Source organism: Periplaneta americana, chromosome 14, assembly GCF_040183065.1.
Source record: "Periplaneta americana isolate PAMFEO1 chromosome 14, P.americana_PAMFEO1_priV1, whole genome shotgun sequence".
NCBI lineage: Eukaryota > Metazoa > Arthropoda > Insecta > Blattodea > Blattidae > Periplaneta > Periplaneta americana.
In genome coordinates, this window is record NC_091130.1 from 106,390,270 (window position 1) to 106,678,627 (window position 288,358).

The 288,358-nt window shown below is 36.3% G+C and overlaps 3 protein-coding genes across 10 annotated transcripts; all 3 read right to left on the reverse strand.

Moving 5' to 3' along the window:
• Positions 1-2,126: 2,126 nt before the first annotated feature.
• On the reverse strand, positions 2,127-37,645 carry LOC138713612 (E3 ubiquitin-protein ligase RNF169-like). Of its 2 annotated transcripts, XM_069845836.1 has the most exons (8): positions 37,267-37,645; positions 36,839-36,990; positions 15,603-15,704; positions 12,122-12,347; positions 11,554-11,676; positions 6,662-6,764; positions 4,751-4,857; positions 2,127-3,553 (listed from the first exon to the last, which is right to left on the reverse strand). In XM_069845836.1, the coding sequence occupies exons 1-8, from the start codon at positions 37,586-37,588 to the stop codon at positions 2,622-2,624; spliced, it is 2,067 nt and encodes a 688-aa protein (XP_069701937.1). In that variant the 5' UTR covers positions 37,589-37,645; the 3' UTR covers positions 2,127-2,621. The 2 variants fall into 2 exon arrangements, with proteins under 2 accessions (XP_069701937.1, XP_069701938.1); XM_069845837.1 differs by lacking the exons at positions 36,839-36,990; positions 37,267-37,645 and adding an exon at positions 19,726-19,839.
• A 14,504-nt stretch (positions 37,646-52,149) lies between these two features.
• On the reverse strand, positions 52,150-198,686 carry ctrip (E3 ubiquitin-protein ligase ctrip). 3 transcript variants are annotated; one of them, XM_069845838.1, is made up of 34 exons: positions 198,325-198,686; positions 197,474-197,602; positions 165,062-165,649; positions 149,483-150,138; positions 145,879-146,046; positions 143,589-143,781; positions 142,228-142,463; positions 138,859-139,050; positions 138,051-138,238; positions 132,673-132,861; positions 129,162-129,446; positions 125,598-125,768; positions 122,769-122,981; positions 119,292-119,523; positions 115,803-115,947; positions 113,690-113,870; positions 110,963-111,110; positions 106,237-106,503; positions 102,464-102,617; positions 97,858-97,982; positions 94,664-94,848; positions 93,091-93,285; positions 90,455-90,646; positions 86,199-86,393; positions 79,727-79,918; positions 73,736-73,941; positions 73,146-73,273; positions 66,173-66,357; positions 64,300-64,409; positions 62,948-63,200; positions 60,508-60,777; positions 57,611-57,940; positions 55,423-55,753; positions 52,150-52,673 (listed from the first exon to the last, which is right to left on the reverse strand). In XM_069845838.1, the coding sequence occupies exons 2-34, from the start codon at positions 197,557-197,559 to the stop codon at positions 52,477-52,479; spliced, it is 7,386 nt and encodes a 2,461-aa protein (XP_069701939.1). In that variant the 5' UTR covers positions 197,560-197,602; positions 198,325-198,686; the 3' UTR covers positions 52,150-52,476. The 3 variants fall into 3 exon arrangements, with proteins under 3 accessions (XP_069701939.1, XP_069701942.1, XP_069701943.1); XM_069845841.1 differs by having other exon boundaries at positions 198,423-198,559; XM_069845842.1 differs by lacking the exon at positions 165,062-165,649 and having other exon boundaries at positions 198,325-198,463.
• Positions 198,687-209,769: 11,083 nt separating this feature from the next.
• On the reverse strand, positions 209,770-241,065 carry LOC138713614 (uncharacterized). 5 transcript variants are annotated; one of them, XR_011335946.1, is made up of 8 exons: positions 240,927-241,065; positions 231,536-232,662; positions 224,861-224,949; positions 220,174-220,321; positions 220,006-220,085; positions 215,073-215,176; positions 214,762-214,884; positions 211,557-212,149 (listed from the first exon to the last, which is right to left on the reverse strand). XR_011335946.1 is itself a non-coding variant. In XM_069845843.1 (7 exons), exons 1-7 carry the CDS (start codon positions 240,941-240,943, stop codon positions 211,061-211,063), a joined length of 2,865 nt encoding a protein of 954 aa, XP_069701944.1. In that variant the 5' UTR covers positions 240,944-241,065; the 3' UTR covers positions 209,770-211,060. The 5 variants fall into 5 exon arrangements, 4 of the variants coding, with proteins under 4 accessions (XP_069701944.1, XP_069701947.1, XP_069701946.1 ...); XM_069845843.1 differs by having other exon boundaries at positions 209,770-212,149; positions 220,006-220,321; XM_069845846.1 differs by lacking the exon at positions 240,927-241,065 and adding an exon at positions 240,287-240,501 and having other exon boundaries at positions 209,770-212,149; positions 220,006-220,321.
• Positions 241,066-288,358: the final 47,293 nt, after the last annotated feature.

Here is a 288,358-nt window from a genome sequence, read left to right on the forward strand (position 1 = left end):
AAATTATCAATGTCTTTTGTCGCATTCTAGAAGTAGATGGCTCTTTCTGCACTGCAGTAGATGAATTATGAAACTTTGGAAATCACTGAAGTCTTTTCTTCTATCTTGGGGAAAGATCCTTATATTCTAGTAAGTTCTGTAACAAAAACTTCTTGGGTTTAAGTACTGCAAGGTTTCTAAGAAATACAAAAATGGATGGGGAAAATATAGATGTCAAATGAAGCAAATTTAAGAATTTCTATACTATTGTTGTACAGTAACCTGAAAAAAGACATATGTTTGAAAACCTATTGGCAGTTTTCTTGGGTGTTACTAAAGGAAAAAGATGAGTGAGCGAAAACTATTTCAATGCAGTAGCCAACTGAAGAAAGGTATGCACTTTGATAAAACACCGTCACTTGAGAAGTTCACATGGCTAAAGAAAAAGTAGACACTAAACCAAAAGACATGCTGTAGTCTACCAAGCCAACGCATTTGAAATGGATGGAGCCTTTTGTTTGGTGTTAATATAAGAATGAACGTTCTGAGTTGGTTAAATACATTTTTTACATTCTTAGTCATAATGCAAATGTGAAGCATATCTTCTCACTTATGAATATTCAATGGACGATGACTGAACTTCTCTTATCTCATTCACAGTAAATGAAATAGTTTAGTGTCACTATAATTTCAACATGGAGTGTGAAGCTTTAAGTTTGTAATGAAAAATCGCAGCTTGTTAAAATTAGTAAAATCTTCCGAAAAATATTATATGCAGCACTGCTCTAATAGAAGATAATAATATCTGTATTGTGATATTATATTTTCAATTGTTGAATAAAAAGTTTAATGCTTAGAATGGTTATTTACATTTTCTGTAATATTAATAATTTTATTTAGGCTAGGTAAGCAAAAATGGTGATTCATACAGTCTAACTTTTCTGCAATCCTATATTCAATAGATATTGTTATAAAGCTCAAGGAAATTAATAGTTACTTAAACCAGGGCAGGGTAGAGATTAAGATGTAACAGACATTGGGAAGTGTATGTAAATCACGTTCCAGTGAGTGGGGACAACTACATAGTAGATACCTACTGCCATTTGTAGCATGCTGCACTTATGTTACCCTTTATATTTTGTCAGTCCTTCATGTCTACTCCAGAACTGAAGATTCAGAATTGCCCTAGTTTCTAATTAAGTAAATCTGGCAGCCCTAACTTTGGGCCACTAAACAATTATGTGACTCAGTGCTAAAATCCCTTTGCATAATTGACTGCAATGAAAGATACAATTTTGGTATCATGTATATATCATTCTGCTTCAAAGCCAACATGATGTCTACATGTACATCACATTCGAAAGTCGCATAAAACTTTTGAAGAGACAGTGTGATTGTAATTAATTCTAAGCACAACTTTTGGGGTTATAAAATGCACCACATTATAATGTGTTGAAATATATTGACAGGATTAATATAAATGTTAGCTATAATTTCTTCCAGACTATGGTAACCGTTACTTTACCATGAGGTATTTATTTTATTACTAATGGAGGAAAAACATGCTTTTGATATGGTTTGTTGCTGTTCTCAGTTTTACTTTTGATTTCGAAAAGCAAACCTGCTTTCTGTCAAGCACACTAGTGTCAAAATTAGAAAGGGAGTATTCATTTAGCCTGCTGTCCCTTTATTTCTCAAGAAAAAAATTACGTGCTCTTTCTCACAAAATACCCATAGGTTATTTATGAACACTTTAATGTCCCTATTCCTTTGTCTTTAATATGTAGTATGAGTAACAATGTGATTAAAATTGGTATTTTACTACGTATTCCTCCTATACCACCTACAAATGGGAAGAAGGAATATTCGAAAGCAGTATGAAGGCAATTTAGACAAGATTATCATTACTACTAATGAAAACGAAGATCTGTTATTGCAGGACAGACTGGGAATAATATTAATATAAACAGAACGAGTTATAATTTACTCCTAAAATACCAACATACATAACCTTCAAAGTACTCAATGGTGAAAGTATTAATACTAACAGGAAAGTCGGAATTGATTTTAGACTGAAGAAAAGACGGAAGTACGTATTACAGTCTAAAAGTAGTTTTATCTTAAAATATGACAAAATTCAAGCAAACTGTTTAAAAAATCATACTTTAATACTACTGTTATATCAGCAATACTCCATAGGTATCTTGCATGTATTTTCTTCCATTCATACCTCAAAGGCAGGAATTTGAAGCAATTAACAGATAAGAAGCCACCACAAGATGGAATTCTTAACACTTACAAATAACTAGGAAAGCCACATATCACAGACTCTGGAAGATTATAATCAATATTAATTTGTTATCCATTTGAAAAAACTCTTCCTTATAATATTTAGATTTATCTAAAAAAAAAATCTCTCCTGCTTAACACACAGTAATATTTCGTTCTATAAAATTCTATTCTTAATCATGACAAATTTCAATTTGAGGTTATTATAATCAGTTACATATTACTTTCAGCATGGACAGTTGATGGGGCACTTTGGGGAATGTAATGAAAGAAAGAAAATAATAACCAAATAAAAACTGTCCTTACACTCACAAGTGGAAGTTGGGATTTGTGGCCACACAACTTGTACAATTTTACCGTTTTCTTGTTGAACGTGGAATTCCCGTGAAAGATTCTTCCAGTGTGCTCTGGCGGCCTCTTCCTTTCTTGGCGGCAGTCTTCTGTTTTTTTGTCCGACATTTATTAGCATTTCGTAATTCGTAAGCTCGCAGGGAACCTTTACTTCTGTCGACTATCCTGTCGGCAGCATCCCATTCACTCTGCAACCTCAGTGCCAGCTCCAAATCTGACTGCTCCTGTCTTATTAACATTTCAATTCGAGTCTGCTCTTCTGAAGTTAACACAGACTCGTTTTCATCTACAATTGTTGTAATCTCGTCTAAATTCCTGTCATACCTCTCTAAAACACGTCCTTCTTCCAAAGGTCGAATACTTGGTGAAATATCAGTTTTAATCTCATTATTATTGTTATTAATTTTCTTTACATTATTTCTATAGTGATTAAAAGATACTTTTTCATTTTGATTAATACTAAGCTGATTCATTTTAAAATTGACTCCAGCAGATGATGTCTCCTGTCCCTTCATCTGACAACTTATACCAACTGGGGTTTGGCTGCCAGATTCTGGCTCCACACCGATAACTCTTGCCACACTTGGATCATCATAATTTACTTCATCATCTGATTCATCTTTGCCTCCAGTCTTTCCAGCTACTGCAAAACTACAACTATCTTCCTTCTCTGAACCGCCAAACCTCCTATCATGTCCTCCGATATTTCCTTCAGCCTGATTATGTACAATTGCTATTACTTTTTTCCCTCCACAGTCTTCCTCATTATACGAACTTAATCCCACTGAAGAGAAATTTTGTCTTCGCACATCCGTAGTAATATCTCTGCGAGTTTTCTTTCGTGGTGATTCTACATCCTCAATACTTTGTTCTTTCTCACTACTGCCACAGCTTAACTTGGAAGAATCTATCTTCTGCCAGGAGGATGATTTCCCTGAAGACATCAAAAGAATTAGATTAGTTCTGTGGATTATCCAGTCAAATAAAAGTAAAGATGATCTACAGAAATCAATATATCAGTTACAAAGAATAAATGAGATGCATAATTTTAAAATTTCAGCACATAAAACAAAGACAATGGCTTTTAATAGAAAATACAGTGTCAGAACTAAAATTACTTTAAATGATACACCTATAGAACAGGTCACTAGTTTCAAATATTTAGGATGTGAAGTCACTTACAAACACACAAGTGAAGGTAGAAACAAACTTCCAATGTTCCAACAGATATGTGGTACAATAAATAGAACACTGAAGGGTAAAACAAGAAAAAACACAGAAATTAAGTTTTATAATGTAACAGCAGTACCAGTTCTGTTATATGGATCAGAGACCTGGATTCTCACAAGCAATGACAGAAAGAAATTGCAAGCGTCTGAAATGAAGTTCCTAAGATCAGTCAAGGGTTGCACTAGGCTAGATAGAATTAAGAATGACGACATAAGTGAACTAAATGTGGTATCGCTGGAAGAAAAGATTTGTAGCTTTAGAGTTGTGAATTGAACATCTAGAGAGAATGGATAGCAACCAAATTCCAAGACGAATATTAACATATAGACCAAAAGGAAAAAGAGACCAAGGAAACGTTGGAAAGAGTCACTGTGAAACCAGAATAGGCTTTAAGCCTAATCCCTGAAATGAAGAAGAAGATATTATCCAGTTCCAAGATCAGAGGTCTGATAAAAGCATCTATGTTCCTGAAAGAGATAAAGGGATAAAGAGATGTTGCAATAATATACTGTACTGTATATCCTCAGAACGTCAAAAGTAAACCACTTAGGTTTTTCAGTTACACAGAGTTTGTATTGAAAGAAAGATATTTGCATACCGCATGACGTGGTAGGAATGAAATGAAAATCCATTGCTGATAAAAACTCAATTCACAATGTTACAGACAGTGTTTTCTCTGTTTAAAATAACATTTTGTTCATTTTTTTCTAATTTCTGAAATGATACACAAACACAAGTTTGAAACAGTGTTTACAAAACTAATAATAAAGTAACCACAATGCATATTACGTTCGTGGGAAAAGTGCACACTCTTACGTAAAAATAATACACTGCTTTCCTCAATTCTATTTATAATACTTCTGATTATAAACGGCCATAATGTTGTAACTGTGGTGCTCACCTCTAAATGCTGATATCGGAGGACTTATTCCTGATGTCCTCAACACTCCCTTCAAACTTTTAATCCTATCCAGCTGAACTTCCATTAGCTGCTGCCTAAATGATGTGCTGAAAAATGACATATTATGATGTGAACTGCCAACAAAGAAAATTTAAGGTAATATGGGATTATGGACTATTCTGAAGATTATTTTTCTAACCTAGATCAGAATTACACACGTACGTTTTCCAACACTTATTACAGTAGAATGAAACAGGACTACCGTATTTACTAACGTGTTTTCTCCCCTCGAGTAATTTCTCCCCAAGACTTTTTAGGACATGTTTTACAGAATTTTATTTTCTTCACGTAATTTCTCCCCCTTACCTTAAACAAAATTGGACACTCTTTTTCCTTTCAAAAGCGACTTTCATAAAGATTCCAAGTATTGAAAAAAATAAGCATGATTACTATGGCCCAGATGTTTATGACATGTCATATTTTCTTCCTTAATGTTTTTTTCGTAGCAAATTTAAGTTAAACATGATTTCATCTATCTGATTAGAATTATGTATTTTTTATTGGTCATATGTCATATTTTCGCTTTTTAAAGTTTTTTGTCATTGTTCATATTATGGTTATATTTTCAATCATTTTTCATATTTTCCCCCATGGTTTGTCATTCTTACTCCATTTTCATTTATTTTCTTAAGCCATCTCGAAGATGAGTTTTGAACCCCCTGAATTGTTGTTTGTAATTTCTCAGCATTTTTTTTTTTAATACTTAAACAAAATATATATTTCTGTGAATTAGGAGAAAGAGAGAGAGATGCGTAAAAAGGGACAGATGCAAAGAAAGTGAATGGAGAAATTAGGATGGCTACTGTCAGTTTTCGTGCCAAGGTCAACTGTTTCTGTAAATAACTTTAGAAGGTAGAAGTGTCTTCATGGGGGTGCCAAGGGGAAGGGGTGACTGAAAGGAACAAGCATCCCTCAGTTATTGAAAATATTTCGCTGTATAGTGTTGTGCTCCATCACTATCTCAATACTCTCAGCTTATCATGCCTAAAACTAACAGTTCGATAATCATGCCTAAAACTAACAGTTCGATAAGTAAAAAACTGCAAGCATTTGTACGGGAGTTTGGAGGTAAGCAGCTAAGATTTCCTTCAAATAATTTTACATTTTTTAAGAATATGTCTTATAAATTTGAGTACACTATTGTAGATTTGAAGATGGCTTAACTATGAAGTTATAAATTTCTCTTGTGAAAAATTTACTAAATTGACATAACTTGTTCTCCCAAAATATAGTCATCAAATGTTATTTCATGTGTTATAAATGACATTTCAGTTATGTTTTTTTTTTTTTTTTTTTTTTCGTCAGATCACCATGAAAGCATATAAATGAAGTTTTACTGTATATACTGTATGATAGTTCCAGTCCTTATGTACTTCATCTTCACCCCATACCTGATCGAACATCTTTGGTAATGTACATATTAAATTCTTTTTCTCCTAATTATATTCAGTAGTTGCCCCTCCTTAATAAGGAGCTGTTTTATTCTTTGATGATCTCAACCCTTGTTGTACATCAATTTCGCAGATAGGTTCGTAATTTAGTTTTCTGAGGTGTTATTTTTTTGACACCCTAACTTTCTGAATTTCGTGAATTGTCATATAAAAAATCGGGTATGATAAATGGGTGTACAGTAATCAAGGATGAAAAATCTAATTAAATTATATGATTCTTTGCTACAACTGATAAGAGGTAAATGAAATTTTAACCCACCATGACACCCAAAAGGGTTGAGACTGAGAACAAGAGAATTTCCTATTTCTCGTCAACTGTCTTTGAAGGTCAAGTGAAAGAAGACATGGACAGGATATTACATGAAATGTATGTCAGAGTCTAGACTTCTTAAAACTATACCTGAAGTAAGTAGTTGTCTCGTTGGATTCATTAAGTGTTTCATACGCTGCACTTAAATTCATTGGAACTGCCTTCACTACCATCGGCACAAGAACTCTGCCATCTGAAAAATCAAACAATTCGGAAAAACACTTATGATACACATTTACCACAGTGCAGTAACAATAGGGAACTGCTACAATATTATAATCATTTTCAGGAAAACAGCTTCATGGAACTTACACAGCAACTGTTCTACGGAGCAGTAAGCACAGAAATCTCTGGGATAGTGCCAGCATCTGCATCTTTCGAATATGGCATCATAACAATGGGATAGCACCTATCAGTAGTGTGCTAATGAGTGCTCTATTAAAATGTAACTTCCTTGCATTAAAATCTCCAATCTATATCACAGACACACTCATTGCTAAAACTCCAGTTGTGAACGAAATTCCTCCATGGAAATGGGTGATTCCAGAACATAGCATACAAATTTCAGGAAATCATTCCAAAAATGATCCTCCATACATTCTTAAGTTAGATGCCATAGAACTACTCTGCAGCACATACGAGGCCTGTCTAAAAAGTATCCGACCTTTAATTTTCCCGTGCAAAGTAGTGATTCTAAGGTGGCGCCACTGTGCATGGTGGAAGGAGGAACCGTAATGCGCATGCTTGAATTTTTTCACCGCATTCGCTTGTGCCAGTCATTGGCTGGTGGTCGCCAAGTAAGGTGCTGTTCTAAGTGTTTGTCGGATTTAGTTTTCTCGCAAGATGACTGAACGAATTGAGCAAAGATACTGCATCAAATTTTGTCAAAAGCTTGGTGATTCTCAAAGTCAAACAATTCGTAAGATTCAGCAGGTATTTGGGGAAGATGCGATGGGTGTAACACAAATTAAGGAGTGGTTCAACCGATTCAAAGATGGCCGCACATCAGTGGAGCGTGAGCAGCGTTGTGGCAGGCCCCAAACTGCTCGGAGTGCAGCTGTTGTTGAGAGGGTGCGAAATTTGGTGATGGCAGATCGTCGTTTGACCGTGTTGGAGATTGCCGAAGAGGTTGGAGTGAGTAAAGATTCTGCACATGCAATTGTGCGTGATGATTTGAACATGAATCGAGTGGCTGCGAAATTCGTGCCCAAGTTGTTGTCCCCGGAACAAAAAGACCTCCGTCGTGACGTTGCACAGGACCTTCTGGACACCGCCAACACTGATCCTGGGTTTCTGGAGATGAATCATGGGTGTACGGGTACGACCCAGAAACAAAAAGACAGTCGTCGCAATGGAAGCATCTTGAGTCTCCAAGGCCGAAGAAAGCGTGGCAGGTGCGAAGCAAAATCAAGGTGATGCTGACTGTTTTCTTTGATGTCCGTGGAATTGTGCATCACGAATACGCACCGGAAGGACAAACGGTGACAAAGGAGTACTATCACGATGTTCTCCGGCGACTCCGTGATGCAGTTCGGCGCAAAAGACCAGACATGTGGACGGCGAATAACTGGCACTTGCATCACGACAACGCCCCCGCACATTCATCCCAATTGATCCACACTTTCTTGGCCAAACATGGAATTACAACCGTTCGCCAACCTCCCTACTCTCCAGACCTGGCTCCTTGCGACTTCTGGTTGTTTCCAAAATTGAAGACACCACTGAAAGGATCCCGTTTTGAGAGTAGAGAAGAGATAATGCGGAACGCGACGACGGAGCTGAACACCATTCCAAAAGAAGACTTCCAGAGGTGTTTCCGGCAGTGGAAGGATCGGTGGGCTAAATGTGTGCAAGCACAAGGGGCCTACTTTGAAGGGGATTAGGGTCCCAACCCCGTCAGGTATTTGAAATATTTTTTCTGGCTAAAGGTCGGATACTTTTTAGACAGGCCTCGTATAAGGATCACCTTCAAATTTATACAGATGGATCTCTAAATCCTAATAATGGGACATCAGGAGCAGGGTATTATATTCCAAAATATCAAGAAAGTTATTTCATACCATGTTCATCCTCCTCCAGTCTTGACATTAAATTGCTAGCTATTGATGCTGCTCTTCAGTGTGTTACTCAAATTTCTGAAAAATCTATTTGCATACTTACCAACTCCAAGGGGGCTATATTTAATACAATTAAATATGTACCAAACCTATATGCACAGAGAATTATTCCAATTCAGAAACAACTAAGTAAACTAAAAAAACTCCAAAAGGAAATAACATTTCAATGGATACCTAGTCATTGTGGTATACCTGGAAATGAGAAAGTCGATAATATTGCAAAACAGGCAACATATTTGCAACCAAGATCTCTTCAAGTGATATCTCTATCCAGTGTCTTTGCTTCAGTGAAGTCTCATTTTACAAACCTATGGATCAACAATTGACTCTCTTCTGACAAAGGAAAAATTTTACAGTCTGTACAAAAGAAACCAAATGACCTGGAAATGTACAAAAACTTGCCCAGACATGTTCAAACATTTTTACCCAGAGCCAGAACAAGTCACATTGTCACTCAATTGTACCTACACCGATTTCAGATTTCTGATAATCCTACTTGGTTGTGGTGTAATAATCATGATGAAGATCTGGAACACATTCTTCTATACTGTCCATCCATAAACCACAAAAGAAGTAAATTAAAATCATCAGTATCAGTTGCAGAAGACACAGCCCTATAGTATATATTGACTACACCCCAACTCTGGCTACTAGCAACAGGCATCTATAATGAACACCGATCAAAATACCCCTCATTTCTCATGAAAAACAACAACTGAATAGACTACAGTGGACTATAGTGGACTTTATGTTGTCAGCAAACAGCTGGATACATTACGAAGATTGATTGATTGATTGATTGAAAATCTCCAAAATTATATTTTGCATCTTATGTAACTAATTTCGTAATTAATGATTAACTGATAACATTTCAATTTTCATATGACAAAAAATACAGAAAACAGCATCAGATATCAATACATGAATTATATGAAGCGAGCACAATTTAACAACAACAATAATAATAATAATAATAATAATAATAATAATAATAATAATAATAATAATAATAATAAATTTAGCTTCCCTTATGAATAGAGAGAATAGAGAGCTGATTACAGCCAAGACTCACAGTACATAAAATAGGTGGTTGCATCGCACAAAGTAAGAACTACAAAATTAGAAAAAGGAGTAATAAAATATAAATTTATATTCCAACAACACAGATTATTTTATCTTTCTATTGATTGCACACTGCAACCAGGTGCTTTCAAAACCCTATAAGATCAAACACTGCCTCCTACTAGAAAGAATGGTTTTTATGATAGAGATTTTCCAATGCCGAATGACGTAAACAAGCATACTTGAAGCAAACTAAATGTCAACAGCAAATGATACATTACCTTCCATGCCTTGCAATTTTTTTTTTCCCCTGCAAACGAAGATTATCCTGACAAAACATGTTTGCACATATCCCTAACAGTACTACTCACTTTGTTTGAAGGGGTTCAAGTTGGTTCACTGTGTCTTCAGTAACGACATAGCATAATGGACCACACAGAATTTTTGTCTGAAGGAGTTTTTCGATCGAATGTAAAATGGTATAATTGATAATTAATTTCTCTCACACAAACACGTTCAAAGGCATAAAGCATCACCATGCATCACTTCATTTATCACATGTTCTTGTGAAGGAAAACAAATTAATTAATTAATTAAGAGATTTTAAGTAAATCGTTATTTTGTGTTATTTTTTCAAACAAGATTGATTATTGTTTAGTCAAATTAATTATATTTCACGTGCACAATTTCAGAATGTACTGACTTATAGAAATGGATATGAACAATATCTGTTTAATAATTCAGAACGCAGACCACTTTCTCTGTATCCTGGATGCTTCGAAATTTCTTTTTCTTATTAAAGTTGCATTCTATAATGAGATGACTGTAGCATTCGTAACACCATAATTATATAGAAACACAGCAAGCACATCAGGTGTTCTAATAATACATACATCAATACTGTCATATTGCACCTCCTCACTAGTTTCACTGCACTAAGGTACAAGGTTCAGTTTATAATCTTTTCATTGTAAGAATAATCCTACAGTAAACAATGGCACGTGACTGAAGTGAGGCTTGACTGGCCACAATTTGGCACCAGAGATTCTCATAAGTGATCCTGCCCACCCCTGTATATTCTATTTCATGTTAAACATTTCCCGTTTCTCGTCAGAGTAGACCTAACATCACTACTACACATTCGTTTGCTTAGGAAACTGTTACTTTATAATTTATTAGTTGGAACTTATTATATGCATTCAACACTATTTGTTTCTCTGCGGTTTTGAGAGAGTTTCTACTCTTATGTTCAGTAATCACACACACTGAGTATGCAGAAGCCATACTAACACGTGCTTACGAGAACAAGCTCAAGTGGCGCCAGCATATTACAAGAACAGACTACCTTGGCATTACTCTTAGTATTCATCCGTTTACAACATAAATAAAATATAAAAGTAGTGTTTTACATATGAGTGAAGCTGTATGTTTCGTTGTATTTAATAACTAGAATTCAATTTTTGTTTTCAAATAATACAAGGTTAAGATTTCCAAATACAGAACTATATTTTACTGCGTTGTGTGTTTCGATTGGGAGTCAATCACGAGTATGACAGCCACGTGTTTGTGTTTAGATTAGAATTTTTCTTACAGCGAAAAAGGTATAGCATTGATTACCACACTTAGTTTATGAGAAAACAGAAAAAATCGTAAAAAATTAATTTTATAAATGACACCATTCAGAAATCCAAAACGAAACCAGAAAAGACACGAACTTTAAAAAAGAAAGGCTTTATCAACCCCACTGAACTCTATCAAATTTCAACTGCATTTGGCAAAATCTGTTGCAACAGTCAAACTTACCAGGTAATTTCTTTGGTGGTGTGCGAGGAACACTCTTAATAGGCTTGAAGTGATGCATTTCCTGATTGATGCTATCATGGCTTCCTGTGCTCATGTCACTTGTACTGCGAACCTTTTCTGGCTCTGTAATAATAATAATAATAATAATAATAATAATAATAATAATAATAATAATAATAATACCGGTAAAATAATAATAATAATCACCATCACCAATAACAACATAGGCTTACATATTACCAAAATATAGTAGAGACCCGATTATCCAGGTTATACAGGTCAAGGGCAATCTGGATAATATGGAGGGGTGAAAGTGCTATGTGGTTTTTGATTTTGTAATCTTAAAGGGACAAAGGTTGGACCCAGTAATATAGAAAGATGTTACTCACATGTACATAATAAACGAATTTTTATTCATAATACAGTACAGTATGTAATGAACTTTAAAGAACTTTGTTATTGTTCAATACTGTATATACGTACTCTACTGTAATTAAAAAAAAAAAGATCCAGATAACACGGAAGACCAGACAATCAGGACTCTACTGCATGTGTATAAATACAGTACCTGATACTGTTTTATGTTTGTTATTCCCAAATTTAAGTTTGAAGCTATTATCTGAGGTAGACACAAATTTTCCACTTGACATCACTGACTGTGAAACTACGTAAGAATCCATGGGTCCTCTCATGTGTGTCAAGACACTGCAGTGAGCTCTGTTCTTATTCTCCTTGTTGTCCATTTCCACTCTCAGTGGATCTTTCTTAGCAACTGATGAACTACTGCAAGCACCCTGTACAAAAACATTACAAAGTAAATATTTTCAGAGATTCATTATTTTCTATAAAAAATTACATTCCTCATTACCTAACCTCTCTGAGTACATTAATCTTCTTTACAAAAGCTGACCATTAAGTTCTAAAGGGTAGGCAGCTCATCCCCATAGGGAACACGCACATCAGATATGCTTGCATTCATGGTTCAATGACCCAGACATAGACATATTCTGCATTATACTAGACGAGAACAGGCATGTGTTTAGTTAGCTTAGTTGATTTCCAGCTTGGAGCCTGATAAGTTGAAAAAACTCTCTTTTAAAGTGTAAGTGAAAGTGCGTGTTCATTAAATTTTGTGGTAGTTCATTCATATGAAACCCCAGAAGTTTTTATACACGAACTTGGAGACAATACAAGAAGAGAAATTTCAAACATTACAGCAATAGAACTTATGCGTACAAATAACATTTTCAACAAAAGATATCGAGAATTTGTGAATGAAGCTGATTCTGAAGATCCCTGCAGACTTCCATGCAATGCTCTCTCTCTTCAGCACTCAGTAGTTGTGGAATGAACTTTGCCACAATCCTTCTCATGTTGAATTCATCAGACAAAATCGTCTGGCACAATGTCGCAGATGTCATGAATGGTCTGCCTGCGATCTTGTACGATCACAGCCGAACAGCAGCGACATTTTCGGGTGTAATGCCAGTTGATGGCCGTCCAGAATGATCATCATTATCAACCGATGTTCGGCCATTTTTAAAACACTTGAACCACTCGTAGGTTTGGGTCTGGCCTAGATCTTCGTCTCTAAATGCTTGCTTTAACATTTGATGTGTTTCTGAAGAAGATTTCCCGAGTTTGAAACAAAACTTTATGCAGATGTGCTGCTCCCTCAAATCTGTCGTGAAATCACAATGTAAGCAACACGTAACAATGGAAAAACACTTACAAATACTAAATGCGTCCACTCAGAACAAAGCCACTTGACACACTGACTCATATGAGATGTATGAAGTGTCACCTAGCGGCATTTTGTTGACTAGCACTCGGTCGGATGCCACTTATGAATTTCAGGAACGTTCGGGTAGCACCTCGTATGAACATTGTTAATACAGACTTTTCCTCTTCTTATAGTTTTGCTTCTAAGGACTTCCTGTTCAATGGAAATTTCCACCCTTCAGTACAAAAATATTTTTAAAAGAACCTGAAGTTCTGCTTTTCTGCCTCCTGTGCGTGCCTCAATAGTGCATAATGAACACATGAACCCCTTTTATCCTAAATAATGCATAATCACTAGGTCCTGGGAAAAGTATTGCTATCAGCTTAGTATGCAACATAGCATACCTACTTTGAGAGGGACTGGGTAAATAATGATAGACAGCGTGACACTGGCAATAGTACAGTTTGGTTCATGAGAAATGAAGTAATACATGAAAGTCTCATTATTTGTGAGTCTTTTTGACTAGTTTTCAGTGATTAGCTATAAGCTTACAAAGTGCAATTCTAATTTATTCTCATTAAGAGACCTAAATATTTCATTGTACTTGACATACTGGTAATAATATTATTTACGTGTTTATGCTTTGCAATGATCTACCAATATCGTTTTCAAATTTCTGAACGAAAATCCCTTTCTGTTATCTGACAGCAATGTTTTATACATAGAAAATGTATGCTCCACATCTGCAGATACAACTGGAGCATATTTAAAATACTTCATATCACTACAGCTTATATTAACACTACTAGAAGAACATTTATTTGACAGAACATCAGCAATTTTACTAAGGGTCTGCTATCCATCATTTGTGTCCAACATTATTTTCATCTTTGCAGATACATGTTTCCCATCATTTTCAACGCGATTCAAGTTACTAACAATATTTGTTACCAAGTGTATTGAGTCACGAGTTCTGCGCCAGATTTTTCTAAAGCTTCAATAGCAGATGGCAAAAACCCAAAATTTGACATAATATATTTAGATCATGTTTAATGTCTGTATTATTAAAGAGTTCTTGAGAAATCTTGATTGCTGCAGCATCACTTGAAGGAAATGACTGAATTACGTTCTTTACAGATTCGAAATTGTCACTATAATAAATGCATGCATTTAACCATGATCCCCAACAGGTAATGACAGAACATGGAGGAATAGGTACTTGAGAACACTATTGTTTGAACTGAAACACATTTGCTTTTGCAATAAGTCTGTCTACATCCAGAAATTGTGCTCTCACTTCTTCTGCCAGTCTATGACATGCATGTGCAAGACATGTAACGTGTATCATATTCAGATAACGTGTTTCAAGAAACTTAGCAGATTATTTTCTTCATATAGCTTGCAGCATCTATAACATGTAGTAACACTTTTCGAATTGCACACATGATGGCCATAGCAACACCATAGCACTATCAAAAAGTTCACATATGGTGGAATAATTAACCCTGTGTAACACTTCACTCATTAAGAGATAGGGTCTACAGCAACATTCCACACTAAGAGCAACTACAACCACATTTGCAATGTGACGTCCAACAGAGTCCATGCTTTGATCTATAGAAACCCAGATCTTCTCATTTTGTAATTTACACTTCACTTCATGCAGTCATTTCTCATATGCATGTTGCACATACTTCTTCCACAGTGTTGTTTCATTAGGAATTTGTCTTCCAATGTACTTTTCTAAAAGCCACGGAGTTCCGCGTTTTCTAATTTGTTCAATGGAATACTTGAAGCAATAAACGCATCACACATATCTTCGTAAAATGTTCGTTCAAGTAGTTGTGAAGGAGATTACTGCTGTACCTTGCTTAAATTCTGTTGTCTGTTACATGCGCGTTTATGCTTATTGCTATTTACCGTATATGCTTCTTAATGTCACATGCCATGTCGGCTGCCAATTTCACGTGACACAATTCACAAAACTGTTCATTATCATGGATGGAAAACACATTTTCTCCATTTTGACGAACATATTTCCTTAGTGCTTCTATCTTGCGTACTTTTGGTCTCGGCATTCTGAAGACATGTGTCGACTGCTTTTGACTGCATTGTACTAAGCTACACCGGCACTACTCCTATCTACAGAGTGATGCCTGCACAAGTCCTCTGTTCATAAACATTAGCTATACAACATCGCGCATTCCCCTGTAAGCAATACTTTCTCCGGGGTCTGATAATCACAAATAATTTCGTACTACTATTCTTTCTTTTTATCCTTCAAACTACATCACTCCAGTTTGAATTGTATAAATTCAAAACTAACCTGTGATGATTGTTCTTGCCATTCCTTTGCCACTTGTTCATCGGCTGCTGCCTGTTTCAGTTGCTGTTGTCGTATAGCAAGGTACTGTCTTTCCTCTTCTTCCTTTAATGTAGAAAAAGAAAACATCTCAAAAAATCATAACAAAGAATTTTAGACAGTTACTTGCGACATATAAACAAAACTTAAAATCAATACCACAGTTTTATTTATGGCTGCGGGATTGGAACCATTACAGAAAAAATAAAACATCGAATTAATGGTGTAGAAATGGATTATGTACAAGGCTGATACTATTAAGATTGGATAGGTCGAAATGTGGAGATCAGAAACTAAATGCATGTTGTAACCAAGAGCTTGAGATGGTTCTCTCAATATGGGAGAATGACATATGAGAGATGGCCAAGAAGGGTTGTGTATTGGTCACTGCCAGAATGCCAGAAAAAAGGAAGACCACGACTTATATGGAAAGGTTTCATAATAAGAAAATGCAGGGCCGTTTATTGGAAGAGGAACAGTGACAATAGATAGAATTGACGTTTGGGCATATCAATTAATCTCTAACAAGAGGAGAAAGCTGTAAAAGTGAAGTAAAGATATGAGTTCTAGGCTATACAGGGTGATTCACGAGGATTTACCGTCAGTTATAGAGCTTATTTCCAAAGACATTCTGAGAAAAAAATGTCATATAAACATGTGTCCTAATCTCAATGTTTTCAAAGTTACATTAATTTGAAGTTGTTAGTAAAATACCTTTTTTCTTTAGTTTTAAAGGTAAAACAATATTACAAATAGAGAAAGAACTATTCAGGAGTATCATTTCTTTAATTGGCTAGTGTTCTGAAGCTAGAAATGTGTTGTCAGTTGCTTTGTACAGATTTTGCTTTTCAATTTTTAACTAATAATGACATTTTCTTATGCACAAAAATTGTCACAAATCAAACAACTTTAGGAACTTGATTCTTTACAGTTTAATTATGCATCCTAATGTACAATCTTCAAGAATCTGCAAGAGTGGCGTGATTTGTAACAATTATTGTGATAAATGCGTAAGAAAAATGTAATGTCGTAGTTAAAAATCGAAAAAAAATTCTGTACGAAGCAACTATGGAATTCACAACACATTTCTAGCTTCAGAATACTAGCTATTTAAAGAAATGATACTCCTGAATAGTTCATTCTTTATCTGTAATATTCTTTTACCCTTAAAACTCGATTTCTTTTTATTTTAGTAGGTTATTTTATGACGCTTTATCAACAGCTTAGGTTATTTAGCATCTGAATGAGATGAAGGTGATAATGCCAGTGAAATGAGTCTGGGGTCCAGCACCGAAAGTTACCCAGCATTTGCTCATATTGGATTGGGGGAAAACCCTGGAAAAAAACTCAATCAGGTAACTTGCCCCAACCAGGAATTGAACCCGGACCACCTGGTTTTGCAGCCAGACACGCTAACCTCTACTCCACAGGTGTGGACACAAACTCAAGAAGAATGATATTTTACAAACAATTTCAAATTAGTGTAACTCTAAAAATATTGAGATTAGGACAAATGTTTATATGACATTTTTTGCTCAGAATGCCTTCGGAAATAAGCTCCATGGGGAATGGTAAATCCTCGTGAATGTTCATATTTGTGTTATTTCAATTTTGATTAGTGTCATTATCATTTCAGCTTGTATGACCTTGTGTTAGATATTTTAAAGCAGAAACCACTTCTCTCAGGAAAAATTTTGGCCTTCCTATTCTATTGTATTCTTCAAATCTCCTAATATTTCCCAGTGAAATATATTTTCTTCGGGCACACAGTGCTCCAAATAATCTCTTTGGAATCAACATTACTATAGCAGAAGCACTGAAGGAAATCTTTTTAAATGGAGGAGAAACCGCAAGTTTCCACAGTTAAGTAATGTATTGCTCATGGCTCCCTAATGTTTGTAGCCACGCCTCTTAGGTCTGCCCGGACCATCACGGTAGCTACAGCATGCGGCACAGTAGCATATTACATGTGCTGAAAACATTATCCTACGCCATTGCAGGGATCTTTACTGCTTATAATACTGGACTCTCTAATCGTGATTACCACTATCGCCATTATCTCTCATGGCGATTTCCGAAAATGTATGTACACACTAGATCACTCTTCGTTCAGTCTGGACAACTGCTGAATTACCATAGAGCAGCATTTCTCAAAGTATGTTGCCAACATTCCGTGAGCCCTGTATGATTTTAAATTTTAGTGGATACTACGAGTATAAAAATATATAAAAGTTACGAAAATATGAATCAATAATAACATGAAACCACCACCTATGATGATGATGATGATGATGATGATGATGATGATAATGATAATACGCGTAATAATAAAATTATTATTATTATTATCATTATTATTATTAAACATATAAAACGGAAAATAATACTTATTACTTTCATCACTGGATTCTCTGCATATGTATCACTAAAACACAATATCGAAACAGACAAAATGCAGAAGTAGAAATGAGACTACAATTTTTCGTCACAAAACTAGATTGCAGGCTTAAAAAGCAAACACATTCGTTCCACTGAACAGAATTATTGAAATACTAGCTTCACAATCTCGAGTAGAGACTGTAGTCTACCACTGGTGTTAGTGTTTAGTTACAGAAATTGATGAGAAGGACATAATTTGTTTTGTGAGGGGAACGCCTATACATTTGCTTGTCGATGGCTGATCTTGCTCCATAGCTGATGAAAGCAATTCTGAAAAGGCCAATGTGTTGAACGTGGAGCAGTAGGCTACTAACTGCAGATGCAGTTTACAGGATCGCCCACTCTTCTGCATCTCACCCCGCAAAGAAACAGCTCAGGAAGCGAGACACTGGCAGTAGTTGTTTTTTAAATAACTTAACAGTTCTTCAGTGAATGAAGTCCCTTTGTTCCTGACATTTCTATTGACACAGAAAAATAACACCCTTTCCTTTTAATTACTGCAGTTACATACACTACAGAAGCAGGAGCTAGAACATATGGGCAAAGAGTGACTGCTTTGGTTCGTTCTAATATTACAAAGTGTCTCAAATAAACGGACTTTTTTTAATTTGCTAAAAAAAATGTTTGCCGACAATTTTTAATCCTACATCTTGATTACACAACTTTTAACACTGTATCACTTCGGAATATGTATGGTAAGACTTTCCTGTGTTAAATTTCAACATACCTCGTTTACATGTTTCCACCTATTTATGGGTCATTTTCAGAACTGATTGTTGTTGGTCTTGGCGCCACTTATTCTGTTTCCTGTGAGGGTGTGTTCCTGTGATATAGTGTAGAGTCACAAGAGTGTGTGTGTTTTGAAGTTGAGTAGAACAATATAAAATATACAGACACACAAAAAACACACCTCAACGAAATTCTCAACACACAACTCAACTTCAAAACACACACTCTTTGACTCTACACTATACCACAGGAACACACCCTCACAGGAAACAGAACAAGTGGCGCCACGACCAACAACGACCAGTTCTGAAGATGACCCATAAATAGGTCGAAACATGTAAACGAGGTACGTTGAAATTTAACAAAGGAAAGTCTTACCATACATATTCCAAAATTTTTAATCGTCATTTGTTTAACAATACTATTTTTATATGCCATTAGCAGAAACAAGACAATGTTTGACAGCCATCTGTTTAATAATGCTACGCCAGAAACATGGATTGATGGAAGCAATAGCTGTTAAAACTTTTTATAAAAAGGTGATAGTGTGGCCGCTGCCCGAAGGGAATATTGGCGTTATTTTAATATCAGGAAAAAATGGTCCTGTTCCATCGGAACTTTTAATCAAATTAAGGGTGCAAAATCATGAAGCTATGCGAAGTGCCAACATGGTAAGCACATTCTTCATATGGTAACTTGCTAGATTCCCTACATGAAGACCATATTGGTTCCAGCAAGACAGGGTTACGTCACATTCAGCGAAAATTTCTACGAAAACAGTGTGCCAAATTTTCCACAACCACGTCACCTCCAGGAATGGTGACACTGATTGGCCCCACAGGTCCCCTGACTTAACTGCGTGTGATTATTTCCTATTGGAGCATCTGAAAAGCAAAGTATATGGAAGTTGGCCACACACCATTGAAGAGCTCAAGAATAACATCCATGTTGAAACTGAATCCACCCCTATTGTGATGTTGGAATGTGTCATGATTGATCTCCACCATAGGCTCTCTGAGTGTGAACATCATCAAGGTCGTCACCTGCCAGACATAATTTTCAAAACTTGAATGTGACAGGTTGTTACACAAATAGCAATATGTAATGTTACAATTCTTGTATTTCTGTTTTCTGTCTCATTATGCAACATGTTTATTTTGTTGTATTTAGAAAAGTCTGTTTATTTGAGACGCCTCATACTTCATTAACAGTTTTAAAATCAGAAAATACATGATATTTAACTTGTCTATATAATTCAAATTTCTGAAAAAATGTAATTTTTTCGTTTATCACAGAGGAGGCCCCAAAGACAAAATATTACAACCGTAAAACATCATAGGCAAAAACTAGTATTATTCCCAAAATCAGGACATTCGATTTGACCTTTATGACATAAAATATTCAGTGCTACAAACAAACTTACTGATACACAGCTGCAAACATATGGCACTTCAAAATACAGTATATAGTCAACCTAAAGGCACCCATGAGATGAGAAATGCTAGAGCGGGGATGGGCAAATGCGAGACATTCGCCAAAGCATATTGATACCACCTGCAGTACAAGAGGTTGTATTACACTAATGTCGTACTGAATGAATATAACGAAGCACATTGGCTTATTGAGTCATTATTGCACATATCTGTAGCTAGAGTGTAAAATGACGTTCTCTGCCCTTAGTATAACGCAGTGGTTCCCAAACTGTGCAATGCGGCACCCTGTGGCTGACTTACAGGGGCACTGAAAAAACATTCCAATATTTTCATTGAAATGATACTTAACAATACTTAGCCTACATGGTTTTAGAGTCAGACCATTGATGTGTTGATACGGTTATAGGAAGGACATCTACTGGACACTGTACAAACCACTGCTTTGCCTTTCAATATTATAGATTGGTGATGTCTAGGGGGCAGATGTTGATGACCTAGAAATCTACTTAAAATGATAATTAAAATGTCCTTAAACTAATGGAAAAATGACATGAAATTAAAAGAAAATGACATTTAAATATTATCCACCATACTCGCACCACAACTTCTTAAAAATTAGTCACCTTGTTTCAATGACTGCTCTGTAAATCTCGGAGAGAGGAGGCAAATTCTCGAAATTTGGCTAATATAAACGAACAGAACATGCAACAAAATGAAGGTTTTAAGAAAAAACTATATATTTTAATGAGGGTTTACACTGTGTTTCAATCAGGGGTAGTTCATGTCAGTGCCTTCATTCTCCGTTTCCTCCTACTTCTCCGCTTCACTTTTGTTACCAGATCTTCCAGATGAGGGAGTGTGAATGAAAAAACAAATTGTGGGCGCAGCATGCATTCTTGCAATCTTTGTGTTAAAAATACTGTCTACTATAGTAGACATATCTTCTGAACCATGTTGAGGACACAACGTCCTGTCCAGGACATGGTGAAAGTTTCCTTTCTTTCAAACATAAATTCTAAAGACACCCTTGTACCGACAAAAGAACAGTAGAGGTCGAAGTCCTCACTTAAACTAAGCTGCTGTCAAGCATTTTATATTACTTCCATTGTGTGAATGAAGGAATGGAATGAGGGATGGACTTCAGAGTTTGTTCCAAACTACAAAACTCAAACTTCACTGTTATTCACTTATTCAGTAGGTAATTACTACTGACCTATTTGGTTAGAAAATGATTTAACAGACCTATCAGTAAAGAAGAAAGTAAAATGCATTCTAAATGATCTAAAAGTTCTTCAAAGTATTAAAAATTACCAAAAAGTGCCGAAAAAATATTAAAATGATCTATTAGTTCAAAAACGTCAAAAAATGCAATATAAGAAATTACTTTTTTACGTTGATATTAATATAGAAAGAATTTCTCATACATTAATAGGCATCGTCCTAATGTGAAAATAAGAAGACTTTTCATCAACATCAGTCACCTAGTGATGTCAGAATTTTAATAGAATCTATTGAACTCTGGACTGTTTTCGTTACTGCAGTGAAGAAGACAGTTCCTTCTCTCCTGCCATGCAGATTTAATGTGAGTGTTGCTCAGTACATCAATGTGAATCTAGTATTTAGTGACTGGATTGTTACAGTTATTTAACGAATTGTTTCAGCAGTTGTTTTTGTATATAAAAATAGCCGTCTCCACAGCCTTGATTTATTGAAGGTATAACCAAATGAATGGTGGTATGATCAAGTAAACTTATTTTAACTTTTCTTATATTCCTAAAAATGGACAAGTTTTATTGAACATCAATAAGCATTGTAGGAGTGAAAGTAAAGAAAACACACCACAAACTAATGGTGTGAAAAAGCATAAAATGTGAAAAAGCATAAAATTTAATATTGTAAATATGACAATGGTTATTTGGATTTTGACTTTACATCGACAGAAGATGTCAAAATGAAGAGAGACAGCTGTATATACGCTGTGTATGAAGGTTTTGGCAACAGAGCGCATACTTCCAAGTAAACTACAATACCATTTAGAAACCAATTATTGAAACATGATTGGTAAACCTCGCAACTATTTTACTAGAAAGTTAAAAGAATTAAGACAACAGGAAGGTAGGTCTACTTTTTCTTAGCAAGTGTCCATATCAAGCAATGCCTTGCTAGCATCATACAAGGTTGCATACAGAGTAGCATAGTGTAAAAAGTCCCATACATCGTCGTGGAACAACTAGTTCTACTGGCTGCTATAGATATGACGAACATTATGATTGGTGGGTATGTGAGGAAACTGCCTTCCAAAGGTGCCTGCAGAATTCAGTACAATGATCGAGTAATTTCAGAAATAAATGAAAAGGAATGTGGGTTGCAGCTGGATGAGACCATGAGCAGTAATAAAGATGTACACTTGATTTGTTATGTGTAGTTCGTAGATGGTAATTTACTAAGGAGCAGATTTTTATGTGCTAAAAAGTTTAAATAATGTGACAGCTGGGAGTCGATCGTGCATCCCACAGAGGGCGGAGAGACGGGCGGCGCGGCGAGGAAGGTTGCGCGCGCATCTGGTGCATGGGCATTTGAGGTGTGGTACGAAGCAAAGGGGATGCAAAGCTGCAGGTGCTGCGCTGGCGAGGTGAAGGGGGGGGGGGGGGACGAAACCTCCCGAACAGAATCGTCCAGGAAAAGAAGCAGCGAGAACAGAAGTCTGTAGAAGTAGAAATTTTGAGTATCGTACTTTCTGGAAAGTGTGGTTTAACTAATAAAAAGTGAGCAGCCTTCGGAGAGAGCCAGTTGTTGTTGGTATTGGACAGCGAGTTCAGCAGCGCCCAGGAGTCTAGGGTTCGACACGCGAGTGAACTTGAGCAGCGTCCAGGCGGAAGCAACGCAGTTGGAAGTCTTGAGTTCGAGTGCAGTGGACTGTCTCCGGAAGTCTCGAGTTCGAGTGCAGTGGACTGTCTCTGGAAGTCTTGGGTTCGATATACTGTGAACTTGAGTGATTGAGCTGGAAGAACTAGCCAAGGCAAACGAACTGTGAACTGAGAGTTTTGTGTTGTAAATAGTGCTTTGTGAACATTAGTTGAGATTAGGAGTACATTGTTGTTCTCAATAATCCAAGTGAACTGTCATTGTCGTCTGTGGAGTGCAATAACGAATACTGTGTTGATGTGTGGAGTGAAATACTCATTGTTGACGTGAGTGTTTAAATTCAGAAATATAGAAAGCCATTATTGTTGTAGATGAAAGTTTCATTATTGCTTGAATTAAAAGTCACAATATATTTATTTTTATGTGCTAAAAATACAAAAATGTTGTTTAAATATGGCACAAATAGCTTACTTAGTTTGAAAAAAAAATGATACTAGATACTCACCAATCACACATAAGTATCTGTTGCTAATAGTTGTCCAATAATTGCAGAGAACAACAAAGATCATCTCCAAATTCTTCATCACAAATGCATGCCAATTATCTCTGAATAACGACTTATACTGTGAAAACAATTTGCCAAGCAACAATATATCAGTATTCACTTATCTTTATTGTGCCAGGGGATGCTCTCAACGGGGAGTTTTATCTCCACTTCCATGGTACCTGGTAGTTAATGTGACTGCTTGTCAGGCTCAATGAAAGTGGAGTGTATGCCCAATGTTATGCAGATGATATAGGCAAATTTCATTACACAATGTTGGGACTTCTTCAAAGCTCCCTTAAGACTGTAGACAGTTGGTGTCATGAGGTGGAACTGTCAGTCAATCCTGACAAGTGTGAACTTTGTTGTTTTACAAGAAAGAGAAAGGTGGATGGTTTGTTCGAGCTTCTGTTCTTTGGGAAGAAGTTGCATTGCTCCATGTCGGTCAAGTACTTAGAAGTTATTCTGGATTCTCAGTTGTCTTGGAGAAAGCATATTAAGTACAAGATGAATAAAGCCTGCAATTCTTCGTGGATTGTAGATCCTTTGTTAAGAGTTGGGGACTTGGGCCCAAAATAGTCTATTGACTCTAAATCTCTATCATTAAGCCTTCTATTGCCCTTGCATCTTTAGTATGGTGGTCTGGTGTGTTGACACAGGCCGCCAAAAATAAGCTAAATAAAATCCAATGCTTGGCGTGTTTGGGAATAACAGGGATGATGTGCATTACTCCATTTAGCTCCCTTCAGATGCTATTGGGTCTATCTCTTCTGGACTTAAAGTGGCTGTGCATTGGCTGGTCCTTTAAACATTCGTTGAAAGAGTATTTGGCAACCATAACTTCTTGCAATGGAGAGAGGTCATTCTCTGTCTACAAAAACTTATTGACTGACAAGCACAGGAACCTCACAGAAACTAATTCAGAAATGTTGTTAGTTGTTAACTGTACAAAAAAGTGAAGTAAAATAAGACATTTGGAACAAAAATGAAAGTGCATATTTTAATCTATTTTTCACTTGACTGTGCATGTTTCATAGTTTGATAATGCATAAATGCATGCATATTTTGGGATTTTATAGTGCATGAAATTCTCGTCTCTAGTCATTATACACAATTGTTTTTCCACCCAGGGAAAAGTGGATTCGTGGCCCAAGAGCTTCTAACCACGTCAAAAGCTTGTCTGGTATACGGATGGCTCCAAGACTGATGAGACCGGGGCTGGCATTCATGGGCACAAGACAGGGCTATCTTATTCTCTTGATTGTGTCACTACAGTGTTCCAGACCGAAATATTTGCTATTCTGGCCTTGCATACCATTGATTAGAAATGCTTTGATTCAAGGGCCAAATTTGTATCTGCTCTGATAGTCAGGCAGCTTTAAAGGCATTAAGAGCAATGAAAACAATGTCCAAATTGGTATGGTAATGTCAGAGGACACTGGATCTTCTCTGTTCCCAATGCCCTGTAACGCTGTGTTTGGGTACCAGAACATGCAGGGAGGTAACAAAATTGCCGATAGGTTGATGAGGGAGGGTACGGCAAATACTTCTATGGGACAAGAACCTGTCCTTGATATCACTCCACAGAGGGCCAGATGGAAAATCACGTAACGGATGATTCACCAGCATAGCACACTATGGAGAAATCTTATTAACACTAGGCAAGCTCAAACATCGATACAGGGTCCTAGCAGAAAGATCCGTAAGATACTCTTATCCTTTAACCCAGTGGGTCCCAACCTTTTTTGACTGAAGACACACTTCACTGAACGCCCATGATACCGCAGCACACTTATTTGTTTTTATTAATAACAATATAATTACAACAACCAGTGATTTTCTTGTGGAGGAAAAGGTGGTGGAACTCTGTGTAGAATATTTTATAGTGGACAGGGAGATGATTACTGTTCACTGCCGGGAATTTTGTCGTTTTTATTCTCCTATTCATCCAATTAAGACTTTCAAGGTCTAAGCAGAATTCAAAGAAAAATTAAATTAGAACATAGTTATTCACACATATTTCGCTTGCATGATGAAAAATGCAAGGAAAAGGTGCTGGCAGCATATTCCGTCAGAAAAAAAGCACTGATAACTTCTATGTAATGTCGACACATCCACTGTTGTCGATAGGTCAATGTTAACATGCAATCAAAAAAAAAGGCAGCCACTTGAGTAGAATTAGAAAAAAACAAACTATGTGTCAAAAACACCAATCTATCTATGCTGGATGTCCGATAAGAGATTTTATTGTCGTTTTCGAAAACTTCACCTATTTAAATTAATGTGAAGTCTGCACTTGGTGGGTTGCACAGAATTTCCCTATACGTGATTAACTGATTATGGTTCACAGGACATGTAAATCTTCAAGATGCAGCAATCTTTTCCCTTGTTTAGATTTCACTATTTTCATGCTAGAAAATGCAGATTCACTCAAGTATGATGTTGAGAACAGCAGTTCTAAATGTCTTTTTAGTTTATTCAGCACCATCGACTGATTTGACAAAACATTTCCGCATATAAGACACTCGGGAATTTGTTTATATTCATCTTCACGCCATGTAAAACTATATTGCAATTATTCATCACTATATTTACGAAATGCAGTACATTTATGTGAACCCTAAAGGGAATTTCCGCGCACATTTGAATAAGCACTGCTGCTATCTAATTCTAGCCCAGAGCTTGATTCAGATTGTCTTTTTCGAATTAAAAATTTGTCCATGATAAAATCTAAATAAAGCATTTTTCATAAATTAATCGCACTATAATCTTCTCAATAACTCTAACTAACCAATATGTTCTGACGATTCTAAACTCTATTTATTACTAAGTGGGAAGAGCATACGAATTACTAAGTATTGTTGCAAGTGTTCACGTTTCATTGGTAAAGTCTGTATCAAAATAAAATGTACCATATCACAGACTTCGTTGTAAATAAAAAAAAATGCGTTGTAAAGAGACTTTCTGGAAGACATAAAATTTATTTTTCAATTCCAAAATTTCACGACACACTCCATGGAGCTGCGCAACACACCAATGTCGCGACACAAAGGTTGGGAACCCCTGCAGTTTAACCATGCACAGCTTAAATATGTATTGGGCCTATTAACAGGACATAGCACTCTAAGGAAACACCTGCATGTGATGGGACTGACTACAAACCCCCCCCCCCACATGCTGGAAGAGAAGTGGAATTTTCTTACTAAGTAATATGCGATTCTGAGTCTTTGTCCTCAATCAGATATGTTCTCTTGGGCTTGAATAGATTGGGACCAGAGGATATAAGGAAAGCAGACCCGAAAGCAATCCTGGCCTTCAAAGAGGCTTCAGGACTTGGGTAAACTTTCTAGTTATCTGAGGCACAATGGGCCCACTTAAGTGGCCTATGTGCATGAGAACAAAAGCGCCCAACCCAGTTCACAAAAGCTATCAAAAATATAGCTTGACCCTATTTTATGAACGAAATTGTACAGGTTGCACCACAAACCTGAATATGAAACATAATGATGCTAAATCAACGTGATAGTAAATCAAACATTTCTTGTTATATTTCTACTTGCATTCTACAATAAATAACGAGTACATAGTGCTCAATTACAACAAATTGAAGATGCCCAAAGTAGCGAAAACATTAGTTGTTCTAACCAAATTTGAGTATAGAACTTTCTTGTAAAATAATTATAGAAGTATATGAATAAAAGATAAGTTGCATATCTGGCATTCAGGTAGAGCTCCCTGTGCAGCCAAGTGTTGTGTGCTGTTAGTAGGCCCACTACATCTTTAAGCTGTGAATGGAAAAACCGGGTTGGTATGGTTACAGTTCCTGGGTAGTTCAGTCGGTAGAGTGTTGGCACACTCAGCCAAAGGTATCAGGTTCGATACCCGACCCCAGAACAATTTTTCCCTTGAAATTATTCAAATCAGCTTCACAGGGATCTACACCTGAAAGCCAAATTTGCATAATACACATCACTGTTCATTAACAGAAAACCACAATTCAAGTCACACAGAGTTTGTGTGCACTCAAGTTGGATCTTTGACTGCCTGTCAGCCCATTTGAGATACGTAGATATAAAGGGAAAAATTGAGCCGGTGTTGATTATAGTTCTTGGGTACCTCAGTCAGTAGAGCATTGGCACGCCAAGCCAAAGGTCTCAGATGCGATATCCAGCCCCAGAACAATTTTTTCCCTTGAAATTATTCAAAAGATAAGTTAATGACAGAATATAATACAGTCAACTCCGGGTATAGTGAACCTCTGTGGACTCGCATATTTCATTCACTATATCCGAGGTTCACTAAGTCCGAAGTGTCTCTCCCTTAACATTAAATGACAGGATTGAATGAAATTATGAACAAGAAAATAAAATACTATACAGTAATTAACATTTTCATTTTTGTGGAATGGATTACACTGTATACTGTTATTCACAGTTGATTTACTTAAACTATGCTGTATACCCACGTCACTTATAATATTCGCCTTATCTTCCAAAGAAAAGTCCACACCTGTGGAGTAATGGTTAGTGCATCTGGCCGCGAAACCAGGTGGTCCGAGTTCGATTCCCAGTCGGGGCAAGTTATCTGGTTGAGGTTTTTCCAGGGGTTTTTTCTTAACCCAATATGAGCAAATGCTGGATAACTTTCAGTACTGGACCTGGACTCATTTCACCGGCATTATCACGTCCATCTCATTCAGATGCTAAATAACCTAAGATGTTGATAAAGTATCGTAAAATAACCTACTAAAACTAAAAATCCAAAGAAAACTCTTTATGCTTCGACATTTTTATTTAGCATATTCACTGTTCGAACACTAGAAACAGACTGATCAGGTAGAAAAGACAAATGCTGTTACGGTGTGACTGTATACACAGCCTTGAAATTTGTCAAGATACAACTCTTGTTTGTAACTTCAATTTTTAAGGTTCACTATAACCAAAGTGAGGGTTCATTATAAACACAAATATTAATGTACATTTTAATGTATGCGGGTTGGGACTGACGATTTAGGTTCACTACAGCCAAATGTTCACCATAACCGAGTTCACTATATCCAGAGTTGACTGTACATAGTTTTATAAATCTTCATGTAACTTATAGCAACCAAATATGTCAATTAAAACAACCAGTCCATTTGCCTTATTCTGTTTCTCATACTCCCCATCTTTTTGTTGTATTGCACATCATAGGACGCAACAATGATAAATGTATCTTAAACATTACTACGATTATAAAAATAGATTTCACTATTAAAGAATTCAAATTCTTCTACATGTAACATTTGTTAATAAAACTTCATATTTTCAAGATTTCTTTTAATTTCTTTAAATTTGTACACAACAATGAACAGAAACATGGTCTGCTTAACATCGATGTGAAGTGAGCATGATAAAACAATACGAGTGTTCATTTTTAGAATGCAGTCGTGAAGTGTAGGCCTATAGTGACAAACAGTACTGGTACAGTGTATAGTGAGGATCATGTAAGAGCAGTTCTTAAAAGGCTAATTTGGCAGTCCCCTCAGTGTTGCCAACTAATACCAGGTATCACCAAAGAGGGTAAAATCACAATGCCAGGTACAATAATAATAATAATAATAATAATAATAATAATAATAATAATATTATTATTATTATTATTAACAATAATGATGTCTTGCTTATTTGCTTATTTATTACATCTCATCTTTATGTTGAGAGGTGTTTTCTAAATGGTTTAATAATTTGTGAAAAAGTAGACCTATATTTTCCTCCTGGACCTCTCACACATTATGTTGGAAATTAGCAGATTAATATGATCTAATATTAAAATGTATTTTGTCTGACAACATGAATTTCATTGCTTTGACTAAACAGTTTACGATTCACGAGATTTAACCTAAAAATCTATTTTGTTTGATGACGTAAAATGATTAGGCTAGTACAAACTCTGAAAAACGAATGTCACTTCGAAATGTATGCTTAAGAATAGTTACTTACTCCTAATAATTTTGCTATTCTAATTATAATTGCTGTCTCCATCTGCATTTTATATCTATCACCCAAGTGCATGTACCATACCATATGTTATATTTATTTACACTCATGTGACTATAATCTTCAATTGTAACCACAACATACAAAATAACTATTAAGTATTAATATAATACTGATATTAATTAATTATTAGCACAGTCTACTATATACAGTCGCGAAGCTCAATATGTAGTAAAAATGCAAACATGGGTAGTTGCCCACCACTAGGATCGCTACTATCGCCTCATCATCGCAGATCTCTCGCCTAGCAGATGACAAACACTTTCGTTGTTGTGTTCTTTTGGAAAAATTAACACCTTCCTTCCATTATTGAAATATTAAATGCATGAAGTTAATTTATTATTTTAATGACGTATATTAAATTCCACCATAAACTCGAAGATACCTGCAAGAAATAAGTTAATATAATTTTTGTTTGTGCAAAACGAACTGAAATTTACTATAATAGCTTCACTCATTCAAGATTATAGCGATAATTAACTATGAAACCAATAAATATTAATTTGCATTTCCCTTTACAACAATAATAATGGAAATATGAATTAATGGAGTAACTTACGTGTACCGGTACTTGTAGTGTAAGCTTACGTAGTTAACAAAGTGGGATGAGGTTAAGCAATAATAATCACACCAGAATTGGAAATAAAACGTGATCAATGAATTTTATTGTAACGGACTTTTTCTACGTCTCTAGTAAAGCAACAAATAAAAATAACAACAAAATTAACAGCTATAATTAAAAACATGTCCTTTGAAAAAAAAAAAAGTAGGCCTAGGCAATAATAATCCCACCAGAATTGAAAATAAAACGTGATCAATAAATTTCATTAAAACAAACTTAATTTTTCTACGTCTTTAGTAAAATAACACATAAAAATAATAACAAAATTAATAGCTACAATTAAAAATATATCCTCTGAAAAAAAAAGTAGACCTAACCTTTATTTCTCTGGAAATTTAGCAGCCTAAGTGACAGAACTTTAACCAGTATCTAATGTCCTTTCGGTTAGACTGAAACATTTCATTGTGAAATTTAAGGATATAATGTATTCTAACAGTCACAAAGAACTTCAAAATTAAGAGTTTTGTTTCTGCACAGCATTCTTGTGGAAACCTAGGAACCTTTCTGAATCTTTCGGAAATCGGAAAAAGGATAACTCTGGCCTCTTTCTCTTACTGTTGCTACAATTTATAGCACTACAAACGTCTCCTCCTTGTCCCATATTATTATTCAAATTATTATATTTTAGCTATTAACATTTTCATTACAACCAATAACGAACATTTCACAAGCATCAATGTGAAATACGCAACGAGCTAGCACTCGATAGAAATACGACACAGTCCAAAGTCGACCATGGACAGTCTATTGTTTCTAGTTGCTAACCACTTGGAGCGCTTTATCACGAGATTTGCAAAAAAACACCCCAAGCTTCGCGACTGTATATAGTAGACTGTGTTATTAGTATATTCGAATTTCACTAGCTTCTAGTGTTCGGCTCAGAAACCTAGAACAATTTGAATTTTCAGAATTTGTACTGCCGACAACAGCTGTTCCTGCTGCCAACATAAGTTAGAAAATCACTATCAGTTGTAGTATTTCTCAGTATCGAAATTCGAAACGAAGTTGGCAAAAGAAAATTCAACCTTCAAACTAGAAAATCACCATAATCCTAGATCATATATGCAACAGATAACTCATCGCTATGTTAAAATCGACAGCACTTTGAAGAGAACAACTGCCAGGATCACCACCCGTCCACCATAAATGAACACGAGATGCCAGTACAGTCGCTAATGCAATTCAAATGGAAATTATGACGTGACTCCTTATGTAACAACTAGTTGTTAATGTCAAAGCCTATAAGGCCGACCTATCTGTTACGTATATGATCTAGGCCTTAATCCACTAGCATAATATATTATGTAGTAGTAGTAGTAGTGGTAGTAGTGGTAGTAGTAGTGGTAGTAGTAGTAGTAGTAGTAGTAGTAGTAGTAGTAGTAGTAGTAGTAGTAGCAGTAGTAGTAGTAGTAGTAGTATTAATAATAATAATAATAATAATAATAATCCATGGCACTACAGCCCATGAAGGGCCAAGACCTACCAACTGACTGCTGGCCTCATGGCCACATGCTGAAGCAGAGGTGGACGATCATCCAACCAGAAGGGAGGTATCATGTGGTTAGCACGATGAGCCTCCCAGCCGTTAGCATATGTAGTAATGGGGGAAAAATGGTTAGGTTTCAGCCTTAGGGTGTTAAGTAAGCTGATCCAGACAATAGTATACGATAAATATAGTTTCAGTTTATTCTGTGATTTCCAAAAAATGTTTGCAGTGCATAGTGAGTAATGGTTAATTTTTTAATTAAACTTCTACCTAGGGACAAAACAAAACCAGTATGTGGCGCTAATTAATGAGGATGATGCTGACAATGATGGGTCTAATAATGTTTCAAGTAACAAAATAGCAAGGGTAGAGCAAAAGTAAACTTTCCTCTTCCTGTAGTAAGAATATTTCCCAAAACCTGCATACTGATATTTCATGATCTCTTGATTTAAGTTCAAATTGTCGAAATGGGCCAGCTTAGCCGAAAGTAAACTAATTCCCAGTAAAATACAAATACAAATGTATTTGCATACTTAGCTTCTAGTCAAGTCATATGTAACTTATTTATTTATTTAATAATTTACACTTGAGCTACATTAGGCATTGCAGCCCAAAAGAGCAGAAGCTCGTGCTTGGGCGCAGTTCAGATCAGTTATACAAAATATTTATATCACAAAATTAAGAGGGTTCACTGAGCACAATAATATTAATAAATGGTAAAATACATACAGCATGTAATAATAGGGTCTATATACAAATAGAAAATACAAAATTACATGAATATTAGGGTATCAATTTTTAACTCAGTTTAAACAATTAAATAATTGATCTGATTTGTTTCTTAAGTCTATGTGTGTTAAGTGTACTTAGCTCAGGCTAAGCTCTAATTAATGCATTATATATTTTGAGTCCAAAATTTCTGCTGTGTTTTAATCCAGCAGTTGTGTGGCATTTGGGAGTATTTAGAAAGAAACTGTAGTTTTGTCTCATATGGTATTCATGAGGATCAAATTTAAATTTGTGTTTTTTATGGAAGCAAATCAGCAATGTTTGTTTATAAATTTGTTCTAGATTTGATACGCCAAATTCCTGAAAAATGAATTTTGTTGGGTAATCAAAAGATTTATATAGACAAATTTTGATAATTCTTTTTTGGAGCAAATTTAAAGGATGGAGAGTCGATTTTGCCATTCCTCCCCAACCTAATATACCATACTGAATTATTGATTGAAACAGAGCTAAGTACACAGTACGCAGAACATAAACAGGTAAATAAGAGCGTAGAATGGAAAATTTGTGGATTGTTTTACGCAATCTGTTACACATGAAGGAGATATGCTTGTCCCATTTTAAATGTTGGTCAATAATAACGCCTAAATATTTAACTTGTGAGGATATACTCAAAGCGTTACATGAACAAGTAGGTAGGTTACAATCATGTATTGTTATACTTCTATTACCCATTATTTATTTTTAGTTGCTCAAGGCCATGTGATGTTAATGAAAATGGTATTAATTTTGTTTTAGAAACATTCAAAGAAAGTAAGTGAGCATCCAGCCATTCTTTAATAATGTTAATACCATTGTTAGAATTTTGATAACTGTAAACAAAAGAAAAATTGAATGCCAATACCAATTTCGCACCAATAAAAGGGGGGAAAGTTGGGCTAAACTAGTGCTCAGTTAGTTCCTCGTACTCCACTTATACATCTACAAGTGTTTATAGCTCTCTCCTCAGTTATACTAACATAACTTTGGTGACATTACGAAAGTTTCAAGCTAACTTAGTGTATATCTTTGCATGTATGAATCTGTGACAGGTTAGGTTAATTTAGGCTTTTGTCATGCCTGTATATACAAATCTGTGCAGGATTTTCAAGCACTGAGCAAAGGCTGGTGATTTTTTTGTTTTGTGATGTTTTCAGTACTGGTCTGTAACAGTGGCGTGTGGTGATAAATAATCCTGGTGGTGCACAAATATTTATTATGATTATCATATTATTATTATTACACCCTATTATTATTATCATTATTATTATTATCATTATCATTATTTGTACTAACTACTCCATAACTATTAACATATGTTATATAGGTATAGATTTACATAATTTTGTTAGTCAAGAAATTGCAGTTAATTAGTTTCCTATGTAGGTCCATTAATAGCAAAGTAAAATGTTGAACTTCTATTGTAACACACCGTAAATAATATTGTTTTAGCTATATTGCATTTTATAACAAAGTTCATCATCAGCCTTAACTGCTAAAAAGTCAACGGCATTCTTTATTTCTTTGAAATCTCATCATGGCATACACGCAAAATGGCTTGAAGGACTTCGTTCTGTATAGTGTTTGATGTGTCCTTAAACACTTTTGCTGTTTCCAAATGTTCCTTAAGAGTGCGTCTAATTCAGAACTTTTAAATTGATGAGGTCAAGAAAAATACTAGCGTTTAAAGATGAGTCTCCGTCATCGTGACCTCTTAAAGCCAACTCAAAAGCTCCACAAAACCGCACGCACATATCTGTTCTTGGTAACTTTATCATTGTGAAGTTCAACAATCCAATATTAAATCCAATTGTGTCTGTATGTTTGTTTGAACCAATACTGCTACTTTAACATTATTGTTGATGTGTGCAGCTGAAGAATCGTGTTTTTTAATTCTTTCATTCATGTGATTCAAATCAATCATACCTGCAGAACGATAATCAAAATTATTTAGTTACTACGCACAGTCCTAAATTCAAACAGAAAAATAAATAAAATTCATAAAACGTACTTGTTTTTGTCAATAAATTATCGCCGTCGAACAATTGGCAAGCAAAACAAAATACAGCGTCTTTTATATTGTAGCCGCATATTGCTTTTTCGTAAGTCCGAATGTTCAATTTTCTTTTCTCTTCTCTATTACTATGCTTCGCCACTTGAAATTTTAATTCACGTGTAGGTGTACCCATCTTCTTTATTTTGATCTTTTCGTGTAAAGGTCTTACAGAAAATTACATATTTAAAAGATTTTGCACACTATTCATTGTAACATTTGTGATGTAACGATCTAACGACTACTGCAGACAGCTTGAGAACACATCTGAAAGTGCTCCTAACCCCTCTTATGCACATTGTATTGCCTCCCTACCATGCTCCAAAGCCTGCCAGTGAAACAGCACTACTGCGCATGCTCCAATGGAACAGTGTGCCGCAAGTGTCGAGCGGTAAACATAATTCCCAGGCGTCAACAAGACCAGTATACCATGCAGTGTTATTTTTACACAGTATTATAATAAAGAATTATGTTGTTCACATAGTCTACTGCAGCTCATTGATATAACTTTAAAAACGTGTTATTTGATGAGGTGGTGCACTGCTCCTGTGCTCCTTAAGAGAAATCGCCACTGGTCTGTAATAAGGTAGTGTAATAGTGGATTTTCACTTCTGAAACTAAGCAGTATGCAAATCTAGCTTTCAGATAAATCTCCCTGTGAACTAGACTTGAATAATTTCAAGGAAAAAATTGTTCCGGGGCCGGTATCGATTGATATATACGTTAGGATATAGGTACATTAACGAAAAACCACAATTTCAAGTTACACAGAGTTTGTGTGCACTCAATGTGAGTTTCTGGCATAGTTAGCCCACTCGAGGTCTGTGGATATAAACGAAAAATATGAGACAATGTCAGGTAAAGTTCCTAGGTAGCTCAGTCGGTAGAGCGTTGGTGCGCTCAGCCAAAGATACCAGGATCGAAACTCAGCCCCGAAACAATTTTTTCCCTTGAAATTAACTAAACAGTAGTTTCACTGAAAGTTGCCAGAGGAGAGGTGTGGGCAGGCAGGATCAATCACTCTGTCAAGGTGGAAGGAGGAGGTGGCTGTGAGTGGCAGTATACACATCTCATTTCCGTACGTTTCCTTACTGATCACAGAGAAAAGGCGAATTTTTGTAAGGTCAAAATCAGTGACAGGTTAGGTTAGTTTAGGCTTTTGGTATGCCTTGCATATACTCACAATTGTCTAAGAACGTCACTACCCACTCCAAATCTCTTTCTCTCCCACGCTATTGCGTATTGTCTTGAAAGGGGGAAGGGTCCTTGCTATCCGCCTTCCTTTGGTAACACTATTGTAAAGATTTACTCAAGATAAAATACTCATTAACATTGATTACATTGAATGGAAATGTATGAGTACCATGGCATTTGAACATGGAAACTCAAATGCTCATTTTTCATTATTAAGATACAAAGGATGATTGCAAGCTAAAAATGTATGTTGTGATACTCTCCGCCTTCCAGGCGCCCCAACCTCAGAAGTGGGTCACAACTAAGCCGCGGCCAGGAGAGAAGACCAGAAATGTCGAAAAGACAACCTGGTGGCATTGGATAAAAAAAAAAAATGTTGTGATACTGATAACCTAAAGAGTCAACATCCGACCGACATGACAGAGACAAACAGACATAGACCTATATATTAAAATATCTTATAAGATGTGCTCTTTATTGTGTTAGACAAAATATTGGTTTGAGAAGCCATAAGGTGTGTCTAAATAGTGAAATTGACTAAATGTCATTTGTCATGAAGAGCATAGTAACGAAGAAATCTTAGGGAATTAATTAAACTCCTCTGTCTTGAAAAGAAAACACTTACATCTTATCTTGAAGCTTGTCCCAAAATGCAAAATATTAAAAGACAATAAAAGATGATAAAGGTTTAGGGCAATTTCAGGACGTCTGATCCACTCCGCAAGTCTATTAGACACTTTAGAGAAACTATACTCTCTGCATTGGCTTTATTGAGAAAAGACAAACTGAAAATCGGTTCACAAAATGTAATATGCGAAATAAAAATGTAGAATACAACAGGCCTAACATTTCTTCTCTCGCCCCGCTACATTCCAGCACTAATATTTACTCAATATTTATACATACTACATTACCATCATCAAATCATAATAGGGGAGAGCCCCGATATTTTTTACTTACATTTGATATAAAGACTTTAAACTACAATTACTTTGTGCAATCGAACATATCATACATAATTACTTTTACCTGAATTTTGCGTATAAGCTCCTCACTGGCCAGACGCTCCGCTTCTTGCTTTTTCCTTGCTTCGTCTTCTATCTTTTGAATATGTAATTCATATTCTCTACGTATTTCGCCAGGATTACTGATGGAGTACGTTGATGTTTCACCAACAACACCTATAAATGTATTTACAAATTAATAAACTTCATCTCCATAAAAAAAAACCTTATAAATTTGATGATTTTCACTTCCAAAATCACTTGAACTTCTCATGCGTCAGTCTGACCATATTATAATTTAAAATATCAGTAAATACTACACTCTGAAAAAATAATTTACTTTTACGTTACAGAAGCCCAAACCTTCTTCTTACTGTGAGGTTATGTTTGACATGACAAAACCATATTTTATGTTCAAAATACAACAATAAACTTGTTATATACTATACGTACATTCCTCAACTCCGTCTTCTTCGCCGTTTAATTTTGCTCGGACTTGTTCAGGAAAACGTTTCTGTATGTATGACCATAATTCACTATTTACCAAGTTGTCATCTTTTTTGGCTGTCCTTAACCAACCACCTATACGTTTCCTGCACATAGGGCAAGTTAAACTCGTTTCTTCCATCGTTCTTTCGAAACACAGTAAACACAAAGCATGTCGGCATGGCATTAACACTGGTTCTATGAAAATTCCTCTACACACTGGACACATTACGTCCGATATCGTAATATTCTTCAACATATTTATTTCTTCGTTTAAACGCGTCGCCATTGTAAGCGCTAAACGCGCGAAACACGTTCCATCGAAAACCTGAAACTCGCGAACTCCTTATGAAAACGGAATTGTACAAAATGAAACAAGTTCATAAACATAAGGTTGGTTTCTGCAGCCAGTTTGTGATAGTTTGACAACTGCTTAAAAACTGTTCCAACTTCTGTTATTGCACATCATCAGCGATGATGATTGGCTTGAAATTAATTTCAAACCACTCCTGCCAGAGCCGGAGCCTTGGGTCGGCAACACAGTAAATTAGGCCTAACACTCATTTACATTGAAAATCGACATTACACTGCACAATTGAAAATTACGAATTAAAATGCGTGAAAACTACGCGGCCACAACACGCCGTCTGACCTATGCCGCCATTCATCGATGAATGATGATCCTGTGTCTCGAAAAATCGAAAAATCGAAGGAGAATTGGGAGGAAAATTTAAAAGGTACGCAAAACGCGTCCTTGCAAGGGGTTGGGGGCTGTACAAAACTAAATATGTGAGCTCCAAGCCTGTTGGCCACTAGTCTCACTCCGGGTTACGCTGCTCCCCTGAAGGAGCTCTAGAAAATTTTGAAGGGGAAGCCGAAATTGGACGTAACCTCTTAGGTACCACATACGCGAGGGGGGCTGAGATTGATGAAAATCGACATTAACACAAACACGTGCTTTTATATAAGACGGTAACAACTTGTGTCAGGTTTACTATGCTGCCATCTAGTTGGTACATAAGAAGTCACGTCATAACTCCCATTTGAATTGCATTAGCGACTGTGCTGCCATCTCGTATTCGTTTCCGGCGGACGGGTGGCGATCCTGGCGGTTGTTCTCCTCAAAGTAATACCGATTTTAACATAGGGATGAGTAATCTGTTGTATATGTGTCTCCTCAACCAACGAGTTAGAAAGAAATTTCTCACCCGACGTCCCTCGGATAAGTAGAGAACTCTGGGTAACCTACCAATCATTACAAAGTCATTACAGCGCGGTTCTAACGTTCACCACCAACGACGTCTGGCACTGGTCTATCCACGGACTCTGGTCTTGTTATTTGGTCCGCAAGACGTAGTATGACCGCAGTTTCGCATCCTATTATACAGTATGTCCCACTCGCTACCGAACCTGGAATTTATTTTAATAATTCCAGTACTAATGAAAATATTGCAATGAAATTTGAAGATGACTTACCTCATTCTGCGAGAAATGTGGTGACATCATAACAGATGTTGGAAGTGCCCGCCATTTGCATTCAGACAAGATTGAATTTGCAGGACCATATTATCACAGTCTACTATATACAGTCGCGAAGCTCAGTATGTAGTAAAAATGCAAACATGGGTAGTTGCCCACCACTAGGATCGCTACTATCGCCTCATCATCACAGATCTCTTCCAGAAGATGACAAAAATATGTTACACTTTCGTTGTCGTGTTCTTTTGGAAAAATTAACACCTTCCTTCCATTATTGAAATATTAAATGGATAAAGTTCATTTATTATTTTAATGAAATATATTAAATTCCACCATAAACTCGAAGATACCTGCAAGAAATAGGTTAATATTATTTTTGTTTGTGCAAAACGAACTGAAATTTATTATAATCGCTTCACTCATTCAAGAATATAGCGATAATGAACTATGAAGCCAATAAATATTAATTTGCATTTCCCTTTACAACAATAATATAATAACAGTAATAATGGAAATATGAATTAATGGGAGTAACTTCCGTGTACCGGTACTTGTAGTGTAGGCTTACGTAGTTAACAAAGGGGGATGAAGTTAAGCAATAATAATCACACCAGAACTGGAAATAAAATGTGATCAATAAAATTTATTGTAACAGACTTACTTTTTCTACGTCTCTAGTAAAGTAACAAATAACAATAACAAAATTAACAGCTATAATTAAAAACATATCCTTTGAAAAAAAGAAAAGTAGACCTAAGTTGTCTGAAATGTACAATTATTTAAGGAATCAGCTGATACAGATAGAATTAGTGCAAAGCTTTTGTTTCTCAGCTGCAGGTAATAACAGAACAGGTTTATTTGAAACATCAAATAAAGTCGGAACTGCATTCCAGATTAATTTATTTTTGTTTTCATTCATAAATTTTGTGTTTTCGAAATGAAGAGAGCAAAACTTTATATTATTATAAAGACGTGCTTCATTCTTTGTCATTAGATCTTCCCTCCTGCTGTTTATTAACCACTTTTTGCATCTATAAGTAAAATAAGAAATAGATGTTAGGATTTTTCTTCACAAGCATCAATGCGAAATACGCAATGACCTAGCACTCGATGGAAATACGACTCAGTCCACTCTAAATCCAAAGTCGACCGTGGACAGTCTATTGTTTCTAGTTGCTAACCGCTTGGAGCGCTTTATCGCGAGATTTGCAAAAAATCACCTCAAGCTTCGCGACTGTATATAGTAGACTGTGATATTATCGGATGTCTTCGCTACGATGTTTATTGTCTGGATCTCTGTGATGAGTCTATGGTTCATGGTTTGTTCCTATAAACTGTCCCTTTCAGATGCCCCCCCCCCCAAAAATCAGGTAGTCAGGTCGGGCGAGCGCGGTGGCCAAACCCTTTCGAAATGACGCGGTCGCCGAGAAAGGACTGAATTTCGTCCATGCTGGCGATTGATGTGTGGCATGTTGCACCGTTTTGTTGGAAATATCCCATTGTGAATTATTCCTGGTCGTCCAGTTGATTTACAAACGTATTGAATATTTCAAGGTATTCATTTGTTGCAATGGTTGTATTGAAGAAGATGGGACCAATTTATTCGCCGCCGAGATATTGCACACCAAACACCAATCTTTTCTGAATGAAAGGGCTCTTAGTATATCATATGGGGCTTTTCACTTGCCCAAATACGAGAATTTTGATTCTTTATGTATCCCGACAGGTGAAACCATGCCTCGTCCGTGAACCAAGTGTAGTCCAGAATGTTTGAAACATTTGGCAGTAACATACTCGTTTCACTTTGTCAGTTTCTTTTAATTCGTGCACCACAGTGAAACGGTAAGCGTGAAGCTTTGCTTCTTTTGCAGCACACTGACAAGTGCTTTTGGAGATTCCTGTTTCTTGCGAAAGTCGGCGGAGTGATTTAGAGGGAGACACCTTCACATTCTCGATCGTTTCTTGTGTCATTTGTTCTCTACCTTCTGCATGTCTGTCCAGTAAAGTTCCAATGTGTTTCAAATGGTGGACTTACTTTGTGGATGTCGGTTGTCTCCAAATCTCTCTACGAACCGCTCTTGACATGCCTGTATTGAGTCTGTCTTCCAATACACTCGAATAATAAACACACGCTCTTCTAGATTATACCGATTCAATTCAACTGCATTACTTGTCTTTCGACGAACTGAACTGTATTGAGTCTGTTTTCCAATACACTCGAATTACGAATAAACGCAATCAACAATCAATGATTACACACGCAACGCAACAATCACAAATAGGCCAGTAGGCAAGCGCATTGTTGCTACTCCAAGTTGCACCACACAAAATACATTATTATTATTATTATTCATTCATAAATTTCTGCCCAAGGACAGGTATTTCACTGCAAACCCCACATTCTCTCTTTTCTATTTTCTGCCTTTCTCTTTGTCTCTGCATGTGATCCATAGATCTTAAGGTATATCATCTGATGTCTTCTACTGTACGGTATTATTATTATTATTATTATTATTATTATTATTATTATTATTATTATTATACAGTAGTATAATAATACTACTGATGCAATAACAATAGTAATGATTTATGTAAAAATGCTGACATATTTATTTTATTATACTTGTTGGTAATTACTGCATTACAGAGAGAGAGAGGCAGCAAAAAGTCACCATACTATGCAGGGGTCATCGGGGAACAGATTGCCCACAATCCATTGCTCGACTCACCGGTAAGCTGTAGCAACGCAGATGGGCGTTCAATTTCATTATGACAGGATTAAAATTCCCGAGTGGTGGGGATGGAGTGTGCGAACAGCGGGAAGCATACAGTGTATTTAGTTGATGAGCGGAGAGTTTGTTGAGCGCACGTTATTACATAGTGTTGCATTACTACACTTGTTATTGAACATGATTTGTTTTCATTATCAGTACGGTGACATGAAGTATTGCATAATGGATATTTCTAGTTGAGACAATTCTCCGAAAGAAGAAATCGTATAACAGTACCGTTTGCAAGTTTCGAAGTCAGTTCCGTGATGCTGCAATGCATTCCAGACATTAGAAAATCCAAGTTATTCAGAAAATGGCGTGATACAGGGTCTGTTTTAAACAAAATGAGAGAACCACAGAAGAAGGTATTAACATAGAAGAAGCTTGCAGATATTCAAGCAAACACTGAAATCAACCAGAGGAAATCTTCACGCTGATTGGTGCAGGAGTGTGGTATTTCACAAAGATCGGCATCACGGGGACTGAAAATGCTACACTTTCATTCTTACAGCATCAGAGGTTCATCAGTTAACACAACGGGATCCAGCTGTCTGAGTAAATTTCTGTTGGTGGATGCTGCAATCTGTCCATGATGGTATTGTCGATCCTTCTCTTTTAATTATGACAGTCAAAAGTTATTCCCGTTGAAGTGGGTTTGTGAATTCTCAGAATTCAAGGTATTGGGACACTGCCAATCCTCATGTAGTGCATGAAACTCCTCTTCACTATCATTAACTTGGTGTTTGGTATGACATTACTGCATGCAGAATCATTGGCCTTATTTTCTTTTATGATATCGTTAACTTGGAATGATATGTGCAAAACATACTGCAGCCATTTCTTGAAATGTGGACGAGGGAAGAAAAGCAATATGCCTATTTCCAATAGGATAACGCCACTGCTCATACAGCTCAGTATTCAATGCATGCATTAGAACAGATGTTCACTGAGCGAATTAGTCATGGACTTTGGCCCCCTTGTTCCCCGATTTGTCTGTTATTTTTATTTGTGGGGAACTTTAAAACAGAAAGTGTAAAAGAACAATCCACATACTCTTGAAGCCCTGGAGAATGAAATCAGACGATATCTGAAATTTCAGAGGCTGAGATAGGAGTGTTTCGGAATTTAACACAATGCAACTTTTAGAATGTTGGACATCATTTTCAACAGCTGCTTTGATGCAAGGTAAGATCTACATCAGTTTTCAACTTCAGTCATTCAGTACTCTTAACTAATAATTTAGGCCTACTGTAATGAAACTGAACCCTACACCCATGCTGCTACAGCTTACCAGCGAGTCCAGAAATGGATTGCTGGCAATCTGTTCCCCGATGTTCCCTGCATAGTGTGGTAGCTTTTCGCTGCTTCTCTCTGTATTATATAGTTTCTTTTGCAATATCAACTCATGTTTTTCCTTGCTGGAATACCATTTTACGTAAATCGTTACTATTATTATTGCATCAACTACTGAATAATAATATTTTAATACATCATAGTCTTCTGTTAATTCTTATATAATTGCAATGCAGTTTGGGGGTACACTAGCAAATAAGATTGAATACCATTGAGGTAGAACAAGAAAGTTAAGGAGTATTATGGACAGCAAAAAATTGATGATACGGGAATGGATATTGAAGAGTCGTTAATTCATTATAAAAGCAAATCTAATAAAAACTTAATACAAATTAATTTAATTTCCTAGAAAATATATATCTCAAGAAAATACAATAAATGAATGAATAAATAAACTAATAAATAAGTAAAGAAAAAAAGGAAGGAATGAGTGAGTGAAGTTATGAATGAATGAATGGAGTAAATGAACAAACGAATGAATGAATAAGAAAATAAATAAAGGTAAAAATAAATATTACCTTATTCTTTCCAGTAATATCCTTAACATTTGTTCTGTTTTCAAAGTGTTGAATAATATTTACTTTGTCAGAAATACTCAGACTTGAAAGTGTTTGTGACATGATGCCTTACTGGTATGCAGGGGCTTGGATTCTCGTCACAAAAGAACCACATTGTACTGTTTTCTGCTTTCTTTAGATTCAAATGCATTCTACTAAATCAATGGAGTAGTGTATTTATTTGGGATTCATGACATTGGAACTAATATGGCATGTATGAACGTGTATGATGAAATGACTACCCCCCCCCCCCAAAAAAAAAAAAGGGCAAGAATGATGCAAACTTCAATGCTGCTGTTGCTCCACCGGAAAATCTATCGTGCTATCAGAGAGGAGTGTATTGTGTCAGTAAAAATTTTTAATAGCCTCCCTATAGATATAAAAAACCAAACTCAAAACATAAGATAATTTAGGGACAAATTAAAGAAGTACCTAATTTCTCATGTGTTCTATTCTGTAGGTGAATTTCTGACATTCAACAATACTGCATGAATATTTCTGTCTTGTATTAAGTATTGATACTAACTCCTTGTGTTGTAATAGTATATTGTAAAACTCTTCTGTATATATTTCAACTAGACTGTGACTGTAATTAAGACTTTGTATTAACTTTTTTTTTTTTTTTTTTTTTTTTTTACACGTTCTATATTCTAGCTTGAAGTGAATGAAGTGAACCTTGGAATGTAAATAAATACAATATATATAGCACAAGAACTGACACTTTGGTACTTTTTAGCAATGGATGTTCTGGCAAGAATAAAGTCATGGTACGGTTCATCTATGCTCTGGTTCATTTTTTCAAGGTATTTAAAACTATAAAATATATATTTTTCTTATTAGAAAACATGGTTTCTCCCTAACGATCAAGATTTCAGTCTGATTGTGCTAGGAAGAAAAAACATTCTGCAGAAGTACAAGCTGATTGGGACAAACTGATAAAATCTGCTAGAGTCAACTTTTCACCATTTAATTTATTGAAAACTAATGAAGATATTTTTTATATGGTCTCCTCTCTCACTCTCTCTGATTTTCTCAAGCAGCGTAAATCACCTATGAAAATCAGAGGTGTGAGAATGATCAAAATATCCGAAGAGATATCTGATGTTCTAGTGTGTTATATATACAGTGGGGTTTGGGAGTAGGGTATATTGTGCGCAATTCCAAAACCAACCCAAGACAATGAATCCACTACTCAATTACAATGGACCAGTAGCATTGAAGCAGTCATAAGTTGAAGGACTTATGAAAATTGGTTTCTTTTCTCACAAAACTCTACAGCAAAGAGTATTTGATGAGTAGACATTGGAAGTTAAGGCACTAAAAATGGTATTTTAAGCACCTAAAAAGGCTCTAAAGACAACAAAAAATAGAGCAATGAAAGGCACTGAAATTATATTGAATCACTCATAATTCATAAAGTAGACATCATAAGACCATAAGTAACTTAACAAGGAGCACTGTAAAAGTAGTTTCTCTGTAATATAGATTTGTTTCACTTGTACTTATTTATCCACAACTTCACGTTCATAATTTGAGTTATTGTACAATAAAACAACAAGCAACTTTTCAAAATTAAAGCAGAAACTTTTGTCACGTTTATTGAACAAAATCAGTTTATATACTGTAAAAGATCTCTCAACGTATACTGATGTGACTGGAGCACACTTAAACAGTGCCATCCTGGCTACATAATAATTGTTCCATTAGTAGTGAAAGCAGGAAATTCCGCTACCCACTGACGATATAAAGAAGCTTTGTATGTTTCCAATTTTAGCATTTTCCACCATACAACAGTACCCTAACAAAGACAATCCTAGACTGACTGCATGCTTCGTGTTCTCAACACAGTGCTGGAGTCGGAAGGACAAAGTCGATTCCAGAGTAAACAAAACAACAATGCTGCATTGCAACAATGTGTCTCATATCTATGGCTACTGTAAGAACTGCAATTTCCTTAGTTTCGAAAGCAGAAGTAAATGCAGTATTGTTGAGAGAGTAGTCATATTATAAAGAAAAAGGCAAAAACGTACATATAAAAGCAAAAAAAAAAAAAGGAGCAAAAAAGTATATATTACAGCAAAAAGGTGTTAACGGCAAAAAAAAGAACAAGATCAAACTTCATCAGAATGCTTCATTTCTCATGGTTTGTGCAAATTTACTGAAAGCCTTTAAATATGAACATTCAAATAAAATAGGCATTTTCCTAAACATCCGATGTCTATTGATGAGTCTCAAAGTTGGAGAGCATGCCCAAAATTAAGTGTTACAGGTTATCGATGAGGATGATAATAGCAGTGGTGGTGAAGAGCCACAATAAATCATTAATATCTTTGTAATTTACATAAAAAGAATAAATCATGATGAACTAAGAAATATTTCTTTCCTTACAATCAGGTTGTTTTTGTAAAAGTGTCAATTGAAAATGTAATGTGTACATTATGCAGGGATTCTTTTTTTCTCTACATGTAACTGTCAAAAATTGGAGTGCTTACATTACACGATGGGAGTCTATTACGCCAGTAAATACAGTACTAACATCATATCACCCATGTTACAGGGCAAAAAAATATGATTATAATAGCTCCAGTGGCATAACTTTTTATATCTGGGCCCCGTTTCCTTATTGTCATTTTTTTCATATTTTCATAATTTTACTTTTTACATCTAATTTGAATAAAACAATTTTATTTAGCATAGCAAAATACTCCATTTTTAAACAAAGTTAAGTGCACAGAACTGAAAAAATTTAAATGATATAACTACTATTTTACTAAGGCTATAATTGAAGGGTTCAGAGCCATAGTGGACCAAATGTCATTTATTAAAAACAGAGAAAGCAAAGGTTAAAGTTACGTGAATACCATAATTTAATGAAGATTGATATATAATATAGTTTTAAACTGCACACTTTATATTATTTGCTATATGTTTAATTGAATTATGGTAAGCACTTAATTTTAACCCTTGTTTTCTCCATTTTTAATGTATGGCGCTTGGCCCACTATGGCTCTGACCCCTTCAATTACACAATAATAGGTTTACGCAAGATAAATTTAATGTGAAGCTTAGTTCAACAAGCGCTTTTTCCTTCTGGCTTTTTGAGAAGCAAATGACTCAAACAAATCATGTAGATCAAGTCTTTGGGCCTTTTCATATTCAATATTTAATACACTGAGAGCACTAAGTCTTTCTTTAATCATGGTACTGGAACACTGGGATTCGTTTCACCACAGGTAGTTTGTGTTTAACTACTTGGTCAAAATACTGAATCTATTTTAGTCAATTTCGAAATATATTTTTCAACTTCTTTCCTTATGCGTTTTTCTGCACCACTTAAATGTTCATAATTACTTTTAAAAGTTTCACTGTCACAAAACACGAGGAAAATGGTGAATTAAACCTAGAAACAAGTAGACGTGTTACTATACAAAACTTCTTTATTTCAATGTGTGTTTACTGTTTATATGCTCCGACTATGGCTGGCAACCTGATGACATGAAAATACACCATGAGAAACAGTGTCTCCATCCATAAAAATCATTGTCACATATTCAACGTTGACATCACTGCAATATGGTTGTGGCGAGTCTACAGAGGCAATCAACGGGGTGTATGGTGCAAAGTACTGCCAGATGGATCGTTGTACGCGCATCCTCAGGTCCAGTGATGGTGGTCGTTACCACAGATTTCCATATGCCAGAGAGTAAAAAGAGTGGCTCTGCGTTATGGAAAATAATAATATGGGCCTTGAACTGTAATTCGAACTCATTTCCAAATATGCGTCAGTAACCACTGAACGTTTTCGGGGCCCCCCCTGGCCTCAGCCCCCCCCCCCCCCCGGTGCAAATGCACAATGTTCTCCTGTCCACTGCCTCATGACAACTGAAATGGCATTGTCTAAGAAACAGTATGGCTATAATTCTTACCATCTTCAAGTATGACTATGTGCTAATTGATTCAAAATCCCCCGTTCCCATGTGCCACTCTATAATAATTTAACTTCAAACATCACTTCTTCATAACTAGTTTATACCACTCAGAATTCTAAATTATACAAATTTAAGAAAATTTTATATTACATTTACCGAAATCCTGAAATGAGTTAGGATTATACATTATAATTCGCAATGTATGGCCATGAAATAATATATCATGAATTTTGAAATAATGAAAACGAGCAAAACTGTAAAAGTTTGGAGGCCACAAAACTATGTTATATGATATCTAAGCAAACACCGTCCAATAGTTTTATACACCCACACAGAGACGGAGAAAAATGATATATTGTGCCATGAAGCAATTAATCTTCTTCTTCTTCTTCTTCTTCTTCTTCTTCTTCTTCTTCTTCCCTTTTGCAGTTTTGGGCAACTTGGCTATTCTGGAATGACATAAATTGGTCAATCTGTGGTAGGGTCTTCCTAAATCCACCTTTCCTCATGGTTGGTAATGTAGTGCTTTTAAAGGTCCATCTGGCATTCTTAAAACATGTTGGTTCCATTTCAATTGATCCTTTTGAATATCATGTCATTTCTTCAATTCTCCATTGACTGTGCAGATCTTTGCTTTTCAATCTATCTCTTAATATTACAGGGACAGCAGGAATCTCATTTGTGAGCCGTTTATCCTTTTAGCAATTCATGTGATGTCAAAAATTTTGAAAATATGTTTTCCCGACACAAACATACTTAAATCATGAAGTAAAATTATGATTATGTATGTTATCAACTATAAGATTTTTCATATCCTATGATTAAGAAGTGATACCTCATATCTGTAAATTTGCAAGAGAATCAAAAAACTATTTTAAAAATTAATTTCTCTCAATATATACAAACTTTTTACGCACATTTCTGCTTTCAAAGATCTTCTACTTGAGGACAAAATATTAGTTAACTGTCCAATTTTGTGAATATAATAATAATGTAGTTATTCTACATAATTATTGGAGAAAAAAATGGAAGTATAAGGGTACAGTACATCAATTATTCATAAATTTCAAAAAGGCATATGACTCGGTTAAGACAGAAGTTTTATGTAACATTCTTATTGAATTTGGTATTCCTAAGAAACTAGTTCGATTAATTAAAATGTGTCTCAGTGAAACTTACAGCAGAATCCATATAAGCCAGCTTCTGTCTGATGCTTTTCCAATTCACTATGGGCTAAAGCAAGGAGATGCACTATCACCTTTACTTTTTAACTTTGCTCTAGAATATGCCATTAGGAAAGTTCAGGATAACAGTGGGTTTGGAATTGAACGGGTTACATCAGCTTCTTGTCTATGCGGATGACGTGAATATGTTAGGAGAAAATCCACAAACTATTAGGGAAAACACCGAAATTTTATTTGAAGCAAGTATATCCCGAAAAGACAAGTATATGATTATGTCTGTGACCAAAATATTGTAAGAAATGGAAATATAAACATTGCAGATCTATCCTTCGAAGAGGTAGAAAAATTCAAATATTTTGGAGCAACAGTAACAAATATAAATGACACTCTGCAGGAAATTAAATGCAGAATAAATATAGGAAATGCCTGTTATTTGGTTGAGAAGCTATTGTCATTTAGTCTGCTGTCAAAAAGTCTTAAAGTTAAAATTTATAAAACAATTATATTACTGGTTGTTCTGTATGGTTGTGAAACTTGGACTCTCACTTTGAGAGGGGAACAGAGATTAAGGGTGTTTGAGAATAAGGTTCTTAGGAAAATATTTGGGGCTAAGAGGGATGAAGTTACAGGAGAATGGAGAAAGTTACACAACGCAGAACTGCATGCATTGTATTCTTCACCTGACATAATAGAAATATTAAATCCAGACGTTTGAGATGGGCAGGACATGTAGCATGGGTGAATCCAGAAATGCATATAGTGTTAGTTGGAGGCCAGAGAGAAAAAGACCTTCGGGGAGGCTGAGACGTAGATGGGAGGATAATATTAAAATGGATTTGAGGGAGGTGGGATATGATAGGTATTGGATTAATCTTGCACAGGATAGGGACTGATGGCGAGCTTATGTGAGGGCAGCAATGAACCTCCAGGTTCAATAAAAGCCATTTGTAAGTAAGTTATTCTATATAATAATGTAGTTGAACTAAATCATCATTTTTGTAGATATGAGGTATCACTTCTTAGCCATCGAGAAGTAAACTGCTACCTTGAAAATAAACATATGTATATGCAGGCAGAAAGTAACACAACTTACATTTTCGCAGTTGCACACACACCTCTTTTATTATCTCAGACTGTGATAGTTACGTATGTCCATCATCATCATTATCATATTAAATACGAATTTTACTGTTAACGTATTTTCTTCTTAAATGTCTTTTTATGATTTCAGTGTAGCTGGATGGATTTTTATTGCACTAAGCCGATAATACAAAATGAATAATTTTTATAACACAAAAGTGCCAGGGATCATAACGTAATTTCGTTCCTATCAATAATTTTAAAATATACTTGGAGTGGAAGATGAGAATATGAATTATAATTTGAAATTTTGGAGTTCATTAATTACGAAAATGACATATATTTAAACGCCTATTGAAAAAGGGATCGCATTAAATAAAGTTCAATGTTGATGCAATTGTTGTTTTCTGCTTTCCTTCTCTTCCTCCTGTAGAGTAAAAATAATATGCAGAAAAGGATAATAATGTTAAAACAATATAAGTAAATGGTTATAACTGTGGTAGGGAAAGATTATATCTATATGAAGTATTGGAAGTAAAGGCATAAATTTGCGCAGTAACCATTTATACACAAATATTCCAACAATTAGCATTGTACAAATATGAGATAGTAGATAGAAGTAGCAAAATTTATTTATTTTCGCAAGTCTTAAAAATGATTAAACAGTAACTGAAGACAAAATAAAGTTAAAAATGATTAAATATCTTTCAAGGATGCTGAAATAAATATTCAATTCTGTAACATATCATTTGAGGCTAAATGACTTTGTCATAAATGGTTGTTGCAAATGCAAAATTACACCTTCTAGGATAAGGAACATGTTATGCAATCAGTGCAGATCAAAAATTATAAACCGACTTTTACTGTGCTCCAAAACATTCATCCCCACAGAAAAGTAAAATTAATGTACTACATACTTCATATAGAGGAATGAATTGGAAAACAGTTTTATACAACAAAAATTAGTTTACCAAATAATAAAACTTTTAAACAGTTCACTTTGACATACAACTCAAGACTAACTGTAATACCACATTCATCATCTCTGTACACAATCTTCATGAAGCACAAAATAAAATATTAAACTTTTCTGAGAGGAAAACATAATTCTTTCTTCCACATGGTGAATAATCAAGTCTGTCTGAAAAACTAATTTCGTGCGACCATATGTACTGGGATTTATCACAATGCGCAACATTTATGGATGTATTTTAATGAACTACAATATGTAGATAAGTGTATATGTAGTAATAAGCATATTCAATATTTAAAACAAAACAAAGACGAAAATAAAGATTTTGGAAATGGTAAATTATACAAAAAGTAATTTCAAGTGTTATCTGTGCCCAAAGAATAAAAGTCGTTAAGTGTAAGATTAACCGCTGGTGGCTTGAGTATGCTGCTGTATGAAAATACAGAGAAGCAACAATGAAACCACCCTTCGCCTATTAGTGTGAGCAGTTACATGCCGGCAATGTTTGTATCTTTACTAACAATCACACATCTCTTACCAGTTCTTCGCCATGAGACTTGTAACAAATTATTTTCTATTGTTTGCAGATCTAATAAAAGCCAAAATACAAGATACTGTAACTGCGTTCTTTACGTTTTAGTTAAGATGGTCTTTCCTCTCATATTTCCAACAATACACTACAAATTCCACAATACTTCAATAGATGCCCTCCCAAGAAATTCTATCATATCATATAATGTCGATAACATTTCAAACGAACTTGGCTGGGCTTTTATATATATATATGTATATACAAAAGGGTGGGAGGGGGAAATCATATTGTGAATGCAAATCAGAAGTATAAACCCAACTTGCTTGAAAGACTAGTTTAAAAAATTAACATATATATATATATTTCTTCCTCCAGCTGATAGCACTTCTTGCTTCGAAAAATTCACCAATTCTCCACATTCAGCTAAATTTTCTTTAGCAATAAGTATTTTAAAAGTCATTCTCATTTTGGAGGAAATAATAAAGAAATGCAGTTTCTTCTCCCTCCCTCTGAAAGGTTATCTTACCGTCTCCAAGACATATGTTCACAAACACACACATACACACGCACATTTTGCACATCCAAACTGGTACACACAGAGCATGATCTTTTTTTTTTCGGTCAATATATTAAGCGTCATACTTCTCACATGATCACTTCACTTTCGCAGAATCACTCACTCTTTGTTACAAAAAATTGGGAGTCTTTCGCATCCACATCACTATTATATTCTTCTCCATAACATATCCAAGTAGTATTTCCAAATTTTGAACTTTGGAATATTACACTGTTTACACTGAAAAGAAGCTTGACAATCCAAGTTTTCTCATGTGTTAACAGAACTAGTAGCTTCAAATAACATAGTCAACAATATTTCAAAGATTCCTGTCCTTCCTCTTCAATATATTTAATATCGGAGTTTACATGGATGCTTAGGGACCAGGATTTTTAAGTTTCGGTTGCAAGTGGATATAATTCATCTGACTTTAGAGGGGAATACAAGTATCAATGCCCTTATATATAGGTGGGATATTATGTGTGTGCTTATTTCCATTTGAAAGAAATAAGTTGCCTTTCCTTTTTTCATTCTGCACAAAGCAGAATTATTCATAAAATTAGGAGGTATATAACCTCCAACACGAGTGGGGGGGGGGGGGATTGAGGTATTATCATCTTGGCTGACTGGAAATTGTAACAGTTATTTCAAATTAAATATTTTCAAGTTGTCTATGAGAGCATTAATATACTAGGATGTCGAACTTACACGAGTTTGAGCTAGGAATGGAGTAGGGCAGCAGAGTGGGGACTGAGTTAAGCAACTAGGATAGATGGAAGGAATGTTGACCTTCCCTAGCAGCAAGGCCAAGTTTGGCTCGCATCACCTCCAGCGATGAGTAATCTGGCAGCTTGAGGTAGTTGACACACGTCATCACAGAGGGTAGGAAGTCATCAGGATTCATATTTGGTTCCAGTGTTTTTCGGACAACAGTTAAAGGAGGCGAAAGACTTTTGAAACCTAAGAAAACAATAAAAAAAATGCAATTAAAATATGCACAATGATAAGGTACATCATTAGCTTAATTAATAGAACAACAACTTCCCATTCTGGACACCTGAGGAGTTACAATGGCATTCGTGGTGGACAATGACAATGTTGGAGATTTTTTTCAGAGTACTACAATTTACTCCTCTCATTCAACTACTTCTCCATAAACTACAATCATTCTTATCATCAATGTAGTAGCAACAGAAAAAGTAATGCATTGTTCTTTTTCTTTTTTGTTTTTACTTGGTTATTTAACGACACTGTATCAACTACGAGGTTATTTAGCGTCGATGGAATTGGTGATAGTGAGATGAGACCGAGGATTCGCCATAGATTACCTGACATTTGCCTTATGGTTGGGGAAAACCTCGGAAAAAACCCAACCAGGTAATCAGTCAAATCGAGAATTGAACCAGCACCTGAACGCAACTTCGGATCGGCAGGCAAGTGCCTTAGCCGACCGAGCTATGCCAGTGGCTTTGTTCTTTCTTACAAGCTCTATTTTATAGATTAGATATTACTACATTGAGGTATGAATCATGCAAGAAAGATGATAACGCAATAACCAACAGAAACAATTTTCATTCATTGATTATGTAGTTATTTATGTCTGCAACTGTAGTCATCATTGAGGACTCCTCTACAAAGTGCGGCAGAAAGAATTAGACAATTTGAAATTTGCGCCATAGGCATTTCCGTATAGATAGTGCACCAATTTATGTATCGTTGTGTACAACAGTTCATAGCCTGCAGTAACCATGCAGTGTTGGAGCAATGAGCATCGTGCATTTGCAGTGGAATTTTTTTTTAAAACGACTCTACCATTCTGACGCAACATGAGTTCAGCCACCATTTCAACATAGAGAAAAATGGACAAGTCCCAACACAGCAAACAATTCTCAATTGGATGGAAAACTTCAGAATGACTGCATTGGCCCAAAGCAAGAAAGGCCCTTATGTCCACGAACAGTGAGAACATATGAAAATTGGAGAGGGTACGAGAAGCATTATTGCGTAGTGCCAAGCATTCTGCTTGTCAGCATTCCACATGTCTGACAAAAGTGTGACACGAATCTTACACGTGGATTTACATTTCCATGCATTTAAAATGTAGCTGGTACATTAGTTACGTCCTGTGGATTTTAATCAACGGACAGAATTTTGTCGCACACTATTGGAAATAATTAACGAACAACCAACTACGAGGTTATTTAGCGTCGATGGGATTGGTGATCGCGACATGGTATTTGGCGAGATGAGCCGACGATTCGCCATAGATTACCTGACATTTGCCTTACGGTTGGGGAAAACCTCGGAAAAACCCAACCAGGTAATCAGCCCAAGCGGGAATCGAACCCGCGTCCGAACGCAACTCCGGGTCGGTAGGCAAGCGCCTTAGCCGACAGAGCTACGCCGGTGGCTTATTCAAATTTTAACAGTGGGCCTATTTAAATAATTAATAATGAATTCAGCAACCGAAGTCAACAACATCGTCAGTTCTCACTCTATTGAATGTTAAACCAAGTGCCTAGTGTAGTGGTAATGTTAAAGTGTTTTTATAGGAATGTCCCTAATTAAAAATGGAATTTCGAACCCAATTTGAGTTAGGAGCCAATGAAAGAAAACGGAAAGCTATTGAAATTCAACAACAGGAAAAACGTTTATCAATGAGCAAGTATGTTCATTCATATGTTACTATAGTCGCGACGTTGTTATTCCCGGCGTGACTCCTCCTCTTTGCTTACGTCTTAGGAAGTCAAGGCTCTATAAAGTCTAGATAGGTAGTATCGTTCGCTATTTTTGTTCTTTCGTTGCTGAGCTACCAGATGAGGGATCTATTTGCCACACCGTTAAACATTTCATGTCGTAGCTATAATAATAAATCAAACGCACTGTAATTAAAATAATTGAGCGTCAAATAATGTCCTCGTGTGCTTTCTGCGAACGCCAACGAAAGAGCCAAAATGGCGGGCGATTATATTAAGTATTTATCCAGCCTTAGGAAATGCTTAACATCTTCATCAGCAAATCACAAGATGCACACATTTAAATGTAGCCAACCTGCAACGTGATTGGCCGGAAATTAGAGCGATGGGACTATAGCAGTAACTTTTACCCACAGACACCTTCAGTTTAAAAAATTTAAGAATGTTTTAACACAGACTAATGAAGATTTTGGCATACAGAGACAACAATCCGCCACAGCTACTAAATTGTGGAGAGCCAAGGTATTTTCTTTTACAAGCCTAAGTCAGAATTTAGAAAAGAATGTACACTCCTTTCAAACTCCTGTATTACTGCACTAGAGGAAACAAGGGATTGCAATCAGCTCTGACTCTGTCATAATCACTGATACCTTACAGGACCACTTTATTTTTAATCCTTCCCCCCAAAATAGAGAATTAATGAAAAGCTCTGTGAAATAAACACATGGTGAAAGGAGATAAGTGAGAGAATTTAAATAAAATAAGATAGGCCTAGTTATATATGAAAATAAGGGGCCTCGTAAAGAAAATTAAACTCCGGGCCTCTGAAATTGTAAATCAAGCCTTGGGTAAGTCCCATTCTAATAGTCGTAAGGTCCATTAAGAAAAGTTTGAGAACTGCTGCATTTGATCATTAAGGATGATAGTCAACATCATATTTATCTACAAGAAATTCCACTTAAAATTCGTTGGGATATTCCATGCAAAACAATAAAAAATTGCAGTTTACAAACCTCCAACAGGCAGTCTAGGCGAACCAGTGACAAACTGGACAAATTGCCTTTGCTCCTCACGATCGTAAAGACTGAGGATCTCAAACAGAAAGCGTATGGCACGTGAATCAGGCGTGTAGCCATGATCAGGACGGCAACATTCCATCAAAGTCTTAACATCCCAGCCACTTCCACTGCCCCCTGTTGCCACTCCACCTCCACAGAATACAGCTTCCAATTCCTCTGGATAGAACATCTGAAGCTGTGACAATGGAAAGACGGTCTCGAAACCTTCCCGAAATGCTTCCATCTGACGTGACACACCTTCCATCAGAAACCAATGGCACACCAGCTGTTTAACAAACAAAAACAGAATATAAATTACAATTATTAATTACTGGTGCAGTTCCATGAATGGAGAAAAAGGAAGGATTAGAAAAAGAAAAATTTGTAACATAATTTATTCATCTTTATATTGAAGAAATTGCCTACCGCAGAATGCACTGGAAGGAATGGTGAACAGAAGAAAAGTTCGCAGCAGAAAAAGATATGAGATGATAAACAACATTAAGATACAGGGATCATATGCGGAAATTAAAAGGAAATCAGAAAACAGGGAAGATTGGAGAAAGCTGGGTTTGCAGTGAAAGACCTACCCTTGGGCAGAACACTATGAATGAATGAATATATTATATATGATTGATAAATGATTTTTTTTTACATAATTAAATTTAGAAAATGATACAGTATTATCAATCAATACATCTTCTTAATGTATCCAGCTGTTTGCTAACAACATGAAGTCCACTATAGTCTATTCATTTTGATTGGTGTTCATTATAGATGCCTGTTGCTAGTAGCCAGAGTTGGGGTATAGTAAATATATATTGCAGGGCTGTGTAGAGTATTATAATAATCTACTTTAAAGATCATTTTATTAAGAGCTAGTAAAAAAATCAAGCTCCTTACATAATTTGGTTTTGAGACGTATGAACTTATACAATATGCAAATTTTTTTAAATATTTGACATAGTAGTATTAAGGCTTCGTGCATAAGACTTGTATTATGTAATAAACGTGCTGGTTTGAGTCCTCATGGAGAAGGAATGTTCTCATGAAATTTCGGCCAGTGTGTGGAACTGGTGCCCACCCAGTATCATGCAGGATTTAGATAGCTACAATAGGTAGCGAAATCCAATTACAGAAACTGGGGAGGATTATCGTGCTAACCACATGATACCTCCATTCTGTTAGATGACCGTTCACTTCTGCTGAGTCAGCAGCTGGCTGGTTGGTGTCAGCCCTCCATGAGCTGTTTCAGTGGCACGGATTAAATTTTTTACTTAATAATGAGTAAAGTAAAAACTATGTATCTAAAAGTTATGTCTCACCCATTAAAAGATTCCTAAATGATTCATAATACCATAAAAATAACATAATAGTACATTATGCAACGAGCCTATAATGGTAGTAATTAAGACGCGAGTATGTTTATGAAACGAGCGCGAGTTTCATAATTTTCATACGAGCGTCTTAATTACCATTATAGGCAAGTTTCATATGACTTTTTATGCTCGACCATATTTCTAACTTGAAATTATTCATAAGTATTCATATTATTCTTACCTGACTGGGGAGCGGAAGTGACCTTGTGCAATATCTCCTAAATTGTGAGATGTGCGCAGACGCGAAAGTATTGATTTTTCCTAGGAGCAAATGTCATTGACCTTGATATGATCTAGAGAGTAAAATGAACATTAATCTTGATATAGCCTGGAAATTGATTTAGACATTGAAAAACGAGATGACAAATTGAATTTATTTGAATATTATTTACAATTAACGCTAATTATTATAGTAACAGAGCATAACTTTCTGCAACAGTATTGGATTTCCAGCCTCCGTGACATTTTGCTAGTTGTCTTTCGATTGCATATCCGAGAATAATCAATACTTGCGCTTTCATGTTGCTTTCTGATTGGTGGAAAACCTGAACTTTAATGAATAGGTGTACTTTAATGATGTCCATTAAAGGGCTGCTACCAAGTTTATAATTACTACATTTCGGCATGGTCGAGCATAAAATTATTATGAATGCAACTTTTTGTGCATCTGCTAAATAGACAGTAATACAATTCTAATGATTTTTCAATGTGTTCATGTGCAAGTTCCAGTGAAGAATCAGCTTCAGAACTTGTGAATTACTTACCTTTGTGTACTGATCTATGTTATGTATGGTGAGTGTGATATCCTTGCCACCCTTTCGAAGCTCAATACTTGAATGCCCAGGTAACGTGAAGTCAAGACCCAGGTCCTGAATAGGACAGCCATCCAGATCCAACTTCTCAGCCTGTTCCTTGCGTTGACTAGCAGCCAGGTCAGGGTCCCTATCAATTTGCTCTTTGTGACGCTGAACAACTTGAAGGTGGGATAACGTACGATGTACCTCAGGGCATACATGTGCCAAGTCCGGAAGTGATAGGGTGGACTCCTGACCAAGCAGCCATCGATAGAACACTACACTGAATGGCAAGTCCAGCTGTAATACGCAATATCTCATTGTAATATCAGAAATAACAAACATAATCAATTTTTATTGTTTTATACATGTATAATGTTTATATTAACTATCACTTTTGTGTAAAATCTCTTTCCAATTATAGAGACTATTCAAAGATGAATTAACTGTAGCTATAATTCTTTATTTAACATTCCTTTAAAACCAAACGTTTATTCAGAGACAGAATGACTGAGATTGTAACCATAATTCTTTATTTAATATTCCTGCTAAATTAAAGAGATATTAAAGGAATGCGAGATATGTAAGTACTTAATGTCCTTTGGCTGCAAAAGGGTATCTGTTGGATACAGTGGGGAGAGCCATTAATCCTTCCCATTGAAGGCTTTAAGGAACCAACCTGGACAAATACCCAATGTCCCATCCCTACCTTCCCGTGGTGCAGCTGTTAGTAAGCATAATTTTACGAGCTGAACTAAAGGGAGGGGCTACTCACCAATTAGCACTGGTCAGCTTGATGAGTTATTGACTGAATTTGGTATAATTTTCCTCTATCCAATACCTAATTCCCTCTTTACCCTTTCCTATCCAGTCCTCTGACTGAACTCTTACTTTCTTCGACCCTGACGGCATCAGGGCATTCGAGGCCTAGGGGTTCATTTCACTTTCCTTCCTCCTCTTTCTACTTTTCTGTTCCTAGTGCTGACCTGCTATGGCACTAAAATCGTCCTCCAGTGGCTTAAGGAGGGAAAGCTGGTGATCAACAAGATCTCCCAGCTAGGTCCAATGGACCCGTCGACCAACAGCAGGTGTGGTCCTCCAGACATTCTGGGGATTGTGTGTGAATGAAGTAGCCACCAAAATGTTAAAATATGGTGTTCACTTAAATTGGCTACAACTTGCCATTTTCAAAATCTGTGCTTCAGTGGCTGACCATGTAATATCTTTGAAAAATATTGGAGTGCAACAGGTCAAATGACTTTATTGTCAAACGCCTGGCATTAGAAAACAACAACTTAATGTCCGAAGTTCAAGAGAGAGACAAGACAATATGACAATGAAGCAATGGGAAGTAACAATGGCAGGGAAAAAAAACAGAATGTACTGTACCTAGGGAAAACTTTCCCCACAGTTATGTACACTTCACAGAACATACCATGTGACAAACCACAAACTCTCTTGTTCAGAAGTTGTCAGCTGATTAGGGTATGGCCAACCTTACTAGGTTTATGAAGTGTGTTACTTTTTCATAACCGTCTGCTGAGTTAACTCTGTGGTAGCGTGTCTGCCTTCAGACTAGCCGGCCCGGGTTTGATTCCCGGTGGGGTCAGAAATTTTCATGTAAAATATCTACCTCAGAACTAGGAGAGATGGCGGTGCGCAACTTCTAATCACTAGATTGTGCACCAATATGCCTGGGTTAAATCCTGAATCTCTCCGCTGTGCATATGAAGAGAAGGCATATGTCACTGTTGACAGTGACTTGTCCGTCGGATGGGGATATTAAGCCTGGCGGCTCCCTTGGTGCTAGTTGACAGGAATACGTGCCAGGACCAGGTTTCCCCTTCTCTTTTTCTCATCTTATCATCATCACTCATTCCAGACACTACACTTGCACGAACACTTACACATATACTCACCCTAGTACACGACATAACTCTCCACAGATACAAATCATGTACAGTGTGGCCTGCCAAAGTGGTGTACAACTAGAAAAATGGGTCACAGTCCTGCCATCTATCCGCAATATGCGGAACCCGAATCTCATAAAGTGAAGTGGGTAGGCATTGCCAGATGAATGGATACATACATACTTTTCATAACCTCATTCATAAGGATTAATTCTGAAATTCTTTATAACCTCTGTCTTCAGTTAAATCAATGTATTAATAAATTCCACAAGGCTGTTCTGCTTTATACTACAATATTGTTGAAACATCCTTCTTTTGATGAAAAAGTTATATGGCTCTGAAGGGTGCATCTCTAAGGCCCGATGCAGACTAGCGTTAAAAGGACACTATGACGCAGCGTCCCATTGATGCGCAGTTTAAAAGTACATTGTTCTAAGTGACCAATACACACGCGGTTCCCGGGATGCAGCATCAGGTAAAGACAGACAGCAGTAACGCAGAGTTAATTATCTAGTTGCGGGTTCTGCCAGAACGCGGCGTCACCACTGGCTGCTGCGTTCTGGCACTTCATTGTTGACTGTTGTTCAGTACACACGTGCGTCTATTGGCTATAGTATGGACAGTGAAATCGACATAGAATAATGCGTCATTATGACGCTACGTGTGGACAGGTGGACACAGGGACACAGCGTTAACAAAATAATTGGATGTGCGTCTTTATGACACTAGTCTGCATCGGGCCTAAAGGTATGCAGTCTGTCAATTACAATACAAGTAAGGTCTATCGTAATGTTTCTCTACCTACTTGTATATGATTTGGAGTCGAACATTTTGATTATTCATATTGCAGTACAAAAATTTAAATAATACTACTGATACAGTTCTCGTGAGTTGTGTGTTGGCAATTCTGTTTCCTGAAATAAATCGTGACATCAAATCCAATGAACAAACACTTACCATGCGAGAGTCCATTACAGCTTTAGCCATGAACTTCCCTAGGAATCTAAATTTACTTTTTACTTTGGCAACATGATTTGACTTGGCTGTTCGTCCAAGCGGTGAAGGGAAAAGGCCGACAGGTGAATGGATGTAACTTGTTGCTGTTCCTGATGCTCCAGTATTTTGTACTACGGAACGTTCGCCATGCCATAACTCCAGATCTGCACGCTGCATCTCCCGTGACACCAGAGCATAAAACTCTAGAGTTGGGCCAAGCCCAGTACCAACCTAACAACAAATATATAAAACAGTGTCTTAGTTTCATGAAATCCTGAACAGCTATTCCAAGTGGTCTAGCAGTTAACATGCTTAGATTAGATCCCATGCTCATGGATTTAAATGCAGCTGAAGGCAATGCAATTTTAAGGGGAGTAAATATTCATAGCACAGTTTCCTTTGCAAGGGAATGAAACTTACAGTCCAATTTGTTGTCAAACTAATACAGATGGAAATGTAATCTTGAAATGACTTCACAACATAAAACTGTTTTATGTATGAAAGGCATGTTTTTGTTGTGCCCTGACTGGCAAGCCTTGAAGTCAATTTTTCTATATTACTGATGAGATACTTTCAATATCATAACTTAAAAAAAAAAAAATAAAAATAAAAATCTGCCTGTCATAAGAGGTGACCATATAGGTCCGGAAAACAATTTTAAAAATAAATATATATGGAATAGAGAGAAAAATCAATACAGTAGGTAGCATCATAATACAATATGCAATTTAGAAAGTTTAAAAATTATATAAATGATTATGTAAAATGCCTATGGATTTCTTTAAGATAATAAATATTTTTAATATCTTGGGACGTCATATCATATTGTTTTAAAATGTCAGTAGTATACTTATACGCCGATCCGCGGGCATCAAAAAGCAAACTTCTCACCTTCCATGTGTAATCAATTGCATGGACAGTAAATGACGTTTTTCTTATCAACTGCTAATGCTTGAGATACATCCTTTTCGAACTGTACAGTTGGGTCTGATATTACTGCCTTCTTTTTTTTTTTCTTTTTTCTTTTCTTTTTCTTTTCTTTTTTTTTTTTTTTATTAAGAGCAACTATATCCGCTCGTCTATTACTGCCATACTTTCTGCTGATATCACAGCATTATATGAGCTGTTCAGAGCAGAAGTGGTGTAAGTCAAAATTGGGTAAAATATAGCGCAAAGTAGCATTTAATATGTTCTTCATCCTATCCACTGACTACTAATAGTTTAAATAAATTGAATATTAATTGCTACTTTGCACTGTATTTTACAGAATGTTTACTTTAACCCTTATTACCCATTTTTGACTTACACCACTTCTGCTCTGAATGGCTCATATAGATAAATTACATATGCTAGTTTCTGTTTAATTCCATTGCTAAAAAAACAAGCTAATAAACTCGAGTCATTGCTTGTCATAAAATTAGGCATGAAACATTTATTGTGGATTTCAATAAATAAACATGACACTCACGGTAAAAATTAAGAAACCTAATTTTGATAACATAATCTTTCATTATGTCTAGACCTTATTTAATAATTCTGATTACAACTCAAATACACTACAAATTTATTTAAAAAGGAATTAGGCACAATTGACCACATTTCCAACAGCTCTAAATTCCATTTGTACAGGGTTGTTTCTGATCTCTGGTAACAAATTTGAATGACATCATGTGCGTCAGGAATCACACGACAGCTGAACTGTGGTGCGAGGCGACAGACCAGTAGTGAGTGATCTCATAGCCAGAGTGCACGGCGACTCACAGCAGAAATTCCCAACAAAATCTAGCCTTTTTGGGAGGGGTACATAACAACCCTTCCAGATGCCAAGTACAGTTAAGTGAAAATAAAAGACGCTTGCAATAAACGAGGTTTCGTTATTTCCAAGAAAGGCATCTTCTGTGTACTTAATAAGATTGGTAAAGCTCGAATGGAATTAATTTGTATCATCTCGTGGGGTGTGGCGACGTGTGACGGGGGGTGGATTTGATTGCTTTTTCCACTCTGGAATTAATCCCATCCGACCTTTGCCAGTCTTATTAGGTACACACAAGATGCCTTTCTTGGAAATAACGAAACCATGTTTTTTGCAGGCTCCTATGATTTTCACGTAACTGTACTTGGCATCGGAAAGAGTTATGTATCCCTCCCAAAAAGGCTCGATTTTCTTGGGCACTGCTACTGTGACACACCGTGTACTCTGATTATGAAAACACTCACTACTGTTCTGTCACCTCCCGCCGCAATTCAGCTGTCGGTGTGATTCCTGACGCACATGACGTCAATCAAATTCGTTATCAGAGATCAGAAACAACCCTATATTCCTATAGCTATAACTGTATTTGTTACAATAACCCTTTAAGCTTTAATAAACGAAACAAGTTTAACAACTTAAATATCGTACCTCATCATGATACTGAACTTCAAGCAAAGCTCGAGATGTAGCCAATTCCTGCATCAGATGCTCAGCCTGTTTAAGAATATCATCTCTAGAGATGACACGTTTCCGCCTGTCCAAGCGTGGTGTCACTCGTTCTGTTGAATCTGAACTACTTAGCTCAGGTGTTGATTCTAATAACCTTTGCAGTGCTCGGTCACGGTCAAATGAGGTTGCGTAGAACAAAAGTTGACGAGTTTCGAACGGAAAGAGGAAAGGACTGGAAAAGAAATGAAAGAATGTTAATACATTGCAGAGTTGGTAAAAATTACCACTATCACCTTCATTGTGTTTTCGTGCCAGTCAATATTATCTCACAGACGTCATCTGCTGTGTTTAAAATTTTTACATGCAATGTTCTCTCTCAAGAGCAAATATTCTCATGGGGGCAGATAAAGTTTATTTTTTTTTTTCTTCCACCATGTTAATAATATCAAAACAAGTGCTTATACAAATTTTGGCCACTCGACTGCAATTATGAGGGTAGTCCAGGAAGTAAATTTTTCTGGGGCCATTTACAGAAAGAAAACAATTTCACGCAAAGATTTATTGGAATAGATACAGTAATTGAGTTATTTTTCAACATATTCCCCACTGGACTTGAGATATTTGTCATACCGTTGGATCAACTTTTGTATCCCTGTGACGAAATCTGCTGCCTGGGATCAGAACCAGTGTGTGGCAGCCATCTGCACCTCTCTGTTGATCTCTCGGTATGACAAATGTCTCAATTGTGGTGGGGATTATATTGAAAAATAGCTCAACCATACTGCTGCATCTGTTTCAATAAATCTTTCCATGAAATGTGTTTTCTTTCTGCAAACGGCCCCAGGAAAACTTACTTTATAGATGGTCCTTGTAATTGCGCTCGATTTGCCAAAATTTGTGTAAGCATTTGTTTTGACATTATTAGCATGGTGGAAGAAAAAAATATAACGTTTTTATCTGCTCCCATGAGAATGTTTGTTGTCAGCTGCAGAACAAACTCTCAAGTTGCAACAACATTTGGCTCTTCATTCATTCTAGGAATACAGCTACAGTACTTAAATACAGAATTTGAATAACATTTTATTGCACTAATAAATTGTAAACATATTTCGCAATACTTATGCTTAAATACAATATACCAAGTGGCTTGGTGAAGGGAGGGGAGGTATAACCACCTAGATTGAACAGCCTATGTTCACTGTCGTCTAAACTAAATCTTGGATTCTGTACAGTCAGATTGTCGACATTATGAAATGTATTACATATACACTAATGAAGAGTTGCCATTACCAATTCTATACATTTAAAAATCTAATTAAAAAAATACTAACCAAACAGCAGCTATTTGTTGAAGCCATGATGGGAGATTACCCGTCATTATAACAAGGGGATCTTGCAGTTGCCTACTTGCTTTTGCAGCAACTTTACTATTCACGAACTCCTGAAACAAACACATTTCTTCTATTATTTCGCACATTTAAACACAATATAATTTCCAATTAATAACAAAGATGACAATGTAGCTGGGAGCAGGGATTGGCAGTGTTAAGATAGGGACTTCAAGTATTACAGATAACTGATTAATATGTCGTTTTATTATCAGAGATACAAGTACTAACTTGTACATAACTTATACAAGTAAGCCCACGTTTTTGCTGTAACTGTACTGTTACATACAAAGCTGCAATACTGTTGAAACAAAATGTAAAGTGAAATTTCCATTTTTTTTTTTTTTTTTTTTTTTAAATTTTGTAGAAAATATAGAGGATTCCTTAGATTTCAAGCATGAATGGAACTGATTAGTAACTGACAAAATAACTGATTATAAATGTGTAGCATTTGATGACTGTAGAATATGATTATGATGAAATCATGACGGTAATGAAGTAATCTCATTGAAGGAGCAGGAAAGAGACAATAGAATACATAAATAAACATTTTAAAAATAACAAAAGAATTTTTTTGAATACCAACCAGTGGACTTAGATCGAAATTATGGTGCTGATTTACACCATTCCACAATTCTTCACAAGTACTTATAAGAGTCGATCTGAAAATAAACCTGCCTATTTCTTATCTTGCAAACATGGGCATGAAAATTAATTCTGTATTAAGGAATATTTGAACCTTTCTGTTTATACTCACTTCTCTACAATAAATGGCATAATGTGGTAGTGACTCAAAACTTACACTGACACAGAAATGTGCTCATTAAAAGTCACTGAAATTTTAAAACATTTTATGCAAAACAGCATCAGTATCAACATTATGAAGTAGTTGGTTACGCATGTAAATGACACAGGAAGCAGTTTAAAAGTCGTAAAGACAGATTTCTCTCGCACTGTAGTGACCAATGAGGTATAATTGTTAGCACCTCTCTCCCCTACCAGAATAAGACAACAAAACATGTTGCAAAATTTTGATGGCCTGTCTTGCCAGTCATTCACTATTCAGTCCCGATTTTGCTCTATATACTTCCATCCCTTTAGTCCAATGACTAAAACATGGAGGTGACTTTATATAATAATAATAATAATAATAATAATAATAATAATAATAATAATAATAATAATAATAATAATAATAATTTCATCAATGGCAGCCTTCCGCCTTCTGACCGGGCATGATTGTTTGGCCGCTCATTTATATAGAATCTCACCCAATTGTGTGTTATGTGGAAAGGACTTAATCATGGATAAATATCACCTGGAAAATTGCGAAGCTTTATCTGTTCATCTAAACATCACAGAAAAATAATGGACTGCAAGACGGCTGATGGCTTCATTGCCATGATACCAGAGATTGGCTACCAACCAACCAACGAACCATAATAATAATAATAATAATAATAATAATAATAATAATAATAATAATAATAATAATAATAATAATAAACAACAACAACGTATGTTGTACGTTCAGTAGGGTTGATCGAAAAAAAATTTTTTTAGAATATTTATTTTAGATAAGGATAAACAGTTGCAAAATGTCGTTGTATAGAAGCACACATAAACTTATTTGCTTCGAATAAATTTTCACTGAAGTGCAATTGACTTAAAGTTTAAAGAATTTAAATAAAAATAATAAAATGTCACATTTTATTCTACTTTATGTGTATATACATAAGCTAAGTCACGTGATTATGTCAAGTAAATTTTAAGCACATCTTGTTTCACTGTATGTACAGCAACTTTTAATACACACCTGTTGATTAATAATGGGCATGTATTCCACAGCAGGATACAGTGTTCCCCAGTATCTGTTCAAAGCATGAAGCACACGTAATAGGCACAGAACTTCTAACGAAGCATCCTGAATTGAAACTGTATCTGGAAGTTGTGGAGTAAGAAAGGGCTGCAATGGTGAATGCAGCTGCGGAACAATGCCCTCTAAAGTAAAAAAAAATACAAATGTATTAGTTTTAACACATAATAATAAAAACAGTACTTCTACATGAAATTCAATAGTTCATTCACCTCGTCTCATTGATTCTGATGTAAACAAAAAGGAGAGGCACTCATCTTTATCCCTCTTCAGGACAAGAAACGAACCAATGTATGTGAACTCACAAGAAGTAAAGTTTCATTCAATGAAAGTTGTGGTCCAGATGAAAACTGATCAAGGGTTTAATAACACAATTACATGACAAATTTCGCAATTTTAATAACTTTTTTCACCTCAACTTCTTTTTTACATAAAAAATAGGGTATAAAAGAGATATGATTGGTTGACTATGATACACCTATTAAAATAAAATGCATTATTCATGATTAGACAGCATTGCAAACTGGATTTATCTCATCACTAGAGGCAAGCATATTTTCACAACACAGACTTATGCAGACCGGTCTCAAGTTGACATGTTCCGTCAGCTTATAACAAGGTAGTAGGGAGTGGAGAGCATCAGTCCTGATAGTAGTATAGGTATCGCCAGTATTCTTTAAGAATGAAATTTAACCTACTATTCAACTAATGAGCCTCTTATCTTATCACCTTGGTTGCAGTAATCTCTCCCTATGCCATCCAACTAGTTCTTGAACATAGGTAATCAACTCCCATTATAAATTTTCATTTGTGTAGAACACCAGCAATGCCTGTAACATCTGAATTCTTGTTATGGTCGCATTTGTTGTATCAGTCCTCAGTAATATGTGAACCTTTGTTTAGGACTTATGTGTTGTATTGGTTCTCAGCAACATATGAATTCATGTTTCAGTCTCATATGTTTTCATTAAAACTTTTCAGCATGAACAGACCTGTCCATCTGCAGGGATATGCCACTCACTAACTGCCAGAAGATTTTGTTAGGTAGTAGATGGTGGAGGAATTGAATGGGTTACATCAGCTTCCTGTCTATGCGGATGACGTGAATATGTTAGGAGAAAATCCACTAACGATTAGGGAAAACACAGAAATTTTACTTGAAGCAAGTAGAGCGATAGGTTTGGAAGTAAATCCCAAAAAGACGAAGTATATGATTATGTCTCGTGACCAGACTATTCTACGAAATGGAAATATAAAAATTGGAGATTTATCTTTCGAAGAGGTGGAAAAATTCAAATATCTTGGAGCAACAGTAACAAATATAAATAACACTCGGGAGGAAATTAAACGCAGAATAAATGTGGGAAATGTGTGTTTTTATTTGGTTGAGAACCTTTTGTCATCTAGTCTGCTGTCAAAAAATCTGAAAGTTAGAATTTATAAAACAGTTATATTACCAGTTGTTCTGTATGGTTGTGAAACTTAGACTCTCACTTTGAGAGAGGAACAGAGATTAAGGGTGTTTGAGAATAAAGTTCTTAGGAAAATATTTGGGGCTAAGAGGGATGAAGTTACAGGAGAATGGAGAAAGTTACACAACGCAGAACTGCACGCATTGTATTCTTCACCTGACATAATTAGGAACATTAATCCAGATGTTTGAGATGGGCAGGGCATGTAGCATGTATGGGCAAATCCAGAAATGCATATAGAGTGTTAGTTGGGGGAATGGAGGGAAAACGACCTTTGGGAAGGCTGAGACATAGATGGGAGGATAATATTAAAATGGATTTGAGGGAGGTGGGATATGATGATAGAGACTGGATTAATGTTGCACAGGATAGGGACCGATGGCAGGCTTATGTGAGGGCAGCAATGAACCTGAGGGTTCCTTAAAAGCCTTGTAAGTAAGTTCTAAGTAGGTGGTGGAGTGAAACTACTCTGCATAGGAATACTCCATACATGTCGCTCTATTTTAATCACAGTAATTATTTAACAAACTGCACAAACATGTCTACAGGTCACTTAATGGTTATTTTCCAATGGCCATATTTGTAATCATTTCATCCATTCTTTTCTAGATCACAAATCACTTAATGTGAAATACAGAATCTACTTAAGAGACTTATCCAGTATTTTGTTGATGCTAAGGAAAATCTTACATGATGTGTGTGTTAATAGTTTCTATTCATTTGAGATAATTTGATTTATACTGCAACAATCAAAATTGAAAAATACATATCACTTACCAAGATTAATCTACAGAAGTCTACACTAACATAAGAAATGCACGTTATGAAGAGAATACATATTTTCTCACATGTTTTATGCATCAATCCCCAATTCAATTCTTTAAAATGTTAACCGGTTTATAATAACTCTTTAGAAACTACAATTAAAAATAAATACCGTATATAAATATGAATCTATTTACTGTATATCTAAATAAGATAAGCTCTCACTTTCTATAGCACACATATAAGGCAGTTTTTATAATTAAAAATATAAGATATGTCTTTATTTATAAATTATACAGTTTAAGATGTAATTCATTTCCACAGATTCATGTAAAATTGCAACATGTATTGTAATTATTTCTACTAATATTCTGCCACTTACGAAAATCGATATTTAAATCTGACAAATATATAAAGAGATTCTGGTATACAAGGTCAGACAATTTAAAAACGAGACTGGTTTTAAAAAATGTGGTTAATTTCCAGAAACTTGCCATTTAACTCTTGTTCCCTTCAACGTATTCCCCACCACTGCATGCGTGTTTTCCATTGTTCATAACAATGCCGCAGCTCAACCCCCAAACCTTTCAGTAGTTTTGCTATTTTTTGCTTTCACCTCTTCCGCGGATGGAAAATGGGTTTCCTTGAGGACACTTTTCACTCTGGGGAAGAGGAAAAAGTCACAGGGGGCTAAATCTGGTGAATATGGAGGATGATCAAGCACGGGAATGCATTTATTGGCTAGAAACGTCTTCACTGAAAAGGCATTGTGTGTGGGTACATTGTCCTGATGCAGCATCCACGTGTTGCTCTTCCAAAGATTTGGCTATAGCTTATTTGCTGCACTGTTTTAATTCCCACCATATCTGCAATCATTCTCACACTCAGACGTCGATCTTGATAAACAATTTCACTGATTTTCTGAACATTTTCATCAGTTTTTGAAGATGAATGGCGACCAGGATGTTCATCATCTTCCACTTTCTCCTGACCCTCACTAAACCTTTTGTGCCACTAGAACACTCGTGAACATGACATTAAATTATTCCTGTACATCTGCTTTAATAAATGAATGCACTTTATTGGGGACTTTTCCACTTTCACAAGAAATTTGAGATTAACACACTGTTCAATCTTTTCACTAGGCATTATTCCGGCAAGTTAACACCACTTGAAACCACTCACTATGACGAACTAAGATGAATAGTGAGATGAACTAAGCCCCGCTGCATTGCAGAACCTTCAAGGTTAACAACTTTCACTAGCAATCCGCATCCCTCCATTCACTCTCGAGAGGAGTGGAGCAATCTCGTTTTTAAATTGTCTGACCGCGTATTATTTGTGGAATACCGACAGTATTGCAAAAGGAAATAGTAAAACAATATTCTATATGCGAACAAAAGTGGCCTTTACAAATGAGTGGCAGCATTTAACAGATTTAACTTTTCTCTTTAGTTTTGCTTGTACGTCATTTCAATTGACACTGCTGAGATTGATTTACAGCATCAACTCCATTTACTTTTACTGATGTATAACTGTACTGCTTACTGTTCCCATCATCTTCTGCATCCAAGCAATGATATGTGATTTAATATGGTGAGTTTGCAGGTAAGCTACTTTTAGTCTGTTTTCTCCTGGTAATAGTTCTTTCTGGCTCACCAACAAGGCTACATCATTGTGTAAATAATGTTACCATTTTGATTTCTCCTTACTCATTTTATTTCATTTATAAATCCTAAATTTCTTACCTGATATCGATTTTACACAACCTGTTTTTTTAATGAAAATTGTAAAATTTACAATGTTACTTAGTACACCACTCTGAAAACAAAACACTTTTGTCCCTGCCAAAATTTATAGTTTTATGCATAGATATACTCTGATGTAGGACAGTTTTTGGACTCATGTTCGGTGCCCGTGGCATGATCCCATGAGAAGCTTTAATAGTACATTATGCAACGAGCCTATAATGATAGTAATTAAGAAGCGAGTATGGATGTTTATGAAATGAGCGCAAGCGAGTTTCATAATTTTCATACGAGCTTCTTAATTACCATAGGCGAGTTTCATACGACTTTTTATGCTCGACCATATTTCTAACTTGAAATTATTCATTTTATTTGTATCTAACTGACCTTGAGCAATACCTCGTAAATTGTGAGATGTGTACAGACGCGAAAGTTTTGATTTTTTTCCGAGGAACAGATGTCCACATTGACCTTGATAGCCTATAAGAACCTACAGAGTAAACTAAATATTAACTTTGATATAACATTGAAATTAAATTAGACATTGAAAAACGAGATGACAAATTGAATTTATTTGAATATTATTTACAATTAACGCTAATTATTATAGTAACAAAACATAACCTTCTGCGACAGTATTGGATTTCCAGCCTCCGTGACTTTTCGCTAATTCTCTTTCAATTGCATGTCCGAGAATAATCGATACTTGCGGTTTTATAACGGTACAAAGCTGACTTGTCATTGGCTGAACACCTGTACTTTAATGAGTAGGTGTACTTTAACGACATGCATTAAAGGACTGCTACCAGGTGTATAATTACTACATTTCGGCAGGGTCGAGCATAAATCAAATCAAATTTCTGATGCAACAATTGATGCCATAGGATCTCAGGTCTTAAAATCATCCTTAGCTATAATTAGTAATCATTTGTACCCAAGAAACTTTTAATGTAAATGATTTCCTATGTTTTCTTATCATTTATCTTAATGTTTTTTTTTCTTTCAAATTGTCACATAATTGCTTTTAATCATTGTCCATTGTGAATTGATTAGTAGGCCAATCTATTGAACCCTTATTTAGGGCGACTTTTGTTAATAGAAAATTATTATATTGAAACTTTATAAAGAAAATACTGTATATTTTTCATTTTAAAAATAATATACTAATGAAACAAAATCAATATCAGTATACTCAGTATATACTTCATATCAATAGCAGTATATATCCAATAGAAGTTTCATAATGGCTACCTTGAATAGTCCCAAAGTTAACAGCTCATGAATTTGGTAAATTTAACATTAGCAAGATAGGGCTTCATCCAATGTCGCAACTTCCCCTCAGGGTCCACTTAACTGGACAGACGAACGTTTTTTCCTTTGCACGTGCTTCTCGGACAAACAATGTTTATTAAGCACATCTTTTCGTTTATACTCCAGATGACATTCGCAATATTTGCACATCAGAATTGAACTCAACACAATAAAGCCTTCTTCTTCAAATTGCATCTACTAATGAAACCTAGGTCTCAGAATTTTTCTTTGTTATCACACTTGAACACATCAGACACATCTGCTACCATCAATGATGAAAGCACAAAGAAGAAAGACATTTTTCTCCATGTCTACACAGAAAGCCAGGAGCAGCAATTTCCACATGTTACTAATACACAGAGAGAGGATCATAGTGGCAGCACATGTTATAGGTTGATTTGTTATAGGCTAGTTTCAATTTCATGAATGAAATGCACTTCACGTTTTATTATTATTTCATTTGTCTTGCTAAATAATTGAAGGGTTAGAATGAGATAGTCCAAGCCACACTTTTAACAAAAATGGTTAGTCCAAGCCACACTGTTTTAACAAAAATGGTTTTTTGTGCGAATTCATTTCTTACACATATGTGGGGAAGCACTTATTAAAATAATATTACAAAAATTACTCAACAAATGACATAAGTATACGCCGAAGAAATTATGATACCACAACTAACAGCATTGGATTCTAAACCTTTAACATGCTCTCCTGTAAAATTTTATCTGTTTAGCTTAGGACTATATCATATTCATCCCTTCAAATCATAAATGGATTTATTAAAAAAAAAATGCATATGAAGCAAAATTGGTGTTATTAATCTAACATAATGAAGAATTTGCTAAATGTTGTATATTTGGCACTTTTTATATAGAGATTGGTAGTTCCCACAGACGTTTTGTGATATGTTCCAGTACACTTGCAACTTCTCGAAGACAATGGTCATAAATGTCCAAAATTCCATGGTCTCCCGACATGCTAGCAGTGATTTTCGGTCAATCACGTCATTAAAAAACAACATGATCTTGTATCAAAATACTGGGGAGGAGGAAGGATAATGGCTTTATTGCTGAATCAAGAACATCAGATACATACATATGTATAAAAGAGAATGGCCAGAACAAACAAAAAGAAGCAGTAGCAAACTTTATAATGTACAAAGGCCATGACTGGCACACCATCTGCATTGTTTCAGCATATCGAATGCCAGTAAATGTAGAATGCAAAGATGGAACTCTATCTTGGATGCAGAACATCTACTGATATACGGAAGTTAACAAAAGAGAGAGACAGTTTAAAAAGATATCACAAGTTTGTACTCGGAAGCAAGAAGGAGAATGATGTGAAAATCAAGATCCTGCTATTGGAAACAAACAAAACACTCAACTTTATTTCCTCTTTTACAGAATCCATGCTTAGGATTTTTATCAGTCTTAACGATTCACTGCCTTTGTTTAGATTGGAACCAATAAATCTCGCACCCAATAGCAAGCAATGAACATCAAAGATAACAGTCCATTACATATATTGATTCCATATCAATCGTACCTAGTAACATAATCATTCACGAATGATAGAAAAAGATAATTAGATTCATATACAAGATACTAAACTTACCATTCCAGAGGTCATCCCCTTTGCGACTACGGGTGTTGAGCTTTGTACTAGTTCCTTTGCCTTTCCGACCTGGTGTACAACTGGATCCAGGTTTACTACTTACATTGCACTCCTCTTCAGGAACTGGTCTATAACATAAGCATGAAATTAAGTGTTAAAATATATACAAGAAACAAATTCATTTTTAGAAAGCAACGTGGAAGAATGGATGATTAAAGAGTAAACCATACGATGTTACAATTACGTCAGTGGTGGCTTGTAACTATATATTCGTAATTTTTTCGTGAATGGCTCGTTTACTGGAACTTTCTTGCTTCTATTATCGTGTACTTTCAACCATGTAAGTTTGCGACATTCTTTTTTTATACATCCTGTATAATTGTCAGAAATATATATAGTGAAAACTGAAACAGCTTTTAAGTTTCTATAAAGTTTGTGTATTTTAATAACAAGTGTTATAGTGAACCTCAAGAAGAATTGTATGTTTTATTATGTTTCTATGCATTTTAATGCTTTCTCACAACTATTGTTTTTTTAAAAAATGATAAACATTCAATTCAAAACAAAATCCAATATTCCACCATACATACTTGTAGTATATGGTGTGAGTCTGTACCCAGACACCGGAGTTGCCTAGCGGAGCCTCATTGTCGGTGTCAGTCTCCGACTGGTCATTCCCTGCTGGGCTGAACTGTCTCACAGCCTGATAGACAGTCATGTTGTAAGGCAGAGGTTGATCTCCTATGAGAAACTGGAGTCTGTGACGAGCTGTGCCTTGGCTTATGACAACAGCGGCCTACAAAGAACAATCTAAAGTAAGCAAAACTCGTGGCAAAAATGTTTACCACTTTCATGCAGCCTCCACACGAACATTCAACTCTTATTTGAAGAATATACCGTATTTCATAGCATAATCGTTACATTTTTAATGCCTTTCTTTTGCGTAAAAATATACCATGCGACCATTATGTGAAGAATAAATTAAAATGGTAATAATTGGTTGCATCAACTTTCAGTGATCAGCTTCCATATAACAAGGGTGTGTGCGAGCAAGCAGAGCAAGTTGCATGATTTGTAGCAGATGAGGAAGGAGGGGGGAAGTAGGGGAACCAGTATTAGTGTGCAATGCTGGAACCGTAACGTGATGAATACCTCGAAAAATAAAAATCACTGTGGTGTTATTGAATTAAAAACACTTTTTTGATGATTAGAACATTCAGAGTATTATTGAATCACATGTACTGGTACATCTGATACACTGAAGTCTATACTATCTGACTAAACTAGTCCATGGAAAGATGATTAGTCTAGGCCTAAAAATAGTACTTTAACATTCGTAAACAACCACCACTCAGAACTAACAATTGTACTGAACTGAAGGCATTTATGGCTATTGACTTGGTGCTAACATCTCTTCAAAATATGAGACTGATTCTCAGTTAATAAATTAGTATTAAATTGTACCAAAACTAACATAATTCAATTTATATCCTGTTCAAATTCAACCTCGCAAATTTGAAGCCCAATAATTAACAATAGATCCTTATTAGAAACAATAACAACAACCACCAAATTTCTTGGCTTAAAAATTGATGTGTGTTAAATTGGAAAAATCATATTAAAGAAATTACCCCCAAACTAAATTCAGCATGTTTTGCTATTAGGTCTATGCAAAAGATAGTAAATATCAATACCTTAAAAACAATATACTTTGCATACTTCCACTCGGTAATGAGTTTTGGGAAATTCCACAGATAGTAACAGTATATTCCTACTACAAAAAAGAGTAATTAGAATAACAGTAGGTGCCAAATCTAGGGAATCGTGTAGGACTATTTAAAAAAAAAAAAACTACAAATAATGCCCATCGCTTGTCAGTATATTTTTTCATTAATAATCTTCCTCGTATGTAATCGTGAAAACTTTGTAACTAATTCAACAGTTCATAGCATAAATACGCATCAAAAAATTACTTTCATACTCCATTGGCAAGTCTATCATGCTATCAAAAAGGAGTGCATTATATGGCAATAAAAATTTTTAATAGCCTCCCTATCGATATAAAAAATGAAACTCAAAACATAAGATTACTTAGGGCCACATTAAAGAAGTACCTAATTTCTCACGCCTTCTCTTCTGTAGGTGAATTCATGACATTCAACAATGCTTCATGAAATTGATAGAAAACTCTGTGTTGTACTAGTAGACTATATTGTATTATTTTTTTATTTTATTGGGTTATTTTACGATGCTGTATCAACATTTAGGTTATTTAGCGTCTGAATGAAATGAAGGTAATAATGCCAGTGAAATGAGTCCGGGGTCCAGCACCGAAAATTACCCAGCATTTGCTCGTATTGGGTTGAGGGAAAACCCTGGAAAAAACCTCAACCAGGTAACTTGCCGCAACCGAGATTCGAACCCGGCCACCGGTTTCGCAGCCAGACGCTCTGACCATTACTCCTCCACAGGTGTGGACTGACTATAATGTAAACCTCATCTGTATATATTTCATCTAGATTGTGACTATAAATTAAGACTTTATAATAGTATTAAGTTTTTGACTTGTTCCATATTCTAGCTGTGAAGCAATGTATGAATACCATGGAATGTTAATAAATACAATACAATACAATACAATACCACCACTTCATTCACTTTTGTCAGCTGCCAGTACCGTTTCTCGCACTTTCGACCTTGAGCGTAAAGGTACTTTGTGGTGCAGTAGTAGCACGTTATTTTTAAATAATTCTTCATCATGATGAACAGAAATATCCATGTGACAATTATGTGGTGAAATTTTAAGATCCTGATCAGTTTGTCTATAAATAAGGGTGCGACTATTATGTGATGCCGACAATTACGCGATGAAATATGGTACATCTTTCTGCCTAGTTCTTCTGTAAACCATACAGCAATTAGTAGATTATGTCAGAGCATTTTTGTTCGCTTTATTAATCTCATATCACACTGTTTATTCATAGTAACTCTGAATATAGCTACTGCTTTTAAATATACATTTATTGTAGTTTAGATTATGGATTATGAAGATTTATCATATTACAATACTACCTCATCAATAAAATGCACTTTCACAAGGGTGACTAAAGTAAATTTTGTTCCTCCAAATTAGCATTTCAGACCACTGTGGATTGTGCAGTCTTCGGGAAGAAATGGATCAGAATCATTTTCAAAGATGTCCACTCCTTTCCTCTAAATCTACTGTGTTTGAGAAATATTGGAGAGCAAGAGTTAATGGCTTACTGCCAAGAACTCATCATTAGTTAACAACAACATATCCTGATGAAGTCTTTCACCCTACTCTTCACTAAATCGTCCTTATATTTTTCGGAAAATAGTCAATATCGGAGTATAAAAAGTGAACATTTACACTCATGTTGCAGTTCAACTTCTAGGGAAAAATAAAGATCCAAATTACAAGCACAATGAAGAAAACATGCTGGAAAATTCGCAGTTGTATCAATACTTGTCTTGTTAATACTGTATGTACATATCTGTATAATAAAAATTAAAGAAAATAAAGTATAACTACGGATTCTATCTTACCTGGTACACAAGACTGAAGGTGGCTTGGCTTTTGCATATTCAAGATTACTTCCACTGTGTAAGGCAAAGTATGATTATCTACAACCTTTCTTCCACTGTGTAAGCCAAAGTATGATTATCTACAATCTCTGAAAAGATTCTGTTCAGATGATGACCAGACCTACTTTTCAGGATTATCTGTTGCCAATAGTGAATAATGCTAATAGAAGGTTATGTTCGATTCATCATAAATTATGATTATTTATTTTCACATGTTCTAAAGCCTGGTCCAGACTCAACAGCTTACTTGACGTTTTACTTGCACATGCAAAAAGTTGCAAGTAAGAAGAAGCATGTGGACAGTAAAACTGAACGATTCTTAGAACTGAATGCCTCCAACTCAGTGTTCAGTCTTCATTCAGTTCTAAAAATCGCTGTTTTACAGTCCACTCGCTCCTCTTTGCTTGCAACTTTTTGCATGTGCAATTAAAATATCAAGTAAGCTGTTGCATCTGGGCAGGGCTTAACAAGTGATAAATTATGTTTATGACTTTGACTTCGAATTTTATAATGTGTAAATATGGTAGACTTTGATTATTTTTATGTATAAACATGTGTACTTCATGTCTTTACCCTTAATTTTTGGGACTATGCCACACATCTTTATAATTTCACTTGAAGTGTCTATTAGAGATACACTTTAATAATGTACCCAGAAAAAAAAACGTGTCAGTATGTTTTACGTTTTTGATTTAATAGCGTTTTTAATATCAAAAATTGATTTTTGTATAAGGACAAAAAGTGGACTTCGATTGTTTTTCCCCTATACTCATGTGATTTTTACAAAAAAAAAGTCAGTTATTTTGGACTGCTTGCTTTTGCTTGCACCTAAGGAATAAACCATGCTCTCAAATTGTGATAACTATTCCATAATCCGTTCAGTTACATCAAGCTGTGTTACAAAACGTTTCACTGTTTCTAAAGCAGTAACAGCGACATTAAAGGACACAAGATTGTTGGAAGCTGGCTCATTATATACACCGTCATCTTCGCACAACTCCTGCTGAATGTCTTAAACAATTTCGGAGATTGTCATGGCTTCATTGGTGATGACAGTTATATCCACATCTACATAGTCATCAAATGAACCCGGATCTCTCAACTGTTCCCACTCAACACAAACAGCAACATTACTATCTTCACAGTCATCTTCATCAGCACCGCAATCAACAAAAACCAATCAGCAACCGTCTTGTCATATCAAAATATTTCAGTGTGGAGGGATATTAGGATAGTTGTATTCAATGCAGTCACAGATTTGAAGCTGAATCCTCATTGTTTAAACTTGCACTTTTTTCCTCTGAACATACTCGCATTTTCTTCCTCCTCTCTGAATTGATTTTTCCATTGCTGCATAACCATTTACTGAAACTAGCATGTGCAGAGACAAGAATGGGCAGCTTCGAATTTTCAGGAATTTCAAAGCTGGCCACATATTAACAATGAAAACATATTGTACAGTATTTAAGCGATTATAACAAGCTTTTTTTTTCTTACATAATGTCGTCTTGAAAACTGGGGTGCATATTATATTCTATGGTGTATTATATTTGCCTGCAAACAGACTCGAACAAATTTAAATTAATGCACTATTTACGTTATAAGAAATGTTGGAAAACAACTGATAGAAACGCCACTGAGAGTTCGTGTTTTCTCGTCTTTTGCGTATTTTTCATTCATAATTTCTTGTCCATTTTTGACAATATTCATTAATAAGAATAACATTTTTAACAACAAGGATGACTTAATGTTTTTTTCTCTTTTATTGCGAGATTTTATGAATAAAACTTTTAACAATTGCGCGTATTTAATTAAACCAAAAGAATTTAGTAATAACAATGATTGATGAATGAATGGCATGATGTTAATCGCTGTCAATCAATGTTCTGACACCAACCGAGACTTGTTGACTAGAAGTTCCAGTTCTGATACTGCAAATGAGGATGAATATGACGTATAGCTAGAGGTAAGGGTGCCTTTATAACCTGTCTTCATAATATAATTTTAATATAAATATTGCACAGGTGTGCATCATATCCGCCAGTATTTTTAATTTTAGTAAATAAAAATAAAATTAGTATGTGTATTATTTTTGATGACACATTATATTTCGAGTAAATACAGTATTTCTGCATTTTCACATTTTCATAGCAAACCTAATTTCAAGCAAAATTGAATTTCAAAATATCTGAAGAAAATTTTGTACTGCTCTATGTTTAAAATACGACCGTATAAGTGTAAAAACATATAAACGAAAAAATATGATTGAAATAAATTAACATGGAAAATATAGGAATTTTGCTGGGACTTCAGGAAAAAAATGCGTGTGAAAAGCATATGCATGAAGTTTTACTGTACATATTCTCGCAAGTTATACCCAGAGAATCATAAATACAAGTTTAACAAGAAATTTAACAGATATAACTGTTACCAAAAAATAAAGTCCCTAAATATAGTACCATTGTTTTCACTGTTTTGCCTCATACATCATGAATTCAACCGATAAAAAAATCTGTAGTTTTAAATATTGCAACTGAACAGAATTTTTGAAACATTGTAGTTTTTAATAACGCACTAGAATTACCTTAGTAATCCATTTGGGGAAACTTGCATTCGAAATTTTCACTCTTGATATGCAGTACTACCTAGTGAGGATTACACATAACAACCATGACATTACATAAGTATTTGTGTGAAGTGAACCCTAGTTATTTATTATGGTCCTCTTGGTTTCGACAGAGAATTCTACCTTTATTCAACGTTGTTGAGGAACAAAGGAATCATTTACATGTGGCCAACATTTTTACTTCATCACATAGAAGCTGCACTTACAACTTTTTTTGCCTTTGGCCAAGACAAACTACATTATTATGTACATTAGGTCCAGGAGGTAAACATGATAAAAAAGCTGAGAATGTTGTACTGCATCAATACAAAAAACATGAATTCCATCAACATAAAACACTTTAACTCACAAGTGTATCATCTATGTCCTCTTCACTGTTATCATCATCAGAATCACCGGAGTCTTTGTCTTTGAGCCGACCATAACCTCTTACAACCAGGTAGCGTTCAATAGCTTGAACTAGAGCTAGAGGATCAATCTTCACCGTCCCTCCCTTCCACTGTTTTAAGTTAGTACAGTCGGGATGCCGTTGTAAATTGCACTGTAAAACATATAAGATGAATATATGTATCACTACACAGCATGAAATCTGTATCAGATAACACTGGTCAACACTGAAAATGCTTCAGAGATTAAAGTAATCAATTTTTACTGAATTTGGGTCACTGATCACGAATATGACATTAATTTTGTCAATTGGTTCTAGTTTTGGCTCTGTTCTTTATAAATATTATACGAAATCAAGGTTGTTGTAGCCTTACCATCCCTGTATGAGAAGGGAGTTGTTTCAAGACTTATGGCTTGCCTTACCACTGACAAAGCGAGCTTCACTATTTTGAAGCAGTTGCTATTGAAGATCTTGCGAGTGAAAATGTGTTCCGTTATGTTTTATTCAATTCTCCACACTCAGTTGTGGTGAGATCCTATGTGATTTTCTGTGCGCGATATTTTTGTCTGCTGTTCTTAAACATGGCGTGTAAATGTGTAAACAGTGCGGTCAATTTCTGTTATGTTTTTGTGGCAAAGTGAAATTTTCTAATTAAAAGAGAAATATTACGTCAATCATAAAGAAAATATCCTATCTGTATTTTGATTGTAAAGTAGGAGACAAAAAGTGGACACCACAAATTTGCTATAATACTTGTTCTACCAACTTATGAGACTGGTTAAACCGAAAAAAGGCCATCATGTCCTTTGCAGTCCCCATGATATGGAGAGAGTCGATGGATCATAAAACAAATTGCTATTTTTGCATGGTACATCCAATTCAAAGTCATTGCAGAAAGAAAGAATGAACTGGTAATTATTCCAATATCCAATCAGGTATTCATCCTGTACCACATCTGAAGAACTACCTATTCCACAATCTCTGTTAATTCATCCGATGAAGAGCATGAGGCGAAAAATCGTGATGCAGCTGTATAAAATCCTGTATCAGGTTTGTCGAATTCTTACATCCTTACTTACTTACAAATGGCTTTTAAGGAACCTGCAGGTTCATTGTCGCCCTCACATAAGCCTACCATTGGTCCCTATCCTGTGCAAGATTAATCCAGCCTCTATCTTCATATCCCACCTCCCTCAAATCCATTTTAATATTATTCTCCCATCTACATCTCGGCCTCCCCAAGGTCTTTTTCCTCTGGTCTCCCAACTAACACACTATATTCATTTCTGGATTCGCCCGTATGTGCTACATGCCCTGCCCATCTCAAACGTCTGAATTTAACATTCCTAATTATGTCAGGTGAAGAATACAATGTGTGCAGTTCTGCGTTTTGTAACTTCCTCCATTCTCCTGTAACTTCATCCCTCTTAGACTCAAATATCTTCCTAAGAACCTTATTCTCAAACACCCTTAATCTCTGTTCCTCTCTCTAAGTGAGAGTCCAAGTTTCACAACCATACATAACAACCAGTAATGTAACTGTTTTATAAATTCTAACTTTCAGATTTTTTGACAGCAGACTAGATGACAAAAGCTTCTCAACCGAATAATAACACGCATTTCCCATATTTATTCTGCATTTGATTTTCTCACGAGTGTAATTTATATTTGTTACTGTTGCTCCAAGATATTTGAATTTTTCCACCTCTTCGAAGGATAAATCTCCAATTTTTATATTTCCATTTCGTACAATATTCTGGTCACGAGACATTATCATATATTTCGTCTTTTCGGGGTTTACTTCCAAACCTATCGCTTTATTTGCTTCAAGTAAAATTTCCGTGTTTTCCCTAATCGTTTCTGGATTTTCTCCTAACATATTCAAGTCATCCACATAGACTAGAAGCTGACCCTTACTTCACAGTCTATATATCCCATGGAAACCTCATATGATTACTAATCAGTATGAATTAAATGATCTTGTGACGGACATGGAGTTGAAGAGCAAAGTATAACTACTAGGATCCAGATCCCAACAGTGAAAGGTTCTAACTGAAGGTGTGAAGTTATACAGATTCCATACTCGTCAGAAGCCTGTAGAAGAGTATTTTTCTGTGGAAGTGATGTAGTGTAATGTGATCCCAAAGACTCAAGATCGAAGAAGCTTCAAAATGAAGCAGGAGTTGTTTTTCTCCATAATTACAATTGGTTATGTAGTGCACATGAAGAGAAATATATCCATATGTTAAAAACTGATAAAAAGCATAAATTACATTGAATACAATTGGCATATTTATGGTGACTTTAAAGTAATAGCAATACTTTTTGGTCTGCAGCTGGGTTATACTAAGTATTGTCGCCTTTTATGTGAGTGAAATAGTCATCCCACTACCAGTACATTAAGAAAGACTGGCCACTGCAGGAATATTCGGAACCAAGAACAAAAACATTCAACATGTTCCTTTAATAGATTCCAGTAAGGTTTTACTTCTTCCGTTACATATTAAACTCAGTTTAATGAAGAACTTCGTTAAAGGTATGAACAAAAGCAGAGATACACAAATATTGTCTGTGTAAAATTCCACAAATCACTGGAAACAATATAAAGGAGAGAATTTTTATTAGCTTTTATGTCCTTAAATTCCTCAATGACAATCATTTTGAAACACTGTTAAATGATAATGAATAGACAGCGTGGGATACTTTTCGAAAAATGGTGACAATTCCTGGTAAATGTGAGGGCTGAAAACTATAAAGAACGGAATGCCTAATACCATACTACCAAATAATTAGGTGCAATTTATCACTCAAAATACATATTATGTTACAGTCTCATTTAGGTCCAGTTTCACCAAATTTCATTAAAATAACGCTAACAGAATTTTAACTAACTTGTTGTTAAAAATTAAACATCCTGTTAGTGTAATAGAATTTCACCAACCATTTGAAGTAACATGATGTTAAGAGTAATGTAACAGGAATCAAGGAAGCAGTGATTGTGTGAAAGTTTACTGAATGTGCCTATAGTTGTGGCATAATTTGTTTTAGCAGAAAATTATATTTTTACATTATGGAAGTATTATGGAAACAGAAAAAGAAACTCATAAGGAGCAGTAATTTTACCTCATATTAGAAACATAATTATTTTAGTACACCAAGCAACTAATTGTAAGAATGTATTTAAGACAAACGTAGTGATGGAACTTCCATAAGAGAAAAGGAACAAGCGTTGGTTTCATTACCCAAGATTTCAATCGTCATGTGGATGTGAAACCGCGAACTATGAAACAAATCGATGTTATGGCAGTATTAAGAGAAATGCTAAGAAGAATCATGCACAAGATACAGTGGAATGTCTGAAAACTGGTAGTGGTACTTTCACTCTCAAAGTTGATGACATGGGTGCGAAGATTCTTTCAATTATTCAGAATCAAGTAGAACCAATAGAAAATGGAGATGATGTGATACTGAATACAATGACAAGTGTTAACATTTTTTTTATATCCTAGATACCTAATATATTTTCGAAGTCATTAGTTATAATTACATGCAAATTGTTAAATTAGTAAAGAAATACCGTTTTGAAAATCTGCAATTATATCTGAGTATTAATATGAAATAATAATCACATAAATGCTTACATTAATAAGTACACATCTTCTCTTTATCACAGATGCAGTACTGATATTAGTATCCAACATCTTAGTATTTAAGAACATATCACTAAATAATTAAAAATGCTGAAACAGTCATTGCAGTTAATTGTTTTCATTGCAAATATATGGTGATCCGTAAGTAATGTCATTAATTTCAGGGAGTTATTCTTTGAGATATTTAAAGCAAAAAAGTTTAATATAATTTTGCTCGTTGTTGCTTCCTTTTCGAAGTAAAAATTATTTTATATGAAACTTTTCATAGCGTGTTTTGGGAAAGCAATTGAATTCCCAATATGCTCAGTGAAATGATTGAAAGAATTTTAGTTTTGATCTTTAAATTTGCAGAAATTTGATAAGAACATATGTAACTTTCAAAAATTCCTTTGCAATTATGTTTGGATAAAATTTTTGGACATTACAGGACAAAACTAAAATTCTTTCAATCATTAAATTATCATAATATAATCCTCTCTGTCCACACCTGTGGAGTAACGGTCAGCGCGTCTGGCTGCGAAACCAGGTGGCCCGGGTTCGAATCCCGGTCGGGGCAAGTTACCTGGTTGAGGTTTTTTCCGGGGTTTTCCCTCAACCCAATACGAGCAAATGCTGGGTAATTTTCGGTGCTGGACCCCGGACTCATTTCACCGGCATTATCACCTTCATATCATTCAGACGCTAAATAACCTAGATGTTGATACAGCGTCGTAAAATAACCCAACAAAATTTAAAAAATTAATCCTCTCTTAAACTGACTGAGGATATTGGAAGTTCAATCAATGGCTTTCCCAAAACATGCTTTGAAATTTTTTATATAAAACAATAAATATTTCTTTCGAAAAAGAAGCAAAAGGAGCAAAATTGTATAAAATTTTTGTTTGAAATATCTCAAAGAATAATCCCCTGAAATTAATGATATTATTTACAGTTCATGCTGTATATCTCAATATAATAATGCAGTTTGTAACATATTGTCGACTTAGACTGTAAACCTGCTAACTACCAAGAAGGAAATTTTACAAGAAAAGCAAAAATCTTCAGGACCAAATTCAAAGTACAGGTGGTATTTATACCTGTACTTTGGATTTGGTCCTAAAGTTTCAGTTAATTTAAACTCAATTTTTTGCTTCCCTTGTAAAATTTACTTTTTGGTAGTTAGCAGGTTTATACACTAAGCTAACAATATCACGGGTGCTCGTGTAAAGGGGGTTAAGTCAAATTGTAAGGTATGTAAACTTCTCTCTTTTGGTTCTGAACAAAACCCCTTTGGCACAAAATATGGAGCACTGTAACTGCATCATAGATGGAAGAATGACTTAACCCCTTTAACACAAGAGAAAAGTAATTGTGGACAGTTCAAATTTATATTTATTCCAGTTTAGCCAAATCAACTTAACCCCCTTTACACGAGCACCCGCGATATGTTCCCTGACAGCCATGATTCACACTGCAACAGGGCATTAAGGATTTAACTGCAGAAGTACAACTTACTTACAAATGGCTTTTAAGGCAGGTTCATTGCTGCCCTCACATAAGCCCACCATCAGTTCCTATTCTGTGCAAGATTAATCCAGTCTCTATCATCATATCCCACCTCCCTCAAATACATTTTAATATTATCCTCCCATCTACGTCTCGGCCTCCCCAAAGGTCTTTTTCCTTCTGGCCTCCCAACTAAGACTCTATATGCATTTCTGTTAACTGCAGAAGTATGCTGTTTTTGAACAGTGGGTTTAACATGATGTTATAGGGATACCATTTTGTAAATGCAGTTGTAATGCATATGCGCTAATCTCCCCTCCCACAGTTCTTATCATGGCGAATGCTGAGTTCATAGGGAGTACAGCTGCACCAAAGTGAAGTGAAGTGTAGTATAAAATAAATAAATGAATACTAGTAATAGTGCTGTGTGTTTAAGTTATAGCCAGAGTATTGGCATGTCTTTATGTGAGAAATATTTTTGATCATAAACTCATGGAAGAATATTCCCCCGAAAAATTGAGGAAATTATGTGAGCATGTGCAGAAAATAGAGGACAAATATTTTGACCAGAGGTGTACGGTTGAAGCAGAAGTAAATAATGCAATCCAATGAGAGTCACGATAATAGCGGCCTAGTACTGCCAACTTCGGTTAAGACACAGATTCTTACTGGTGATAGACGTCGGGGAATGCACAGAGGGGAAGATGCAGCAAGTGTAGGAGAAGGAAATGATTTAGTTTTCTACCACAGCTACATTTTCTAAGTAGTCTAGCTATAGCAGTAACAACAGTTGATGAAACATCTCTTCTGTTAAGTTTACTGTTAAACTGCCTTAATGTCATGTTAAATATTTAACAAAGGTTAGTGCAACTGGACCTTAGACTTCTTCTCAGACAATTTCGGTGCAATGAGCAGCGAGCATGGAGAGCGTTTCCAAGTAATTTCTACAATGGAGAGATGATACCAGGGTCAGTGGAGATCTCTATGCTTGCTAATTATTGCTGAACCATTGCAAGGATGTACTAGAGCTGGAATACAAGTGGCAGGTGGAGAGGCGCTGTTTGTAATATAGAGATAAGCTATGTTTTTATTAGACCACGTAAAAACATAATAATGATGTACCCAATATTTTCTTCGGTTACTGATAAACTATAACCAATCCAGCATTTTTAAGGCCATTTTCGTATTCAGCAGCTAAAAATGGACAAGGGAATGTACTTTTAATTTCCGAAGCATAAAATAAGCTAAAATTTGTTGTCCAGTGATAATCCATCTTTTCAATCATCAGATAAACATACCTTGAGCTGATGTGTATTGAAGAATTTGAGAGCACTAGTACTTCCTCCTCTTCCAGTGCCAGTTCCAGCTGGAAGGTCATGAACTTTCACAGGAAATTGTTCTAGCTGTGATACACAGCCACTTAATTTGGCAACAAGAGCTGACATAGATGCAGGATTCCATAATGGAGGCGGACCACAGAAGTCAGGATCCAACTGAAACCAAATAAAAATTGATAATCCTTTAACATCTCATTTCAACTAAAGTTGTGCAGTGAAAATTTAACAGTGTTTGCAATAGTAATGTTTCGTCTATTTTATACTACAGAGGTTATTCAGAGATAAGATCATACTGTAATTCTTTACGTCTCTTTTAAATTGTCAACAGCTATTCTCAAATAGGATTGGCTATATTGCAATTGAAACTGTATAATACATTTTTTTAAGTAAAATTACAATGTCTAATTGATGTAACTGTGATAATGGTTCCTTAGTTAACGTCCGTTTTAAATTACTGAAGTTATTCACAAGCAATAATTTTGGACAACTAGTAATTATGAAGGGTATACGGGAAAAACGATCAAGGTTCATAAAAAATCGAATTTGAGTTACTAATGCTATCTTATAGTGGAAAGGAAGTACTATCACGTGGTCTAGCTAGTAATAAGAAATCATCGTTCTTGGCATTGCACTACGTCAATTTCTATTAAATACACACATAACAAAGTATAAAGTGCTTAAACTTTAAAATTCGTTTTTCTCGAAACTTTCTAAAATGGACCTTGATCGTTATTCCCGTGTACCCTTCATATACATAGGCCATATAGAAATGATCGGGATGAAATTGAAATACAAACTGCTGAGCCATTTATGCCCAAACCCACACTTTCTGAAGTCGAAATGGCGATAGAAAATCTGAAAAATTATAAGTCTCCAGGTATCGATCAAATTCCAGCAGAATTAATACAAGAGGGTGGAAGCGCATTATCTAACGAAATTTATAAGCTTGTACTTGCTATTTGGGAAAAGGAAATTGTAGCAGAGCAATGGAAGGAGTCCATAATCGTACCTGTCTTTAAGAAGGGGGACAAGACTAACTGTAGTAACTTTCAAGGAATATCACTTTTGTTGACGTCGTACAAAATTTTGTCCAATATTCTTTTGAGAAGATTAACTCCATATGTAGATGAAATTATTGGGGATCATCAGTGTGGTTTTAGGCGTAACAGATCAACTATTGACCAGATATTTTGTATTCGACAGATAATGGAGAAAAAATGGGAGTATAAGGGTACAGTGCATCAGTTATTCATAGATTTCAAAAAGGCATATGACTCGGTTAGAAGAGAAGTTTTATATGATATTCTTATTGAATTTGGTATTCCCAAGAAACTAGTTCGATTAATTAAAATGTGTCTCAGTGAAACGTACAGCAAAGTTCGTATAGGTCAGTTTCTGTCAGATGCGTTTTCAATTCACTGTGGGCTAAAGCAAGGAGATTCACTATCACCTTTACTTTCTAACTTTGCTCTAGAGTATGCCATTAGGAAAGTCCAGGATAACAGAGAGGGTTTGGAATTGAATGGGTTACATCAGCTACTTGTCTATGCGGATGACGTGAATATGTTAGGAGAAAATTCACAAACGATTAGGGAAAACACGGGAATTTTACTGGAAGCAAGTAAAGAGATAGGTTTGAAAGTAAATCCCGAAAAGACAAAGTATATAATTATGTCTCGTGACGAGAATATTGTACGAAATGGAAATATAAAAATTGGAAATTTATCTTTTGAAGAGGTGGAGAAGTTCAAATATCTTGGAGAAACAGTAACAAATATAAATTATACTCGGGAGGAAATTAAACACAGAATAAATATGGGAAATGCCAGTTATTATTCGGTTGAGAAGCTTTTATCATCCAGTCTGCTGTCAAAAAATCTGAAAGTTAGAATTTATAAAACAGTTATATTACCGGTTGTTTGTTATGGTTGTGAAACTTGGACTCTCACTTTGAGAAAGGAACATAGGTTAAGGGTGTTTGAGAATAAGGTGCTTAGGAAAATATTTGGGGCTAAGAGGGGTGAAGTTACAGGAGAATGGAGAAAGTTACACAACACAGAATTGCACGCATTGTATTCTTCACCTGACATAATTAGGAACATTAAATCCAGACGTTTGAGATGGGCAAGGTATGTAGCACGTATGGGCGAATCCAGAAATGCATATAGTGTGTTAGTTGGAAGGCCAGAGGGAAAAAGACCTTTAGGGAGGCCGAGACGTAGATGGGAAGATAATATTAAAATGGATTTGAGAGAGGTGGGATATGATGATAGAGAATGGATTAATCTTGCTCAGGATAGGGACCAATGGCGGGCTTATGTGAGGGCAGCAATGAACCTCCGGGTTCCTTAAAAGCCGGTAAGTAAGTATTCACAAGCAATAAGGGAATTCTTTATTCAACATCTCTTTGGAAATACAGAGAGTCGTGGAATGACGAGGTGGCAGAGAGATATTGAAGCAATGATGAAATGTGAATGGTATGAGGAACCTAGATTCTCAGAGAAAATGTACCCTATTGTTGCTTCAGTCACAAAATCTCACACAATCTCCTCGGAATTTAATTATATTGCAATTGACGAGTAGTACATCCAGACCTCACAGACTAAAATCAATGTTTAATACTAAATAGTGTTGTGGGATTTAATCTATTAAAATTAATGGGTTGTAGTTGATATTAATTATTATTTTGTTAATACAAACTCCTACTATCCGACAATATTCTCTCTCGGAAAATGCTTATTTAAAAGCACAATAGTATTGTTATTTTCTAACTCTAAACCAGGTAGCGTAGGGAAAATCTTTGCACAAACACTTCTATTGAAAGTTGAAACACAACGCGAAACCTTCATACGTATTATGGTTTTCCAAGAAAACTTCCACCTTGTTGTCAGCTCCTAGCACATGAAATACACACTTTTCTGGGATTCGTCCCCTTATCCATTATAAAATAGCCATGTCTACACTGTGTGCAAATGAGAGCGCAACTATCTTCTTCTCTTTCTAAAATCTGGTAATTCGATTACAATAGGGACCAATCTTCTGTTTCGACCACTGTACTTTTGCAGTTGCAGTTTCTGTACTGAGTTTGTATATGAAGGTTATGCGTTTTGTTTGATAAAGAAAAATAATCAGTTTTCTGTGGTCTGTGAAAAGTGTAAACTCCATTATGTCATATGAGAATTTGAGAGGTAAACTTGGTGAAACGATTGGATTTAAATTGAGTGATCGTGAAGAAGTGCTTAACAGAAAAAAATTTCTTTCATGTTTAGTGATGCAGGAAACATTGTGACTAAATGTAGAGCGGCACTTAATTCGGAACATGTGAATGCACTCACATGTTTAAAATCATGGATGAAGCAGTATTAACTACGTGAGTCTTCATACTTTTTGTTATTTATATTTGTCTCAAAAATTCCCAGAGAAATTGACACAATAAATTATAAGCCTCATAATAAATATGTTAGTAAGTAATTAAAATAGTTCTGTAATATAACCATACAATATATACAGAGAGACAACATTTAATTCTTACGCTTATCACCAAACATAAGTTAAATTTAACAATAACTGTGTATTACAGCAAATTAAAACATTTTTTCAAATCGATCAAAACTCGATTAATCGATTAAATTCAAACAGTTAATCGATTAAATATTTTGACAATCAACAGCACTACTGAATAGATACAAATAAATAAATAAATAAATATATATATATATATACACATAATTTTAGTAATAATTCTGGACAATTTTGTGGCTTTTCTCTATACAGCTGTATATCAATTCTAATGCCTTTAGCCTGACCTCGACTAACCTCAGATCACTGTGTTGAACTTCAAGCATGAAGTATTTCGTGTCAAAATTTAATTTATTAATTACACAAAGAAAATAAACATAGTATTTTACACCGCACAACTTTGAACATACAACAAATCCAAATCATTTTCTTTGTAGTCAGCGGAAACCTAGATCTTGTATTTTCCATGCATTTTTTTGTACTTGGAATCTTAAAGAAAGGTGCTCTTGAAGGGAAAAGGAGTGTCCAACTTTGTTTAAAGAGACAGAAACTACACGAAGAGAATGAAATTCTTAAAAACGTATCTCAAAAGTCATGAGGAAGGGGGGAGGGGGATTACAAGAGTATATACGGTAATGGACATATTATATTAGTTCAAAATATTTATAAATGAATCAAAACATGAAGAGCAGACTTACAGGGCATCCCGCAAATACATGTAAGAAGGTACGTAGTCGCTGATCCCGGGAGCCCACTACTGTACTATCAGCCTGTGTAACGTAATGAAGAATGGCCCGTATCAGTCCACTGTGATTGACTTCAAAAGGAGAAATATCAGATTCCATCACTATACTACGCAACTCTTCCAGGGCAGTCAGACTTTCATTAGGCTGAAATAGAAGAGAGAAGTTAAATATATTAATATACATGCATGATTCTGACAAATTATGACAATATTCAGAAAAATATAATTTATTTCCAAGAAATAGTCTGCCCAGGCATTCTGGGTTGCCAAAAACACACAATAATACACATACAAGAATACTGATTACAGTAAATAGATGAGTCAAATTAAATGTGAACTTAGAGCTTAATGCTCACAATGTTATCTCTTCTACTTTCTACTCACTCAAAATTAAAAATTCCACACAATTTCTAAAAAATTTGAGTTTTGGCATAAAATGGCATTGCACTGTGATGAAAAATAAAATTATGCTATCAACTTGGAAACAATGTCATGCTAGTATTTGTGGCATACATGGAGTATGCTTGTTGTATGACCTTTGATTTTGCCTACATAAACATTTCGAAGTGAAATTTATACTTTCAATTTCCGTTTAGCTATGGACACTGTTAAATGTCTTATTATGCGGAGTGGAACTGTGGATGCACCAAATATGATTAGATTAATAATAGCTAAACAAATGCTCAGAATATCGAATTTTCTCTATTTATTTTCTAAAATGCTACTAAACATTTGCAATGTTATTAACACTTTTATCTGAAATGACAGTTTTGCGTCCGTGGTGTAACAATCATGATGAAGATCTGGAACACATTCTTCTATACTGTCCATCCATAAACCACAAAAGAAGTAAATTAAAATCATCAGTACCCGTTGCAGAAGACACAGCCCTGCAGTATATATTGACTACACCCCACCTCTGGCTACTAGCAACCAGCATCTATAATGAACACCAATCAAAATACCACTCTTTTCTCGTGAAAAACAACTGAATAGACTACAGTGGACTTTATGTTGTCAGCAAACAGCTGGATACATTAAGATTGATTGTTTAATACCGGGTAAGTTGTTTCCTTGCTATATCAATTAGATATTGGTAGCTACATGCTGTGATTATGTGCCTGACTTTAATGTCTTCTTTCTACAGTAAAACCTCTGTTACCAAAATAAAGGGGGCTGATTCCTTTTCGGATAAGCAAAATTTCGGACAACAAATTTAGCGCTAAAAAGCTAGAAACTGACCCATAAGTTGTGCACACATGCGTTTAAAAGAAACAGCTGATATAATGTATGCAATAAGTACAGTATTATCAAGTCTAAATATCATTCTTTATCATTTCTTTAAGAAAAAGTCCGAAATTTTATTTTGGTTTTTTTTTGTTTGCATCTTTTTCTGGCAGCAATGTCACGCCTGTTTAGTGATTGGGGGTGCATTTACCAGGCTTGCATAAAGAACAGGACGAGTTTTTGCCCTCACACGTATTCCTCTGACCTGCTTAGTGACAACTACTTGTCTAAGGAACTGCTTTTACTTTAGTCTTTTATTTTGCCCAAAAAGTGTTGAAATTAAAAATACATATACGAGTGTACTCTATTTCATAAAAATAGTACACAATACAGTATAACTTTTTAATTCCTTCATAAAAAAATTCAGTTACACGACTTACATGTTTTGGTTAAACCAGTTTTTGGTGACAGAGGTTTGGTTAACAGAGGTTTTTACTGTATTTATTTCTGTCTAAATATTATTTATAAGCAGAGACGAGAATTTCATGCACTATAAAATCCCAAAATCTGCATGCATTCATGCACTATCAACTACGAAACATGCACGAACAAGCGAAAAATACATTAAAATATGCACTTTCACTTTTGTTCCAAATTTCTTATTTTATCTCACTTTTTTTGCACAGTTAACAACTAACAACATTTATAAATTGGTTTCTGTGAGGTTTCTGCGCTTGTCAGTCAATATGTTTTTGTAGACAGAGATGACGTCTCTACATCGCAAGAAGTTAAGGGTGTAAACTTGAATGAACCTTTTTTTGCTATTTAGTTTTTTTTCTTTCTTTTCCTTCTTCACTCCTGATTCCTGAAGCTAAAATAAGGGATATAAAATCAAGAAACTGCGGTGTCCACTCAAAACCATTAAAACATGCATTTAAAGTGAATATAATGTATATTATATGCATGATTAAGCTAACAATTGCTTAAATATGTATTATGCATGTTTTTACCCCCCCCAAAAAAGCCAAAACATACAAATATGCACGGAAAAAGTATACATATTTGGAACCAGATAGTAATGAAATGGATAAGTACTTAGTTTGAGCTATGTCCTGTGTTCCTATAAAAACATGCATTAGCATGCAATTCTCGTCTCTGTAAGTGTGCATAATTTTCATGTTGTAAGCTGTATCATTTTTATGTTATGATTATGTTATGATTTTCTCTAAATCCAAGATGACCTCCAGTTTTATTATTAACTGGAGAAGATAGATTTTGCACGAAGCCTGTCATTTCTATTTGAAATATTTACATAAATTAAGTTGATCTTTTGATCTTTTTATTTTTCTTCTATATTTTTACCTGTGCTTGAAGCTTATGTATTGCCTGAGTGAGCCTGGACAGCACATTCATGGCAGGATGAGGTGGTCCATTGTTCTCTGATACAGAGTAAGTTTCTACAAATCGAGCAGCCTGTTCACGAACCCAATTTCTAGCTTTTTCTTTGTTGCCAGCTGTCAAGTTTGGATTGCTCGAAGATTTTGACATGGAAGACTCCTGAGAACAATATTTAAAAAGCCATAAGTAAGTAAGTAAGTGAGGATAAACTTCAAGTCGAATTGGTTGTACTAAATCATAAGATGATCTTAGTAAATTTGTCATTTTATACTTAAACGACAACTGAGGTTTACAAAAAAAAAAAATGTTAAGCACAATGTTTACAGATCAATCTAAGGAGAAAAAGCATTGGTTATTCATTAGTGAAAAGAGTATTAAATTTTTTCTACTGCTTAAATAACAAGCAAGCAAACATTACTTTTTAAACATCTATCTCCATCATAAGATTCGCATTAGGACGAGGTGAAAAAATAGGAGATGAAGGCATGATGGAAAAGGATATAGTGTACAATGGGGAAGAAAAAGTGGTAAAGCTATGCTACGATCATTGCAAGTGGTCAGTTAATTGGAGATTAAACATTTCAACCCCAATGAGTAGAGTTCCTTTTATTCCTCCTCAACCCATGACAAAAATAGATACAACATTCGAAACATCGCACTTTTTCATATTATTTCATGAATAAAGTAAGTCTCAATTAAATCTCATAGGATATGAAAAATAAAATAGAACTACTATGCAATACTTCGACTTCTACTTCTTCTTCCTGGAATTAGTCTGGCTACTAGCAACAGGCATCTATAATGAACACCGATCAAAATACCCCTCATTTCTCGTGAAAAACAACTTAATAGACTACAGTGGACTTTATGTTATCAGCAAACAGCTGGATACATTAAGAAGATTGATTCCAGAAATTAGGCTATATCCTCTTTAGTTCTGTGAGTATAGTGTACTATATCATACTTCATACATCAATCTTCTTAATGTATCCAGCTGTTTGCTGACAACATACTGTAAAGTCCACTATAGTCCACTGTAGTCTATTCAATTGTTGTTTTTCACGAGAAATGAGGGGTATTTTGATCGGTGTTCATTATAGATGCCTGTTGCTAGTAGCCAGAGATATGATTATGATATAAGATGTATGTGCAGAGATCCGAAGTATACTATAATATACCTGCATTTGTGCCCTAACTGTAACCTGCAGAATTTTTTCAGCTTATTTCCTCATGTCAGTGACTTTTTTGAAGTGTAGAATTATACTGAACTTTAAAAATAAAACAACGAATGTTTCAGGACTCAGGAGGCTATACCTGTTTTCACTTCAAGAGATTAAGTCTAATACTTTAACATGTGTGCAATAGGAAAGTGTCTTCACACTTCACAGAATAATCAGCTAAGTTTCAAACATGCTGACAATGAGCAGTCACTTATCCATTTACCTAAATACAACATAAGGTAGACCTAAATACCACATAGGGTAGATTTTAACAATGTTGTAAAACAACTCAATAATTTAAAAATATACTTCACTACCTTGTGGAAGGGTCTATCTGAAAGGTTTGCACCAGCAGAATTAAGACTTCTTCCCCACCGTGCAGGGTTTAGACTGGCCAAAAAACTTGTTGTTTTAGATGTGGCACCAGCAAACCGAGATCTTGCAGAGCTAGCACCGCTGGCACCAGTTGGTGTTGATCGCCCAGAACTGCCCAAGGATGTTGCTAAAATCAGAATAGATACATATGGTATTGGATACAAAATTCTAACCACAGGAGAACAGCACTTCTCCAGTAGAAATATTGGTATGAAAATTGCTCATCAGAACATAAACATGCTTCTCTTTATATTTATGGAAGCAGTAATTGCAGCTGGCAGGTTTATATGTTAACATAAATAAAAGTAAACATACTAACGAAACACAAGTAGTAATTAATGGCCAAACGTGTAATACAGTACTATCCTTCAAATATCTAGGTATGTTAGTTGTTTATAATAATGATATTATAATAGACATATGCGAGAAAATAACAGCAGCTAATAGTTGTCCCCAGCTCTTGATAGTACAATGAAAGCTAAGTACATATCTAAGAAAATTAAGATAAACTTATATAGGATCTTCCAATAAGAGTGTCATACTTTTAAAATTAAATAAATTGTATAAACGAAAGAGGTTTATTTATTTAATTACTATTATTTTGAAGCACACTTAATGCCAAGACAACGTCACTTAAATGGCTGTCATGGCTTCGTTGGGTTGTGCGTATATGGGTCTTCCAATTTTCAATAACAAACATAAACCGGGCTCAATTTCATGAATAACACACGTGATATTGCAACAATGGGTCATTAACTGTTTCTGGCTTGTTGGCATAAACCCATTATTTAACATAACCCATAAGAAGTAATCCAGCAGTGTTAAATCACATGATCTCGGGTACCACTTAACATCACCACCACGCGAAATGATGAAGCCTCTGAATTTCTCCTCAAAAGGTAGACTGTTTCATGAGCAGTATGGCACATGGTGCCATTTTGCTGAAATTAGACGTTTCTGAGATTCATACCTTACAATTGAGGCCAAAAGTAATCCCTTATCATAGCCTGGTATCTTACACATCGTACACTTCATGTAATGCACAGAATGCTTGGTGAACGGATGACTTTTATTTAATAATAAATTTTAATGATTTCTACGCATTGTGGAATGGTGTAATGTTCCATGATTATTTGTCAACAACTGTAACCATGGGAAAAATATGACCGCTATAGCTTCGTAAACACGACAGTTGTTATACGTTAAAAGTAGGACACACTTCATAAAATCATCATCAAACCTATTGTGGTATATGAAAGTGAGACATGGACACTAACTGAAAAAGCTAAAAATTTATTCTGGGTAATGGGAAAGGAAGATACTCAGAAAAATCTATGAACTGGTCCTTGAACATGGCTTATGGTGTTTTCAAAGTAATCTAATAATTCAAAATATGTGCAGAGATATCTATATCATCACTTACATTAAACTAGGAAGACTGGAATAGCTGGGCAATGTAGTCAGAATGAATGATGGTAAAATACCAAAAACATCTTTAGATGCCAAGGTTCAAGAAAAGTTGGAAGACCAAAGTTAAGTTGGCTTGATGTCCAGAAAAATATAAAGAAGAATGGGGATAAAAACGGAGAAATAAGGAACAAGAGCGCCAAGGATGGAGAGTTGTTATTAGGGAGGCCAAGATTAAATTAAGAAAACCATAGTGTCATAGAAGAAGTATCTGCAGCAACAACAAAACCACAGTAAAAGCTGGTAAAGTGGTATTAGCTCAAGAGCTATATGTCAGTAGCTTCAGTAGCAGTAGCAGCAGGAAGAGAAATAAAGTTATTAATTCCTTATTTGAAGGGTTCAGAACCATAGTGGGCCAAGGGCCATTTACTAAAACCATAGAAAACAAGGGTTAAAATGAAGTTATTACCATAATTCAATGGAAACATATACGTTCGGAATATGTATGGTAAGACTTTCCTGTGTTAAATTTCAACGTATCTCGTTTACATGTTTCGACCTATTTATGGGTCATCTTCAGAACTGGTAGTTGTTGGTCTTGGCACCACTTGTTCTGTTTCCTGTGAGGGTGTGTTCCTGTGGTATAGTGTAGAGTCAAAGAGTGTGTGTGTTTTGAAGTTGAGTTGTGTGTTGAGAATTTCGCTGGGGTGTGTTGTTGTGTGTCTGTATATTTCATATTGTTCTAGTGTGTTTAGTTTCTGGCTTTTTGGTTGGATGTGTAGTATTTCCATGTCTGTGTTGATGTCTCTGTGGGTATGGTTAGCATTTGTGATGTGTTCTGCATATGTGGAGGTGTTTTGTAATTTTGTTATGGCTGTGATGTGTTCTTTGTAACGTGTTTGAAACGATCTGCCTCTCTATCCTATGTAGAAGTTGTTGCAGGTGTTACATTTGAGTTTGTATACGCCTGTGGTTGTATTTGTTTGTTTGTGTTGTTTGTGTGTTGAGATGTTTTTGTAGAGTGTTATTTGTTCTGTATGCAATGTTGTAATTTAATTTCTTGAATGAAGTTGCAATTTTGTATGTGTTTTTGTTTTCGTATGTTAGTGTGTTGTATTTTTTGTGTTCTTGTGTTTGTGTTGTATTCTTATGTTTTTTGTGATTATGTTCTGTCTTACATATTATGTTATCTATTATGTTAGGGTTGTATCCGTTTTCTTGTGCTATGTATTTGATTGTGTTTAGCTCTTCGTTGTAATCTTGTTGGTTCATTGGTATGTTGAGTAGTCTGTGTACCATTGTTCGGAATGCAGCTTGTTTGTGTTGTGTGGGAGTGGTTGGATGTGTTGTGTATGTGTGTTGTAGCAAGTAATATAAAGTATACACATTCAAACTAAATGATATGTCAATCTTCATTAAACTATGGTATTCACTTAACTTCAACCCTTGTTTTCTCCGTTTTTAATAAATGGCACTTGGCTCTGAACCCTTCATTTATAAGAGGAAATTCAGATACAAACCAAAGTACTTTCAAAGCCCATTTGACTGATCTGTGGCAGTGTAACAGGAAAATTAGTCAGATTTGTGTACAATTAATAAACCAAGTGTGTGTGTGTGTTTTTTATCTTTTTTGTTTCCACCATTGTCATTGTTATTATTATTTGAAAAAATTAAATATTTATTTGAAACATGTCAAGCCTAAATTAAACACCATTTTAAGACACCATACCTTTAGAAAAAAGGTCTTGCATCATTGATGAAGACAAGTTGTTGTCAGAGTCCTGTCTTGTTTTGCGGTTTGAGGTAACAGCTCTCTTGGGAGTGCGTTTCCTTTTCAACACATCAGTTAACCGCCTGAAACATGTTAGTTATTAAATCAGCTAAACATCACAATCATACAGCTTATTGTATCCTATTTCAATTTTCCTCAATCAGATTTAATAGCATATAACGAGACTATTCTTTATTTTTCTCAACGCGATATATACAACATATTTAAAAATATTGATGCACATCTAGATAATACATTATGTGTGAGCTTCTGCTATAAAGTCTCTGTACTTCTATTTTTATTTTTACTAGCAAATGATTTTACATTATAAATTTGCATTCTTTCATTGAATTTAATGTGTGTTTAAAAATACTTTTCTCTGTTGTACCTATAGAGTATTCTGAGTTTAGAAAACACCACTGTGTACATAGGCATCTTCTTAGCAGGCATTCACCCTCACTGTAATATAACTGAAATAAGTTATTTACGTATTTTATAATGTATATAAAACAAGAGAAATAAATCTAAATACTGTAACTAAGGATTGCTTCAAATATAAATGTTTTATATCGCTTATATACAACAACTGAATAGACTACAGTGGACTATAGTGGACTTTATGTTGTCAGCAAACAGCTGGATACATTAAGAAGATTGAGTTTATATCGCTTATATTATTTATTTTAAAACTCAATTTTGAACAGTCAATGAAGACGAAGCATACCACACAAAATACAGTAAAAGAACAGATGTAACAAGATTGAAATATAAAAGAAGAAAATTTTACAATACTTTATCGTAAGATCCATCTCATTGATAGTTTGAACCTTGTAAAGATCTTGAAAACTGTCAATTGTGGGTTCACAGATTTGAATTTTTCTGAATTTACTTCACTAGGTTGATCTGCGCCAGTTTCATATCGTACTGTTGGATAGTGTAAGAGCGGTGTTATTCTATCAATGTGGCAGCTACTTCTTCCATCTATGATACAAGGGACCACTTCTTCATGGACCTCGAATTTATTCTGTTTTAAAGTGCTGACAATCTTAGAGCGAATCATATGACAGGTGCTCATGAGTAAACTGCTGCAGGTATGCAAACCAAGGATGTGAGCCAAGGTTTCTGGCTTATATATTACTTTATTTGTATTTCCAATAACTGAATAAATGGAGTAGATTTACTTCTGTTACTTGATATACTGGTATGTTAGAAAATATGTAAATAACTTATTTAAGTTCTATTACAAAGAAGGGGGATGTCCATTAAGATCTCTATATACCCAATTATTTTTTCTAAACTTAAAACACTCTAATTATGGTTCTTGTAGGTTGCCATTCGCGAGAAATGTATGTAATCATTAGGCAGCGCATTTTTGTTCCCAAATGTACAGAGGCAAGCAGGTACACATGGGGCCATTAAATAATTATGTAATGTATTATAAATATGCCCCTGTAACGTCATATGACGTAGAAACAACATTCTCTTAGTTTAAACAAATTTTATGTGATGTTCGTAAAAGATTAGCATTTCATAACTTCAGAATATATGTTTTCGTTCACTGCAATGGTTTTGATAAACGAATTATTTGTAAATTATAAATATAAATATTGATAATTTGGATATTGATTTTTGTTATTATTGTTTTGTCCCTGTAACGTCATGTGACGTAGGAAGAACATTTTCTTAGTTTTTTTTTTTTTTTTTTTTTTTACAATTATGCCACATTTACAATCTGTCTACAATAGACAATAAGTAAATATTATAAAAGAAATGATATGAGTGGAGATGTTATCCCATGACAACACTCCAAAAGAAAAATAACAATGTTTTAAATAGCTGTAGTAAAAATGAATGGAAGGACAAGAGATTGGTCCTTTTAAGTCTTCTTATTGTTTGACTATTATCCAGCAAATTTAATGCATGATGATTCGGATGTTGATTTAATCGGTGCAGGTATTTTTTGCTGAACTTAGAGATTTCTTCTTTTACAGTTGAAATGTTAAGATCATGATGAATGACATCTTTTCGTACATACCATGGTGCAGTGACAATGGAACATAAAGTTCAACGTGGACTATCGATTAAGGGACAGATTCCTCTAAAAAGACTAAAATACCGCCAAATTCTTTAAGTTTCAAGACCATGCAATTAAGCTTTTTACCAAGGAGCAAGCATTTCCTTTTTTGTCTAATTATGTTATTATTTTGCTCTGATACCTCTGCAGTATTTCAATGTTTGAGTTGCTAGCAGTTCCCCACAGTTGGATGCCGTATGTCCAGACTGGTTTTAGTATGACTTTATAAACAAGAAGTTTATTCTCTAATGATAGTTTTGATTTAGGTCCCAATAACCAATAGATTTCTGATGTTTTAAAATTTAATTCTTTACGTATTTTCTTAGCTTAAACAAAGTTTTACTGGCAGTTATAGTAAAAGATATGAATTTCATAAGCTCAGAATATATATGTTTTTGTTCATCATAACGGAGTTGATTTCGTTAAATGAATTAATTGAATATATTATACAGTCTGTTCATAGCTCGGCCGGACTGTTCTGCGGCCTTGGACTGGGTGAAGATTGGCGTGCCTGCCGGCAGAGTAGTGCTGTAGCTACTGCTGGTGCACAGTCAGGTCTGGCCAAGCTACGAACGCACTGTATATAGAGTATTTACAGTTAATGTGTATCATGTTTACTATTATGTTCTATAATATATATTGTATACTATTATATCCAATATATATTATAGAACATAATATATTCTGAGATTATAAAATTCATATCTTTTACTATAAATGCCAGTAAAAATTTGTTGAAGCTAAGAAAATGTTCTTCCTACATCACATGACGTTACAGGGACAAAATAATAACAAAAATCAATATTCATATTTTACACAATATATACAAATAAATCATTTATCAAAACCTATCCCATTGCAGTGAACGAAAACATATATTCCGAGGTTATGAAATGCAAATCTTTTACGAACATCACATAACATTTGTTTAAACTAAGAGAATGTTCTTTCTACATTATATGACGTTACTGGGGCATATTAATAATACATTACATCATTATTATTTAATGGCCCCATGCATACCTGCTTGCAGTTCAACCTTGCTTATGTATCCATGTGATGTAACTACCAGACGAAACTAATTAATCCTCTGTATGTTAGGAACGAAAATGCACAGTCTAGTAATCACATATGTAATTAAAAAAAATATATAAAAAAATTAATATAATGTAAATATAACAATTTTTAAGTTAATGCTCTGACACTTAGCTCAAAGCCATTTAATATAAAAACTATACAATAGCAGGAAACAAAAGTCCTCATAAGGGAAGAAATTTGCTCATGAAATTTCGACTAGTATATGGAACTAGTGTCTATCCAACACTGTGATGGATGTGGGAAACTACAGTGAATAGTCAAATGTGGTTTCTTAAGTCCGTTGTAACAGCTGGGAGGGGGGGAGGGGGAATCACATGCTACCTCATTACTGGTTAGATGATCTTTCACCTCTGCTCAGCCATGTGGATCTGAGGGCAGCAGTCACATGGCTGTTGTACCAGATTATGTATATGATATCAATTTAAAAGTATGTAAAAGTATATTACTGTGCAGAATATGTAGCAGCTGTTTTCAATGAATTGATATTGATGAAATAAAGATTTATACTTGTGTACAATTCAGGAAATGAAAATTGATCTTCTTAGCTAGCTGGGTTCACATAAATTATTTCATTTTTGTATATCTTAAGTCAGTGATTCCCAACTTTTTTTGACTGACGACACACTTATTTGTTTTTATTAATAATAATATTATAAATAACAACCAGTGCTTTCCTTCTGGAGAAAAAGCTGGTGTAACTCTGTGTAGAATATTTTATAGTGGATGGGAAGATAATTACTGTTCACTGCATGGAAATTTTGTCATTTTTAACCTCCTTTTCGTCCAACTAAGACTTTCAAGGTCTATGCAGAATTAAAAAAAAAAATTAAAAACATGGTTATTCACACATATTTCGGTTCCATGATAAAAAAAATGCAACAAAAAATGCTGGAATGCCATTCCTGCGCATTCTGCCAGAAAAAAGCACTGATGAAAACTTCTATGTACAGCTTGATTCAGGAATTTTGGCCCTTGAAGTAGATAGACTAAGACGAGTTACTCATCACTACTGGCAGGCTGGGTTGCACAGGTCAGGTCACAAAGTCATAACACTTCCTTCCTATCATGTCACGGTACACTCCATCTTGAAACACAATATTCTTCACACATCCCGTTACTAACCACTACGTCTGTTGACCAAACAGTGTCATGATATTTTAACATGGAGTGTCCCTCAGCTACGAGCATAGATATTAGATAGCCACAGTTCACAAAATTTTGCATCACAGATTAAATTTTGTTTGGTGTTCATCACTATGAGATTACATTTTACATATATTTCAGTAATTTAAAGTAATTATAATTGTAATTATAATACTGAATCAAAATTTGTTAGTTTGCCTTTACTTTCATGTTCAAAGCTAATGTCTGCAGAATATTTAGATGACTCACAGTTGTGACGGACTTGGTGATCGAGTGTCTTCTCCCACAAGACCCATATCAGACTGCTGTGTGAAACGCCTGGGCTCAGGGCTGGCTGGTGATGGGCTTGCAGCTGGAGTGCCGGCGAACACCAAGCCACTACCACTACTTCCCACATTTGATGCTGATGAAAACAGACATACTGAGTCTTATTTTATTATGTCAGTAATCTCTTTGTCACATATTTCAACTGTGACCTGTATTGGAGTAAAACACTGCTAGTAATTCATAGAAAAACAAACACTGTGAATGTACTTATGAGGCTGTTTGAAAAGATAGTGAACTGACATATACATGACATTGGAATAGTGTCAACAACAACACAAAATTGTTAGCATTCGCTCTTCATTAGATCATGCACGAAAAATTATAATCTGAAGAGAATTTTTTTTAGTTGGTTATTTAACGATGCTGTACCAACTACTAGTTATTTAGCGTCAATGAGATTGGTGATAGCGAGTTTGTATTTGGCGAGATGAGGCCGATTCGCAACAGATTACCTAACATTCGCCTTACAGTTGGGGGAAAACTTCGGAAAAACCCAACCAGGTAATCAGCCCAAGTGGGAATCGTTTTAGTTGGTTATTTAACGATGCTGTATCAACTACTAGTTATTTTAGTTATTTAGTGTCAATGAGATTGGTGAAAGCGACTTGGTATTTGGCGAGATGAGGCCGAGAATTCGCCATAGATTACCTGACATTCGCCTTACAGTTGGGGGAAAACTTCGGAAAAATCCAACCAGGTAATCAGCCCAAGTGGGAATTGAACCCATGCCTGAGCACAAATCCTAATCAACAGGAAGCACTTTAGCTGACTGAGCTACGCCAGTGGCCAGAATATATTTTGTACAGTTGAAATTTTATATTAATGCTGCAAGCAGATTGTCTAAAATGAATAACATTGAGCACCATGTACTCATTAAATACTTCGTAAAAAATGGAATGAATCCAATAGAAATTAAAGCAGATATGGATACGACATTGGGGGATGGGGGAATTGTTTTGTCTCCACAGTGGATGGCCAGTAACAGCAACCAATGAGGAAATCGACAAAATCCATGATATGGTGCACGAAATTAGTAGGTAATACGCATCTCATCTCAACTCAATGGCTGCATCACATCTTGGGTGGGTATTTGCTATCACAAATACATGTCCAATGTCAAATTTCGAAAGACTCTCTGCCTCGATTTGAGAAAAATACATTAGATTTTTTAAAGAGTGTTATATCAAGAAGCAAGATAATCGAACTATTTCAGAACCCCAGCCATTCACTTCAAAAACACAGATCACCTACTTCACGGACTTTTATTTCTAGAGACTCCGAGAAAATTTCTTCATCTGACAATTACCTTTCTGTCACAATCTGTACATATTATGTAACATATCAACACGTTCATCTGTCTTTCGAATAATATAAAATTTTGACTACGTCCATTTATGTAACGAATTACAGTTTTCAACCATGTTCACTGCACATTAGTTTTATCACTTGCAGTCATCTATTCTGAGTTGCAGCTATCTGCTGGAATGAGAACTGGTTGCACAGAGCAAAGAAAATGACATGACAGTGACAAGCTCCAACCAACAACATTGTTTGATGTCAAGAACTAATGTTGTAGAGATCTCTCGAAATCAGTTTATAATTTCCTTGGGGTTTCCTCAATTGTATGCTATTACTGTTTTACAGTAATGTATATTAGTGAAGTAGGAAATGGAACAAGAAAAATGGAAACACATAGTTTTACACAAACAGACTCATCCTTTCCCAAAGCAAAATTAGTAATGTAACACATTATCAAGAGACAAAAATATTATTATTTGGGGTGGGATGTTGATGACCTAAAAATCTACTTAAAATGATCATTACAATGCCCTTAAAATAATGAAAAAACAACGTGAAATTAAAAGAAAATGACATTTAAATATCATTCACCGTACTTGCACCACAACTTCTAAAAAATTAGTCACTTTGTTTCAAAGACTGCCCTGCAAATGTCGAAGAGAGAAGGCAACTTCCTGGAATTTGACTAAGATAAAGGAAAAGAGCATGCAACAAAATGAAAGTTTTAAGGGAAAACTATAGACTTTAATGAGGGTTTACAATGTGTTTCAATCAGGGGTGGTCTATGTCAGTGCCTCCATTCTCCGTCTCCTCCTTCTGCTCTTCGCTTTTGTTACCAGACCTTCCAGATAGGGAGGTAAATGACAAAACAAATTGTGGGTGCAGTGTACATTCTTGCAGTTTTTGCGTTAAAAATACTGTCTAATGTAGCACACCCTTTCCGAACTATATTGGGGACACAAAGTCCTATTGTCCAGGAAACGGTGAAAGTTTCCCCCCTTCCAAATATAAATTCTAAAGACATCCTCATACCAACAAAAGAACAGTAGCAGTCAAAGCCCTCACTTAAATTAAGCTGTTGTTAAGCATTTTATATTACTGTACTTCCGGTGTGTGAGGTGAAGCCTTCAGTGGAATAAGGGATGGACTTTAGAGTTTGTTCCAAACTATAAAACTCAAACTTCACTGTTATTCACTTATTCAGTAGGTAATTACTAGTAGGGACTACTACTCATCTGTTTGCTTAAAAAAAAGATTTAACAGGCCTATACATAAAGAAGTAAAATGCATTCAAAATGATCTAAAAGTTCTTCAATGTATTAAAAATGACCAAAAAATGCCGAAAAAATGTTAAAATGACCTATTGGTTCAAAAAGTAAAAAAATTAAAAAAATGCAATATAAGAAATTAATTTTTTACATTGATATTAACATAGAAAAAATTTTTATATGAATATGCATCGTTCTAATGTGAAAAATAAGAAGATGATTTTTCATCAACATCCGCCCCCTAATTATTACATATTAAAGCGAAAATAAGACATGCAGCCTAATAAAGAATAAGAATGATTATCCACGAAAATCAACAGTTCTCCTTTACAGCTCTATGAAGATCATGACTAGAGACGAGAATTCCATGTACATGAACATAGGACATAGCTCAAACTTAGTACTTACCCATTTCATTACTTTACGGTTCCAAATATGTGTACTTTTTCCGAACATATTTGCAGGTTTTGGCCTTTTTTTGAGATAAAAACATGCACAATGCATATTTAAACAATTTTTAGCTTAATCATGCATATAATATACATTATATTCAGTTTAAATGCATGTTTTAAAGGTTTTGAGTGGACACCTCAGTTTCTCGATTTCTATGCCCATTTTAGCTTCAGGAATAAGGAATGAAGAAGGAAAAGAAAGAAAAAACTAAATAACAGAAAAAGGTCCATTCAGGTTTGCACCCATAACTTCTTGCAATGCGAGAGATCATTCTCTGTCTACAGAAACATCTAGTTAACTAGTGAAACAAGAAATTTGGAACGAAAATTGAAGTGCATATTTGAGTGTATTTTTCGCTTGATTGTGCATGAATGCATGCATATTTTGGGATTTTATAGTGCATGAAATTCTCGTCCTCTAATCATGACTATTCCAGAATTCATTAATACAAGTTAAAAACTCCTTTATCACTCAGTGCATACTACATTGCAACCCAACTACTCTCAAAGTTTCAAATCTCACAGATGCAAAATGTCATCATGACAACTTGCATTGCTAACGTTGTCTTTCCTGTTCAAATAATCAGAATATTTTCAGAAGAAAATCTGAAATTTTAATCTATACCATACAATTTATTATTAAAATAATCTGAAATATTATAAAAATGAAACCCACCTAATACTATACTGCCATTTGGACTGCTATTATTGGACACTATTCCAATCTGGCTAGCACTGACAACTGCTTGAACTGATGACCCTGCACTTAAGCTGGCAGAACTGGCAACAGAAAGACTGCAAGCAGATGATGAGGGACCTGGCTGTGGTTGTGAACAGTTCAGTTCTTGCTGCTTCACTGACGCACTGGAATCACTGCTCTTTGGAGGAGACATGCCCAGGGGAATATCTGGATCAGCCAGCTTCTTTATTTGGTGCATTACTCCTGTCAGCACAAGCAATTAATGTCATTAGTTAGGACAATTTTTTCAGCTGTATTCATACATGTAAGACGTATAGTTTAACTATGTAGCTTAACAGAAGGAAAAACATAGCATATGAAATAATGTGATTGCTACAATGAAGTACATTCTATTTCAATCTTTTGATGACTACAACAATTTGAACTACAGTAAATTCTTAATATGATATTACAAATAAAATATTAAAACAGAAATGTTTAAATACTTAATATCTATAGCAAGCCATCTACTTTAAAACGCAGCAGTACCGAATTAACAGAAATGGCTCATAATCTTAGACAGTGGTGTACGCAGAATTTTGTCAAGGGGGAGAGGTCATTATTAAAACTGTTTACAACAGAGGCCTGCATCGGACGTTTTCACTCGAGCGCCAAGTAGTTCATAGCATAATCCGATAGCGCACAGGCATGATGGGTAAAATTGTCACGAGCGATAAATCCTCGAACGGTATAAGCCGAGCGTTAGACATTCGTTCTTGTTACAGTGATGAACTGTGTAATAACATCATAGATGTTTATCATTTCAAAACTGTGCAGTGTTTAACTAACCTCTCCATAGTACAACTACAAAACTTGCTTTAAAATGTAATATAAATGTTGTAGGTAAATGCCCCCCCCCCCCCCACAGGTGTGATTTTGTTTTTGCCACATCTGATAGATGTTATTGGATGTAAATGTAATTATTATAAACGGAGAACACAATCACGATAATGCAAGAACTGTATCAAGTTTTATAGTAATAATAATAATAATAATAATAATAATAATAATAATAATAATAATAATAATAATAATAATAATAATAATAATAATAATCTCTAATAATTAGTGTATCAATCTTTGCGTCTGTAACAGTTCTGCAGCATGATTATTCGTTTTATTATATTTTCTGTGACGTTATCTCTGTACTAATATTGTTATTAATCTACTGCTATATCAATAATATTTTGTAAAACGTTTCTACATTGTCGCAGTATATAGGTGGAATGCTATGTATGGACCTATCATATTATATATGTCGTAAATCAAATATTGAATAATTATTAATTAGCAATAATAACTGTATATCGAAGTTTTTCATACTATTTTATTTATAACTTCATGTTACTGTTTTGGTACGTTCCATTGACTGTTCGATTAAACGTTTGTCATAAACGCAGAAAATAAAGCCTTATTTTTACCGTGTGAGCAAAACGTGTGTATTTTATCTGTTGCCTTCCATACAAGATAAGACATGTCGGTGAGATGACCTTGTAATGTGCTTCTATTTATTATGAGCATATCACGACCGATCGTATCTCACTCGAGGGTGCGACACTCGACCGAGTTCAAGCGAGCGATTTAACTCCAATGCAGCACTCTGGTTTACAGTAATAAAGATAGTACTGTTATAATTCGAATGTGCCGCAGCACTAAGCACAGGGATTATATTGAAGAAGAGGTATAGGAGGACTATGCCTTATGTCAATGTAGATTTTATTACTCTGACAGTAGTGAAAAATTAGAGATGGGAAAACGATTATGAATTATGGATTAAAAAATTCCCAAATACAAGGTCGGTACTAGGTGTAGGTAAGTATTTTAAATTTTGTGTATTATTATTGTTAAGATTATAATAATGATTATTCAGAGCTAAAGTAGTTGTTGTTGTTTTCTAATGCCAGGCGTTTGACAATGAAGTCATTTGACCTCTTGCACTCCAATATTTTTCAAAGATATTATCATGACTAGCCACTGAAGCACAGATAATTAAATGGCAAGTTGTAGCTGATTTAAGTGAACACCATATTTCAACGTTTTGGTGGCTACTTCATTCACACACAACCCCCAGAATGTCTGGAGGACCACACCTGCTGTTGGTCGACGGGTCCATTGGACCTAGCTGGGAGATCTTGTTGATCACCAGCTTTCCCTCCTTAAGTCACTGGAGGACGATTTTAGTGCCATAGCAGGTCAGCACTAGGAACAGAAAAGTAGAAAGAGGAGGAAGGAAAGGGAAATGAACCCCTAGGCCTCGAATGCTCTAATGCCGTTGGGATCGAAGAAAGAGTTCAGTCAGAAAAAGGAAAGTAAAGTCAGAGCTAAAGTGGAACAAGTCCATGAGACATAGTTTTGAGATAATAGGACTTAAAGTTAACTTGCTATAATGAATTATCTAATTTGACTAGCAATAATTTTATTGCTCCATTCTCAAATTCTAGATTTATAAAATATAAACAATTGTGATGTTAATTGATGAAACGCTTTGGCGACTTGATCCATTATGGCTCAGAACATCGTAAACAATAATGAGCCAAAAGTGACTGGGTCACCTACTGGCGAATACTTGGAATTAAGACTTGATCCATTACTACTCGGAAAAGATCCACCTTCAGATCAAAAAATGAATTCAGTTTTGTGTGTAAAATTGTAGTGTACTTTGTAAATTTGTAGTGTTTTTTGTAATGCAGTTTTACTCCTGGTTGAGTGTTAGAGAAGGCCGTATGGCATTAACTCTGCCAGGTTAAATTATTATTATTATTATTATTATTATTATTATTATTATTATTAATTTATGAAAATTTGTGACTTGATCCACTTTAGCTCTGAATGCCTCATTTATTAATACAGTACTATACTATGTTCTAGAAGAACATATTCATGAATATTCTTATAAAATCTTCGAACCTGTACCTATGGTAGGTCTCTCAAATCTAAATAGTTATGTCACTCTTTTTTTAAAGTTCAAGGGGTAGGGGGTTCAAATCTGGTGACCCCTGCGTACACCCCTGACATTATAGACGAACAGAAGATGAGAACCAGATTCCAGCTTATAACAAACTCGTTTCAAATGATTAACAGGCAAGCTTTGCATTAATTTGTATCTATGATTTCAAATAAGCTATTTTTCTTTCAAAGTAAAAATTCTTACTTTTCACATATACACTTTCTGGATATGTTGACATGTGAACATGAGATGTGAACAAACTCTGTCTGGTAGGTTAAGGGAAAACAATGTTTAGAGACAGACAAGATCAGGTTGGAAATCATTTTTTCACTGAAATGTGCTCATATTATACTACAAGTTCTCCATTCGAGATTCAATTGGAGATGTCACTTCAATTTTTTCTATGAAATTTCAGAACCACCGTTCTTCACACAATCACTGTCAGAAACCATGCTAATCAATCAATCAATCAATCAATCAATCAATCAATCAATCAATCAATCAATCAATCAATCTTCTTAATGTTTGCTGACAATATGAAGTCCACTACAGTCCATTGTAGTCTTTTCAGTTTTCGTTTTTCATGAGAAATGAGGGGTATTTTGATCAGTGTTCATTATAGATGCCTGTTGCTAGTAGCCAGAGTTGGGGTGTAATCAATACACACTGCAGAGCTGTGTCTTCTGCAACTGGTACTGATGATTTTAATTTACTTCTTTTGTGGTTTATGGATGGATAGTATAGAAGAATGTGTTCCAGATCTTCATCATGATTATTATACCACAGATAAATAGGAGTATCAGAAAGGTGAAATCGGTGTAGGTAAAATTGTGTGACAATGTGACCTGTTCTGGCTCTTGTTAAAAATGTTTGAACGTGTCTGGGCAAGTTTTTATACATTTCCAGGTCATTTAGTTTCTTTTGAACGGACTGTAAAATTTTTCCTTTGTCAGAAGAGAGCCAATTGTTGATCCATAGGTTTATAAAATGAGACCTTACTGAGGCAAAGACACTGAATAGAGATATCATTTGAAGAGGTCTTAGTTGCAAATATGTTGCCTATTTTGCAATATTATCGAATTTCTCGTTTCCAGGTATGCCACAATAACTACATATCCATTGAAATGTTATTTTCTTTTGGAGTTTTTTAGTTTACTTAGTTGTTTCTGAATTGGAATAATTCTATGTGCGTATAGGTTTGGTACATATTTGATTATATTAAATACAGCCCCCTTGGAGTCGGTAAGTTTGCAAATAAGACTATGAAATTAAATATGGAACAATGCCCCATGATTCTCAATTCTCAGTATTGTCCACCATTCCTATGTGCTTATAGAATCCACTAATCTTGCAGAGTGACTTGATTCAGAGTCCAATTTGTAAACTCTAGTAATCTAAATAGTAGCAAGTATATACTAATATTGTTATTCTTTACTACTGTATATCCTTTGGTTCGTGCATGCCACTTCAACACCAGTAATGTTACCTTGCTTGCACATCAAATAGAACTTCTGGAAAATGTTTTCTTTCCAAAAGTGGGAGAAAGAAATTTTACATTATTTAATAACAGTAAATTCAAAGAGATCTCTCCCTTGTCCCACTTGTTCTCAACTTTTACTCTACACAAAAAGAGGATTTCTTTTTCAGGATATGGAGTCGAAAGAGTAATGAATGCTGTTAACAACTTTACCAATATAACCTATTATGTGAACATACCCTCTCTCCTAAAATGTACACCAAATACTTCTGGTAGTTTCTGCATAAGAATTTCTGCCATTTGAAGAGCTCCTACAACTATTCGAAGATCCTGTGATGCCATCATTCCAGCAATGTGACTCGAAACAACTTGATTCTTGAGTACTTCCTAAGAATAAATAAATAAGCAAATAAACAAATACGTAAAAAACAGAAGCAGTTTCTTTTATAATGAAGACATAAATTGCATTAAAATGGTTTAGACAGTAAGAGGCTACACTGTCAATCACTCTCAAGTTTATACCAATTATAAATTAAATAATTTAAACAACTCTAGGGCTTATGGTAGCCCCTCGTATCATGTGTGCTCAGAATGAATGCTCAGATAAGATCTACAATAGCAGCTTCTACTGACTGTCATCTGTTGTTCTGCAGGCCAGTTTATTCGAGAACATTTCTTCATTACGACATGAATAATGTCTATCTTTTATAATAAGTAGAGACGAGAATTTCATGCACTATAAAATCCCAAAATATGTCCCCCTCACAGTTAACGACTAACAACATTTCTAAATTGGTTTCTGTGAGGTTCCCATGCTTGTCAGTATTTATGGTTTTGTAGGCAGAGAATGTCTTGGAGCAACAGTAACAAATATAAACGACACTCGGGAGGAAATTAAACGCAGAATAAATATGGGAAATGCGTGTTATTATTCGGTTGAGAAGCTCTTATCATCCAGTCTGCTGTCCAAAAATCTGAAAGTTAGAATTTATAAAACAGTTATATTACCGGTTCTTCTATATGGCTGTGAAACTTGGACTCTCACTCTGAGAGAGGAACATAGGTTAAGGGTTTTTGAGAATAAGGTGCTTAGGAAAATATTTGGGGCTAAGCGGGATGAAGTTACAGGAGAATGGAGAAAGTTACACAACACAGAACTGCACGCATTGTATTCTTCACCTGACATAATTAGGAACTTGAAATCCAGACGTTTGAGATGGGCAGGGCATGTAGCACGTATGGGCGAATCCAGAAATGCATATAGAGTGTTAGTTGGGAGACCGGAGGGAAAAAGACCTTTAGGGAGGCCGAGACGTAGATGGGAGGATAATATTAAAATGGATTTGAGGGAGGTTGGGTATGATGATAGAGACTGGCTTAATCTTGCACAGGATAGGGACCAATGGCGGGCTTATGTGAGGGCGGCAATGAACCTTCGGGTTCCTTAAAAGCCATTTGTAAGTAAGTAAGTAAGTAAGTAGGCAGAGAATGACCTCACAAGAAGTTATGGGTGCAAACTTAAATGAACATTTTGTGACAGTGTCAGGTCAAATTCTTCATTCAAGTTTTTGCCACAAAAAACCTTCTTCACACGTTTATCACCCTGTTCAGTTTATTTTAAAGAAGTTTTGTAATGTTTTACAAAGAACAATTGTCATAGAAAATATTCGGAACAGAATAGCAGTGCTTAGCTCTTTATTGCAGAATACGACATCCCTAAATGATCTAATAAAATCCTTTCCTTTAATCCACTGTGCAGTCCACACTTGTGGAGTAACGGTCAGCGCATCTGGCTGTGAAACCAGGTGGCCCGGGTTCGAATCCTGGTTGGGGCAAGTTACCTGGTTGAGGTTTTTTCCGGGGTTTTCCCTCAACCCAATACGAGCAAATGCTGGTTAACTTTCGGTGCTGGACCCCGGACTCATTTCACCGGCATTATCACCTTCATATCATTTGGACGCTAAATAACCTAGATGTTGATACAGCGTCGTAAAATAACCCAATAAAATAAAAATAAAAATCCACTGTGCAAAGAGTACACTTTTGGAACCTTTAATTGGAGACATATTAGAACCACATTAACACACGAAAATAGAATAAACAAGCACATTAACCACTTACGAGGTTCACTCACTGCAAAGACAGTTTAGTGAATGATTTCAATTTTAGAAGAAATTAAATTGCTACTGGTACTGAAAAAGGGAGAGAGTATTTACAACCTCCCTGAAAAAGGGTACTTTTGACCTAAATTATTTGTTCGCAGTTTCCTTGAACTCTCTATTTTTCCTTTCTACTATTCTCAAAATATCCAACGTAATAAATCCATTTACGACACGCAGTCTGTAGAGGGTTGTTGGTAAAGTGTTGTAAAAGTGAACTTTCGTCATCAGTAAAGTGTTGAACTTCCATCCAGGGAAAGGTCATCTAACATCTTATTATGCAAAACTTAACAGTTTATTTAATTTTTCTGTTATTTAGTTTTTTTTTCTTTTCCTTCGTCAATCCTGATTGTTCAAGATAAAATAAGGGACATAAAAATCAAGAAACTGAGGTGTTCACTCAATACCATTAAAACATGCATTTAAACTGAATATAATGTATATTATATGCATGATTAAGCTAAAAATTGCATAAATATGCATTATGCATGTTTTTATCCCCAAATAGGCCAAAACATCCAAATATGCACGGAAAAATTACACATATTTGCAACCAGAAAGTAACGAAATGGATAAGTACTATGTTTGAGCTATGTCCTATGCTCCTATAAAAACATGCATTTATATGAAATTCTCGTCTCTAATAATAAGCTACATTTTTTAGATACCTTTCTTCAAACATTACTAAAAGTACAAACACATGCAGGCTTAACTAGTGTGATTTGCAATTTTATTCTACATAGACCTATCGGTAGTTATGTTATTTTTGCAGTTAACAATGCTACATATATTTCATTCCTGTTATACCTTAAGAAGATCTGCTGAAGCATAATACACCATCCTTAATAAAGCACGTAGACATTTGCAACGCACAGCAGGCCCTGCTGATGAACTGTATACTTCATAAAGGACACTGAACAGTGATCGAATGAAAGAAGCAGCAAGACCCCTTTCCTCCCGTAGACAAGCCACTCTTGCATCTCTGGTACTGAAATAATAAGCATAAATGATTGCTTTCAAATCACTAATAAATTATACAGAAGCATTTTACATAAAAGTACTAAATTAGTCAATGTTACAGAAGTAAAATCTGACAGCAGAATATGTAATACGGATCATAAGGTGCTGACTAGGTTTCCTATGTTCATTACATTTGTTAGACCGAACAAGGGGAGAAGAGAATTTTTATTATCATGATACAATTTCTGACAGCCTGAAATATTCAATATACAGTAAAACCTAGATTTTACATTCCATTACTTAAGCTGCGGTTTGTTTACGGCAATCATCGTTGGTGATTGTCGCCTGAAGTTGCTAGCAGTTAAAATGAATGCACACAGTTTCTTTACAGTGATGATCGCCAATGTAGATTGTTGGACGCGACGCAGATCACTGGAGTTGCTTCTGAAGCAAATTCAGGATGTACATCGCCATATACATGTTCAATAATCGATATTTAGAGAAGGCCATGTAAAAATACTGAATCGAGTTATGGCAGCAAAACAAATGAGAATTGACAGCGATGCACATTGAAAAAGAAACCACTTCCCGACGATCATCGCCAGCGTTTATAATCGCCAGTAATATGTGTCCAGTGATCATCACCGTAAACAAACCATAGCTTTATACTTCATGATTTTTTGCATTTTTTAAATTTTACATTCAAACTAAGCTTTCAATGGCTAATTATTGATTATTATGCATTTAAAAAGCAAATGAAGTACCAAAAATACATCGATCAGGGTATGAATTCTTCCCTCACTTTCTCTCATAACAAGTCATGCCTTCAAGGTCTCTTCATGGTCAAGTTTACATAGTGCACAACAGCAGCATCATGCCTTTGATTCCCGACACTGTATTGTTTTGTCAGTACTGGTAACATGCTTGAGATTTAAAGTGGTTAATAATCATGGCACTCGGACATACATAGTATTGTATATAGTGCTATTAACAGTTTGTGAATGAAAACTGGTATTCAAATTTTTCGAAATGAATCAACCAAAGAAAAAGTCGTTTTTAATTTGAGAAAAAATTTGATATTCCTGCATTGGTAAATAGTAGCAAAGGAACACATGTTTTTTCGTCTATCAAATTAGAAATTAGACTATCAACACTGAACACTACTGTTAAAAGCAGAAAAATGAAATGAGCAGTGTGGTAGCTTCTCACCATTTCAAGAACTGGAGAATTTGTTGACAGCATAGTTTAAGCAAGCTACAGCCAGCAATACTGTAATCATGGAACAGCGCTGAAAGAAAAGGCTCTTGCAATTGCCACAAAGTTTGGTACTGAAAATTTCAAAATCTCGAATGGCTAAACTGATTCTTCTACAGTAAAGGAAGAATAGAAAAGTGAATAGTTTCCTAATATTACAGGAGGTTTTACATATACCAGTTGTTTCAATGTTAATAACATCTTCTGATAACCCATCTCCATTCTTTTCTGTTGTTCCACTGACCCTCCTCCAAATGTAGTTCTAGCATAGCGCACCTTATACCATCCCTCCAAGTTGTTTTTGGTCTTTTCGCTTTCCTTGAGGTATCCATTCCAGTATGCTTCTCTGAAGTTATTACTCTTCCACCTGTTTTACATGGCCATACTATTGTAACTGTTTCATTCTGATGCAGTCCAATGACTTGAGGTTATGAACATCAAAACATTCTTAATGCAGACAAAACTGGGTTATTCTACAGATTTCCACCTAATAAGACAGTCAGTTTCGAAGGTTATTCTTGTAATGGTGGGAAAAATTCCAAAGAGGCTAACTGCGACTACTTAGCCCAGTGGTTCCCAAACTTTTGGGCAAGATTTCTGTGTGCGAATAAATACAGTAATAAAACTGATGTTAATTTGTATTGTATTTTTGTCATATGCATACAGCAAACAAAAATCAACTCAGAAGTCTTTTAAAACCTCTTACCCATTGCCAGTGTTAGCACGGCCACTTCCATTACTACTACAGCTGAGGTTACTTTCTGAATTTGAACTTAAGGAACCAGTAGGCATGAGGACTGCTTGCTGAGCAGTAGAAGTGGGAGCTGATACACCCACATTCAAGGTAGAACCTGTAACAAGCCACAAATACTTTCGTGAATTGAACTACCTTTTACAGTAGAGTTATATATTACTCGAAGTTCTCTCTTTTCAGTGCAGCAGTTTACACCTTTTTTTTCTGATATAAGTATATATAGTGTGTCAAAAATGAAATAAGACTTTTATGGTGAATATGTTCACAAGTAGAAGTAGTAGTATTCCACTGTGTCCAATAGTAAAACCAATATACAAAAAGAAGATAAAAGTTGTTGTTGTCTAGTGCCTTGCATTTGGCAATGAAGCCATTAGCAGATAAAAGTACTATTGCTAATTATATCATGGATGGGCAAAAAGGCTTAAGTCACTCTACGCAAAATTTACAGGAGCAATTTTCAAAGATTTAAACAACTGCTGTAAATCCGAAAAGTGACATGTTTCGGCTATTTCATAATTTTTTTTTTATTATTGACGTCACTGGTTTTAGGATCTCTTTTAGGAAATGGGTTTAATGAAGAAAATCTTACATCACAAAAAGTAATGACTTTAAGCCCTTTTGCCAGCCCACCAGAGAATTATAGACCCATATCATATCATATATCATATATATATAGTATTTTCAAATGTCAAATGTGTTTGAGAAAGTTATCTATAATAGATTACATCATTATTTGGAATCAAACAATAAATTAGTTTTAAAGTAGTCTGGATTTAGAAAAAAAATCTACAGAGAATGCTGCCTTTAGGTTGGTGAATGAAGTACCGAATTCTTTAAATTCGAAATTACAAGTCGAAGAGATATTTTGTGAGTTGTCTAAAGCATTTCACTGTGTAGATCACTATACATTGGTACAAAAATTAAAATTGTATGGTTTTAAAGATGAGACTTGAAGCTGTAGTCGGGTGGTCCAGCGATAGGAAGATATTTTTCTCCTGTATAAGTTATAGTATAGCTTCATTTTAGATATTTCTATATTTCTTTGAGATGTTTAACCTACGCGACAGGGATCAGCGAAGCGCGTAATAGGCTCTTTATCCACTCAGTCTGACAGGCGCCTAACGCATTTAAAACCAGTAGACGCGAGGTAGGTTACTGAACTTTAGCATAGCATAAGGGGGTTTTTCCCGCCTAGGAACGCGCTTGTAGCGTTGTTCGAAGCTTGCAAACAATAGTAGCGTTTGGTGAGCACGTCACCTTAGTGAGTATTTAAAAGGACAGCGTACCGAGACGCGGGCCCAGACGATTGCCGGCCTGTGAGCCGAGCGTGTATTTTCTCAGAAGATTGCCGGCCCGTGAGCCGTACGTGTATTTCCTCAGAATATTACCGGCCAGTGAGCCGATCGTGTGTTTGGTCAGAAGACTGCCGGCCAGTGGGCCGATCGCGTGTTTACTCACTTATACAGTCTACGGCCTGTGAGCCAATCGCGTGAGTACTAATAATATTACCGGCACTTGTTCCGATCGTGTATATCTTATCATTCTCAGTTTTCCAGCCGATCGAAGTGATAAAGTGTAGATTTCGCACTTTTTAGCTTTGTGATTTACTCAAAAAGTGACAGCAGCGATTTTAAACTGGCGTTAGACGAGACGCCGAAACCACATGGAAGACAACAGCCAGTATTCCATCACTTGGACTCAAGCAAGGGACGTGAGCCGAATAAATATACTTAGTGGAACTTTACTCCTTGGTTTCTTTTCGCGTGAATGACAAACATCACATTATATCCTACACCCACAAAACCACAAGGTCCCTGAGAAGAGATCGCCTCTACCGGGGGGCAAGATCTTCCACCGACGTCCAACTGAGCTAGTCGACTTCTCCTCTGCCGGCGACGCGACAGAGAGGGGGGCAACCATCGCAATTGGCGCAACCAACACGTGCCACCAGGTAAAACCGTCGCAGACTTTGAGTTTGTTTACATTTTACTTATGAAATTGAAAAACAAAAAGTGAAAATGAATAATGTATCAAATAGTCACAATGTTACTTACTCAGAATTTATAAATATTAAACATGGAGTTCCCCAAGGATCAATTTTAGGTCCAATATTATTATTTATATTAATGATTTGGCCTCGATCATAAATAATTTATTACAGGTAATTTTATTTGCAGACAAAAGTACGATAATCATTTATGTTTATAAATAAAAAGGTGAAATTTCTCTATTACAATGATTTACCTAAAATTAGGTAATATAAGAAAACCAGATGTAAAAGCACAAAAAAGGACCAATACAGTCTAGCATCCTTATCAAAGTATGAAAATCTGAAAATATAGAGTCGTATGAAAGTCTTATGTGTGGAATGTGAGTCAGAAAGTCCTGAAAATGAATCTGATTGCAATAATGCATGAGGAAAATAAAAGATTAAACTGAATCATAAACGTGTTAATTCAAAGAATTAATCCCAACCTGGTTTCCAATCAAAGTGCATATGTGAGCTGTATTTTATAGTATTCCTGCATTCGATGCAAAAACAGGGTATATCAAGAATTATATCTAGGTAATCATGCAAGAAATTTAAGTACAAACTTTAGAAGTGTTAAGAACACTCAGTGTAAAATTTAACCTTAAATTATTATTTATTGTTCAGATATTCAAGTTCAAAGCTCTGCCTTTCAATTTGTCGAATAACTTAAAACTACTTATGCTGTTACTGTACCAAGGTCTTCAATTGTAATTTTTAATTTAACTTTTAAGCTGAAGAAGCTATTCAGAAACAGTAAGGTTATAATCGTAATTTTTCTTTCAATATTCTTCTACAATGTCAGAGATTATTCCGAGACTTGTAAAATGAAAGTTGTAATTACAGTTCCTTAATTAAAAAGTTTTTTAATCACTAAGGCCATTTGGTGAGACAAAAAAGCACTTCTGAAGCAAAACTGAAATGAGCATAACAGGAGAAACAAAGTACCAGTAGTTGCAGAAAAACTCTTCCTCAGGAAATATATATGCACCTGTTTATCAAGTAATTACACAGTTTTCTCATGGTTAACCCAACAATTAATAAAAATATTACTAAAATTACAGTAATCTCCCTGTATCTAAGGGGGATACATTCTGAAACCTACAGTGGATAATAACAAACGCTATAAATATTCTGTTAGTAGGTTGGTAATGCAACAAGTGTCAGTACAGTGAAAAGTAAATAGTGGAAGTAATGTCACTAAGGACAGTGTTGGTAATTGACGTTACCACAATCTATGAATACAGAGTGTGAGTAAATTCTAGATTTTCTAATAAAATTCTTCATATTAAGATGCTAGGAGCTAAAATACGTAAAAAAAAAAGTCGACAAGGTGAATACAGATTCTGCGGATAAGGGGGAATTACTGTACAGTTTGTTCTAAAGGAGAAGAAAAATGATAGAACTCATACCTGTTGACAGTAAGCCACTATCATTAACACTGGCATTATTCACAGTACCAGAGTTAGCACTTGCAGACATATCCACCATGTTACTTGAGAGGGAACTGGGATTAAGCCTTCGCTGCACAGGTCTTGTGGTGCCAGTATCTTCGTTTATTTGTTGCATTGAATGGAAATCCACAGTATATGTACGTCCTAATGTAGATAGACTGATCTCATCTTCACCAGACTGATGAGCAGCCTGGAATTCACAATATATCAGTGGACGCACACAAGCATATACACACAAAAAAAAAGGTACAAATACACACAAATATTACTGGTGGAATCTGCCTCTAAAATGAAAATAATGCCATTTTCAGAGAACAACAATTAAGATCGAAAATACTACCTGGTAGGAATATGCATGCGGGCTGTAGCACTATGGATGATGATGAGGAATATGCATGAACAAGCAAGACACTTCAGTTATTTAGACTCTGATATATATTCCAAGACATGAAACAGCTTTGCAAAACAAATATAATACTAAATCTATGGCATAAGAGCCCATAAAGGGCTAAAGCCAACCAGCTGTAGCTGGTTTACGAAATCAGATTTCACTACCTAGCATAGCTCCCCAAATTCATCATGATGCTGGGTGGGCACTAGTTGCATAGACTGGCTGAAATTTCATGAGAAAATTTCCAAGAGGACGAGAATCAATGTTTATTCTATGATGCGAACCCAGGTATAATGTCTGAAACCAGTGGGTCCCAAACTTTTTGAAGACATGACCCACTTTTGGGAGAGACTTTTGTTTGCCATCTCCCATTACCATACCGTTACTTTTCATTCGATAAATACAAGTCCCTGTAATCGAAAACGATAATTTTACTGAAAACCAGTAGATACGACCCAAAGAATGACCCAAAATATAAGCACATGATACAATCAATCAATCAATCAATCAATCAATCAATCAATCTTCTTAATGTATCCAGCTGTTTGCTGACAACATAAAGTCCACTATAATCCACTGTAGTCTATTCAGTTGTTGTTTTTCACGAGAAATGAGGGGTATTTTGATCAGTGTTCATTATAGATGCCTGTTGCTAGTAGCCAGAGTTGAGGTGTAGTCAATATATACTGCAGGGCTGTATCTTCTGCAACTGGTACTGATGATTTTAATTTACTTCTTTTGTGGTTTATGGATGGACAGTATAGAAGAATGTGTTCCAGATCTTCATCATGATTATTACACCACAGACAAGTAGGATTATCAGAAATGTGAAATCGGTGTAGGTACAATTGCGTGACAATGTGACCTGTTCTGGCTCTTGTTAAAAGTGTTTGAACATATGTGGGCAAGTTTTTGTACATTTCCAGGTCATTTGGTTTCTTTTGTATAGACTGTAAAATTTTTTCTTTGTCAGAAGAGAGCCAATTATTGATCCATAGGTTTGTAAAATGAGACCTTACTGAAGCAAAAACAGTGAATAGAGATATCACTTGAAGAGGTCTTGGTTGCAAATATGTTGCCTGTTTTGCAATATTATCCACTTTCTCGTTTCCAGGTATACAACAATGACTAGGTATCCATTGAAATGTTATTTCCTTATGGAGTTCTTTTAGTTTACTTAGTTGTTTCTGAATTGAAATAATTCTACGTGCATATAGCTTTGGTACATATTTAATTATATTAAATATAGCCCCTTAGAGTCGGTAAGTATGCAAATAGATTTTTCAGAAATTTGAGTAACACACTGAAGAGCAGCATCAATAGCTAGCAATTCAGTGTCAAGACTGGAGGAGGATGAACATGGTATGAAATAACTTTCTTGATATTTTGGAATATAATACCCTGCTCCTGATGTCCCATTATTAGGATTTAGAGATCCAGCTGTATAAATTTGAAGGTGATCCTTATATGTGCTGCAGAGTAGTTCCATGGCATCTAACTTAAGAATGTATGGAGAATCATTTTTGGAATGATTTCCTGGAATTTGTATGCTATGTTCTGGAATCACCCATTTCCATGGAGGAATTTCGTTCACAACTGGACTTTTAGCAATGAGTGTGTCTGTGATATAGATTGGTATTTCTTCTTTTTTTTTATTTTATAGAAATTGCACAGGATATCATCTGATAGTTTGAAGAACATCTGAGATCTGGTTGAGGCTTGCAATTTTAAATGTATTTTTAGATCCTTTTGTAATATATAGTGTCTGATTGGTTGAATATTAAGCATATGATGCAACAATGACAAGAAATGATGGAACATCAAAGTGGTTTCACAGATTACAAAAGATAATGCCAATTGCCTACAATGTTTTTTTTTCTCCCCCCCCAATCGAGAAACTTTATCATCAAAATCATTACCACTTGAGGTAGACTGTTTTAAAACACAGTATATCAATTATGTGGTAAATTCCAATGAAGGAAGAGCATTGAAAACTTGTATTTTTCAGCTAAATTTGTGAAGACAAGGGTTCGTTATATGACAATCTTCTTTATCACATGGAATTAAGATTGCTTTCGTGGAGTAACGTGTTGAAAAGACTTTTACAGGTACGAGCAGAACTTTTAATACACCTGCAAGACGAGAAATCGGAATATGCAAATCTAAATTAGCCTCCTCATGGTGCACCCTGGATACAATGAATGACTACAAGGAATCTCATGAGGAATCCTAAAATAAAGCATTCTGGAATTAAATAGTCCCTCCACTGGATCTTTGGGCAGAGACTACCTTGGGAAATGACCTAATTAAGACCTTGGAATGCTGGAGGTATAACTCAACTGAAGAAAGAAATCGTAAAGTTACTACATTATTATAAAATAGATATATTAACCATCCAGGAAGCCAATGTTACCAAGGGTTGTCCTACATGTGTACTCAGCTCGCTAGGATAGTCCTGTAGATCTTTTGTGTACACATGTATGCATGATGCACAAAACCGGCCACAGTTCATAATCTATTGAAGATATTTTCATGCAGTTTTTTCGAGTGTATTGCAAAGAGTATGTTTTTTACTTCCACATGGTTGTATTATGATTAACCATTTTGAAAATAGAAATAAAAGAGTGACGTCATACAAATTTCATTCTACTAGGACATTTAAGTAAAGCTTTAGAGCTTAGTGCCGGGAATGTTAAATACCAGTTGAAGGGTTAAAATACACACATGAAGTTTTTACAAGCAAATCCGTTTATTTTTAATACCTATTGCCCATAAAATGAGGCATTCAGAAATCAACATGATTAACTCCTTTTCCAAAAATTTTGAGATATTCAGGGTTAAAGTTGAATACACATAATTAATTCTGTGATGTGGTCAAGAAGAATACTGCATTCTGTAGGCTTTTTACTGAACTATGGAGTTACTCACATTGACCACTGAAAATATGATCAATTTAATACATTGCCAACTTAGAAACTCTGAAATAACAAAAAGTAGAGTTAATCATGTTGACTTCTGAATGCCTCAAATGTCAATAATTTTACCTCAATAATACGAGAGTCAATGGTGCTGTATGGATGCCACAGTCCCCGATCATCTCTCCACTGCCATTGTACTGTGTCCTGTATATTGTTATTTGGTCGCTCCAACAAAGCATCTACTGTGAAGATCCCATCCGATGGCAAACGAGGCATTAGCTCACCAATGAGACATGTTATTTCATATAGTTCTTGAGGACTTCGGGACACTAGCTCCACCTGGAATTGTGCAAAATAAGCACACAATAGGTTAAAAATTAGATTAAGTTATCAATAATTCCAGGACCATGCATCCACATGTTTTGATTCACAAACATTACATTCACAAAACTGGCCATTTTTGCACACTCACTCACTGATTATACCAAAATGAGGTCACAAGTTCCTTTTTTTATGGAACGTAGTCACAAAAATTTTTGAACAATATGAATATCCCTTTCATTGCAAATGTGTTTCTATGGAAAACATTAATAAAATATTTTAATATTAAATTCTCTATGCATTGAACACCACAAAATCCCTGACACCTGAAACACACAAAACTGGCTCAGATTGTAGAAATTTAACAGGGAATATACTCGTGTGTTAATTTATAATAGAACTGCATTTTATGTTTATCAGCTTAATTTCTACTAGGACATATCAGCAGTGTACAAAGAGTGATACATGAAAGACACCCTCAGAAGAATCAGATTTAATCAATGAATAAATTAATGAGAGATAAATAATATGAAAGGGGCAATAATTCGCGTTCTTGCACCCTTGGACTAATGTTATCATTTATGCGAGCTTTTAGCCTGAAGGCCACCTGTCTCCCTCCTTTCACACCATCCTATTTAAGGCAGTCACAAAACATTTGCTGGAGGGAAGCCGAAAAGTGGAGGTAACAATAATAAATTGATGGCTGAGAACCAGACTGTTCTAAGTACAACTTTTTATAAAAAAGAAATCTGTGTTTCACTGTGTTCCATTCTTCTCTGCATATATGAATCGAACAAAATTATTATTATTATTATTATTATTATTATTAATTTATTTTTTTTTTATCCAACGCCACCAGGTTGTCTTTTCGACATAAATTATAAATATTTCTCTCCATAAGGTTGTTATGAAGTTATTCCAAATTGTTTCATATAGCTTTGAATGTCAGGAGCTTAAAATAGCTTTTCTGAAAAAGAAATAGTAAAATGGACTTGGAACAGTCTGGTTCTGGGCCATCGAAATGTCAAAATTTAAAGAGTGAGGGGGGGAAGCCAATCAATCAGTCAGTCAGTCAGTGGAGTATATTCCATGAATGCATGCATGCATTCCATGCTTTAGGATTTATCTTTTCTAAGTTATGGACAATACTGGAATACAAGAAAATTCATGTAATTTTGATAAATGCTATAAAAAGCCTTTATAAGTCAACAAAGATACAAATTCAATTAGACCATTACAAACTTACAGGTAGAATGGCAATAAATCAGGATCTAAGACAAGGCTGCAGGCTCTCCGTTACTTTTCGTAATATATTTAGATCACATTATTAAAGAATGGAAGTTGTCAAATCCCCAGGAATAAAACTAGGCAGGAACACAACACTAAATACAGTTACAATAGAACCTCTATTATCCATGGTAATGAAGGGGGTGGACTGAACGGTTAATCGCAAAAATCGGATAGTCTGTACCATAAAAGATTTTCGTAAATTTAGTGAATAATGCTTACACTTTCGTAATTTCCTCTATGGTCTTGTATTGAACATGCTAGGTAGTGGATCAGAAGTTCACTGATATAAGTGTGATTGTTAACAACGGAATTTTAGGGGACAAGGAAATTTCTTGTAATGGCTATCTGTGTAGAGAAATATGGAGGTCTTGCATTGTAGATTTACATACTTCATATACGTCATCCTTGATTTTTATTAAATTGCACACAGTTGTGACTACAGTCTGGTATTCTGAGATAAGCCACAGTTTCTCGTTCCCCGAAATCACGCAGTTATTTGCACTTTTTATACTTAGCACAACACGATTTGTTTTGATACTCGTGGAAGACATTTTATATAAAAGTTATACAGTACGACAACTCTAACAGCAGACCATACTGTGTAAGGGTAAAGTCTTGTAATAGCTCTCTCTAGAAAAAAATAACTTGCTAATATAATGTACAGTAGCATACTCCATATACATATTTCTACAGGAAAAAAAGGACGAGAAAGACAGTCGGATAATCCACCAATCGGTTAATAGGGTGACGGATAATAGGGGTTCTACTGTATATCTATTTGCGGATGACAAAATCTTGTTGGCAGCAAGTGAGGCTGACCTACAGAGATCGGTTTTCGCATTACAACAAGTTCTTCACTACTATAAAATGAAGATTTCAGAAAGAAAAAAAATATCTCCAGTAAACATCTCGTAAGAGCAAAAATATGTACTAATGACAAGGCCATAGAACAAGTAGCAGATTTTATTTACTTAAAAAGTCACATCTCGATATACAATCATTAAATGAACGCAAATAAAAATTTAATACAATACAGTAGACTGAATTGGATATTACGATGGAATTTTAACAAACTAATGAGAAAGGAATTTCAATTGAGATTCCATGAAGCATGATTAGTGTAATATGTAGCTAGTCAGCGATGTATGCAATTGGAGGGGGAAAGGAACTGGTCACCCTACCCCAATATCTCCTGGCCTAGTTGCCTCATAAGTGGTGCCTTCTTGGTATCACTTGTGAGATTCAGATCTGTCTTCGGACAGTTGAATACACAAACAAAGCAACAAGTATCTTCATGCAACAGACTACTTTGAGGATTAAATAAAAGTTTCAAACATACGATACCTCATCCATATTTGCATCTCCAGAGCCAGTCAGAAGATAACACAAGGTTTCGGCAATGTTTTGCCGGAGTAGAGTTAAAGCCAGATCAGGACAGTTAGCACACATCACAGATAACATCCGCAGAACAGTGATGAAAGTCCCCGTACTAATTACAGGGGGAGACACTACCAACTGCAATAAAAGAAACCAATAATAAACATTTCTGATTTTACTCAAGTATTTCTAGCTACTTTCTCATACACTAATAATCCTTCCTCTATCTATGTCTTACTTTAACATGATCTTATATGTTTCTGCCATTATATTAGATGTGTACACAGAAAGTAGGGTTTCTGCTTACAAGATGTTGTGGCATTGAATGCAGAGTTGAATAGAAAACATTGTGTGTTAAGTAGTACATCTGCCAGTTGTTTGGAACATTCTCATTATCTTCCAGTTCATCTGATGACTTTCTTAATTTACTTTAAAAGCAACAAGAAACTGGTATTCATAAAATAAGTTGTAGTGTAACTTTATTTTAATGAATTAAAGCAACGATTACTTTTGTATGTACACGAGAAAAACATTAAAAAAATTAATCTGTAGATTAAGTAAATCACAGTCTTTCACATTATATAACTGATGTACACACACAATCTGAATGCCATCTGACTGACGTTTCAGTTGCATTCAATAAAAATACTCTACAAGTTTCTGTTCAATAGAACTAGAACTGTGACACAAATATTTCACAAAATATTTTTCAAATAATGAAGAATCTGAGCACAAATATGATTATGATTTTAGGATAATATTAGCTGTAGGTTCACATATTTATTATTACTCGTCCGCCTCCAACTTTTCAGATATCTTTTCAACAATTTCTAACTAGCCTGCTGCCACGGCATTGAAAAGAAGAATGTTTATATACAACATCAAGTAAAGCCTCACGTTCCACTTAAATTGCTTGCATACTAAAATGTTGGTGTAAACAACTGGCAAAAAAATTATGAAATAAAAAAAGTATTCTGGTAAATTTATCAGACTGCAGACAAGTGTTACCTCCTTCATGTGATAACATGTGAACAATACCACGTAACCACCCTTCTTTCTGTATGTACACACCTAGTGTAACAGTTAACATGCATATGTTTCTTCCCAGCCAAAATATGAATTACAAATGAACAGATAAGCCTAATAAAATCGTTAGAAACGTATTTTTGGAAAGTGTGAGAATAACGATGAGGAAAAGAAACAAGTTAAAAGAAATGTAAATAAATTTTAAAAAATATGTATGTAATGAAAGTAGACCTACCTATGTATGTATAAACATTTTATATATTGATAAGTGAATGACAGCTGTATGACTAGGAATCAATGCTGTTATTCAGCATTTTAACTACAGCAAAACCAAATAAATAAATAAATAAAAAAAAGTTTCTTCCATGAATATACAATCAACTACAGAGTAAAAAAAAAAAAAAATCAGAGAAATAATATACATTTTTCATATTAATTTTCGCATTAACCAATATTACTGCTGAACTTTTATAATCACTTACAAACTTATGTATGCAAGATTCAATTAACGTAATATAAGTGTAATAATATGACAGAACAACAATCTTTCAAAGTGGTAGATAAGATGAAGAATTGGTTTTCCGGGAGAGAAAAAAAAAAAAAAAGAACCCCACACACACAAGTACGCATCTACCCACCCCCTCCCACTCCCAACCCCCTCTCTCTATCCCTCCAAGTTAACAGTTATCTCAAAAGTAAAATAAGATGTTAAAATACTTAAACATAATAAACATTAAACGTACATTTTCAAACATTCTCTTGTTATTCCATTTGGACTTAAGATTCATTTAGTTGCTTATAATATTACAAAAAAAATGAAGCTTTTCTATAACACGTAGTCTATTTCCTAATTCGTAATAGACCACACTTAAAAAAGTTCCATGCTTTCAAAGGAAACCTTTACTATTAATAGCTGCTTAATTACGTAACTATTTTCCAATGCTTTCCAGAAATTTCCACAACTGTAACGCATACATACATTCATTCTCCAATTTCATCCATCTGTACACAGCTTTGATAAAAGGATCAGTTTTTACCAAATATTTGACAAAATTAGTTAAAAATGAAGTTCCATTGTAATCATTTTGCACACAGCAAAATGCAGGTTCGCATTCTATCATGCTAAATTCAATTTCGGACTTGCACTGGAGTGAAGAATCAATTAAAAACGAAAGAAAATGTAATGTTATCAGCACTTTTTTTTTTAATGGCAGGGCCCTTAAATTGCCGTAATTCACCCTGACTCTATGAGTGTGGCTCATAGATGTCACTAGTGCCAAGAAGCATTGACGACTTAGTTTGTTAGAGTCTATCCTGAGTGCGCCACAGATGATAAGATCTACATTACACTCGTAATAAATTACGATGATAGAGAAATGTTGGGATGTCACAGGGGAATCAGAGTATCTGGAAAAAGTCCCTGTGTTGCCTTGACGAAGGGGCTTGCTCAATACAAGTTATAAATTAAGGGTGGATCAACTGGAATTTGAACCTGGGCCCCCTGGCTTACAAGCCAAGTGCTCTAGCACTGAGCCAAGTCATTTTAGCACTAGTTGGTTTATGTTTCTCCAACTTTTTGTTTTTAGGAGTTTTGATTTTTCTTTTGGTATGTTCAGATCTCAACCATTTTTCTATTCCTCTCCCATCCAGTGGCCATATTTTTCCAATCGTACAATTGATTATTTTTCTTGGCTCAGGTTTTAAGAATGGCAGTTATTGGGTTCACCACATTCAACAAATATTATGCATTCTATTTTAAGTGGAGATCATTAATTCTTTTCTCATTCAGTTCACACTACAATTCAAATTTTCTTCATTGTAAAATTAGGCCAATTTTAAGTATACATACCCATATTTTGTAAAAATCTTAATGACTATCTCTATATTTCCTACATCTGATATCTGCAACAGGATTATTTCCGAGATATTTCACGATTTCTGTAACATGTTGTTTTTACTGCTAGCATGTGCTTTGAGACAAATTTAAATTATGGTTTACTTAACGACGCTCGAAACTGTAGAAGTTATATCAGCGTCACCGGTGTGCCAGAATTTTGTCCCGCAGGAGTTCTTTTACATGCTAGTAAATCTACTGACATAAGCCTGTCGCATTTATACACACTTAAATGCCATCGACCTGGGCTGAGATCAAACCCGTAACCTCGAGCATAGAAGGCCAGTGCTATACCAACTACGCTACCAAGGCCGACCCTTTGAGAGATCTTGGGACATAACACATACAAAATTATGTCAAGCTTCTTAATTTCTTGAAGAATACTTCCCGTAAGCATGCGCAATATTACTATTTGGAACTTATAGTCAGTGGCCCATTCTTTTTGCTGTAAAGTGTACATACGTCAATGAGGTTCGAGAAATAAAAGAAAAATCCATTACAGAGTCCCCAGATATTTTAGAATGGAATGGAACAATATTTAAGCTCCACCACTGTCATATCACCTTCAAGTTAAAAACGTCACTATTTAAAAAGTAAAAAAATTCACACACCAGTTGCTGCAGATTGGTGAGAAGTTCTGGACTTGCAATTTCTTGGAGTTTGCTAGGATCATTCTGGAAACTATCCACAAGTCGACTAAAAGCAAGACACACACTCTCCACACTCTTTTTATCCTGCTGTGTAAGCCTATTCGCCAGAAGCGACAGTGAATCTGCCACAAAGTGAAATTCATCTGCATGAAGATTCTGGCAACAATTAGAAGTAATTGCTAATGCTGCACGCTGAGCATTTATACTGAAGAAATCCAGGTACATAAGGCAGGCTGCTACACCACGCTGTAACACAACATACATATGGACATCAATTCTTTATAAAAACAGAGTAAAATAAGTTTTTTCTTTCTTTTTTTGTTGCCCATCATAAAGAGCTGCATTATTTTCAAACAATGCAAACATGATTCTCGTATAACAAGTAAACAACAGAAGCAGTAGATCTATACAAAACAGAAATTTTACACGAAAAAGTTCATTACATCTCATCCGTATCAAAGGCAGCATTTCTTCCAAGAACCTAGACCAGGCGTTGCCAACTCGTTGCACTATGGTGCATGGCTTATTCACCTGCCACTCCATTCCTGTGTGGCAAGCTAAGAATACAAGAAGGATCCATCATGGAGCTAAGTATAATGTGTAATATGTAAGGTTAAAACCAAATAATAATAATAATAATAATAATAATAATAATAATAATAATAATAATAATAATAAAGCAACAGTGCTTCTTAATTTGAATAAACTTAAAATTATTCTTAAGAGACAATATTTATTGCTTCACTCTGTACATTTGGAATGATTTTTGTGCTCATTTGTTCTGAATAAATATTTCAATATTTCGTGTGATGATCTATGCACTACTGAGTCGAAGAACTGAGTTTAGGTTTTCATCCAAAAATGCGCCACTTTCATCAGGGAAATAGTGTCTTACTGAAAATAAGTACAACCAAATACAAACAATATTCTCGCAACTCCGCAGTCTGGGAAATCTTCCTCTGCGAAAGTATGAATAAAAGTGCAGTAGACTAAGTCCATTTTAGAACTAATCCCCTAATTTAGTATCATTCTGCAAATCAATCACTTCTAACTATAGTTAATTTTGATCATCATGACAATCCACAGAAAATAGTGTTTCCAATTTAGACACATTTTGAAACTGTACTTCAAATTTTTCCTTTAACTATCTCAATAATGTGATGAAGATTAAATTCCCTTGCTACATTTACAGCCTTGTGACATATTGTCAATTTGGGTTACATTACACCACTGAAATTAAAGAAATAACCTTGTCCATAGCCTATAGCGCAACTACTCTGCACTGAATGTAGAATTGAGCTATCACAGCAGTGCACCAGCACATAAAAACATGAGTTGGTGACGTTTGAACTAAGGCTGCTTTGTTCCCTCCCCTTTAGCACGGTAGTGCATGTTCGGACACCCTGCTTACTCAATACATGTTGTAGCAGATGCTGACGATCACTGGCCTAGAGCATACACTGTTCTTAAGATTGCTGTTACTGCTATCATTACCACTGCTACTGTTATCACACTACCGAAATCAGTAGTACTTAAGACCTACCACTGGACAGAATATAGAAGTGTGGGATTATTTTTTATTTATATAATATATATGTATGTGTGTGTGTGTACTACACACTGTGTCCCGCTTAGAGGGATCAAGAAATAAATGCTCACCCTTTAAAATCAGGTGAAGATATTGTTTTGATTTACATCTGACAAGATGCAGAAACTGTCCAAGTTTATGCACCAATGGTTTAAAAATAGTTGCATGTTCATGTGCATGCGCACTAATGTTTATTACGAAAACGAGTCTGGCACCATTCAGTTGACATCTCGTCATTGGATCATTCTCCTTCATCGAGGCAACAATCAAAGGAAATGTGTATCTGAATATGTGCAGAACTTTTGTTGTTGATCAACTCCCCCAGGATCATTTTCGGGACTTTATAACGAATGTTGTGTACCAACATGGTACAGTTGACACTTTGAAAAAAAAAAAAAAAAAAAACTGAGACAATGCATTATAAATGCAGCTGCACTAATCACTCCACAAATGTTATGAAACACTTGGCAGAAGGTTGAGTACCTTTTGGATATCTTCAGGGTAGCTCGATGTGCACACATCGAGTTACAATGACCATTCTCCGAAACTCGGAGAGTTTTTACATCAAGTTGTACAAAAAGTTATGTTATAAAACCATTATTTATACTTTAAATTAGCACTTATTTCTCGATCCCTCTAAGCGGGACATGGTGTGTGTGTGTGTGTATACGTGGATCATATGCGAAGACTAAGAAGAAGGCAGAAAACATGAAAGACTGGGAGAATGCTGGGTTTGCAGTGAAAGACCTGCCCTTGGGCAGAATGAATATGTGATACCTCGTATCTACAAAAATGGTTATTTATTTAGTTTAACTACATTATTATTTAGATTAACTACATAATTCTTACGTTCACAAGACTGAACTAATATGTCCTCGAGAAGAAGATCTTGCAAAGCAGTAACATACATAAAAAAAAATTAATGTAATGAGAAAAATTAATTTTTGAAACAATTCTTTGATTCACCTGCAAATTTACAGATATGAGATCACTTCTTAGTCATCGATATATGTATATTCTGAATTCTGTAACATAAGTCAAATATATTTTCAGCCAAGACCCAAATTTTTTTTTCTAATGTGGTGAGTATAGAATATTGTAGCTTTTCACATTTCAAGTAGAATATCTGTAAAAGAAAATTTGAACAGTTGTTCAAGTTCAGCTTCCAATGTAAACAGTGTGAGTAGCAACCTCACCTATAGGATTCTACTCGCCTTTCTGAGTAATACTGCAACTCATAAAATAATTCTGTGGGTCCAAGGCAAAAGATATGTCAATTTTAGGCGAAAATGAGAATTGTGGTGCATCCTGATCTTTATTGTGCAAAAGATATGCATATTTCTATTATTTTTCTCTCTAATGCGTTGTTATGAAACATATTATGATTTTATACAGTTGTTAAAACTTTAAATTCTTGCTCCTAAAAACTACAAAAAATTACTTCGAGATAGAATTGGAATTACTGTTTCTTGTTCTAAATCTTATGGATCTCATTTTTTTGGTGCTCCGCCATTTTGTTTTCACATTACACTGAGCGCTCATGTGGTCACTGTCAACTAACAGCATTAAGCTAAAATTTCCCCAAAAATGAGAATTTTATCTCAATTTGTTGCGAAGTTATTGATGAACAAACAGTGCATACATTTTTTTGAGCTACTCTGTATTAAAAAATGCAGGATTCGACTATTTCTAATTAATTGTTGCTAGACAATGTATAATAATTTAGGAAAAGAGGAACTTCAAGACACACTAGACGAAAATTAAAAATATTCTTGTATATATAAAATATGCAGAGAAAGCAAATGCCTGTAGAATTAATCCATTATTGTTCATCCTCCTTTCCAAATGAAAATACGTGCATTTAAAATAAATTAGCAAACTTACTGCCTGTAGGATAGATTTGCTATGCCTACGTGACAACATCTCAAGGGCTGTCAAGCTTTGTTCAGCCACGTCCATACATTGTATCACTTGCAACTTCTCAAGGAACACCGGCACAGCATCCACAACCACAGCTGATGACCGAGGTAGTGCCTCCATCATGTATGTCAATGCTCGACATGCATGATTCATCTGAAAACACGAAACAAATATCATAATTAATCTAGTATTAAAACCAAATTATTCAACTGCATGTTCTTATAATTCATAACACTGGACTCTAAACTTGTTTTTAACAGAAGGAAATGAAAATGTCTTGTATATACTACTAATTGCATCAATTTACAACACTGAATTACCAAGATACAGGGGTTGATTTTTTAGTAGTGGCAACTATACTGCAGTGATGCTGTGCAAAGGAGCCAAGCAATATCGTTTATGCCACAGGTTGCTTACATCCCTCCCCTTCCTCAGAGCTAATGAACTCGCCCTCCCCCTCCATATCCGTTCACAGTGACAACAATCAGACAAACAGTTGCAGATGCGAGCAAGTGGTCGCAGAATACAGTTGCAATGTTATCTAAGGAGGAACAGAGAAGCTGGTTAAAAATGCAATGTGCTAGAGGTCGCACGGCATGACAGTGTCATCAAGTACTGCAAGAGACTTGCGGTGCAGCTGCGTTACCTTACTGAATGGTAGCAAGGTGGGTTTGAGCTTCAGACAAGGATGTGATCTGGTCACCCACAAATAAGTGACGAACAGGTACAGACTGTATCCGCATTAGTGGAGATGGATCAGAACTAAATGATTCATGAGTTAGCACAAGATACAGAATTGGAGCCTTCGACTGTATTGTCAGACCATTGGATCTATGCCCCTTCAGCGCTGTCGTCGTTCTTGGAAAAGTTAAAGCCTCTACTCACCCCATTCCACCCGTTTCTCTCCCACTACGTCAAACAGCAGGCCACAAACCTTGCCGAATAGGGATGTTGCCAAACTTCCGTCAAACAGTGTCATGTCTCTTGAATATTCCTTATAATACTATAAGGTTAATTATTACTTATTCATAATTTAATTTAAGTAGGTCTAATGACGCTGATTGACTTATGCAAAATGCTATTACTTGCTTAATAATATTTCTTTCACCACTCCGTGCCACAGTATTCATGTTGAGTTGACAACACTGGACTGCAAGTGCAAATAAACTGTCCCGCAAGAAGGCTCAAAATTGTGAGTAGTGGGGGGAGAGAAAGACGAGACGGATAGAAAAGAGAGAAATAGGAATACAGGGAGAGAAATGAATTGCCGAGACTGAAAAGGAATTAAGGTTCAGTTCGCATATCTTACGGGGGGCAAAGATCCGATGGTCGGACTATACTTCACATCCTGAAGGACCGCCTGCAAATGCGGAAAATTGCCTCAAAATGGGTTCTGCATGATTTAACGGACTTGCAGAAATGACCGATATGACGCTTCTCGTACTCTCTTGCAGCGCCATGAGCAGGAAGGAGAGGTATTCTTATGGTGTAACATTACAATTGATGAGACCTGGGCCAGATCTTATGAACCTCAGCTTAAACGCCTATTGGACAAGTGGCGTCATCATGGGTCACCACGAAAAACAACAGTTCGGCAGACCCCCACCAATGTGAAGGCTATGCTGATTCTTGCCTATGACTAGGATGGTGTGATCTTAAAGCATACTATTTCCCCAAGGCAGAACGTTAATGTGGGGTACTACTGTTTTCTTTTTTGCAAAACAATGTGCAAGCAGATCTGAGAAGAAAATGGCGACACTTTATGGGTAACCCACCCATCGTTCTGCATGACAATGCAAGGGCACATACACAGGAGTTGTGTCTGAGTTGTTCAATTGCTGGGGCTGGAAAGTGCTGTATCACCTGCCATATTCTTCAGATTTAAGTCCCTAAGATGAAGGACCCACTTTGTGGGATTCACTTCCGAACAACTTGACATTTTACAGGCACCCGACCGCTCTATTCACACCATCAACAGATTAGGCAGTGCCAATGGGATCCAACGGCCTCTGCATCACTGGGAACATGTACGCAACGCTGGTGACTACATCTAAGGCTTGTGAAACTTTAGAACCATGTAAGTATGCTATGTATCAAGAAAAAAATAGTTGGCACAACTAAAAAAATAAACCTATGTATAAAGTAAAAATAAAACAAATGAATAAACACAATAAAAGTACGTAAAAAATCAGAACACTACAAAATGTAATAATTTCTCTAATTTTAAAAAATTTAAACTCAACTGTTCACGAGTTCTTTAGTGATGTAAAACGACTTCAAAAAAGCATTGTCAAGAATTAGTTCCTTTTGTCTGTTCCGTTCTTTTGCTCTGGAGACCATGCACCAACATTAAACATTCAAATGTATAGAATCTTCCTGGATAATTATGTATTCAGTATAAATCTCTACTTATATTGGGAACCTAATCTATATCCATTGGATTTATAGTTAGAAATGCGACAAATAATTCTTAATTGCATTATATGTGCAGTAAGTTGTACTCTAATACTGGATATTCTTATTTAGAAGAATATAAAAGTTACTGTATATAGTGAAAGTCCATTATAACGTCATGTTTTGACATCATTAAATTGACAATAATAAATATTTTTTTTCAACAAGTAAATTCCAAGACCAATTATTAAGATATATTAAGTACTGTGATCAGTTACTTCATTATTTTCACCAATAATCAGCTACACGATTAAATTTTAATTTCAAATAATGCAATCGTCTGGAATGCAATGTCTTCCATTTTGTTCCACTCACATGTGCTCCATTGTGGAAGGGGAACTGTGCTTTTAAAAGTTCATGATTCGGAACAGTATGGAATTTAAAACTCTAATGGATGATTTATATCATCTGTTGTAGATAAATTAACTATACATCGTAATGGAATTTATATTATTATAACATTAGTAACCTATATATTGTGGGTCCCTATCACCATGGCATGGCACATACTCAGAGTGTGAATAGAGGAGATGGCCTCCAGATATGGAGGGTAGCTGCAAATATATTGAATAAGCAGTCGCGGACAGCTGATAAAGGTTGGGGATTCAGCTTGTTACGAAACCTCAAAATAAACCTATTAGAGAAAACACATGAATTTTACTTGAAGCAAGTAAACAGATAGGTTTGGAAGTAAATCCCGAAAAAACAAAGTATATGATTATGTCTCGTTACCAGAATATTGTACAAAATGGAAACATAAAAATTGAAAATTTTCCTTTAAAGAGGTGGAAAAATTCAAGTATCTTGGAGCAACAGTAACAATTATAAATGACACTCGGGAGAAAATTAAACGCATAAATATGGGAAATGCCCGTTATTATTTAGTTGAGAAGCTTTTATCATCCAGTCTGCTCTCAAAAAAGCTGAAAGTTAGAATTTATGAAACAATTATATTACCAGTTCTTCTGTATGATTGTGAAACTTGGACTCTCACTTTGAGGGAGGAACAGAGGTTAAGGGTATTTGAGAATAATGTGCTTAGGAAAATATTTGGGGCTAAGAGGGATGAAGTTACAGGAGAATGAAGAAAGTTACATAATGCAGAACTGCATGCATTTTATTCTTCACCTGACATAATTAGGAACATTAAATCCAGATGTTTGAGATGAGCAGGGCATGTAGCACGTATGGGTGAATCCAGAAATATATATAGTGTGTTAGTTGGAAGCCCGGAGGGAATAAGACCTTTAGGGAGGCCGAGACGTAGATGGGAGGATAATATTAAAATGGATTTGAGGGAGGTGGGATATGATAGTAGAGACTGAATCTTGCTCAGGATAGGGATTGATGGTGGGCATATGTGAGGGTGGCAATGAACCTTCAGATTCCTTAAAAGCCATAAGTATATAACACTAGTAACAGGTATGCTATCTGGTGCCACAGAGTCACTAGCATGCTATTAAAACACCCGCAAACCCTCAAAAGCCCAACTTTGAGTGGTTGGTTATTGGATGCATAGTTAGACGCCTGAGACCTGTGCTGAAAAAAGTATGTAGGGCTGGACTTAATGCAGCTCTGTCTGAATACTTGAATAAGAGACTGCAAACCATTTCCCCAACCCCAAGGTGTTACAAGTTTCTATGCTGAAGGGGTGCATGACACAGATGTGCCTGAATTGAGCCTCTGGGAAACAGTGCGAAATCACAGAGTAATTAACCTTATATCGCTGCAGCCTGTTATTCCCCTGTACTCATGGAATCAAAAAACAGAGACTCAAAGTAACCAAGCAGTACAAGGAGTCATTCCAGCAGACTTGACAGCACAATCTTTAACTGACCTCTCTGTAAAAAAGTTAGCTTCAGCAGATGTTGCTACGAGGCTGGAGACCACTCAGAAGTGCAAAGGAGAAGAAAATTAGGGAAAGCAGACCTCAGGCTCAACAGCAGCAGTTGTTGGAGATATGGGGGACCAAAAGATTCCACTCAGATTCCAGCACTCTGACACGAAGAAAACAGCAACCAAAGAGACAGAGGAGTTTCTATGTGGGATGTGGAACTAGACTTTTTCTTTAGAGATGCTGTAGTTAGTATCAAGATGACAGTTGTTTATCAATACCATCCTGATTCAAAACTAAATCAGGAACAAGTACACCTGGTTCAATCAAAATTAACTTATGCAGTGGATGCTTCTCCTTCAGAAGGAACACCATTGTAATTTGTTAATTCTAAATCTGTGCAGCAGCAGTAGTAGTTCAGTTTGTGGTGGAACATGCGATTCATGCACTCTTTCTTCTTCCTTTCCACTAGTCATTGTCGCTTACACTTGTAGCCTGACATGCAGTCAGTAATAATGTCATTACCACTTCTTACTTCATGAGGAAGAGGATGAGAATGATGATGAAAAATGAAGACAGCAACTCCAACACATGCCAAATTACTTTAAAGCAATGGACACAACTCACTTTATTGCTCCACTAATGCATAATTAGAAGGCATTTCTGCATACTGAAAGGTATGTTTTACTCTTTGCCAGACATAAAAAATTAAACAAATAAAAATGTATTTTTCCAGTGTGCTTAGAATGCCACTTGTGGGCATAATTTTAACAATGTATACTAGCCTAGCTAACACAATCTCCTTCTGCTCTCTCTCTGTGCGTTTTTCACGCGTGTGCGTGTTTGTGCACATGTACACAGGAATCTGAGGGCTGTGATTTTCATATCAAATACACATATTACCATCACACACATCCAAACAAAAGCACAAAAGAAAAAAAACACACAGTTTTTATTAAATAATTTTTTTAGTTTAATTTAAGGCAAAACACTCTTAATGTGAAAGTCATTCATTTATGCGTTCATATTGTCAATTGACCAGAATAATCCTCACCATATCGAAGTTATGCTCCATTCCCAATAATGTGATGAGAGCAGGAACTACTTGTTTAACTGGAAAACCAGCCAATGTGTCCTCGTTTCCCATAACTAGCATTTGACACATCTCTATTACAGCCTGGAGTTGTTGTCCCTCATCCCCTGTAGCTTGTAGACCCTGTAAGAGCTGTTGTGCTTTCGATGCTAGAGAAACACAAGTAGTTCACTTTAGAAAACATATATACATAAACAAACATGTGGTCCTATGGCAAAATGTGATATCATTTCTTGCAATATTTCAGGAGCGAGCATTTAAAGCTTGAATGACCTATAAAATCATAGAAATCATGTTTCATAGCGATAGGTTAGAGAGACAAATAATAGAGATATGTAAGTTATCCGGTGCCACAATAAAGATACTATCAGAATGTACAATGTATCGCAAAATCTCATTTTCGCCAAAAACTGACATATCACATTTTGCCTTAGAACTAAAGATATATATAATACTATATTACAATTCTCTAAAGTTCTCGTTGATATGTACATCTATTATCAGGCAGTACATCTCACTTGATATGTATCAATTGTTTGTATGTATTTGAAGTTTGACTAGTTTAATATGTAGCTAGTCGGAAATGTATACACTGGAGGGGGAAAGGAACTGGCCACCCTACCCCATTATCTCCTGGCCTCGTAAGTGGTGCCTTGTTGGTATCAATTATGACATTCAGACCTGTCTTCGGTCAGTTGACTAAACAACAACTACATTACAGCCCTGTATATTTAACCACATTGAAGAAAGAGATTAAATGAGCACTTACATGAACTCGCACCCATGCTGCGATGTAACAAAGTTTGCATTCTTGGTCCCAATGCTCCAAATAGATGGGGAGGTAAACCTCTGGCCTCTAATAAAGCTTGAAGACGTCCTACTTCACTGTCATCACTTTCACTATCTGCAGCAGAGGTAGTTACTCCTGATGGACCACCACTTCCACCAGATGCTGAACCTGCTGTGAGATGGAATGGTCAAATTATTATTATTATTATTATTATTATTATTATTATTATTATTATTATTATTATATACACACAACTAAATAATAAAATAATAGGTCTACGGAGTTGGAATCAAGCAATTTTGGGGAGAGTCAAGAATTAATATAAAAATTAAATGACATGCTGAATAAAATGTGCGAGAATAATGAAAAATACTGTAAATTGCAAATATCAATTTCACAATATCAATGATCACAAAGTGAAAATACCAAATGGAAAAATCTGTTGGAAAACAGTAGTATAATCCCTGAAATTCCTCGTAAATCTACTGTTGCTATATTCAGGCTACTCACTGGTCATGATTGTTTAAGTAAACATGTCCACAGAATCGGTATACTGACTTCAGCAAATTGTCTGTTATGCTGTTAGGGGCAGGAAATGGATATGGATCATCTGGCAAGCTGCACAGCCCTTCAAATAGCCCAAGACATCAAATCAAAATATTGAGAAGCACGAAAGAGAATGATTTCATTGTTAAATCAAAAGCATTATACATACATACATTTCACAATTTTATAATGAAATTTATAATACAATATTTATCAGTAGCTATAAAATAATGTAATAATTTACAGCAGAAACCCAGATTTTAGGTGACCAAAATTTAACATTTCTCTGTGTTTAACATTAAATTTTCACAGTCTCAATAACTATTACTTATATGATAGTGTATTTCTAGGTTTGATTTAACGTTATTCTCTTTGCTGCAAAACCTGCATTTTATATTAAAAAGTGTTCTTAAATGATTTTTTTAAATTTTGACTACTGCAAAAATAAACGCATTTTGATTCAACATGTAAAAGACGTTTCTTTTAAGAGTCAATGACTTGGCAACAGTGTTGCCTCACTGCCACGTGCTAATGAAGTGGACCACGTGATCTCTACTCCCTCCTCACGTCTACACGAAGCTGCATATCTGTTCATCTGCTAATTCCCGCCTTTTGTGAGAACCAATCACGAAAAGAATAACACAAAGCAAAACAGGACACAAGCTGTCTGCTAATTCCCAGACAGATGTAGCAACCATCTATCACAATTCATAACTTACAGCATCAGTTGCTTGCCTTTCTTATGCTTGCTGAAGTGCATGGTGTTGGCGCTACTACAATGAAGAGACAGAATTGTTTTTACCATATCACATCACTAGAAAACAATGGTGGAGAAAAGAAAAATGCTTTCTCTCACGGAAAAAGTTAATTTAATTTGCGAAATGGAAAAAAATACAAATGCAAAGATATTGAAGATCCAACATGGCGAGGAGGTCTGATTGGTACCCAGCTTCCCCTTAATGTCTTCCATTATTTTTTCTGCGGTGTTAACCACAATTTACACATTGCACCTTTTTTTGCAAATAAATTAAATTTTGGCAAAAGTATTAAAAAATCTTTAAAGAAAAAAAGCAAACCCTATTTAGTGTCAATTGCATTTAAGGTTTATTTTTCTGTGTTCTCCAAAAAACGTTAAATAGGCATTCTACTGTATTTATGTTATGCAGTATTCAACTCTTTTTGAGTCTCTTGGATGTAAAATGGATTGAGATGACATTGCAGAACTGCTGTGACGTAGGAATTGCACCTGAATAAGGTGTTAAAATGTATCTACTCCTAATAGCAGTCTTAACCTCCTGCTACCCTACAGGCCCCCAATAACCTGTACAGGGACAACTCCTCAACCTGTCAAACAATTAAAACTGTAGCTATGGACTGAGATTTCTTATTAAAAGTTTATTTTTAGCTACGGAGGTAATGTGATGGTAATTCTTTTCATAATGCCCTCTGAAACTAGAAAAGCTATTTGAGACGAAACAATAGATGTAAGCAGGTCCTACAATCAATCACAAATCTCACAAGATACCTCAGATGGCTTTAAGTGAGAAGCTGTGACTCAATTAACTCTACAGCAAAATGATTGTGATTCCGTGAAATTTGTGGCAGTAGTGGTAGAGAGAAATTATAGAACAAGTAACTAATTTTTACCAAGTTCTTTGGTTTCTTTCATTATTTCTACCACTGCTCCATTGTCATGTATCATAATGCAAATAATGGCATCACATTGATTAAAAATTGGTTTGATTCCAAGATACTTTTCTAAAACTACGGTTGTACCATTTTCGTTAACATCTGTTGGTATGAAATCTCATGATTTGCTCTTGTGTTTAAAAATTCATACATCCAATTGTTCTTCTAATAGTTGTAACTGTCCTATTCTAAATTAATCTCAAGTTAAATATATCGGAATAATAATCGACCAGCATTTACAGTGGGATAAACATGTTCTTTTTCTGTGCAATAGATTAAGAAAAATTATTCACTATTTTGTCACCCTACGATATTACTTGACTGATTTACCTAGCATTAGCACAAGCTATATTACAGTACAGCATTATAGGATGGGGTAGTGCTTATAGCACCTCCCTCATGCCAATAACTCTGTTACAGAAAAGAATAATAAAAATATGTCTTAATAATCCTTTTGATTATCCTTCAGAGCTGCTATATTCAGAATTTAAAGTATTTGACTGCCATCAAATTTATAACAATATTATTGAATTTCGTATATAAAAACCGAAATATATTTAATTTATATTCACATAAATATAAAACCAAAAGATCAGACAACATACGCTTGACAGTACCTAAATGTACTACAACTGTAGCATATAATCACAGCAGCAACTTCGGCCCAAGGCTTTATAACATGATAATAGTTAAATTCCCAAACATACAATTTGCTAATGCTCCTTATTAAAAAAATTAATTAAAAAATTGCTGTTAACAGAGAAAATTTGAAGTTCAATTATTGTGATATCTGTGTTTTTTCTTTTTTTTTTCTTTTCTTTTCTTTTTCTTTTTTTTACTTTTTACTCTGTTATTTAATAAAATGTCGTAACATTATGTGGAATGCCCCCTGAACACGAGTATGTAACTTACTCTTTCTGGGGGTGCTAGAGTGTTTTTATGTAAAAAAATCAAAATGTATCTTTGTTCTGGCAATAAATTATTATTATTATTATTATTATTATTATTATTCCATCTCTAAATTTAAAAAGGATATTAAATAGAGACATACAAGTTAGGTAGTCACAACCTATTTATGTTTCTGTTTTAACAGGGCTTGAATTGAATTCTCACCAGATGTCACAGCAGCATGGTGCACAGCATGCTCATCTCCAACGGAAGCAGCATTTGCAGGAAGAGGCACTCCATTAGCCGACGCTGCTCCCGTTATAGTTACTGTATTGTTTGTTGAGGCATCTTGCCCCTGACCACTGCTTGAAGACATTCCCCCAGCCCCTCCTCCACTCGAGGCAGTAGCTGTGGAGGTGGCTCCTGGCAGGGGAACCTTTCCAGCTCTGGACGAGCGGCGACTGTCATGCAATAATAAAAATTAAATCAAGTCATCATAAATGAGGAGGCACTCTTATTTCAATAGCCATGTTTTTCTCTCTTTAAACATGTACCGGTTTACTATTCACCCATAATTATGTAGCTTGGTAGTCTAAAATATTACAACATGTAGTCTCATATATCAAAGACAAAGCAAAAAAAAGGTACTGTAGTACCACTTTATGAATTGGGACAAAATTTCACCACGGTTTAAGTAAGTTTATATGTTCTCTAAGACTGTAAAGACTGTAGTAGAATACACACATCATAGTATTAAGTCAGCCGTCATAAATGACCCAACAGTAAGAATGGAACTGGGAAACAAACAACCTGAAAAAGTGAACTCTGAGAAGAAATGCATTCATGAACCAACAATAACCATACTTCTTGGATAAATATTGGTCTCTGTATTGGAGCATGAGACACTAAATCTAATTTTTTGTGTCAGATTCTACAACACCATATATCAGTAAGTAATCTGAACTAATTTATATTTATTTCTTTCATTTTCTTTGTCTATTATTAAAGTATCTGCTTCGGTTTTCTTTCTTCCTCTTTTCCCTTTCCCTGATGTATAATTATTATATTTGTATATCGAATCCTATGGGCTACCTTCATCGGAGGGCAGTCTGAATAAATAAATAAATATAAAAAAAAAAAATTTCTAACAGCTTATTCTATTTACAATTAAATCCTCATATTTACCAAACGAACGTGAGTTCTAAAACGTTTTTAGTAACTACGTGTATTTACTTCACTTTCTATAGAAGTAACTTCATGGGGATTTTACTGTACATTTCTAATAATCAGGAAAATGTGTTCAAAATCTTATCTTTTACTTAATACCTGGTAGCCTTGTACAGTAACTTTATGATCATGCCATTTACTATAACTTCACAATAATAGAAGCACTAATGAATATAATTTCAATAAGCAAATTGTCAAAGTTTATCTAAATTAGACAATACAATATAAAATTGCACTTATTTTTCGAAAACAAGCTATTCATCCAATTCGTAAAATTATTTAACATGTTTAAAAATTAATGCTCAGAGCATAATTCACCCTCAAGTATGTGAAATGCACAACATAGCAAAATTATTTACCTGCTGCTAGCACAGGACCCCGTGGTGGTCTTGCTCCGAGTGCTGCGTCGTAACAGGGGCCCTCCTCCCTCTGTCTGGTTACTGTCGCTTCCTCTTCCTCCTCCTCCTCCCCCTCCCCCTCCACCAGCTCCTGGGACCTCCTTGCTGCGATTTGTTGTGCTACTACTACTACTGCTAGTTGACTGGGTACCACCTGAATATAAAGTATATTTCATAACATTCTTGTATGAAACTGCATTTTAGCATATAAAGAAAAAGATGACAAACAGCACCAACTGAAGGAAAAGAGAATGATGGAATGGATTGACACACAAATATGTAACTGAATGGTGGGTGGGTGGGTGGGTAGGTTATAGTATTGGCAGGCAAGGATAAATGAGGAGAGGAGAGAGGAGAGGGAAGGGTAGGGGAGATGAGATGAGATGAGATGAGATGAGATGAGATGAGATGAGATGAGATGAGATGAGATGAGATGAGATGATATATATTACAGATTTATTTAGGAAAATTGACGATTTATTATTTAGTACTTTTAGCTTTAAAATTTTCAACCACTTCTTTCTGGATATTTCTATTTATTATTAATTTTACAGAATTATGGCAATTTTGTATTTTTCTTTTGTAAAATTTTGGCACCTTTTCAGCCAAAGTATCTGCTTGTTCATTCCCTTGTAGGTCGCAGTGTGCAGATATCCATTGTATAGTAATGGTTTTTTTGTAAAGCACTTTGAGAGAGGAACATAGGTTAAGGGTGTTTAAGAATAAGGTGCTTAGGAAAATATTTGGGGCTAAGAGGGATGAAGTTACAGGAGAATGGAGAAAGTTACACAACACAGAACTGCATGCATTGTATTCTTCACCTGACATAATTAGGAACATTAAATCCCGAAGATGGGCAGGGCATGTAGCACGTATGAGCAAATCCAGAAATGCATATATAGTGTTAGTTGGGAGGCCGGAGGGAAAAAGACCTTTGGGGAGGCCGAGATGGGAAGATAATATTAAAATGGATTAGGGAGATGGGATATGATGATAGAGACTGGATTAATCTTGCACAGGATAGGGACCAATGGCGGGCTTATGTGAGGGCGGCAATGAACCTTCGGGTTCCTTAAAAGCCAGTAAATAAGTGTGAATATTAAGACAGGTAGCTGGGAGGCCGGAGTGAAAAAGACCCTTGGGGAGTTCGAGACGTAGATGGGAGGACAATATTAAAATGGCTTTGAGGGAGGTGGGATATGATTGTAGAGACTGGATTAATCTTGTTCAGGATAGCGACTGATGGCAGGCTTACGTGAGAGCAGCAATGAACCTCTGGGTTTCTTAAAAAACATAAGTGAAAATATTAACAGAATATTAATAGCTTTCTGGATGTCTAGTACTGTATGGCTAAATGGTACTTTGCATGATGCTATAGCTTGAATAGCAGAAGAAGAATCACTAAGGATTATTGGTTTCTGCAACATGTTTATTCTGCCTTGTAGCTGTGTTAAAGCTGTATCTATCACCAGAATTTCTCCATTGAAAAGAATTATGTTCCATCCTGCTCCAGCACTGCCTTCTTTACCATACAGGGAACCATCGGTGTAAATATGTAGCCAGTCTTTCTCTGGATACAGAGTAGGAATAGTTTCAAGTGCTGCACCTTTCAGTTCACTTGACATGGTTTCATTTTTCTTTAGATTATTTAACAGGGCCCCTCTATAGTCAATGCATGTATATACAAGTGGTGATGGAAGTATTATTAACTGTTAGACTTGAGTGTATTTTGTGTTGGCCTTATCTTCTGAATTACTTATAGATAACCATTCTGAGTTTTAAGATTCCTCTTACAGTTATTTTTTGTGAAAAGACTTGCTTACATTCCACTCCATTAATAATTTTGTTCTTATTGACAATTTTTTCTTTTCGGGAGTTAACAAGGTGTTGAAATAACAGTGATGACATATATTTACAGTTATTTAGGATGAATCATGAATCTGATTACTATATGAATTGTTAGATGTTATTTATAACTAGTTTAATTTCAATATTTCTTTTACTCATTGTGCAATTTCTCCTCTCGATTTTCTGACTCCGAATTCTTAGAAAAAAAAAAAAAAAAAAAAAAGAGGGGGCAAGAAATTTACGCAATTAAATATGGTACTCCATTTGAAATTTTATTCAGTATCGGTATTGTAACAACATTTTAAGTTCAAGAACAAAAGATAAACAAGGAATATGTACTCATAATACATATAGTTCACTATTATGAAATTTACATTCACATGTCAAATTAACCAAAGCTTACCCAGATTCCTGGTGGAGTCAGCAACCTTGGCCTTCTTCTTGGGTACCACGGTGATGCCGCGTCTCTGTGTTTGGGTTGTAGTTGCTGTGCTCACACTGTTGGTGGCTACCCCGCAGTTGCTCAGTCTCACTTGACTACGCAGCGGGTATTTCTTCACCAAAGTTGGCTCTGTAATGTTATAATTCTTAGTAAGACAAATTCTTATAGCCACTAAAAGGATAGGTGTCTAACTGACAACATGTTTGTGTAAAATTACTAGATACAACAAAATTAATTTATAATAAACGTGGTACAATATGAATAAAAATAAAAATGCTGGTATCTGTTTTCATAATATGAACTACCTGTAAAATGCTATTTCCCAAAGATTGTTATTTACTAATTCTTTATGTTTTCCAATGATTTTTTATTTATTCAGAAGTAGTGAAAAAGACAAAGTTATCAACAGAGTTAGGAAGTTCGTACCGAAATTCTTGGACTATACAGTATATCTAACGAGTGAACAGTAGTAACGCAGCTCTCAACATCAACAAACTTGTAAAACAAACATATACAGTCGGATGATAATCTAACTTGTCTTTATGCCAATGATCCATGGCCTTAAAAGGAACAAATAATATTGCATAAAAAGATAATTGGCAATTAGAATCTTCGTAATTTTCAATATAAAATAATTTACCTATACATATAATAATAACAAACAAAATATATAATTTTATGTATCTACCCTTGTTATAATTAATAGTAATAATGTAAATTTTCAGTTTATCAAAAGAAATACTCTTTTGTGTTTAGAAAATCAATATTTGTACTCTGAAAATGTTTGTTCTACTTCACAAGTCGTAACTGGAGCAAATATGAAATATAATACAGTATTCCTTACTGTATTACCAAGTAAAGAAGGACTTTGTGAATCTAATAGTGCATTTCGTATATGACACATCATTAAGCCCATAATGTTTCAAGAACATTTCATTTTTTTTAACGACTATAGGTATTTCTACAGATTGATATATGAATTGCAGCAGTGTAATTAATTCAGACAACTGTCTGAAGGGATACTGAAACATATCTACATATGAGGCGTTCAGAGCAAAAGTGGCGTAAGTCAAAATAGTTTCAATAAATTGAATATTAATTGCTACTTTGCGCTGTATTTTAAAGAAAGTTTACTTTAACCCTCATTACCCATTTTTTACTTACACCACTTCTGCTCTGAACGGCTCATATATCAGTCGAGAAAGAATAAAATTATTCTCTTCATTGTATTTCCCATGCAAAGAAAGATATTCCATATATATATTTCGTAGCACAGTATCCCTAACTAATATTCGTTTTGTAGATTATATGTTCACATTACATAATTTCCAGTACATTTTTTCTGCATTTGTTGATATAAGATTACCAGCAAATCTTGATTGCATTCAAATTCGTGTGATTGAAAAATTTAAATTCTGCCACGTTAAAAACCGCTCACTAAACTGCACAACTCCACTGCAAATAATAGCACATAATGAAACTGCTTCTCTACTATGCATATTGCTGTAATGTAGTTACGAAAGTCATTCATTCACACTTGCGGACATACTGTGAGTTGTTTAATGTTAACAGAGTATAGTATACACAGAAGACAACTAGTGCAATAGGGCTGGCATGATCTATATGTATGGCTGCACTCCATCTGAAAACTATGTTTTGGTACGAACTTCATAGCCCTAGTTATCAATATCATTTTGCATGTGCATATCTGTATGTCCATATGCCCCATTTGCAATTTCTACAAGTTTTATATATAAGTAAGGGAGAGTGAAGGAATGAGAAGCTAGAGAGAAAAAAATGGAGGAAAGAAAAGTGAGAGGGAGATGGATGAGAAAAACATTTCTCTACTCATTCATGTTAGGAGCACCGCCGTCTGGATCTCCTTGCCTAGCGTCTCGTTGTTAACTGCCTGCTCTATGCTGCCGATTTTGCATACAACCAAGTATCATAGATGGCAGCAGCTAACGCACCCCTCACGCTATTGTGTACAGTACAAAAGTTGTATGAATTATCCGGTAACACATAAAAATTTCAACTTTTTTGTTTCGAATATTATTTTTAGAAGCATGCAAGGAAATTACATTTGACTTTATCTCCTAAATTTGAACTAACATACATCCTGTTGGCATAATTCACAGTTTCAGGACCTTCCTAGACAGCGGTTCACTGTAGCACACATATCGGAATACATTTTCTGTCTCTTTTTTTCCAATATTTGCTAACAATGGCCTAACAAGTTTCACTATGAGTATTTCACTAACTATCTTTAACTATCAGTTGTCCTATCATAAATAAGTTGTTCCTTTATTGTTATTTTATCAACGATAACTGAGACAATCTTCTCTGTTGGTTGTAGGTTCTCACACTCGGCTTTAAGCCTGTCCTTTACCAATTGTAAAATGCCCACATCATAATCAATGTGTCCCATGTACCTGCCTAGAGTACTTCGTGAAGGAGCTGAAATAAATCTGGAAGTTCTACCATGCTCATAACCCTTAAGGGATGCTATTCTCCACGCAACACAGTATCGAATAGATTGTTCTGATCACTCTGGTTTTTTCCTTTCGAAATTATTAATTTGGTCCAATAGGTACACAGCTTTCTGATTCTTTTCGTTAGCAGCCTCTTTTATATTGATTTTCTTTATTTCTGGGCACTCGTCGAGCTTTTTCTGCACACTTTCAAGTTCAGATTTTACATCCGCCAATTGTTTTTGCAGTCTCTGTATTCTGGATCGAAGCTTGCTATTTATTATCTTCTGGTGAGCATAATTTCTTGTCGGAAAATCAACTTGAATTCCGATGCCACTCTCCACATACCTTTCATTTCCACTATTTTCTATTGATGGACCCACTTCATTGTTGAATGTTTTCCATTCTTTTCGATGTGTCTTTTCTCGTATTTTCCAAGGAGTTTTCTTGCTTTTCTGAAGATAGCTCGGATAATCAAGAAATATGGTTGGTAAAACACCAGGCTTTAAAATCTTTCTTTTACAATTTGCCTTATAGTCTTCTTCTTGGAAATGAAGGCTACAAACACGTGCATAATCGGATGGAATCCACTTACTTCCTTTGGCATCACCTTGTCTTCTCATAACAGCTAGCCACCTTTCTCTAAGTTCTTTGGCCGAGGGAATTTCATGAAATCTTATTCCTACCAAACTAGATTTTCCCTGTTTGGATTTACAAAAAAGGCACACAACAATTAACCATTTTCAACCATTACTACGTTTGCGACCATGTAAATCTGTGCATGAAGCTCAAACACCAACATGTATAGATACGCACTGCTGTACACCACACCAATGTACTGATATGGGTGCGTTGGGTGGCGCCTTTAGCAGAGAATTATGTCAATACATGTATACAGCGGGTTCCATGTTAAACTAGAGCATAGAGCAGGCAGTTAACAACGAGACGCTAGGCGAAGGGATCCAGACAGCAGTGGTTAGGAGAGAACAATTATTCTAAAACACACTCATGTAGTAATTGTTTTTGTGAAAGTTGCAGAACAAAATGAAATGAATATGCTACATCGAAGAGAGTTAATAAATGTAAGAATGTACCTGTGTTAATTTGGTTATTTGAAGTTGAATCTACTGTTAAATCTCTTTTTCTGCCTCTTCCAATGCTTTTGTTTGACTGGCTGCTTCCTGGTCGAGTATAGGATGATGCAGTTGAGTAACTCTTGCAGCTTCCTGTATCTAATGGGCTGTTCTTATCACTGGCAACTTCCCAAGCAGTTGCTGCTGATACACCAACAGATGCACTTGCAATAGTTACGTTGTTATTGTTGTTGTTCCCGTTCCGTTTACTGGATCCTGGAACTTTGACTTCTTGCTGATGAGAGACTGCGTACTGCTTTTTAATGGCCCCAGTACTAGACTTGCTTTCAGAGTTGGTCAATTTACGGTTGTTGAATGTCTCACTGACTTTTGATTGACCTTTCTGTAACCAGTTTGAAGTTCCTTGACTGGTAGTGGCACTAGAAGCTTTGCTGCAAGTGTATGTAGATGCAGATGATGAAGGCTTCCTTGTTGACTTTGCTGTTACCAACTGTGACTTAGGAAGTGAGTCTTCCTTTGCCCCAGAAACAGATGTTACAGAACTAGAACGAGAACTTCTTCCGTTGTTAACAGCCTTCGCTCTGGTGGGAGATGATGATACTATAGTTGTGGGTCTTGCTCTTGCACCTCTAGATGAACTCCTTAATGAGGTACTGCTGTTGAAGAAAATTATTTCAAGTTACATTTTACCTGAAATAGTTACACTACACAACAAGTTATTAAATTGAATTATATATTTATATCTCTAAAAAGATTAAGGTTTTCTCTATGGGTAACCTATACTATGTACTGTACTGAAATTTTTGTACAGCTCAACTGATGAATTGTTTATACTTGTAAATTGAATTACTCTGATTGCTAAGTGTTGTATATTTTTGTATAACTCTCAATTGAATTTTATAGGGTGCGGCAGTGAGATATGATGGCTTTTATAGCCCTGTTGTGGGACACTCAGGCCGATTAAAAGAGAACACACATACTGGAACTAATCCAGTACAATGCAATTTATTAATGTCTGATTACTTTTTAAAAACTACAATTCGTAAGTAGCCTCCACAGCAACGAATATATTCCTGCAATCTGCCATGAATGTTCTGCATAACTCGCCCCAACAAGACAGGTTGATGGCGCTAATTTCGTTTCTTATGTTTTGTTTCTGCTGGATGATGGTGCAAGGCATATCGCAATACACCCTGCTTTCGAGATAACTCCATAGGAAGTAATCAGCTGCAGTCAGGTTAGGAGATCTTGGCGGCCAAATCGTAAAATTATTCGTCCTGGGAACATGTTTTGCAGACAGTTCATTGAACCATGAGCAGTGTGCGCTGGTTACTTCCTACGCGGTTATCTCAAAAGTAGGGTGTATTGCAACAAGCCTCGCACTATCATTCAGCTGAAACAAAACATACAGAACGAAATTAGTGCAACCAAACCTGGTTGGGACGAGTTATGCAGAACTTTCATAGCAGATTGCAGGAATGTATTCGTTGCCATGGAGACTACTTAGGAAATGTAGTTTTTAAAAAGTAATCAGACATTAATAAATTGCATTGTACTAGATTACTTCCAGTATATGTGTTTTCTTTCAATTCGTCATATGTGTCCCACAACAGGGCTGTAAGAACCGTCATATCCCACTGCTGCACCCTATACATTGATAACCTCAGGGGTCCTGAAATATAGTAAAATGTTAAACAAACATGGCAAACAACATAATTAAATAATGCAATTTATATTCATCTTGAAACTGTCATTATTATTTTTAAATTTGTATTTATTATATTTCATTTAATTTTTTTTACTGAGAAAAATATAAGCAATGATGTAGAATCTTTAATAAGTCCCTGATTATGTCTAACATCATAAGCAAGTGAGAGGTGCCTCTTCTTAAGATTCTGGCTGATGCGTACACCTATTATCAGGCAGTACATCTCACTTGACGATATGTGTCAGAGGAGGAACATTTCTTCATATACATCTGAAGTCAGATTAGCTAATCAACGATATATACAATGGAAGGGGAAAGGAACTGGCCCCACTATCCCATTATCTCCTGACCTAGTTACCTCATAAGTGGTGCATTGTTGTATCACTTGTGAAGTTCAGACCTGTCTTTGGACAGTTGACTAAACAAGTGAGAGGAACCTGCAAATCTTTTAAATAAGACCATGTTAATATTGAAACTCCTCCCCTGCTACCAAAAAGTACGCCAATGACTGTCCATCTGTCTACTAGTAGGTTATATTGCTGTGAGAGATACGGGAAACAGGGCTCGTAAATTTCTTTCTTCTCCTTGCTTGACTTAAATCACTCTCAAAACGAATTATTGGGTCAATGACGAGGGCCTTTTCCTCATGTTTGTTTATGGCAATGATATCTGCTATCTTAAATGACCCATCTGAATGATCTCAATGTACCTCTTTCTAGATTTTCCATCCTGAGGATGATAAAGTGGATGCTAACAAATGTCTCACTGTGTGATGTCTACAATTAACCAAGAGTTTGCCTCTACGACATGATCCCAGCACATGTCCAAGTGTTTCTATCTTAATGCAGTCAGAAAAACGACAGTTTGCCTCTATGACATGATCCAGCACATGTCCAAGTGTTTCTATCTTAATGCAGTCAGAAAAACGACAGTCTGCCTTTATGACATGATCCCAGCACATGTCCAAGTGTTTCTATCTCACTTCAGTCAGAAAAACGACAGCAGGTTGTGCTGAAACTTCTGCCTGGAGTCGTGCAAGCTGCAGAGATATTGCACGACATCTTCAGGATGTTTGTCCATTCAGAAGAGGATAATTCTTTTCTATTGCTGACCCATGATTTCGTTTTTGGAAGCTCAGAGAAAATAATTACGCCCTTACCATGTAATGAATGAGTTGTCCATTTTTTGAAGGCTTCATAGTGTAGTTCTTACATATATGTCGACCTGTCCAGTGACATGCTTCTGGTGTAGATATGGCAAGTTTGGATAAAGCATACATTTTTTCGTCTTCTAAGTGTCAGAAATAATGTAAGTGTTCGTCATCGACTCAAAGTAAAGTGTTGCAGATGTTAATATATTGAATACAAGTTTTCCAGTTTGCCTCCATTAGTGCCAGACCACAAAAATGTTTAAGTGCATAAATCATTCAGTCAGGCCAATCACGAGACAATCCAATCAGTTCTTTCAGTGCTCCTTCTGTGATAACGTCAACATTGTCTAAAAAAAAACCTGATCTAATTTTTGTAAGAGGTGCACATTGCAACGGATACACCAGGCTAGGCCAAAGGAATTGGTTGACTATTGAAAACTTCAAGGGCCATATTCATATACATACTTAGCGCAGGCTTCCGGTGGATGATCAGCGAACTAACTTTTTTCGTATTCATAAACCAGTGTTAGCAATATGATATAATATGAATCCTGTACAAGTAATCAGTTGATAGCCGGGGCTAGTTTAGCACGCTTGTAGCACGGGCTAGTGAAATGTCTATGAATAGCATCCTTAAGGTTTAAGTAAGGGTGAAGCATAAAGTTTTGTGATTTTATGCAGAATTGTGATGGTTGATTTCTCATCAAAGACTACTTCACCAAGAAAATTAACCCCTAGGTATCTAATATTCTCTTCTGAATTAGTTACACAGATTTAATTATTGATCCATTAATAGATGTTATTTCTAAAGCAGACAATGCACTGTTCTTAATTGAAATTAGTTTGCTTTTGACTGAGTTGATTTTAAGACCAGCTGATGAAAAACCGTTTTCAGTTAAACTAATAAGGGATCGGATCCCATGTTCACTTTGTGATATTAAAGTAATATCATCAGCAAAAGCCATAGCTGCAAGATATTGTAGGTTGGGGTTCAATGGAAAACCATGCTCTTCCGATATTTCTTTATTGGTCAACTCTTTCAATATATCATCTACAGTAAAATCCCTCGTAACCAGCACCCAAATAACCGGCAATACCAAAACAATGGCACTTTTGGCTGAGCAAAAAAAAAATCTGCCACATTGCCAGTCTGGGACATGAGTTTTGCCACATTAGGAAGTTCACACGAACTTTCGTTTTCAGTGAATATTCGAACCTAAAATATTATTTGTGTTGTGTGATGTGTTCTAATAAAGAAAATCCACACAATTTTTGTTTATTCAGTTATGAGCAAGTGATAGGGAAATAAGCTTCACATGGCTGCAGTTTCAACATTTGGCATGATGAAATACGATTTTTTTTTTTTTTGTATATACCGGTATTTATTCAATTATCCGGCAAAATCTCGTATCTGAAACTAGCCTGGTCCCTTTGGTAACAGTTAAGAGGAATTCTACTGTATTGCTAAATTAAAGAGCGATGGTGTTAGTGGACTACCCTGAGGAACATCTTTGTTGATTTTAATCAGCTTTGTTTTGCCATCCATAGTCCTAATCACACGTAAATGAGCCAAGACAGTGAAGGTAAAAAAGAATAACCAGACTAGTTTTATCGCTATCTGTTAAGAGTGTGTACTTTTTAGTTAAAGAAGAGATACTATGAAATATGAACCTTTAGTTCGTAGGATTTTAGTTGAAGAAAGTGAAACTCTTCACAATTGGATTAAGACTAAAGTGGAAGATCGACTTAAATTATTAAATTAACAGGTTAAGAATTATTAAGTTCTATTGCTTAAGTGTTAAACAAACTTCATGATAATTATTACGCTATAACGGCATACTAATCCACAAACATAAATAATCAGAGTAAATTGTCCCTATTGGTACTTCAGGAAACCCCTGCTCCAGTTTGCAAGATAAGAGAAAGATTTTTATATATAATACAATTACAACTAATGCTGTGTGAATACTTTAATTATAAATTATGGTCTAAAAGAAAGAAAAAAGTCTTATAACAAATTAGTTTCCGCTCGATTTCAGAAGTAAAACAAAGCATAATTATTTAAATTCAATTTTATCTGAATAATTGTTCATAAATCATTTTATCTGATGTAATTTCTATCAATTAGTCTTTATCAATAAAATTTGCGGAACAACTGGATAACACCCACGGCAGAGCAATGTCTATAGTCGACGTTACTCGCTGGCCACTAGTCACCGGGCCGTGCCAAACAAAACACAATCGAAATGGTGGTAGTAAAATTCGCGACTATATTCTTAAATAATTCACTGCATTAGTCACTTCTGGCTTCTGTTGCATTCAAACAATTATAAAATACGATAATTTGGTCCAGGGAGCATCCGTTTTTGATGCAAAGATAATTTGTTTGGCTTGTTTCTTAAATAAAATTACGAAATGGCGTTCCTGTGCTTAACATTTAATAAAAAAAAAAATATAGCAAAACTGTTTTGTCCCAAGACTTTCATCTAAGTCACGTAATCTACTTCAATATATTTGCGCAAATATATCTGTAGCTAACAGTGGTGCTATCTCTCAGTAATGTTCAGAACGAAGGAGGTAGAGAGAGAAAATAAATAAATTTCTCCCTCCAACGACGCCACACACTAAAGTCGTGTTCTTATGTTGGCGAGATTGTGTATTTACTTAAATTTGGTGCTAAACGTAACGGCACGGTTCAAAGATACTGTGGGAATTCTTCAGTTTAGCAAAATTTGCATTATCACTTACTGAGTTGCAATATACAATTAACACCTCATGTCAGTTTTCGAAATTGAAACACTGATGATTGTCAGCTAACAGAGCCTTATACATGGAAAATGTCCTTTCTATCTTAACTGAAACAATTGGGGTACACTTAAAATACACAATATCACTGGTCACTAAATCAATGTCAATTGCCTCCAGTGAAAATTGTGCTCCTGATAGAACATTTGATCTGGAGCACATCACTGCATATCCTACATTTTTATTTAAACCTTTCTTCATCTGTACACTTATGTCCTTGTCAATACGTCCAGAAACACCCTTTAAGTTGTTTACTACTGTTTTCACTAATGCTAATTTTTTCAACAGTTTAACTCTAGACTTCTCCAAAGAAGTTATGGCAGAAGGAAGAAAACTAAAATTAGATCTTATGTAAGAGAGTTTTCCTCCAATCTCAGAATCAGAAGATAGTTTCTGTGTAACCCTGATCAAAATGGCATAACGACTGTCAAAAGCAATCTACCACCTCTTTCACACACATTTGAAATATTTGCTGTAATATATACAGGCTTCGATCCAAGTTCCCCATCTGGTCAGGAATAGTGTTGTGGGATTTAATCAATCAATCAATTTTTGTTGTAAGATTAATCGATCAAAAATATTTAACCGAATAATAGAGTCAATTAAAATTAATCAGTTGTACTTGATATTAATTATTACTTTGTTAATGCAAGCTCAGACTAAAAACTCCGACAACATTAGTCTCTCAGAAATTGCTTACTTCAAAGCACAATAGTACTGTTATTTTGTAACTGCAAAGCAGGTAGAACAGGAAAAATCTTTGCACAAACACTTCAGAAAGCGATGGAGTTATGAGGACAGTGACCTGACTACCCGTATTGAAAGTTGAAACACAAGGCGAAACCCTTATTAAGTTCTATGGTTTTTCAAGAAACCTTTCACAAACTTCCTAGCTTATGAAATACATTCTTTTCTGGGATTCACTCTCATTTCTTAGCCCTGGCTACACTCTATGCAAGTAAGAGAGTAACAATCTTCTCTTTCTAAAATTTTGTAATCTGATTACAATAGGGCCCAGTCTGCTGTTTTGTTGCAATTTCTTTACTGAGTTTGTAGATGAAGAGTGTAAGTTTAGTTTGCTAAAGAAAAAAATCAGATTTCTGTGGTCAGTGAAAACTCCATTATGTCATATGAGAATTTGAGAGGTAAACTTAGTGAAAAATTTGGATTTAAATTGAATGATCATGGAGAAGTGCTTGACAGAAAAAAAGTCTTTGGTGTTTAGTGATGCAAGAAACATTATTACTAAATGTACAGCGGCACTTAATTCGAAGCATGTGAATACACTCATATGTTTAAAATCATGGGTGAAGCAGTATTAACTAGGCGAGTCTTCATACTTTTTAATTTTTGTGTTTGTCTCAAAAATTCCCAGATAAATTGACACAAATTATAAGCCTTGTAGTAAATATGTTAGTAAAAACTATCAATCTTCTTAATGTATCCAGCTGTTTACCGACAACATAACATCCACTATAGTCCACCGTAGTATATTCAGTTGTTGTTTTTCACGAGAAATGAGGGGTATTTTGATTGGTGTTCATTGTAGATGCCTGTTGCTAGTAGCCAGAGTTGGGGTGTAGTCAATATATACTGTAGGGCTGTGTCTTCTGCAACTGGTACTGATGATTTTAATTTACTTCTTTTGTGGTTTATGGATGGACAGTATAGAAGAATGTGTTCCAGATCTTCATCATGATTATTACACCACAGACAAGTAGGATTATCAGAAATGTGAAATCGGTGTAGGTACAATTGAGTGACAATGTGACCTGTTCTGGCTCTTGTTAAAAATGATTGAACATGTCTGGGCAAGTTTTTGTACATTTCCAGGTTATTTGGTTTCTTTTGTACAGACTGTAAAATTTTTCCTTTGTCAGAAGAGAGCCAATTGTTGATCCATAGGTTTAGTAAAAACTAAAATAGTATTGTTTTGTAATACAACGATACAGTATATACAGATATACAACATTTAATACTTATGCTTATCACTGAACACAAATTAAGTTTAACAATAATTGTGTATTATAGTATATTAAAAACTTTTTTCAAATAGATCAAAGTTCAGATTATAGTTAATTAAATATTTTGATCGATCGAGAGCACTAGTGAGGATAGATGCAGGCAGCAATGGTACCCAGGTGCCGTAGTCTTGTAGAATGCCACTCTCGATGGTGTCTTCGCAAACACTTTCTTCACATTCCCAATAAGTTGGTCTACCATTGGAAAGAAATTTTGCACTTCATCTGCAACTCTGTGACATGCATGCGCCAGGCATGTCAAGTACATCATTTGAGTAGTGACTTCAGTGAATTACCTTTCACCATATATGCCACAGTAGCATGTCACAAGCAAAAGCACATTATCGTGTTTATTATGCCTGACCACAAAAATTCATTGACTTATCAAAAAGTATACAGATATGCCACAGTAGCATGTCACAAGCAAAAGCACATTATCGTGTTTATTATACCTGACCACAAAAATTCATTGACTTATCAAAAAGTATACAGATTGTGGAATAGTTCATTTTTTCAAGACACTTACTGTTCAGCAGATACATTAACCCCATCCCTCTTCCTCCACTGCTCTGTTCACTACATTTATTAAAAATCGTCCCACTGAATCAGTGGTTTCATCCAATGAATTCCATATTTTCTTTCCATGAACAGTTTGTCAGATATTTGCCATAGTTTTCTTGTAACACTGATTTACATAGTTTTTCGCATTATACTTTTCCACGAATCCTCGTAATTTCACATTGTTCAGTTTACTCAATGGTATGTTGAGTCTGGTACAGTTTTTTCACAAGTATTCGACAAATTGTGAATGGTGTGACTATCGCAATTCACGTGCTGTTCTAGTGTGAATTTCTTTCCTGCTGTCGCTGTAAATCTGGCATTCTTCCATTTGTGCTAAAAACTTTCTCACCACCATACTGCAATACATACCGTTTCAATTTCACCACAGTATTTGAATTGATTTTGGCATTGATGTACTCTGAATGTATAAGAACACCTTTTATCCTCCGGACTATACTGATACTGAGTTTGGAAAGATGTACTCATCTTTTACAGCTTCCACTTGCCCCCACCTTAAACATCATTATTAAAAGAAGTAGCCTGTAGAGATGGCTGTCTGACATCACCATAAAGAGAAATGCGTGGGACAGAGCAAGTATCTCTTTCGCTTTCAAAATGAAGCCAAATTAAACCTCATGCACAACAGAAGAAACTCCACGACAATATGCGTATAATGATAGGGCAGGATGGGAAAATACCGAATATGAGGACAGTGACAACGTCAATGACCAGCTGAGACCCTTGAGTAGTAGCGAGACAAACACAAAGATGACAAAGAATCAGCATGCAGGAGGTCCTGCGATCTCATCTCAAACTAACAGGTATAGCCAGAAGAATCTATATTCAAGAGCTGGTTGGACTGGTCCATTGAATAGGGTTGGAATTAAAATGGTATTATTGAATGTATAGAAAAAACAAAATATGTACTCTCTCCATTCCAAAATATGGCATAGCAACAAACAAAACAAGTTTGATTATTGCGCATGCACACATAACATTTTTAGCAGTGTGGTATTTTGTTCAGTAGTGAAGGGAATAACAGACAGTGCAGTTGTGAATGTTTCTAGTCTTCTGATAGTGCAACAAACTATAATATTTAAATAGTTCATTGTGAACAGAAATCAAATGAGCATCTACTACGGTGTTCCTGTTGCAGAAAATGGAACACCAACCCAGTCAATTTTGAATAGAGCACTAAGGCACAACAGTCATATAAAAACTAGTTTTAATCTATTGCAGTTTTTTATGTTAATCTGCCTCTCTGAAAACAATGTTTGTTTTCTCTTTTATTAATTTGACATCACACAGAATGAAATGTACTTTATTTATTAGTTTTTCTTATGTTACTTAATCAAACAAATACATAAGTATATAGAAGATGTGTCAAAGTTACATTATATTACTGAGAATTTTAACAAATGTATACCATATTTTGGAACGGAATAAATGACATCTTTCTATACCATATTTTGGAACAGAGGAAGTACAAAATAATACGTATTATAATGCTTTTCACATGACTTAGTTCATACGTCTCATTTTTTTCGTGAATACAATATTTTGTCTGGGCCCATATAAAATTTAACTTACCATAACTAACAGCGACTGAATCTTAACATTACAACTAGGCAATGTTTATTAAGTGTGAATGGCTCATTGACATTGTGGTGAGCTAAAAAGCCGCAACCTCCATGAACTAAGTTGCATAAAAAGGAGTATAGTAACCAATATGTGTAGAGAAAATATCAAAGTGAATAAAAAAGAGAAATAATAGCCTTGATGGGAGATTTCTGACCAAAATTCAACAAAAATACTCCAAAAATGACTGGAAAGAACAAAAATGCTATCAAGAGGAACAAATGCAACAAATTGCTGTAACATATATGATTTAAAACAGTCCATTTATATAAAACTTCTGGTTATGCCTCTGGCTTACCAGAAAAAGATGTAATTTCATCAAAATCCTAGCCCTAGTTATAAATGATACAGTTAAAATTCTAAATTCTTTCTCTGAAATATCGCATTCTTTTAATGCATGGTGTGGAGAGCATATTCTTCCTATGCAAACTTGTGCTTTGTGATTATACTGAAGCATCTGTTTACCTTCATGTAATGTTCAAAATTAGCAATTGCCATTAAATTTTTGGTTTTTGGTTAACAATACTTATTTGATATTCAAAGTCTACTTCAGCTACAAAATTCCTAATTTTTTTCCTGCTTTTGAAACTAGCTTGGTTAATCAGATTGAGTTTCGGACTTTGTAACAATTGTTTCTGTTGCATTTTCTACTACTATGACATCTGGAACATTGTAGATAACATTTGGATTTTGCAGTTTAGGAATACTTTGTAAGTGTTGGCTGTACTTTACATCAATTTCTTACTAACATGTTTTGATGTCCTTTCTTCAGAAGCAAATTAATTAGGCCTACTAAATATAAAAAAGTCAAGTAAATTTGTAAACATACCTGATTACGAAATATATAGCCTACACATATATATTAAATACACAAAAACAATGTAAATAATATGTCATTAGTTTACGGTTACATAATATTAGAATATTCAGAATTCGTTATTAACAATTAGGTTAGGTATAGCTAAAAAAAAAAAATGAGGCATAAGAACTACTTACAAATGAGCACATTAGCAAATATGTATAGTTAAATGAAAACCAGAACATGTATTATTTTGTAATGGAATATGTTGGATATTAAATAAAAGGCACACACACCACAGAAATTACAAGACATGCAGAAAGAAGCAATTATCAATTTCAAGCACTATTCGATCATACAGAAAGTTAGAAACCTAATAATGAAGTCTGAAAAACAAGGGACAGTCCATCTCAGCTGAATGAAGACTCACGGAGGGATATATGGAAATGAACTGATGGACAAATAAGCAACTCTAGACCCGAAAGGAGAAATAGTGCACAAATCAAAGAAGTCAAAACAGACAATAGTCAACAAAGAAAGAGAAAAAAGTGCCATGAAATGGCAACAGCAGTGGGAAAATTATTGTACAAAAGGAGCAGTCAGTCAATCATACTTTCAAACTATGAAAGGGCAGCTATAAGTCAAGCTACCAATTACTCTGGAGTTAACTGCAATGATAACATGCCATGATCTCACATAGGCTTGTCTACCTTCAAAGATTCAAGATAATCAATACCTAAGTGTCCTTGTGGAGCAAAAGAGCAAACCACACAGTACACAATATATGAATGCAGCAAACTAAAACAGCAAAAATAAACTAAAGACTGTTTTACTTCAAACTGATGGCTCATGGTCCTCTAGTGAAACAGAAATACGGAAAATGGTTCTCACAGTTTGTCGCAAATATAGACTTTGATACATTGTAAAAAAAATGAAATACGTAAACAACATATCTATTATATTATGAACAATTACACAAACAGAACAGAGTACTTTGTAAATATTGTTAACACGATATAAGCAAAATAACAAAATAATATCAGAGTTAGGATATAAATGTCATGAAGATAAATTTTTTTTTAGTTGGTTATTTAACGACGCTGTATCAACTACTAGGTTATTTAGCGTCGATGAGATTGGTGATAGCGAGATGATATTTGGCGAGATGAGGCCGAGGATTCGCCATAGATTACCTTGCATTCACATTACGGTTAGGGAAAACCTCGGAAAAAACCCAACTAGGTAATCAGCCCAAGCGGGGATCGAACCCGCGCCCGAATGCAACTTCAGACCGGCAGGCAAGCGCCTTAACCGACTGAGCCACGCCGGTGGCTCGTCATGAAGATAAAATTAGTTTAGAGGAATAGATGAAAACATAATTTTAGTTTCTTTGTAAAAGATAATTTGTCAAAGATATGTAAGTAAGAACACTCTAAACAGGCATTAATAGCACGTAGTATTGCTTTGCAATGGAGAATCTGTTTTAGAGTGACCCCGTAGTGCGTGTTACTTGTGTCTGTGAGCAGGATGTCTACTGAAGGACGCATGACGTAATATATATCCTGTGCACACTTATTCATTCCAATGTTGTTGGACTAAGAAAATGGTCTTTACTCATAATTTCTCATCCTATAGTCTATTAATGAACCATTCTCAGATTGAAACTTCTTATTTGCCTTTTTCAAACAATAGATTTTCATTCAATCCCTTTCTCTTTTACGATGTTCATGAGCTTTTTCAGCTATTTTGGCATTTTTTTATTTCTAATTTATTTCATCCTTTCTCTGTACCCTCTCACTTTTCCTTGTATTAATTTCTGTACTTTTTTTTTGTTTTGCTCATTTCATTATTTATATTTCAGTCTGTTCTACTTCTCCAATATTGTAAATAAAATAACATGTAAAACAACTTAGTAATCCTAAGGTAATTACTTTTTGAAGCTAGCAAAAAGTAAACAAAGCACTTGATTATATGGTATCAATTTTCACTAAACTTGAGCGTAAGTTATTAATTATATTTATTATTATTATTATTATTATTATTATTATTATTATTATTATTATTATTTCATATTTGTACATTTTTTTATAAGGCTCACACATTGCATATTGGATCTTTGAATGTAATTCACGTAAAAAGACACAGATTTGCAATTTGCGTAAGTCTTGTGAATTATAACAGTTTTCAACAGTGAGGTCACTGCTCTTTCCGTAGATATGTATGGAGAAAATGTTTATTCAGGTAGATTTGATGAGCATATTGTAACATGATGTCTTACATTATCTGACCATGCCTATGTATCTAAACATAAAGTTGTAAAATTTATGGACCTACCTCTCTACAGAGAGTACGAAACATAACCAATTACCAACTTTCAATCATACTATATGTATAACCAAGAAGCAGTGCTAGAACCTAATCAAACTTTGTTGCATTGGAATCGAATCTTACCAACTGACAAGACAGTATATCACAACAAAACCGTCCACATTAAAATGACTAGATTAAAGACTGTAGCAGATTTAAAGTAGTCAGTATTAATATACAGTTACAGAAATTAAGAACAAGTGGCTATTGCAACTGGTGAAAACAGTGCAATAATCGTATCAGTAAAAAAGTAATCCCTTGTGCCCTTACTGAGCACCTGCAAGAAAATGGACGTCTCCCAGAATGACTTTTTGTTGCAAAAATTTAAAGAACTACAATTCTGCTATAATGAAATCTCCATTCATATTTTCGTTAGGAAACCTGAAGAAAAGAAAACAATGGCTATGGGAAAATGATTGATGTGCAGGTCTATGTAAAATTAATACCAATCACAATTTTGCCTATGGGTATTTACTAAAATGTTATGTTTTATTTAACGACGCTCGCAACTGCTAAGGTTATATCAGCGTCACCGGTGTGCCAGAATTTTGTCCCGCAGGAGTTCTTTTACATGCCAGTAAATCTGACATGAGCCTGTCGCAATTAAACACACTTAAACGTCATCGACCTGGCATGGGATCGAACCCGCAACCTCAGGCATGGAAGGCCAGCGCTATACCAACTGCGCCAACCAGGCCGACGGTATTTACTGAATCAAAGAAACATACACAAATGTTATTTTCACTGTCAAGTCCAAAGTCATTAATCTTCTTTTGTTTAATGGCACCTTTACTTTTCAAATGAAACAAACTTCCAATATTGATTACGTTCTCGTCAATTTTTTTGGTGATGTCATAAGCGTACATAAAAGTTCTTACGGACTCAAACACATGCAAGTGTTGTAGTCATTCTTCTAAAGTGTGAACTTGTTTCAAAGGAAACGTCATATAGAACAAAAGACAATGATGGTGCTAACAACAAAGTGACACTGTAGAGGATTGAACACGTGTGATGGACTGCATACTCAACTAGGGCAACTAGAGGAAATGGCATAGCGAAAGGATTTATACTAACATGCACATTAAGTCTTCCCAAATGGATATATTTAATAACATTGTAGCCATTACTTGCGAATATGTTATGCAATATTTATAATTTTATATATTAAATCAGAATTAAATATTCCTACTTTCATGAAAACATTAAAATTATTCAACCACCTCCACAACCCTTCCAGAAGGTAATGTGTGACTAACTAGTCAGAATACAATCTGAAATTTACTACACTACAAAAATATCAACCACTGTTACTATTCCAATGCGTATGTAATGTTCTTTCTCACAATCAATCAATCAATCAATCTGGAATTAACATTATTTGAAATTTAAAATTATGATCAGAATATGTAGAAAAAAATAAATCGAGGATATGATGTTCTTTCTTACAATCAATCAATCAAATCTGGAATTAACATTATTTGAAATTAAAAATTCTGATCAGAATATGTAGAAAAGCAATAAATCGAGGAACAATTTATGTTGGTTTTATTTCCACGGTTTAAATAGGATTTGTTCAATTGATGTGGACTTCATTTCCACTATTTAAATATAGGATTTGTGGATCCAGGACAACTGAGATTTCATTGTATTGTTCTCGCCAAGCTTAGATGACTTACACACACCACTCTGCTGACTCGTGCCTTCCCCAAAACATAATAAATCATATGGTGCATACCTGTTAGTTATGCAGCGTTATCACATTATGACTCTGAATTAGCCCAGCCACTGTGCTGAGGCAAGTACGATGTTTTTTTTAACAGAGAAGTTAGTAGTTATCTTTTGCGGCAACATAAGCTGACCTCTCTACTCAGGCTGAGGCTGTCTATGTTTGGCAATGCTGTTATAAAGCAATTCAGTTATCGGATGCAGCCAAATGCATAACATAAACATCGAGAGCATGTTGATGCGACTCCTTTGACTTTTTTCCTCTGAGCTGGAGTCATCTAAGTTTGGCGAGTACAATTTATGACAATGCAATTTTCTAGCAGGTGAATGACATGAACTTCTCAGATTTAACATATCCAGTGGAAATTTAAGTGAAATTCCTGTTTAAAATTATTGATGGCGAAGATGATAGAGAAATTGTAACATATGTGAAACATCATAGCAAAGGTCATATCACCAATTATTGATTTAACTAAGAATATATTATGTTTGCTACAAAATAATCCGAAATATGTTCCTGGAAAACACATCATATAATTGCGAAAGAAAACTGCAAATGGATGAATCAAAAACTATATGTCAAAAATATTACGAGGAAAGTATTCTCTAGGTCAGAGAAATAATACTTCTCTCGATGTGGATGAAATAAAATAATGATCATGGCAGTTTAAAGACAACCAGAGAAAAATGAAAGCGAAGTTCTGCTGCAATTGAAGAGAAAATATACATTACTATTACTACTACTACTAATCTAACATTAACTCTAAAGGTCAAATGAAAAAAAAAATCCAATTTAAGGTAATACCTGTTGTTAGGACCACCTCCTCCACCCCCTCTCCCGCCACTAGATGGTGTTGCTGATACTCCGTTGTCAATCTTGCTGATGCCTCTTGGCTGATCTGTGGAGTTTGTTGTACTAGTCTTTCTTCCAGCTAAGGCAGCACGAGACCTTGTTGACACTGTATTGCTCTCAGATGGTGTAGAATTCAATTTGTGTGAACGTACTGCAAATTTTCCACCACGACCTGATTGTGCTGGTGCAGCAATATCAAAATTAGAATTATTATTGTGAATCGTAGTACTGCGTCCCCGTCCCCTCACTCTTCCTCTTGTTCTGGTTGCTGTGTTGAAGTGGTTGCTGTTCCCAGACTTATCTCTGCTTACTGGTGGACTTTTGGATCTGTCCAATGTGTTCCAGTTAATAGACTCTGTTGAAACAGAGTCCTTATAGATTTTCTGATTTGTGTGCAGATCTGATATTGAAGGATTTTCTTCAAAAATTTCCTTAGTTGTGTCAGCGGATCGACTGTCTTTCCGGCTACGTTTTCTACTAGGTGTCCGATGGTCGGAGGGATTTTCACGTTTCCTCGACCCACTCAGTTTTGTTTTGTATCTGTAGCAAAAATTACAGGGAAAGACGTAAGACAAAGAGCTAGTATTCAGAAATGCTTAAGATAAAACAAGTAACATAAAATTTACAACACTAAATTAATTATATGAACTATGCACATATCACATATTGTGAAAATATCATTGTAGAAACAGTATTGTGCTAGAATTGACACTGTAGACACTGAAGGTATGTGAACACAGCAATTACTAGATATGCAAGTAATAGTGCCAGAAAGAATGAAAAATTAGAATATTAAAGGCAGATGAATCTCCTACATCTCTACTGAGACAGATCCCTCATGAAATGAGCTCCCTGGCAGACAAAGCAGGAAACAAAAGAGAAAAAGTGGGATATGTTGGTTCTCAAAGGTCAGATCATTTTATGAAACTACAAGGAGACCATTATAACTGTTATTTATTCATTTTTCCCCCGATATGTTAAATAAAGAAACAAGAGTCTATCTGAGTTTCAAAAACATGCACACATTGTTGTTAGACAATTGGTTGGTTTCTTCTTTCCACACATGATTAACAAAGACTTTCCTGAACTGCTCTTATCCAGTATCAAGAATTCGAGAATTGTGTTTTTAGGATGAAGACATTCAGAAGATGGAATTCATTAACTCCACTGACAGAATGGTATACATAATGACAAGCAGTCGAATTCTGAAGTTGACTAGGAACAGTTAGGTAACTTTGTTTAGATTTTTCTCATTTATGGCCATTGATACGGAAAGTGAGATAAGAAACCAATCTTTGCAAAATCTTTCTTTACTTTCCTATCAGAAGTAATTCTAAGATTTTATCACATTTAAAAACTATAAACCTCAGCTCAATGTATATACGGGCCAGTTCAAAAGGGAAATAACTCAAAATTTAAAGTTTTGTTAAACCTGCATTTTAAAGCTTCATGTTGCTGTGAAAAATCCAAGAATCACTGAAATTACTCCAAATTCAGTTAGTGATGTTTTATATACACCATAAGTTTAAAATTAGAAATTGTTAATTGAATTTTTCACAACATGGAGCTTTATAATCCAGTTTTCTCAAAACTTTAAATTTTGAGTTGTTTCCCTTTTGAACTGGCCTGTCGATGTATAAGTGAATATGAAGTGTGAAATTACTGAAAACTGAAGTATGAAAAAAGAGAACACCTGTAATATTTTTATCTATAATAAATTCCACAAAGATGTGTATATTAAGAATGGAAAAGCAGTACAATAACCTTTCAGCCTATGATGTGCCTGATTATTGGTTCTTATTAGAAGTAATCTTATGTAACCAAAACACGGTATTCAATTCTGACATAGGTGTTGTGACTAACGAATGTGATTAAAATAATGTGCACTTTGAATTAACATTATTAGAATGTATCATAAGATCATATAATATGCTAAAAATTACTTTTCTAAATGACAGAAAATGAATGAAGACATAAAACACAACAAAAATACGTAAGACCCATTTAAATCTCATGAAGAAATGTAAAATAACCTCTGTCGTTAGCACCTAGTATTGAGGGATTCACTTTTTTATGTTTTCTTCTTTACTTTTCAAACTATTTTCATTTCTTGATTTGATACTTATTACGTCTTTCCTGGGGATACATTTTGCGATAAATGCAACCCTTTTATCATGAGCGTCAAGCCCCAATATTCTGAAAAAGTATTTTTGCCAATATTTTTCAGAGCCATACTGCATTGTTTAAGTGGTTTCATTTTTCTAGCATGTACTCCCTTTCCACTAACATTGACGTTTTACTGCCCAGTATTTGAAAGAAATGTTCATTCTATGCTCACTGTTGTTGCCCAAGGACATTGTGAAGAACTGCTTTAGCATTGCCAATGTTCGTAGAAGAAAGCCCAACTTCATCTTTCGAAAGAGATGAGTCCACTACAGTTTGGAGAACAGTTTTCAAGATGTGCTCTTGTTGCAGATCTAAACCATTATGGAAGACTTTAATAATAGCCTTTTTTTTTTTTTTGTCTTATATATTAATTCCTCCAGACTACTTTCACTTTCTGATCCTGGGTTATATGTTTTGTTTTGATCGTCATTATTGTAATCCATAAGATCTGACAGTAAAGATCTTGGATTGTTTTGCGATTTTTATCACGTGTTTTTCTCCAATAATATATTACCTAGCAATTTTTCATAGTTCGACTGGCAGTGACAATACTCAATTATCATTACAGCATTCATCTATAACAAATTTAAATTTCGTAGGAATTCAGTGCATTCAATATCCTTCAGGTATGTATTATCAGTGTTTTTTTTCTGTCAGAACAAGCTATTCCAGCACCTTTTTCTTGTATTTTACATTATAGAACCGAAAAATATGTTAATAATTATGTTTTTTTCTTGAACTCCACTTTAAGTCTTGAAATTCTTAAAGCTGGACGAAAAGAAGGTTAAAAATGACAAAATTCCTGTGCACTGAAAAATAATCATTTCTCTGTCTGCTATAATGAATTCCATACAGAATTCCACTACCTTTTTCTCCAGAAGAAAAGCACTGTGTATTATGATGATGATTATTATTATTATTATTATTATTATTATTATTATTATTATTATTGCAGGAAAAGCTATTCCAGCACCTTTTTCTTGTATTTTACATTATAGAACCGAAAAATATGTTAATAATTATGTTTTTTTCTTGAACTCCACTTTAAGTCTTGAAATTCTTAAAGCTGGACGAAAAGAAGGTTAAAAATGACAAAATTCCTGTGCACTGAAAAATAATCATTTCTCTGTCTGCTATAATGAATTCCATACAGAATTCCACTACCTTTTTCTCCAGAAGAAAAGCACTGTGTATTATGATGATGATGATGATGATTATTATTATTATTATTATTATTATTATTATTATTATTGCAGGAAGTGAAAAACGAAGAAAATTTTATTGTAAAAGACAAAAATAACACATACAGAACCGGTTATATGTAGTAAATAAATATCAATCATTAAAATCACGATTTTAATTTGATTCTAATCTATAGAGAGCCATTACATATACATAGTGTTCTGTCCAAGGACAAATCTTTCATTGCAAACCGAGCATTCTCCAATCTTTCCTATTTTCTGCCTTCTTCTTAGTCTCTGCATATGATCCATATTGCTTATTGTTGTCTATCATCTGATATCTTCCTATGCCCCAAACTCTTCTCCCGTTCACCTTTCCTTCCAATGGATCTTTCAGTAGGCAATTTCTTCTCAGCCAGCGATCCAACCAATTTCTTTTCCTCTTGCTGATCAGTTTCAGCATCATTCATTCTTAACCACTCGCAGCTTCATTTCTATCATTATGCCTATTTTATATTAAAAATATAAATACCTACAGAAAATACTCGATTAAAAACATTTGTCTAACTTTGTCAATGTACAGCAAACTTGGTTTTGTACTAGAAGAACCAATTTCTTTCTACGAGAAAACATCTTACAACACTTTCAATAAGTCGTTAATGCTATTATTTCTTATTCTATAATGTAACAACAGTGAAAATATAAATCTTACAAGCTTCCTCATCAATACTGTTTCAGTACCTGCTACTACATAGTACAGGGGCATAAAAATCTTAAGTGGTCAACATAACATTTCTCCAGTACAGCATATAGTGATAATACTAAAGATATTATGTTGACATAAACCGTTAATACCGACAGAATATTAGAAAATGAGACTTAAAGCAAAATGAACATTTTACTTTACTATGACTTGTATCCCATTCAGATGTAAGTCCGTAATACCAAATGAAAACTGAAGTTTTTCTTTTTAATAGCGCATCAGAAACTAAACATTGTAAAAAGAAAGCACTACTGACCACGCATTGAAAAATGATAAACATTAAATAAATAAAAATTTTACTTTATAAGCTAATCTTTAGACCTCCTGTGACTTACAGTAGAGACTACAAGGCAACTTTTGTACACTCTTACGTTTTGAATTTCGGAATTTTTTTTTTTCAATATGCCCTAATGTCCATATGCCTCTAAGTTCGGCAAAAAAAAAAAAAGATACACACAATTCTATTAACTAATACAGCATTTAGCATCACTAAACTTAACTGACAAGAATGGCAAAGACATATGCATCTTCAGGATACATTGTTTCAGAACTGACTGAACTTCTCCAGATGAATCTCTCATTACATTTGCCCCACCATAAGTTTACGATAGTAATTTATCTTTCTGTTCATTAATACCAGACTTTAAAGATCTTTTAAAAGATAAGCAACTAATGTTTCAGCATCATGCTTTTGAGATGCAATATAAAAACATCTCTGTTGGTTTTCTATTCATAATTTACCTAGAAAGGACTCGTTAACATCATTGGTTTCATCAGCAATGATGGATAGAAAATCTGCTTCATGAATTTTTTTTTTACCATCCTCTTCTGACACTCCTCAAACATAGTTCAGAGAATTTCGTTTTGTACCGTTTTCGAAATCCTCTTGAAACCAGTGGCATTTTGTAGATAGATGGTATAATTCCTAGCCTTTAAGACACCAGGATTAGTTGATAATTCAGTTTCGTCATGACCTCTTCACACCAAAATTAATGTTCCATGGAATGTTATACACTTTATAATGATATTTACGATCTACCTATTTCTTTCAACCTTTTCATTATGCATATACACTGATTTTCTATATTCACTATCTGCCTTGTAATGTTCAGTTTCTTAAATAACAACAAGCATTTTTAATGTTTATGCTTTTTGATCTGTCATATGATTTACAGTATATCAGATTTACAGTATAGTATATCACAATTTTATTATTGTTTTGATCTACATAACCTTCCTGCAAAACAAATATGAAAAATAGTACACTGAATGTTATTTGTCACAGCCAGAAACCCAATTAAATTCATCATAAATCGAAGTATTCAACTTAGATGTACTGCCAGTTCTTACTTTTTATACTGCAGTTTGCTTTATATTTAGAGCTGGAGTGGGCCATCTTATATTTTAATTTCTAATTTCTCTTTCACCAAATGCAAAGTGAAGAGTTTTAATAGCACATTGAACATTGAATTCAATATAATATAATAAAGGTGGGTGGTTGTGCAAACCTGCAACTGGGCCAAAAACCACCAATGCATTAGGAGTACATGAAGTGCATGAGGTATGTCTGTCCTATTTCTCAAATAAACCTGGAACTAGCAGAAACCTACCTCAAATTTAAATAAATTCCATTTTCCAAGATTCCATTACATATATATTTTTCTTTATTTAATTTAACTTACTCGAAAAAACCATTCTTAGTGAAATACAAACTATTTGTCAACATCTATCACGTCACTGTTGTTTAGCCAACTGTACGAAGACAGGGTTGAACCTCATAAATGACACCAATAAGGAATCACTCGTGAGGCAATTAAGCCAGGAAATAATTGGGGTAAAGTGATCAGTTCTTTTTCCCCTTCCATTGCATACATAGGTATGATGATTAGTAATATATTACATTAATCAGACTTCACATGCATACAAACAATTATCACGTCATTGCACGTAAATAATATATTCTAGAAGGAAATATGTGAACTAATTTTGAATAAATCACTATTTTTTTATTTGAAATAAAACCTGTTAATTTTTATTAAAAATTATTCAATTTCATATCCAAAATCCTTAAATAAATTGAGTCTTTCCCATCGATTAAAAATTAAAATGTCATGAGATGCAAACACAATATCAGTCAGAAATATGCAATTTTATAGTTTTTTCTCAAAACTGAATTTTTCAAAAATCTTTAAATATTTCTTATCTTAAACAATTTTTTAGGTAATTGCATTAAATTTTGCATGGCCCTTTTTCTCAATAACATCATCAAACTGTAGCTCAATCTAACATCTCTGCAACAGAAAAAAAAAATTCAACGAAAAATTCCTTAGAAATTTAAATATATGAAGAGAAAATGTTTTCTTCCTCTGTAGTGCACAGATATTCTAACCACTGAGTCAGGGCTTGTTAACATGTTATCTTTCAGGCAAGAAAATACATACTGAAAAATATTTAAAATCTTAGGAGTTATTTCTTAAATATCAGTTTCATACAAATCGCAAAATGAGAAGTTCCAAAAACTTTTTTGTGGGAAAATATTTTTTTTCCTTTAGATACAAGAGCAATTTTTAAACATTAATAGATAAAATTTCATCAAAATAAGGCTAAAGGATATCTAGGAAAAAAATTTATAAAACGTATAAATTTTTAAAGGTGGAACGTGTATGTAATCCCTTAAATGTTGAATATAATTTCTCTGAATTAAATTGAAGTGGAAAAGTGTTTGACGATAATTGAATCTACTTGTTTTGAAAGGGCATCAGTCACTAATTTTCCCATTTTTACTTTTTTCTTATGTTGGTATCTTCAGACATACTCATTCATTTGTGTTGAAAGGGCATCACATAGTCGGTTTTAAAGGTAAAAAACATGCCACAAAGACTGAGATTGGTTTTGAAAAGGCATCAGTCACTGACTCATGCCGTTTCAACACAGAAGATGTCACCATATGGCAGCTGAGTAGGATTTTATTTTTTCTGAGAGTTCCTTTTTAAAATTTAAGATGGTATTAGTTGCTCACAAAGGATCAACAAGATTTAAATCTTCAGGGGCTTATTGATGTGCAAGAAGTGAAACAGAGGTGCCCAAGATCGGAGTCAAGTAGGTTAAATTCAGCCTCTTTCAAGTGTCATTTACAAATTGGAACTCATCGGAACGAGGTGTGTTTTGATGCAATGTTATCGGTTTTTTGCCATTATTGTAAAATTAGTACAAACGGTTCGTGATTTGAAAATAGTAGGAAAAACACCGCAAGACCGAAGAGGTAGAGGTGTTTCCAATTCCACACCACATGATATTGAAATGATGATTCGAGAACATATTGAATCATTTCAAGTTAAAGAGTCTCATCATTCGGGGAAAAAATCTACTACTTAAATGCTGATCTCAATATTACTCTGATGTGGAAGTGGTTTGTACAAAAACATCCTGATGTTAAATGTTCTTACTGGAAATACTGGGACTATTTCAGAAAACACTTCAACTACAGATTTGGGAGGCCACAAGTGTGGATACATGCTGTACGCATGAGAAGCTAAACTTAAAAATAAAAAATCTCCTCATCTCAACGAAGCAGCAAAACGTACAGCAGTAGCCGAGTTGATGGTTCATAGGAGAAAGAGCAAGAAATTTTACAATGCTCTACAATTTTAAAGTTCAAAAGAAGGTCAAAATGAAACATGTTTTATCATTAGCATTTGACTTTATGCATAATATTTCTTTTCCAAAAGTACCGGTACAAGCTGTTTTATCGCAGACAATTGACGGTTAATATTTTTTGCATAACCAACATAAAGAAAAAGACAAGCACTCTTTGTGTGTATCATGAGGACAATGGACGTAAAACCCTGACCAAGTTAGTAGTTTTTCGAGTGACTACCTAAAGGAGAATAGACATTACTGAACTCAGGCTCTTTGCAGACAATTGCCCAGCTCAAAACAAAAACCAGACTCTCTGTAGATACCTTTTATCTCTCACAGATTCGGGACAATTCATCAAAATAGGGGAGTTTTTTCCGTCAGGGGGCACAGTTTTCTGTCCTGTGAAGAGATTTTGGGGTCATAAAATGTAGACTACAGAGACATGATAGGATATACACCATTCACGATGTAGTTGAACACATCATTCTTAGTGCTAAACCAGGAAAATTTACTGTTAATGAAGTAGAAGCATCAGAGATCTGTGATTACAAGCAGTGGTGGAAGGATTATTACAAGAAGATACCAGTTTCGATTGAAAGCGAGCATAAGTCAAGGAAAGAATGGGTGTTCTTTTGCATCTCTGCACAGCTTCACTTTATTTTTGAGAATGATAAAAAGGGTTATGTCACAGGTTACACCACTATCAATGGCCTCTACATTCATACTTTTCAAATGACACTCCAGGGGTATCAAGTGATCCAACCCGCACAAAGAAAAGCATATCCAGCAGGGAAAGTCCCTATTAAATCAAGTAAAATGAGTGATATTTTAAGATTGAAAGACTTTGTACCAGAGGAAAAGACTGAACTTTATGATGATATTTTGACCTGGCCAGTGACAACAGCAGTTCTTGGACAAGATGACGACTAGCCTGATATAGTGTGTTCATTTTCACAAGAAAATCAATTTGTATATATTATTTTTCACAAGTGACTGGTTTAGCTTTATTGCAATAAATAATTTCACTGTTCATTCAATAAAAATAATATTTAATTTACGTGAAGATTAGATTTTTTTTGTCCTACAGAATACGTCTGTTATGGTAACAATTAATATTAGAGGAGAAAAATTCGCTCCGCCGCCGGGAATCGAACCTGGGTCGAACTTTGGCGTAGCTCAATGGTTACAGTGCTTGGTACATAGAACCAAGGACCCGGGTTCGATTTCCGGCGCCAGAGCGAATTTTTATCCTCTAATATTAAAATTGTAATTGTTTCATGCATTAAATCTTCAATTTGTGTCGAAAAATTTGTGTCAAAAATTTTAAAATCAATAAAAAAATAAATGATTGATGCAACAATACAAATTATTCCCAAAATGTAAGGTACATGATGATGAAACGGAAAAATAATAAAACACATATTTTATAAACAACTGTTTCAATTAATACAGTTTTTTGCTGTTTTATTAATATTTATGTTAGGTGACTGATGCCCTTTCAAAAAAAAAAAAAAAAAAAAAAAAAAGAAAAAAGAAAAAAAAAGAAAAAGAGATTCAATTAATCAAAATAGTGAAAATGATCTAAAATACTGCAGACTTTCCTTTAAAGTAGTGTTTTTCAAAGTATGTTCCATGAAACTCCAATGTTATGCATGCATATCATACAGGTTCCACTAAGTCATAAATAGTTTTTTAAGTTTTATTTTATAGTTAGAGAATACTCTAAAATGTATGCAAAAATCACGAATATAGCCTATAAATCAATAACAACGTGAAAAGCAGCAGCAGCAGTAATAATGATGATGATGATAATGATAATGATGATGATGATGATAATAATAATAATAATAATAATAATAATAATAATAATAATAATAACAACACAACAAATACCAAAACAGATTAAATTCAGAAACAGAAATCAGGCTACAACTTTCCACCATAAAATCGAATATAAAAACAATCTGCAAACCTAGAAAACAAACACATTCATCCCAATGAACAGAATTGTGGAGATACTAACTTTTACATGTTTCATATTATTAATGCTAGTAATTATTATTAAATACTAATTTTCTTTTACTAGTTTATTTTACGATACTTTATCAACTGTTACGGTTTTCTATAGCATCTGAGTGAGATGAAGGAGATAATGCCAGCAAGATAAGTCCAGAGTCCAATGCCGAAAGTTATTTAGAATTTTCTCTTAATGGGTCGAGAGAAAACCTTGGAAAGAAAAACCTAAACCAGATAAATTGTCCCAAACACGATTTGAACCTGGACCCATTCATTTCACGGTCAGACATGTTAACTATTACTCTATAGCAATGGATTTTAAATACTAATAACATTCAGAGTGGGCTAAGCATAGCTTCTTTGTATGGTTTGAAGTGCTCCTGTACAATTAGTGTGTTTTGTGGATTTTGTTTAATTTAATTGTTATTTTAAAGTCGTGTTTCTGAATTAAGTGTTTTATTAACTTCAGTACAATAAGTGACTATATTTAAGTGTTTTTGTGGCATTAAATCCACTACTTCTATCTGTTATGGATACGGGAGAAGAAGCAGCCATTGCTAATGCCAAGAAGCAAAAGCTGGAACATAGTTCTCCATTTATTTCACAGAACAAATTTGCACCCTTAAATAATATAAGTGAAGACGTCACTGATGTAAGTACTGAAAGTCAAAATAATACTAAAAAGTCAGACAAAACTCCACCTATTTATATTTGCAATCTTAAAAATATGAATAGTCTGCAGCCTTCATAAAATTAGATATTGGCCAGTATAAACATATGACTATCAATGATAACAAAGTCAAATCTTTTCTGAATGAACTGGCCCTCCTCATAGTTAGAGAGTCAGTCAAACTTTTACGGAACCACCTATATAGACTCTAACTCAGTGTATGGACAAAATTGACGCACCATTATCATTTTTCTTTTTCCTTCTTAGCTTTCATTGATTCTTTACTTGAAATTTTTTTTTTCTTCTGTAAACTGCCATTGTTTGTTTGTGTATTTGTTTGACTTTTTTATTACTCTTTTAGCTCTCATCTTCTATTTGTTCTTGTATTTTTTGTATGCTTTGTCTAATGGCAGCCTCTACTTTGAGGAAGCTTTGATAAATAAAAATAAACTGTGAAACAACTGAAGGCTATATAAAAACAATAGAATATCTCAAGACCAACAATGTTGAGTTCTATACATACCAAATTAACACGTTGACTGCCACGTCCCTTGACTGCCACGTCCCTATACGTGCTGTGAGACGTATATACGCTTCAAGCAGCAGTCAACGTGTTAAAGCAGAAAAACATTTCAGAGTTGTGATTAGGGGACTACATCCCTCTTGTGATACTGATTTGATGATGCAAGAAATTTCTGACCTAGGTTTTCAACCTGTCCGAATGTTACCAGTTCATCATCCCGTATCTAAAGTTCCTCTACTTTTATTTTTCTTGGATCTGAAACCCAATGCCATGAATGAAAATATTTATGAAATGAAGAGGCTTTATGGATCTTGTCATTAAAGTCGAACCTCCTAAGCCTAAACATTCTGTAATGCAATGTATGAGATGTCAGGACTACGGACACAGTACGAATTACTGTCATCGTTCTCCACACTGTATCAAATGTGATGGGCCGCATCCAACTTCTCAATGCACTAAAAATCCACATTCTCCTCCCATTTGCGTGAATTGCAAGGGTCAACATACTGCTAATTATAGAGGATGTCCTGTTCATAAAGAACTTCAGAAGTCTACTCTAGCAGGAAATAGAAACACAAACATAAGTTCTGTTGCATCTAGAACTTTTAAACAGCCTGAACCAAAAACTTACTCTCAATATACACCAGATCGTTCATATGCTGAAACTGTAAAAAAGAATACTGGTTCCCCAGCTATTAGTCATAGCAAAGAATTAATAAATAAGCTGATGGATAAGATTGATACTCTTATGTCTATATTGTTGCCTCTTGTAAGTACATTGCAACAAGTTCTTCCTGCTCTTATTAACAAAAAATGAATTCTGACAACAATTTATTAATTTGCACATGGAATTGCAGAAGTGTCAATAACAAGTATTTTGAACTGGTTGTTTTTAGAATCATATAATATCGATATCTTATTAATAACTGAGACAAAACTCACACCGCACTTTTATGTACCTGGTTTTATAACTTATCGAGCTGATCATCCTAGTAATACCAGGAAAGGGGGATCTGCTATTCTTGTCAAAAATCACATAGCTCATGACGAATTACTACCAGTTATTGAAGACGAATTTCAAATTTCACGTATATCAATTAACTTAAATGGAATGAAGTACCAGATCGGTTCTTTCTATTCTGCACCTGCTAATAAAATAATTCTTTGCAACTTTTGGGACATCGTTAATGTTATGGGTAATCAATTTCTACTAGATGGAGATTTCAATTGTAAACATCCCAGATGGGGATCAAATTTAGCCAATCCAAGAGGGCTAATATTTCTAGATGCGGCAACAGAACTCTCCTTAGAATTCATACATCCAATTGAACCCACACACTACCCAGATGGAGGACAGATGCCTGATGTACTGGATTTTTTCATTGGTAAAAATATATGTCACTTATGCACGGTGCCATCAGTTCATACTTATGAACTTAGTTCAGACCATTGCCCAGTAGTGGTTACTGTTCATTCAAATAAATTAGTATGAATGAACACTATGCATTAATAAACTATCCTTTTGATTGGAACTACTATTCAGCCCTTCTCAATGAAATTACAGATTTAAGACTTCCTTTAAAAACTGCTCAAGATATAGATGTGGCTGTTAGCAAACTAACCAGATACGTTCACCATGCAGCAAATCTGGCCAGTAGTAAAAAATCCTATAAGAAATGTAAAAGAATGAGACCTACAGGGAAAATTGCACAACTGCTACGAGAAAAGAGATACTGTCGTAAATTATGGGAACAGACTAGATATCCTCCCCATAAAACTAATTATAATAGAGCTATCAGGAAACTAAAAGATGCATTAAGAGAAGAAAGAAGTGATGCTGTAAAAAATCAGCTGTTATCTCTCAATACTGCTGATGGTTCATTGTGGAAAAAAACTAAAGCTATAAGAAAAAGTATTGAGCGAATACCACCGCTAAACTTTGGAGACTCTTGGAAGTGTATGGCTGAGGAGAAAGTAACAGTTTTCTCTGATGTATTAATAAAACAGTTTCAATGTAATGCTACTGTTAATCCCGAATTTGAACAAAAAATTCTGGATGAAGTGAAGACTCCATTGCAACTGTCACCCTTTACTACATTCTTCACCCCCGCTCAAGTTTTAAATACAATAAGACGTACCCCAACAAAAAAGGCTCCTGGTCAAGATTTAACCATTCAACCATTGCTTATGTCATTTCCGAAAAAGACCATTGTATTTTTAACTCAAATATACAATGCCATTCTGCGTTTGACCTACTTTCCAAAGAACTGGAAACATGCTATCATTGTGATGATTCCAGAACCTGAGAAACCTAAAAATAATCCCAGTAGTTATCGCCCTATTAGTCTTCTTCCCATTTTTTCCAAGATTTTTGAACGCCTTCTGCTTCCTCGACTTCTAGATTCAATAAACTCCACTATTCCCAATACTCAATTTGGATTTAGATCTTCACATTCTTGCCCGCAACAGCTACATCGAGTAGTGGACACTATCTTGGACACTTTTGAAGAAAAATCTGTTTGTCTTGGTCTGTTTTTAGATACCGAAAAAGCCTTCGATAAAGTGTGGCATGAGGGACTCTTGTTTAAATTAAAACCAATAGTTTCAGACACATTATTTAGAATACTACAGTCCTATCTCTGCAACAAAACTTTTTCAGTGAAGTATGAAAATGTAGTATCCCAGGTCAGAAGTACTCAAGCATGTGCACCTCAGGGTAGTGTACTTGGACCTTACCTTTATCTGATTTATGTGTCTGATTTCCCCAGAGACGCCAATTTAACAACAGCTCAGTTTGCAGATGATGTTGCTGTTCTGTGCAAAGATTCATGTGAAATGGCAGCTAATAAATTGCAACAGTTTTTACATTTAGTGGATATATGGTGTAACAAATGGAAAGTTAAAATGAACCCTAGAAAATCCAATGTTATTCAGTTCACCTATAAAAGAAAAACTAAAAATCAATCCATCACTCTACAAGGAGAAGAAGTATCACATGCTGAGTCAGTGTGGTACCTAGGTCTGTACTTGGACAGAAAATTGACTTGGAATACACATATAAGAAACCTAGTGAAAAGACTCCGACATAAATTATATCAAGTTAAACATCTGATGAGTTCATCACCACTGCCGCTACACTTGAAAAGACATATATTTCTCATTGATCAGACCTATATGGATGTATGGCTGTGGCATATGGGGATCTGCATCCAATTCCCAAATCAGACGAATTCAGACAATACAGAACCGGGTCCTTCGTTTAATCGTGGATGCACCCTGGTACATCAGCAATGACAACCTACACACAGACTTGAACGTGCCCACAGTTGAATCCACCCTGCGCAGCTCCTACATACGACTTCATCACTCAATGGTTGACCATCAAAATGAACTCCTTAATACCATCCCAGAACAACTTCCACCGCCTCGCCAAATAAGAAGATTAAAAAGAAAAAGACACTCAGATCTGTTGTTTGAAGACTAACATTTTTGTTTTGTTTCACATTTTGCCAGAGGACAGTCATAGGACTGCAACCTCCATACATGTTTCTTGTGTGCTTTTATAGTACAGTATTTATCATTTTTAAGCACAATTGTATTGTACATAATTGTATAATAAAGTTTTTCTTATGATTTGGAAAAAAAAAAAAATACTAATAAAAGTAACAAGATATACTATGGACTTCAAACCGATTGGGAAATGTGATATTGGATGACCAAAATGAAGATTAACTGACCAATCATCTCGCATCAGAATATGAGATTGGAGTCTATAAAGTATGTAAATCTACAACATATTTCCACAAACAGCCATTACAAGGAGTTTCCTTGGCCCTTAAAAACCCGTTGTTGACAACCAGACTTAAATTAGTCAATTCTGATCCACTACCCAGGGTGTTAAATACAAGACTATGGAGGAAATTACGGAAGTGTAAATATTATTCACTAAATTTACGAAAATCTTTCATGGTACGGATTATCCGATTTTTTTTATTAATCGTTCAGCCTGCCCCCTTCATTACCACGGATAATAGAGGTTCTACTGTACTCTTAATGTTCATGGCAAAAGTATCTCCTTATTCACCAATTATCTTCCTTCTTTAGATCAGTGTGGTCCCTTGAGCAGCAAAAGGTGTAAAGTAATTAAGATACAAGGCAACTTAGCACCTGTAAGAGCTCTTCATTGTAGGAACCAAGAACCAGACATTTAACTGGTACCAGTAGTAAGCCAGAAGTCCTTCTCCATGTTCTTGGTCCTGTATTCTTGAAGATCTATTACGTAATGCACGAGCAAATAAGAATTACAATAATTGCTGTCATCTTTAAAGATCTCAAAATACGATGTTTGTGAAGTAGTTGCTTACTTAGCCACGGATGGAGGCAGCAGAAAGATTGACAACATAGCAATAGATTGCTAAAAAGGCCATCTTTGACCTTACTATTAGATTCGAGACTGTTCATAACCAACATGAGGAGGTTGATAAAATGAAGAGACTAATCTACGAATCAACAGTAGAAAAATATAAAATTTAAAAAATCCAAGTAACTGGCTCATGATTGGTATGAAGGATACTATTCCAAAATGTTCTTGTTAATTTTTTAAAACGATTCCAAAACTTAGTTGATTACAGAGATAGGAATCTTGGCATTTAAACATTCTCTTAACATCTTACGAAATCACATATTCGATAATCAATGTAAACTGGTACTGCATCATTGTTAATCTGTTCCTTAATTATTTACATATATTTATCCATGTCAATTGTTATTGTTAATCTGCTATTTTTCATTTGTAACCTGTATGTATAGATACAGAATTAAAATTTGGAGCGAGACTTGATGGGAGTCCACCTGTATGTAGGCAACAATTTCACATGACTGTCCACAAGTAAAATATATATACAGGGGCTCTTGTTTACTGTACACACACAATGTGTTGTAAGCGAAACTTATATAATAAGGGAACTTCAAATTTTATTTCCGTATTTGTGCAGTATATTGTTTACGTGTTAGTCCACGTCATAAACGCAGATAGGGATGATCCTTTGAGAATTAAAATAAACTGCTGGTGTGTAAAATTTGTATTCAGAAGTATGTGACATGCAATAGAAAGAACTGATTTTTCCTACTTACAATATGTGACAAATGAAATGGTATAGCCTGTATGTCCCTCCAAAAATAGGCTAATTGTTTCAGAGAAATTACATAATTACTTAGGTAACAGAGCTCGCATTGGCAAAGTACAAGTTTAAAACATTGCAGTACAGTCTATCTGCTTTTCGATAGGTTTTGAGAGATGTTTTTGGGTATGCAATAAACAAAGGAACTTGAACGTTTTCACAACTGACTATATCTGAATTAATATTTGTACCACAAACATGGAAATTACATTCCTTTTGTTTTATTGTCGAAATATTAACCTTGAACAAATCATCAGCCAATATATTATAATACTCTTTCGACAATTACTTTTCCTACAAGATGGTGTGTTAATTCATCACTGCCCATCACAATTAGCATTAACAAATTCACTAATATAATTATCAGCGTTTAATTTATTTTGGTAATTAGGTCAGCAGATCGTCTTCTGTAACTTAGTGCCTATTAATTTATTTGCTCTGAAATCGATTTCTGACATGGAAAACATAAGTTACTTCCAAAATGCTTTACTTCCTAACAAGAAGTCAAAGTTTTTCACACAATTCATCTCAATACTAATCATTTAATACTACAAAAGTAAACTATATCATGAAAAAAAATATGTCATTACATTTAACTTTCTCATTAAAATTGCTTATCTCTAAAACTAGTCCCTCCTCCCCCAAAAGACATTCCTACATATTCCTTGATTTCAGAAATACTAAATCATCCATTATAACTGCCTTTATGGAAGTTTTCGGCCTGAATTACTCATTTTAAGTTAACAGCAACCTCCTCGCTACACTTTTACAAGTAGAATTTAATACACTCAATAAAGTGACTCTTCTCTTAACACAGCATGTTACTACTAGATGTTAACTAAAAAAGACATAAAATAAACTGAAAGGAAAAAACAACAGTTTGAATTTGAACAGTTCAATGGACTACAAGCATTAGACAACTATAAGAAAGCAAACGGATTTTAATTATTGACCCAATGGTATGTCATTGTTAACATATAGGATGTATCTGTAAATTATTACTTCAGAAATTAATAATAAACATAATTATAAAAAATAATCCACTGATTTTTATTATAAAAAATAATTTAATTTAAATCAATGATTTAAGTAATAAAAATCGAGTGATTCAAACCATGATTTAAATCATTCCACTCTGATGGCAGGCGGTTTAAACATGGAAGAAGAGAGGACAAAATGATAAATGAAGTGACCATTTTGTGTATGGAAAATATACCAAGGCCATTAAAACGACCTTTGGGTGTGGATCCCCTAGCAAGAGTACGCAAACTTATTCCCACTAGTGCTTAGAAAAGTGACAAAGTTTCTTGCAGTTCTATTCCCACAAACGCACATCTAAATTTTCGCGACAAAGACCTTGTTATCTTGAACCTCCTCCACAGAGGTCAGCACAAATTATCAACCAAATTAGTGCAAACACCACCATACATGGTGAAATCGGCAAAATTTAATTAGTTATTCAGTATCAGATGGTTGAAAATTAGATTATGAATAGATGAAATCCCTCCAGCAGTTCATGATTATAGTGGTTTGCAGCACCACATGCTTTGTAAGGAAGGTCTCTGACATCCTGTATCATGCTTATTGTTCAAACAAATCTCCAGATGTTATTTTCTTGCTCTTTCAGTCTCACATACTAAGGATCCATTGCCCCTCAACAAGTCTACTTCCTTGAAATTTTCTCCAACCTTCACAATGCTTCATCTTCCAACCTCTTGTTGGCCTACATACAATTCGAAGCTCAAAGAACCAATCTAAGTTGATACAGTTGAGGATAGGCTTATTCTAAATGGAAAATTCATTGCTGTTTGTGTATTTTTTATTTTGTTTGTTATTTAACGACACTGTATCAACTACTAGATTATTTAGCATCGATTAGATTGGTGATAGCGAGATATCTGGCAATATGAGGCCGAGGATTCGCCATAGATTACCTTGCATTCACATTAAGGTTGGGGAAAACCTCGGAAACAGCCCAAGCGGGGATCGAGCCCGCACCTGAATGCAACTTCAGATCGGTAGGTAAGTGCCTTAACCGAATGAGCCATGCCGGTGGCTTGTTTGTGTATGTTCTACGCATAAAAAAATTGTAGGCCTAAATGACAGTATCAGCTTCATTGGCAGTTTAGTATAAAATTATGGCAGGGATGACAAAGACAGTGAAAATGATGCCTGAATAAATTTGATGATGTGTTGAACAGCTATTTGTCACTTTTCAGGATTTCTTTTTAACCAGTATTTGTTAACTGTAACTGGTACTGGTATAAAAATGTACACAAAGTTAATGGTTTGTTTCATAGTTACGTTTCCGAGAATATGAACAGTAAAATGTCAGGTCTACATCATCAATCTCTTGTGTGTTCTAGTTCAGTACTTCTTAAAATATAAACACATGACATTATTTTTACTTACATTCCTTAAGGAGTATTCCATTAATGTTAATGTTCTTAAATAAAACAAAAAGAACCTACCTATTTTCTAATTTTTTCCAACCTATTTAAGTACCTAAACATTATGTAGGATCTAAAGATCCGATGTCTGCTCATGACAGTCATAATGGATATTATATTTTCGTTGACACAAGACTCACATCACATATCCATTGGCAACATTTGTACACTTCACAGGTAATCTCAATCGAGTCACTAAAATGTCAAATTACAATCAATGTACTTAAAAAATCTGTTCTGCAAAACAAGAATGTTCGAAGTGAAAGGGTTTAACAAAGAGAGGGATAGTTAGAAAAGATACATACTAGGGTACAGAAGTGACTAAGTCACGAAGTTTTAACATACTTTCCCAGGATACATTTTAAACATTTCTCATTTCCTTTGTCAAACTGATCCTAGCTCACCCTCACATTGCCTCCACAACCACACACAAACTGACTGATGCCCCTAGATGTGCAAGCAACAAAGTTCTTCTAATACAAATGAAATGTGTAGAGCCAAAGATCGTAGGTCAAAATTCATATTACAGAAAATGAATTGGATGATTTACAGGAAGCTTAAAGACAAACCATTACACATGAGCTATTTGAAGGAAGTTTATGCAAGTGCTTCAAACGACTATGGAAGAACTTTTGAAGCAAGTGAAGAAATATACAGAGTGGAAGGTAACCACTGCACGAAATGAAACTGGCAATAGATCTTTAGGAGAGATTTGAAAAATATAAATAAGGTTTTTTTTTTCCTAACATTCACCATTTTAGAGGAAATCATTATGTTTCTATGAAACATTTGGCAACATCATGACTACTGCAACAACTCTGGCAAGCACAGCTGCCCACCTCTTACCTTCCCCTTTCCCTCTGCTGTACTCAGTCGAAGACATGCAACAGTGTGCTACATTGCAAGTTTTATTTCAACGATTTTCGCAGTTATTCAATTTTAATTCAAAGCTAAATGATTTAATTTGCAAAAAAAGACTCAAAACACGAATTATTCAGATTATTTTAACCTATCTCCTAGCATAGCAATCAGTCATTTCTCTCGGATCATTACTGCAATAGAACATGCAAACATTGGATAAAGAATATTTTTTTCCTGCTTAACGGTGCTTCAATGAAAGAAAAGTGTAATAAAAGTTTTACTATATTTAACACGTAGAATCACTTCTTAAATTTTGGTGTATCACTCCCCTTCCACCCTGTATATAGCCAATATACCCCACAAATCTGTAAACAAGTGCCAGCTCTTCTGGACTCTAAGTATTCATTCATTTAGTGTTCTGCTCCAGAGCAGGTCTTTTACTGCAAACCCACCTTTCTCAAATCTTTCCTATTTTCTGCCTTTCCATTTGTCTCCTCATATGATCCATTTATCTTAATGTAGTCTATCATCTGATATCTTCTTCTGCCCCGAACTCTTCTCCCATTCACCATTCCTTCCAATGCATCCTTCAGTATGCAGTTTCTTCTCAGCCAGTGACCCAACTAATTCCTTTTCCTCTTTCTGATCAGTTTCAACATCATTCTTTCTTCACCCACTCTTTCCAACACAGCTTCTTTTCTTATTCTATATGCCCACTTCATATATTCTATTCTTCTTCATATCCACTTCTCAAACGCTTCTATTCACTTCTCTTCATTTCCTCGTAATGACCATGTTTCTGCCCTATACAATGCCACACTCCATACAAAGCACTTCACTAGTCTCTTCCTTAGTTCTTTTCCCAGAGGTCCACAGAAGATGCTTTTTCTATTAAAAGCTTCCTTTGCCATTGCTATCCTCCTTTTCATTTCCTGGCAACAGCTCATGTTACTGCTTATAGTAAATCCTAAGTATTTAAAACTGTCCACTTGCTCTACTGCCTCATTAGAATTCCGAAGTCTATCTTCTGTACTTTTCTTCCTATGGCCATGCTCTTCGTCTTATTTGCATTTATCTTCATCCCATACTGCTCACAGCTGTTATTTAGTTCCAGTAATATATCCTTTAGTATCATCTCCTCTACTGCTAACACTACCATATCATCAGCAAATCTTTTACACTTTATTCTTCCTGCTACTATCACTCCTCTCATGTTCTGAAAACAGTTCTTTACTAAATACTCAAAGTAGATGTTGATAAAGGATATCCTTGACGTACTCCTCTCCCAATTTCACTTTCTTTTGACATTTCTTCTCCTATCCTGACTTTGACTTATTGTTTCATATAAAGATTGAAGAAATTAAAAGGAGAAAGCCAGAGCAGAAGTGGAGTCGTTCGAGATAACCAAAGCACTTCGAAAACTAAGAGAAAAAGAATTAAAATAGGCTATCAGGAAGGCAAAAAGAGACTGCTACATACATTTGTACAAAAAAAACTAGATTTCAGATAGGATGGAATCTGAGCTCACAGATCTCTCAAGCTGAATAGTATGCCAACCATACCAAATAATCTTATAAAAGTGAGAAGGAAAGAAATAACTGAAGAAAAGGCTATATCACTCATTTTTGTAAACATTATGTGGCAGTAACTACAACCTTTCTAAAGAAAATAGAAAGCCAAATTCCACCCCATCATTAACATGCTTGAATGAAAGTGACTTTCAATTGTTCAACATGCCTTTAACCTTAGATGAATTGGAATCTGCCCTGCAGAACACCCAAGTAGGGAAGAGTGATGGGCCAAATAGAATTTTACCTGAATTTATAGTGAATCTTGGATTAAGAGCCAAATCTCTCATCCTGTATTTATTCAATATGATCTGGAACAAGGCCATTTTCCTGCTGAATGGAAGAAGGCTCAGATTTTTTCCATCCTTAAAAGAAAAAGCTACTGACGCAATTTGCCAGCTTAAGGTCCACAGCACTCACTATGTTTATCAAAGTAATGGAAAGCCTGACACATTTATATCTATGAAAATAATGATTTACTTCCACCCAGTAAAAAAGGCATTTTGCCAAACATCCGGGCTCTACTTATTACATTTCAAGCTCCATTCTAGAAAATTTTATGAAATTGAGTTGTCATGTTCTTCCCATATGATTTTCATTTAATAACACAAGTGACTCAAAACAAAAAGGTCAGTTATTTTGGACTGCTTACTTCTAAGTAATAATCCATGCCTTCAAATTGTGATAACTGTTCCATAATTTGTTTAGTTACATCATGATTTGTTACGAAATGTTTCATTGTTCCTAAGCAGTAACAGCGTCATTAAATGACACAAGATTGTTGGAGGAAAATATGAGCAGCTTCGAATTTCCACGAATTTCAAAGTGGGCTGCAAGCTTAACAATGAACACGTACATATTTTCGCGTTCTTACATTTTCAAAGCAAACATAATTCCAAACAAAATTGATTTAGAATGTATGTTCTATGTAAAGATTATTTTTTTTTTCTTCTTACAGAATACATATGTTCTGGTAACAATTAATATTAGTGGAGAAAAAATTCGCTCCGGCGCTGGGGATCGAACCCGGGTCCTTGGTTCTACGCACCAAACGCTCTCACCATTGAGCTACGCTGAAGTCCAATCCACAGCACCGGATCGAACCCTCTCCTCTAGTGTTTTTTCCCTTTGTGGCCCGGCTCCCAGTTGGGCATGTATGCTGACATTTTATATTAAGTCAACTGCCATTATACAAAGAGCGCACCCAATTGAGTGACTTGGTGGCAGTTGACTTAATATAAAATGTCAACATACATGCCCAAGTGAATTAAATCAATTAATGCATCAAAGGGCAACTGAGTACCAGTATCGAAAATTTGCTTCAAATTCAGAAAAAGACAAAAAGTGACGAAGTGGAGTTTATTATGGATACAACAGAAATGTTCACAAAGCTTAAACTAGTGCTTTTGTTAACTACACCAGTCAACAAATTTTAACTTTTTTAACCTCAAAATACCTGATTAAGGGGTAATTTGAGCTCCTGAATTAGGAAAAAAGTATCCAAATTCCTCTATCAGATCACATTTCTGAGTTATCTGTATCTATCAATCTCTATCAATTACTTCAGTAATACACATTATTCCCAAATTTCCTTATCCATGGGAAAACTTAAGAGTTATTGTTATGATAAGAAAAGGCCAACATACTTGAAAATGCAATAGAATCACTTTAGAAGGTCACAATGCTAACATAAAAAACTAACTGGAAAACTGTATCATGGTAACAGACTATGGATCTCTAAATTTAAAAAGGCTGCTTTTATACCCAAAGCACCTCAACTCACTCTACTCTTGCATACATTTACAAAGATTCTTAAAATGTTTGACTGGCTTAGACCAAAGGTTATTTTGTAAAACAAATAATTTTTACGAAAACAAACAATTAATTAATAGCCTACACATTTAAAGAAATAATAGAATTTAAATAAACATATATATATAATGGAATCAATTTGAGTATTTCAGCAGAAACAATAGTTTACTGAATTTAGGCATTCACAGTCAAAGGATTTTTTTTTGTTCGCATTGTAAATATGCAATTTAAAGAAGTTTCGTTTGGAGTGATAAACTGAATGATGGAACAGCAGTTTCATAATTCAATGTCTCTTAATGATGAATTAAATCATTAAATTTTTATTTTAAATTGTATCAACAAAATTTACACCTCATTATAGTACTGTCTTCGTGCTACGAGTTGGCGCGGGGAGTAGATAGGCAGGACAGGGGAACTTTATGCTACTCTCTGGCCTGAAAACTTCAGTCCACTTACTTGGCTAAAAGGGAACGGAGTCAAGACAAAAAAGATTCCGCATCTTTGGTGTTGTCACTATGACTATCATTATCACATTTTTCAAAATTGCTGGAGTATGATCTGTCCATGATAATCGTCCGTTTATGTTCCAGCCGTGTAGGTATATTAATTCGGATCTCTCAACAAAGCCATTAGCCCCACCGCCCCCATCCTGATGGACAACAATGAATGTTCTAGACACATTTATGGTAGTCAAAACTCCCGTAACATTTTTATCGTGCCAGCACTTGGGAAACGTTAAATTGGTAGACCTAATCTATCCGCATCTCGTCCAGATACAAAATCGGTTTTTCCACTTTCCTAAGCTTTCTTATTTGCTGTAGATATCTTCACATATTCTAATTTATAGTGTTTTCCTCATTTTTTTTGTTGCTGCACACTTCTTCCACCTGAAATTCTTTTTCTTCAGTATTCATCTTAATGTTGTCTTTCATTTCAAATCAATTTTCTCTTGTAAAAGGGTAGAAGTTTGTTGCAGCTTGGTATTTTTTTTTTACTTGTTATTTAACGACACTAATAACTACTAGCTTCTTCAATGTCGATTGAATTGATGATGGTGAGATGGTATTTGGCGAAATGAAACCAAGGATTCGCCATAGATTACCTGACATTTGCCTTCCGCTTGGGAAAACCTCGGAAAAAACCCAACCAGGTAGTCAGCGCAAGCGGGAATTGAACTCAAGCACAACTGCAAATCAGCAGGCAAACGCGCTACCTCCTGAGTTACGCCGGTGGCCCTCTTTCTTTTTCAAATAAAAATTCTCAATTATGCCTTTTTTGTCAATCTCCCGTCGAAGTTATCTACATTTGCGTTTCGGTAGTCTGGACGTTTCCGTTTTCTTTCTCCCTCAGGTGTCGACAACGCACTTTCTTCTGTGCAGTCTTTCATTTCATTCCTTATATGGTATATTGTTCTTGTGGATAGATTAGAGTACTTTTCTACCTTTGCTGTAGGTTTCGTAAGAGAAATGCAAAGACACTGTTATTTTTCTTCATCACAGAATTATTTTGCACTTCTAATAATATTCCTTTCTTTGCTATAGATTGTCAATCCTTGTTTCCTCTTTGTCGACATATTTACAACAAACAAAAAACTGCTATAAACCTAAATAACAGTATACAATAACATAAATTCTATTAATTATATTATTATCAACACTATTAACACGAAAAGCAAAGGATAACTAAAGCAATACAAAGATTTGCGGTATACTGAAAACAATTGTCTTGTTGAAACTAATAAAACACAACAATAAAAACCCCACTATTATTTTCACAAAGTCGCAAAGACTCATAGACACGTGCAGTAGATGCTTGTGAAACAGGAATATTGCAGTGAACAGTGCGGTGCGCATGCGCGACTGTTTCCCCTCCACCCCGTCTAAGTACTTCAAGCGACTTCTCCTGGCGTGACAACAGTAGAGTCCTCAGATTACTTCTAACAGCCAGTCTTTTCTAAATTTCTGAACAAACAACACTTGAAGTTCTTCCATGATTAAGGTAATCACAACATAGGTACTACCACAGTGATTAATATTTAAAAGACAGATGACTATAATTTAGGTTTCTATATTATAAAACATTCGAAGTACCTTGTCCATTCCAGTTCCCAAGTAGATTATTGAGATCAATTTTTGTTTGCATATGCTTAATGACAGAGGAAAACACTTATTCGATATTTATAAAAAAACTATAAAAAATAATATTGTTTCTGCTGAAATACTCAAATTGATTCCATTTTATATCCCTCCAATTATACCTCTGATTGAGGTTCTGGCTGATATGTACATCTATTATCAGCAGTAGATCTCACTTGACGATATGGGTCAGAGGTAGAACAATTCTTTGTATGCATCTCAAGCCTCATTAGCGCAATATGTTACCAGTCAGCGATGTATACAATGGAGGGGAGAAAGGAACTGGCCACCCTACCCCATTATCTCCTGGCTTGATTGCCTCATGAGTAATGCCATATTGGTGTCAGTTGTGAGGTTCAAACCGGTCTTTGGACAGTTGACTAAACAACAACAATCCCTCCAGTTAGAGCTGGAAGAAATGTTCTATTTTAAAATCCCAAGATCGAGAAATGTGTTTCACATGAACTGATCATTAGCCTAATTAAAATGTTAGGCAACTTAATTCATTAAGTGAAGAAATTGATTTAGAAGCCAAATTCATAAAAAAAAAAAATTATGTCATTCACGTCATAGCACACTGTTTTATTTTTTTCTGCAATAACTTAATGTTTTTCTTGTTTTGGTCCTACAATTTATTATCGATTTATTAAATTTCTGATTCTGTGTCAATATTGATTCATTAGGCTATAAGCCACATCTCTCTTTTATGTTTTCATTTGTTGTTTTTTTTTATCGTGAAAGAAGGTCATAATGCCTGCGAAATGAGTCCAGGATCAGAAGCAGAAAGTTACCCAGTATTTATTCCTAAGGGGTTGAGGGAAAACACTGGAAAAACTTCAACCAGGTGACTTGTCCCTACAGCATTTGAACCTGGGTCCACTTGTTTCAGTGTCAAACATGCTAACCGACACTTAAAAAAAAAAAAAAAAAACACAGAGGTACGAATTTCTGTGCATAAGATTTGTTGATGATATGGCGTTGTTAGCAGAAGAGGAGACGATACTAAGGGATATGCTACTGGAGCTAAATGACAGCTGTGAGCAGTATGGGATGAAGATCAATGCAAACAAGACGAAGACCATGTTATAGGAAGAAAAATAAAGAAGGTAAATTTGCGAATTGCAATTGAGACAGTAGAGCAAGTGAACAGCTTCAAATACCTCGGGTGTACTACAAGCAGTAACATGAGCTGCTGCCAGGAAGTCAAAAAGAAACTTTTAATAGAAAAATAAGCATTTTCTACGGATCTCTGCAAAAAGAACTAAGGAAGAAACAAGTTAAGTGCTTTGTGTGAAGTGTGGCATTGTATGGAGCGGAAACATGAACATTACGACTAAGAGAAGTGATTAGAACCATTCAAAATGTGGATATGGAAAAGAATGGAACGTATGGAATGGACAGACAGAATAAGAAAGGAAGTTGTGTTGGAAACAGTGGTTGAAGGAAGAATTATTTTTTTTAATTATATTAGGTTATTTTACGACGCTGTATCAACATCTTAGGTTATTCAGCATCTGAATGAGATGAGGGTGATAATGACGGTGAAATGAGTCCCAAGGTCCAGCACCAAAAGTTACCCAGCATTTGCTTGTATTGGGTTGAGGGAAAACCCTAGAAAAAACCTCAACCAGGTAACTTGCCCCAACCGGGATTCGAACCTGGGCCACCTGGTTTCGTGGCCAGACGTGCTGACCGTTACTCCACAGGTGTGTACAGGAAGAATGATGCTGAAACTAATCAGAGAGAGAAAAAGGAATGGTTTGGGTCTCTGGCTGAGAAGAAACTGTCTACTAATGCACTGGAAGGAATGGTAAATGGGAGAAGAGTTTGGGGCAGAAGAAGATATCAGATAGACGACATTAAGATACATGGATCATATGCGGAAACTAAGAGGAAGGCTAAAAATAGGAAACATTGGAAAATGCTGAATTTGCGACAAAGATCTACCCTTGGACAGAAAACTATGTATGAATGAATGTCTGTGTGTCTGTCTTGTAAAAATATTACTGTCCATCACCTGTGGGCTACTAATAGACAAGACCAGGCCTGTATAAACAAAAATTGTTGTTTCACTTCTTAAAAACTGGAAGCCCATCAAACAAATATAAATAAACAAACAATATATAAACGAAAAAGGCCTGTGATAGGGACTAGTATTCCATCCACAAACCACATCTGCATCAATAACTACCCTCATTCTGTGCTGCATGGAGTCCACAAGATTATGGAATACATCTACATTCATGGCCACCTCTCATGCATATAGAACTCTGTCCCCACAATTCATAAGCTGTCCGAGCAGGTGGTTGGTTGTTCTCCCTAATTCATGCATAGAATTCCTTTGACCCTAACCCACCAATTTTCAATCAGATTCATAACAGGTGAATTTGGAGAGCAGTCGACCAGTTCGATATCAGGCCTCCTAATACACCATTTTTAAATTCAGTTTGTAATGTGTACCAGACTGTCATCCTGCTGGAAGAAAAGTGTGTCTTCTGGATATCATTCTTGGGCGGAAGAGATCATTACATTTGTCAAAATGTGTTTGTAGACTTCTGCTGTAAACCAATCTGAATGCATTCCAGAGGTCCTGCCTCATCGTATAACATCCACCCCCCACATGCGACCTGACCTCTTAAGTTATCTCATGAAGCATTCATCACATTAGTGGCCATCCAAAAAATAAACAGGACAGGACCAATGGAGACAATTGTCTCATCAGAAAAAATGTCATTTCACCTATCGAAGTCCTGTTGGTGAGCAGCATAAGCTAGATGATCCACAATATGTTACATCTTCAAATGTTCATCACAGCTAGATGACGTCTTATGCCACGCTCTCGGAAACAACTCCTCAAAGGCAGTTCTAAAGGTATGGTTTTTCAATTTCTTTCAATAACATGGTGTCACCTTCCCTTGTAGAGAAGCGCGGCTGACCAAGAATTGGATAATTCGCAAATTCAACGTTGTCGAGAAAAAGTTCAGCCCACCTCTTAGCAGTTCACAAAGGGACTCCAATCATTCTGACTTGATGCATAATAACCTACGCGAACCAGGGCAATAATTTGTTGAAAGAGTAATTGTCTGTCTGCCAACTTCAAGAGTTATGACAAAACAGACCATTTTATTTAGACTGGAGTATTGCTTGGGAGATGGGAGGGTTATTATTTAATTAGAGTTCGGGGATACATTCTAAAATATGTTGTCCTATAAATCTGACTTTGCGAGACATACGCCTGGAAATTTGTAATTAAAAAAAACTAAGACTGCCAGAGACTCAAACCTTGAACTAGCTACTATTCACTCATTTTGTAAATCCATGCTGCAACAATCTATGCTAGGCCTACTGAAACTGTTAGTATCAGATCAGCTTAATACATGGTTTTCTTGTTCATATTCACTCCGACTGCTTTTGTATTTATCAATTTTATTATTATTTCACTCTTCAGAGATCTTGATGTAGTTACCTAGAATCCCAGATCACATATAACAGATTGATCACTTATATGGGCTTTGTAGGCAACAACTTTTATCAATTTCACTATGCTGCCATCTAGTGACAGAAGAAGTCATGTTATAACTCCATTTGAATTGCATGGAGCAACTGTACCTCCATCTAGCAGTTGTTACTGATTGACAGTGGCGACCCTGGTGGTTGTTCTCATTTACATGTTCTCGTTTTTAACATGGGGATGGCCAATCAACCCTCCATTCGACTTTACAAAATATTCCAGAGACAAACAAAATACTGTACAGCAAATGTAAATGCTTTAATTATATGTCACCTGGTGAACTGGAGCTTTGACACGACAAGCATGCACAATATTATGTATCTGGAACTTATAAATTGTCAGTGGCTCATTCTTTTTGTCGCGAAGTTTAGGCCTACCATATATAACGGATTGGAAGGAAGGTAACACTATTTTATGGAAATCATAAAAATTTTATCTTTTGTAAGAAGTGTTTTTACTCATCTTTAACCATAATCTCGTTAAAGTGGAGAATTAGGTACAGCAGCTTTCAACTGTGCCATTACAATGACAGCGAACTGCAACTAAATACACGGTGTCAACATATGGGCATGACGTTACCTGTGCAGTCATTGCCATCCGAAATGTTTTTTCTCTCTCCCTGCCTTGTTCTTAATATTACCGAGAGATAGCTCCATTGTTTGCAACAAGGTTAGGTAGGGTTTGATGAGGAGATATATTCATGTCAATTACACGCACTCTTAGTGTTAAAGTTTGATGAGGGGATATATTAGTAACAAGTAGGTTGTCAGTGACAAAGTTATGTAGGGTTTGATGAGGTGATATATTAGTAACAAGTGCTTCGCGCACAAATAACAAAAGTGAATGTTACGTCCATTATCCATTTCATATAACATTTTCGTTTCTCAAATTAGTCCATTTAACGATATTCCCCGGACCCCTTCAATTTACTGTAGTAACGTGTCATATCTGCGAAAACGTGCATTTCCTTTTAATCAGAGCCTGCTTCAATTACAAGCTGGAGCCATACGTCGGCAACACTGTAATTAACTGTCAACCGGAGGCCTACTTTTCAGAACACGTGTTTGTGCTAATGCCGATTTTCAATGTAAATTAACGTTACAATATAAGTGTTTGTCGAGGGAATTATGTTCGCAGTCATACCAAACGTTAATTGTTGATGTATTATACACTAAGTGCGTGTTGGCGATAAAAACAAGACAATAAATGAAAATATGGCTGCAGTCATTAGCAATTTTTACGGTTATTATTAATGACAAAGTGATTGACAATTCTTCTAAATATTAAATATTGTATAAACTACATTTTTATAGTCTTACTTGTGGTTTGTGTTGTATCAGAATTCTGGCCAAATTGTTGGGTCTCGGCTGCTATATCAATAAAGTTACGCCATTCATTTTCAAGTTCATTGTAAGCAGCTATTTTGTGATCCCATAAATGTTACAGTTTTGTTGAAGATTCAGAATGCCTGCTATACGTCAGAATTACCTATAATTTGGAGGTGCATGCACTCAATTTGTTGGTTTTCAAGGTTTGTTTATTAATATTATTTCTTTTGCAAGAAATTAGTTATAAACATGTTTCTTTTCACTTCGTATTTACAGGATTTAAAGTGCACTGAGATTACACAAGACACATACGTAATAGATAATGATGTGTTTTGTTACGTATAATGTTGAAGGTATGTTTCTTCATTTTTTCATAGATCTTTATACTTGGCCTAACTGTATTTACATTCTCATACTTTATTATAATAAGTCAATAGTTTCCTCTGTTTACATTTTTATTTTATTTGCATAATTTACACTCTTAGCTTGTTTTCTGTAGTTATATTTATTTAAAATTATACCATATTTGAAAAAGTTTATAACAAATAATTTAGGATAACAGTATTGTTATGGTGACTGGGCAGGTTCACGCTAAAACTGGCTTCCTGGGCATCTGAAATATTTATAGAAAAGCACGACACATAATCACATGAAATTAAAATGTTGTTGTTGTTGTTTTCTAATGCCAGGCGTTTGACAATAAAGTCATTTGACCTCTTGCACTCCAATATTTTTCAAAGATATTATCATGACTAGCCACTGAAGCACAGATTTTGAGGTGTTCCGAATCCATTTCTTGGTTTGAGTTGCACAATGGGCAGTTAGGGGACTGATATATTCCAATTCTATGCAGGTGTTTGGCCAAACAATCATGGCCTGTTGCCAATCTAAATGCAGCTACAGACGATTTTCGTGGTAAATCGGAAATTAACTGTGGATGATTTTAATATGAAATTAAAATGTAGGCTATATGATATCCTAGGCCTTTCACGTCAGAGATAAAACAACATAAAGCGGCAAAACATTGTCAATTTACTAGCCACATAATTGGTTAATTGATTGGAATAGGGTATTGCGAAAGTACGTCGTTATTTTATTTATTTTTGGTACAAGTAACATTTCTTTAAGTATTTATTTATTTTGCCTTGTACCATCAATAAAAAACATGTATGCTTTTAATTTTTTTCAAGTTATAATTTGCTGTATGCAAATACTTACTGAAACTCAAATAAAATACAATTTCGGATTCCGTAATAAATTACACTGAATCTTGATCATATGCACTTAGTTTTGTACCAATTAATGTCGAAAATGTACATATGACAACGAAATCAAAGCACTAAAACGTCAAATGTCATGTCTTTATTTCGCCTCTGCCCGCCTCCACTCAGCGTTGTCAAACCTACCCAAGCTCCAGCTTGTAACTGAAGAAGGCTCTGATTTAGTGCATTAAAAATGTTCCGTTATACCACAGTCTAATATCATAGTCACGAAACTTGAGGTGATTTTTTGCATTTTTTTGTGATACAGCACTCCAAGTGGTTAGCAACTGAGAGTACTAGGAACAATAGACTGTGCTGGTACTACCACAGTCTAGTACATAGTCACGAAGCTCGAGTTTATGAAGGTACTAGAAACAATAGACTGTGCAGGTACTATTTCGCATTGTCTGTAATGAGGCGATAGTAGCGATCCTAGTGGTTAGCAATTATCTATGGATGCATATTTACTATGTATTGAGCTTCGTGACTGTATATACTAGACTGTGGTACTACTTTGCATTGTCTGTGATGAGGCGATAGTAGCGATCCTAATGGCTAGCAGCTAAAGTTCAACTGTCATTGGATGCATATTCCCTACATATTGAACTTCGTGACTGTATGTACTACACTGTGGTTATACTCCGTAAATCTTGCATTTGATTAGTTCAGTGAATTCTTTAAGAATATAGTCATGCATTTTACTACCAACATTTCGATTCTCTTTTGTTTGACATAGCTCAGTATGGCCTGGTGACTATAGTGGCGAGCTTAGCCAGTGCTGCTGTACTGTCTGCATTATCCACTTCTCATAATCAGTACCAATGCACTAAACAATAATAATTACCTACGTACTTCTTGTCAGTTATCATCCATAATGTAGGCCAATTTGCATTGCAATTATTACGACTACTTTACTATACAATCATGTAGAAATCATTATCCTCTCCACATTCTTGTAGAGAATAAAGATAACAAGTTAGGACCTACACGTACCTCTCTCCCATGTCTCAACAACTACAAAAAAGATATAAGTAGTTCAGAGAATATGAATGAACGCAGCCTACAGGTAAAGTCTAGAATCTGTATAAAAACACACAGTCGCTACAATTCCGGTGGTCATGTTTGTATCACACCTGTTGTGCAATCTAATGGTTCTTGCGTTTACAATTGCCACATGATCATTTCCAGTGTCATCAAGTGTGATGTTTGTAATATTATATTATCAGGGCTATATATCCAATACATTAGATTATGTGGAAATACTGCTACATATAAATAATTTGTAAACATTTTTCTAACCTTGCGGTATTCCGTGTGATGGCGGCCCCTGCTGTATCGAGAAGCGATTCAGACCCCCCAGACACACAGTTAGGTTGCTCGGCCATAGACGCTCTGCATGGAGTCAATCATGCCACAATCAAACTATTCCTGTCAATAACACAAAAAGTTTAGTATAGACATGTGTAATATATCAAGTTAGGTTAGGCCTATCTTGCAATATTTTACCGTATTTAATAACTACATGAACAATAGATGTTAGCCTATATATTTTCAATCTTGCATGCAATTTCTTAAATTACTTCCTGGTTATATTAAATTCTTTTGAAATCCGTAACACTAAACATAAATCCTCGTGTAACCCGATGCTATTTTACGAGCAACATGATTCGAGGAAGTAATGTTCACATATAAAAATACTAAGATACTTTGAAGACCCAAATGTTTTAAATTTTTACAAAAGAATTCAATTCTTGTCTTGTTTTAAACGTTAACCACTTTTTACGATAAATGTTCTGATGACGGAATTATAAGGCGTCTATTTCTGTCCGTACTACCCTGTCGTGCCAGCCAGTCAACAACATGCAATCGATTATAAGTCAAAAACACTTCGCCGCTTTAAATCCGATCGTCCACCATATATAACACTTATTACATCTAATTGAGTATATATAGGCTACATCATTCTGCTAATAAATTGAAATCATGCTGCATTCATATAGGGGTACTTATTTTATGAAAACATACACGGACAAAAGGACTCATGGGCCACCATTATTATTAACTTGCTACTCATTCTCCAAGGCCTCGAATACCATATACAAACAATTGTCTGAAAACAAAAGTGCTGGGAACTAGGCACTAAAGCCTACCTCCTTGCGTGATCCGAAATATCGAAGGAGATTTATCCACATGAAAGTTGATCAATTTAAAGTCAAATTGTACCACCAGTTCGTATAACATTGCTCACCCTCCAGCCAAACGCTTCAGAATCACACTGATTGTGAAAAGGTTCTACTACTAATGGATCCGTGCTCCTCCAAATATAGTTCCATCATTAATTTTTGCTCCGAAATCGGGTAAAGATAACGCAGCTTGAAACATGACAAATATTATCCATCAATTTGAACGTATATTTTCCGGAAAAACTGCTATAATAATGTACTGATTCTTTTAAATTGTTACTCTTTCACAGCTGTTCACTCGTTATCAATACGCACCAAACAACATGCTTCACAGCTGCTGACTAGCAAAATATCGATAGATGATCGATTCAACATATAAACAAGTTTATCTTTATTTTCCAATGCATTAAGTACGTGCATATTTTTGTATAGTATGTATCCAATATTATAGTATTGCCAATCAACCTATATTAAATATTACATTAGCTAGTTTGAAAACTGTACGACCCCTATTTAATTTTTAAATCTTGCACTATTAAAAAAATGCTTATATCGACGACTTAATTCTCGAAATCGAAATTATCGATATCAATATTTGTAAAGGTGGCGGAAAGCGAATCCTTATTTTGTTAGACTTAAAGTATTTAGATTTTGTTATTTATTTCACAAATATCAATAAAATTTTAAATATATATATAACTTGTTTTAAATGTGTAGTTTGAAGTGGCATCAGGTGAATTTATGTGCAGGGTGTGCTGTCGTGAAGAGACATAGTTCATTCACACCTTGAAAGTGATTTGCAAACATTAATCTATAAACAAATAATATTGTTATGGCATTATATCTCTTTAAAAATGTAGTCAAGTGTAGTTTACTTTGATGCATTGAACAATTATTGTATAACATGTTAGTAGCAGTGACTGTGTATCAGGTGAGGCAAGTGAGTGCGGGCCACACCTGGTTTTTAGTTAATTTTCTGGTCGAATTTCAATGAATAGAATATAGGCCTACCTTAACTATAAAAAAAGTTGTAATGAATGCAGATTTTATGTACTAAAAGTATATACCATAATTTACAGAGCGTGTTTAATTAAAGTAAACCTTCCTAGATGTGCTACAGTACCAGAACATACATCACTGTTGCCTGTTACTCTGTCCTGTTTCCCTTCAATTCCCTTTCTTAGTGACTGGGAAAAAACACGGCGAATTTGTCATGAGTGGGTTGAAGTGAGCCCCTAAAACGTCATTTTCTTTCATAGCCGTGCTTCTAACTTGAAAAAGAAAAAGTGTGAGGGAAAGACACTGAGTTATTACTTCTTCGCTCTCACTAAGGGTGTTAGACCGCGTTTAGGGATGAATTAGTTCCTTCTTTTGTTATTCGCAATAGTAAGGTCCATGTAAACATGCAGTCGAATAAAGAAATACGGTAAATATATTATTTTCCTGAACAGAGCTTACAGACCTTTAAGTTCCATTATGTTGTTGAAACAGTAGGCATCGGTATGCGCTTATTGCATACTGGTTGCAGTAGGCTACATGACTATCTTTAGGTGGAGAGGAGAAGAATGTTGTAAACCCAGTAATGTTTGCAAAAAAAAAAAAAACAACAATACTGTTTGAATGTGTTTTTAACAAGTAGGCCTAACTTACTTTTTATAACCAAATTGAGTTGGTGGGCGTTACAATGAAGAAACTGTGCTTGAGAAAAAGTTTCCTGCAACAAAGCCAGAATGTCATATTGGTTTCTGTTCATTACCACAGTACCATAATGCAGTATGCTTGAGCTATTAATTTTTTGGAAATTAGTTTATTTTCTTCTGTGCCAAATTGAATGTTGGTTAGCAATGTGGACATTGTCGAGGACCAGTGACAGGTTAGGTCTGGTTTGTTCAAGTTTTTGGTCCGCCTTGTGCATACCAAATACTTTTTTGGTAGGCATACCAAACATCTGAAGAAACCAAACCTAACCTGTCACTGATCCTCGATGATGCCTGACATACTGACCAACATTCAGTTTGGCACAGAAGAAAATAGCTTACCAATTTGTTTTTCTAAATTGAAAGGTTGTAGGCCTTTTTTTTTTTAAACCTCACAGAGACCATTAGCTGTTCGATCTTTAAACCTCTTTAAAAGAAATAAATCTTTCAACAGGTTAACAGTCCTTAATGTACCATAAAATAATAACAAATTGGCTTGTGCAAGTTGTGTCAGTTGTTATTTCGTCAACCTGCACTGCAACAAAATCAGTAGCATTTATTAGCCGTAAGAATTACAACCATTCCTAACAGCATCGACAATGACCATATGTTGAAAATACCAGTTCTCGTCTGGTCACCTGAAGTCAAGCAACATTGGGCGTGGTCAGTACTTGGATGGATGAGCGCTTGGGAACACCATGTGCCGTTGGCAAAACTATTTTTTTCAGCGGCTGGGTAGCTCAGTTGGTAGAGCAGCTGACTACAGACTGGAAGGTCCGGGGTTCGATCCCGAGTGGTGACAGGATTTTTCTCGTTGCCAAAACATTCAGAATGGCCCTGAGGTTCACTCAGCCTCCTATAAAATTGAGTACTGGGCCTTTCCCGGGGGTAAAAATCGGTCAGAGCGTGGTGCCAACTACATCACCTCATTCTAGTGCCATGGTCATGGAAAGCATGGGGATATCTACCTCCATGCCCCCCCAAGTGCCTTCATGGCATGTGACGGGGATACTTTTACCTTTTACCTAGCAGCATCAGTACACAATGCAATAATGAATTACAATCCATTCATTTCCAAAGAAAAATGTATTAATGGACTATCAACAATCTACCGAAATGATACTTTCAAAGACATTTCTTCAATGTGTGATTTGTTCAATTTTTTATGGAATATTCCTTTGAGAATTCATTCTCTGAAGTGAGCAAAACCCTTCAAATTACACTAACAATACCTGTTGCAACAGCCGAGTCAAAGCGGAATTTCAGCACATTACGTAGAATGAAGACTTTTTCAGGAACATCATAGACTAAAATAGGCTGAATTCGCTGGTTTTCTTCAATTCATAAGGAGGAACTTCATCAAATTCCGAAGGTCATTGAAATTTTGCCATCCAGGACTACGAGCACAACTTCTTTATAAATAATTCTATGTATTGGTGAATTCACTATTGGATTACATTGTTTTATAGTTTGTAGTTTCTTTAAATTTATTGCACTTAAAGTGATTTTTACACAAAATCAATTTTACTACATAAAATGTATTTAATATGTTAACATGTAGTATCAAAGACCATGATTGTTTCACATGGCCCCACCAACAGAAAAGGTTACAAGCTAGCACAGACTTTAGCTATACAGTTTATAAATTAATTCAGTTTTTGTACTTACAATTATGAGACAAAAAAAAAAAAAAAAAAAAAAAAGAGGACTTTGTGTGCATGCAGGAAATAGAAGTTTGCCTTTTTATTTGCGTGCACAGTAAATTATTCCATATTTATGCATGTATTTTGAAGGATAGTTTAGAAAAGTAAACTACAAACAGGAATATCATTGGGAATATGATAAAGAACTGAATTGTTACGAAATAGGCTATGTAAAATGTATTGTATAAAGAATGTATTATCTTCACGACATTAAACGGTTAATTATTTCCAATTCCTTGTGTTTGAGAGTAATATCACTGTCTTAGTATATACATTCACGAAGTTCAATACATAGTAAATATGCATCCATAGATAGTTGCTAACCACTAGGATCGCTAATATTGCCTCATAACAGACAATGCGAAATAGTACTGGCACAGTTTATTGTTCCTAGCACCCTCACAACTCAAGCTTCGTGACTGTGTATATATATATATATATATATATATATATATATATATATATATATATATGTATATATTTTTTTCGAATAAATTTTATTCAGCTTCCTCCAAGTGAAGGCTGCCTAGAAGACAAAGCTTACCATAAAATTGTTGTTATAATGGAAAAAAAAAGAAAACAATGGAGAAGAAAAAGAATAAGAAATAGCACAACAATTAGAAATAATTGGAAAAGACTAAACAAAACATCATTAATTCCAGAAGCAACATAAAATTTCCTAGTATCTATTAGCTATTGGGTGATCACAGTCGTCTATTTGCAAGACCCAACTTAAGTGAGCAGATCGCCATAGTAAAGAGATCAATCTATATAACTGTAGAGATGGTTTCTTAGGATTTTTATAGATCCCTTCACTGCAGACATAGATACTTCAGTGACAAGAGTTTGTCCTAGACCAAACTGCTTACAAAAATGCTCGAATCTTTTTGTGATGGTTCCTCTAGCCCCAATCAGTAATCCAATAACTTCGATCGACGTTAGATGATATTTTTCCTTATAATATGGTATAGTGGGGTCATATATGTCGCATTTTTCCTGATGTATCTCAGCAGGCTGATTTTCGTACATTTCCATTCTTACAGTTGGATCAATTATGAATCCACTTGTTGATCTTGTCGGGATAGTGATGATGTGAATGCGCCTTTTAGATCCATTTGTGGACAAACCATGGACCTCCTCCTCTACTTGGTGGTAGTTTTTTCCTCGTAGGGCTGATGCTAGGAGGGATCGAATCTCGTGGTGACGACTATTCCTCAGTAGTTCTCCATGAGGACAGGCTCCCAGAATGTGAGCAAGTGTTTCTTTCTCACTCCGACAATGTCTGAGACCTACCTGGTAGAGCGCGTACTGGACATACATTGGCAGTCATCTTAATAGCGTCCTTCCATTCGCTGCTGGTCAATCCATTCGGTTTAGATAGTCATTTATTACCAGGCGTGTATTCTTTATATAGAATGACTGTGGTAATATGTTAGCTTCCATAGTTTTCATTGTACTAGGCATTCTTAATTAACATCTAACTTACTGTATCAGTATTACAACAAGTCTCTTGTTAATATAGACACTGACAGAACAGACTTATAAAAATCATAAGTCAATGTCTCCCTTTAAAATAAACATTTCGTTATCAGCACAAGTAATAGTGATAGTGCTATCAGTAGTACTTCGAAAAAAAGACAAGGATCATTTATAGTGATTGTATTTTTTATATTTATTTTTTTAAGTATTCTAAAAGAAAAGTGGAACAAGAAGATTACAATCTTACATAATTTTGACATGCCAATTATAGAGATAATTGTTTTAGATGTCTATAGTAAAGGTGAATTTCCAACCCTTCGCAAATGACCTCTAGCTTTGGAAACCAAAATGTCATACAAATTCGTCCACTTATAGAAAATTGCAAAGTACAGGCTTCAGATATAAAAATATGAATGCCACCTACTTACAGTAGTTTCTTGTGCCTGAGAGCAAATGTGTAGGCTACTTCAGTCTAAATAAAGAAATAGATGGCACAGTCCTGCATACAACATGCTGAGGAAATGCAGCAGGACTTTGTATAATAAGAGAAATAGGACGTGATCAAATTCTAGGACCTGTAATAATAAATTAACAATAATCTAATGAGGACAGTTACCAACTGTATAGTGACAAAGACAATGGCAGTAGTGACAACATAGCAAAACCAGTAGCAAGCCTTTATTCTTGTAACACGTTGTGCTTGCCAGCTTATCAGAGTCCAGATTAACGAGGTTTTACTGTATTTCAAAACACAGTTTTAAGTGCAGATGAATAAGATTAATGTAAATAAATTACACATTTATATATGTCATAATATTGTTTTGATGCGATTTTGAAGTTAAGGCATGAAGCACAATGTGCCACAAGATATTTCTCCATATTTTCAGGAGTTAAGTTCCATTGATGATCGGACAGTATGTTCTTATACACTGAAGATGATCTCTTGACATCGAATGAGGATACTTGTGCATATTTAAACAAATGAATTTGGCTGACAGCAATGTCTTCTGGAGGATTCCACGTTTCTCCACTAAGGTTAACGATTTCGCTAACAGTAAATAAACTGGCATAACTCTGATTTTTTTCAAGGACTGCTTCGAAGCTTTTCACAACTTGCTTACCTGCAGTTCCACGGAGTTTGTTTTTTTGCGTCACAGATGATATCCATTGATTCCATGAGTGAAAGTCCGATAATTTCCAACTTTTCAATGCTTTCGGAAATTCAGCTGAAGTTAGTCTACAAACGTCACTTCACATGCAATTTTAGAATTCTGTAAGACACGTTGTGAAGCAGTCAAGTGAATATTATAATAAAAGGTAAAGCCACTGTCCAATGTAACAAATCAGCCTCTTTCAGTTCCAGGAATTTACCCTAGACACTCACCCTTATCGATGTCTCTGTAACCACCAGCTAACAAAATACAAAGATGAAAGTTGAACTGCTTTCAGGTGGTAGAGTGACATGAGAGCATTATGTAGAGACACTTGTCAATCACCTAGATTTTTCTAGAGTTGTGAACAAAGTGCAAGACAGCAGAATTAGCAGGGAAAAACCAGGTTATACCTGAGAGTTGTCCTGTCCTGAATATTGAAATATTTGTTCCATTATGTAATGAAATCTTCGAGTTTAAAATTGTATAAATATTTTAATAATTTCTTTCTAGTTTATCCTGAAATGTTGATAATTTTCTTTAAAAGATATTTAATTAAACAACATTTTTCATAATGTTAATTTTATGTAAAAATATATAATTACTAGTTATCTCAAAAATATATAGTACTTACTTACAAATAACTTTTAGAGAACCCAGAGGTTCATTATTGCGCTCACATAAGCCCGCCAGCAGTCCCTATCCTGAGCAAGATTAATCCAGTCCCTACCATCATACTACCAAATATGTAGTATTAAAATTAAATATAACATAATGGTCTTAGTAGCCTAATTCGCCAACATTTTGAGTTTTCAGACAGCTGTATACTACTTACTTACTGGCTTTTAAAGAAACCAGAGGTTCATTGCCACCCTCACATAAGCCTGCCATTGGTCCTTATCCTGAGCAAGATTAATCCAGTCTCTACCATCATATCTCACCTCCCTCAAATCTATTTTAATATTATCTTCCCATCTGTATACTAAGGAAAAAAATATGTAATTACATAAAAATCTGGACTCTTTTTAATCTTTCATTCAATTATAAAACCCAGTGACCAGTTACAGTCTCACTGCTGAATTTTCACCAACCTTTTTTCTTGAGGAGGGGGGGGGGGGGCACCAAGATTCTCTTCTCATGAGTAGTAATGAAGCATGAATACATTGTACAGGACTTTTTTTTATTGAAGCTAGTAATTACTCGTATTTATAAAATGTATAACTGGTTCTAACTAAAGTTCTTGCATGACAACTTCGTTTCTTTATGATTCCAGCAGGATATCCTGCTGTTGCTCTCATAAATCTAATTTCATTGACTGCAACACGATTTACATCTGTATTTCACAATGTCCATGCCTCACTTCCATACCATAGTATAGTCTTGCCAATATTTTATATAAGTGTATTTTTCTCAGAACATTGGATTTTCTCCACTTGTTTTCTAATATGTCAGTAAATGTTTGTGATCTTATGTACCAGGTGATTATAATTAAACTGTCGGTGTCCAGCATGGCACAGCACGGATTGTAATGATTGTAGGAGTGTGAAACCTCGCAGATATGCTAATTACACAATGCGCTTGCGAATTATGCGAAAAAATAATTAGTTCCAAGCCTTGCCACCAGGCGAAAATATAGCGCTCTAAGCAGTCAGAACGTGGTATGAGTGCAGGAAAAAGGCAGGAAAGATCAAATGCATGATAACAGTTCTGGCCCGTTTATTAGTAAGCATGGTTACAAACACTGTTCAACACGGCCTCCCACCTCCGCAACATGTTGCATCCGTAACATGGTTGACAGTTGCTCGCAGCATATCTGGTGAAATCAGAGCGACATGTCATTATATGCTAGCCTTTATATCTGGCAGAGACCGGATATGTCCGTGATAGACACGATCTTTCAAATATCCCTACAACCGGAAGTCACATGGATTTAGGTCAGGGGATCTTGAAGGCCACGCATCTGGAAATTGTCTGGAGATGATGCGGTCATTACTGAAAGTTTCTCACAGAAAATCTTTCACCTGGCGAGTGACATGTAGTGTTGCCCCATCTTGCATGAAAATAATGGTGAGGTCACAGTTGCATTCTTGCAAAGCTGGAATCACGTGTTGCACAAGCAGGTCCCTGTAATGTGCAGATGTCATTGTACACCTAACAGACCCACGAGGTGTTCATGTGTTTGATCTTTTCTACCTTTTTCCTGCGCCCATACCACGTTCTGCTTAGAGTGCCATATTTTCACCTGCTGCCAAGACTTCGAACTAATGTTTTTATTTTTGCATAATTCACGAACACATTGCTTAGTTAACATATCTACGAGATTTCACACTCCTGCGATCATTACAGTCCGTGCTGTGCCACACTGGACACCGTCAGTTTAATTATAACCACCTTTTACATAGTTTGCAGTTTAGTATGTGCTGCAAGTTCATAATTGAATTTTCTTCTCTGCAATTTGGTGATATATAAATTATAATTCCTGTTATGCAATATGGAACGTGGAGAGTAAGATCAAATGATGAATTAAGCTAGCTCTATAAAGATTTGGATTTAGTTGCGGACATTAAGAGGAAGAGATTGAAATGGATGGGACATGTTGTAAGGACAAATGAGGGAAAATTGGTGGAGGGTTTTTAATGGAAAAATAGAAGGGAAGAGGAAGAGAGACGACCAAGAACAAGATGGATTGATGAAATAGAAGAGGATTTGAGGAGTCTTAAAGTTAAGAAGTGGAGAAAGAAGGCTGAGGATAGGAAAGAATGGGCTACAGTTATAAGAAGGCTAAGGTTCTCAGAGGATTGTAATGCCCAGGAGTAAGTAAGAGTAAGCAAGTATAAATTCTAATTCTGAAGAGATATGCTGCCAAACAGTTTGTCCATACTAGTCTGCTGGTCTTTGAAAATTAGGAATCAAATTTTTAAATTTCGCACCAAGATTTATTTTCACTAACCTCTTTATTATTATTTAATATTATCAGTTTATAATTTTGCTTATTAATAATTTTGCTGAATAATACGAAATCTCAAAATTAAATCTTTGTTGAATTGTGGTTCCTTTCTTTTCCAAAAAGTCATTTCATTTCCTTCTAATCCACAATGTGATTTTGGACAGTTTCTAATTTTTGTAAATATGTTGCAGTTGTCATAAGTGCTTCATATCCGTATAATAATAAAGGTTTAATATAAGTTTTGTATGTAATAAGAGTTTTTTTAATAATAATAATAATAATAATAATAATAATGTCTGCCAAGGAAGAACAAATTCCCTGTCAGCAGCAATCCACTCCATGCCGAGGGGGCATCTGTTGAATCTCTTTTAACTCTTTCTGACCTGAATTTTTTATGAGTTTTCACAATTATGAGTGCACCAAGTAATAGAGACACCAAGGAGAAAAAAAAAAAAAACAACTACTTCTGAGGATACCAATTGGAGTCATCAGGCAAATCATACGAGTCAGAGATTATAGAAATGTTAGCAATTCTAAATGGGCTCATTCGAGCAGAAAGGATTAATTGACGTCTGTATCTGTAGACAACTTCAACAGTGATGGTCTTCGAGAGAAAGGAAGATCACGTAACATATCGCCTGTTTACAAGCAAGACACATTAAGTAAAAAATATTACTTCTGAGAAAAAGGAGTTTGAAAGTTCTTGACAAAAATGAATTTTCAAAATATTATTTTTAGTAAGTTTTTTCTCTTTATGTGTCTTTTATTTTCAAATTCTAAGTTTATACACATACATTATGTACATTATATACGTCTTTTTCTCAGAAGTAATATTTTTTACTTACGTGTTATGCTTGTAAACCGACAGTATTCACGTGATTGGTTTCGTCTTTTATTTCATGAGAATGGGACGCACAAACTTCAGCACATGTTTTATACTGATATTCAGACAGAATTCTTTGTTCTAGTATTTCCTACTTCTCATCTCCTATTCAGAGGTGACTGGGCCATAAGAGCACACTGTCATGTGTGCTCCCATAGAAAATAACCTACTATGTTCTTTTTATATATATATATTTTTTTTATTTTTAATCCTTAAGTTACATTTTAATAAATTATGCTAAATACTTCAAATTGACAGTCTTCATAGCATAGCCTACAAATAAATGTATAAGGCCTGCCATATATTATGATTCCTATTGAAAACTAAAGTGGAATATGAATTATTGCTTGCTCAGTCAAAAGCTGTGACCGAAGGAGCAATGTATAATAGTATAGTTTCCAATAGTCTTCTGCTGGATATATTCTAGTTGGAGAACACTGCATCTTGAAAAGACATTTCGGTCACAGGAATATTGTGACCAATAGGTGTTGGCAAATGACCATAAGGAGACACACTAAAGCTTGAGTTCAAAGACATCAGTAGTGGGAGGTGGCTTTCACATTGCGCATTGTAGCACTGCTTTTATCAGGTAGTCAATTTTCCAGGAATACACTGGATGGTGGAAAAATGTTCAGACCAGTTGTGAAACATCTGGTCGCCAGCCTTCAGTTACTAATTCATGAACTACTTCATGTTATTTATTTGATGAATTATTATTGTTGTTATGCTTTGTTGTAAGGCAACCCCACAAGTTACAGGACAGTTGAAAATAAAAAATAAATAACATGCCAGCATTGAAGATTGTGTTAATGTTTCGGTAGCTGTGAGGAGAGTTTCGAGTGTCTTAAGGAAAAGCCTGTTAATATTATTATTATCATGTTCTAGCAATCAGAATAAATTAGAAAAATTTCTCTTTAGAGTTAAAATTAGGTAAGAAGAGAAGGTAAAAGCTCTATAGTCGCAACGCTGTTATTCCCGGCGTGACTCCTCCTCCTTTCTTACGTCTTAGGAAGTCTAGGTAGGTAGTATCGTTCGCCATTTTTGTTCTTTCGTTGCCGAGCTATCAGACAAGGGATCTATTTTCCACACCGTTAAACATTATCATGTCGTAGCTCCTATGATAATAAATCAAACGCACTGTAATTCAGCAAATAATTGAGTGGCAAATAACATCCTCGTGTGCTTTCTGCGAACGCCAACGAAAGAGCCAAAATGGCGGGCGATTATATTAAGTATTTATCCAGCCTTAGGAAATGCTTAACATCTTCATCAGCGAATCACAAGACACACGTTTAAATGTAGCCGACCTGCAATGTGATTGGCTGCCGGAAATTAGAGTGATGGGACTATAACTGAAATGTGATTTTAGAAGAGTATTTTGTACCTGATATAAAGCTATAAAGAGATACCAAAAACTATCTAAAGATATCTTCATGAAAACAAAATAATTTTAACCTTATTGTGAAAGTGGGGTGTTTACCATAAAATACGCCATAAATAGGACAGATGGGTTAGTTAGGAAAATAATGGTATTGGAATGATGGCTGAACAATTAATAATATTATATTTTAATCTAAAAAATGTGAAACAGATATCTGTTACAATATGTTCGTCATATTCGTTGTTAATTTGTAATCATTGTACAGATGTTCTATTATATCTCTGCCAGTCAGTGACAGTTAAATTTCAAATGGCTTATCTTAGCCGTGGGCATCACCGTATCAAAAAGCATTACAAGCTCTTCCTTTCTCTCCTCCCCATAGTAAATGTGACTTTGCACAGAGGCAGAAATAAAATATAAGATCTGTATAGTGGGTAATGGCAGATTACGAACTGGACTGCATCTTGGCCGTGCCCCAGCTCTGTTCAACTTCTTACAGAACATGTTGCGTACTTTCTCTGAAACTGCCAGTGTATTAAAAATAATCGTTACCATACCAATGACAACACTTAAATGTGAACGCTGTCTTTCTACACTGAAGAGAACAAAAAATTTTCAGAAAGACTGAGAGCATTGGCTATGCTTTCCCTGAAGAAGAAGGTGGCTTGTAACATTGCAGAATTCAACAAGAAATTTATAGAGCAATTTGCTACTCTCAAGGAGAGAAGAGTGGACCTTATATGAAGAAGTAAATTTCCAGGTATCCATGCATGTTTATTTCAATGTAATATTTTTTTTGTTTGTCCGACCCCCGCATGTGTGATCCCCCCTCCCCCCACTCATTTCATCCTCACGAGCAGCCACGCTCCTTTCTTTTTCAACAAAAACAAAATTTCGACGTGTTAGAGCAATACTATCATATCTAGCGGCGTCAACAGTGATACTTACGATAATATTGCTCTGAACCGTTGATTTGATGCAGACATATTGTTAGCGCATACCTTCCATCATTATTGATGTAAAGCATCACCAAAGTAATGCAGAACATCTTGATCACACATCGCTAACAAGAAAGACAGGCTTCGGCACGAATTGGAGTCATGTGATTATCATGGTCTAGTCATTGCCATCTTGACAATTGCCTAATATAAATACATGTTCAAAGTTCTAAAAAACAAAGAATTTTCTATATTAAACTCGTGTTAAACGTGTATTTACATATAAACTTGTTCAATGTTGGCCATGTTATGACTAAGAATGTGACATCACGCCGTAGCCTGTCTTTCTTGTTAGCCACTTTGATCACAACTGTGACATGATTAATGTGATGCCATATGGCACATGCTTTAAGCTCACATTACTTCTCGTAAGATCTTCAAACTATACTCCATTAGTGTGCTATGAGCTGGTTCTGTAAACTTTTGATTATCCCTTGTATGTCAAGTAAAAGTGAAAAAATTTATCAGGAGCTAGTAGAGCCGTATAATAGTTGCTTCAGAGATTCTTCATTGATTGTTTGAAGAGGTACAGAATCAACTCCACTGTTTGTAGCATGTGTATGAATACAGTCTTGCACTCCCTTATTGTTGTTTTTAAGAGTGTTATCAGTACTGAAATTAGTATTATCCTTAGTTTCTGTTTCATTATGATGTGCTGTTTCATCAGAGTTGAGAAGGAAATTGTACATACCATCATCTTCATAATTGAGTAAGTTACTTACAGGAGATGATAGGGATAAGTGCTTTAATTTTTCAGAGGGTGATGGTAAGCTTTTTATCGAAGGTGACATTACCATTGTAAAAAAGTCTGTTGTTTCCACTACAAGATCCGAATGACCTTCTGATGTGTGTGATGTCTTCCAAAAATCCGTTGAATTACAAATAGAAGATTTTACACAATTGTCTGACATACAAAGCTTCTTTTCTTTTATAAGTGATAAATTCATACCTAATTTCTTCCCTGTAACCAAACTACTGTATTTACCATCATCTTTAGTAAGAAATGTTTCATGTTCTCTTACTGGGTTTGAAGATGGATTCTGATTACAATTTCTTGTAACCTTCGGTAATTCGTATTCATTTTCTTTCACGTTACAGTCACCAGAATTATTATTTCTATTTTGCAACGTATCTCCTGACTTTTGCTTATCCTTTTCGACTCCTGATGTTTCCATTGCAACAGTATATATTTGTTGTTTTTGCCCAGAATACATATCTATTTTTCTCGGCAATGAGACAGCCTCTCCAGTTTTATCTATTAAATTCTCTGTGTGTGTGGTTAGAGTCGCTTTTGTACTGTCACTCACACTGTTGAAAAATTTGTGTACAGGAGATGTACTTGAATTATACAAAGAATTGGATGTTACTAGAATTTGCCCTGAAGGAAAAATAGGTTCACTACCTAATATTATTGTAAACTGATTTTCATCATATTGATGATGTTGATCTTGTGCATGTGATTCGTTAGACATATTTTGAGTTGTTAGTGATTGTTGATCTTCATCTGTCTTGCTTCTTTCATCATTAGCCACGTATTTCTGATCAGGCAGTACCTGCAAAAAGATAAACTCAAAGAGATTGAACATACAGGGAAGTTCACACTATTTAATAACCACATTATTAAGTCACTGTTCCTTCCTCTCTTAATCTGCTGTTTGTTTAAGTGCTGGTCAGATACGAAATCTCTACTATAAGCCTAGTATATTTGCATTGCAGACTGGTAAAGTCGCGCACTTTCTCATAAGAAATAAATTATATTGTTGTAATAATGGAAAATTGGTGGAATTATAGCTAGGAAAAAGGGAATATCCAGAGTGAATCTTCTCATCACTGTTTCTGTGTGTATTTTCTATCTGGACTCGCCTGTAATTTAAGTCCAGTTCTGCAAGATGGAAAGCTAGTTAGTAAGTCAATAATGTTTTATCAGTTATTGCTTCACATGTGTCACCTTGCCTTCTTGAATAAGTTTATCAGAATTATGCCTAACAGGTATTCAAAACTACTTTTTGTTGTGACTCCAGAGACAGTGGTTCCAGTTCCGGTTATAAATCAAAAGAACTCAGGTTCGACTGTTAGCAGGAAACTATAAATTTATTATTATTATTATTATTATTATTATTATTATTATTATTATTATTATTATTGTTAGTGTTGTTATAATAGTTATTGTTATAGGCTAACCCCCGAAATTAGCCCAACATGTCTCGTGATTAAGTCATTACAGCAATTTCTAAACAGTAGTACCGGTACCAGTATCTTAAAGACCACATATTCTGCTTATTTTCATTCCAGCAATTTCTAAACATTATTATCTTAAAGACTACATATTTTGCTTATTTTCATTCCATTATGTCTTACAGAATAATATTTTTTGACAAATTCTCCAGACAGTAAAAATTCTCACTATAAAAAAGGACAATTAGAATAATAGTTGGAGCAAAGTCTAGAGAATAGTGTAGATAATTTTTTTTAATTGCAAATTCTGACCTTAACCTATCACTACATATTATACTCTTTAGTAGACTTCCTCTTATGTAATAAAGAAAATTTACCAACTAAATCAACCATATATAGTATAAATACTCGCAGAAAGAATAATTTTCATACACCATCGTCAAATTTATCATGCTATCAAAAGGGAGTTGCATTACATGGCAATAAAAATTCAATAGTCTTCCTAAGGACGTTAAAAATCATAACCAAAATCCTGCATTATATAAGGTAAAACTAAAAAAAATTACTTAATATTTCACATTTTCTATTCTGTAGGTAGCCTATATGAATTCTCAATATTTCATATTACTGTGTAAATATTAATGTAATAATATTCTCTGTGTATATTTCATACATTATTAAATGGTAACCATATTGCACTATATAATATGTTGTTATTAAGGTAATAATTCTGTATTTCACATTTGAATTTTATATGCTAAACATAAGATTTGGCCATGTTCTGTAAAGCAACTGTAAGAATATTATGGAACAAATAAATCTATATGTCTGTCTATTGTTGTCATTATTATTATTATTATTATTATTATTATTATTATTACTACTACTACTACTACTACTACTACTACCATTCCTGTTATTTTTATAGTTGGTTATTTAACGACTCTGTATCAACTACTCAGTTATTCAGCATCAAGATTGTGATAACGAGATGGTATTTGACGAGATGAGGCCAAGGATTCGATATAGAGTCCTGAGTCATTTTTTGTTTTATTTTTCAAGTTCAATATAATTTCCACACTTCAAAAAAAGTCACTGACATGAAGGAAAATGCTGAAAAAATCCTGCAGGTTACAGTTAGGACACAAAGGCAGGTATATTATACTAGACTTTGGGTCTCCACACATACATCTTATATCATAATCATGTCTGAAAGGATAGATTACCTGACATTCTCCTTAGGAATGGGGAAAACCTCGAAAAAAATCCAAGCAGGAATCGAACCCACGCCCGAGCGCAACTCCGGATTGGCAGGCAAGTGCCTCAGCCAACTGAGCTATGCCGATGGCTTAGTTATTGTTATTATCATTATCATTGTTAAAAAGTCTGGGTGTTTTCAGCCTTGTGTTTCCTGTGTTGTCTGAAACAGTGTCAAGAACTTCAACAGTAGTGTTGAATGGGAAACTGGCTAATTTATCAATGTTACTGTTATTGGAAATTTGAAGAAAGGAAACAGAGTCGTGGTCGTGGATGCTCGTGGTCCTAAAATTAGGATAGTGGGTTACTAATATAAGTCGACAATCACCAGAGTGCTTCTAACATCAGTGGCGATGGTGTTGTATTTGCGTCCATTGTGCAGATATTGTGGGACAAAGATGTGGAAAGGGATTAGCAATTACAGTTACACAAAGAAACATTTCGACATGATATTCATTGGTGTAGTTATCTTAGCAAGTGATTTTAATTACTGTATTCTGTTTATAAAATCTGTAACTGCTTAAGACTGTGTTATTAAAGTAACTTGCTTGTCTGTCATATGCACTCAAATGATGATGAACTTATATTAGCTTAATGTACACAGAAATATTGACAGAACTTTTTATCAATTCAAGAAATTCACTTCATCTTGAGTAAACAATAAGTATTATTAAATTGTATACGTAAGTCCATTGTTCACGCTTGACTTCTGTTTTCACTAATCTTTCCATACCTTTAAATTACTTGGTATTTGTTTCTGCTGGGCTTCCTGCAGTAGTTTTTTCACCAGTTCCCCAGATTGCCTCACAACTGTACCTGGAGGTTGCGATGGGCATTTGTGTGTGCGCTGACTCACCTGCAGATCAAAGTACTATTGACAACTACACAGTGTATAATTTAACTTAATTTTTCACATATATAAACATTGATTTTACAAAAGCTTTTTGGCGCAATATTTCAGTACTATTATTCTTGGCGCAATATTTTAGTACTATTATGTCAATTCTTAGGGCTATGTCAAAAGAACCTCATCTGATAATTTACCTTATAACGGAAGCTTTTGCCACACGCTGTACACTTATAAGGCATGGCACCTGTGTGGATTCTTCGATGAACAAGATATGATACTCTCTGACGGAAACACTTTCCTGGAACCAAATAATATTAGTTGTTTTAAGGAAAATACTAATTATTTCATTACCCAGGAAAAAGTAAAATGGGCAGTAGGGCTATATAAGATAATTATATTACATTTAATAGGAGATTAGTAAATAATAAATCTGACAGTTAAGCGAGAGGTCACAATAATTTATTTGTAAAGAATTTTAATTGATAGAATTGATGATCGAAAATTCGATATTTAATAGCTACTAGATAACGCAAATAGAGTCACTCAACACGAGAAAGCGAAACAATCCTAATCTGAAAACTAACTAGTTGATGGTTTTCATTCACATTGATACTCTTGAATGTCATGATATTCACACAAGATTTCATAATTTTGGGTAACTTAGTCTAAAAAAGATACGCTTTCTTTCTCCCCCATTATGAAAAATTCTATGGTGCGCTTTAAAAAGGGCGTAACTCAAACATTAGCGGTTTTGAGTTATGATTTCTATGTGATTACAGAAAATGTACTTCTTCAGAAGGTATAAAGGACATACAGTATGTCTATCATCTTTCATAATGACATAGGGCATCAGTTTTCTAGTCCATCACAAATTATTGGTCCCCGTTTCAAACTTTGCTTTTGCTCTCCTAAAAACTTACAATTTATGACATGCCCTTTTACTGCACAGTATAGAATTGTTCTCAGCGATTTAAGTAATTCTGCACCAGACTCATTAAGAATTACGTTGTTTGCTAATTCTTTTGAGCTTTGACTTCCTATGAACATCCCAATCATATTTTGCCAGTGGAGATGGGAGGTCTGCTTTCTTGTTAATTGCTGAACAGGTGAGTAAATAATGATGGATTCAGACTGTTTGCAGAGTGTGAATTGTGGTGTGTAGTCTGTAGTTATTTATTTTGCGGAGGTGAGGGGCAAAGTAGGCTTGATAAGTGTAATAGTAATAATGCATTTTGGGAAAGTAGGAACGATACTTCTATTTTCCAATAGAGTGGTTCAGACCTATTCAATTCCTCTTTACATTAGACTTTAATTCCATTTTTATTCAAAGCTTTAGGTTTGAAATGATATTGTGTATTTTTACTTTGTTGTATGTTCGTTGTCCTTTTTACCAAAAAGTCAATCACTTCATTTCTTGTAATTCCATGGCGTAAGAAAATACAATGAATTATATTACTTCACTCTTACCATACAGCTAAAACTATTATTCGACATCATCTTCAAAAGGATTGGTTGATGACTGAAAGAAAGAACTTCTGCCAGCCATTGGGAGAATGTCATCATCTCTATCTGTCTGTCTGTCTGCCTGCCTGCGTATTCATTCATTTATTTAGGTATTGAATATAACAGGCAAAGCCCAATTACAATGTCCAAGATTGACAATCGATAATAATTTATAAAACATAAACAAGGAAAAGGAAATACTCTTATTAAAAACTGAAACAAAATAGAAAAAAAAAACAAATTGAAAATAGAGTGTGAAAATAGCTTGAAATTAACATGTTAAATATAAATATATAAGAGGTCGTAATTCAAGGCATGAGAGAGGAGAAGTATAAGTTCATCAGTGTCAGAGGGAAATATGTGCATGAGCAAGGGTGCACCCAGAATTTGGTTTTGGGGGGTAAGGCGGGGAGGGAGGGGAGCTTCAGATAATATACTGTACTTGTAATGTTAGTTACCTTCAGAGCACATAATGTATAGCTAAATTTAGTTTGAATATTAATTTCATTTGTTACAATTTTTTTCAAAGAAAGGGACTTAGCCTACATAAAATCAAATCTTCTTGCACCCTCATAATCACAGTATCATATCACTGCCACATTGAAAGCACGTGACTTTGTAGATATAATGTCTAGAAAGAAATTGTCTATTGATTTAAATATTGGTCGAAAGAGAGAGAACTCTGGCTTTGGAAAACAGGAAAAAAATCAAGCCAATGATCGAAACAATCATACTATGTAGACGATAGTCTGCCATTACGTAGCCATAGAGACCGTGGTGAGTTTGATATAACTAAATCCCCAATCGAGAATGAAGAAAATTTCATAGCTATTCTAAGAACTCGCGTAAATGTAGGAGACTGTGTTAACGAACCATTTATTTGAGTTGTGGTATAAATGCTACCTGTGTAAGTTGTAATACCCCAAAAAAAATCATAGAATCTTTTGGCTGCTAAACATAATCGTTTGCATGAATTTATCGTACATTTGGCACACGAGACAACTCTGTTTTCATATCTCATACAAACCATCGAAATTCATGTAATTCAGTAATTAAAAGAAAAACAGTTTGAGATGAGAACAGTGCAAGATGTTTCTCAATTATTTCAGATGAGACTAGTGATGTGCTTTTGTTGAACAATTTTTTCTCTGTGTGTGGTATGAGAAAGATGATTACTTGAAAGGGTAGGCCATATATACATGTCTTTTTACAATTTATACCTTTAGAGAATGTAAAAGGTGAAAGTTTAGCACAAACAATTGGATGGACTAAAAGAGTGTAATAACAACACAGAATGTCTAAGAGGTCAAGGGCACAATGAGGCCACTGCCATGAGTGGCTTAACTATATCGTTGCGCTATAGTATGTTGCAAATGCTTTCAGTTAGAATATATAGAGCTGTCAACACTCAAAGAGTGCTAAATTATTAACATCACTAAGGTATCACTACACTTGGGAGAAAATTAAACGCAGAATAAATATGGGAAATGCCTGTTATTATTAGGTTGAGAGGCTTTCGTCATCTAGTCTGGTGTCAAAAAAATCTGAAAGTTAGAATTTATAAAACAGTTATATTACCGGTTGTTCTGTATGGTTGTGAAACTTGGACTCTCACTTTGAGAGAGGAACAGAGATGAAGGGTGTTTGAGAATAAGGTTCTTAGGAAAATATTTGGGCTAAGAGAGATGAAGTTACAGGAGAATGGAGAAAGTTACACAAAGCAGAACTTCACGCATTGTATTCTTCACCTGACATAATTAAATCCAGATGTTTGAGATGGGAGGGCATGTAGCAAGTATGGGCGAATCTAGAAATGCATATAGAGTGTTACTTGGGAGGCCGGAGGAAAAAAGACCTTTGGGGAGGCCGAGACGTAGATGGGAGGATAATATTAAAATGGATTTGAGGGAGGTGGGATATGATGATAGAGACTGGATTAGTCTTGCACAGGATAGGGATCGATGGTGGACTTTCGTGAGGATGGCAAAGAACCTCCGGGTTCCTTAAAAGCCATTTGTAAGTAAGTTATCACTAAAATCGCTTGCAGAAATGAAAGTATGGGAACTTAACTTGAGAATGAAAAATTATTTCCATTTTACTGGTAATGTACAGAATAAAAATCTGATTCTGCGATGCGGCTTGAGCTCTCTTATCCCCCCCACCTTTACAGTCGATGTGCCACTGTGCATGAGTATAGATCTAACTAAAACTTTAACAAATTGAATGATAATACATATTTCAATTTTATTTTAATATCGAAATCAGAATAGCGTTTATCAATATTAAAGAATAAGAATATCACCATTCTGGTTTTATCTCACTTACCATTTTTACAGCACATGTTAGTATGCGGCACACTTCAGGTTATGTATACAAATATGCATTCTGTTAATCCAAAACATCAAATACTGGTTGTTAAGCAACAAGTAGTGCTCTGTTCAGATCTGAAAACATGCAACAAAACACATATATAATATTAATTTCTAGTTAAATCATCATGTATCAATAGTTATGAAACATGCCAAATTAAATGTTACCACAAATGTTTGGAAAGTACAAGATTGGAATTCTGTTAGTACCAGGGTTCTTTGTTGTAAATTTATTATATATAAAATACCCCTGAATGAGAGAACTGCAGGTAAAATTCACTGCCATTCCTTACCCAAGTGCACTGCTTTGCAAAGATATATCTCTGTAGACCTGTGATCATGTAGTATTCTGTGATGTTGAAATTATGGAAAAAGAAATGAGATCATAGCATTGATGCAAAGGTTCCTTTCTACAAGTTCACAAACCCTGCAGATGAAGCATCGATAGTAGGCGTATACAGACGTGGACAAATTATTAGACTAAAACGTTTTCTTGGAAACATAATATAATTCGTCATATCAACTATCAGTATAATTCACAGAGTCTCTATTGTTGTAAATATGATTATTTACATCTTGTGGTATATTTTTCCAATGGTTAAGTATATTTTTTTCTGGTTATGTTGGTACTACTGGTATTTTAATTATATACTGCAGAAGATATTCTCCCATGGCCTGCAAGAAGACCGGACATGAATGAAATTGAAAATCTGTGATCTTTACTGAAGAAAAATGTGAATAAAAAGAGGCTTACAACAAAACATGGACTCATTTAAGCACCGTCTAATATCTGGCTAAATGACGGTGATATTCAAAGAAAGTATCAAACTTTGGTTTGCAGCATTCCTGAGAAAATGAACGTGTTAATAAAGAATAAGGGAATGTTCAGAAAATATTAGTAACCTCAAGACTCAATTTTCTGTTCATTATTTCTGTGCAAAATACATTTTTGTTCATTATTTCTACCGATAAATACAGCTTCGTTGAACATATAATTAATTTAGTCTAATAATTTGTCCACGTCTGTAGTATTCATAAGGTCTCTCTTACATGTTGCACATAAAACACGATACTTCCAGCTTTAGTAATTCCATTATGAAAGGAACCATGCTAAGGGTTCTTATCTCCCTTAAAAACGCATTGTTCTCTGCAGGATTGTATTCTAATTGAGAGATGGTTACCACTTGACTACTGCGAACATCTGATGGCTTTTATGTTCACATAAAATATCAAGTAGAGAATAAATACTACTCACCACATGTCTCACAGGCAAATGGCTTTTCCCCAGTATGAATTCGTTGGTGATTATGTAATGTTGACAGCTCCTTGAAGGCCCTGTCACATTCAGTGCACACATGAGGTTTGTCATCACTGTGATACAATAGATGCTTGTGATATGACTGCTGGAAAGTGAATGTTTTACCACAGGTGTCGCAACTGTAGGGTGTTTCCCCAGTGTGAAGACGTTTATGCTTCTTGAGGAAGTATTTCGTTGTGAAAAGCTTGCAACAAACATCGCACTCCCATTGTTTTCCTTCGTGTGTCTTCAGGTGCTGAGTGAGGTGCTGCTCCTGAAACAGGATTATATTATCGTTGTTGAAAACATTATACTGAATAACTAATAAAATGTAAATTTTACAAAGGAGACAATAAATATTCGAAAGTGTAATACAAGGGTTGGATAAAAAGTTATGGCAACACTGCTGTCACATTACGATGGTACGTTCAAGAGCTGCCTGCTGTGTGGACATGAACAAGGACTGTTAGATGAGTTAGTGCAGCCAGTGGCGACAGTACTCTGTCAATCTACTGCAGTGGTAGAACATTGACTTTCATAGGGATAGTGCGAGCACCCTAAGACCATGTTTACAAAACTAGAGCAACGTTCTTGGATCAAAATTGACATGGCATGAGGTCGTAGTGCACAAGAATGTTTTCAGGGACTGCGTGAAACATGTGGTGATCACAGTGGCACGAAGTGTTAAAGCGTTCCGAGAAGGCAGGGATGCTGTTCAGGACAACCTCCAACAGAATAACTCCACATGGAGAACAACACAGTTCAACTCCTTGCTTACCTGTTCGATGCTGATCGCCGATGAACTGCGCGTGAGTTAGCAGCGGAAGTCAAGAGTATGTCACAAAACTGTGCTCAACATTCTGCACGACATTCTGGTTACCGCAAAATTGCAGCGCGTTGGATACCCCATGAAATTTCCAGGGTGCAGTCGCACAGACCTTGTTGGACCGGTACCAAAGAGGAGGTGACGACTTTCTGGGATGAATCGTCGCTATGGACGAAACCTGGACTCGCTCATATGAACCAAACTTGAAATGCCAATCAAATGAATGGAAGCATCCCGGTTCTCCTCGTCCAAAGAAAGTGCGCCCTACACAAAGTGCTGTGAAGGTGATGTTCATTGTGGCATATGACATTGATGGGGTAATACTGCACCACGCTGTACCTCCAAGGCAGATGTAAACACGGACTACTACTGCAGGTTCTTGCAGCACCACCATCGTCCAGCACTCAGGAGAAAACGACGGTACTTGGTGGTACAGAATCCCATCATTCTTCATGACAATGCAAGGAGTCACACCACTGCTGCTGTCAACGGAAGATTCTGGAACATTCATCGCACTCACCTGATATGTGTCCATGCGATTACGATCTCTTCGTCAACGTGAAAGAACCACTGCGAGGGACCCGGTACAATACCAGAGATGAACTTATCCAAGCTGTAGGGAGGTCAATATGAAACATCAATAAAGATGGACGCGCTGATGGTGTACGATGCCTTCCAAACATTTAGCAAAAGGGTGATAAGTAAGGGGGTGACTACATTGAAGGTATGTAAATGTTGTACCCCTGTGAATAAAGCCATGTCAGAAATATCTAACTGTTGCCATTTCTTTTAATCCAACCTTTTGTAGTTATTTATGCAACAAGTGGATAATCTTGATGATTATAGCATGAATAAATGTTTGTCACATGAACGATAGTGACTATGAAAATTTTCACAAGTGTCATAATAAGATTATCCACGAGTTGAATACAACACTTTATGGCATCTTAGCATTATAAATTGTAGGAAAGAATTTATGAAAGAAATTCAATTCAAGATCCCATAGCTGACAAATTGTCTTCATATGTTCATATCGATTAGTTCCACCTGGCCTTGGCATTGAGTAAAGAGTAATGGATGACCTTGCAGGTTATGTTACAAAATGCTCCTTTATCTTGTTGATATAGTTTCTCTGAACCACAGAACTGTTTTATGTGATATTACAAAAGTGATACAAAATTGTTAAAGATTGGAAATAAATTATACATTACCTTCTGCCCTGCATTTGATTTCTTGTTACCCGCACATAGAAGATATTCAGATGAGATACATGCATCCTGATCCAAGCGTTACGGTACGTCATATAGCAAATACTTCATTGTTTTTATAGGCACCTGTGCTATAATAAGGCTATTATGAACGATATTCGATGTAGTAACAACCTGTTTATAATGCTAGTATGGCATAAAATACATTATAGCATGAAAAGTTCATCACCACCAGCCAACAGTCAAGTATTTGACAATAAAATTATGAAAAAGTGAAAATGATACAGTCCTGAGCTACAAAGACAAAACTTTACAGGAGAGCATATTGAAAGTTGAGAATTTAATGCTATCAGAATGCGATATCATAACTTCTTCAGTGTGTATTTCTGTTATTTGTTGAGTAAACTGTATAATATATTATTAGTAGCTTCGCCATATATGTAAAAAATGAACTCGTACAAAAAAAAAACCGTTTTTGGTAAAAGTGTGGCTTTGGACTATCTCATTCTTACCCCATCATATGTCTAGATTTAATATTTGTTACACAATATTGGAATGAGATTATGTGAAGAATAATGTTGATTATTATGGTACTGAACTATTTCGAGTTTCTGCTTATTTCCTATGATAATAATTTTATTAATATTTCTTGTAATAAATTTGAAGTGAAGAAATTGAAGAAACTAAAACAAAAGTACAAGCATGATTCTTATTTTGGTAACTTTAGTCAGAGTGTACTTCATACAAAATACAGACTTTCATCACTTTTAGAAATTAAAGATTTTACAATAGAAACAATAGCTTTCAATATCTCTTTTCGCATAAAAAAACATATTACTCAGTGCCATTGTTGTAGTCGGAAACAAATTTTAGAGGGTACTGTTGAAATCTCCTTGGTCAGACTAGACTCCGTATGGACTTGTACTGCACTTCTTTTCCAAGGTTACTTCTTCGGCATACAGTCGCCTCTGCAGACCTTCTTCCAGACCGCAGCCACAATTTCATATAAGGCAAGAAATTAAACGCTGACATTGGTGATCCAACACTTTTTAGGAACAAAAGCCTAAGAACTCTTTTACTGGAAGAATATCCCTTTTCTTAGTGCAGATATTGTTCATTACAGAATGCCCATTGACATTCTTTAGTTGAAATTGGAATAGAGTGTATAATATGTAACTGGACTCGAGATTCAATTGATGAATCAGTGTAGCATAATCCTTGAGGCGCCATACATCATAAAATTAGTGTTATGGAAGAATATCCCTTTTCTCAGTGCAGATATTGTTCATTACAGAATGCCCATTGACATTCTTTAGTTGAAATTGGAATAGAATGTATAATATGTAACTGGACTCGAGATTCAATTGATGAATCAGTGTAGCATAATCCTTGAGACGCCACATCATAAAATTAGTGTTATGCGAAGGCATCTACGCAAGTTTTGAAATTAGCGAATCAGTGTAGCAGATTTCTTGAGGCGCCATGCCATGAAGTTAGTGTTATAGAAATAAGGCGGAGGTATGCAAGCTTGAAATTAACAAATCACAACCACTCCTGAAATGCCAGACCATGGTTTTCGATAAAACAACGAATGGACAAGCGCTTAAGCAAAGAATATGAGATGCCAGCCACTACTTTTATGCCATATATTGAAATCAAAATGCTTTTCAAATAACTAAAATCCTCCATTAAGGATTATTTAAACTTACTTACTTACTTACTTACAAATGGCTTTTAAGGAACCCGAAGGTTCATTGCCGCCCTCACGACAGCAGACTGGATGATAAGAGCTTCTCAACCGAATAATAACACGCATTTCCCATATTTATTCTGCGTTTAATTTCCTCCCGAGTGTCATTTATATTTGTTACTGTTGCTCCAAGATATTTGAATTTTTCCACCTCTTCGAAGGATAAATCTCCAATTTTTATATTTCCATTTCGTACAATATTCTGGTCACGAGACGGATTATTTAAACATAATTAATATATTTTCAAGTCCATATTTTTTTCTGGTACGGTAACAGCGAGTTTTTATTTTAGACGGTACAGCATATCAGCCTATACTGGTCCAACTACAGCACTGCTCAGTGCTACAAAAAACAATTGCAGCTTTGGCAAAACAATTGTTACAAGCTTTCCCATTTCGAATTTTTTAGTTTAAATAACTATAGAGCATTCCACGTTAAGAAAAAAGCATTGGTTTTATGGGCCTTGCCTAGTACATTGTAGAAGCTATGTGGTAGGTCAGTGTTTCTCTGGAAACTGATCATTTGATGGAAACTAGCAATTTATATATTTTGTATTAGTGAGATCATAATTACAATGAATAAAAATTATGTGACTTTACTCCATGTTATTTTTCGCTCTATAAAGCACTGATTTTCAAAGTGGAGAAAAGTCACCCTTCCATATGGGCTACTTTGCTCCACTTTTTAAAAGGGTGCATATTAAAAAAATTTAAATTACAAAATCAAAGGAAAGAAATCAAAGTTAGTACCTAACGTAGTAAACTTAACAATGGATACCTTCGTGAAATTTTTAAACAATTTATTTTATATTTATTATGTTTTCTTTTAAATTGGTTAAATATTGGAGCAAAGTAGCCCTGTTTCGGTACCAGTATTTTAGATATTTCGCATTTCTCAGACATAATGTTACTTGCAATATGTAAAGTATCATTTCTAAAATAAGAAATTTTGTCACTAAAACAAAACACCTTAATTACTAAGAATATCAAAATAGCCTACTATTTTAATAAACAAAGGATTTGTAATAACCTTCTTAAATAACTTAGAACATAGATGACAACTGAACTTCCTTTCTTCTGCATGGCTGTCAGAATCTGTTCTTCCAAGCAGCGATTTCTCTGTAAAATAAAGAGGGAATGTAAGATAATTGATTCCAGCATTTTTCTACCAATAATATGACACTCTTCACCATGTATTAATCTATGTTTAGCCTATACTTTTAACATTTTTATATAGTAATTATTATTTACAACATATAATTTATTATTGGTGCATCAGTAGCTACATAATCATCATCTGTAAAGTTCATTTCATGTACCGTAGGCAATTATTATTTTATTTATTATATGAAAAATTCATACGAGAATTTGAGAAAAATATTTCAAAATTCATTATGGGCATTAAATTATGTGTGAACAGTATTCCAAAATTATTAGACTTTTCCTTTCTTTTATTCTTTCTTTATTTTTTGTTTAACGTGGAAAGTTTTAAGTTGACACTTATTTGAGAAAAATATCCATTACTGTACGATTTCTGTAATAAGCACTTTTTGCGCATCTTGCTCCTGAGCAGAGTGTGCCAATGCAACTCGCAACATACCAATAGTGTGTCGTGAACTGCTTTTGGGTAAGCAACTGCCTGTATATAGGCAGTAAGAGTCAAACTACTGTACAGATGTTACATGCCACTCGTGGTTAACGAGAAAGACAGATTATGGCGCGAATAGGAGTCACATGGTTATCATGGTCTAGTCATGGCCATCTTGACAATCCCCTAATATACAGTAAATATATGTTCAAAGTTCTAAAAAACAAAGGAATTGCTATATTAAACTCATGTTAAACGTGCATTTATATATAAACTTGTTCAATATTGGCCATGTTATGACTAAGAATGTAACATCACACTGTAGCCTGTCTTCCTCGTTAGTCACAATGCCACTTCAACTACGGTACCATTACCCTTAGCATCAATAGACTAATGCAACCCGCAACATAGCATAAACGATACAAATAAAATAACTCTTAATAATGCTACATGCTGGCATAATGATCTTCAATTATTTATTTCATACACACAATAACCCACAAAAAAAAAAAAAAAAAAAAAAAAAAACCCATGCAATCACCAGTGGCGCAACAACAGGGTGAGGGGTGTAAGGGAGTAAGATTTATCCCCCTAAAAAATCCAGATGGGTAAATAGTACAGTTTTTACACTCCTAAATTATTAGAAAGATATACAGTATACAGTTTACCCTTCTGTGTAACCAAAATATCAAGTTAAATTTTTTTATGAGATGAAAAAACTTCAGTCACTTTACTATAATAACAAGAATAACAAAGTTCGAACCAATATTGCTACAGTCACACGCATTCGGGAGGTCCTGGTTCAATTCCCGGACCGACCAACCTGACTGTGGTTTTTCCGTGGTTTTCCACAGTTACTTAGGCAAACGCTGGGTTGAAATTTTTATTGCCATCGTCCATTTCCGTTCCCCTCTCACGTATAAAAAGAATTTAGACTTCATATCATTCATCTTCTTCATCTCATTCCGTAGATATATTCTCAGGTCAAGACGCATGTCTTCGTCCACTTACAGGAGGGGGCATCCTCTCCACAACCGTCCCTGGGATCCCAGCCTTCTGCAATATCTCTCCTAGAATTCATTTCTTAAGAGCACTTCCAACGGTGCTGTGACACCTTGGCCGTTGGAATGGATCCTGTGCTGCTTGGTCACTTTGGCGGTATGGACTTAGGGCGAGGGAGTAGGGGACACCCATTGTGTGAGCGAGTGAGAGATCACATGCAGCCAGTGGGCTGGTACAACTCATCCTCATTCATCCCATAAATTCTGGATGCACAATAGGCCTCAGTATAGCCGACGTGCAAAGAGTCGTCTCTAACCCATCCCTAGCCACTGTTACCTAACCCAACCTACAAAGATAGGAGATCGACACTACTGTCACATATTAAAATAGGAGATGAAGGAAGACAAAATAGGACATTTCAATTTTAATGATATAAGAAATATCCTTGACTAACAGGGTGCTCTGAGTCAAATAAGTTATATTGTTATACCTGTATTCTGTTTGGAGGTGAAAATGAGTGGTCATCATCTTCTTGTAGGATCTGTGTCACAAAAATTTTGATAGAAAAGCCGAGAAACTTCTGCTGTATAAAAAGATACAAGATAAACAGATTTCTTCAGTCTACCCAGAAGGCCTATTTACACCTTAGAGCTTCGCTACTGAAGAACATAAATATAATATACACCCTCTTCATTTCTTATCAGAGTTGGACATTTTGTAATTGATTACCAACTACACGATTACAGTCACAATTAATAAATAAATTGTCAGAAGTGTGAAAAAGTAAAAACATGAGATTTAACATAAAGTTTTATATAACATTTTTTTTTTTCATTGTTTACAATCTTTCTTACTTACTTACAAATGGCTTTTAAAGAACCCAGAGGTTCATTGCCGCCCTCACATAAGTCCATCACCGGTCCCTATCCTGAGCAAGATTAATTCAGTCCCTAGCATCATGTCCCACCTCCCTCAAGATCGATTTCAATATTATCCTTCCATCTACGTCTTGGCCTCCCCAAAGATCTTTTTCCCCTCAGGTCTTGCAACAACACACACACTACATGCATTTCTGGATTCACCCAGTGCTGTCATGGTAATTTTTCTCTTGGCCATACATCTCATGGTAATTTTTCTCTTGGCCATACATCCCAACTCTTGTTTTCTCCCTTGAAATATATTTTACTCTCCTCTCTCTATCTCTCCGACTGTCATTTAATTATTTTTTAATATTAAAGAAGAAGTAAAGAAATTGTTTTTCTTTACATTTTAATTGTAAAACAAGCTTGATTTAAAGAATACACCATATAGCCCCACAGTAGATGCACACTTGTCTCGATGAATCTTGGAGTGTGTATTTGCAGCTCTTCTTCTTTTTCAACCATTATTTTATATAATTCTGGATTCCAGCGCTGCAGAGGTGGACAATTTTTGTTTATGAACATCAAACAAACTAAATTAGGAACAGCAAGAGATGATCTAAGATCTGTACAGATCCATGCTTACAAAACTTAGGCACCCATATGCCGTATGGCTCCGTACAGACAAAATTTTCTTTTCCCCATATGATTAATTAAAAAAATTGTAGGTTCCCATATGATGTATGCCCTGTATGATCTCCATGACAGCACTGGATTCATCCATACATGACCAATGAACTGCCATGACTTCATTTTGGTATGGGATGGCATAATTTTATGAAAAATCTGTCAGTAAAATTACTGTCTCTTCTTTGATGTCTGAATTTTGAAACCTCAGTTCTGAAGTTTGCCTAGCTATATTATATGAATATGTTGAAATTTTCTGCAATTGACTGCTCATTTTTGATTTTGTAAAAATTTGGTCCACCAAGTTTTCATTTTGCTACTGCATTACTTTGACAGGATGGTCTGTGGGGACTTCTTCAACATTGTCAGTAATACATAATTAAAAATTTGGTCATGGCAGGTCCTGTGATACTGACTGAAACACACATGTGAAATTAATGACAGAGTACAGTAACATTAGTTACACAGAAAATGTGTAACTTTAGTTACCACTTATAAGATAAAATATTTTACTCAATAGTAATGTGTGAACACAGAGCTATTGGTTATAAGTACAGAATCTTCTTAAACTTCAGAGAATCTAAAAAGTACGCATATTACAATGCTGAGGGAAACTTCTTCATGTCTTGTAACTAACGTTACAAGTAGGTTATATCAATATTTACCTATGACATTCAGCTTCAGAGATTGATTGTTCTTGCAAGTGAACACGTGTGGTCATCCACCATATAGTAATAGTAACTCCACTTATTGGTGAATTGTGGACTTCTAATTTACAGTGAGGTAAATTCAAACATCAAATTACACCCATTATCAACATTTTCTTTTTTTGGAATTATCTTAACTTTACGTGATATTCTCCCTACTTAATAATGTAGATACCAAGGTTATATTTATAATTATTGTTGCTACATCTAAGACCTGTTTTGTGGCATATAGAAAATTAATATTGAATAAATTTAATTTTTTACAAAATTTGTACTCTTTCATGAAATGACCTTAAAAAAATATATAAATCCCTTTTTTCCGGACAGGATGAGGAAGACAGTAATTGTGGACATTTCATTATAGCTTGTGGCCTCCAAGATCTCCCAATATGAATCCAAATATCTTTAAATGATTAGGAAGTTTAAAGACAAAGCATATGAAAATGAGAATAATCATTCCCTGTATGAACTTAATACATCAGGGAAGAAATTCATTATTTCGAGGATGTATTGTAATGGTACCTACATAAATTAATTTCGATGACAAGTTACAGTTTATTGGCAGGCAACTCATTGCTAAAACAAAGAATAGTCATAAACAGGGAAAGGATTTATATGTAAATACATATTTACTTATAAAGCTAATATAATTTATATTTTGCATTATCTTTATGTTTCACAATGTGTAGGGTTGAAAAATCCTACTTTTATTTTCCATATTTTTCCATATTTTAGAGTTTAGTACATATTTTCGTTAATTTCCATATATTTTCCATATTTCATATAAAACAGTCCATATTATATTAGGTTTAACAATAAAACAAAACAAAATTCCATTAACTTTTAAAAATACATTTCAACAATAGAGATTTAAACACATGTTCAGTAATCCCTTTAACATCAGAGTTATTTGAAAATTAGCAGTCCTATCAACAATGGGAAAGTAAGTTACAAAACTGTATTAATTTAATTTAAAATTTTTAACAGACTTCAGTTGTGCAGTTCAACAGTTAAATGCCAGTCAGAGTACACATAGGTTCAGTTTTGTAAATCATACTATAAAGACGGTAAATATGCCAAAAGTACGTCATTCAGTCAATTTAAAATCAAAACTAACAAGTTACATTTCAGAATTTAAAGAAGATGGTTTATCAACTGACAATAAAATATTATTTTGTAATTTGTGTCAGTGTGCAGTATCATCTACACAAAAGTTCCTGGTGCAACAACACATTACAACTAGTAAACATCAGGCCAACAAACAACTAAATTCCAAGCAGAGACAATTGTTTTTAACACAACCAACAACATCGAATGTAAGATCTGAGTTTAACATCGACCTGTGCCGTTCTCTCATCTCTGCTGATATTCCTCTCTACAAACTAAAGAATAAGGTCTTCAGGGAATTCCTTGAAAAATATACTCAACATACAATCCCGGATGAGTCAACACTTAGGAAGACGTATGCTCCATCCATCTACGATGAGACAATACAGAAGATAAGAGATGAAATTAAAGATAGTTCAATTTGGGTTTCCATTGATGAGACTCCCGACAAAGAAGGTAGACTTGTTGGTAATGTAGTTATCGGTTTGTTAAGTGAACAATATTCTGAACGAATTCTTTTACATTGTGATGTTCTAGAAAAGTGCAATAACAAAACTATAGTTAAACTGTTCAACGAAGCTATGGGTATCCTGTGGCCAAAGGGTATTATGTACGATAATGTGTTATTCTTTATTAGCGATGCTGCCCCTTATATGGTCAAAGCTGGACAAGCATTATCTGTTGTATATCCTAAATTGACTCATTTTACTTGTGTGGCGCATGCATTTCATCGTGTGGCAGAAGTGGTCAGAGACAATTTCCCTAAAGTAGATTTGTTGATTTCATCAGTGAAAAAAGTATTTCTCAAAGCTCCCAGTAGAGTTAACGTGTTGAAAGAAATGTACCCTGAAATTCCATTGCCACCAAAGCCAATTTTAACTAGATGGGGTACATGGCTAGAAGCAGTTGAATATTATGCCGAACATATAGACTCTATTAACAATGTTCTCCTTGCATTGGACTCTGAAGATGCAGTCTCAATTGATACTGCGAAAACAGTTACCTGTGACATAAGTGTGAAGAATGACTTAGCTCACATTCAGCATACATTTTCATGCATCATAAAAACGCTCAAAAGTCTCCAAAATAGGCACCTTTCACTATCTGAAAGTTTTGAAATTATAAATAGTACTGTGGAACAACTGAATCGTGGTAGAGGTAAAGTTGCAGATGCAGTAAGAGCTAAGGTGGACACTGTACTTTCAAAAAACCCTGGATATGAAGAACTACAAAAGGTTGTTGCTGTGATGAGTGGTGAATCAACAGTGAAGATTAACTTGGACTTATCCCCAGCAGACATTGTGAAATTGAATTATGTACCAGTTACTTCTTGTGACGTCGAACGCTCTTTTAGTCAGTATAAATCTATCCTCAGAGACAATAGAAGAAGATTCACTTTTCAGCACTTGAAAGAAATGTTTGTAACCTATTGTTATGGTAACAGACAATAAAAATTGTGTTTTGTTGAAACTACATTGGAAGATAAGGTACGTCCATTATATTTTTTGTTTAGTTTGATTAAAATGTACCAATATTTAACGTACATAGTCATTTTTTTATAATTTTAAGTCCATATTTAATTCCATATTTTGGTAAAAATCCATATTTAATTCCATATTTTGGTAAAAATAACTACATATATATTTACATATTTCATATATTTTTAGTCCATATAAATCCGTTCCCTGGTCATAAAAGATGCCAGGTCAGTGGTACACTACACAGCTTATTACAAAAGAACTACAGTTACATACCTGTTGCTGTACTGTTGGGATGAACAACTCTCAGATGAACCATTAGACTTCCACGCATCTTGAATACTTTTGAACAGAGGTGACAGGAAAATTGATGTTTCTCATCTGATGTTCTAACATGCTTAGACCCATTTACAGTTTTCGTTACATGACTTAGTGTATTGATATCACTTGACACAGAATGAACTAATTGGTGATGTATCATTAATATTGATGGATCATCAAATGCAAAGCCACAAATATTACATCTTACTATTTCCTTAATTGTTTTATTTATTTGTACAACAGTTGACAGTTCCTCTTGAATTTGTTGTGGCATAGAAGATAATTCTGAACACTGCACAGAAACATTGTTTTGTATGTGAATATTGTCGGTATTGATATCATATTGGGGACAGTCTTTCTTAAGATTTTCCGAATTAGTTAATGTTACATTATGCATTTTTGTACTTTTAGGAAAAGTGAGTAAAGATTTTTCTGAAGTCTGAGTTGAACATCTTTCACTAATGTCACTGGTATGTCTATTAGTCACTGAATTTTTTTTTTCCTGAACATCAGAAACACATTTACAATTCCTGTCTTTTGTTTCTTCTTTACATAAAATATTTTGATGTACTGGAATTCCTTCTGTAGTTTCTCTTCGTGTGGAAGACATTTTACCAATTTGTTTAGCTTCGATATGACTTATTTTTATACCATCTTCAGGTATAATTTCTTTTGTATTATGTAATTTTGGTTTCGGTGCGTTATTTGATTGATTGCTGCTTACAGAGATGTTTGTGTGGTCTCTTTCAATGCTATTATTTTTCATACCGGTAATGTTTGAATCTATTGCACTGCTAGATATAACAATACTTTTACTTTGTGAGGGAATAGCATTCAGTTCATTATTGCATTCTGAAGTAGATAACTGAAGAGGAAGAATGTTATTTGTTTCTTGATGGTTATGTTGTATTGTATGGCTAAATAAGTGAATTGTAAACTTGTCGAGGCCAAACAGTATATCATGACACACAGGGCAGACAACTTGACGGGTTGCGGCACTGATCAGTCCATAGCGTAATGAATCAAGGCTTTGAAATCCTGGTTGAGAGCAGAGCGGACAAGTGAGAAGTAAAGAAGACATACTGAAAGGCAAAATGAAGTTTTAATAAAATCAGCCTCAGTCATTTGTCTATTTGTAAACACAAGTTAAAAACAGACACAATCCATAATGAAACTCATAGAATGGCATTCACCACTTACACGAAATTATTTTTCTTCCAGTAAAAAAAAAAAAAAAGTGTCGTTTACATATTCATAAAGCAAATTAATAGGTAACAAAGATTCTGATACCAAGCAGAAGTCATGATCAATGAAAACTCACAGGTGGAAAGAAAACCGTTTCCTTGGGGGGGGGGGGGGGAAGCACGACCATAGAATCCCCACATAACGGGGTTATGGTGGACATCATTTACCTCCTCCCCACGTTATAGCTTGATCATGGTACAGTATATCGAAATATGATCATTTAATAAAGATATTTTCGGGGGGCATGTTTCTTACAGTGTTACATCCATATCCGCGATGTTTAGGGCTTGAACTGTAGGTCTACTACAAATTATAATAGGGGCATAGAAACACATGCATACATCAATAAAACTACGTAACAGTGCTAACAGAAACTTTATTACATTAAGCTTATCTTCTTGAATCTACGTAAAGTTTAATCGTCAATCATCATCAAAGATTAAACAATAATCATTGTTACCTTCCTGAAAATATCATATGAAATGTAAACTCTAATTATTTTATTTAATCTCGTCTTTAAGTTTATACATTATACCAGGATCACTTATCTTTTTTCCGCATTGTTGTGCAGTATGTTATACATCTCCAAGTGGCGGCCTGAACACATGCAGTGTTCTAATACATGAGTACAGGCTGTTACAAAAGAAATATTACAGTGCTTCCATTCCTCAAATGAGGTATAGGAATTCTTATACATTCAGAAATTTAAAATAAATATTATAGTTCAGGCACATGATCTGAAGACATTAAATTCATCAATTTAAGCACAGAAACTTAATCATAAACAAAAGTGAAAAAGATCTTTAGAATTCAACGTTTTCTAACGTTAACAGAAAAAAAAAAAAAAAAGAGTTAAGACAAGTTTGGGGAGCAGTGCCCCCCCCCCCCATGTCCCTCCATAGCTCCGCCTATCTCCACTCCAGCTACATAAATTTAAATTGGCAACGTTTGTAATCTTTTCTTCAGCTTTTCTATTGCTCTGTTAAAAACAAAAAGTATTAAATTTAAATATGATCTGTAAATTTTATACTTTTGTATGTGTTCTGTCCGTTGTTGGCAGCCCGCAATAATAATAATAATAATAATAATAATAATAATAATAATAATAATAATAATATCATCTTTTGCACTACAATTTTTCATAATTTTAATTTTCTTTTTTTAGCAATTAAGTTACTTATGAGATGACAGTGTACCAATTGCACAACACTTTTTATCTAGTGTTAATGAAATTGATGATAGCAAGATGGCAGTGAGATGAGTCGGAGAATTTGTCTTGGATTCGCCCTACAGTTGTAAAAAAAAACAGTTAATCAGCCCAAGCACTTAACAAGATTCGAGTCCACATCAAAGCATAGCTTCAGAGCCTCAGCCTGTTCACTGGTCCTAAACAACATGTCACATAAGTTGAGAGGATGTAAAGGCATTTTTTCCCCCCTTCTTGCCATGAATCTGTCAACGACCGAGCAGTAGCTGTTACCTCTTATATCTGCACCGCCCCACACACAAGGAAATAAAATATGAAAGTACACAAGGGAGTATAAAATACAGCCACACAGATGTTTGACAAGATTCAGTAGGTTTATGTTAGTGCCATTGTTACAATATTTTCAACTAATTATGTGCTCTCTCCGGAAAAGAAAGCTCGATCAACTTCGCTGTTACTGATAAGATGAAAGGAAAGGTTGTTGCTTTTTTTTTTTTTTTTCAAGAAAAAAGATGGAAGGCCTTAAAAGGTGACAATTATTCAAGCTCGATCCAAATAAGTGAGTAGCCTGCGACAAATCCATCGCTAGGAAAAACAACTCGTTCGAGGTGGCAATAGAAGAGATTTGTTGAACAGGTTGCGCTATTTAGTATTCTCGGACTTCGAAAATGCAGTAAACCTGATCTGGGTCATCCAATTAATGAGTCCAACATTCAAATTTGGACCAGAGAGCGGTTTAGCGTAGACCAGTTTCCTCTGACGCACCCTGGGCAACGACTCTCGGTAAATTGGAGTATTCAACTCGCTTCATATTGGTGAATGACGAACAGATAAGTACCTATACCCGTCATTAATAAAGCAAGTTTTTTTTGTACGATCGTGTCTTTTTTTCCCTACTTATCATTGTTGTTTACATACTTTGTAAATTGACAATACTGCACCTTCTCTAGTTGCTATGCAAACAAAAGAAATCACAGTGCTGTTATAACTACAGTATGCTATAAAACAAACAGTAGGCCGCTGAAATTATTGCTCGTCTGCTGTCCACGTTTCCCTATTATTAAATGCCACCAGGTTGTTATTTGACATTTCTGGTCTCTCCTGGCAATGGCTTATTTGTAACCCACTTCATAGGTTGGAGCACCTGGAAGGCAGAGTTTCATTGCACCGATGATATTATGATAGGATTATGAAGTGCTAGGAGAGATCTTAAACCTAAGCCTAACCTAATTTCCAGACCATAGTAGAACACAGGAACATTTTTCTTTCAAGAAAAATTCCTGTGTTCTCACCGGGAATCGAACCCGGGACCTCAAGAACTGTAGTCAGAAGCTCCGACCACTAGCCCATGAGGCTGGTCTATTTATTGTACATCATAAGGTTTGTTCCAGCACGGTTCAGAATCGCTTCTGAACTGCCTGATCATGCGCAGTAGCTCAATGTGCGTTCCAACAAGACTAGAACTGATTCCGAACCGATTCTGAACTCCCAGTAATCACTTCCAACGTGCTTTAGAACTCATTCGGAACGAGTAAAATTGGTTTTCTATCTCAAGTTACGGTTAAAATGCTTCGAGACTAGGGAGGTTAAAATAAAAAAAAAATAGTCCATCATCAGTGAACTGGAAAGTGAGTTCGGAAGATGAATATAATTTTAATATGAGAAGAAACTCCGAAGGCCGTGAAAGAACAGTTCAAGAAACGTTCCAACAACATAAAATCCCGAACTAGTTCTGAGACCGTACACAACTGGCGCATGTGTCGAAAAAAGTTCGGTATTAGTTCGTAACGCGTTCTGAACTGCTTGTTGGAACAAACCTATTGTTTGACAAAGTTTGTGAATTCAGTTTTGTGCTGATTACAACAGAGGAGGTGTTTATTGTCGAACATTATTTCCTATCATATGGAGTACTACAATTACAAACATACTCTGAAAATCGAGCTAAGTCATTGTCATTATAACATGCAAGATGCGTACGACGGAATTTCTCGACGACAGCTAACATTGTTGCGTTATTTGATGCAGCATTGTTAAATCGCTCCTGGTACTGCTCTTTAATGTGGCGCAAGCTCGGCTCATTCTGACGCCCCATACCGTATGCCCGGAAATAATGCTTGACGATAAACACCTTCTTTCTCCTCTGTTGTGAGAACCATAATTGCAGCACTAACCCCAACAATGAATATACAATATGTTAAACTCTCATATAAAATAAATAAATATTTGGTTGCTATGGAAACATGGATAGCAGATATGCGATAATTTCAGTATTGTTTGTTTTGGTGCATACTGTACTTACCGCAGGTTAGTGTAGAAACAATGGAGCCTTTATTTAGAAAAATACACATTTTCGTAACTTCTAGACTTTTCCGGTGCCATTAACTTAGCGCAACAGATCCTCTATGCTTCTTCAATCTCTTCATCCACTAAATCCTCAACAGATTCTTTTGCCATAATCATTAAATGATTTACAGAACTTTTAATTAAACTCATATATTAATAAGATTAATACAGCTTTCATTACCAGAAACAACAATAACTTTCTTATAGGAAAAATGTATACGTATCAAACAGATTTATGCAATATTCAAAATTAGAAACATATTTATTTAAATGACGATCATCCAAAAAAGAATGTGGGATACACACGCTTTAAGTGTTTAACAGAATCTCGGAAACTTTGCCTCGTTTTTTTTTTCAGATTGTTACGTCGATTCTGTTACTAATTACACTTGTATCGCAATATACTACTGAGTCCGCCAAAAAATGTATACACTCTTTAAGGAACGAAAGCTATTTATTATGCATTTGTTTTACATTTAAATACTGATCACACATGTAGTAGCTGTCTTCAGTTAAGCACATGGTTACTTTAGATGTTCAAAATGTTCGCCGTTGGCATAACGCAACAATACCCCGATACAGTCTGACAAAGAGTGTATACATTTTTTTGGCGGACTCTGTATTTTGAGTAGCCAAAGTGTACTTTATGGCCACTGTTACTTTTGCTATGCTTAGAATCCTATATCGAACGCATGACCGTAAACAAATGAGAATTCTTTACATATTCGTATGTAATGTGACAAGTGTGAAGATCGCATTGGAAAATCATTTTTCCTTTTAGATTCGATAACTACGTCATTAGTTCTTACTAATGATATAGAAATATCCAATATTTATTTCTGACAACTCGAGTACTTCCCTTGTAAGGCCCCAGCTGGTTGAGGGAAAACCTTATTTTGAGAGAGAAATCGTTTTTTGTTTCATATCCTACTAATAGTTGCATTTATGTAACCAATTGGACCGGAAAGCCATTCCGGCAAATAAAAATGTAGGCATATCAGAGCGTAAGGATGCCAAACTTGACATCCAGAAGAGTCCATTTGGTAATTGCTAAATTGATAAGGTAAGTTCCCGTAAATATTGTTTACCAACTAAATCACTGTATGTAACAATGACTTAAGTAAAACATACCGGTAATATAACTGTTCGATTGAAGCTCATAGTTTAACATAATAAATTTACGTAACTTCTAATAAAAATAACCTTCTTAGAACGCATTCTGTGTAAAATAAGAGAAACGTTTGGTTAATATTCCATTTGCATAGAGTTAATCTTGACGAGTAGAGCCGACAGCATTCATAATAGAATGTCGTATCATTTCACAACATCCGAATACGACTATAATAACTTGCATAATACCTTCTGAATTAATAGAAGTCCACAAGATTGAACACAATGTCTTTAATATTTTGACGATACAGGAACATGAAACAACACAATTCATAATAATGCTAACCACAGCGTTAGTAAATTTAGTCTTGTTGATTTACATTATAATAATTTCATTAAAATATTGGTCTTATTATTTTACAAGCTAACACATCTGTACGAGCTAAGAGCAATTAATAAATAACGTATCACTGATGTGGATATTATTTTCGTAATCTAGACCACATGCACAACTGTAGTATTTTAAAAATAGAACAAGAGAACCACCCATATGTTTTAAACAGAAGCGTGAGCCTGCTGTAGTAGCTTTATGAAAACATAAGCTCTGGATGTAAAAAACTAAGATAACTTAGCGAGAGCTGTTGATAACATAATGTAGGGTACGGCAGATACAACTGTATTATATGAAATGTAGAAAAGAAAGCTTTCATTGCAAAATAAATATTGAAAACTTGAATAAAATAAGTAAAGCATTTTGTTTCATGTTCACTTAGGTGAACTCAGACGTCATACAAATCTCAGCACGCCCTATCACACTGTTCATTACGTACTTCCAGCAACATGGTTTCTGAAATCTGTTGAATTTCGACTCGAATGCTCTCCTTCATATCTTGAATTGTCTGAGGTCGACGCTGGTACTATTTTTCCCTTTAGTTAACCCCACAGGAAGTAGTCACATACTGATAAATCCAGCGACCGCAGAAGCCAGCCTACGTCATCAAAATAACATACCAGTAGCTCGGAAACATTTCCCGTACGGCACATCTGCATGGAGTGCCTTGCCGTGGACTATAGCACCATCTTGTTGACTTAGACGTAATTCAATACGGCTAAGTTCCACTCGCAGAAATATTCGTAGCATCATCCCATATTGATCAGATATTAATTACTGTCACTTTCAGCATTATCATTTTCAAGAAAGTAAGGGCCGAGAATGTCAAATGCACTGGGTCCATACCACACTGTTACTTTGTCGCTATGCAGAGCCCTTTCATGCAAAAGGCGTGCATTTTTTTGTGTCTAGTAATCTGAAATTTTGTTTATTAACGTAACTATCACTTCTGATTGAGGTTCTGGGTATATGTACATCTTTTATCAGCAATGAGGGAAGTGAGACGGTATGCGCCAGTATGGAATACTGCCACTGGTTTCTATGGTCAGAAAAAAATCATCATCATCATCATCATCATCATCATCATCATCAACATCCGAGGCACGGCAGTCCATGAAGGACCATGACCGACCAACTGCTGCTGGCCTCACGTCCACATACCGAAGCAGAGGTGGACGATCATCCAACCAGAATGGAGGTATCGTGTGGTTAGCACGATGTTCCCCCAGCCGTTATAGCTGGCTTTCATAACCCGATTTCGCTACCTGTCATAACTCCCAAAGTGCATCACGATGCTGGGTGGGCACCAGTCTCATACACTGGCCGAATATAGTTTTTTATGCCATCTGAAGGTGCATAAGTTTTCTGTCGCTATGCAATACTCGAGGGGCGTATATTTGGGGTGTGCTTGGTGTGCGGCACACACCCAGTACAAAAGGGATACCAAAACTTTAATTTCTTTTATCCATCCTCTTAATTTAAACATTTCAATATTATAGTACATGCAAGGCAGCATGAGCGCTACTGTACCAGCAGCGACTGGTCCTATATAGTTGGGGGAAGTGCAGTAGCACCTGTTACCGGTACAACTTCAGAGCAGAGGAATTCTTGTGGCTTCATGGCAAAATATGATAAGGCATTTTTTGCTGTTTTTCAGGAGTGAGCATTTAAGTTTATTAAGCGACCGTGTAAAACCATAGTAATCATGTTTCATAACAACGTGTTAGAAAAATAACAGATGCACAACAAATCGCAAAACCTCATTTTCGGCAAAAAAAAAAAAAAAAAAAATTGACATATCACGCCTTGGAACTGCAGAATTTAAAATCATGCGTGATATTGAAATTGAATGTTGATTTCTAACGATAATTTAAGTTTAAATGTCGGTACAATTGCGAAAGGACAAAACCTTTTGTGAAAGTGGACATGTCAATGTAAATATCCCTAAAGCAATGTTGTACAATAAAATTATTGCTAACTAAATTAAATAATCCACTAGGGCAAGTTAACTTTTAAGTCAAATTATCTCAAAACTACGTGTCATGGACTTAATCTACTTTAGAACTCAGCGCCTCATATTTAAACACAGTGTGCAACTAGTGCAAACACAAACACTTAAAATCAAATTCTCAAGAAATCGTCTTCCAGTGCAAGGACATGCAGGATTGTACTGATGAATAATTGGTTTTAACTCAACTGATGAATTGTTTATGCTTGTAATAATTTTGAAGTAATTTGCATGATATGTATTATCAATTTTTGTATATCTCAACTGATTGAATTATTTATGCTTTTAAATTGAACTTACTTGCTATGTATTATATTTTAGAGCTAAACAGATGAATAATCGTTTAGGTTTGTAAATTTAATCCTCCGATTGTATTGTACTATATATTTTTAGTAGAGTCACCCATGCAGCTCAGTTGGCAGACTTGCTTGCCTGCTGATCCGGAGCTGCGCTCGACCTTGGGTTGGATCCTCCAGTTGGTCTGATTGGTTGGTTTCTTCCGAGGTTTTCCCCAGTCGTGGAGTGGATGCCGGGTAGTCTATGGCAAGTCCTCGGCCTTACTTCATTTCATCCCCATTTGGTCTGATTACCTGGTTGTATTTTTTCCGAGGTTTTCCTCAACATTAAGGCAAATTCCAAGTAATCTGTGGTGAATCCTCGGCCTCACCTCATTACATCTCTCCAAAAAATCGTAATGTTGTAAAATTTTGACTTGTTCCACATTTTAAAGCTTCAATGCTAATGTAAGGCCGGTTACACACTATACCGAGAGATGTTTAATGTGAAATGTGTGCCGAGAAATGCGCGAGCGAGGCGAGACAGCATTGTCCACACACAGCGCCAAGAAATGTGTAATCGAACCAAGAGTACAGAATAGAAAATAGTTGCAGGTTTCGCGCTGTAGCCATCTTAATTTAACCTACCATTGTATTTTCATGGTGTAGTTGTGTTGTTTTAAATTTTTTAGTAATATTTCGATAAATTGAAATATGTCGATCCGGTGTGCTATATGGCAGAGGAAATAAAGTGTCCAAGAACTTACCTGGAATAACCTATCATGGGTATGTATGAGAGACTAATGATATTATATACGTAAATATCCGGAGTTGTTGTCGTCTGTAGTTTATTAATATTTAAATTTAACTTGTGTTACAGGTTTCGAAAGGATCCTGAGGTTGAAGCTGTTCAGACACCTCGTGTTGTCGCAGCACAATTTGTTCCAGTCACTTCAGGGAGGAGGATATGGATCGCACGACCTTATCATATATGTATCAGAAAGGGGGCTGTGCTGTATATATTTGCACCCTGAAGAACCAAAGGTTAATTATATGAGCATTACACTGATAGAATAATATTGGTATATCTATTCGCTTTTGTGTATAAAGTAGGCTCGTTATGTTATATGAATTATTATTTTCAGGAAAGAAGAAGAGTAAAACTGAACTTTGCTGAAATCTTTCTCTCCCTCTCTCTACTGTGACAGTTGTAGACGAAGTTGGGACCTCCGTTATGTCATTGGAAGGTGATACTAAAAATGAAATTCGGGTTCTATCGAAGAAGAATAAGGAAGTTAAGGAAAGGATCGTTTTATGTACAAAAAGAGAATTAGACATTGCAACAGTATAAATGGCGAGTGGTGAAATCCGTGGGTGATTTGAAAGATGTGTTGGAAACTGTGAAACAGAAAATCTTGTTTGAACAGTAGTTTTGTGATATGTCACGTTCCATTTCACTGTTGCCAAGGCGAACTGTCATGGCGGACGCGCGCAAAGCTACTACGTAAATCAAATTAAGCATGTATGCATGGGAGCCAACACTACACTCCTTACCGATCAACGAGTTAGAAAGGTAGTCTTCTCTTTCTAACTCGTTACCGATAGCGATGAGAGAAAAGCTGCCATCATGTATTTGAAAAGGTAATAAGTTGTAACTGTATTAAATCGTGGACGTAGTTTACAGACAGAACACCAGAGTCGCAATGACACTATGCTTTCAGCTCAAGATACCCGTACGGCAAAGAACTGTACAACAAACAAATTATTACCCGGGTTCGAACCCTGAATAAATGCAATTCCAAAACATATGTATGAGTATGACAGAAATGCAAATTGTTGCAAAACCAGATCATATAATCCCCAATGACAGGAAAGGAAATACACTGAGAGCACATAGAGTGGACTGAGAGGACAGAGAATGGACTGAAAGAACAGAGCGTAGACTGAGAGGACATTAAAGTGGACTAAGAATTCAGACAGGGGAATATTCCCCTGTCTGAATTCTTAGTCCACAGAGAGAGTACTGGTTTGACTGTGAGTGAACTGAGAGGAAGCAGATGGGACTGAGAGGACAGAGTGGACTGAGTGCACATAGAGTGGACTGAGAGGACAGAGAGAGGACTCCAAGCTCAGAGAGGGGACTCAGTGGGCAGAAAATGGACTCAGAGGACAGAGAGTGGACTGAGAGGAACCATATTGGACTAAGATGAGAGAGAGAGAGTGGACAGAGAAGAAAGAGTAGACTGAAAGGACATAGAGTGGACTGAGAGGACATAGAGTGGACTAGGAGGACATAGAGTGGACTAAAAGGACATAGAGTGGATTAAGAGGACAGAGAGTGGACTGAAAGGATATAGAATGGACTAAGAGTACATGGAGTGGCCTGAGACAACATTGAGTGGACTGAGAGAACATAGAGTGGACTCAGATGACAGGGAATGGACTGAGAGCACATAGAACAGACTGAGAGAACAGAGAGTGGACTGAGAGCACATAGAGTGGACTGAGAGGACATAGAGTGGACTAAGAGGACATAGAGTGGACTAAGAATTCAGAGGGTGGAATATAAGTACAGACAGTGGACTGGGAGAACAGAGAGAGGCCTGGTTGGACTGTGAGTGGACTGAGAACCAGATAGGACAGAGATGAGAGAGAGTCGACTGAGAGGACACAGAGTGGACTGAGAGCACATACAGTTGACTGAGAGGACAAAGAGTGGACTGAGAGCACATACAGTTGACTGAGAGGACAAAGAGAGGACTGAGAGGACAAAGAGTGGACTTAGAGCACATAGAGTGGACTTGGAGCACATAGAGTTGACTGAGAGGACATAGAGTGGACTGAGAGCACATAGAGTGGATTTAGAGCACATAGAGTGGACTGAGAGGACACAGAGTGGACTAAGAGGACATAGAGTGGACTGAGAGGACATAGAGTGGACTAAGCGGACATAGAGTGGACTAAGCGGACATAGAGTGGACTGAGAGTGAACTAAGAGGACATAGAGTGGACTAAGAGGACATGGAGTGGACTGAGAGCACACAGAGTGGACTGAGATGACAGAGAATGGACAGAGAGCACATAGAGTGGACTGAGAGAACTGAGAGTGCACTGAGAGCACATAGAGTGGACTGAGAGGACAGAGTGGACTTAGAGCACATAGAGTGGACTGAGACGACAGAGAGTGCACTTAGAGCACATGGAGTGGACTGAGAGAACAGAGAGTGGACTTAGAGCACAAAGAGTGGACTGAGAGAACAGACAGTGGACTGAAAGGATATAGAATGGACTAAGAGGACATGCAGTGGACTGAGAGTACATGGAGTGGGCTGAGAGCACATAGAGTGGACTGAGATGACAGAATGGTCTGAGAGTACATAGAGTGGACTGAGAGAACAGAGAGTGGACTGAGATCACATAGAGTGGACTGAGAGGACATAGAGTGGACATAGAGCACATAGAGTGGACTTACAGCACATAGAGTGGACTGAGAGGACATAGTGTGGACTTAGATTACAGAGAGTAGACTGAGAGTACAGAAGGTGGACTGAGAGGACATAGAATGGACTTAAAGCACACAGAGTGGACAGAGAGGACAGAGAGTAGACTGAGAGGACATTGAGTGGACTTAGAGCACATAGAGTGGACTTACACGACAGAGAGTGGACTGAGAAGACAGAGAGTGGACTGAGAGGACATAGACTGGACTGAGAGGACATAGAGTGGACTTAGAGGACAGAGAGTTGACTGAGAGTGGACTGACAAGACAGAGAGTGGACTGAGAGCACACAGAGTGGACTGAAAGGATATAGAGTGGACTAAGAGCACATAGAGAGGACTGAGAGGACAGAGAGTGGAATTGAGAGGACATAGAGTGGTGTAAGGGGTCATAGAGTGGACTTAGAGGACATAGAGTGGACTGAGAAGACGGAGTGGACTAAGAGGACATAGAGTGGACTGAGAAGACAGGGAGTGGACTGAGAGGACATAGAGTGGACTGAGAGGACATAGAGTGGACTGAGAAGACGGAGTGGACTAAGAAACACATAGAGTGGACTGAGAAGACAGGGAGTGGACTGAGAGGATATAGAGTGGACTGAGAAGACAGGGAGTGGATTGAGAATACTTAGAGTAGACTAAGAGGACATAGAGTGGACTGAGAAGACAGGGAGTGGATTGAGAATACATAGAGTAGACTAAGAGGACATAGAGTGGACTGAGAAGACAGGGAGTGGACTGAGACGACATAGTGTGGACTGAGAAGAGAGTGATTGGACTGAGAGTACATAGAGTGGACTGAGAAGACAGCGATTGGACTCAAAGGACATAGAGTGGACTGAGAAGACAGGGAGTGGACTGAGAGGACATAGAGTGGACTGAGAAGACAGGGAGTGGACTGGGAGGATATAGAGTGGACTGAAGGGACATAGAGTGGACTGAGAAGACAGGGAATGGACTAAGAGGACATAGAGTGGACTGAGAAGTCAGGGTGTGGACTGAGAGGACATAGAGTGGACTCAGAAAGCAGGGAGTGGACTGAGAGGACACAGAGAGTGGACTGAGAAGACTGTGAGTGGACTGGGAGTACGTAGAGTGGACTGACAGGTCATAGAGTGGACTGAGAAGACAGAGTGTGGACTAAAGCATAGAGTGGACTGAGAAGACAGGGAGTGGACTGAGAGGGCATAGATTGGACTGAGAAGACAGGGAGTGGACTGAGAGGACATAGAGTGGACTCAGAAGACAGGGAGTGGACTGATAGGACATAGAGTGGACTGAGAAGACAGGGAGTGGACTAAGAGGACATAGAGTGGACTGAGAGGACACGGAGTGAAGTGAGAAAACAGGGAGTTGACTCAGAGGACATAGAGTGGACTGAGAGCACATTGATTGGACTGAGGAGACAGGGAGTGTACTGAGAGAACATAGATTGGACTGAGAGTACATAGAGTGGACTGAAAATACAGGGAGTGGACTGAGAGTACAGGGAGTGGACTGAGAGGACTTAGAGTGGACTGAGAAGACGGGGAGTGGACTAGGAGGACATGGAGTGGACTGATAGGACATAGAGTGGACTGAGAGGTCAAGGAGTAGACTGAGAAGACACTGAGTGGACTGAGAAGACAGGGAGTGGACTGAGAGGACTTAGAGTGGACTGAGTAGACGGGGAGTGGACTGGGAGAATATGGAGTGGACTGAGGGGACATAGAGTGGACTGAGAAGACATGGAGTGGACTGAGAAAACATAGAGTGGACTGAGAGGACATAGAGTGGACTGAGAACACAGGGAGGGGACCGAGAGGACATAGAGTGGATTCAGAAAACAGGGAGTGGACTCAGAGGACATAGAGTGGACTCAGGAGACAGGGAGTGGACTGAGAGGACATAGAGTGGACTGAGAAGACAGGGAGTGGACTGAGAGGATATAGAGTGGACTGAGATGACAGGCAGTGGTCTGAGAGGACATAGAGTGGACTGAGAAGACAGGCAGTGGACTAAGAGGACATAGAGTGGACTGAGAAGACAGGGACTGGACTGAGAGGTCATAGAGTGGACTGAGAGGACGTAGAGTCGACTGAGAAGACAGGGAGTGGACCTAGAGGACATAGTGTGGACTGAGAGGACAGGGAATAAACTAAGAGGACATTGAGTGGACTGAGACGGCAGGGAGTGGACTGAGAGGACATAGAGTGGACTGAGAAGACAGGGAGTGGACTGAGAAGACATAGAGTGGACTGAGAATACAGGGAGTGGACTGAGAAGACATGGAGTGGACTGAGAAGACAGGGAGTGGACTGAGAGGACTTAGAGTCGACTGAGAAGACAGGGAGTGGACTGAGAGGACATAGAGAGGACTGAGAAGACAGGGAGTGGACTCAAAGGACATAGAGTGGACTGCGAGGACATTGACTGCACTGAGAAGACAGGGAGTGGACTGAGATTACATAGAGTGGACTGAGAAGACAGGGAGTGGACTGAGAAGACATAGTGGACTGAGGAGACAGGGAGGGGACTGCGAGGACATAGAGTGGACTGAGAAGACCGGGAGTGGACTAAGAGGACATAGAGAGGACTGAGAAGTCAGGGAGTGACTGAGAGGACATAGAGTGGACTGAGAAAGCAGGGAGTGGACTGAGATTACATAGAGTGGACTGAGAAGACAGGGAATGGACACAAAGGACATAGAGTGGACAATGAAGACAGGGAGTGGACAGAGAGAACATAGAGTGGACTGAGAAGACAGGGAGTGGACTGGGAGGATATAGAGTGGACTGATGGGACATAGAGTGGACTGAGAAGACAGGAAGAGAACTATGAGGACATAGAATGGACTGAGAGGACATAGAGTGGACTGAGAAGACATGTAGTGCACTGAGAAAACATAGAGTGGACTGAGAGTACACAGAGTGGACTGAGAACAGGGAGGGGACTGAGAGGACATAGAGTGGACTGAGAAGACAGGGAGTGGACTGAGAGAACAAAGACTGGACTGAGAAGATCGGGATTGGACTGAGAGGACACACATTGAACCGAGAAGACAGGGTGTGGTCTCAGAGGCATAGAGTGGACTGAGAAGGCAGGGAGTGGACTATTAGGACATAGAGTGGACTGAGAAGACAGGGATTGGACTGAGAGTACATATAGTGGACTGAGAGGTCAGGGAGTAATCTAAGAGGACATTGAGTGGACTGAGAAGTCAGGGAGTGGACTGAGAGGACATAGAGTGGACTGAGAAGACAGGGAATGGACACAAAGGACATAGAGTGGACAATGAAGACAGGGAGTGGACAGAGAGAACATAGAGTGGACTGAGAAGACAGGGAGTGGACTGGGAGGATATAGAGTGTACTGATGGGACATAGAGTGGACTGAGAAGACAGGAAGAGAACTATGAGGACATAGAATGGACTGAGAGGACATAGAGTGGACTGAGAAGACATGGAGTGCACTGAGAAACATAGAGTGGACTGAGAGTACACAGAGTGGACTGAGAAGACAGGGAGTGGACTGAGAAGACATGGAGTGGACTGAGAAGACATGGAGTGGACTGAGAGGACATGGAGTGGACTGAGAGGACATAGAGTCGACTGAGAAGACAGGGAGTGGACTGAGAGGACACAGAGTGGACTGAGAAGACAGGGAGTGGACTCAAAGGACATAGAGTGGACTTGGAGGACATAGAGTGGACTGATAAGACAGGGAGAGGACTGCGTGGACATAGAGTGGACTAAAGGGACATAGAGTGGACTAAGAAGACAGGCAGTGGACTAAGGGGACATGGATTGGACTGAGAAATCAGGGAGTGGACTGAGAGGACATAGAGGGGACTGAGAAAGCAGGGAGTGGACTGAGAAGACAGAGAGTGGACTCAAAGGACATAGAGTGGACTGAGAAGACAGGGAGTGGACAGAGAGGATATAGAGTGGACTGAGAAGACAGGGAGTGGACTGAGAGGACATAGAGTGGACTGAGAAAACAGGGAGAGGACTGCGAGGAAATAAAGTGGACTAAAGGGACATAGAGTGGACTGAGAAGACAGGCAGTGGACTAAGAGGACATGGATTGGACTGAGAAGTCAGGGAGTGGACTGAGAGGACATAGAGAGGACTGAGAAAACAGGGAGTGGACTGAGATTACATAGAGTGGATTGAGAAGACAGGGAGTGGACTGAGAGGACATAGAGTGGACTGAGAGGTTAGTGAGTGGACTAAGAGGACATAGAGTAGACTGGGAAAAGAGGGAGTGGACTAAGAGGTCATAGAGTGGACTAAGAGGACATTGAGTGGACTGAGAAGACAGTTAGTGGACTGAGGCGACTTAAAGTGGACTGAGAAGACAGGGAGTGGACTGAGAAGACATGGAGTGGACTGCGAAGACAGGGAGTGGACTGAAAGGACATAGAGTGGACTGAGAGGACATAGAGTGTACTGAGAAGACAGGGAGTGGACTGAGAAGACATGGAGTGGACTGAGAAGACATGGAGCGGACTGAGAGGACATAGAGTGGACTGAGAAGACAGGGAGTGGACTCAAACGACATAGTGTGGACTGCGAGGACACAGCGGACTGAGAAGACAGGCAGTGGAATAAGAGGACATAGATTTTACTGAGAGGACATAGAGAGGACTGAGAAAGCAGGGCGTGGACCGAGATTACATAGAGTGCAATGAGAAGACATGGAGTGGACTCAAAGGACATAGAGTTGACTGAGAAGCCAGGGAGTGGACAGGGAGGACATAGAGTGGACTGAGAAAACAGGGAGTGGACTGGGAGGACATAGAGTGGACTGACAAAAGATAGAGTGGACTGAGAGTACATAGAGTGGACTGAGAACACAGGGAGAGGACTGAGAGGACATAGAGTGGACTGAGAAGACAAGGTGTGGACTCAGAGGATATAGAGAGGACTCAGAATACAGGGAGTGGACTGAGAGGACAAAGAGTGGACTGAGAATACAGGGAGTGGACTGAGAGGACACAGAGTGGACTGAGAAGACAGGGAGTGGTCTGAGGGGACATAGAGTGGACTGAGAAGACAGGGACTGGACTAAGAGGACATAGAGTGGACTGAGAAAACAGAGATTGGACTGAGAAAACAGGGAGTGGACTGAGAAGACAGGGAGTGGACTGAGAGGACATAGAGTGGACTGAGAGGACAGGGAGTAAACTAAGAGTACAATGAGTGGACTGAGAAAACAGGGAGTGGACTGAGAGTACATAGAGTGGACTGAGAAGACATGGAGTGGACTCAAAGGACATAGAGTTGACTGAGAAGCCAGGGAGTGGACAGAGAGGACATAGAGTGGACTGAGAAGACAGGTAGTGGACTGAGAGGACACAGAGTGAACCAAGAAGACAGGGTGTGGTCTTAGAGGCATAGAGTGGACTGAGAAGGCAGGGAGTGCACTATTAGGACATACAGTGGACTGAGAAGACAGGGAATGGACTGAGAGTACATATAATGGACTGAGAGTACATATAATGGACTGAGAGGACAGGGAGTAATCTAAGAGGACATTGAGTGGACTGGGAAGACAGGGAGTGGACTGAGAGGACACTGAGTGGACTGAGAAGACAGGGAGTGGACTGAGAGGACTTAGAGTGGACTGAGTAGACGGGGAGTGGACTGGGAGAATATGGAGTGGACTGAGGGGACATAGAGTGGACTGAGAAGACATGGAGTGGACTGAGAAAACATAGAGTGGACTGAGAGGACATAGAGTGGACTGAGAAGACAGGGACTAGACTGAGAGGACATAGAGTGGACTGAGAAAACAGGGAGTGGACTGAGAGGACGTAGAGTCGACTGAGAAAACAGGGAGTGGACCTAGAGGACATAGATTGGACTGAGAGGACAGGGAATAAACTAAGAGGACATTGAGTGGACTGAGAAGGCAGGGAATGGACTGAGAGGACATAGAGTGGACTGAGAAGACGGCGTGGACTGAGAGGACATAGAGTGGACTGAGAAGACAGGGAGTGGACTGAGAAGACATGGAGTGGACTGAGAAGACAGGGAGTGGACTGAGAGGACATAGATTCGACAGAGAGGACATAGAGTGGACTGAGAAGACAGGGAGTGGACTCAAAGGACATAGAGTGGACTGCGAGGACATTGAGTGCACTGAGAAGACAGGGAGTGGACTGAGATTACATAGAGTGGACTGAGAAGACAGAGAGTGGACTGAGAAGACATAGAGTGGACTGAGAAGACAGGGAGAGGACTGCGAGGACATAGAGTGGACTAAAGGGACATAGAGTAGACTGAGAAGAAAGGGAGTGGACTAAGAGGACATAGAGAGGACTGAGAAGTCAGGGAGTGACTGAGAGGATATAGAATGGACTGAGAAAGCAGGGAGTGGACTGAGATTACATAGAGTGGACTGAGAAAACAGGGAATGGACACAAAGGACATAGAGTGGACTATGAAGACAGGGAGTGGACAGAGAGAACATAGAGTGGACTGAGAAGAAGACAGGGAGTGGACTGGGAGGACATAGAGTGGACTAAAGGGACATAGAGTGGACTGAGAAGACAGGGAGTGAACTATGAGGACATAGAATGGACTGAGAGGACATAGAGTGGACTGAGAAAACATGGAGTGCACTGAGAAAACATAGAGTGGACTGAGAGTACACAGAGTGGACTGAGAACAGGGAGGGGACTGAGAGGACATAGAGTGGACTGAGAAGACAGGGAGTGGACTGAGAGAACAAAGAGTGGACTGAGAAGACAGGGATTGGACTGAGAGGACACAGATTGAACCTAGAAGACAGGGTGTGGTCTCAGAGGCATAGAGTGGACTGAGAAGGCAGGGAGTGGACTATTAGGACATAGAGTGGACTGAGAAGACAGGGATTGGACTGAGAGTACATATAGTGGACTGAGAGGTCAGGGAGTAAACTAAGAGGACATTGAGTGGACTGAGAAGTCAGGGACTGGACTGAGAGGACATAGAGTGGACTGAGAAGACAGGGAGTGGACTGAGAGGAAATAGGGTGGACTGAGAGGACATAGAGTGGACTGAGAAGACAGGGTGTGGACTGAGAAGGCAAGGGGTGGACTGAGAAGACAGGGAGTGGACTGAGAGGACATAACGTGGAGTGGGAAGACAGGGAGTGGACTGAGAGGACAGAGTGGACTGAGAGTACATAGAGTGGACCGAGAAGACAGGGAGTGGACTGAGAAGACATGGAGTGGACTGAGAAGACATGGTGTGCAATGAGAGGACCTAGAGTCGACTGAGAAGACAGGGAGTGGACTGAGAGGACACAGAGTGGACTGAGAAGACAGGGAGTGGACTCAAAGGACATAGAGTGGACTGCGAGGACATAGAGTGGACTGATAGGACAGGGAGAGGACTGCGAGGACATAGAGTGGACTAAAGAGACATAAGGTGGACTAAGAAGACAGGCAGTGGACTAAGAGGACATGGATTGGACTGAGAATTCGGGGAGTGGACTGAGAGGACATAGAGGGGACTGAGAAAGCAGGAAGTGGAATGAGATTACATAGAGTGGACTGAGAAGACAAGGAGTGGACTCAAAGGACATAGAGTGGACTGAGAAGAGAGGGAGTGGACAGAGAGGACATAGAGTGGACTGAGAAGACAGGGAGTGGACTGAGAGGACATAGAGTGGACTGAGAAAACAGGGAGAGCACTGCGAGGACATAGAGTGGACTAAAGGGACAGAGTGGACTGATAGGACAGGGAGAGGACTGCGAGGACATAGAGTGGACTAAAGAGACATAAAGTGGACTAAGAAGACAGGCAGTGGACTAAAAGGACATGGATTGGACTGAGAAGTCAGGGAGTGGACCGAGAGGACATAGAGAGGACTGAGAAAACAGGGAGTGGACTGAGATTACATAGAGTGGATTGAGAAGACAGGGAGAGGACTCAAAGGATATGGAGTGGACTGAGAATACAGGGAGTGGAGAGAGAGGACATGGAGTGGACTGAGAAGACAGGGAGTGGACTGAGAGGACATAGAGTGGACTGAGAGTTTAGGGAGTGGACTAAGAGGACATAGAGTAGACTGGGAAAAGAGGGAGTGGTCTGAGAGGACATAGAGTGGACTAAGAATACATTGAGTGGACTGAGAAGACAGGGTGTGGACTGAGGCGACATAGAGTGGACTGAGAAGAGAGGGAGTGGACTGGGAGGACATAGAGTCAACTGAGAAGACAGGGAGTGGACTGAGAGGATATAGAGTGGACTGAGAAGACAGGCAGTGGACTCAAAGGACATAGAGTGGACCGAGAGGACTGCGAGGACATAGAATGGACTAAAGGGACATAGAGTGAACTGAGAAGACAGGCAGTGGGCTAAGAGGACATGCATTGGACTGAGAAGTCAGGGAGTGGACAGAGAGGACATAGAGAGGACTGAGGAAGCACGGTGTGGACTGAGATTACATAGAGTGGACTGAGAATATAGGGAGTGGACTCAAAGGACATAGAGTGGACTGAGAATACAGGGAGTGGACAGAGAGGACATAGAGTGGACTGAGAAGACATGGAGTGGACAGAGAGGACATAGAGTGGACTGAGAGGTTAGGGAGTGGACTAAGAGGACATAGAGTAGACTGGGAACAGGGGGAGTGGACTGAGAGTACATAAATGGACTAAGAGGACATTGAGTGGATTGAGAAGACAGGGAATGGACTGAGGCTACATAGAGTGGACTGAGAAGACAGGGAGTCGACTGAGAAGACATGGAGAGGACTGCGAAGACAGGGAGTGGACACAAAGGACGTAGAGTGGACTGAGAAGACAGGGAGTGGACGGAGAGGACATAGAGTGAACTGAGGGGACAGGGATTAAAGTTAGAGGACTTTGAGTGGACTGAGAAGACAGGGAGGGGGCTGAGATTACATAGAGTGGACTTAGAGCACATAGAGTGGACTGAGAGAACATAGAGTGGACTGAGAGAACATAGAGTGGACTTAGAGCTCATAGAGTGGACAGAGAGGACATAGAGTGGACTGAGAGCACATAGAGTGGACTTAGAGCACATAGAGATGACTGAGAGGACATAGAGTGGACTGAGAGGACAGAGTGTAGACTGAGAGGACAGAGAGTGGACGTAGAGCACACAGAGTGGACAGAGAGGACAGAGAGTAGACTGAGAGGACATAGAGTGGACATAGAGCACATAGAGTGGACTTAGACGACAGAGAGCGGACTGAGAGGACGGAGAGTGGACTGAGAGGATAGAGAGGACAGAGAGTAGACTGAGAGGACATAGAGTGGACGCATAGGACAGAGAGTTGACTGAGAGTGGACTGAGAGAACATAGAGTGGACTTAGAGCACATAGATTGGACTGAGAGGACATAGAATGGACTGAGAGCATATAGAGTGGATTTAGACCACATAGAGTGGACCGAGAGAACATAGAGTGGACTAAGAGGACATAGAGTGGACTAAGGGGACATAGAGAGGACTGAGAGGACAGAGAGTGGACTGAAAGAATTTAGAATGGACTATGAGTACATGTAGTGGCCTGAGACTACATTGAGTGGACTGAGAGCACATAGACTGGACTCAGATGACAGAGAATGGACTGAGAGCACATAGAGTGGACTGAGATTACAGAGAGTGGACTGAGTGCACATAGAGTGGACTGAGAGGACATAGAGTGGACTTAGAGCACATAGAGTGGACTAAGAAGACAGAGAGTGGACTTAGAGCCCATAGGTTGGACTGAGAGGACAGAGAGCACATAGAGTGGTCTGAGAGGACAGAGAGTGGACTGAGAGCACATACACCGGACTGAGAGAACATAGAGTGGACTGATACCACATAGAGTGGGTTGAGAGCACATAGAGTGGACTAAGAGGACAAAGAGTGGACTGAGAGGACAGAGAGTGGTGTCAGAGCACATAGAGTGGACTCAGAGCACATAGAATGGACCGAGAGAACAGAGTGGACTGAGACCACATAGAGTGGACTGAGAGCACATAGAGCGGACTAAGAGGACAAAGAGTGCACTGAGAGGACAGAGAGTGCACTGAGAGGACGTAGTGTGGACCGAGAGGACATAGAGTGGACTGAGAGGACAGCGAGTGGACTAAGAGCACGTAGAGTGGGCTGGGAGGACAGAGAGTGGACTTAGAGCACATAGAGTGGACTGAGAGGACAGAGAGTTGACTTAGATCACATAGAGTGGACTGAGAGGACAGAGAGTGGGCTTAGAGCACATAGACTGGACTGAGAGAACCGAGAGTTGACTGAGATGACATAGTGAACTTAGAGCACATAGAGTGGACTGAGAGGACATAGAGTGGACTGAGAGGACATAGAGTGGACCGAGAGGACATAGAGTGGACAGAGAGGACATAGAGTGGACTGAGAGCATATAGAGTGGACTTAGAGCACATAGAGTGGATTGAGAGGACATAGAGTGGACTGAGAGGACAGAGAGTAGACCGAGAGGACAGAGAGTGGACTGAGAGGACATAGAGTGGTCTTAGAGCACACAGAGTGGACAGAGAGGACAGAGAGTAGACCGAGAGGACATAGAGTGGACTTAGAGCACATAGTTTGGACATAGACGGCAGAGAGTGGACTGAGAGGACAGAGAGTGGACTGAGAGGACAGAGAGTGGCCTGAGAGGACATAGAGTGGACTTAGAGCACACAGAGTGGACAGAGAGGACAGAGAGTAGACCGAGAGGACATAGTGGACTTATAGCACATAGAGTGGACTTAGATGACAGAGAGTGGACTGAGAGGACAGAGAGGACAGAGAGTGGACAGAGAGGACATAGAGTGTACTTAGAGGACAGAGAGTTGACTGAGAGTGGACTGACAGGACCGAGAGTAGACTGAGTGCACATGGAGTGGACTGAAAATATATTTCTCCAAATGGCGGCTTCAACACTTGCAGACTTCTAACTCACGAGTACAGGCTGTAACAAAAGACACATTACAGTGCTTCCATTCCTCATGAGGTATAGAAATTCTTATACATTCAAAAATTTAAAATAATAATATTATAGTTCAGACACATAATCTGATGACATTAATTCGTCTATTTAGGCACAGAAACTTAATCATATAGAAAAGCCAAAAACATATTTTGAATAATTTACTTTTTTCTGACGTTAATAAAAATAAAACAGAGTTCAGGCAAGTTTGGGGGGCAGAGACCCCCAGGCCCCTCCCCCATAACTCCACCTATGCCTGTCCTATGTCACAGAGTTGCCAGATTGCGTGAAAACTAGCGGTTTGGTGTACTCCGAAGCCCTGTTTGAGACATTTGTACTTACGGCAATTTGCAAACTTTTTGGCTACTGGAAATTTTGGCGAACGGAATTAGGGCGGAAGAAAACTCCTTATCAACCTAAACAAACCTAACGTTTTCTTTCGTTTTTCTTTGAGTTCATATTTGCATGACATGGTTTTCGATGTCTAAATCAATGATTTCCTATAAAACTCTTGCCTATACGATTATTGTAACCACGTTTCAGCAAGGAGTCAACACGTAAGAGTTTCCTCGCATTACTTAGTAATAAAACGGAGCGTTGCTTCATGCTCTCAAGCATTTGCTACAATAAAACCTGAGGTACGTAAATAGGTAACTGAATCTTGTGGAGTGAAGCTGATCTATCGAAATGGCTGAGCTTGATGGATATTCAATGGCCTCTAAAGTTGTATAAGAAGTACAGAGATTCACTTTCGAGAGATAACAAAACTTTGTACCGATTTAATCAGGAAATGTGGATTGTTTAACCGACTATTTCTTAGGTGACACAAACCAAATCAGAGGTAGCGCATTTAAATATTTCCTTAACAGATTTGCAGAGGCTATTATAAGGAAAAGCGTGCAAGACTCTGAAAACTACTGTCAAGTCACAGCTGATAACATACGAAATGTCGGTTACCTCTTTATTTACAACTTACACCAAATGTAAATTACATGAAATTATCAGTTCTGGTGGGCCTATTATGCACTGGAATGAAATGTAATTTCGGGAGAGGGGCACTATGACCCAGCACTGCTACCTATAACGATCTGTTGCACTAACCCTCAAGCTAGGCACATTCCCAAACTCAGACCGGCTGACTACAATAAGGTGCGCTATGTATCTAGGTTTCGAGTAGGCAAACCCACTCATCCCTAGGCCATTCCCTCCTTACGTCACTAGCCGGCATTCGAGGAATGCTATGGAATAATGACTGAATGGAGAAATGTTGACAGAATGAAGTAGATTCCTAATCAGGGAAAACGGGATAACCCCGAGGAAAACCCAACTGCAACCTTGTTCACCACAAGTGTCACTATGGATTCTACAATTAAAGATCCTATACAAACCCGACTCTGTCAGAGAGTTACGCCTTATGACTTGTTATAAAAGTTTATTCATTTGTCGTCCTAGAAGTTCGTTCCAAGCAAGTAAAGTTTTTCATGTAGAAGATGCATCGTCATCCCTTCAAAAGTCGCCATATTTTATTCTTGACGGAATGCAAAGAAAATGTACAACCTGAAAATTATATAGTTAGGCCTATTGCAGACTTTTCTGAAAATTATTCATTTGTAATACAAGATTCAATACAAGGTGTGCATTGGAAAAAATGCCTAGACACAATACATCTTTTCGTAGTATATTTCAAAGAAGATACAGAAATTCGTCACAAAAATATTGTCGTCATGTCAGAAAGCATGAAACATGACACCGATTCCTTTTACTGTTTTCAATCCGAAGCAATCAACTTCTTAAAGCAAGAATTCAACGATTTGAAAAAAATCATTTACTTTTCCGATGGATCAAGTTAACAATACAAAAAAAAAAATAATTTTAAAAATAATTGCTTACATGAAGACGATTATGGAATTAGTGCTGAATGACACTTCTTTGCAACGTCGCATGGTAAAAGTCCATGTGGTGGCATTGGAGGAACTGTTAAAAGACTTGCAACGAGAGCAGGCTGTACAAGACCCTATAAAACAACATCAACATAAAAACCTGTTTGATTGGTCACAAAAAACATTTCTAAAGTGTCATTTATATTTTGTCCACTGAATAAGCACAAAAACCACACTGAAAATTTGCAGGCCAGATACTACAATCTAAAACCAATAACTGGTACATTAAAATTACATTCTTTCATTCCTTTGTCAAAAACTGAAGATTTAGGCCTAGTAAAACAATTTTCTTTCAAGAAAGAAGGTAGGCGAATGAAAATTTAAAGTGTAGTGTAAATGAAAACAAACGTTTAAAAAGCATAATGTACAAATATTTGAGGATATCATAATAAGTAAATTAGCAGTGTTTTCTCGAGTGACTTGATCCCTACTGTGTGTAATCTTGCAACGTTCAGTTGATCATCCAGCGCCGATAAACCTCCCAGCACGCTTCAACGCTTCCCGTCTACTGCTGCTGCACCGACTGCTACACATTGCGTCGTAAGTAATTAAATTTTCATTAAACTATTGGATATCCCATTGTGATTTTTTCTGGAATTATTAAGAATACTTCAGTGCACCTAGTAGGCATTTGCTTAGAATTTTAATACGGCTATTTCACATTGATATCTAACTTTGAAAAATTGATTCATAAAAAAAATTTGTAATAATTATATTAAAATTAATTAGTAAATATTTAACAAGAAGACAGTACTTTAAGCTTTTAAATGCATTATACAAAAAAATTTTAACATAGATATCCTCGGAAATATGACGCTTTAAATATTGGATTGTGCGACATTTTTAACGAATTTTAACATGCAATATTTTAAAAACATGTGGACTTAGGAGCAAATAAAAGTACACTTGTTGGTTTATTAGACCCATAGAGTTGGTAAAAAAAATATAAACGCAAACAGAAATATGAAGGTCAATATTTCTATAATTTTGTGCGATTTGACGTGGAATGACTCACTACTGCTACTATTACTGTTACTATTAGTACTACTACTATTATCACCACTACTAGTACTGCTACTACTAATACTACTACACCACTGCTACTACTACTGATACTGTTACTATAAATACTACTACTATTACTAATACTGGTACTGCTACTACTAATACTACTACACCACAGCTACTACTACTGTTACTATTAGTACTATTACTACTATTATTACTACTACTAGTACTGCTACTTCTAGTACTACTATACCACTGGTAACTACTGTTACTATTAGTACTAATACTATTACCACTACTACTAATAATAATACACCACTGCTACTACTACTGTTACTATTAGTACTACTGATATTATCACTACTACTATTATCACTACTACTAATACTACTACACCACTGCTACTACTATTGTTACTTTTTGTACTGCTACTATCATAACTACTAATAGTACTGCTACTACTACTAATAATAATACAACTCTGCTACTGCTACTGTTACTATTAATACTACTACTATTATCACTACTACTAGTACTGCTACTACTAATACTACTACACCACTGCTACTACTATCGTTACTAATAGTACTACTACTATCACTAATACTAGTACTGATACTACTACTACTACACCACTGCTACTAGTACTGTTAGTATTACTACTACTACTATTATCACTACTACTACTACTGCTGCTACTACTACTTTTACTATTACTACTGCTACTACTACTGTTACTATTAGTACTACTACTATTATCGCTACTAACACTACTGCTACTACTACACATATTATTTGTACTACTGGTATTATCACTACTACTAATACTGCTATTACTAATACTACTACACCACTGCTACTACTACTGTTATTATTAGTACTACTATTATCACTACTACTAGTACTGCTACTACTAATACTACTACACCACTGCAACTGGTACTGTTACTATTAGTATTACTATTATTATCACTACTACTATTATCACTAATATTATTACTACTGCTACTGATAGTGTTACTATTACTACTACTATTACCACTACTACTAGTGCTGCTACTAATATTACTACTAGAGCACTTCTTCAACTACTCTTACTACTAGTACTACTATTATCACTACTACTATTACTAATACTATTATTATTACTACTACTAATAGTGCTACTACTACTACGACACCACTGCTACTACTACTGTTATTGTTAGTACTATTACTATTATTACTTCTACTAATACCGCTACTACTAATACTAGGCCTACTACACCACTGCTACTACTTCTGTTACTATTAGTACTACTACTATTATTATTACTACTACAAATATCACTACTACTAATACTACTACACCACTGGTACTACTATGGTTACTATTAGTACTACTACTATTATCACTACCAATAGTACTGCTACTACTAATATTACTACACCACGGCTACTACTTGTGTTACTATTAGTACTACTATTATTATCATTCCTACTATTATCAATACTACTAATACTACTACAACACTGGTACTGCTATTGTTCCTATTAGTACTAATACTATTATCACTACTACTTGTACTGCTACTACTAATACTACTACACCACTGCTAATGCTACTGTAACTATTAGAGCTACTACTATCTCTAAAACTAGTACTACTAATACTGCTCCATCACTGCTACTACTAATGTTACTTTTAGTACTAATACTATTATCACAACTACTAGTACTGCTACTACTAGTACTACTACACTACTGCTACTACTACTGTTAATATTAGTACTACCACTATTATCGCTCCTACAACTATCGCTACTACTAATACTACTACAACACTGATACTACTACTGTTCCTATTAGTACTATTACTATTATCATTACTACTAGTACTGCTACTTCTAATACTACTACACCACTGCTACAACTACTGTTACTATTAGTACTATTACTATTATTACTACTACTAGTACTGCTACTACTAATACTACAACACCATAGCTACTAATTCTTTAACTATTAGTACTACTATTTTCATAAATACTATTATCATTTCTACTAATAGTACTACACCACTGGTACTACTATTGTTACTGTTAGTACTACAACTATTACCACTACTACGAGTACTGCTACTACTAATACTACTACACCACAGCTAATGCTTCTATTACTATTAGAACTTCTACTACTATCACTACCTCTAGTACTACTGCTACTATTACTACTACACCACTGCTACTAATAATGTTACTATTAGTACTACTACTATTATCATTACTACAACTATCACTACTACTAATACTACTACGCCACTGCTACTACTGCTGTTACTATTAGTACTATTACTATTATTACTACTACTAGTTCTGCTACAACTAATACTACTACAGCACTGCTACTACTTCTGATACTGTTAGTACTATTACTATTATTACTTCTACTAAAACTGCTACTACTAATACCACTACACCACTGCTACTACTTCTGTTACTATTAGTACTACTGCTACAAATATCACTACTACTAATACTACTACACCACTGGTACTACTATGTTTGCTATTAGTACTACTACTATTATCACTACTACTAGTACTGCTACTACTAATATTACTACACCACTGCTACTACTTCTGTTACTATTAGTACTACTATTATTATCATTACTACTATTATCAATACTACTAATACTACTACACCATTGGTACAACTTTTGTTCCTATTAGTACTAATACTATTATCGCTACTACTTGTACAGCTACTACTAATACTACTACACCAATGCTAATGCTACTGTAACTATTAGAGCTTCTACTATCACGACCACTAGTACTACTAATACTGCTCCAAAACTGCTACTACTAATGTTACTTTTAGTACTACTACTGTTATCACAACTACTAGAACTGCTACTACTAATACTACTACACCACTGCTACTACTACTGTTAATATTAGTACTACTACTATTATCACTCCTACAACTATCACTACTACTAATACTACTATACCACTGATACTACTACTGTTACTATTAGTACTATTACTATTAATATTATTATTAGTACTGCTACTTCTATTAATACTACACCACTGCTACTATTACTGTTACTATTAGTACTATTACTATTATTATTACTACTAGTACTGCCACTACTAATACTACAACACCACTGCTACTACTTCTTTAACTATTACTACTACTATTTTCATTCCTACTATTATCACTTCTACTAATAGCACTACACCACTGGTAGTGCTATTGTTACTGTTAGTACTACTACTGTTATCACTACTACTAGTACTGCTACTACTAATACTACAACACCACTGCTACTACTTTAACTATTACTACTACTATTTTCAATCCTACTATTACCACTTCTACTAATAGTACTACACCACTCGTAGTGCTATTGTTACTACTACTAGTACTGCTACTACTAATACTACTACACCACAGCTAGTGCTTCTGTTACTATTAGAACTACTACTACTATCACTACCTCTAGTACTGCTGCTACTAATACTACTACACCACTGCTACTAATAATGTTACTATTAGTACGACTACTATTACCATTACTACTATTATCACTACTACTAATATTACTAATACCACTTGTGCTAGTGTTACTATTAGTACTACTACTATTATCACTACCACTAGTACTGCTACTACTAATACTACTACACCACTGCTAATGCTTCTGTTACTATTAGAACTATTACTACTATCATTACCACTAGTACTGCTACTACTAATACTACTACACCACTGCTAAAGCTACTGTAACTGTTAGAGCTACTACTATCACTACCACTAGTACTACTAATTCTACTACATCACTGCTACTACTAATAATACTAGTACTACTGCTACTGCTACTACTTCCAAACCAGTGTTACTGGTACTACTAATGTTACTATTATAATTTTACTCTTATCACTACTACTAGTACTGCTACTACTAATACTAACACCACTGCTACTGCTACTACTTCTGCTACTACTACTGTTACTATTATTACTACTACTAATATTACTACGACTAGTATTGCTACTACTACTACTAATACACCACTGCTACTGTTACAACACTGCTAATGCTACTGCTACTACTACTGTTACTATCATTATTACTAGAATTATCTCTACTATTGGTACTGCTACCACTGATAGTACTACTCCACTGCTACTGATACTACTACTGCAACACCACTGCTACTGCCAGAACTACTACTACTACTACTGCCACAATTACTGTTACTAGTAGTGCTACTAATATTGTCACTGCTACTAGTACTACTCCACCACAGCTACTGTTACTATTATTAGTACTATTATTATCAGTACTACTAGTAGTGTTACTGCTAATACTATTACACCTCTGCTACTAGTACTGTTACTATTAGTACTACTATTATTACAACTACTAGTAGTTGTACTGCTACTACTGCTACAGCACTGCTACCGCTTCTACTACTAATGTTACTATTAGTACTACTATTATTACTACTACTATCACTGCTACTAATACCATTACTACACAGCTATAGCTAGTACTACTACTAATACCGCTACTATTACTACTGCTACACCACTGCTACTGCTATTACTACTGCTACTACTAATGCTACTACTACTATTACTATTAGTACTACTACTGTTATCACCATTACTAGAACTGCTACTAGTAATTCTATTACACCACTGCTACCGCTACTACTACTCTTATTATTAGTACTACTACTAGTTCTGTTACTACTAATATTACTACACCAATGCTACTGCTACTACTACTGCTACTACCACTTTTACTATTAGTACTACTACTATTATCAGCACTACTAGTACTGCTATTACTAATACAACAAGACCACTGCTACTACTACTCTTACTATTATTACTACTACTATCATCACTAATACTACTGCTATACCTCTGCTACTGCTACTACTAATACTACTACTACTGCTACACCACTGTTACTCCTACTATTACTACTACCACTGTTACTATTAGTACTACTACTATTATTATTACTACTAATACTGCTACTACTAATCCTATACTACTGCTACTGCTACTACTACTACTGTTACTATTAGTACAACTACTATAATTACTTCTACTAGTACTGCTACTACTACTCCTGCTACACCACTGCTGCTACTACTACTACCACTGCTACTACTATTGTTATTATTAGTAGTACTACTATTATTAATACAATTACTGCTACTGCTAATACTTCTACTCCACTGCTACTACTACTGATAATATTAGTACTACTACTATTATCACTACTACTGGTTCTGCTAATACTAATACTACTACTTCTAATACTACTACAATTTTACTGCTACTACTACTACTACTGCTACTAGTTCTGCTACTGCTATTGCTACTACATCTGTTACTATTAGTACAACTACTATTATTACTACTACTAGTATTGCTACTTCTACTACTGCTATACCACTGTTACTACTAATACTACAACTACTACTGTTACACCACTGCTACTGCTACTACTACTAGTGTTACTATTAGTACTACTACTATTATCACAACTGCTACTACTACTACTACTACTACTACTGCTACTGCTTCTATTAGTACTAATACTATTATTATTACTACTATTGGTACTACTAATACTACTACACCACTGCTACTGCTACTGTTACTATTTGTACTAATACTATTATCACTACTTTAAGTACTACTACTACTAATACTACTACTCCATTGCTTCTACTACTGGTACTATTAGTATTATTACTATTATTATTACTACTACTAGTACTGCTACTATTAATACTACTACACAACTTCTACTGCTACTGCTACTACTGCCACACCACTGCTACTGCTACTAATACTATCACTGCTACTACTACTTTTAATATTCGTACTATGACTATTATTATTACTACTAGTACTGCTACTACTAACACTACTACACCACTGCTACTGCTACCGTTACTATTAGTACTAATATTATTAGCACTACTACCAGTACTGCTACTACTAATACTACTACACCAGTGCTGCTACTGCTGTTACTATTAATACTATTACTATTATTACTACGACTAGTGCTGCTACTACTTATACTACTACACCACTGCTACTGCTACTACTACTAATACTGCTACTGCTACTACTACTGCTACACCACTGCTACTGCTACTACTACTACCACTGCTACTACTACTGTTGCTATTAGTGCTACTACTATTAATACTACTGCTACTACTGCTACTACTAATACTACTAGTACTGTTACTATTAGTACTACTACTATTATCATCACCACTACTATTATCATTACTACTAATACTACTACACCACTGCTAATACTACTGTTACTATTAGTACTACTACTATTATCACTACTGCTAGTACTGCAACTAGTAATACTACTACACCACTGCTACTGCTACTGTTGCTATTAGTACTACTATTATTATTACTACTACTAGTACTGCTACTATTAATACTACTACAACACTGCTACTACTACTGTCACTATTATTACTAGTACTATTATCACTACTACTAATACTACTACACCACTGCTACTGCTACTGATACTATTAGTTCTATGACTATTATTACTGCTACTAGGAGTGCTACTACTAACACTACTACACCACTGCTACTGCTACTGTTACTATTAGTACTATACTATTAGCACTACTACTAGTACTGCTACTACTAATACTACTACACCAGTGCTACTACTGCTGTTGCTATTAGTACTATTACTATTATTACTTCTACTAGTACTGCTACTATTACAGCTACACCACTGTGCTGCTACTTCTACTACTGCTACTACTGTTACTATTAGTACTACTACTATTATCATTAATACTAGTACTGCTACTACTAATACTACTACTCCACTGCTGCTACTACTGTTAATATTAGTACTACTACTATTACCACTACTACTGGTACTGCTAATACTAATTCTAATACTACTAAACCACTTTTACTGCTATTACTAGTACTGCTACTACTACTGCTACTACATCTGTTACTATTAGTACAACTACTATTATTACTTCCTCTAGTACTGCTACTACTACTACTACTACACCAATGCTACTTTGTACTACTACAACTACTACTACTCTTACTATTAGTACTACTACTATTATCATCTACTACTAGATATCATCTGGATTGCATCAATCTGGGTGAGACGTAGTACAACTTGTTCATGGATGGATGCATCTCTTCATACAAATGCGAGTGCTGCGTAAGTGCAATGAAAACTTCCCGAGGTGTCGAAACTCCGGTAAGTTCTAAAAAGCCTGTTTTGCCCACAAAAAAGTCATTTCACCTTCAAGGGAGCTCAACCTACCGAGCCTGCCTTCAGTTGATCCTCTCTCCTTCCAGGTGAGACTGTTCGATTAAATAGTGTGAACATTCTAGACACAGTGAGTGGCATATTGGAATACGTAAAATGTTTCCAAAAGGAGATGATAGAACTTAAGAATGAAAATGCGACTCTGAAAATTCAGGTGGCCGAAATTTTGGTGAAGACTAATTCTAACGTACTCACTAATAAGGGAAATGTCCCTTCTGAATCAATTCAATATGTATCTGTGCAAGCTAAGGACCCTAAGACATCTTACGATGGGCTTTCAAATGAATATTCTATCCTAAAAGATCAAATGGCAGAAATGGTGCTGCCCCCCTAAATCATCTCAAAGTATTTCTTCTGTGAGTCAGTCTAATGTCCCCATTAAGAAATCTTATAGCAAGGTAGTGTCTGTGAACAAAGCTGCTGACGACTAGCATACTTGCAATTCTGATGCGTCAGCAACAAGGAAGTCGTGTCTACAACTCCTCTTGTTACAGTTAGACATAACAATCTCGAACTGAATCAGGCCAATGCTTCGACTTTGCCAACGTAACTGATGGTTTTCAATTAGTTACTCGCAAAAAATATAAAAAAAAGAGAACCTAAAGTTGGAACATTGGCCATGGGTAGCATTGAAATGGCCCCTGAGAGAATTAAAACTAAATCTCTGTTTGTTCCGAGATTTAATTCCAAAGTCAACACAAACAATATAGAGGACTCCCTGAAGAATCAACTTCAGCTAAGATCTCTTGTTGTAACTAAACTAAAAACCAAATATCAATCATATTCTTCCTTTCACATCACTGTTGATGTGAGGGATTTTGATTCCATTAACAATCCTGAAGTTTGGCCTGCTGGTTGCCTAATTGCACCTTTTTATGGTAAATTAAAGCCTGAGCAGCATTTTGCGCATTCTGCCAGTTCGAACTCCGTTGATTCTCAGGGAAATGCCTCTTACTCTTAGTCTTGCTCGCTCTCACTTTCAATGTTGAGTTCTATTAATTATCTTGAGATTTTCTACCAAAATGTTCGTGGACTTAATACTAAAGTTGATGAAATTTTTCAGAATATAGTGAGTAATAATGCTCTCATTATCTGTCTCACTGAAACATGGTTATCTGAGTCAGTAATTAATTCTAATTTATTTCCAAATAACTATACTGTGTTTCGTGCAGATAAGACTGTTTGAAGACACTAACAAAAAAAGAGGTGGTGGTGTCCTAACAGCGATTAGCAACCAGTTACCTTTTACTAGAAGGTGTTTTGACTTAGAAATTATTAGTGAATGCGTTTGGGTTGAAATTAGAATGAATGGTGGTTTTAATCTGTTATTAGGTAACCATTATTTCTCTCCTGATACAGATCATATTCACCTAAAATATAACCTTAATTTTCTTGAAAAAAATCTTGACACTCATAATTTTAGAATAGTAATCCTTGGTGATTTTAATACTCCTGGTATGGACTGGACAACTGGTTCTAATCTTAATGACACTCATTATTACTCTAAAATTAAGGCTAAGGATTTATATTCCTCATCCTGCCTTCTTGGATTAATTCAAATTAACTCTACCGTTACGAGTAAAAATCTTCTTGATTTGGTTTTTACTAATGACAAAAACAGTACAGTTAAACTTGCCGATCACTCTCTAGTTTTAGAGAATACTTATCATCCATCTATCTCTATTTATATTGAAGTAAAATTATCATTACCGGAACACTCTCTAATCAGTTCTTATTTAAATTATTCTCAAGGTGATTATCTGAATCTTTATTCTATTCTATACAATTATGATTGGACTAGCATATATCAGACTACTGATGTAAACACTGCTGCAAATTCCTTGTCTCAAATTATAAACAATGCTATATCCCTTTGTGTCCCTGTCACCTTTGTTAAAAAATCGCACTATCCTAAATGGTTTTCAAACGATTTACGTCAGCTTATAAAGAAAAAAAATAAAGCTCATAAAAATTACAAAAAAAAATATAAAACTGATCATCATTATCAAATTTTTTCTAATTTTAGAAAACAAGTCAAAGCCATGATTAAATCTGATAAATTCAAATGGTTACAATCAATTGATGATAACCTAAAGCATGAACCAAATACATTTTGGAAATATGTAGAAACTTTTCGAAAAACTAATAGCAATCCCACAGAATTAATAATAAATGGTGTTCACATCACAGATGAAAAAGAAATTGCAAATGCATTTGCTTGTCAATTTAAATCTGTTCAACAAAATTGTAACTCTAATTTCATTACTAATGATACTAATATTACTGACTGTTTGTCCCTGCCTAATATTACATTCGATGATGTAAATAAAGCTATTAAAAAGCTAATAAATCTAAAGGTACTGATAGCATTCCTAATTTTATAATCAAGGGTTGCTCTAATATTGTCATGCCTGTATTAACTTATTTATTCAATCTTAGCTTAAAAATAGGAATTTACCCATCACTTTGGAAGGAAGCATCCATTATTCCAGTTTTCAAAAATGGTACTAAAAACAGTGTTACTAATTATAGACCCATTTCTATCCCAAACAATTTTTCTAAAATTTTTTAAAAAATTATTCACAAACACATTTCTTTTTATGTCAAAAATAAGATCAATTCGGCCCAACATGGATTTACAAGAGGGAAATCTACTACTACTAATTTAGTTTCCTATCTTAATCTCATAATGCCTATAGTTGAAAATCAAGGTCAAATTGACTCAATTTATTTTGATTTTAGCAAAGCATTTGATGTTGTTCGTCACAAAATTTTATTAAATAAATTAAGTAATTTTGGTCTCTCCACTAACTACGTTAATTGGTTTGAAAATTATTTAACAGATAGACAGTCTTGTGTTCGACTAGGTAATTCTCTCTCGGTTCCATTTAATAGTTTATGCGGAGTTCCTCAAGGGTCTACATTGGGACCTCTCCTATATTTATTATTTATAAATGATATAAGTAAAAGAATAAGTTCTAGCTGCCTTTTATTTGCGGATGATCTCAAAATCTTTCGTAAAATTAATAGTTTGCTTGATTATCAAATTCTTCAAAATGACATTAATTCAATTTCACAATGGTCTGTTGAAAATGGAATGAAAATTAATCAATCCAAAACTTATGTTATTTCCTTCTCACGGAAAACTATCTCTCTAAAATTTAACTATTCTCTCAGTAACGTCGTAATTACTAAGAAAGTTTGTATTAGAGATCTTGGTGTCCTACCTGATTCAAAATTATATTTCCATGATCATGTGCAATATATTTATACCCATTCATTAAGAATGCTTGGTCTAATTAGGTCTATAAGTTATTCTTTTTCCACTCCTATGTGTTTATTAATTTTATACTATACGTTGGTTAGATCCAAGCTTGAATATGCATCTGTTGCACAGTGTGCAATTTTCCCAATCTAGGTGGACAAAAATCAAATTTCGATTCGTTTAGTTTGGCATAGATGAATATGAATTCATGTTCTTTAATGTTTGGAGAATGTTGTGACGGATAGCTTTTACTGTTTTATCAGGAGCAAGCTATTTTTAGAAGGGTGGGAACACTGAGTTCTTCCTTGCATTTCTCTCTCCGGTTCAGTCGTAGGCAAAGTAGCTTACTGTGTGGGCGAAAAAGTGCCATCTGATAGTTATTATTTGTATTCTGAGACATGGAATCTGTTCAGATAGGTATGTTCTTACTAATGACACTTCAATTTTTAGTTTGTAAATTATTCTTCTTCTTACAATAGGGTTTAAATATTACAATTGAAAAAATATATTTTTTCAAGTTCTCCAAATATAATTGGAGTTTTAGTATCTCCGGTCACGTCCGGTTACGACAATTCTTTTAGCATTTAATAAAACAACATTTAGAGTGTTGAATCCTTGTTTCAAAGTTTGCGCGTTCTTGCGCATTTATCAGCAATTAATTGTTTTCAGTGGCGGTGCACACGGTAACGCGGCGGCAACTATTCCATGTTTGGCTAAGGAGTAAAGAAATACGAAATGAGGAAATTTTTAATCACTGTGTGAGTGTTTCAGGCCTACAAAATTGTTCACATGACATTGAAGTTCAGATTAAAAATACATTGGACACATTTTTATCCAACCTCAACAAACGGTGGACAAATCCGTATGTAACGAAAGGAAAAAAGTAATACAAGAAAAATTCATAACTGATATGGGTCCCATAGTTGACAAACCTCAACCAAGTAGTGGCACCAGTAATGATGGTAATACTGCAAGAAGATTCTTCAGAAATTCAAAACAAAGTAGTAATATTACTGGAATTAATGAAGAACTTATACGACGATTCTGTGTGATTTTGGAAACAATAGCAAGTGGTTATGATATAAATTTAGAAGCATTCAGATTATACACAGCAGAAACAAAAACACTCTATATGGAATTATATCCCTGGTATTTAATGCCGGTAACAGTTCACAAAATTTTAGTTCACGGCATAGAAATAATAAAATCTTGCATTGGACAACTTTCTGAAAAGGCATAAGAAGCAAGGAACGAAGATTTGAGAAAGTTTAGGGAAGGACATACCAGAAAGAAGTCAAGAATATCTACAAATCAAGATCTTTTATCAATGTTGCTGGTGTAATCTGATCCCCTCATTTCTTCATTAAGAAAACTGCCCGTGAAGAAAAGTGGGAGCTTATCACCACAAGTAATTAATCTGCTATTGCCCAGTCCACCAGTAAGCAGCTCGGCAACGTCAGAAGCATCTGGCGATATTTCCAGTGAAACGGATAGTGAATAAAGCACGCCTGTAAATTAGCCTATATTTTTATTAATGTTATGATTTTTATTCTAGACAAATAACAGCAGATCTATTGCCTCAGTTGTATATACACTCTTCATTACGGCATAAAATAATATGACCGATTTAAAACAAATCTTTTGTTTAAAGAAATTGTTGTAAATTCAAATCATTTCGCACATTTGTGTTACAAAGTGTATTATTTATTTTTCCATATCACTTTGAGTGAAGTAAAACTTAGATAATTCATTACAAGAAATTATGAAACTGAGAATAATGTTATAATATGTAAATTAACTTTCAGTTAAATATTTAATTCAAATATTAATGTTCCTGGCATTGGGTCAAAATAAATAAATTAATTAAAATCAATTATTTCTTTAACTGAAGTGGTTCAAAATATATTCTGTCCTGTTACAATACTTCAAATATTTCAATATTTATTACACATATTAATTTTAATTAGGCCTACAATGTGTCCTGTGCAAAAGAAAATAATATTTTCACTCTTATTTAAGGGAATTTATAAATATCATTTTCCCATTAAACATTAAATTCTACATTGGACAAATATTTCTTATCAAGAACTTATTTTCGGTGTAATATGTTCATTAAAAACAAATATATCGTTCCCTCCCTTATGTGAAAGGGTTGATTTAATCACCCGATTTAAATCAAAATTGAAACACATCTTTCTATGGTTGATATAAACTTGAATATAAAATTTCATCGAAATCTGACCAAAGGAAAGTGAGAAATTAATTTTGTCCAGCTACACTGGGAATATTGCACACTGTGTGTTGTATGGAACTCCATTACTTCCACTGACTCGGCTAAATTGGAGAATATTCAAAGAAAATTTATTTCCTTGTGTTCTTATAGATTTTAACCCAATTCCGATTATAACTATGAGATTAATTGCAAATAATTCAATTGCGGTAGTTTGTTCACCAGACGTCAAGATCTTGATTATTTATTTTTTTATAAAGTCATTAAAGGTGATATTGATTGTGAATCTTTCATAAGCAATATCAGTCTTCGTATTCCTGCTAAGGGTTTAAGATTTCATAAATTGTTTTATAATAGGAATCCTAAATCTGTCTCTCCGGTCTGCAGATGTATTAAATATGCTAATTTGCATGGATTCAACTTGGATCCATTTAATGTGTAGTATATCTTTGAGTTTTTATGTCAGTATTATTAATAATGCCATTTGTTACGATATGTATCATACTATTCTTGTCAATAGCATATGTTTACAATATTACTCATACTATTCCAAGCGTCATTTTTTAATTAACTCACTGATCTAATTTTAATAATTATTTGTCCATTTATTTGTTGCATTTGGTCAATTGATTAATGTATACTATTCCATTATTTCAATTACCTCAATGTACTAATTTTATAATTATTTATGCAATTCTACTCTGTTGCATCTGATCAATTATTGACGTAGACTATTATATTGTTTGTATTAAATCTCATTGCCATTTTCTATCATTCTGTCTCATCATCATTTGTTGTTTTGTTTTGTTTGTATCTTGTGCTAAACTGTAATTGGCCATGTGCTGTTGTTTTGCACGTTAATATTCTAAATAAATAAATAAAATAAATATAAATAAAATTATTATTATTACTAGTACTGCTACTACTAATATGACTACACCAATGCCACTACTACTGCTACTACTACTGTTACTATTAATACTACTACTATTAACACTACTACTATTATCACTACTACTAATACTATTACACCACTGCTTTTGCTACTGTTACTATTAGTGCAACTACTATTATCACTACTACTATTACTGCTATTACTAACACTACTGTAACTGTATGAAATCGTGGACGTAGTTTACAGACAGAACACCAGAGTCGCATTGACACGATGCTTCCAGCTCAGGAAAACCGTACGGAAAAGAAACTGTTGACCAAACAAATTATTACCCGGGTTCGATCACCGTATAAATGTAATTCCATGGTACATGTGTAAGCATCACAGATATGCAAATAATCGTAAAACTAGGACATACATATTGCCCCAATAACAGGAATGGTAATGCACTGAGGTCATAGGGTGTACTACGAGGCCAGACAGTGGACTGGTAGGACGGGAGAGTGTAGTTACAGCACAGAGATTAGACTGAGAGGAAATTGACTGAACTGCTAGGACAGAGAGTGTAGTGACAGGACATAGATTGGACTGAAAGCACACAGAGTGGACTGAGAAGGCAAAGAGTGAACTGAGTAGACAAGGAGTGGTCTGAGAAGACAAAGAGTGCACTAGTAGAACAGAGAGTGTAGTGATAGGACATAGCTTGGACAGATAGCACACAGAGTGGGCTGAGAAGGCAAAGAGTGGACTGAGTAGACAAAGAGTGGACTGAGAAGGCAATGAGTGCACTAGTAGGACAGAGAGTGTAGTGACAGGACATAGATTGGACTGATAGCATACAGAGTGGACTGAGAAGACAAAGAGTGGACTGAGAAGGCAATGAGTGCACTAGTAGGAAAGACAGTGTAGTGACAGGACATAGATTGGACTGATAGCACACAGAGTGGACTGAGAAGACAAAGAGTGGACTTAGAAGGCAATGAGTGCACTAGTAGGACAGAGAGTGTAGTGACAGGACATATATTGGACTGATAGCACACAGAGTGGACTGAGAAGAAAAAGAGTGGACTGAGAAGGCAATGAGTGCACTAGTAGGACAGAGTGTAGTGACAGGACATAGATTGGACTGATAGCACACAGAGTGGACTGAGGAGAAAAAGAGTGGACTGAGAAGGCAATGAGTGCACTAGTAGGACAGAGAGTGGAGTAACAGGACGTAGATTGGACTGATAGAACACAGAGTGGACTGAGAAGACAAAGAGTGGACTTAGAAGGCAATGAGTGCACTAGTAGGACAGAGAGTGTAGTGACAGGACATATATTGGACTGATAGCACACAGAGTGGACTGAGAAAGCAATGAGTGCACTAGTAGGACAGAGAGCGTAGTGACAGGACATAGATTGGACTGATAGCACACAGAGTGGACTGAGAAGGCAATGAGTGCACTAGTAGGACAGAGAGTTTAGTGACAGGACATAGATTGGACTGATAGCACACAGAGTGGACTGAGAAAGCAATGAGTGCACTAGTAGGACAGAGAGTGTAGTTACAGGACATAGATTGAACTGATAGCACACAGAGTGGACTGAGAAGGCAATGAGTGCACTAGTAGGACAGAGAGTGTAGTGACAGGACATAGATTGGACTGATAGCACACAGAGTGCACTGAGAAGACAAAGAGTGCACTAGTAGAACAGAGAGTGTAGTGACAGGACATAGATTGGACTGATAGCACATAGAGTGGACTGAGAGAACAGAGACTGTTGTGACAGAAAAGAGATTGGACTGAAAGAACTTACAGTGCACTGAGAGGAGAGAGAGAGTAGACTGAGATGACATAGAATGGACTGATATGACAGAGTTGACTGAGAGGACAAAGAAAACTGGTAAGACAGACAGCGTAGTCACAGGACAGAGATTGGACTGAGAGCACATAGAGTGGACTGAGAGGACAGAGAGTATAGAAACAGGACAGAGATTGGAATGCGAGCACATAGAGTGGAGTGCGAGTACAAAGAGAGGACTGAGATGACATAGAGTGGACTGAGGGTGGACGAGTAGGAAAGAGAGTGTAGTGACAGGATACAGATTGGATTGAAAGCACATAGAGAGGACTGGTAGGAAAGAGAATGTAGTGACAGCACATAGATTGGACTGAGAGCACATAGATTGCACTGAGGGCAAATAGAGTAGACTGAGATAACATAGAGTGGACTGAGAGCACATAGATTTGACTGAGAGCACATAGAGTGGACTGAGAGCACATAGAGTGGTCTGAGAGTAAAAACAGTGGACAGAGATGACATAGAGTGGACTGAGAGTGGACTGGTAGAAAAGAGAATGTAGTGACAGGACACAGATTGGATTGAGAGCACATAGATTGGACTGAGTGCACATAGAGAGAACTGAGAGCACATAGAGTGGACTGAGAGTGGACTGGTAGCAAAGAGAGTGTAGTGAAAGGACATGGATTGGACTGAGAGCACATAGATTGGACTGGGAGCACATAGAGTAGACTGAGAGCACATTTATTGGATTGAGAGCAACATAGAGTGGATTGAGAGTAAGAACAGTGGACTGCGATGCCATAGAGTGGACTGAGAGTGAACTGGTAGGAAAGAGAGTGTAGAGACAGGACACAGATTGGATTGAGAGCACATAGATTGGACTGAGAGCACATAGAGTGGACTTAGAGCACATAGTATGAACTGAGAGTACAAACTGTGGACTGAGACGACATAGAGTGAACTTAGAGTGGACTGGTGGGAAAGAGAGTGTAGTGACAGGACAGAGATTGGATTGAGAGAACATAGATTGGACTGAGAGCACACAGAGTGGAATGAGAAGACAAAGAGTGGACTGAGAAGGCAATGAGTGCACTAGTAGTACAGAGAGTGTAGTGACAGGACATAGATTGGACTGATAGCACATAGAGTGGACTGAGAAGAAAAAGAGTGGACTGAGAAGGCAATGAGTGCACTAGTAGGACAGAGAGAGTAGTGACAGGACATAGATTAGACTGAAAGCACACAGAGTGGACTGAGAAGGCAATCAGTGCACTAGTAGGACAGAGAGTGTAGTGACAGGAAATAGATTGGATTGAGAGCACACAGAGTGGACTGAGAAGACAATGAGTGGACTGAGAAGGCAATGAGTGCACTGGTAGGACAGAGAGTGTAGTGACAGGGCAGAGATTGGACCGAGAGAGCAGAGGTGGACTGAGATAACATAGAGTGGACTGAGAGGACAGACATGGGCTGAGATGACTTAGAATGGACTGAGACGACAGAGTGGACATAGAGAAGAGGGATTGGACTGATATGACAGTGAATTGACAGGACAGAGAGTTTAGTGACAAGGCAGAGAGAGTACTGAGAGCACATAGAGCGGACTGAGAAGAAAGAGACTGGACTGGTAGCACAAAGAGTGTAGTGACAGTACAGAGATTGGACTGAGAGGACAGAGAGTGGACTGAGAGAACAGAGACTGTTGTGACAGAAAGAGATTGGATTGAAAGAACTTAGCGTGCACTGAGAGGAGAGAGAGTAGACTGAGATGACAGAGAATGGACTGATATGACAGAGTGGACTGAGAGGACAGAGAGAAAACTGGTAAGACAGATAGTGTAGTCACAGGACAGAGATTGAACTGAGAGCACATAGAGTGTAATGATAGGACAGAGAGTATAGAAACAGGACAGAGATTGGAATGCGAGCACATAGAGTGGAGTGCGAGTACAAAGAGAGGACTGAGATGACATAGAGTGGACTGAGAGTGGACGGGTAGGAAAGAGAGTATAGTGACAGTATACAGATTGGATTGAGAGCACATAGAGTGGACTGAGAGTGGACTGGTAGGAAAGAGAGTGTAGTGACAGGACATAGATTGGACTGAGAGCACATAGATTGATCTGAGAGCACATAGAGTGGACTGAGATAACATAGAGTGCACTGAGAGCACATAGATTGGTATGAGAGCACATAGAGTGGACTGAGAGCACATAGAGTGGACTGAGAGTAAAAACAGTGGACAGAGATGACATAGAGGGGACTGAGAGTTTACTGTTAGAAAAGAGAGTGTAGTGACAGGACACAGATTGGATTGAGAGCACACAGATTGGACTGACAGCACATAGGGTGGACTGAGAGCACATAGAGTGAACTGAGAGCACATAGAGTGGACTGAGAGTGGACTGGTGGCAAAGAGAGTGTATTGACAGGACATGGATTGGACTGAGAGCACATAGATTGGACTGAGAGGTGATAGAGTGGACTGAGAGCACATATATTGGACTGAGAGCAACATAGAGTGGACTGAGAGCACATAAATGGACTGAGAGTAAAAACAGTGGACTGGATTGACACTGAGTGGACTGAGAGTGGACTGGTAGGAAAGAGAGTGTAGAGACAGGACACAGATCGGATTGAGAGCACATAGAGTGGACTGAGAGTACAAAAAGTGGGCTGAGATGACATATAGTGGACTGAGAGTGGACTGGTAGGAAAGAAAGTGTAGCCACAAGAGAGAGATTGGACTGAGAGCACATAAAATGGACTGAGAGGACAGAGGGTAGACTGAGAGAACAAAGAGTGTGGAAACAGCATAAACATTGGACTCAGAGCACATAAAGTGGACTGGGAAGACAAAGAGTAGACTGAGATGACACAGAGTGGACTGGTAGGAAGGAGAGTGTATTGACAGGACAGAGACTAGACTGAGAGCACACAGAGTGGACTGAGAGAACAGTGAGTGGACTGAGAAGACAAAGAGGAGACTGAGAGGATAGTGTAGACTGAGAGTGTACTGAGATTACATAGAGTGGAATGAGACTACAGAGAGTGGATTGGTAGGAAAGAGAGTGTAGTGACAGGACAGAGATTGGACCGGGGGAAGATAGAGTGGACTGAGAGGACAGTGAGTGGAGTGAGAGAAAAGAGAGCGTAGAAACAGGACAGGGACTGTACTAAGAGCACATAGAGTGGACTGAGATACAAAGAGAGGACTGCGATGATATAGAGCGGACTGTTAGGAAAGACAGAGTATTTACAGGGCAGAGATTGGACGTAGATAACATAGAGTGGATTGAGGGACAGAGTGTGGACTGAGAAGACAAAGAGTGGACAGAGAGTAGAAAGAGTGGACTGGAAGGAAAGACAGTGTAGTATAAAGACAGAAATTGAACCGAGAGCACATAGAGTGGACTGAGAGGACAGTGAGTGAACTGACAATACAAAGAGGGGACTGAGATGACAGAGTGAACTGAGAGGACAGAGAGTAGACGGAGAGTGGACTGATATGACAGATTGGACTGAGACTACAGGGAATGGACTGGTAGGAAAGAGAGTGCAGTGACAGGAAAGAGATTGGAATGAGAGCACATTGATTGGACTGATAGAGTGGACTGAGAGTACATAGAGTGGAGTGAGCATACAGGTAGTTGACTAAGAGAACGTAGAGTAGATTGACAAGAGGGAGTGGACTGAGATGACACAGAGTGTACTGAGAGAAGAGAGTGGACTGAGGATACATAGAGTGGACTCAGAAAACAGGGAGAGGACACAGAGTGTACTGACAGAACATTGGGTGGACTGAGACGACATAGAGTGGACTGAGAGTAAAAGGAGTCGACTCAGAGGACATAGAGTGTATTGAGATGACTGAGTGGATTGAGAAGACAGGCAGTGGACTGAGAGGACATAGACTGTACTGAGAATATAGGGAGTGGACTGAGAGAACACAGAGTGGAAGAGAGGACAGGGAGTGGAATAAGAGGACATAGAGTGGACTGAGAAGACAGGCAATGGACTGAGATTAGATAGAGTGGACTGAGGGGACAGGGAGTGGACTGAGAGGACATAGAGTGGACTGAGAGTACACAGAATGTACTAAGAGGACAAAGATTGTACTGAGAGGACATAGAATGAACTGAGAAGACAGGGAGTGGACTGAGAAGACATAGAGTGGACTGAGAGGACATAGAGTGGACTGAGAATAAATACAGTGGACTGAGAAGACAGGGAGGGGACTAAAAGAACAAAGAGTGGACTGAGATGACATAGAGTGGACAGAGAAGACAGGGAGTGGATTGAGATGACATAGATTGGAGTGAGAAGACATAGAGTGGACTGAGAAGAAAGGGATTGGTCTGAGAGGACACAGAGTGTACTGAGAGAACAGTGTGTGGACTGAGATGACATAGAATGGACTGAGAAGACAGGGAGTGGACTGAGAAGACATGGAGTGGACTGAGAAAACGGAGTGGTCTGAGAGGTCACAGAATGTACTGAGATTACTGAGAGTGGACTAAGAGAACATAGAGTGGACTGAAAAGACATAGAGTGGACTGAGAAGAAAGGGATTAGTCTCAGAGGACACAGAGTGTGCCCAGAGAACAGTGGGTGGTGTGAGAGAGCATAGAGTGGACTGAGAAGAGAGGTAGTGGTCTGAGAGGACATGGAGTGGACTGAGAAAAGCTGGGAGTGGATGAGAGGAGACAGAATGTACAGAGATAACACAGAGTGTACCAAGATGACAAAGAGTGGACTAAGATGACACAGAGTGTACTGACAGAACAGAGGGTGGACTGAGACGACATAGAGTGGACTGAGAAGATATAGAGTGGAGTGAGAAGACACAGAATGTACTGAGAGAAAAGAGATTGTACTGAGAGAACGTAGAATGGACTGAGAAAACATAGAGTGGACTGAGAGGACATAGGGCGGACTGAGAACACAGGGAGTGGACTGAAAATAGATACAGTGGACTGGGAGCACAGGGAGGGCACTAAGAGGACATAGAGTGAACAGATATGACATAGAGTGGACTCAGACGACATAGAGTGGACAGAGAAGATAGGGAGTGGACTGAGATGACATAGAGTGGACTGAGAAGACATAGAGTGGACTGAGAAGACAGGGAGTGGACTGAGAGGACATGGGGTGGACTGAGAAAACAGGGAGTGGATTGAGAAGACCAGAATGTACTGAGATCACAGAGAGTGACCTGAGAGGACATAGAGTGGACGGAGAAGACAGGAAGTGGAGTGAGATGACATAGAGTGGACTGAGAGAGCATAGAGTGGTCTGAGAATACATAGATTGAACTGAGAAGACAGGGAATGGACTGAGAGAACACAGAGTGTACTGAGATGACATAGAGTGGACTGCGAAGACAGGGAGTGGACTGAGTGAACACAGAGTATACTGAGATGACGCAGAGAGTACTGAGATGACATAGAGTGGACTGAGAAGACAGGGAGTGGACTGAGAGAACACAGAGTGTATTGAGATAACACAGAGGGTACTGAGATGACATAGAGTGGACTGAGATGACACAGAGTGTACTGACAACAGAGGGTGGACTGAGACGACATAGAGCGGACTGAGAAGACATAGAGTGGACTGAGAAGACAGGGAGTGGACTGAGAAGACAGGGAGTGGACTGAGATGACATAGAGTGGACTGAGAGGACATAGAGTGGACTGACATGACACAGAGTGTACTGACAGAACAGAGGGTTGTCTGAGACGACATAGATTGAACTGAGAAAAAAGGGAGTGGACTCAGAGGATATTGAATGTACTGAGATGACACAGAGTTGACTGAGAAGACAGGGAGTGGACTGAGAGTACACAGAGTTTGCTGAGAGAACAGAGAGTCGACAGAGAGGTCAGGAAGTGGACCAAGAGGACATCGAGTGGACTGAGAAGCAGGCATTGGACTGAGATTAGATAGAGTGGACGGAGAGGACATAGGTAGGACTGAGAGAATATAGAGTGGACTGAGAGGACATAGGGAGGTCTGAGAGAATATAGAGTGGATTGATATGACATGGAGATTATTGAATTGGTAGGGAGTGGACTGAGAGGACATATAATGTACTGAGAGAACAGGGATTGTACTGAGAGGAAATAGAATGGACTGAGAAGACAGGGAGTGGACTGAGAATAGATACAGTCGACTGAAAAGACAGGAAGGGGACTAAAAGGATATGGAGTGGACTGAGATGACATAGAGTGGACAGAGAAGACAGGGAGTGGACTGAGATGACATAGAGTGGACTGAGAAGACACAGAGTGGACTGAGAACAGAGGGATTGGTCTGAGAGGACATAGATTGTACTGAGAGGACATTGGGTGTAATGAGAGAACATAGAGTGTAGTGAGATGACATAGAGTGGACTGAGAAGACAGGGAGTGGACTGATCGGACATGGGGTGGACTGAGAAAACAGGGAGTGGACTGAGAGGACACAGAATGTACTGAGAGAATAGAGATTGTACTGAGAGGAAATACAATGGACTGAGAAGACAGTGAATGGACTGAGAAGACATAGAGTGGACTGAGAATACAGAGAGTGGACTCAGAAAAGATACAGTCGACTGGAAAGACAGGAAGAGGACTAAAAGGACATGGAGTGGACTGAGATGACATAGAGTGGACTGAGAAGACACAGAATGTACTAAGAGAACAGAGATTGTACTTAGAGAACTTAGAATGGACTGAGAGGACATAGAGCGGACTGAGAACACAGGGAGTGGACTGAGAATAGATACAGTGGACTGGGAGGAAAGGGAGGGGACTGAAAGGACATAGAGTGAACACAGATGACATAGAGTGGACCCAGAAGACATAGAGTGGACAGAGAAGACAGGGAGTGGACTGAGATGACATAGAGTGGACTGAGAAGACATAGAGTGGACTGAGAAATAAGGGATTGGACTGAGAGAACACAGAGTGTATTGAGAGGACAGTGAGTGTAATGAGAGTACATAGAGTGGACTGAGATGACATAGAGTGGACTGAGAAGACGTAGAGTGGACTGAGAACAGAGGGATTGGTATGAGAGAACACAGATTGTACTGAGAGGACATTGGGTGTAATGAGAGAACATAGAGTTGTACTGAGATGACATAGAGTGTACTGAGAAGACAGGGAGTGGACTAATCGGACACGGGGTGGACAGAGAAAACAGGAAGTGGTCTGAGAGGACACAGAATGTACTGAGATCACAGAGAGTGGACTGAGAGTACATAGAGTGGACGGAGAAGACAGGGAGTGGACTGAGATGACATAGAGTGGACTGAAATGTCAGAGAGAAGACTGAGAGGACATAGAGTAGACTGAGAAGACAGATAGTAGACTGAGAGGACTCAGAGTGTACAGAGATGACATAGAGTGGACTGAGAAGACAGGGAGTGGGCTGAGAGTACACAGAGTGTATTGAGATGACACAGAGAGTAATGAAATTACATAGAGTGGACTGAAAAGACATAGAGTGGGCTGAGTGAGAGAACACAGAGTGTACTGAGATGACACAGAGAGTACAGAGATGACATAGAGTGGACTGAGAACACATGGAATGGGCTTATAGAACACAGAGTGTACTGAGATGACACAGAAAGTACTGAGATGACATAGAGTGGACTGAGATCACACAGAGTGTACTGAGATGACGGAGAGTGTACTGAGATGACACAGAGGGTACTGAGATGACATAGAGTGGACTGAGAAGACAGGGAATGGGCTGAGAGAACACAGAGTGTACTGAGATGACACAGAGTGTACAGAGATGACATAGAGTGGACTGAGAGAGCATAGAGTGGTCTGAGAATACATAGATTGAACTGAGAAGACAGGGAAAGGACTGAGAGAACACAGAGTGTACTGAGATGACATAGAGTGGACTGCGAAGACAGGGAGTGGACTGAGTGAACACAGAGTATACTGAGATGACGCAGAGAGTACTGAGATGACATAGAGTGGACTGAGAAGACAGGGAGTGGACTGAGAGAACACAGAGTGTATTGAGATAACACAGAGGGTACTGAGATGACATAGAGTGGACTGAGATGACACAGAGTGTACTGACAACAGAGGGTGGACTGAGACGACATAGAGCGGACTGAGAAGACATAGAGTGGACTGAGAAGACAGGGAGTGGACTGAGAAGACAGGGAGTGGACTGAGATGACATAGAGTGGACTGAGAGGACATAGAGTGGACTGACATGTCACAGAGTGTACTGACAGAACAGAGGGTTGTCTGAGACGACATAGATTGAACTGAGAAAAAAGGGAGTGGACTCAGAGGATATTGAATGTACTGAGATGACATAGAGTTGACTGAGAAGACAGGGAGTGGACTGAGAGTACACAGAGTTTGCTGAGAGAACAGAGAGTCGACAGAGAGGTCAGGAAGTGGACCAAGAGGACATCGAGTGGACTGAGAAGCAGGCATTGGACTGAGATTAGATAGAGTGGACGGAGAGGACATAGGTAGGACTGAGAGAATATAGAGAGGACTGAGAGGACATAGGGAGGTCTGAGAGAATATAGAGTGGATTGATATGACATGGAGATTATTGAATTGGTAGGGAGTGGACTGAGAGGACATATAATGTACTGAGAGAACAGGGATTGTACTGAGAGGAAATAGAATGGACTGAGAAGACAGGGAGTGGACTGAGAATAGATACAGTCGACTGAAAAGACAGGAAGGGGACTAAAAGGATATGGAGTGGACTGAGATGACATAGAGTGGACAGAGAAGACAGGGAGTGGACTGAGATGACATAGAGTGGACTGAGAAGACACAGAGTGGACTGAGAACAGAGGGATTGGTCTGAGAGGACATAGATTGTACTGAGAGGACATTGGGTGTAATGAGAGAACATAGAGTGTAGTGAGATGACATAGAGTGGACTGAGAAGACAGGGAGTGGACTGATCGGACATGGGGTGGACTGAGAAAACAGGGAGTGGACTGAGAGGACACAGAATGTACTGAGAGAATAGAGATTGTACTGAGAGGAAATACAATGGACTGAGAAGACAGTGAATGGACTGAGAAGACATAGAGTGGACTGAGAATACAGAGAGTGGACTCAGAAAAGATACAGTCGACTGGAAAGACAGGAAGAGGACTAAAAGGACATGGAGTGGACTGAGATGACATAGAGTGGACTGAGAAGACACAGAATGTACTAAGAGAACAGAGATTGTACTTAGAGAACTTAGAATGGACTGAGAGGACATAGAGCGGACTGAGAACACAGGGAGTGGACTGAGAATAGATACAGTGGACTGGGAGGAAAGGGAGGGGACTGAAAGGACATAGAGTGAACACAGATGACATAGAGTGGACCCAGAAGACATAGAGTGGACAGAGAAGACAGGGAGTGGACTGAGATGACATAGAGTGGACTGAGAAGACATAGAGTGGACTGAGAAATAAGGGATTGGACTGAGAGAACACAGAGTGTATTGAGAGGACAGTGAGTGTAATGAGAGTACATAGAGTGGACTGAGATGACATAGAGTGGACTGAGAAGACGTAGAGTGGACTGAGAAAAGAGGGATTGGTATGAGAGAACACAGATTGTACTGAGAGGACATTGGGTGTAATGAGAGAACATAGAGTTGTACTGAGATGACATAGAGTGTACTGAGAAGACAGGGAGTGGACTAATCGGACACGGGGTGGACAGAGAAAACAGGAAGTGGTCTGAGAGGACACAGAATGTACTGAGATCACAGAGAGTGGACTGAGAGTACATAGAGTGGACGGAGAAGACAGGGAGTGGACTGAGATGACATAGAGTGGACTGAAATGTCAGAGAGAAGACTGAGAGGACATAGAGTAGACTGAGAAGACAGATAGTAGACTGAGAGGACTCAGAGTGTACAGAGATGACATAGAGTGGACTGAGAAGACAGGGAGTGGGCTGAGAGTACACAGAGTGTATTGAGATGACACAGAGAGTAATGAAATTACATAGAGTGGACTGAAAAGACATAGAGTGGGCTGAGTGAGAGAACACAGAGTGTACTGAGATGACACAGAGAGTACAGAGATGACATAGAGTGGACTGAGAACACATGGAATGGGCTTATAGAACACAGAGTGTACTGAGATGACACAGAAAGTACTGAGATGACATAGAGTGGACTGAGATCACACAGAGTGTACTGAGATGACGGAGAGTGTACTGAGATGACACAGAGGGTACTGAGATGACATAGAGTGGACTGAGAAGACAGGGAATGGGCTGAGAGAACACAGAGTGTACTGAGATGACACAGAGTGTACAGAGATGACATAGAGTGGACTGAGAGAGCATAGAGTGGTCTGAGAATACATAGATTGAACTGAGAAGACAGGGAATGGACTGAGAGAACACAGAGTGTACTGAGATGACATAGAGTGGACTGCGAAGACAGGGAGTGGACTGAGTGAACACAGAGTATACTGAGATGACGCAGAGAGTACTGAGATGACATAGAGTGGACTGAGAAGACAGGGAGTGGACTGAGAGAACACAGAGTGTATTGAGATAACACAGAGGGTACTGAGATGACATAGAGTGGACTGAGATGACACAGAGTGTACTGACAACAGAGGGTGGACTGAGACGACATAGAGCGGACTGAGAAGACATAGAGTGGACTGAGAAGACAGGGAGTGGACTGAGAAGACAGGGAGTGGACTGAGATGACATAGAGTGGACTGAGAGGACATAGAGTGGACTGACATGACACAGAGTGTACTGACAGAACAGAGGGTTGTCTGAGACGACATAGATTGAACTGAGAAAAAAGGGAGTGGACTCAGAGGATATTGAATGTACTGAGATGACACAGAGTTGACTGAGAAGACAGGGAGTGGACTGAGAGTACACAGAGTTTGCTGAGAGAACAGAGAGTCGACAGAGAGGTCAGGAAGTGGACCAAGAGGACATCGAGTGGACTGAGAAGCAGGCATTGGACTGAGATTAGATAGAGTGGACGGAGAGGACATAGGTAGGACTGAGAGAATATAGAGTGGACTGAGAGGACATAGGGAGGTCTGAGAGAATATAGAGTGGATTGATATGACATGGAGATTATTGAATTGGTAGGGAGTGGACTGAGAGGACATATAATGTACTGAGAGAACAGGGATTGTACTGAGAGGAAATAGAATGGACTGAGAAGACAGGGAGTGGACTGAGAATAGATACAGTCGACTGAAAAGACAGGAAGGGGACTAAAAGGATATGGAGTGGACTGAGATGACATAGAGTGGACAGAGAAGACAGGGAGTGGACTGAGATGACATAGAGTGGACTGAGAAGACACAGAGTGGACTGAGAACAGAGGGATTGGTCTGAGAGGACATAGATTGTACTGAGAGGACATTGGGTGTAATGAGAGAACATAGAGTGTAGTGAGATGACATAGAGTGGACTGAGAAGACAGGGAGTGGACTGATCGGACATGGGGTGGACTGAGAAAACAGGGAGTGGACTGAGAGGACACAGAATGTACTGAGAGAATAGAGATTGTACTGAGAGGAAATACAATGGACTGAGAAGACAGTGAATGGACTGAGAAGACATAGAGTGGACTGAGAATACAGAGAGTGGACTCAGAAAAGATACAGTCGACTTGAAAGACAGGAAGAGGACTAAAAGGACATGGAGTGGACTGAGATGACATAGAGTGGACTGAGAAGACACAGAATGTACTAAGAGAACAGAGATTGTACTTAGAGAACTTAGAATGGACTGAGAGGACATAGAGCGGACTGAGAACACAGGGAGTGGACTGAGAATAGATACAGTGGACTGGGAGGAAAGGGAGGGGACTGAAAGGACATAGAGTGAACACAGATGACATAGAGTGGACCCAGAAGACATAGAGTGGACAGAGAAGACAGGGAGTGGACTGAGATGACATAGAGTGGACTGAGAAGACATAGAGTGGACTGAGAAATAAGGGATTGGACTGAGAGAACACAGAGTGTATTGAGAGGACAGTGAGTGTAATGAGAGTACATAGAGTGGACTGAGATGACATAGAGTGGACTGAGAAGACGTAGAGTGGACTGAGAACAGAGGGATTGGTATGAGAGAACACAGATTGTACTGAGAGGACATTGGGTGTAATGAGAGAACATAGAGTTGTACTGAGATGACATAGAGTGTACTGAGAAGACAGGGAGTGGACTAATCGGACACGGGGTGGACAGAGAAAACAGGAAGTGGTCTGAGAGGACACAGAATGTACTGAGATCACAGAGAGTGGACTGAGAGTACATAGAGTGGACGGAGAAGACAGGGAGTGGACTGAGATGACATAGAGTGGACTGAAATGTCAGAGAGAAGACTGAGAGGACATAGAGTAGACTGAGAAGACAGATAGTAGACTGAGAGGACTCAGAGTGTACAGAGATGACATAGAGTGGACTGAGAAGACAGGGAGTGGGCTGAGAGTACACAGAGTGTATTGAGATGACACAGAGAGTAATGAAATTACATAGAGTGGACTGAAAAGACATAGAGTGGGCTGAGTGAGAGAACACAGAGTGTACTGAGATGACACAGAGAGTACAGAGATGACATAGAGTGGACTGAGAACACATGGAATGGGCTTATAGAACACAGAGTGTACTGAGATGACACAGAAAGTACTGAGATGACATAGAGTGGACTGAGATCACACAGAGTGTACTGAGATGACGGAGAGTGTACTGAGATGACACAGAGGGTACTGAGATGACATAGAGTGGACTGAGAAGACAGGGAATGGGCTGAGAGAACACAGAGTGTACTGAGATGACACAGAGTGTACAGAGATGACATAGAGTGGACTGAGAGAGCATAGAGTGGTCTGAGAATACATAGATTGAACTGAGAAGACAGGGAATGGACTGAGAGAACATAGAGTGTACTGAGATGACATAGAGTGGACTGCGAAGACAGGGAGTGGACTGAGTGAACACAGAGTATACTGAGATGACGCAGAGAGTACTGAGATGACATAGAGTGGACTGAGAAGACAGGGAGTGGACTGAGAGAACACAGAGTGTATTGAGATAACACAGAGGGTACTGAGATGACATAGAGTGGACTGAGATGACACAGAGTGTACTGACAACAGAGGGTGGACTGAGACGACATAGAGCGGACTGAGAAGACATAGAGTGGACTGAGAAGACAGGGAGTGGACTGAGAAGACAGGGAGTGGACTGAGATGACATAGAGTGGACTGAGAGGACATAGAGTGGACTGACATGACACAGAGTGTACTGACAGAACAGAGGGTTGTCTGAGACGACATAGATTGAACTGAGAAAAAAGGGAGTGGACTCAGAGGATATTGAATGTACTGAGATGACACAGAGTTGACTGAGAAGACAGGGAGTGGACTGAGAGTACACAGAGTTTGCTGAGAGAACAGAGAGTCGACAGAGAGGTCAGGAAGTGGACCAAGAGGACATCGAGTGGACTGAGAAGCAGGCATTGGACTGAGATTAGATAGAGTGGACGGAGAGGACATAGGTAGGACTGAGAGAATATAGAGAGGACTGAGAGGACATAGGGAGGTCTGAGAGAATATAGAGTGGATTGATATGACATGGAGATTATTGAATTGGTAGGGAGTGGACTGAGAGGACATATAATGTACTGAGAGGACAGGGATTGTACTGAGAGGAAATAGAATGGACTGAGAAGACAGGGAGTGGACTGAGAATAGATACAGTCGACTGAAAAGACAGGAAGGGGACTAAAAGGATATGGAGTGGACTGAGATGACATAGAGTGGACAGAGAAGACAGGGAGTGGACTGAGATGACATAGAGTGGACTGAGAAGACACAGAGTGGACTGAGAACAGAGGGATTGGTCTGAGAGGACATAGATTGTACTGAGAGGACATTGGGTGTAATGAGAGAACATAGAGTGTAGTGAGATGACATAGAGTGGACTGAGAAGACAGGGAGTGGACTGATCGGACATGGGGTGGACTGAGAAAACAGGGAGTGGACTGAGAGGACACAGAATGTACTGAGAGAATAGAGATTGTACTGGGAGGAAATACAATGGACTGAGAAGACAGTGAATGGACTGAGAAGACATAGAGTGGACTGAGAATACAGAGAGTGGACTCAGAAAAGATACAGTCGACTGGAAAGACAGGAAGAGGACTAAAAGGACATGGAGTGGACTGAGATGACATAGAGTGGACTGAGAAGACACAGAATGTACTAAGAGAACAGAGATTGTACTTAGAGAACTTAGAATGGACTGAGAGGACATAGAGCGGACTGAGAACACAGGGAGTGGACTGAGAATAGATACAGTGGACTGGGAGGAAAGGGAGGGGACTGAAAGGACATAGAGTGAACACAGATGACATAGAGTGGACCCAGAAGACATAGAGTGGACAGAGAAGACAGGGAGTGGACTGAGATGACATAGAGTGGACTGAGAAGACATAGAGTGGACTGAGAAATAAGGGATTGGACTGAGAGAACACAGAGTGTATTGAGAGGACAGTGAGTGTAATGAGAGTACATAGAGTGGACTGAGATGACATAGAGTGGACTGAGAAGACGTAGAGTGGACTGAGAACAGAGGGATTGGTATGAGAGAACACAGATTGTACAGAGAGGACATTGGGTGTAATGAGAGAACATAGAGTTGTACTGAGATGACATAGAGTGTACTCTGAAGACAGGGAGTGGACTAATCGGACACGGGGTGGACAGAGAAAACAGGAAGTGGTCTGAGAGGACACAGAATGTACTGAGATCACAGAGAGTGGACTGAGAGTACATAGAGTGGACGGAGAAGACAGGGAGTGGACTGAGATGACATAGAGTGGACTGAAATGTCAGAGAGAAGACTGAGAGGACATAGAGTAGACTGAGAAGACAGATAGTAGACTGAGAGGACTCAGAGTGTACAGAGATGACATAGAGTGGACTGAGAAGACAGGGAGTGGGCTGAGAGTACACAGAGTGTATTGAGATGACACAGAGAGTAATGAAATTACATAGAGTGGACTGAAAAGACATAGAGTGGGCTGAGTGAGAGAACACAGAGTGTACTGAGATGACACAGAGAGTACAGAGATGACATAGAGTGGACTGAGAACACATGGAATGGGCTTATAGAACACAGAGTGTACTGAGATGACACAGAAAGTACTGAGATGACATAGAGTGGACTGAGATCACACAGAGTGTACTGAGATGACGGAGAGTGTACTGAGATGACACAGAGGGTACTGAGA

Excerpts from the sequence above, each read along its gene's own strand:
- ctrip (XM_069845838.1), bottom strand. The coding sequence starts at position 197,559 with ATGGCCGAGCAACCTAACTGTGTGTCTGGGGGGTCTGAATCGCTTCTC. Across the intron at positions 119,524-122,768 it reads TTGACTCTCGTATTATTGAG|GCTGCTCATCAGTCTGGTGA; the intron begins GTAAAATTATTG and ends TGTGAATTCCAG. Across the intron at positions 73,942-79,726 it reads AGGACATAGATGATACACTT|GCCGCTGTTGTCATAAGCCA; the intron begins GTGAGTTAAAGT and ends TGTTCTTTGTAG.
- LOC138713614 (XM_069845843.1), bottom strand. Across the intron at positions 214,885-215,072 it reads GCAAAAGCTTCCGTTATAAG|GTGAGTCAGCGCACACACAA; the intron begins GTAAATTATCAG and ends TTTGATCTGCAG. Across the intron at positions 212,150-214,761 it reads AAATACCAAGTAATTTAAAG|GTACTGCCTGATCAGAAATA; the intron begins GTATGGAAAGAT and ends ATCTTTTTGCAG.
- LOC138713612 (XM_069845836.1), bottom strand. The coding sequence starts at position 37,588 with ATGGCGACGCGTTTAAACGAAGAAATAAATATGTTGAAGAATATTACG. Across the intron at positions 36,991-37,266 it reads AGAAGACGGAGTTGAGGAAT|GTGTTGTTGGTGAAACATCA; the intron begins GTACGTATAGTA and ends ATACATTTATAG. Across the intron at positions 4,858-6,661 it reads GAGACAACTACTTACTTCAG|CACATCATTTAGGCAGCAGC; the intron begins GTATAGTTTTAA and ends GTCATTTTTCAG.